The 286291-nt window shown below is 47.8% G+C and overlaps 5 protein-coding genes across 21 annotated transcripts; 3 read left to right on the top strand and 2 right to left on the bottom strand.

The window, feature by feature from the left end:
• Positions 1 to 73240: 73240 nt before the first annotated feature.
• On the top strand, positions 73241 to 191116 carry SLC8A1 (solute carrier family 8 member A1). Of its 14 annotated transcripts, XM_086630682.1 has the most exons (10): positions 73241 to 75039; positions 175423 to 175529; positions 178125 to 178145; positions 178963 to 178980; positions 179090 to 179104; positions 179837 to 179905; positions 180756 to 180886; positions 182035 to 182134; positions 187833 to 188108; positions 190740 to 191116. In XM_086630682.1, the coding sequence occupies exons 1-10, from the start codon at positions 73241 to 73243 to the stop codon at positions 191114 to 191116; spliced, it is 2913 nt and encodes a 970-aa protein (XP_086486808.1). The 14 variants fall into 14 exon arrangements, with proteins under 14 accessions (XP_086486808.1, XP_086486818.1, XP_086486812.1 ...); XM_086630692.1 differs by lacking the exons at positions 175423 to 175529; positions 179090 to 179104 and adding an exon at positions 175872 to 175975; XM_086630686.1 differs by lacking the exon at positions 179090 to 179104.
• Positions 191117 to 207030: 15914 nt separating this feature from the next.
• On the top strand, positions 207031 to 209910 carry GINS1 (GINS complex subunit 1). Its single transcript, XM_086630675.1, has 7 exons — positions 207031 to 207105; positions 207184 to 207248; positions 207356 to 207451; positions 207847 to 207937; positions 208448 to 208564; positions 209470 to 209544; positions 209821 to 209910. Exons 1-7 carry the CDS (start codon positions 207031 to 207033, stop codon positions 209887 to 209889), a joined length of 588 nt encoding a protein of 195 aa, XP_086486801.1. The 3' UTR covers positions 209890 to 209910.
• A 2389-nt stretch (positions 209911 to 212299) lies between these two features.
• On the bottom strand, positions 212300 to 227925 carry LOC147529314 (ninein-like protein). 4 transcript variants are annotated; one of them, XM_086630656.1, is made up of 15 exons: positions 227909 to 227925; positions 227481 to 227617; positions 227260 to 227397; positions 226840 to 226978; positions 226089 to 226199; positions 225357 to 225446; positions 223038 to 223134; positions 222417 to 222559; positions 221016 to 221341; positions 216828 to 216935; positions 216065 to 216134; positions 214845 to 215096; positions 213571 to 213783; positions 212616 to 212732; positions 212300 to 212522 (listed from the first exon to the last, which is right to left on the bottom strand). In XM_086630656.1, the coding sequence occupies exons 2-15, from the start codon at positions 227546 to 227548 to the stop codon at positions 212334 to 212336; spliced, it is 2061 nt and encodes a 686-aa protein (XP_086486782.1). In that variant the 5' UTR covers positions 227549 to 227617; positions 227909 to 227925; the 3' UTR covers positions 212300 to 212333. The 4 variants fall into 4 exon arrangements, with proteins under 4 accessions (XP_086486782.1, XP_086486775.1, XP_086486772.1 ...); XM_086630649.1 differs by lacking the exon at positions 227909 to 227925 and having other exon boundaries at positions 221205 to 221341; positions 227481 to 227591; XM_086630646.1 differs by lacking the exon at positions 227909 to 227925 and having other exon boundaries at positions 216065 to 216131; positions 222417 to 222529; positions 227481 to 227591.
• Positions 227926 to 232272: 4347 nt separating this feature from the next.
• EIF4A3 (eukaryotic translation initiation factor 4A3) lies at positions 232273 to 239932 on the top strand. Its single transcript, XM_086631843.1, has 12 exons — positions 232273 to 232478; positions 232665 to 232737; positions 233631 to 233697; positions 234650 to 234712; positions 235180 to 235312; positions 236425 to 236505; positions 236940 to 237081; positions 237926 to 238064; positions 238547 to 238662; positions 239212 to 239319; positions 239395 to 239522; positions 239738 to 239932. The coding sequence occupies exons 1-12, from the start codon at positions 232307 to 232309 to the stop codon at positions 239752 to 239754; spliced, it is 1239 nt and encodes a 412-aa protein (XP_086487969.1). The 5' UTR covers positions 232273 to 232306; the 3' UTR covers positions 239755 to 239932.
• Positions 239933 to 243933: 4001 nt separating this feature from the next.
• ATL2 (atlastin GTPase 2) lies at positions 243934 to 267597 on the bottom strand. Its single transcript, XM_086631842.1, is given in 14 exon segments — positions 243934 to 244032; positions 244034 to 244087; positions 246191 to 246231; positions 246234 to 246643; positions 249174 to 249250; positions 250450 to 250506; positions 254140 to 254267; positions 255115 to 255252; positions 255548 to 255644; positions 256717 to 256773; positions 259145 to 259195; positions 260322 to 260426; positions 261893 to 262027; positions 267506 to 267597. Coding segments are annotated over 14 exon segments (1440 nt in total). The 5' UTR covers positions 267530 to 267597; the 3' UTR covers positions 243934 to 243966.
• Positions 267598 to 286291: the final 18694 nt, after the last annotated feature.

Raw genomic sequence — 286291 nt, 5'->3', positions numbered from 1 at the left:
GAGATAGCAGGTATTTGTTTTCCAAAGCACTGTTTTTTCTTGGATGCATGAAGTATATCATGTAAATGATGACTGTACAGAGGTCAGATGTTTTTTGGTTGGATTTTTTCCTTAAGCGATATCTTAAGGGTGTGGCTTTTTAATAGCTTACTGCAGTAAGAGCCCTGATGACCAGACATTTGCATAGACAGAACTTTGATGCTCACCTGGAATGAAACAGATTGGAGGAGTCTCACAGAGCATATCTGCCCTTACAGGGCAGACGTTTCAACACTTCATTTGTACCCCCATAGTCTCGGTGGCAAAACTGAAAAATATACAATAAGTAATCAACCTGTAAACGAGCCAACCATGGGTCAAAATAGGGGATAGAGCAAATTCACAGGAGGGATTCAAGAACATGTGAAATAACTACCTGTGATACTGTTTTCTCCGTGCAAGCAGATAGCATATTTAAAAATATTTTTGACTTAGTGAAACGTTTGCCTTCTAACAAAGGCTTTGGTGTGAGTGGTCAGAAAACCTGCCTGTGTTTAGTTATGATCCACTCCACCATCAGAAGTCTTTTATGTACCTTATGTCCCTCTCTTTAAAGCATCTCCAATCAGAAATATCCTTTCTTGTGATCCCATGCTGTATCTCAAAAAAAGAAGGGACAAAGTTGCACCTCAGCTAGTGAATCTAATGTGCCTTGGCCCTGAAGCCAAATTGGATTAAATATCTGCATTCATACCTTGAAATACTGTCTTCCAAAACAGGCTCGCCGCATCCAAATTGACTTTTGGGGCATCAGGGAACTCTTCACCAGTACATGCCGCTGTATCATACCAGTGCAGCCAGGAGCACACAGTCTCTACAGGACAGCAACTCTTTTAGTGAAGATCTTTTTATAATGGTAAGTTCATGGAAACATCAGAGCAAACAAGCACCGCTCACATCACCAGCACTTACTCAGCTTACAGAGCAGCAAACAAATCGTCTGTCATTTGTTTGGATTTTCTCTAGAAAGTCTTCACATCTCACCTGTGGAGATCCAAAACATGCAGGTCCAGTGTGGGAGGGCTGCACACAGTATCGGTTTCTTTTCATAGATGGAGCAGAAGGTACTACAACTTAGGTAACTGAAAAAACCTACCTTGCTTCTTTTGCCTCTTTTTTTTTTTTTTTTGGCATGTGCCAGAACATTCATTTTGCACATGGTAAATTAGGAGGAAGGCATATCTACTGTCACCACAAAGAAGATTTTGACCTTTGCTTATGCAGGTCCCAGCAAGCAAACAATGGTTCAATTAATCCACAGTGACCCACAACCCTTGCTGAGGAACAAACGCTACCGTCCTAACAGCCAGGCAGGGCTGATGCCCAGAAACATTACAAGGTCAACTCAAAGGTCAACTCAAAAACTAGTCACAGATCATGGAATGGAGCTAAATTCCTGAGGGGCTGAGCAAAGGCTCCAGTTAGAGGCATTATCCCACACAATCTTGTCTGTGTGGCATGCGAAATACCAGGCACTTCTAGAAGCCAGAGCAGCCTCTGGCAGGGACACTAAAGAATGGATGCCCAAAGCTTAGTGGAAGTGGAAACAGCAATGCAACCAAGTAATCTAGCGACAACAGAGGCACCCAGCCATCTCACTAACCCTTCAGGAGCACAATTGCTTTGAACCTTTTAAACAGAAAAGCAAACGTCAACCATCTGTTAACAACTCCTTCAGTGATGCGGAGCAGGGGGGTTCATTACATCAGAAAGGGCTCAGAAAGATAAACCCACCAACAGACTAATACTGTACCAGATCAAAACCAGATAGTGATCTCAAAACACAGCCAAAGATTAACGAGTTGCCCACAAACTAGGGAGGGAGGCAAGGAACCAGAGAGGAGGCACGGGAGATAGATGGCAGTTAGATGCCAGAGCTACGTTTTGAGGTGTAGCTCTTGGTGGAGGGCAGATGACTCAGGAATGCACCCCAGTGACACAAATGAAAGATCTGAAAAGACCTATATGAATAAAATTTGCCAATGGAACAAAAGCGCAGACAAATTATTCTGGACCAAGACATGACCAACTGGGAGAGCCAGCAGGAGGAAGAGAGGAAGCTTTAAGAGGGAAAAAAGCTGTGCTTGAGCCACAATGGTGAAGCTCAGTTCTACCACATTCAAAGGTGCTGCATTCAAGTCTCCTCTCAGCTCTCGCAGGCTTTTATGATAAATGATTGAGTCCCAAACAGAACTCCAATTAAAGTTTACAATTTATTGGGTGAACAGAGGCAAGCAAACGGCGCTGGATGCACCGGGAGTCTCTGCTCCACCAAGATGCACACCGTACAGTTCCTGTTTCTGGTTTATATTCTTTTACTCATACATATTCTTAATTATTTCCGAAAAAAAAAGGCTGTCTATTACAATGAGTTCTGAGAAGTCATTTCCGTATTCTCCACCACCCCTCCCCCCCAGTTGCGCAGGTGCACTGTCTCCTGGTGGACGTGCGTAAGGGTCTCAGGGATGAAGGCTGTATGTCTTCCTCATGATGATTTTTCACCTCCCCGAAAACCAGTGAAGTCATCATGATTGTTCTCTGCCGAGTCATCAGGACCGTCCCTGTTCTTTATCTTGGCTCCTGCTTATCTTACACAAGGGTTGTCCAACTTACAGATATATGGCTTGAGCTGAGCTGACTTAAAAGTAGTTAAGCAAGATTAAGTGCGTACAGCTCCTCTTGTCTAACACTTTGCAATTAGCAACAAAAAAAAACGTTAGGCGGCTTTTGCAAGAAGCGAGAACTATATCCATACCATTCTGCTTCCTCTAGGGCTACAGTTATACAAGAACAAACAGAATGGTTAAAGGTTACATATCCAAAGAAGGTCATATTTCACTCTGCGGCCTTAACATTGTTTATATTGACACGAATCAGGTGAACACATATCACAATTTCCAAAGGTCAAAATCTACCTAATCAGGACAGAAAACAAATAAAGGGAGAAGGAAGCACAGTGTCTGCAAATCACACCTTGAAGAGGAAAGGGTAGGATATGATTGCCATAAGAACATAAGGCGATAGGAAAAATGCTTCAAATTTTATATTTAAGAAAACTTCTCTTTGCATTGAAGGGCAGGCTTTAAGCTGGCTTAGCAGGCAATGCTGCCCTAGCTCTGATTCACATCAGCTCTGGGTTTAGGCAGCCAACTCAGCTGGATCGTTGTTAGCACTTCAGTGATGGTTCAAATGAAGGTACCATATACAGAAAAGATGCACATGGCACCCAGCTCCTCAGACGAATCATTCAAACCCACAATTTAATTCCAAAAAGCCAAGACTGGGAGCATCCAGCACGACTGTTAGAGGGATATACTACCCTTTGCCCTCCGTTCTCAGCTGGGGAGTAGAGAAAGTGAAAAAAAGTTGTGAGACATTTCATTTCCTTTTTTTCCCATGTGCCTGCACCTAACACAATAAGACCCAAAAGCATGCTTAAGATCTCCTGGCACAACTGCAATGTAAATAATGAATTAGCATAACAATACCAATTACAGATAGTGCTTTAGGCTCTTGTCAGCTACTATGGCGAATGTGAATTTTTCATAAGATCATAATGATCCTACAGGTCTATAACATCCTTTTCTCATTTTTTTGCTGAAAAGGTATGAACATCTACAACTCATTTTCAATCACCATCACATTTTGAAGTTTTCATTACCTCCAGTCATGACTCATAAGAGTGGGAAACAACAGTTACTCCTGCTCCAAGTATAAATAGTAATGACTTAAAATGCCTTCAGTTTCTGTCTTCTGAACTGTCTGATTCTCAGTCAATTGGAGGATATCAGAACATATTTACTCTGAAGAATAACAGATGTTTTCATCTTAAGTTAAATTTAAACTCAGCATCAACCTCCCAGAGAGAAATGAGATAACACAGGATCTCTTTCAGTCTTTCAGATATGCCAAACTATCCCTGTATAAAACAGCTCAGAGCTGAGCCATGGCTATACCTTGCCAGTTTAACTAAATCCATTTCACTGTGGGACTAACAGCTGTGTGTGTTAGGAAAGCCCTGAAATATCCTTTTTTTCTCAATCAGATGTTCCCAGACAGATGTAGTGTCTCTCAATTCCGAGCATGAATGAATTAATACGCTTACGTGAAGCAACATTTGCTCACATAACATCCTTCCACTACCTTCCTCCCCCATGTTTCGTTGCTCATGTGCCCTGCACCATGTGGGTGCACACACAGAACTCTGCCATCCCAGGCTTTATCTGTCTCCTGCCGTAGGGACAGGAGAAATTCCTCCTAACATTGTGTACATCACATTAGAGCAGGTTCAGGGATTTGCCCTATATTTATTAAGGAAGGTGCTCCTGAGTCCAATTTCATATTCCTGAAGTACTGCAGTTGTGAATTTTGTAGCATAGGCTACAAAGACAAAACCATCTGAGCCCAGAAGCTGCCAAGAAAGCTTACCTTCTTGCTGCTAACCTAGCAGTTTTCTATTTCATAGTACTTTGCGAAAGCACCCTGTAGTATCCCTACTGCCAGGGCAATGGGGGCATGAGTTGCCAAAGACCACTTGGGCAAGACTTTCTCCTCCAGGATAAATTTTACATCGCTGGCACAGCACAAACAAAAGCAGTCACCACTGCTGGAGGAGGATGGAGGGTGGGGAAAGTGTGTGGAAGCACAGAGACAAGATCTGGGCACTGCATCACCTTAGCTGGCTGAGGAGGCAGCAAAACTTGGTGCGGAAAGTCAGACTTTGCAGATCTGTTTTTTTGGGCTTTGCTCTGCACTTGGGCCCTGGCAGTAACATTTATTCTTCGCTTTTCCTCCAGTTCACCTGTGTCCAGCCTGCAAACCCTTCAGGTCAGGGACAGTCTCTTCTGAAGGCCTCTACAAGCTAACCCAATGCTCTTCAAGGTGAGAAGAGCTGCTCCCCTCTCTGTGTACGTGGCCAAGCCTTGGTTCAGCAAGTGTTCTGACCAACCCAAGCATCTTTGTCTGAAATAACAGAATCAAGAAGGTGTGTTGGGACACTTCAGCCACATTGTTGTTGCTGAAACCTGACAAGTTTCACTGAGAGCTGTAGTTTTCACTGAAGTAGTTTTCACTGAAGTTTTGTGACTCTTCCAATCCAGTGCTGAGCTTAAGCCAGTGTTCAACAAAATTCTCTCCGAGGCAAGGCCTTTCCTGGGCTAAAGTTGGCAGCACACAGCTGATATCCCCAACCTTTTTCCTTCCTTGTGGGACTGGTAGGTCTCCCACAGCCTACTGCTTGGCTGTCTCTGCTCCCTGGGGTCCTTCATCACTATCACCTTCTTGAGATGGATGGCCAACAGTAGATTCGAAGCAGGCCTTCTGAGCACCAGGAGGTCTACCCAATGCAAGCAGCCAGACACAATGCAGAAAGCACAACAAAGACCCGGACACCAAGCTTTTACTTCTGGACCTACAGCAGCAGCAGTAGCAGCAACAGCATGGCAGCAAGCAGCAGCAGGACACATGAGGTGGTCAAGTAGAGGGTTGTCTGAATAGGACATGTTCCCTCTAAGATAGCATTACAGGATCAGTACACGGCCCTGGGTATGGTAGACGAAGTGCATAAAAAGATAGAGGAGAAACCTGTGCAAGCAGTCTTGCCAAGGTCAGAGAGACAAACTCCTCAAACAAAACCTGTGTTAAGGCTTGCGCCGAGAAGAAATGATGGTGAGTAATGGTCATTGGTGATTCCCTCCTGTGTAGAACAGAAGCACCCATTTGCCAAACAGACCCTCTTTTCAGGGAAGTTTGCTGCCTCCCTGGGGCCTGAGTTAGGGATGTCACCACAAGACTGAAGAGATTAGTACAACCTTCAGACTACTGTCTGTTCCTGCCCTTTCATGTGGGTGTTAACGATGTTGCAATAAAAAGACTGAGGTCGATCAAAAGAGATTTTAGAAAGTGAAAAAATTCGGGAGCACAGGCAGTGTTTTCCTCAATCCTCCCAGTAATGGGGAGAGACTTTGGAAAAACCAGGTGAGCCCAGGATATCAATACCTGGCTCCAGGACTGGCACCTGTGCCAAAACTTTGGGTTTTTAAACCACGGAAGAGCCTTCAAGATACAAGGTATGCTGGAGCCTGATGGGATCCACCTGTCCTGAATGGGAAGAGCGCATTTTTGGGTGTAAGCTGGCAGGACTGATTGAGAGAGCTTTAAACTAGAATTGATGGGGGAAGGGAATGCCAGTAGAATTGCATTAGGTAAGCCAAGGGTTGGCATGGCATTGCCTGTGAGTGGCAATGCTAGTGGGAACATTTGCACTGCTCCTGGGAGCACAGAGGGCTCAGGAGCTTATCTGAAATGTTCATATGCCAACACACACAGTATAAGAAGCAATCAGGATGAACTGAAAGCAGTAGTCAGTTCCCAGAGCTATGATATCATTGGTATTAGGGAGACTTCGTGGAATGAGTCCTGTGATTGGAGTGCTGGGATGGAGGGCTACAGGCTGTTCAAGAGGGATAGACAGGGCAGATGAGGTGGAGGTGTCGCTCTGAATGTGAGGGAGAGGTTTAATTGCACAGCCCTTACTGTTAGTGATAACATGGTTGAGAGCCGCTGGATGAGGATTAGGGGGTGGAAAACAAAGGAGATGTTGTAGTGTGTACTACTGATTGCCCAGCTAGGACATAAGCACAGCTGAGTTATTCTATAGGCAATTAGGAGAAATTTATGGATCAGTAGCCCTTGTCCTTATGGGAGATTTCAACTTCCCAGACAAGAACTGGGAATACCGTCCTGCTGTGATGAGCAAGTCTTAGAAATTCTTGAAGCCTGTAGCAGATGACTTCTTGTCACAAGTATTCAATGAGCCGACTAGGGAAGATGCCCTCGTAGACTTGCTATTTGTCAATACAGAAGGATTCATGGGAAATGTGACGATCATGAAATCACATCACAGTTGTCATGAAATAGTTGTGTTTAAAAGTTTCACTGTAATGAGAAAAAAAGGCCAGAAGTGTTGCTACCCTGGACTTCAGGAGAGCAAACTTTAAGCTATTCAGGGAGCTATTTAGCAGAGTACCATGGGAATCTGCTTTTGAGAGCTTAGGAGTCCATGAGTTCTAAAAGGTGGTTCTTAAAAACTGACCAGAGGCACAGAGGCACGCAATACCACTGTGTCATAAGGCAAGCAAGAGGGGCAGAAGACCAGCTTGGGTGAGAAGGGAACTCCTTGTTCAGCTGAAGTGGAAAAAGAAATTGTTATGATCTCTGGAAGCAAGGTCAGGCTGAACAGGAAGATTACAGAGCTGTGGTTTGTATACTCATGGAGAAGACATGAAAGGTCAAAGCTCAATTAAATTTGAAACTGGCCAGTTCCGTGTCAGGTAACAAGGGCTTTTTAAAGTATGTTAATAGCAGAGGAGGTCTAAAAATCATTAGACTGATATTTGATGAAGATGGTCATCTGATTAATGGGAATGAAGAAAAGAGGAGGCATTCAATGCTTTTTTGCTTCAGTCTTTAATAATATTGATAGACCTTGAGCTGCCTGGTCCCTTGATTTGGGAGACCATGAGTGTAGGAAAAATGACTTTCTATTTATGGACACCGAAATTGTAAGGGATTAGCTGTATAGGCTGGATGTTCACAAGTCCATGGGGCTGGATGGGATTCATCCCAGAGTACTGAAGGAGCTAGCGAATGTTATGGCAGGGACCCCTCTTGACCATCTACCAAAGATCTTGGGAGTCTGGTGAAGTCCCTGCTGACTGGAAGCTAGCCATGTTATTCCAGTTTACAAGAAGGGCATGAAGGAAGACCCAGGGAACTACAGACCTGTTAGTCTAACTTCAGTTCCTGGAAAAATTATGGAGAAGATCATACTGGGTGCTATTGAAAGGCATTTAAAGAACAACGCAATCATCAGGCACAGTCAACAGGGGTTCACAAAGGGAAAGTCCTGTCTGACTAATCTGATATCCTTCTATGATAGTCACCTGCCTAGGGGATGAAGGGAAGGCAGTGGATGTAGCTTTTCTGGATTTTAGTAAGGCTTTTGATATTATCCCTCACAGCATCCTTCTGGACCAGTTGTCCAACTATGAGATAAGGAGGCACATGGTGCACTGGGTGAAGAACTGACTGAAGGACATGGCTCAAAGGTTGTAGTGAATGAGGCTGCATCTGTCTGGTGACTGGTCACCAGCAGTGTTCATCAGGGTTCAATTCTAGGGCCAGTTCTGTTCAATATATTTATCAGTGGTCTGGATGCAGAAGTTGAATGCACCATTATCAAGTTTGCTGGTGATACTTAATTGGGAGGTGCTGTGGACTCTCTTGAGGGACAAAGATGCCTTGCAGAGGGATCTAGATAGATTGAAGCATTGGGAAATCATCATTGGCATGAGATTTAACAAGAACAAATCCTGGATTCTGCACATGGAACAGAGTAATACTGAACACAATTATAAATTGGGAAAGGAGTGGCTGGAGAGCAGCCCTGCAGAAAAGGATCTGGGGGTGCTGCTGACAGCAGGCTGTGTGAGTCAGCAAAGTGCCCTGGCAGCCAAGAAGGCAAACTGCATCCTGGGTGCATCAAGCACAGCACGACCAACCAGTCAAAAGAGGTGATTATCCTGCTGTATTTAGTGTTGGTGCTGCGTCACCTCAAGTACTGTGTACGGGCTCTAGGCCCCAAAATTTAAGGAGGATGTTGAGGTCCTTGAGCGCATTCAGAGGAGGGCAACAAAGCTGGTGAAAGGCTGAAAGGCATGTCCTAGGAGGAGCGGCTAAGGACTCTGGGTTTGTCTAGTCTGGAGAAGAGGAGGCTGAGGGGCAACCTCATGGCTCTCCACTGCTTCCTGAGAAGGGGACATGGGAGGGATGTGCTGAGCTCTTCTCCCTGGTATCCAGTGATAGGGCACGTGGGAACAGTTCAAAGCTGCATCAGAGGAGATTTAGACTGGACATTAGGAAGCGTTTCTTCACCAAGAGGATGGTCAAATACTGGAACAGGCTTCCTAGAGAGGTGGTTGATGTCCCAAGCCTGTCAGTGTTTAAGAGGCATTTGAACAATGCCCTTAATAACATGCTTTAACTTTTGGTCAGCCCTGAATTGGTCAGGCAGTTGGACTAGATGGTCATTGTAGGTCCCTTCCAACTGAAATATTCTGTTCTAGCGTACACTTTCTCTAAAAAACCCACAAAGACCGAGGATGTTAAACCGCTATGTCAGGCACAGTCTGGCTGTTACCTGCCTGTACCTCGTCCTGCATAAATTCTCCTCATCCTCCCAACGCAAGAAGGACATGGAGCTTCTGGAGCGGGTCCAGAGGAGGGCCACGAAGATGATCCGAGGGCTGGAGCACCTCTCCTATGAAGACTGGCTGAGAGAGTTGGGGTTGTTCAGCCTGGAGAAGAGGAGGTTCTGGGGTGATCTTATTGCAGCCTTCCAGTACCTAAAGGGGGCCTACAGGAAAGCTGGAGAGGGACTTTTTACAAGGGTGTGTAGTGATAGGACAAGGGGCAATGGCTTTAAACTGAAAGAGGGTAGATTCAGATTAGATCAAAGGAAGAAATTTTTTACAAGGAGGATGGTAAAACTCTGGAACAGGTTGCCCCCAGAAGTTGTGGATGCCTCATCCCTGGAGGTGTTCAAGGCCAGGCTAGATGAGGCTTTGAGCAACCTGTGTGTAGTGGAGGGTTTCCCTGCCCATGGCAGGGGGGTTGGAACTAGACGATCTTTGAGGTCCCTTCCAACCCTAACCGTTCTATGATTCTATGATTCTAAATGGTGAGCATTTCCCTCCGTGTTAGCCAGATGAAGGAAGTTTGGAGCCAATGGCTAGAAAACTGTTGCAAGGAATAAATTCCTGAAGCCACATCTTGAGTTTGCTCATGTTTCCTTTATTCATAATTTTGTGAGACAAGATCTTGTATCTTAAGAATGTAAAAAACAGAAGAACTGTAGGACTTGCTCCTGGATTACTTTCATGAATACATATTCCTGATCTGACATCACATGAGTCACAGCTTATCCTATGGATCATGATAAGTGTCCATGTATCTAGCAAGAGCTCATGACTTTTAATCATAGTTGTTTACCTGAGGCACACCTCAGCATTTATTCTCTTTGCTACCCTCCAGGCTGTCAGCAGGGATAATGTCACGCAGCTCAGGTAACCACCAGCCAGGATGCAAATGGCTGGCTGAACACTCACACTCACAAAACGATTTGTCCAAACCATTTAGCAAATAAATTCACTCAGCAAACAAACAAGGCAAGCTCACTCCTGCGGGAGGAACATATCAGCCCTGGAAGTGACTACATTTGCCAGTAACATCATTCCTGAAGCCCACACTCCATAGCCTACAGTCTACTAAATGTGCAAGATTGGCTGAACATTTGGTTCTTACTGTTGCCTCAACATCTCATGTGCTTTCAAAGTTTTGGATATACTTTGGGAAAAGCTGAAAGGTATGGCTGGGAACTGTTGTGTCTCAGTTTAGTTCATTTTTGCAAGTGTTTTCCATGCAAACACCATTAAGAGCAGGTACTGAGGCCACACAGAGATCCTACCTTAGCAGCTTTCATTTTAGAGCAGGAAACCTGGCTTTACACTAGTTGAGTGGCCCATACACGCTTTTTTCCTTGCAGGAAAAAAAACCCGCCACCACTCCAAAGCAAGCACATGGAGCATCAGGCAGCTGGCAACCTTGAATCACCAGGGCTTTCTTTGTTCACAGCAGGATTTGCAAACACTACATAAATTTTTATTTCAGAAATATTGTGAGCAAGAGGCCAACTTGCAACATATTCTTCCTTTCATTTCACAAACAATTCCAGCTACTATTTTGCATGGTAACTGCACAGCAATCTTGTCTTCCACTCTGAAATCCCTTGTAGCTTCTGCCTTCGGTTCCTGGTGCTCTGTAGCTAGCAGTGCTTTCACGTACACATGGTTTAGGCTAGGAATGGTCTCCATCACTAAAGCAAGTCTTCCTGTTTTCAGCATCTGCTTTTGACTAAAAATAGCTTTTATTATTAAATGAATGTCAAAATTTGGAGGCAAGACTTTCGAGCAAGGTGAGCGAGTTGCTTTGCTACTGTGACCTACTAGCTAGTTTGGCTGCATACTTCTACATTTCCAGTGGGCTTGGGAAGTAACTAGTTTTGCATTCAAGGAGGAGTGAATCAGAGGCGAGGAAGCACAGTTCCTGTTGCAATACGCTGACTGCAGTAGGGGATTTACTTTCATCAATGACAGCCTGGGTTTCTGTCACCACAGACTCCTCAAAACACTGGTGTGAAGAGGGATGGGAACATCTACGGGTCAGAGGGGAAAGACAGCAGGTGCATTTCTGAGGGAAAGGGCGCATATCTTTAGAGTCTTTGAAAATTTCTGTGGACCTAAACACAGTATGACGATTTGCAAGGAATTTGAGGAATGACGTGCTCCTGAAAATCTTGTCAGTTCCACTGAGGGATTGGTTACATAATTCAGATAAATGCCAAGCTCCCTTCTATGCATTTTCAGGATTAAATGTGTCTGTTCAGTCACAACAATTTTTCCTATTTTTTCCTGCAAGCTAATTGTTTCAAGTAAAGAAATCACTTTCTATCAAAGCAAAAAATCTCATTTTAGCGATGAAAGTATTATTTCAGTTTTCCGTTTGACAAATGTTTTCCTTTTTTATGGCCTTGGAATCTCACATGTTTGAAGAAAAAAATAAATATTCCCACAGCCCTGGAAGGAACAAGGGTGATTTCCTGACTGCACTTAACCATGCTAGGGTAAGAGGAAAACTTGCATCAACAAAAATTGCTCTTGTTGCAAGGTATGCTGGAAATACTCCGTTTTAGATTAAGTATCTGGGAAGAGAATAAATGGATAACTGGTACAGCTTCGTTGCAGTCACTGTACAGTTACAGAAAGTATTGCAGCTCCTTTTGCAAAAGCAGAGTGCGAAGATATCTGTGACTGCCATATTCTGGACTGTTTTCAGCATAAAAAACAATGTTTCTGGTTTGCAGACCCTTCGTGGAGTGCAACAGCGAGGGAAGGGCTTGTCCACAATGGCTTTCCCACGTGCCCCTCTCAATGTGTTCCCACCGCCCTTACAGGGGTGCACGTGTTGTGGTCCTGACTTGGAAATCCCTGCACATGGAGGAGCCAGCGATGCTCATCACAGCTAGCCCTGGTGGGCACAGCTTGTGCTGTGGTGCATGCCCAGGGTGGCCCCCAGGATGTGCCCTTGGCCACAGGACCACCTTTGCAAGGTTTGGTGGTGGTGGAGCTTGCTGACAGCTTCCACACGGTACCAGCAGCTACCCACCTGCGTGGCCTTGCCCTTACCTAAAAGTGCAGCATGGAGTTCTCATGGCAGCGTCCTTTCTGTTTGATGGTAGAAATGACACATGGGAGGTGTTTTCTTGTAAGAAAATCATATAACAGCTCAAATGACCAAACTAGGGGCACCTCTCCATGGGTGAGGTCTGCACGGCATGCTGTGCCCCCCTGAGACCCACTCAGTGCCGCACAGCTCGAGGTTCCCAGTATCTGAAGGGACACAGCACTGCCTCTGCTCTCCTCTCCTTCACAGTGTTAGCTCTAATAAACAGCTTTTAAACATACTTCACAGCATCTAAATGACTTTTTTACTGGGATCATAACGAAGCAGCACCTCCTGGTGCATAACAACGTGTCAGTCCACCCAGCTTCAGCACGTTCCTTATGGGCACACGAGGCTGCTGCAGTCCTGGCCAGCTGCAAACTCAGCTTTGTGGCCTCACTGACAAATCAACTGTCCTCTTAGAGAGATCATCTTCTACCTCCATGCCTTCCACGCTATGGTAAAGCAATCTCCAAATTAATAGATAAAAATAATATCTTAAAAAAAAAGTATGACTAATGTTTTCAGGGATTTAGAAAAAATATATCTTTGGAAACCATGCAAAAGTTGCCCTGGCAACGTTGTTTTCCATTCTTTTTTCTCACTGTCTTCTTGTGTGCCTATTTCTTCAGCTTGCGTTTCTCACGGTACACTGTACACACAACAAATGCAGCTCTTGAAAGGGAAGAAAATCGACATTCAGCCAATTAAAAGCCTTTCTTCCCTCTCGCACCTTCAGGATGGAATATTCCCATCTATGATTAATACCAGTGAATTACAAAAGCTAGTTTAGAAATTTTCAAGACTGAAAAAACTTACTATTCAAAAAATATGTTTTGAATGGCTTCTGTAGGACAAATGACCCAGATTACGTGGGAGGGGCTTAGCCTTTTTTCACTGAATATGAGCCCAAAAGGAACTATTACCTCCATGTAAATGCCAATTTTCATTAAGCACACAGAAAGTAACGTAGCAGCTAGGAGGTAACTGGGATATAATTTAAGTTGACAGCTTTGAGATCTCTTCCCTTTGGTCAGATCTCATTGAATTTGGCAAATGGATTCAAGAGCTGTGAGCTTGCAGGTAGATAGGTGAATAGGAAAAAATTACATTGTGTCCTCTTGCTCCCCCTCAGCAGAAACTATATGTAAAATGTAAAATAGTGTTTAAAAATGCCAACAATCCTTCCCCAGATTTCTTGAACTTTCTGCATGTGTCATGAAAAAGTATTGTATTTGTATTATCATATAAAAGGAAAAATGTATCTTAAATGTGACTTCTCAAATTAAAATCCAGTCTCTGCACAGCACTGTCTTCTTCATTACACCTCATGGAGTGCTCTGACTCCCATCTAATTAAAGATGAATATTTATGACCAGAGCACCATATCATTACATTTACACAGGTGCTTTTTTTTTTCACCCAGTTCCATTTTGTTTTCTTCTAAGAAACTCTCTCAACTGTACTTTTATAATCCATTTATCCTGCAAGGTGAGGTACAGAGCTGCTGCAAGAGGACAGATCTCAGCATCACAAATGCTGAGTTCCTTCCACAACTTTAGCCAAACCACCTGGGCTTCACCATATGGAGGCAAGCTATTTGCACAAAGCTTATAGCTTCTTGGAGGCACTGTGCTGATACGTGACCTGGCAGCTGAAGTGTCTCCCAGATTCATATCTTTCCAAGTCAGGAGATGAATTGCCTGTAACAACTTCATCGCTTTATCCTTCTCCCCTTGATGTAGCCCACATCTAGGAGTTCAAAAACATTTCTTGCTTTCTATAATTACCTACCAAGAGGAAACTGACAGTGTGTTGACATCATTTTGCCAGAATTAAATCCTTTAGATTTTCTGAGAAAGCATTTAAAACCTTAGTTATTGCTTAGAGATTAGCCAGACTGCCAAATATCCCAGGATTTCATATATAAACCTCTATTTTATACAAAGTTTAAGGTGTTGAGTTTCTTTGCCTTGAAATTTTCCAATACCTTCATGTGACCTTGCCTCAGGGAAATAAAAAGAAATAGAAAGTTAATTCAAAACAGTCTCAGCCAGCACAGATATATTCATTTCCCTGCTTCCTTTAGCATTGCCAGATCTGGCAAAGCTCTCCATAAGAGCAAATAGAGTCATCACAGGATCTCATTTGTAATGTATGGCTCTAAACTTACTGTAGCAGATCATCTGACTGTTTCTGTCCAAAATCAGAAAGCTTTTTTTTTTTTTCTTGTGATGGACTGGACTATTACAGCAGCAAGTCACAGCCATAAGGTGGGGATGGACTGCTGAAGGTCTCTAGCCCAGCTCCCACTTGATACTGGTCTCTAGCCCAGCTCCCTCTTGCATCACTTTGGTCCCATGGACTACTTAATGGGAAATTCTCCTTAGAGATAACACAGTCCATACTCTCAGGTGAAACTCTGACAACACTAAGGCAGACAGAAGAGCAATTTGCCTTCAAGAGAGGCAGGGTTTTGCATATCACATGGCATGTCTGTGACAGGTCAGGCTAATAAGACTGGCAGTACCTTGGTCAGGTCAATAAAAAGAAAGAGATGGAGGGGCAATGGTGAGAGGGATGCAGGTCTAGCTGGGCAAGAGCAGATCCAGAACATGATGAAAAAGAGGAAAAAAGTGTGAAATGTGATCTGCTGAGGAAAAACTGTGAAATGTGAGCTGGTAAGAAAAAAGTGATGCTGGACAGGAAAAACACAGAGCCTTATGCCTGGTTTCACATCAGTATTGCTGTGCCTCACCCTCTGATAACCCTTGAGGGACACTAGCTTTGACAGCCTCTAGCAGACGACTTGCAACAACAGCCCATCCCCATTTTACAGGCAACACAGATAATGATTGTCCTGGGAAATTACTGTTGACCATCCCAGAACTCATTTCTCCTACTGAGGTATGGATGTTCCTTTCCCAAGTGGCATTGGAGTTGCAAGAAGACTTGTGAACACACCTGAGTTCTCTACCTCACCATGCCTGCTGCTCAGATTAATTGGCACTTTTGGAGTTGTTTGCCATGAGAGTTTTGTTGTCCCTGCTTCACTGTTAGCGCTGCCTTCCTTACACCTTCAAATTACAACTCAAAAATCTTCCAGAATACATGATATAAATACATGTCTTGAGCGACAGTGGTGGTTTTGCTTTCAATTAACATTTCTCAGTACCCGAAAGTTGGCAGGAAGTTTACAGAGTGTCTTTGGTCTCCTTGGAGTGAGTCCATGTTTTATTTGCAAAATAGCTGTGGATACTTCTGGCTGGCTTTGCAAAGCTCAAGTAGATGTGAATGACTCAGAAGCTCTTCAGCCTGCTAAGAAACCCTGTGGGTCACAAATGAAACAGACATAGTGGGACATCAGAAGCTCCTAGCTGGGCACAGTCAAGTATTAAGTGATTCACACTGAAAGATCATGTTTTCGGTTCAATGTGTTTTGCAAAAAAGGTCTGGTTTTCAGCTAAATATATCAAGTCTTCTTCCAATGCCAAAGTCTAATATCTGAAAGGTAAATGGAGAGCCAAAAATTGGTAATAAAACATTGAGACTTGTCTTGAACAAGCTGTGCGTATTAAACCATGGTCTTCTGAACCACAAGAGAAAGCCAATTTGAATGTCTTATGCCACCCAGGGTATAAGAAATTGTGATGTTTTATACTCCTCAGCAGATTTTTCTGCTTGAGCAGGACAGCCAGTTCCAGTTGTATCCACTCAACAACCTTATGTGAGAAAGCAGTGTCCTATGTGGTGAGGCTTCAAAGGCATCCACATGATCTATGATGCACTTCTCTGAAGCGCATTTTTGATGTCTAAAGGTACAGACGTTTTTTCTGGTCCCATGCAATACAAATCATGGCATTGCAAGACTCATCTGTGATAGTTTGATGGGGGGCGGGGGAGGGGTGTTCTGGTGGCAGGGGAGGGGATTTACTCCCTGTGCCACCAGATCTGAGTCCCATCCCCCCGGGGGGTTGCGCCAAATCGGCGCCTCTGCGAATTGCCCTATTTAAGTTGGGACAAAGGGGCGGGAAAGGGCTTTTCGCGGTCTTTTGCCCAGGAGCAGAGAGAGAGGGGTGGAGGGCGCTGCCCTCGCTCCCGGCTCCCGGGCCGGCGCCACGTGCTCAAGATGGCGCCGGGGGAGCCGCATGGGGGGCTCGGGAAGCACCTCGGTCCCGGGGTGCCCGCCGGGCCGAGCTCCCCCAGAGAGGATTAAGATCTAAGAGAAAACAACCACAGCGACCAGGTCAGTTAAGGATGGAGCAGGAGGAGGTGTGCTGGAGCTGAGGTTTCCCTTGCAAATCGGTGTGAGATGGCAGGCGGCCCCCTGCAGCCAGGGTGTACTCGGCGGAGCAGCGACCCACTCGTGGCCCGTGGAGAAACCCACGTTGGGGAAGAGATGCCTGAGCCCAGGAGAGGTCGTGGAGCAGGGGATGCACGACGAGGTACTGTGAATAATGGGCATGGAATGCACGACGAGGCATCGTGGAGGCATCTGGAGTCCGTGGGACGACCCACGCCGACGCGAGTGGCAGCAGCTCCCTAAGAGGCCGAGACTGGTAAAGCCCGAACTGGTGCAATCCATGGGGAAGGATTGCAATCCTGCGGGCAGGACTTACGCTGGAAAAGTTTTGGGGACTTTTTTCCTCGTGAGTAGGGGATCCACCGAAGCAAGGGAAAAAATGGTGTAAAGGCTCCTCCTCCTTTAAGAAAGGAGCGGCAGTTAACAACATGGATGAACTGACCTGCACTCCCCATTCCCTGTTCCCCTGCGCCGCCGGGGGGGAGGTAGAGCCAGGAACGAAAGGAAATAGGGGTGGGGAGGTGTTGTTTTAAGATCTGGCCGTGTTTTTCTCTTTCTCCTCTCAAGTAACGGGTTTCATTCCCTTGTGTCTCTTGTTAAGTAACTGTTAATAAATTGTTTTTGTTTTAAGAAGAAAGCCTGAATCATGTTTTGCCGGGGACCATGGTTGGTGGGTGCTCCCTCTCGGTTCTTGTCTCGACCCTCAGTCCAAAAAAAACCACGACATCATCTTTTCCTCATCGGCAAATCAACTTTATCACCTGGGATATGTCCTGGGACATTCTTTCCATTATCACCTGGGATATGTCCTGGGACATTTCCCTTGCACTTTCACCTCAGGATGTTTGATGACTGCAGTGTCAACAGTCTCAGAGGAGTTTAGAAAGGTGCTGACTGACATCCAAGCATCTGCAGGACTACCAAACCTGTGTGACACAAGCAGAACCAGAGTCTGAGGAGAGCTGAGACAGAAACATCCACCACAGTCATGGATGTTTCCAGAATTAACAGAGGTGTTGGAGACTTTCCCATAGATGTTTCTGATCCTGTTCACTTTCAGTAGTCAATAATTCTACTCCTTTAGGAATGAAATTACAAAAGTGCCCAAAAGCACTAAAAAATCCGTGAGTATGAAGCACCCTTCTTCCATTTCTCCACTGTTCCCAGGAGCAAAATATTAAACAGAAGCTGTGGAAATGGGGTTGGGCTGCTCACTCAGGAACCAAAAGCCATAGTCATCTGAAGGCTGCACTTTACAAATTAGAAGTTGTCATTGTGTGTCTCAGTCAGCTCAGATCTGCTTTCCCTGAAATCTGAACACCCATTCTAATTAATTTCCCAGCTTGTGCAGCAGATGAAAACCCGAAATCAAGGCAATTGACACTTAGCTCTTTGTATTGGATGTCTTTGCAACTTGACAGACCATAGCAAGAACTGGAGTGACTGCAGAATATATATAGAACAAAAAATCAGAACTTATGTGACAGGATTTATTATTCAATTTAGGTTGAAGATTATTTATTAGTCATGCATTCGTTCAGTCACTTGCCCTCAGGAACCGGGTTAACTTAAAAGTCACGTTTACCTTTAGCTTAATTCCACATGCTCTAATATCAGTGTTGCTCACTCTGCTGTAAGACCACCTTTCATTGTCCTTAACGGACAAGTGCTGCTTCTCCTGCTAGGGGAGAGAGCAGTCCCAGTGTATGCAAGCAGCACGTTGACACAAGAGACCTAGTTACTGGCTCATCAAGCAGCTCGTTACTGTAAAGGAGAATGTGTTCCCTTATGTCCACTGCCTCTGCAACAGCATGGATTAGTCGCAGCCCCTACCACCCATTAGAACTGCAAAAAACCCTTGGACATTAAGGCAAAAGTTCCCATTGGATAGCACAACAGCTGCTGTAGATTGACCTCCAGGGCCACATTTTCAACCTTTCTAGCAAAGCAGTTCAGATTGTGTGCTTTTAAATACTCACAGCTCATTCTGTGAGAACAGGGCAAGAAGGGGGAAAAGGCCTGAATCAATCAAAATTTTATTTTACAATGTTTGAAACATATCCATCCAGCTTAAACAAAAATCCAGGATCAATCAGTAAGCTTTACGTGTGTTTTAAAGCAACATGAATGAAATCACTGACATTTTTCATTCATTGTCACAGAATTGACTTCAAATTTCACCAAGGAGCAACATCTAGTCTAGATCATTGGACCCTAAAACTGCATGTGCAGAGTATTTGGTTACGCAATTTGAGGCTTCAAGTTAAACTTTATTGTCAATTTTGGGGGCTGATTTTTACAAGTAGGAGTCTGAAATTCTGCAGTTGCAGAAAAAGAACAAAAATTTCTGGAGGAGGCAACTCACCACCCTATCCATAGTAGTGGCCAAGCAGCACATAGTTCTGAAAAGCATTGCGAGCTGTGCTTCAGCAGACAGTGAAGAGGCAGAGGAGACATCCAATAGCTACATGAAGAGCAGTTACAGCAACAATGAGCCACACTCTCGGAATATAATGCAACAGAGAGCAACAGGGTGGGCGTTCAGAGAAATGTCTTCCTCAGGACCTGGGTCACCAGAGAGGTTGGATGGGAAAAATCTCCACTACTGGAGGTTTTGTTACAGAGTTGTGACGAAGCTGCAGCCACTCTGATCTAGTGTTGGTGATAGAAGGTTAGATTACAGCACTCCCTCCAACACTGTCGGAAGTCTCTAAAGCATGGCAAAAATGCCTTTCTTAGCACCCCACAGACCTTCCAGCAAGCAGCAATTTCAGCACATCCTGAGTCACAAGATGTCTGGGTATATACTGCATCCTGAACAACATGGGGTGATCAGAGATGGCAAACTCAAGATAAACTGACTTATTCAAAATAACACTGTAGAGAAAAGCAGTTCAAAGAATGGAGAGGGTTGTTGGGAACTGGGAACAAGTTTCCAAAATTATCTTAAACAACGAGATTTTGTGCTTCTTAGTGGCTTTTCTAAAAGAAGTCAATCCTTTGTTTAATTGGAAATAGGAAACATACAAAGTTGACCCTTAAATATTTTTAAAAGCTTTGTAAATGGATTATCTGAGCACAGCAGGCATCATACTTTTGGTAAGTGCAGGATGATATAAGCCTCAGGGAACTTTTGAAGATAGTTCATTCAATAATTCATTCACTTCCCTCTAATATTGTGTCGAAGAAAAGTTAAACACTGGCTCTGCTTTAATAAGTGAATGAACACTCCAAATGGAGTTTCCTCATAGGATTAATTCAATTTGCTGTCTTCCTCAAAGTAACTCTTTACAAGGCAATATCAGGAAAAAGGCTCAGGAGCAAAGTACCACACATGCACCAAGAAATAACTTATCACCAAACTAGCGCTATTCCTTTCTGAAATACAGATACTGAGTGTGAAGTGCAGGTATTACAGGTGGTGACACATTTTCGTGTTTTGGCACAGCCTCTGAAGCTATATTCTACACCCAATAATTTGGGACAGGCAGCTTCTACATAGAAGCCAAGCCTTTCAAAAAACTTCAATCAAGATTTTATTTTGGAAACTGAGTGATTCTAGGCAAAATTCAAGAATTGTTTGAATTCGGCTGCAGTGACATAGGAATTTGAGGACAGGACACTCCATTGTGTTATGTTTGCAAGCCCCAGTAGAATCCCTTGAAGAAGACAATAATGGAAGGGCAGGCAGGAAAGCATCCCAGTTCTCTGCTCTGGGAAACGATGCAGTGCGCACATAAATCTGAGGAAGGATATGTGCAAATGACCTGCAAACTACCATAAAAATATAAGATTGGTACTTAGTAGACAAAGTGTTTCCAGAATAACTCCCAAGAAGAGTGCCAAGAAAAAAAATCCACTTTGAACCCTTTAAAATGGCAGGAGGAAATAAATAAACCAATCCAGATTATTCAATAATTTGAAAGTCCTTTTTCCTTTACGGGGCACAAGCTTCAATTTTCAAGCAGATTAGTGAAATGCTGATTTTTGCACAGCAGGACTTGGAATCTGAATTTATTTGGGATTAACTGTTTTGAGAAAGTTGTGCTTTTGGTCACTTAACGGCACTTCTTTTCAACTTCTGGTTGTTTAATGGCACTTCTCTTCAACGTCCTGAAGTGAGCAGGGTTAGGGTTAGGGTTAGGGTTAGGGTTAGATTGGAAATGCTGAGAATTAGAGAAGCAAAGGTACTTCAATGTGCTCGTGAACTCCTACACCTGTTAAGTCCATTAAAGCTCCTGAACACATTAACGTCGCCAAAAATCTAGAGTTTAGCTCCACGTTTCTTTCCTGTAGACAGTCTTCAAAACTATGGCAGATTTGAGAGGGTTTTGAAGGAAAAAGGCTGAAAGAATAGTAAAGCAGCACGTTGTGTGGCACACCTCTGAGATCTACTCTCAGGCGTTGTACAGCCCCCCTGTGTAACCTTCAACAGATATTGAGAACTATGGAGAAATATTTGTGAGATGTTTATGAAGAAAGACTTTTGATGTCCAAGTCAAACTTTCTGTAATTGAATGATTGTGGGTTCAGTTCTCCTTTTCTGTTGAAAAGCCCAGAATTAATTGTCTCTTGGGACCAATTTTGATTTAGCTTTGACAACTCCATTATCAGATGTAACTTTGCTGACATACAGCTGAATAACGTTTGCTGTTAAGGTTGGAATATTCTGTGCTTGCAAGATCTGCAGATCATTTGGAAGGAGGAGTGCTGCTTTTTTCACTCCAACCATGGATTCCGTGCAGTCCTTCGTGGCTAGAGGTTCATATTCCTTTTCACTGAAGAAGTGGGATTATGTGCATCATATAGAATCATAGAATCATAAAATGGTTTGGGTTGGAAGGGACCTTAAAGATCATCTAGTTTCAACCCCCCTGCCATGGGCAGGGAAACCCTCCACTACACCAGGTTGCCCAAAGCCTCATCCAACCTGGCCTTGAACACTTCCAGGGATGGGGCATCTACAGCTTCTCCGGGCAACCTGTTCCTCTTTCAGTTTGAATCCATTGCCCCTTGTCCTATCACTACACACCCTTGTAAAAAGTCCCTCTCCAGCTTTTCCGTAGGCCTCCTTTAGGTACTGGAAAGCTGTCCATGTCCCACTGTCCATGTCTCCAACAAAGATGTTAAATAGCACTGGTCCCAGTACTGACCCCTGAGGAACACCACTCGTCACAGGCCTCCATGTGGACATTGAACCATTGACCACAACTCTTTGAGAGTGACCATCCCCAGCCAATTCCTTATCCACCGAGTGGTCCATCCATCAAAACCACGTCTTTCCAGTTTAGAGATAAGGATGTCATGTGGGACAGTATCAAATGCTTTGGATAAGTCCAGGTAGACAATGTCAGTTGCTCTTCCCCTATCCATCAATGCCGTAACCTCATCATAGAGGCCACCAAATTAGTCAGGCAGGATTTGCCCTTAGTGAAGCCATGTTGGCTGTCACCAATCACCTCCTTGTTTTCTATGTGCCTTATCATAGTCACCAGGAGGATCTGCTCCATGATCTTGCCGGGCACAGAGGTGAGACTGACTGGCCTGTAGTTCCCTGGGTCTTCTTTTTTCCCCTTTTTAAAGATGGGGGCTATGTTTCCCCTTTTCCAGTCATTGGGAACTTCACCAGATTGCCATGACTTCTGAAATATGATGGATAGTGGCTTAGCAACTTCATCTGCCAGTTCCCTCAGGACCCACGGATGCACCTCGTCTGGTCCCATGGACTTGTCCACCTTCAGGTTCTTAAGATGGTCTCGGACCTGATCTTCTCCTACAGTGGGCGGTTCTTCATTCTCCCAGTCCCTGCCTTTGCCTTCTGTGACTTGGGCTGTGCCGCTGGAGCTCTTGCCAGTGAAGACTGAGGCAAAGAAGTCGTTGAGAACCTCATCCTTCTCCATATCCTGGGTGGCCAGGTCCCCCGTTTCCTTCCGGAGAGGGCCTACATTTTCCCTAGATCTCTTTTTATCACTGACATATCTATAGAAGCCTTTCTTGTTGCCCTTGATGTCCCTGGCCAGATTTAACTCTATCAGGGCTTTGGCTTTCCTAACCTGATCTCTGGTTGCTCGGACAATCACTCTGTATTCTTCCCAGGCTACCTGTCCTTGCTTCCACCCCCTATAGGCCTTTTTTGTTTCCGAGTTGGTCCAGGAGCTCCTTGTTCATCCATGCAGGCCTCCTGGTGTTCCTACCTGACTTTCTCTTTATGACTTCCCCAGCCTAGAACTGAGCTGAACCTGGCTACCTGAAACAGCTCCTAGGCTTCTGCTTCACCCCTTCCACTATCTAAGACGACCAGAGGCCATGAAAGTGTTTTTAGAAAAAGTCGACCCTCGCTCAAGAAGTTATTAAGGAAAATTTGCAGAATCATTGAGTAACTTGGCTTCAAGAGTCCCTAGTCCAACTCTCTGCTCAAAGCAGGGCAACTTCAAACCAGATGAGGTTGATCATGCCCTTGTCCAGTCAAGTTTTAAAAATATCCAGTGATTACTGTTTTCCTCTCGCTTTTCCCCCTTGCTTTGCGTGAATGCAGCAATTTCTCAGGCAGTTCCTTACTAGTACAGTACAAGTAAGCAGAACAGGCAGTTAGAGGGTTCTTGTAATTCACAGCCATCTTACTGACCCTGTAAAAAGTGCTGATTCATTTGTAGTCACACAATGTTCTCATTTCTCAAATTCTAAGACTGTTTAAGGTTATCAAAACGATTGCTGAGAGAAAAGTGTCCAATTCAGTTTTCAGTAAAGTAATGGCAATATTCCAATATAATTCGACATGTGTCAGGCCAGTTTCCAACACCAGAAAGCCAACATGGGTTAAATAAATTCCTTAATGCTATTTCAATGCCACAGAGTTTTTGCAGTGCACTAAGGAAAGCCCCAGAGAGTCTCAATGTCAGCTACGGTGCATCATTCTGCTTAAAAGACACCATTCTCCTATTTTAGAGTCTGTCCTTTCTAACACCTGGACTCAAACAGGTGATCCAAGGACAATAAATTCCAGCACAGATTGCTTTGTGGAGTTTCTTACCATTAATGAAAAACACCATCGTTAAAATAAATCAAATGGTTAGAACTGTACCAACAAAAGCAAGAAATCTGATCATTAAAGCCCCATTCTCCTGACTCAGTCTCCAGTGCCAAATCCCAAATACACTGTCCTACTGTGACTTTCCCTTTTTATTCCACAGGGAAGAAATACAGCTTTTTGGTCCTGAATCAAAGGAAGTGTAGCTTTAGCATGAGTGGATACAATTGTGCCTTCTCTCCTATAGCATTAGTCCCTGTGCAGAAATTTCAACCGTGCTCAGACATTTCAGTAATCTGCTGTAATCACAGAAAGGAAACTGTGAACACAGTGAATGATGAATCCGCAGTTGTGACAGGTGCTCCTAGAAACCTGGATGCATCATGATAGACGGCTTGCCTGAAGTAGTCCCCACCCTTGCTAGCTGGAGGTACCATCACCAGAAGACAGTGGGTGCTAATGTGCTCTTTCACCCCCCACCCCCCACGCAGTTATAGTGAGCCCAGTCAGAGCAACGGAAAATCTACAGTGCTTGGCACCTTCAAAACTACCTGGCATATCTTGCTGGTGTCAGACAGACCTATCATGAGCCCTTATCTGGTATTTTGGTGGCCCATGTTGAACCACTTTTCCTGATGTACTCGTGAGTTTCTTGAGAATTTAAAATAAAAGAAGTACTCCTACTTCCTGAGTATGCCTCTGTCTTCTCTATCATCAATTCATGCTACAACAAATACTGGAGCACTGCAGCTCCTAATATATCCAGAGGCATTGAGGAGATGGAAATCGTATGAAATCTTCTTTCCAATTATTTGGATAGAGGTGTAATATCATGTACTAGAAGGGAAAATCTAGTAAGGTTTCTAAAGGGCACAGAACTGGGAAATACAGCAGCTAGCTCACTGAAGATGTACACTTGTTGTTAAGAGACAACAGTATGACAAAGCATTAGGTTAAATATAGTATTGAGAGAGAAAAATCTTGCAGTGACAAGAGTAAGAAACCCATGCAGCAAAACACAGTCATTAAACCGTACACGTGCATTGCCAGGGACAGGACAAGGCATCTTCCACCCACTCGGAGCCTTTCACCAGTGGGTGGAAGAAAAACCTCCCTCGCTGAAGAAAGAGCATGTTCATGTCTTCCACCGACCCAAGGCACGTTCGCCCGCCGAGCACTAGGCTTGCCTCCAGCAGAGGGGGGTGCAGCCTGTGCAGCAGGAGCTGTTGGAAACTCCAGAAGGAAGAGCTTGACGTTTTCACCAAGCCTGTAACAAGGATTTCATCTTGCGCAAATATCAGTTAAAACCCACCCGTTCCTTTTCATGTCACTCAGCACGGGAGGAAGAGCAGTGTGAGGTTCGCAGACTTCCAGAGGTGGTGAAGTTTGGGAAAGAGCTGGTGCTAAACGAGAAATTGCTACGAATCAGTTCCCTGCTCACAAAGATTTACAAAGAACTGGTCACGTATTTCTCTTCTGCACTGATTGTTTACAGAGCCACGTGAATACTTGGAGAATACATTTGCAAACTCATTTGCTGGGTCCAGACCCACAGTTTAGTCCATTCTACCCGTTTCGCTTTTCTGTAAAGTATCTGCTCTCTACTCTTTCGCTCACTTAATTTTTAGTGAGAAGTTTTTATCTATGTCCCTGTTTATGGATTCACCTTTTTCCTCTCGATACTGCTAAGCATGTTCCAGGACATTTTCACTTCCTCTAGAAAGATACTCGACAGCAAAATATACTTTAACTTCCAGCCTTTTGGCAGGTAAGCCCAATTTACTTCCTTCTTTGGCAGGTAAGCAAATTTGTCACAGTACAGCCTTCTGAGAGAGTAATAATCCACGTCAGTGTGGTTGAGGTCACTGCTAAAAGTTTTGCAGAACAAAAAGCAGACAAAAGTGAGAGCACCAGGCACAAAGACGCATACTTGCATGATTTTTCTTGCAATTCTCCTTTGAAAAATTGGTTTTCAAATGCATTTGCTTCAGTATTGAGCTATATTGTCTCGTTATTGCTCCTTCAAGATCACATTTATCCATATCAATCACCATAATGCTGTACTCTAAAGAATTCTATTAAAATTATGTCTGCAAAGATTTCACGATTCAGTGCTAGAAAGATCCCAGACCATTAACAAAGTGTAGCAGTAGTCTAAAATCCAAATATGTCTGGGACTAATCGCCTTTGCCCTTGGGTACGTTTCATCCATTAACTCCAAGGGGAAACTGAGGAATCCCTTCTACCATGCCAGTGAGACTGGGCTCTCATTTAAAGTCTCTTTTCTACCTACCACACAGCATCGTGCTTTGGTCCTGCCTTGTCCATTCCTGACGGGGGTTCAGCTCTCTGCTTCACAAGGCTCTATAGACCGAGTAAATCAGGTTGTTCCCAAGGGAATGCAGTGTCAGCAGATTTGGACACCAGCTGTGGTAACTTTAGTTCATTTTGCTCTGGAGAACTGGCATCTGATCCAGCACATAGACATGTTTGCCAGACTTGTTCGCTGATGAGGGTAAGAGGAATTGACAGCTCTTATAAGAAATATATGTCAGAAAGCAAGGATGTTATTAATATGGAAAAGGTAGTAAAAGTAATAAGCCATATGGAACAGCTACCAGACAGAAATCAGAGTCCATCAACAGAAAAGTAGAAACAGCACAATTTGTTCCTCTGTCTCCAGGCGCAAGACTTGATAATAAATTGTACCATGAAGATAAGAGATATTTAGGTATTCTGAAAGTGTTTAACCTTTCTTATATCTAGAGCATGTTTTAAGTTAGATTTCTAACGCAGCTTATGAAAAGAGGTGCTATCACTCTTGGCATCTCTCCCAGTTCAAAGTACAGATAAAACAGTACCCAGAAATGAATCTGCAAGTCTGTCCATCACTAATTTGCCACCTCCTGTGTATATTAGATGGTTTAGGGTTTGGGGTTTTTTTAATAAAGCATTTCTTTTGTCCACAGGATTTTGGTCTTCAGACCAGATAGATGAAGGTTTCTTTTCTAGTTTAAAATCCAACATTCTGCATCATCCACAATTTTAGATGCTACTTATCACACAGCACAAAGCCTGCTTTGCAGGCAAATTTTCTCATTTTCCTCATCTCTAGAGCTTGTCATTACAGTCCTTCACTATACAAATGCACCTGTTTTCACCACACCACTACTAACCAAGGTGATATTATTCCCATTTTATCAAATGGAAGCTATAATAGGGATTCGGCTCCAGAGAATGAAACAGGTATTCCCTTTCAGGTTTATGGGAGAAGAAACATATCTGAAATGACACAGGCTCACCTACCATCACCTCCACATGACTCGTCTCCTCTTATTTGATCTCTACCACGACACTTTGATGCAGTCTCTTTTCTTGAGCTGTTCTAGCCTACTTCCCAACTAGCCTGAGTAACCAGTCTCTTCCTCTACCATACGCCCTTTCCCCAGCTCTCTCTCCTTGCCTTCCCCTCAAAGCCAGACCCTTCCTTTGCTTCCCACTCAAATCTTCTCCCCATCCTTTCCTAGTCTATCCCCCCCATCCCTCTCCCCACCTTGTGCAGTATATAGTCTCCCTTTCTCTGGGGGTCTGCCCAGACTTTGTTACCCCTGCCACCGGTGCCCAGGCTCATGTTCAGTAACAAGACGTGCTACCTGCCACCCTAATCAATCACAGCAGTATAGGTCTTAGTTATGGATTTGTTTCTCATAGTCAGTACACAGCATACAGGAGGAAAGGGGATGGTAAATAAAAACCCAGAGCACCAACTGGCTTACCTCTGGCAGTCCTGGTCTTCCTGTTTCTCATAGAACCAAGTTCACAATCTTCTACTCTCCCTGGGATTGTCTTGCACATCCTGGGTCCCAGGCTCATTGCCTTCCAGCAGCCCTGCCTATGGGAGCCAGGAATAGGGCAGACAATACAGACACGGGGCAGGTGAATATGGACGGTAGAGCAGATCCTAAACTGCCCTGCCTGCACTACAAAGCGCAGCTCATTGCCAGGCCAAGCTTGGAGAAACCACTACCACTGTCTGTCTGGTTTCAGAAACACAGCTGAACGCTTTCCTGACAGGGAATGCTGTGCCATACGGAGACAGGTGGATAGGATCACACATCCAGAAGATGACAGGTAGCCTGGCAAAACTGAGACCAAATTCCTTAAACCACAAGCAGTCAGGGACAGCCTTACAGTAGAAAGCACTAAGCAACCTGATTTCAACTGCTACCCATCCAAGGGATTAACAGGGCAATTGCTTCTGTCAGAGGTACACAAGTCCCCAACAAAAGCCCTCCCCCAAACTTGGCTTCTCCCAAACTAGAGAAGTTGTTGGAGTCCACAGCTGCAAACTTGACCTTCCTTTTGAAGCAGCTGGGGCTGGACACTGAATGGTACAGCAACTCCTACATTGTTCGTTTGTGAACTCACCAGCCAGCTCCATCCTTCCTTCTATTTCCTCTTTAAACAGTCAAATAACTCATTCAATCTCTGTACTCATTCACTCCTGGCCCATCTGCGACCCACCATGAAGACCAGGAACCGTCTGGGAGGCATTCTCAACATATTCACCTGATGCTGAGCCATGGGAGTTTAGCTGGTACTGAGAAATATCGACTTTTAAAACTTCTCAGGTTGAAGACTAGTAAATATACAAGAGGCAAAATTGTCCACGCCAGGCAAAGGGATAAACTAAAAAAGCTAAGTTTTTTCTCCTTTCCACCAAATTGGCAGACGGCAAATCCGCACCAGGTTTGCTTTGCAAGTGAAGCACTTCATAAAACAGATCAAAGCACTTCCTGCATCTCAGCAATAGTACAGATCCTTTCTGAGTAACACATTCCCATGGAGAGAGCTCTTTGCAGGGGCTGCATCAGCCAAAACAGGATTAGCAAGTGGCAGAAATAAAATAAATTTTCACACTTTCACTCTAGCAGTGATGCTTTCACTGCTAGAGTAACTCACAATGTGCAAAGTGCTTTCACTCTGGAAGATACCCAGGCTCAGGAAAAAATACGCACAATGGAATCCCATGCCTGCAAATGCCACCAGTTCTGAGGACAAGCACTGAAACTGTTAAATCACATTTCACATTCTTGTTCCAAGTCGTTCAGGGGCACATGGAAAACACTGACTGCAAGACACCTTGTACTTGGGCTCTTGAGATTATGTAGAAACAAAACCGATTTTCTTGTCTCGAATATACTGCAAATATCTGACTGTCACCTGTCCTTGTATGCTACATTGTCATTATGCTTTGGAGGAATTAAAATGGAGAGTCCAACCAAAACAGAGTTCCAACATGCTTATTTCCACAAATCATATAGTGACACAGCCTGTCTCGGACAGCCTGAGAACTCAATGGCTCAGGAAGAAAAAGACACAGGGAGAAAAGTTATACTTGCTGAAGGTAACCACACAAACACTCCTTCCTTGCCATATTTGCCCAGCATCTTAGCCCACAGTGTAGGCCATAACAACTATTATCATATTAAACAACCTTTGACAGATCAACTCTGGAAGAGTTTTCAAATTTCAGAGTTTTTTTTTAAGCTTTCTTTTCATTTGAATTTTTAGTCTGTTTAGCATCTTCTGGCAGGGAGCTCCACAGCTTTGTTAGCAATAAAGGATCCATGCAAAAGGATCTTTCCTTCAGTCTGTTTCAATATTGCTTTTTAAAAATCTTTAAACATTTTTTCAGTTACAAGAAGCAGCATCTACTGTTTCCCTGCTTTTGTTCTTATTCATGAACGTGGAGGACTTTATCACAGCCCTTTCAGCTGTTTTCCTTCCAGTCATTTTTAAACTCTTCTTAAAGAGCATTCACCCATACCGTGGTTCCCAGATCCCCTCTTCCTGTACCTTCATTGCTCCCATGATATTCTCGGAGACAGAGTGCACACAGCTTCACACCATGTGCAAGCCTGAGGCACAGGTGGGGTTTATACAGCAGGGTAACAATATTTGTTTTTCTCTGGATATCTTTCCTAATAATTACTCACGTCCCGTTGCCTTTTTGACCATGCTGAGCTGTGAATTGATGTTTTCAGAGCGCTATACACAACATCTCACAAATCCTCAGATCCTCTTTGTAAATGGTACGTGATAATTTAGAGACAAACAGCACATAAGCATATTGAAGGCTCCCTCCCATGCACAGACATAATTTTGCAGTTAAATAAAGTGTATTTTATTTGCAAGATCATTCTGCAGCTCCTCAATGAGTTTGAACCATCCAGAACAGGTCTGTATCAGCAGCAAGCTTGGCCACCTTCTCCTAGATCTCTTTCAAAGACATGCAGGAGATTCCACAGGCAAGCTCTCCCCATGGAAAAAAAATATGCATTTATTCCTCCTCTACCTTTTAAAACATTTATTAATATGCTTTCCTTCTAGCTTAATCACAACTCCGTTTCTTAATGCCATATCCCCACTAATTCTGTTCTTTATTATAATTTCTTACTAATGTGCCTGGTAGATCTAGTCCCTGGCAACACACAGCGCCACCACCAAGTTTTCAGAACATTTTCTGAACTAAACTGAGGATTCTGCAGTCTTTACAGATTTATTCATTGGCCTAATGTAACTCCATCTAATTTTCCTCCCTCTTTACCAGATAGCAGGGAGGCAAGTTTAGCAACTTGCCAATCATTAAGATCTTTCAGAACATTGCTCGAGTTACTGGTGTCTTTATTCCAATTTCGTTCTTAGGTAAGATATGAAAAATCTCATTAGTTTCATCAATGAAAGCTTCTGTCTCCTAGCATCTGCCCTTGCCCACCCCCACAAACACGGGAAAATTAAAAAACCTCTCAAAATGTCGAAATTCTTAATTAAGGGGGAAAAAAAAATCATACCATAGAAGTTAACATGGGAACAGCGAATGAAGTGCCTGCACTGGAGAACATATGTTCGTTCTGTAGAGACACCCCCAGCTGATGCCAACGGCACATTGGCTGCTCCCATGCTTGTCATAGCACCAGTTGACTCATTTCCAGGCAGATAGGAAGCTTTAGTAGGATCACACTGCAAAGCTGAAGCTTTGCAAAGGAGTTGAAATTATTAAGAATCTGTCACTGCTTCCAGATACACTGGAAGCACAGACATCAAATTGCTTCAATGTTTTTAAACCAGAATCCTTACACTTCTGGCAACCTTAAGAGCTTAGACCACTAAGAATATCTATATGGGTTTGAAAAGACAATTTAATCCAGAAGACCTCACTACACTTTAAGCTGAGGCTAGAGTTTAGCTAGAAGCACAATTCCCTTGCAAAAAGTGTAGGAGTTTATGCAGATTTTTTTATTGTCTTGCTAAATCCACGTCTGAAGATATCACATCTCCTCATCTGAACTGGCAAAACTAATGCTGTAGAAGAACGCATGCTACGTGGTCACTCAGGTTTCCAGCAGGACCAACCCATGGTCATAAACGTGCTGGGCACCACTGGAGGTTTTTCAGTACCTGCCCTCTAACCCAGCCTGCCTACATGGCACTGCATCAGGTCTCCCTAAGAGATGGCTGGTCGTCAGCTACGTGTTACAACAGGCTGTAACTGGATCTGCTGCAGTTCTTGCACTGCACAGGTAGCCATAAATGCTAGAAATGGATAGACTCAGGAATCACATGCACTTTGTGTATGTGGTCAAACTCCTCACTACAGCACCCCTTGGACTGGAGACATCACAGGTACCTTCCCACCAGCGTGTCCAGGAGTCCACCTGGACCAGCCACCTGATGCTATACAACAGAGCAGCCAACAGCCTCCACCAGATAGACCATCAAGAATTAAAACAGGCTACTGAACTCTGCAAAAAGGTGGCCTTAAAGCAACTGAAGTTATCTAAAAGCCAGCTGTTGCGGCTCTATACAGGCCTCAGTATGTCACTGTACTTAATAAAACCATAAAAACTAATTCTTTCCGTTTTCCTTTGGCACACATCCATGCATCCTCAGCTGCTTCTGCTATTTAATCTCCTCCAAGTCAGGAGATGACACCAAGGATGCTGTGGCACAGCAGCACTGTTAACCAGGGAGAATTGTGAACAGGCAGAGACAAGCATTGAGCTCAGCTGCTTTGCCAGCAGAGAGCAGGGCTATCACCAGAGATGCCACCTCTGCCAGGCAGGTTTTTCCAGGCTGAACCAGGCTTTTTCAGACCATAGCACAAAAACAAGGTTAGAAGCAAAAAAAAAAAAAAAAAAAAATCTAAGAGAGTTCTGAATAAACAAGTGCTCTCAGGAGATATGGTGGGCCATTTCCAAACCAAGAGCTAACTTTTACAAAGAGCTTTTTGTTAATTAGCATCACCTTCATTGGTGGAAACATGTCCAGTGGAAGGGAGTGCAGGACACTGGAGGAAGAGCTCATCTGGATAAAGCTCCAGGCTGCAGCCCTGATCTGTGTGCACAGGCAGACTTGCATACAGTGAGATATACGTCTGTTTCCTCCTTTTGCTTTACATCACCACCTACATTTGCAGCACAAGATCCCTGCCCCATACCCCCCACCTTCTCTTTGCCACACGGCAGACAAGCTACGTAGTGTGGCACCAAGCAAATATAGCTGTGGAAAGCACCATGTCTTTCCTTCACATCCCTGTCCCATCTATTGTAATATGAAGATGACCAGGCAAGAAGAGACAGGTCTGGTGACAATACTTCCTTCTTCCAGGAAACTTATTGTTCCAAAAGCCCCAGTTAAAAGGTTTTTCAAGTGCTGTGAACAGGGCACAAATACTCATGGCCTATAGTAAGACAGAAACAGAAAACCTATTAATATCAGGGAGGTCCAGGCATTTTTCTAAGACTCCTACGCTCTCTTGGAGATGTCCCAGCCCCCTGACCCAGCCTCATCCTGGGGATGATGCCTGTGGAGTGGAGCAAACCCACAAATGAGAATAGGCATTGCCTGTGCAAGGATGCAGCCTTGATCTGGGGTATATCACATCGCTTCCCATGCAAATCCTTCAAGTTCATCTTTATACAATATTTTTTGTGTGCTTGTAAGCCTGCCTCAGTCAGCTTCTTCCAGCTGCGGGTTGTATTCATCTCTTTGGAGAGAAGGAAGACTTGCATGTTACTTTGCAGATGTTATCCCACTGTCTTTGCCGTAGGAGAGAGGGGAAAATAATGCCTCTTACTGCCCTCTGCACTCTCCCTCCCAAAATACAGCCGTCAAAAGCCCTGCTCAGGCAAAAGACTCAGTATGGAAAATTTTAGCCCCAGAGGTGAATGTCTCAGAAAGTTATAGAGAAATGAAAACAAAAGGGATTGAATAGAAACTGGTTTGTCACCTCAGTGCCAGTGGTTGCTACTAGAGCCCAGAGCAGGGATTGCTTGTGACAGGGTGAAAGTAATCTTCCTTGCACCACTCACAAAGATTAATCAAAGACCTTGGAAATTTTGATTTATAGATCATATATTCCTAACAAGCATGTATTTATTCTATACATCAGAAAACATCCATACAGATGACACATTGCTAAACTAGAGCTGTCAAATATTTATTCTGCAGTCACTAGAAGTAGTGTTACTAAAGTATTCAAAGGCAGCCTTCAAAAGCAAGAAAAATAAATTCCAAATTAGTTTAAATGAATGAATTCATAATAATCACTACTAAAGCATCAAGTGATCAATCTCTGTCTCCGCTGCCTTCCACTCCTGAATATTAAACTAGCAGAAGGCAAAACACAGTGCAAAGATTAGGATGTCTGTCATGGGGATATATCTGGAGCCAGCCCACTCCCATGAAAGAAACACTGGTCTCTGTGCCTCTGCTCTGGGGCACTGATGGGTAAGTGGCAGTCATCAATTCCAGAAAACTTTCTCTGTCAAACCTCAGTATCTTGGAAATGCCGAGAATTACAGAATAATTGAGGTCAAGCTTGGATGAGGTTGCTTAGGGCCATGTCCAGCTGAGGTTTGAGTGGTTCCAAGCATGGAGATCCTACAGCCTCTCTGGGATTCCATGCCAGTGTTTGATTCACCCCCATGGGGAAAAAATATTTCCTAGCATATCTTCTTATTTTCCTCTGGCTGCTGACATCATCCCCTTTTCTATGGCCCAAGAAAAGAGTGAGAGAATTGGGGGCAGTGCTGATGATGGTGAAGGCCAGTGCTGTGCCTCACGTAGGGAGGGTCTTCTGGGTATCGTTAGTGATTGTACTGGGAAGCTGGGAAGAAGAGTTGTTCCTGATGCCTGAGAGGCTCCTGAAATGTCCTCTCCCGAGCAACACCTTCCCACTCACAAATGCATGGGTTATGGTGGCTGGGGGGAGCCACTTCTTCACCCCGGGCCTGGCAGATCTTTCACTTCTGAGGGTCCAGAGGCCACCATTTAATCAACTTGCAAAAAAAAAAGGAGTGGCTGGGGCATGTTTCTGCAGTACAAAAGGAAGCAGCAAGCAGAATCAGCTCTCTCCTTCCCCTTTCTGCCCTCCAACTGAGAGCAAAGCAAACATTTCGCCCAGATAGCCTTGAGGAAGGGAAAAAAATTAGGGAATGTAACCATTGATCAGACATGCTGTGTAGGACTGTTGCTCTGCCAGCCTGGGGCTTACTTTCAGACCCCTGAGAACATGCAGGAAATTATTAACGATTACCTAGTAATTATATTAATTGCATATTAAATCTGTCCTGCGTTGTACGAACTGCATTAACAATATTAAGTGGCAATGTATGAAGTATAAGCACTAATACCCAATGTTTAGAAAGCCTGCTCTCTCTTCTGCTTTCCAAGTCTTTCCAGAGGGGTGGCAAAGCAGGAAATCACTCTTGGAGGCTGAAGCAATTCATACTTCTCCTGAGCAGGAGTAGGAAAAAAGAGGTTGGGATGCCCAGAGCTTTAAGCTTTGCAGCTTTATGGCCCCAGAATTGGCAGTGTGAGCCGTTCATGCTTTTCAGTGGGAAGTGATACTTTTAGACTTGTACTTCAGTTTTATAGGCCACAAAATACTTCTGAAACACTTGTCTTGACAGGTGTATGGGCAAATAGCTACCTTCCTTTAATATTTTAATATTGTTCATGCACAAATTACCCAATTCTAGTCACACTGACACTGGCAGCACACCCTTGCATCACTCTCTGGATTTGAATATTTATCTACTCCAGTGCGTACTATTGCAACAGGGAGGTGCAAAGAACTGCCTCTTTCCAGCCCCCATAGCTGCAGCTGCTGCCTCCAGCATGGCTTACGCACATCCAGGAGAAATCAGAACCTGAAGCACAGAGGTGCCAGAGGGAGAACAGAGGCAACCCCTTCGGCTGGAAGACCTTTGCAGCCTCACAAAGGGAAGCATTAACAGGGGATTTCAGTTTTGCCCTTTGTCTTCAGACATGTGCATGGTCTCAATGCACTCAGTCACATGCTGCAAGTCACCAGCGTACTAAATTGGGACAAAGTAGATGAACAAAGCTGGGAGGGTGTCTGCCACCACCCATCCCTGAACGGAGTGGGGCAGGAGGTGGGTGGGATATGTGGTGAAGGGTCAGCAGAGCAGTGAGCAGAGAGGGGGTTCAAATGGATGAGGAGCAGGATGGTGTGGCATGCCGAGACACTCATGCCTACAAAGAGTTGAGAAACACTGGGCACCATGAACGGAGAGGGGCAGGCACTGTCTGAGAGCCTGTCCGAGGTGGAAGAAGGGCTCAGACTGCCTTAGGAAAGCCTTTCCTCCACTGAGGATTTAATAGCATGCATCTCTGGTGGTGGTAGAAGATCAGATAGCAAAGTCAACAGAGTACGTGCACATGGCATCTCTTGTCTCAAAGGTGTTCAGGTATCACCTCCAAACTTCTGTCCCTACTCTGCAGGTGGGACACTGTCACAGAGAGCCCTGGTATATCTATGGACCATACGAGGTTGACAACACCAGGGAGAAACCCCAAATCCCTTCAACAGGCAGCAGGATCTTGAAGGGGGCACTGCAGCAAGCAGTGGGCAGCTCCCAGTTCTCCCAGCACAAGCATGGTCAGGGTGTTCTGTTTCTGGACTGTCTTCCCTCTGGGAGCCAAAGCTGCTTGCTGCAAGTGTCTGGCCAGATGACAGCATAAGAGGGAGACCACCGACACACCAAGGGAAGTACCACTGGGAAATGTGAGGTGTGAGGAACACCTTTGCTGAGGCACAGAGGTGCCACTCCCTCCGACTGCGAGCATGCCTGGCTTTGTCACCCTAGCATGGAGCTAGTAGGTAATTGTGGCTATGGATCAATACACATTTTCCCAGTGAAAGCAATTTTGCTGAATTTAGACTCTTTAATTTTAGCAATACTCATCAGTGTCTCTTCATCCTGATTACAATGTTCATCTCCAAAAGCACTGTTTCCACAGAAGTGCTGATTAATGTTATCATACCAACAAGCTGATGAACAGAAACGAAAACACTCCGGAGAAAAGTTGTCGAAATCCCATCACCCCAACATGACTGCAGAAGCAAGGGAGTCCCTGAGCCACACTTCTCCCACAGGATGGAAAACTTCTTCCTAAGCCCAGAGGGCTAAAAATGACCTCTGGCATTCCAAGGACGATGGACACCTTCAGGCAAAACTCTGTGACCAATCTTCCTTCAGATTGCGTTTATCCTGGCGGCTCCACCTGCCTGGGTGGACCTGGCTATGGTTTCATGGCAGGGAAAGTAACCAAAGATGAGGTCTCCTGCCTATTCAGGACAAAGGAGTATCAGGCCATAAGCGAACTGTAGAGTAGGGAAATTTCTGAAATTTGCAGTATTCAGCCATTCAGGGCTCCAAAATCCTCTGTCTGCAGAATGTCTGGCAGGGCTGTGCTAGTAACATTTGGTCACAGCTGAAGAAAATCTGTGCTTGGGTGCCTGTTCTTAGGTGGTTTGTCATGACTGGAAGTGTGCAACTTCGTTCTTTCTGCCTCTCTCTTCCCTTCATCCAGCATAAGACTGTGACCATTTTGAAACCTTCAACTGTTGCGTTGCTACGCTTCGTCATGTTTGCTCGTGTTTTCTGGGACAGATGAATTTTTTGCCATAGCAGCTGTTGCATGTGCTACCTGCTTCTCTGGTGAAAAATAGAATTGCTTTTCCTAACTGCATTATGCCTGTACCTAGAAACCCAGCAGAATAAGACCTTTCTGTTCTGAGTCCTTCCATACCACCAGTAACAGGCAGAATTTGACCCCTAAATCCAAAGAGGCACAACAGCGGAAGCAAAGTCTTATCATTTCTGTTTTGCACAGGAATTAACCAGAACAGAGAAAGTCCAAATGAGATACCCAGCTTCTGCTTGAAAACCAAGCTTCCACTTGCTAATGCACCTGGCCCAGGTGGAGCCAGGTTTTCATAGGAAACAGTCAACACTGCCCCAGAGCAATCCTCTCCCTGCACGGCCCTTGTGTGCCAGCTGTATAAAGCAACTGGATTGCAGGATTGGCAAAGACCTGAGGCTGTGAGCAGGGCATGGTTGTAGACAGAGGCAGTGAGTTGGACTAAGCTAGCAATGCAGCCATGCAAAAGAGAACTTTCCATTTTTCACTTTTGCATCAAGTGCAGGTTAAGAATGATTTTTTTTTTTTTTTTTTTTTTTTTGATTACCCAGACTCATGCAACTTGAGAGAACAGGGTGGTATTTGGGCAGCAGACAGGACTGTCAGACAGGAAGGAGGTGAAGAAGTGGGTTAGACCCCAGTGGTGGTTAGGGCAGAAAAGAAAGTGTGGTGATTCTCTCTGGACCACCAAGGAGCAGCTGGAGAAAATTCCTATACACTGTAAAACCAGCACCTCCTGTTTTCCAGGATCCACTGCAGGTATGAATTTTTGCTCCCAGGCTCATCTTTTGATAGTGTATTTGGAGATCTCCCTTGATGATCAGGATGGGAAAATCAGAAACAAAGAGGATGTTTTATGCAGAATGTTCCCTCGCTGGTAACCAAGTGTGCTGTCCTTTACAGACTGTTTGTCTCTGTTTGTGCTATTGTACAGAGGTTTCTTGGCTTCCCTCGCATAGTTTCCGTGGTGTGTTGGGTGCATTGAAGCATATTGTCTTACATAAAGCAGCTCGTTTGAACGTTGCATGAATTGTGCCGTCGGCTCCCTGCCCTCTGCTTCAGGCACAGAGCAGCTATGTATGACAGATGTGACTGCTACGGTGAACTCTGTGCAGTCTCATGTGGCTTTTATCAAGCAAGTGATGGTGCTATCAGTTTGGGCCTGATCCTGATTGGGTGTAAGCTGCTGCAGCCACTCACACCAGGATGTTTCCAGGAAAACAAACAAATCAAGAAAAGAAGGCAGCAGGGTGTTTTCTTCTTTCTTGGCAACCAGCAGTTCATTTTTTTTCCAGCTGCGGTTTTCAAGTTTTTAGATGAAAACCCAAATATTTTCACTGAAAACAAACTTTCAGGGAAACTCTCTGCCTCTTCTACTTAACTTCCAAAGGCAAAACTTTCCTTCAACAAAATTGCAACCAGTGTTAAGACACCGCCTGGATTCTCTGCTTGCTTCTGCTGGCTGGGAATCTGGCCTGTTGAGACCTGAGGTTTCTAGCAGAGAATTTCAAAATTGTCGTCTCTGATGTTTTAAATAAATGTAGGCAGCTGTCTGAGCCATGCATCTACCCTAGCCAAAATATTGTTCATTCCAAGTGGATTTGCTCCGTTATAAATCGTCTACAAATAATTTAAAAAGCAACAGTGTTTCTTAAATTACCATATCAAGCTCTTTAAATATTGAAATGCATCAAATATTAATGCTTGGCAATTCAGGGTATCCTTAGTCCTGGTTACTGCAGTATTCTGATGAGCATTAGAGCCATGTTCTGCCAGCCTTAGGATCTAAAGAGGTGGTACAAACTAAGGGAAGGGTCATGTCCATGGCCCCCATGGGTGCTCGGCTCCAGGGATATTCTTTGTAGGAGGGAAATGTGGAAGTCCAAAGAGCTAGGATGGTTTCAGCAGGAGTGGAGCAAAGGTGTTAGCAGGCACGAGCAGAGCCAGGAGCAAGCATACAGTGATGCATGCACCATCTAAGCATGGTGCTGATGGCACGTGTGGTCTCCAAGTCCTGCAGTGCAGGTCCAGGGTGAGCTGGTATCAGCAGACTCCTCCGATCACTGCCATGGGAGCCCGGTGCTCCTGGGCTTTTCAGTTCCAGTTTGGCCACAGAGCCCTCAAGTGTCTCAAGCTACACGCAAATTGGAGCCCATGTGGCTGTTTCTGAATTTAGGAATATCACAGGGACCATGCTTCTGTGATCAGCCTTGAAGGCAGCTCTGTCAGAAGGCAGGAAAGTGTGAGATGAAAAAAAAGCACTCCATGCGGCTTTTACATGTCAGGGATGGAGAAGCTACACCTGTAGAAACATGAGTCTAAATTAACACAGCTAGTACCAGACCAGTTCCTCCATCTCTTCCAGCAGAAATCCCAGAACAAAATTCAAATCTTCTCTTTTGGAAGCCAAGAAGGTCCAATTTAGTTGACTCAAGTATGTCATTTGGAAATGTTGATATGCCATTTTGCATGCATGTTCCCAGGCTGGTGTCCAGCGAAGGGGAGGTGGGGAGATGAGGCAGGCTCTCTGTCTTCTGTATTTACCGCTCTCGTACAGCAACCAGGAATTTTCAGGACTTGTCCACCAGTATGATGTCTGCATGGCAGATTGCCCCAAACTCCAATCCCTAGTGTTGCCACGAGGCTTGCAGCCAGGCAGATGAATTGGCAGGGGATCAGCAAGAGGGCTTTGATGGATTACCTCTTTCCTTACTCCCACTCCACCCCACCTCAGCCCACCATGTGACATTGGAAATTCAGCAAAATTAACATGTTCTTCTGGAACATTTCAACTTTGACTAATCAGGAGAGTTCTGGCAGAGAAATGTTCCACTGGAAAATTTCTGACCAGCACTAATTAGCATTTTTTCTATTAGCTTTGTCCTGAAGGCACGGTAATTTATGCCTTGGTGAAATCAACAATCACTTAATGATCACTAAGAATTGGACACTCCCCAGGTTTGAGGCGTATTTGCTTACCTTAAGCAGAAAAGTCTCATTCACTTGCAGAGCATTACATGTTTAACACAAGGAAAGAACGGCTGCCTGACTTTCTTGTGCTTTACCTAGGCACAGGCCCAACTGCATTTTAATCACTTGGCTTTAAAAAAAGGGAGAAAGAGTGGATTTTCACTCACAGTGCAGTAAGATTCAAGCAACATTGGAGACAAGCCCCGTATGTGGAATGAGCTGGACCACGCTTAAAGAGTTTGTAAGATAGTCGTAAAAACAAAAGGAAGACAGAATATGACCCAGGTGCCCTGGGAGTTCAGATTTCCTTGCTATTCCTCTGCCATATAACTATGTCCTAAACAGAGTTTCTCACTGAATCACAGGATAATTTAGGCTGTGAGGGACCTCTGGAGGTCCAGCCTCTGCTCAAAGCTAAGCTGACTTCTACGTGAGATCAGGTTGCTCAGAGCTGCATGCCCAGCTTTCATAGCACGGGATGCTACATAAAAGCACCTGACCAGCACATCTGAACACATTGAAGATGCCAGCCGTGGTCTGTCCCTCCACCCTTTCTGCCCAGCAAGCCTTTATTTCAGAACCACATGCCAGCCAAATGCAGAATAACCCATCCCCGGCGGTCTTTGGGAAATGGCTGCAAATGGTGGGCATATGGCACAGCTTTTGCTGCAGTAAGAATACAGCTACAGGATCTCCCAGGAAGGTAGGCAGCTATATTTAAATCACTCTTGCGAAATTTGCATTGATATTCATAAAAGACACTTCAACACTTCTTTGGTGGCTTGAAACTGCAGCACACAGCATGGGAAAGAGCACGAGTGGCTCTGAAGACCGAGGCCCCATTTCATCTCAAGGCAACAGCATTGACCATGACAGGCAGAGGATGGACAGCACAGAAACGCACAACCACCTGGAACAAAATCCTGGACATTGCAGCACCTGGTTGCTGAGCAAAAAGCTGGGGACAGGAGGATTTTCCCCAGGAGGATACACAGCCCTGGGAGGGGACCAGGGTTTATGGGGGATCCCTGTAGGGTAACCAGGCTGCAGCAGATGAAGCCCGACTACCTTTGTCTGGCGCGGGCACCGGTCCTGGTGCCAGGCCTGCACTCACCGGCATGTCTGCAGACCTGCCTGCTGCCAAGCCAAGTAGAGCTGCTGATATCCTCTGTGTCACCAAAGGCAGACTTTCTCCCTCTGTCCTGCTTATTTTGGGGAGGAGGTGACGAGTCAGTGGACACGAAGGTCAATGGTGTTTTATGTCCATCTCCCTGTGGTCTGCTCGGTGCTTGGCAACACTGCTGCCTGTTTTTCCTTTTGCTCTAGGAAAATGTCTTTCACCTTATCACCCACATGCCCTGTTACAAACTTCACCTCTCCCAGCAGGCAGGAGTGGAAAAGCTCTTGATGGAAAATATGAGAAGCTCTTTGGGCACTCTGTGTAGGGAGCAGAGTTCAAAGAGGGTGATGTCACTCATCCAGTGGGTGACATGCAACGGCTGTGCGGAAGGGCAGATCAAAGCCAGAAAACTACCTGCCCCCTTGGCCTTATGGTTACCAAAACTCCAAGTGCAGCATTATCACGTTGTTCTCAAAACCACGTACGTTTTTCTTCACCTATGGTTTTCAACATTTCCTTCATGGAAAGGAGGACCTATGCAATAGATCGAAGCAAGAGTCTTGCTTTTCTTAGCCTATTTTGGTTAGCCCTAAGACTTCTTAGGAGCAATGCGTGGAAGTCAAGAGACCTGCGAAACACAAATATGCTCACATTAGTGCCAAAACTTGGTTGCTTTTTATGCTGCTTTGTGGCAGCTTCATGTCCATATTTGGACGACGTAGTAAAGCATAGAAATAAAATCACATGAATAATCCAGGGAAGTCAAAAGTATTATTCAATATTTAAAATTAAGCAGGAATTTAAATGCCTTGCTGAATCATGTTCTTATTTGTACTAGAACATAGACCTCCTGAATCACCAATGGCAGCACATATTCCCGTTCAAGCACCCTTCTAGGATGAGCTTGGCTCTGCTCTTGAAAGGCTGGAGAAACCCCAGAACAGATTTCCAGAAGGGATTTTTCCTCTCCCATTACTTCCTGCCACCCCAACGACAGGCACCGATCATTTGGCTGGCGTACTAGAAACCAGAGGATCCCCTTCATACATACTCATCTTTTGCAAGTGCTTCCCTTTGCTGCCTCTTTCATGCTTTCATGGGCCTTCTGCTTGCTCCGGGATGCAGGGTTGTGCTCCCAGGGCAGCTGTCTTTGTTCTGGATGCAGGCAGATGCTGGAGACCTCCCAGGATCCCCATCTATACACGTGCACATCCCTTCCAATTTCTGAGACACCAAACAGCAGGAGTCAAATATGCCATTTGAAGCGCCATCTCTAATTGGGCAATTTGTATCATAATAACGAAATAATGTAGTTCATCATTAATTGTAGAAATTGAACTGGTGAGCCCTTAAAACATCTTTTATTCTGCCAAATGTTCAACAGATGTTTAGGAAATATCTCAAACAGTCAAGGTCATTCATGTGTGGGAATATACAAAGAATTTCCTTCTCCTGCAATGAATCACAAGCACCAATTTTGAGGATGATGTTTCCGATGCAAGTGGCCTGAGTATGGACACCTACACTCAGCTTTAGATGCCTAAGTGCCTGAATACGTCTTTCACCAGTTTCCTCTCATCCAGGGAGCCCAATCTGAAGCAACCTGTTAGGCCCCTGATACATTCTTTACTCTCAATTGCCACCATAACATACAGTAGTAATGACATGTACTTAGTCTTGCCCTTTCACCGGAGCCCTTAACATTCCCGTTTGCACAGCAGAGATACCAAAGGGCAGAGTTAAGATTAATTATACAACTACTTTCCTGACCTGTGACACAGGACTCCTAGTGCACATTTTTGTCCTTTATCAGCCCTTCCTGAAACTAAAACCTAGGACATATGGAAAGTAGGAAGGAGAATGAGGAGTGATTTATTCATAAACACATCTGCAAGGAGCTTCCAAACTACAGCTTCCACTCTTCAGTGTTTCAGGCATGTCCCACGGTGGCTACTGTAATATCAGAGGAATGCTTACTCCTGCTACTGCTGCTAATCTGGGAGCAGTCACGTGGCTCTTCTATAATCTCTCTCTCCAAAAAATTTGACTCTTAACCTTCCCTTGCTACAGACATGATGTATATGGCCTTCACACGCTTTCAAGTAGCAAACACGCAAAACCCTGACCTATAAGCAAATCAAAGGGGAAGGGAAAAAAAAAAAACACAAAAGAAAGATATTTCTAAAAATAAAATTATGTCAGCCTGCAGAAGAGGGAGAAGAGAAATCCACCTTGGTCATTCCTCACCTAGGAATTACTTTGGAAAAAAACAGCAAAATGTTACTCTGGGAAGAAAGAAAAAAAAAAAGGTGTTCTGAGGTGCAAATAAAAAAAAAAGGAGCCAGCAAAAAGATCATTATTTATTTATTTTCACTCATTTATGTGTCAGATGAAATGGAAAACTGCCAGATAGCTTCTTTTCGACAGCTTGAAGTTACTGTTGGGAACAGATCCATGTATGGAAGCAAAAGCAGAAAAGTATAGATAAGCCGAGATCCAGCTATGCAAACCATCTTTAGAGACACTTAAAGGACAAGCACCCCAGCTTCTTTCTTTCTGGTAAATTTAGAGACACTATCATATGAGGGCTTTTTTCCGTTCTGCTTTACCCACAACTGCTGAGACTTGGCTGGGGTAAGTGAAAAGCAATTTAAGCATTTCTTGGGAGCACCTAGGTATTCGGTTAGTCTGACATCCTGAGAAAAGCCATAAATCTGGGGCTGTGGGATGACTCCTACAGCTGGATAGCAGTTAAGCTCTCTGAGTAAGGAACATGACATATAACAGCTTTGCCGCTGGAGGGACAGAAACTTTCGAAGTGTCTGAAAGAGACAAGAAAAAAATGTTGGGAAAAAAGTGTTTTATCACTCATGAACTGGATTTACAGGCTGACTGATGTTAGAGCTTCGGGGGACGGAGAGGCAGGAGGGGAACAGTGGTGGTTTCCAGTGTCTGGGTCCTTTTGTGTTTCTATTTAGAAAAATCCATAAAAATAGTCAAGGGTTTTTTTTTTCTGCTCTGGTCTGTCCTACTTTCATTTTAAGAAACACGTCTCATTTGGGTTGAGCTGAGTGGACATTAGGAAGAGCTTGTTGTAAACGACTGTTGTTTTTCTTGGCGCTTGAAGGCAGTTTCTCAATGTTTCTCTGTAGATTTGAGGTTAATTACATCCTGTGCAAGGATTTTTGGTACAGTTTTAACTGTCATTACAGGGTTGTGAAAGTCGACCCCAGTGAAACAGCTGTGCGCTATTGCAAATATTTCCAAAGCACTGAAGTAATAGCTCTCCTTCAAACTAGCACGGAAATGTGTTAGCTCTGTGAACAGGGCACTGTCAAAAAGCGGAGTATACCCTGGGCAGAAAGGCTTTCTCCATGGAAGTGTTCTGTTAAAAATCTTTCTGTACCCTTGGTTTAAAATCTTGTTGGTTTGCAGTGGTACAGTTAAACATGAGATTTTTCTTAAATGCTACAGAATGGCATTTGGGTAACAGTTCATGTGCTTCCAGGTGTTATAATATCATACTCCCACTGGAAAGTGCCAGATAAAGCTTTCTCATTCTTCAGATGGTTAATAGACTGGAAAAAAATATTAGAGCAGGTGAAGTGAAATTATACAGAAAAAGAACTGAAAATAACACCAGGAACATGACTGAAATTGTAGGAGATTTCCAGAGGTATGAAGGATAATTGTAAAGGGAAATTACTAGACCACAAATGTCATAAACATTTCCATTCATGAATGAAAATGCTTTCCCTTGTCATTACATAAGAAGAACATAATGGAAGTGTTTCCTTGTAACTCCGTAGTAGAGTCTGCAGTCGAGAGGGCCCCTGCATATGGCCCTTGTTTCCTCTTGTTTAGCTAGCATTTCTGTTGAGAATCCCACATTCCTCGTTTTTATAATCACTGAAATACAAATCTTCTCTTTGTCTGGTTTCCTCTCAAGTGCCGAAAAGAAAATACTCAAAATTAAGCTGCAGCAGAAATTTGTCTGTGCCAGGCAAACTTTGATTTTTTTTTGACAGGTATCTTTTAAATACATGTCACCTGTCTATAGAAATGCTAGCGCAGAAATTAATCTGGAAGTAATTGGGATCAATAGATAGCTTTTTAATTGCTATTGAGCAATTAACAAATAAACCTTTTTGCTGTTATCGCTCAGAAAGAACACTCCTGCATTTCACACTTGCTCAGATTGCTTCTGTTTTATAGGTTGCTGTGAGCCTGATGATAGATAAAAGCTTTTCCCCAGTTTTTCCTTTCTTCCCTGCCCTGCCCCGCCCCGCACCCCCCCCCCCCCCCCAGTCTCTTCGAGGCTATGCTCTTCCCTCTCCCCAGAGACAAAGACATCCAACAGTTGTTCTGAGCAAGTCAGGAAGAGGATGGCAGGATGGAACTGGAAAAGCTGGCACCTAGTAAATTTGATCTTGCTGTTCGGCCCAGTAGACAAAGCTCTGGTGGCAGGAGTTATCACTCTGTTCCCAGTCCCAGGGCAGATCTGCCCAGGGACCTTGCGAATGACCTGTCCTTTGTGCTCCTCTCCTTCCCTCCATTTACCAGAAGCATTTTCAGGCAGGCTGTGTTATCGCTACTGTTTATTATTAGTATGAGTGTGCTCACTATTATTAATATTTACTATTGATTAGCCACAGGTGTTGCTAGCCTTTGTTTGGTCCCTTGTGCAAAGATGATGGGATCTCATTCAGAGCCCGTAGATGTGAATATAAATAGTCATATAGAGCATTAGCGATAGTATCACTAACACGTCTTCTATAAGTGACTAGTCATTATGAGTGCTGCAGTCTCCGAGCGTCCGCCACGATGTCCTCCCACGCACCGTTCTTTGCCAGAGTGCAGGGAGGAGAGGGGGAAGGGGGAGCTCTGCTCTTTCTCACAATCAGACAGCGAGGCTGCCGAGATGAGTTGAGGCAGCACAAAACCCAGGAGCCGAGTAACGAGGGCAAAGCTGAGCTCAGTGCTTATTCTCGCTAGCCACGGGCAAGGCTAGAGCTGCCCTCACCTCAGTGGCACTTGAAGCAAGCAAGAATATGTAGAGTGTTTCATGCAAGGAGCCAAAGGCACACAGGACTTCTAGGCGCACTGGTAGTTCGCGTTCCTAAATCTTCATGGCTTTCAAAAAAAACCCCAACACACTTGGTTTTCAGATATCAGGTTGGAAGAAGTCTTTGCACCAGACATCCACAACTGGTCCCTGAATTCAGAATTTCTTGTGAGAAGGGAAAGCCATGTTTGTGGTTTATATTGCACCTAAGAAGACAGTACCCTCAAAATCAATCACGCAGAGGAGAGCTACACCGTGAAGTCACTCAGTGAGGACTTCGCAAACTGACTCTGGCTTGAAGTAGGCCCACTGTATAGTCTCCTTCAGACAACGTCTATATTTTTATGGTGATTCCAGAAGGATGGAGTTTGGACGCCATCTCTGTCTTTTCTCTAGTATGTCAGAAGATTGGAACAGATTCCGGGGGCACCTTGACAGACTGATCCACTTCTCTGGCCAGATATATTTTATTACCTGTGTTCTAGGGAAATGGGTTTTATGTGATGGCTCTGCCTGTTCCCAGTCTAGAAAACTGCTGACTCATTTGCCAATTCAAATCTGGGTTGCCCAAAGAATTGAGGCCTGAAGAATACAATATTTCCAAAGAAGTCTGAAAATGGGCAACTGTCTTCTTTGGTTTTCTTGCTCCCAAAATGTCATCTTCCTATTCTTGTCTTCCTTCCTTCAGGGTAAGGGACAATGATCTATCTGGAGAGGGTTTCACGAGAGGACTCACAAAGACAGGTAGTTCTCTAGAAGGAACGGCATTTTAGGAAAAGTTAGTGTTTAAAGACTGCAAGCACCACGTGTAAATACTGCAGCATGTGCCGTGACACTTGATGCTTGCCATCTCATGCATAGCAGCACAAATATGTCCAGTATCTTCTGTGCACACGTGACCATAATCCTTTTGAATAAGAGTAGAGCTTCAGATGGGAAGTGAAAATATCCTGTGTTTTAGAGAAACTGTGCTGCCATTTTTGTGTCACTGTGTTAAACTCTGGGCCATCCAGCCTCACAAACTTTTCCTTCTTTATAAAACTTGTGTGTTTTATAAGAACTGACTGCACAGCATGTATTGATGAGTAAATAACTCTCAATGGCCTCAGCTGGTCTAAATCCAGCTGTCATTTTTAGTCACTTGCAGCCATGAACTACTCCTAAATTTCCATCCCATGATACAAGTTGCCTTGAATGCCACAATGGAGTCTAGTTCTTACAAAATAGCTCTGGATGATTCTAGCTTTTCAGGTACTCAGCGTTTCACTAGCGTTTCAACTGAACCATGATATTGCCGAATTGTGCTCGCAGGGGAGGAATCCTGGTGCTGGGCTTAGCAGACAAGGCGTCCAGGAAATGGAGAAAGCCTCTTTACAAATGCAGGAAAAAATAATCTGAATTCAGAGTTGCATGTCCCTGAGCTAAAAAGCTCAGTGTTTGAGGTGCCTAGGATGTTTTCCCTAAGCAGTCAGCAAGATGTGCCAGCAGGCTGGCCGAGGACATGGCTGCAGAGATCTGCTGCTCCAGTGTGCTTGGGACAGACTCCAGCCACGAGCCCACTCTCTAGACCCACCGTTTCTAGATCAGCGACAAACCAAAGGTGGCTCAGTGCATCCCATGTCTCCCATGCCCACAGCCTCCAGGTGAGCACACAGGAGAATGTAACAGCCTTTAGCTATCTCTTTCCTACAATGCCTGTTCCCCAGGTTCACACGTACCTCTGGAGCACATGGGCCCACTTCTTGAACTGTATTCCTCCACATGTGTGGATGAGGGTTGCCTCCTGATAATACACAATGGCTTTTCTAAGTTGTGCCCAGTTACACAAAGAGGTTTCAGCTGAGGTAAAGGCACCTAAGGTCAGAGTGCAACTGTTTTGTCATCTAAGATGCAGAGATGTTTTTTTTCTAGAGATGGGGATTGAAAAGATCTCAATTACTCATGCTCAGAGGAAAAGGAAGGAAAAGCAGGAAGAAACCATGTCCAGAGACACGCCTGGAGGAAGGGGCTTGCCTGGAGGTGGCACAGGTCATGCATGCTGGGGAGGACCTTGACATTACCCCACATTTAATCCTGTGAACAGAATGAGGTTTCATTCTTGCCTCCTCTCATCCTCTCATCTTCCATGTGCTGCTATGGGAAGAGGCAACAACATGACAGCTTTAAGCAGTGGTGATGTTTTCTGCCAATTTACAGGTAAAGCAGGCAATTTATGAATTGACGTTCATTTTGGAGTTGATCCTTTAAGAAGCTCAGGATTATTCTGGCAACACATGGGGGAAAAAACAATACAGTAAATCTAGAGGTCTTCAAAACTCAGTTTATTCTTATCTAGGGCTCCAACTGTTGCTGTGATCTAATCATAAATGTATTCTTATTGCATGGTTTCACTGCAGGGCAAAGCCAAAGTTGTTTTGATTTCCATACTTCAGCATATTTGGATTTCTTTTATATTTAATGCTGAACTTCCTCCTGAGTTTGGGATGTTTGTTTTTAGGATATTTCCCAAATCCTTGGAATGCTGAACTCTGACGTTGCTAACATGAAATGCAGGTTTCAGTTGCTGAGCCTTTTGGAGAGGAGAGGCATACATTTTACTCTGGAAAACTCTGCATCAGTTTACTTATGCAGAAAGGTGGGTATAGATAGAAGGAAAATACTCACAAACTGAGATTCTGGAAAATGGCAGGTTTTGGGTAAAGATCCAGTGGGAAGTCGTATGCCCAGACTAGTTTGTTTCCACCCAGTTTAATGATGACTAATGGCTTGTCTGTAAATACCCAAAGAGATTCACTTGTTGGTAAATACCCAATGCTCAAGAACTTCTTCTGCCAAGGAGTGCTATTCAGGTATAGATTTTCCCCTACCAGGCTGGGAGATTCAGTGCTTGGGTTGTTTTACTCGATGTGGGAATACACTGTATTGAACAGTGTGTAAAGCCTTTCTCCTACCCTCAGTCTCTCAGTACTTTCAAGCCCCTCATCCTGTCTAGGATGAGTTTCACCAGAAGTCTTGTCGCTGGGATGTTTCCCAGGTTATTGCACAGACTGCAGCGTGCCCTGGAGGTTGCAGATTAATCCCACATGACACCATTACACGCCATTTTCTGCTCTTCCAGAGAGTTGTCATTCCTGTCATCAGAACATCCAATTGGCTTTTCTTTCCCTCTTATATAAGTGAAAGCAGGAAACAAGAGGAAAATGTGAAAACGGAAAAATAACAAAATATGGGAGGAACAGGAATGTGGCCTGCAAAACTATTGCTGCCTTTCTGTCCCCCGCCAATGTTTCCTTGAGTCCCTGTTAGAAACTTCTGCACATGAAATGTTCCCTTTTTGCTTTCTTCTCTACCTTGAGGTGTATCGGACACTGTTCTATTGCAACATAGCCAGAATGAGGTTTTGATCTCCTCTTTGTCAACTAAATGTGCCCTTCAGACTGCCTGGGCAACAAATAGCATGCTGCCATCCTGGGCTACCCGTACAGTCTCTAACCCACTGGGAGGTGGGCTGGGATTCTTTGATGCAATCTACCTGAAAATGCTTCTCCGGGCAGCTGGGTCTCCCAGGCTACGGAGGATCTCACCAAGATGCTGAGTTTTATCTGTAGTGTTCAGCAAGCACTAGGAAGCAAAGGACAGGGCGTGAGCTTAGCGGAAGTGATGGAGGGGCCTGGCCCACAGTGATCTGGGCAGGGCTTCACCATGTCAGGGCTCAGGCAGAAGCCTAAAGAGTCCTGAAGCAGCCAAGGGGATGTGCTTGTCCACCTGAGGCAGCTCTGACCACTCTCAAGCTTTCTGCAGGGACCTATGGCTTGATGGACCAGTCTTATCTCTCACCCTACAACCCCTTCATCCTTCCAAATCAGCTTGCTTTGATACCTGTTTCCAAAAGCAGCAGCCATGCATTGAGGCTTAGGCTTCAGTGTGGGAACAGAGAGCCCATCTCTTTGAAATAGCCCCCTCCCGTCCTGATTCCCAGCATCACCAATTACCATATCCACACACTGGAACAAGGAAGCAAAACCAAGGTGACATCTACTTTTCCATCATCTAATTCTCAGCTCCTTGCTTTTGCTGTAGTTTGGCAAGCATGATATTAGAAATACCCCATGTTATCTTTTTGGCTTAGAGAAAGGCTCCAAGCAGAGATCTTGTTCTTCCACCCTAGGTGTGGCGATAAACATTTGGATTTGCTGCTAGCATGCTGAGACTGCCAACATGTACACAGTAAAAGTAAACCCTTCCTGTGACCACAGACCACAGCATGCTAGTGATCCATGGTATTATCCTGTTATTTAGTGAGTCATTGTCACGGCTGAGAAATACACACAGTCGAATAAGTTGCTAACAATAACACTGGATGTGAGAGACAAGTGTTTGTTTTACTGTGGTGTAACTTATTCCATATGGTCCTTTAAAGCATGTTAAATGTTAAGTCACTTCGGGCTGCCAACTACTATTTCACGATGACCTCTCGGATTTAGCCTGCTTCTCAGAGCGTAGCTATTTGAAGCAAGGCTCTGAAAGTATCTCCCATCAAGGATAAATGCCCAGTTCAGGAGCAAGACAGATGTTCTGGATTGCCCTATCTTTAGCTGGATAAGTAGGTCTCCATTTTTATTGATTGTCCAGAATAGTGATGTTTACTGCTGCTCTGCTGCCTGCCGTGACACCTTTCAGATGTAAGACACATGTTATACCAATGCTCTCACACAGGGCAGAAGCCATATCCCGACCGAGGAGCTAATACAGGTTTAACTTCTAGAATTTACCTCCCATGTGTGTGTTGTGGTTTTAGGCTGATCCAGCAACTAAAACTCACACAGTCGCTCCTTCTCCAGTAAAGTGGAGAGGAGAAAAATATAATAAAGGGACTGAGGGTTGAGACAAGAACAGAGGGAGCACCCACCAACCATGGTCCTGGGCAAAACAGACTTGGCTTTCTTAAAGCAAAACAATTTATTAACGGTTACTTAAAAGGACAAAGGGAAACAAAACCAGTTACTTGAGAGGATAAAAAGAAACAAAGCCAGATCTTAAAACCAACACCTTCCTTCCCCCAGCGGTGCAGGGGGCAGGGACTGGGGGAGTGCAGGTCAGTTCGTTCCGTGCTGTTACTGCTGCTTCTTTCTTAAAGGAGGAGGAGTCCTTACACCCTTTTCCCCTGCTCCAGTGGATCCCCTACCCACGAGGAAAAATCCACAAACTTCTCCAGCATGAGTCCAGCCCACAGGATGCAATCTTTCCCCACGGATTGCCCCAGTGTGGGCTTTACCACAGTCTCGGATACTTAGGGAGTTGTAGCCACTCGCTCTGGCATGGGTCGTCACGCAGACTCCAGATGCCTCTCTGCCTTGTCGTGCGTCCCAACACGACCATCCTCAGGCTCAGGCATCTTCTCTCCACGGGCTGCGAGTGGGTCTCTACTCCACCGAGGCTGTTCTGGTTGCAGGGGGGTTGCCTGCTGTCTCACCACCAGCTGCAGGGGAAACTCAGCTCCGGCACACCTCCTCCCGCTCCATCCTCACTGACCTGGTGTTGATGCAGCTGTTTCTCTCAGATCTCAGTCCTCTCCGAGTGAACTCAGCCCAGTGGGCACCGCGGGAATGGGGTGCTCTCCGAGTTCCCCAGCCGGCTCCGCCGCCGCCATCCTCAGTGGGTGGCGCCAGCCTGACGCAGGCAGCCGCCCGGCCGGGAGCCAGGGAGCGGGGGCAGTGCCCTGCTGCCTTCTCTCCTCGCTCCTGGGCAAAGCACCTTTTCCGGTTCCTTTGTCCTGACTTAAACAGGGCAATTCGCAGAGGCGCTGATTGGCTCAACCCAGAGGGGGATGGCAGTCCGATCTGGTGGCCAGAACCAAGTCTAACCCGGTTCCAAAACCAGGGAGGTCACAGGGAGCAAAGCCCCTCCCCTGCCACCAGAACCCCCACCCCCACACACATCAAACCATGACAGTGTGTTTTTCCAAGTTGCTGATGCGCCACATCTTTGTGAGAACCTTCTAGTAGGTTCTCCACACATTCTTGGTAGTGTTAATTCATGGGCAAAATACTGCAAAAAATGAGATATGCAGCTGTGAAAGGTGTCCTCGTTGCACACTCCGGCTACGTTCCTCAAAGGTTTAACACAATGAGCACCACAGTGGACCCCTGTGTGATGTCCTGCACTCATGTGTCTTCCATGTTCTGTACTGGGCCTAGTCCACAGCACAGTTTGGAAAACAAATGCATTTAAAAGTTTATCTTGTTTTGAAATACTTTTTGCCACTGGCTGTGGAAAACAGATGCTCCAAGAAGCATCTTTCTCCATAAGTAAGAGATTTGCCTTTTGGCTTGAGTTGATTTGATCTGAAGTGAATTTCTGAGAACAGGAACCGATACTTCGAGCATTTTAGAGCCTTGCTGATAATCTTATCCTTCCTCTGAAGTGTGACATGTCTCCAACTTAACCTTGACAAAAGATTTGATCTTGAAGGTTCTCTGCTGTGACTGTGTGTGAGGATGGAGACTGTGATGTGGAGGAGAACAGTGTGTACAGAGCATGCATGTTTTCTTACAGGAGAAAACTTTTTTACTGCCTGCCAGTGAAAATCTGCTTAGCGGGCAAGGATCTGTTTGTTCAGCTACCAATCATTGGGTAAGACTCAGGACAAATCATGAGTATTTTAGAAAACTTAGTTGGTCCTTTTCTAGGCACTTGAGAATCTCCATTATAAATCACCAAAGACACACCTGAATATCCAGTCCTTGCATTTTTGGAGGCTGGGGGAAGCCTGTTGAGGTGTGCACCTTGCATCATATGTGCCTGGGAAGTGCCTTAATGTGTTAAAATGCTTGAAGATGTACCTCCATGATAATGCACTGGAAAACTTTTGGCCCTTGACCCTTAATTTCAATGTTCTTACCTTAAAAATAACCCGGCAAACTATTTTTAAGCATGCTTTGATGCACAGACCTAGAGGAATGCTACGAAGCAGAACAAGTTTGTAAGTATTACAAGCTGTGCCACTGCTCATGTTTTCTAGACATTTTCTGTCCCTGTTGATAAAAACATACCCGATTTTAACATTCTTCTCTTTGAAACAGACAGTCTGATTATCTTGAAACGTGCCTTGATGTAAGCAGCCTACAGAAAATTACAGAACAAGACAAGTTTGTTTGAACACTCTAACCTTAATAAAGCTGATGTTTTGCCAGCACAAATTCCCTGCCTTCATCCTGAGTTGTAACTTCATTTCTTGTCTTCGGAGTAGATTTTATTTGACACATGTCCCTTCTTTTGTGACTGTGACTTGGGCAGAAACTTCACTTTGGCTAGTTGTTTCCCCCCAAAACCGCCTGCAGAAGGCATGAGTCGAGCTCTTGGAAGACCTACAGGTGTGCTGAACATGGCAGATGCGCATGGCCTGATTGACTTCAGATATAGCCAAGCACATGTGTAGCTCATTTGTCTCATGGTTCTCTGCTATTGAACTCCTATGGTGCCAGTGTCTACACTTAAGATCCTCTGTAGTTGGTCAGGAGAAATGGGGACTTGAAAGACAGAGTCCAGCTGCTAAGGAAGGGAAGGGCAGTGTGGTTAGGTAGCAACCTTCAAGGGGACAGCTCGCAGTAGTCCCAAAGCACACCAAGTCCCACCTGACCATGAAGGCAAGCTGGACACAAGAAAGGTGGAAATGGTAGGTTTATTATCCTGCTTCAAACTGTCATGACTAAGCACAGGGCTGACCAACGGCCCTCAATTAGTCCTGAGTATGTCACTTGATTTACCCTGTATTCTGGTTTTGCCCATTTTATTCTTCCCAGGTTCTGCCTCTTTACTTAAAGTCTCTCTCCTCCAAGGCAAGCCATCCATCTGTAGCTACTTTTCCCTCGACTGGCCTCAAGTTTCCTGACTTTATACACTTATTTGGTACTCGTGATATGGTTGCCTTGGTAATTTCTACCTCAGTCAGCAATTAAGCTAGTATCCTGCTTTTGTTACATGCAATTTTCTCTTTTCTACCATTTTTCATGCTGCTGTCTAGTTAGTATAACTACTGGTCAGGAACAGTCAGCTGCATATACGTTACTCCTCTTCTTAGGATTTGCAGGTTCTGGTAGCTTCTCATACCCTTACTTCACGTTGTACCTTACATAGCTGTAAGTCAGGGTTAACCAAAGACGTTATTTTGTCTTTGCTATGGGGAGTGCCCGTGTGTGCCCTTGTGCTGTTGTCTCATTAGTGTTGCAGTTTGATTGAGGCAGGCCATTTGTCTGGTCTGCATACCTCGACTTGCAGTTCACAGTGGGACAGGATCCCAGCAGGGCAAGTGCAAGGGACCACCATGGCAGGATGAATGTTTCTAACACAAGCCTTCCTGTGCCGCCAGCTCCTGAGGGCATTTGGGTAAGTCTCAAGGTTCCTGCGGCTGAGCACGAAAAACCAATGGAGGAGGTTGCTAAGAAGTGAGTTGAATGGCTATGAGCCTGGAACAAACCTTGACAGGACAAAACCCAATTGGGCTATGTCATGGGCTTCAGAGCAGCAACAAGCTCTCTTCCTCAGTGTCCCTCTGGCTAAATGGCTCATCTGCCCAGGAAACTGCCCACTAGCCTGGAACCAAGGTCAATCTGCTCCCAGGCTGCATGAGCTTCGATAGCATTGTTGCCTAGATCTGCTCTCCCAGTGTGGCCTAATTTCCAGTGGTCTAACTGTTTTCCTGCACCAAATCTTTGTCTAAAGTCTAAGGGCAGGTTTTATTTTCTTTTATCCTAATAACTACAACAGTGGTTTTCTTTTTATGATATGCTGAGTGTTTCCTGATTGTTCATCTCTCAGATACATCTTCCTGATGAAATGGTGTTGAAAGCTAGGTCACCAACACCTGATCTGATTCTCAAGAGGTTTGCTCATCCTGATCTTAAAACCTTTCCATGACACAGACTTCTCCCTCTCTGCAGACAATCCAGCTGCCTACACCGTTACTCATAGCTATAGGAAGCTTTTCCTTGTGTCAAACTTCAGTTTCCCTACCTGTAGTTTAACCTCCTGACTTCTTATCTTAATGACAGTCAGAGTGGGAAACATCTAGTCTTTCAGATTTATGAGGATATATGTTTCCTCTTGACTTGATAGTCTGCATTCCTGCAGTGTTTCCTCCTGAATTTTGTCTTTTAGACCTCTCACTTCTCTTATTTCTTCCCATTGGTGGCTCTGCAGCTGTTGCCTGCCTTCCTGATGCCACTGGTCATGTAAATACAGCTGTTAACTCTGAAGTCTACCGATGGCAAATAAAATGCTAGATGCTGTTAACAGCTTTGGCACAAATACCAAATTACCACACTGGTGTCTTGAGGTGCAGGGACCAGAAACCTTCTTTGTGACTGAGGTGCACATGGAAGGGAGCTGAATGAAAGAGGAAAGACTGTATTCCCATCAGCCCTGCTAAGAACCTTGTCTACTTAACACACAGCTGCCTGCACACCAGTGGGCTGGTTCTACTGTCAGATCCCTGCTCTCTCACTGTATGGTCATGCCTTCCCATCCCTGCCGTTCCCTCCATACCTGCCACTGCACTGTCTGCACTGCTAGAGCAGGAGGCGCAGCAGCAGCCGGGGGATACTTGATTCCCCGAGTCCCTGCTCTCCTCTGTCTCCTTGATCTCCAGCCTACACACATACAAACACCACTGCAGGCTGTGTTCCTGGACTGACAGCTACACTCAGGAAATCGTCTCACATGATGGAGAGACGCAAGCACTCGCAGGAGAGCAGTTCATCAGAATAAGCACAAACGCAGAGGGAAGAAGTCGGAGTTTGCGCAATCTGCATTAGGAAACATCTGCACACGTGCACACACGCACACATCCATGTCCCTCCTGCACGTGCAAACACAGGGATACAGCCTCAGAACTTAAACAGTTTTGCCAGAAGCTGGGAACAGCTTCCCATAAGAGCAGAAGATTTTTGTAAGAGACTTGGGGATTTTTAACCACGAGGCAGGTGGCAAAGGAGTATCTTCAATCATTTTAAAGCCTCATCACAATCCGGAAAGCCATGAAAAAGCTCAGAGCAGCTTTTGAACAGGCTGTGTTTGAAATTCCAGGGAGGGAACAGACTGGCACGTGACAGCATGGGGAATTTGAAAGCAGAATCCAGTCTCACAAATGGTGCAGTTTCATTTCCCCAAAATCTCCAGCAAAAACCCAAACCCATAACCATTAAGTAATCTGGGAGTTAAATCTGTTTTTCTTATATTTCTCTCTTTTTTGGTTAAATTGTCTTTACACGCAGAGCTCCAATGACTATGTTTAGGACATGCAGCATTGGTCACTGCCTCACCGCTGCTTGAGTGCGCGGCACAGAATAGACAAGTGGTTTTGGTCTATACATCTTCAGAAGTGCAAATAGAGCAAACTGTGCCCAAACAGAAAGATCCATGTGTGCACCAGTGGGAGTCCCTGTCCATTGGACTTGCATCTAAGCTGTGGCGAGAGAAGGCAACTGGGATAATAACCGTGCTGCTGCCTCAGCTGTTCCAGGGACAGAGTTAGCCAGGAGCAAGGGCACGTGCCTTCTCCGAGGTACCTTGGGGAAGACTGAGGAGCACAGAAATTCCTGCTCTCTTGGGTCCTTGTGGCCTAAAATTGACTGCTGCATGCTGATAACAGCAGAGTGCATGTTTCTCGGCTCCGCTCTGTCCCTGGGACTCAGGGCTAATCTCCAGCAGAGGTGGCCAGTGCTGGAGGGACACCTAGCCAGGCAAGGCAGCTTGGAGGTGAAATGAGGCAGAGCTGAGGCAGAAGGCTGGTAAAATCAAAGGAACAAGGAGGCAAGGGGGATTTCTGATCACCTGCAAGGACAGCACAGATTAGAGCCCATTACAGTGAAGACAAGTTTCCCTTTAAGAGAAATCATTTCACATCCTCTTGCCTAATGGGCTTGGTTTTCTCAAGGTATTCCAGCAGCTTTCTTGACCTGGAATATATGAATAAAATATAAATAAGGTGCTTTATGCAGCTGAGGTCAGTCACTTCTCACTTTTAATAAAAAAGTCTGTTTTGCCTGGAATATCCAGCCTTGCTCAGGGCTGGCAAACAGATGGTAGAGAGGAGGCCAAATTACCTTCACAACCAGGGGCCACAGCCAGAGTCATGCACCACATCTGATTCACCTTGCGTCTCCCACTGGTAGCAATGGGAACCTTGCACACAGGTCAAATGAGGGATACGGCCTCACGTGACACCGGAGCTGCTGAGGAAGCATCACAGCCCTCAGTTTGCAGGACACAGCTCCCACATCTTGCCATGTTATCATGGTATTTGTACTTTTGTTTTTTTCTTAAAGTGCCAGGTACTGGAGTCATGTGATATACATATCACTATTTCACCTCTCTCGCTTTTTTAACTTATTTCTGGTTACCAAGTAAATTGGAAAACATGAAACCTCTAGGTTTCAAAAGCAGAAGGCAAATCCAGAGAACACGTTTGTTGCTTTTTAATTTTAGATTGGTGGGGGACTTTTTTTCCCAGCCCAAATTTTTCCAGGTCAGGGCAGCCTTTGGATGGTGGTGAAAAGAGCTGAAGCATCAAGTGGAGAGAGAGTGCCAGTGCCTGCTTGGTTGTAGTGTTGCTTAGGGGCTGGCACACTTCGGTTCCATGGCCCCTTGCAGGACACTCATCTTGAGGAAGCCAAGTCCCTGGACTATTGCATGCACTGGGAAATGCATTTCAGTTGACCTGGCATCTGCATTTTTAGTTCCTGTATTCTGCAGTTTTGTAACAGTAAAATAAAGGGAGTTTTTTGTTTGTTTGTTTGTTTGTTTGTTTTTTAAAAAAGATGCTAAGGGACAGGCAGTTCAGCAGGGGACATCTAGTCCTTCATTTTCCAGTGACTCAGGCTAGGAACTGGGTTTTGCCTCTGAAATGAGGATGGGAGTAAGATGCTACTATTAGCATGCACAGCTGTTGAAACAAATGACAGCTGTCAGAAGGCTTTTGAGTTTCTACTCCTTTGAGAAGGGTAAGGAGACAGTTTGCACCTTGTACTTCTCTTACATTAAGCTCAAGTGCTGAAGTCATTCTGAGCACATAATGAATTTTTTTCTGTGTATCCCTGATGACCAGAAAGTAGTTTTTCAAAAAAAGAAAAGTGAAATTCTGAAGTAGAATTTGAAGAGAATAGCGTGTGACTTGTTTTGTAGACTAGATGCTTGCAAAATGCATGCAGCTCTCTCCATTTCCAAGTTCCCTGTAACTAGTTCCACTTTCAACCCCCACGCAGCACGTGGTTTCCAGTGCAAATACTCTTTTGTGTCTGCCACACATAAGCAGTGCTCTGCAAAATTTGGCCAGTCAATAAGTCTTCCAGGAAAACTGTCTCCCAAGCTGTTAAATGCTCATCAATTAGTGCTCTGGTTTTGTTGTTTAAACCTGCACAAAACACAGGACAGAGCAAGTGTTTGGGAGAAAGCTCAAAGCAGCACAAGCATGGTTTCTCCAGTTACCTCTGCAGGCTCCCAAAGCATTGCAGTGAGAGCAAACCATAGGCAGCCAATTTTTCACAGGTGTGCCAAAACATCCCATTCAGCACCGCCTTCTCCCTGGGGTATAGTCTTTATTCTCAGTTTTCCAGGGGTAGAAGACACCTTCTGCATCCATGACCTCTGTGTGGTTGATGGACAAATGTCATGCACTCAGACCTCCCTTGGGTCATAAGGACTCAGACTGTACAAACTACTTGGAAACAGCTAAAGAGACACGGCCTGGAGAGCTCCAAAAGAAGTGCATAAGTGCATGATGTCTGGCCCACAGAATTGCCCTTCCTATTCACTGCTGTGTCCCACTCCATCCACCACATTTCTAAATGCCTGATTTATCCTCCTACCAGGAAAGGCAGGTTTGAAGGTGACAGTGAAAGTGAATGCTCAAATTGCTGGAAACTGTGTTCCTGAGCATCTTTTTCAGAAACACCACTTTCGGGGATCTCCAGGTCTCTGCCAAGAACATGCAGCGGAGACTTATGATGTCAAGCCAGAGGTGACATCCCATCTGCTCCTGCAGGATCTCTCTGGCATCTCCTGAGGTACTCAAAGAACACCACAACCAGAGATAACTAACCAATGAGGACTTGCTGGTTATCCTCCAGCATTATCTGAACCCACAAAAGCTGGAGCAGAGACCAAAGCATCCCACTGAGGAGATGTTCCAGACAGGGCCAAGAAAGAGTGGTAGGACAGCTGCTTGGAGGTGAGCATGCTGTGACTGAGCTGAAGACTGTCCTTGCCCTGACCACTTGTCTTTTTTACAGGGAATATGAGGCAGGAATTTTTCAAGCAGGATATACCTGATGGTTTGTGTCCCCTCCTCTAAAATGCACAGGAGCTCAGAGGTCTTTTTTCACAAGGCATTGAGCAGATAATTGGCCTGCATCATTCTGTCCTGTGCTCGAGATTCCATAGTCCACTAAGCCCATTCTTTGCAGGCAGGAATTGTCTTTCTGCTTTGCATATGTAGACAATACCCAGAAACCTCCTCCAAGAACTGCAGAGAGATGCGGGCCGCTGTCAGAGAGAGCTGTGGGAGTGCGTGAATGAATGAATGAATGAATGAGTGAATGAATGAATGAACCATTTGTTAGCATTGGCATGAGGACCTCCATGATTTTGAGACTACTAATTAGTGGTTGTAAGTGCGTTTGCAATGGTAAGTGTTCACTTGCATGACTGCAAAGACAGACAGTGAAGGAAAGGTAGCAGGAGCAAACCGCTACCTCTCCCAGCACAGCCCAGTCTGCAATCGTGATGAAGCACAGATGTGCCCGTGCCATGGCAAACTTGCTGTGTCAGGACACAGCAGTCCTGTTGCATTTTTGCCTGGAGCACCAGACAGAACACAGGAGCATTTGCTCAGCTTGTCCAGCAGATTTCACAGCCCATGCAGAGCTCTACACCGTTACAGCTACCACTTCAGCTAGCTTGGCTGCGAAAAAGCGCTGTAAACCAGAGCCATTGCAGTGTGGAGCAGTTCTATAGCACAGTATCTCCTCTCATCATTTGGGCCCATTGTCTCCCCTACTCCCCGACTTCCACTCTTTCTTTCACAGTCCAACTCCACCTTTCTGTTGGAGACTGTGAAAGACAAAGGTGTGTATGCGCCTGGAAAGGGGTGTGTGAGGGACTGGGGAATGGGGAACATCTTCTCCCGGCCTCCGAGCCTCATATCACTCCTAACCAGTCACTTTTCAAACAGGCAAAAGCAGCTCTCAGATGCGGGTGGGATAATGTTGCATGTCTTCAGCTTTTCCGTCCCAGTGCCATTAAAGCTGGATGATACAAAGGGTTCATTTGCATGGACTAATGAGCACCACCACAAACACTGACAAACTCTTGTTTCCTTCAGCCCCCCTCAAATGTCACCAAAACCCCTCAGCTGAGGGAACCTTTCTGAGGGTCTCAGGAGGAGGCACTGGGAGGCAGGAGCACGTGCTGCAGCTCAGAGAGAGGTGGGCTGGGAGGAACTGGGGACGTGCCTGGCTCTTCAGAGAGCGACTCTCCAGTGGATCACTGTTAGCAGAGTTAACGTCTTGGTGCTCCAGAGGAGTCGTGTACTGTATTCAGTGAAAGGGCTGAGAAGTAGGTCAGCAACATAACTAAGGGAAATGCGAAGCTTTAGGGAGAACTTCATGGCTGACAGCTAATTAAAATCTGAGTTCCACTGCTTACTGTTGCAATGATTAGACTTCAGTGTGCAGGGTGAAAAGCAACAGCAGGAACTGTGTTTGCTGCAACCATGCCAATTTTTTCTGCTCACACTATCCATTTGCCATGCCGGCTTTTGCAGTGCCTTGCATCCTGCGGCCACTGCCAAACCAAACGCCACGAGTGATACGTATCCACTGCTCTGCTCAGGTCCTGACCAGAGCACACCACTGTGCATGCTGTACACATTTAGCTGTGCTCATTTTAGATCAATGGCCCTGCTAGGAGAATTGAGTCCCATCAAAGTACCACACGTGGCCAGATGCAACCCTATCCCTTCTTGAAGAGTTTTAAACCAAAAGAGGTGAGACAATCAGAGTTACCTACTGGACACAAAACTCTTGTTTTTTCTAAACCAAATTCTTATTTGGAAATGCCTTTCATCCCATGTGTAGGCATTAAGCTTTTAAAGTGAGACCAAAACTAAATAGTATCAATAACAGCTGCAAGGCTAATAACAAGTAGCTGGTTTGTTGGTTGGTCAGTTCATCACAAAGTGCTTTACAAAGGAGTATTGTGATATTGTCCATGTCTTACACCTCACCTCGAACAGAGAATTTAGTTTTCCATCTCTGCTAAAGCACATGGTGATGCAAAAATCTTAAATAAATAAAATAAATAAAAAAAAAAGAAAGAAAGGAAAGAAAAGCACAAATGAAATCCAAAGGTAAAATTCGGGCTTGCTATCTTGCCAGTGGTGACAAAAATCACAGGCACAGTCGACGAGACAAGAGGGAGAAGGTTTAAGAGAGTACGAGAGCTAGAACAACAGCTCTGCTTCTCCGCAGTTCTTGTCGCACCTGAGGATCTGGGCGTAGAGGGCTACTCAAGGTCGCTGGGTACTTGCAACTACCAGTGTGTGAGTTATTAGCTTTGCTCCTAATTTAAGTGCCTAAGTCAAAGAGTTTTGCCTGGAGGGTGGGACAATGGGTTCATCTGCTCCTTGCTGAGGCCAGCAAAGGGTGGAGTTGTTCAGTCATGGTGAAAGGAGAATTGCCCACAGGAAGGACACTTGGGCCAGCCTGAGATGCAGCGAGTTCTTCTGTGCCAGGCTGCTGGCTTCCCGAAGGACCTCCCCAACCCCAATGACCCTCCCATGAGGACAGGAGGCTCTGCAAGGTTCAGGGGCTGACCCAGCCATAGCCAGATGCCAGACAATTCCCAGGAGGGCCCTAGATGACCAATATGCCCCTTGCCCGTCAACTCATGGCCCCCGCTGTCCTCTGCAAACACCACAAAATGTCGGTGATGTGAGAGGAGAGCAAACTTCGATCCAAGGCCCCTTGGGATGCTCCAGGCCTCCCGCCTCCCCACAGCAGCTACGGACAACGCTGGGGGCACGGTGACAGACACAGTAAGGCACTCCTTGCACACCCCCCTCTGCCACCCGTCTCGCCATCTCTCCCAGGGCTCGCTCCCTCCCGCAGAGGGCAAACGGGGTCGGGCTCGCTCCGGCAGGCTGCAGGGCGGCCGGCAGGATGCGGCGACCCACGGCGGGCAGGACCAGGAGCTGAGCGGGCAGCGCGAGCCAGGCTAGCGGCAGCTGAGCACGGACGGGGACTGTGGCGGGACGGCAGGACAGGGCTGGGGTCAGGCAGGGCAGGGCTGGGGCCTGCCCCAGGAAGGGCGGGCAGGGCTGCTGGGGGTGGGTCCGCAACCAGCCCTGCCTTTCAAAGTCCCTCGCTCCAAGGAGGAAATCGGGAAATAATTCCAGCAGGAGGAGGAGGGCTGAAGCTGCCACCGCGGAGGAGAGACGGCGGGTTTCTCCCTGCCCGCGCAGCGCCGCGGAGGGATGCGGAGAGAGGGAAGGCTGCCTGCGGGGCGGGCCGGCTGAGCGCATCCCCGGGGCGCTGTGTGTGTGTGTGTGTGTGTGTGTATGTATGCATGCGCGCGCGCTCCCTCCATCCATCCCTCCATCCCTCCCTTCCTTCCTCCCTCCCTCCCTTCTCCCTCTCGCCCGCCGCCGCGCCGCAGCCGCGCACCGGGGCTCCGCCAGCCGCCCCGCGCCCCGCCGCGATGCCCCGCCGCTGCTGAGCCAGCCCCGGCGGCGCCTGCTCCTGCCTCCCGCCAGGTAGGACCGCGACCGACCGACCGACCGGCCCCCGCCCCAGCCCCAGTCCTGCCCAACGCGGCGAGTCCTTCGCCGCCCCGCTGCTCGTTTCTACGCTGGGGTCCCCGGTGCCCGGGGAGCATGGGGGAGGCGGGATGGGGGGCCCGGAGCTGTGTGGGAGCCGATGAGGACGGGGTAGGATGCTTTCCCCCGGCCCCGGGAATGCTTCTTGCAACGCAGCCACGGCACCTTTAGGCAGGCGATGGGGCTTGCCTCCCTCCCCCGCCGGCCAATCGCGACATGTCGCGACGGGAGGCGCGGCTGCGGCGGGGGGTTGCCTCTCCCCTACCCCAAGGGCCGGGCATTGCGGGGCAGGCGGAGCCGGGGAGGGGGCTGGAGCAAACCGCCTCCCCCCGGGGGGCTTACGGGCATCTTCCCCCGTGCGCGGCGCGGGGGTGCGGTGCCTCCGCCCGGCGGGGGTGTTCGTGCCTCCAGGCAGGGCTGCTTTTCCTCCAGCCAGAAATCCAAGGATTTCTGCCTTGAAACGGTTTCCGAGGTGAGTGGTCTGAGGCACCTGCAGCCGCGATGAAATCCCCATTTTCGTCTCGGTCAGCGTGTGTTATTAAGGGCTGACATTAAGCAGGGCTCATCACGTAGGCTTTGTCTAGGTGGAAGCATGGCTGGGGCTCTTCCGTCATCTCGAGTTTAATTCTTTAATCGTAGCCTTGTTGCTTCCCTCCCCGCCGAGCCGTGCTAAGCAACCCCACACTCAGCTCTTGTCTCCAGGGTGAAAGCAAACTGCTGAAATGTTGTGGAAATGCAGCAAGCACTAGGGAGAACTGGAGTCTAAAAATGAAAGCTGTAGTAAAACCACAAGGTCACAAGTGTGTGGGTGCGAGTGCTTGATTTCAGGGCTCCTCTTTGCTTGTGCTTCGCGGGAAGCCGTTCCTCTAGTCCCAGATGTTGGAAATCTGTGAGTCTGGCCATGGAAACGGGGGCTGAGAGAGGCTGGGGTTCTCTGTGCACTCTCCCGACACCTGCCTAGGCATTCATGTGCTTTTTCTTACCGCCACAAAGAGAAGATGTGCACTTTAATTTAGAAAAGGGAAGCTGGGATGCTTGCACGTAGATGTGATGATGGTGGCTGGGGATAAAAGAGCTGTGCTGGATGGCTTTGGCTGGGGCAGTGGACATCACCAAAGAAAGGCATTTGTATTCCCTTGAGTGCATCTGATAAATGTTTCTTTCTCCCCTTTTCCTTTCGATCGGTTCTTCAATAGCAGCTTTACCCCTTTTCCAGCAGAGGCACTTAGCCCAAATAGGGAAATAATCTAGCATTTCTGGAGCCATAAACTACCAGCCATGCCACGAACCCCCACTACCGTCTCGCCAGGAAAGTCAATGCATTGCCTGACTCCTCTTACACCCCACCAGCTCTGGAGGCATACACAACTCCTAAGTGCTGAGGAGCTGTGTTGCTCAAAGCTTCCTCTGTACCAGGGTTTGTGCTCAAGATATTTGCGGGGATTGGATGTACTCTTTATGCTTAGCATCCCTGAATGCCAACACTGACTAGCACAGTTTTAAGCTGATAAAACTTTTGCCTGCTTCTCTCCCTCCCCACTTTCACTAAGCTTTTCGTGTTCTTTTGGCTGTGAATTTCTCCTGAGACTTAAATTTTATTCACTGTCCTGCAACTGCTCAGGCTGCACCTAGTTTGCTCTCCTGGCACTGCTGTACATGGCACGGCATGATCTTGGCTCATGTCTTTGCTCTTGGGGAGCCTCCACAGCGCCTTGCATGACGCCATATAGTCACAGCCATTTCTTTGCCTGTTTGGGCCTTCGGTAGCATCCTCATCTGCTCAGGGCTGTCAGGATTGCAATTTTCTGACATTGCGTCTAGGAGAGAATTTGGGTTTTTTCTGTTTTTTAGGGGGGGGGATACGATCCTGCTGGCTTACCAGGGAAAAAGCACTGCTTTCCAGCATCATATTAAAATTGGGATCCTATAATAAAGCCCAGTGTCCTCCAAGGCATGGGCATGATGGGACAACCAACTGGTCACAGACAACGTAAATGGCATGTGATGCTGGCTCTTCTTGTGACCGGTACAGTGCACAACCTGGAGCTCTGTTCCAGCTCAAGGTGCCATGATCTGCATGTGCTCCCAGCTCAGGGACGTTGGTGCCCGCAGCTGTGCAAATCCTGGCTGCACCGGGGTCTGCTGCAGGGTGCTGTGCTGTTGGTACTCTGGCATCCAATATGGGCTGAGCTCACTGACCGGCCTTTCCCTTGCCAAGGACGTGAGTGGTATCTCTCCAGCTATTTTCAGGAAGCTTGTAGGAACTTGGCTTTCTTCTCTGTCTCTGTCCCTCTGGTGATTTTAGCTGAAATTGGGAGAGGGGGAGGGATGTGAACAGACAGACATGGAAACTGTGATTTCATATGCCTGGCTTCCTGAGGAAATCTGGCCACAAATGGAAGTGAGATTTGCTGCTGCAAGATCTCCTGGGGAAACAGAGGAGGCAGGGGAGACTGATGGAGGAGGGAGGGGTGGTTAACCCCGCTTTTGAGGTCGGCAGCCAAGGCTGGCACACACCTGGGCTCAGCCTCCCTTTCCTGAGATCTGGTGGTCTAAAAACTGGTGTCTGCCTCGGCCACTGTGTTCAGCTCCCTCTAGAGTCGCAGTGCCAGAGCTATATCTCCAAATGGTGACTCTCCTGGGAGATGCTACCACCCTCCACCAGCAAGGGCTAGGCACCCAGCTGAGGATGGAGTGATCCAGGGCGGGCCTCCAGCCCAAACTGACCTGCCCAGCTCCTCTCTAGGGCCATGTCCAAATCGCCTGGGTCTTACAGCCTGCATTCGCCTCAGCCTTTCCCTACACACATTCCCAGGGACGTCTCCCACCTCTTCATCCCTGGATGGGCACAGGGAGCTGAGGACTGGGGATTGTTTTGTTTCTTCTCCCTTGAAGCTTCTGCTCCTTCCTTCTGCAGAGCCCAGGGGAGCATCTCGCTGCACAGAGGACCCACATGCAGCTACAACCCAGTGCAAAATGGGCCTGGAGGGAAAGAGCGGGCCCGGGGCAGACAGAGAGGAAAGCAACAGGCCTGCTAATTTCCTCTCTCCTGGCCCCTCTGTGGGGCATCTCTGGGCAGATGTTCTTACCAGGAGCCCAGGCTTATTAGCAGTGTTTTATTCTCCCAACACTCAAAGGAGGTGCTCTTCCTGTTTTACAGAGGGAGACGCAGAGCATAGGGAGGTGAAGGGCTGCCCTGAGATCGCAGAGGGCGCCTGTTGGCAAAGCAGCCTCAAAGCTGTCTCGTGGAGCCCCAGCGGATAGCACCATGCTTAAATCAGTGAGGGAGATCTGCAGGCAGAGCAGGCAGAAACAGCCCGGGAGGAATAATGGGGAAGATGCTGATGCTGCTTGATAAAGAAAAGACCAAAAGCAGGGTGGTAGGGATAGAGAAATGGTCTGGAGACAGCAGCAAGTAGGAGGGGAGATGTAAAAAAAAGAAAAATTACAACCCAAGAGAAATGTAGTCATTCTCCCTTGCTTCTCATTTCCTGACATTTTCCTTGCTGAGTTCTGAATCATGAGGGGAAAGGGAATACTTGCCACTTGGTCTCCATGCATTAAAAAGCCAAGGCTGGACATCTCCCGGAGAAACATCTGAGCTCAGTCTCTACAAGCTGCCCCCAAATTCATCCAATCTGGCTGAATTTTTATATCGGGGTTGTTTTATTTCGTCTCTTATCTGTTTATTTGGAAAGTTGCTGGGGAGATTGTGGAGGAGGTTGGATGCTTCATTGAGAGCTAGGATACTTGGAAAAATCAGTTGCAGACTGATAATTGTTCTAACTTTTTATGTCCTTTACAGAAAACAGGGTGGCCTGATGTGTATTTTACTTGATTGGCTTCATGGAGGGCTTGTGCCTCTGACTATATTTGGAAGGTTTTGATGGGGTTTTGTACTGATGCAGTCAGGATGGCTGATGGCTGGAAATCATATTCCTGATGTGGAGATCTGGAGGGTCATGGGCAGGGGATGCCAACAGGCTATGCCTGTTTTGGAGTGGCAGAGCTGGGTGGAAGGGAAAAGGAGCTGGGCAGAGCCAGAGCAGGGCTGTAAGCCAAGGGTTTTCCAAGCTGCGCTTAAAGCGCCGTCACGCTGTGCAGCCCTGAGTGGCGACACGGGATTTGGACGTAGCAGCTTTCCTCCACGGGTCTGAATGCACAGCCAGCGTGGCAGTAGGGTCCTTCTCCTGCTTTGATGGGTAAAAATCACAGCCAGCAGGAGATACTTTTCACAAAAGCTGCACCACAGGTCAGCATCAATATCTGAAGTGAAGCCAGCAGAGCCTAGAAAAATCTCTAAGCACCCTGGTACCTTGCAGGGCTGTTGGCATCCATTTTGTGTCCCTCAGCTGTAAGAAGCTGGACCTAGGCTCTTGGCTGATTTACTGATTGATGGTCAGAGACCAGACAGTTTGCTTGTGCTTTTTTTTTTCCCTACAGTCTTGTCTTTTCCCAGCACAGGCTTTGCTCGAGCTGCCCTGCTGTGAAGCAGATCACTGCTTTCCATGAGGCACAGGTGTACGGGCTTCAGCATGGCTAGGAAGGGTCAGCAGCAGAGGAGAGGTCTGCTGGCCCTCCGACCATGGGGGAGTGGGTACGAGTCTCAGCTGTGGAGGTGAGGTGTGCCGTGCTTTTCCCAGGGAAGACTGGTTATTCCTTGCAGTAGGCTCTGAAGTGCGGCTCTCCTGCAAGAGAAACTGGGAGAGGGGTGTCGTGACTCGGAGATTTCAGGTCTGACCTTGGGGTGGGAGTGTAGGGCATGTAATGTCACATAGCCATGTTTGCTGGGCTGGGGGACGCATTTGTTGGCTAGGAGAGCCTACTCTCTCACCTGGGGCCTTCGTGGAGGTGTGTCTTTTCGCCAGGGACACTGGCAGAGGTGTGAGGCTTTGTTTGAGGCTCTGTTTCTCTAGCTTGCAGGCTAGCCTTTCTTTGTCAAAGTTTTTGGCCCCTCTGGCTGAAAACAGACCATCATTCTCCTGCCCCGGACACCAACAAAGCGGGGTTTTGAGTTGCCTTCCCTGTCTCCCCGCAGCAGTTCACTCTCACCAGGAAAAGCTCCTCTCTGTCCAGCTCTGACTAAGGGATGGGGAAGGGCTGGCTGGGAGTCCCCGTGGTGTTGCAACATGTTCCTGGTTGTGTCCACACTGCATGTTGAAAAGCAGCTGCTCTCGTGTGAAGAACAACCTTCCTGCAGCCCACCAGCAAGCGACCAGTTACCCTGTGGGGAGACGGTGCTGCTCCCACCTCCTCTACACAGTGGCACAGCTCTGAGGGACACCCTCTCCTGTACTGACTGGCAGTAAATTCTCAGTAATGATGTTTATTATGAAGCTGATGTCGCAGTGGAGTAGGCACCGTCAGGTAGCGTCGGTGGTGGCTGTAACAGTGTGAACGTTGCTGTGTTACAGCTGCTCTGTACAGGTTTTCTGCCGAATGCTGGGAAAAAAATTCCCCATGGGAAGTCTTTCACTCTGTCTTGTGTGGCCACTCATTCCTCCTGAGCCCAAGGCCATTTCCTTCCTTGTCCATCTTTCTTCTGTAATGACATGCTGGCTAGCAGCGAGTTTTCAGTACTGAAAAATAATGGTGCTACCAGCTTGTTGCAGATGGTCATAAACCTGTGTGTGATACAAAGGTGTAGAAAAATAACAGAACGGGTCTTACAGTGGATATTTCAAGGGCAAAGTGCCCAAATGAGATGGGACTTTTGGGAGGCTGCTGCAAAGGAAAAGCTGTGCTTTGCTGAAGTGCAGAGCAGCTTTCAGGCTCACTTTGCATGCAGCAACTAGCCAGCCTGAAGAAGTGTTGCTGCCAGGGAAAGATCAGAGCAGAGTCTAAAAGGATATTTTCTCCCCATCTGGCAACTCCTGAACTGGGGGGCTGGAGCAGAAGCTGGCAGCAGGAGTGCTCTCCTATCAATTTTTAAAACTTAGGAGCTCCCATATCCAGCAGGGAGGCAAATATCACTCCAGTCTCCTAGCCCTTGCGTTGGGCAACTGCACCTCCTGGTGTTTCACAACACTGAGGGTTGAAATAAGGCTGGACCAACATCCTTTGTCCTGGATATAAACTGAGCTTGCCTCGAAAGTACATGCAGCCATCTTGCCGGCTTTCCTCCACGACAGTGCAAAACCAACTGCTAGCGCCCTGGGGAAGCTTGTCCGCAAAGGGAAGGGGCACATCTGAGACTTCAGGAGAGCCTGAGTTGGGATCTGGCTCTCCTGGTTAGCTCCAGCTCTACCTGAAAGCTCTCAGGCAGCCGGTTCCATGGAGCTCCAGGACAGCTCCGCTCCCTTGGTGGTAAAAAGGACTCTGAGTGCTGTGCCTGGGAATGGAGTAGTGGCTATGGGCAAGGTTGTGCTGGCCTGGGGTGGCGGTTTGTGGCTCTTCACCACACACATATGGCCAGCACCAAGCCTGAGAGCAGCATGTGCCCCTGCCCGACGCTGCTGTGATAAGTCTATCCCGAGAAGCACCAGGGAAGCAACACCGAGGCCACGAGCACCGCGACAGGCAAAGGTTTGCCAGGGCTGCTAACCTGGTGTGCTGCGAATCAGCTACTGCATTTGCTTTTATTGTTGATGGCTGGGATGGGAAATGCAATTGAGACGCCTTAATGAAAAGCTAACAAAGTTGGTTTTGGAGGGAGGGCTGGCGTTCTGGTAGCCTTACTTCTCATTAGAGAATAATATGAATGATTTGTCCAGAAATATTCCTACCGCTGCACCTGTAGCAGTGTGCTGACCGTGGGCCGAGACCCTATGCAAATGCAGAGTAAGAGGGTCTCTGGGGACCAAACTGTTTATTTTGGATTGTAGAAATAAGGAAATGCTGCTAATTTTATAGCAGTTGCTTCTCAGAGATATTTTGAGTGTCAGGCTCTGATTGTGTGTGTGTGTAACCAGCATGTTTTGGCTGAGCATTTTCTAGCCCTCCATAATTCCTGAATTTGGTGTTAATAATACTCATTGTGAATTGGTTCAAGTAGGAAAGCTGGTGAGGCTATGTGGATCTTACTTGATAAGCTCACCACAAAATGCTGGACAAAGTCCAACATAGAGTTGGGGTATGCTACTGTCGCCCAAAGAAAGGTCCTGGTATATTGCCAAAGCTGGTGGGTTTTTCTTCCAATGCTTCAGTCTTTCCCCACCCATCTGAACTCTCCAGAAAAGTTCCATGTTTTTTATCTCCTGCCATCTGAGGGAAAAATGTTGTTTGTACATGGAGAGCTGGATGGGAAAGCCGGAAAGATGGATTGCTCGGATACAAGCCTCTAGGCCTTTTTTACCTCCTGTTTAACGTAATATGGGACTTGATTTAAAACAAACAAACAAACAAAACAAACCAATGACAAGAAAACAATAAACCAAAACTAACTTATATTAGAACGTTTGAAAGGCAAGAACATGGCAAATGAAGTTCAAGCGACTTATTAATCTGATTTAGTGAGTGTCTTTTTTCTGGCTGAGACTTCCAGTGCTCAAATCCTTTTTAAGACTGTAGAGTTGGTCCAAAGTGTGATGGGACTCTCCTATTCTTTATGACCTAAATCAGTGACCCAAAGCATAATATTTTCTCTAGAACCATCTGTTTCCTCTTCTTGCCAAGGGGATTTCACAATGCCTGGTTGCTCCGAATAATCGTACATGTTCAAGAATATGACTTGCCACAGGGAAAAAATTAACTGACCAAGGACAGGTGGACGCTCTTGAGTTTTCTGTTGAAACTACTACCTTTTAAAAGAGAGGGTGAAGAACCATGCAGCTGAGTAATATTTTATGCCCACACTAAATTTTTTTAAAGCCTACATATTTTTAAAAAAACCCCAAACTACACTTAGGAGGTATCTGGAATAAACAGAGTAGATATCAAGTCAGCCTGTGTTTTGACAGCCCCTTTATCAAATGTCTCCGAGACTAGGTTTGGAGCAGTGTGAAACACAGGAGTACGGATGTTGGGTGACTAATTCAGGCTTCAGCTAAACTTCAGTGGCCATGAACGCACATCTGTTTCAACTTAGCTATCCGCCAAATGGCCTGCAACAAGGTACTCTTCTTTACAAACATCATGTTTTCAATTTTTTACTTCAGATTTGTGAGCGGTGGCTACAGCCTGCATTCTGGGAAGCAGAAGGTACCCAAGGACTGTGATCAGGGCAGCAATGTTCAGGGCTTCTGACTCCAGCAGTAAGAGCTTTTTGTGGTGTTAGCAGGATTTCCAAGATAAACTACTCCTTTCTTTTAAATCTATCTTTATACAGGAGACTTGTTTTTTCTTGTTCATCTTATCTGTTCTCATCACCCAGCTCTCTGACTTGCTCACTTCCTGCTGTGTGTCTTTTTCTTTTCTTAATTAGGAAATTGGGAGGAGGGAGAGGAGGCAGACCAACAGTTCCCGGTGAGGAAATACCATTTATGTAAAATTGTCTTCATAAATTCTCACTATTATTCTTCCAGCCCAAGAATCCTACTACAGCATCCTTTAAATAAAAGCGAATGGAGGAGAGGGCTTTGATCCATCATTACAATGCGTCTTTGCGGAGTAGACCCCATAACGTGGGTGCAGGATGGTACCCGTTGCTACCTCCAGCCAGTTCTTCACTTGCACACAGCCCTGTCCCTGCGTAATATGCCCCTGCCCTAATGAGGAGGGGTGATTTCTGCATCATGGGGGGTAAAGAGATGGGTGGTGGTGACCAGGTGCTTTTGTTCAAGGAGGCGTTGGTGTGTCCCTCGTTAGGAGGGTAAATGCTTCTCCCCAGGAGCACCTGCCTGGCTGTACTCTGCAGTCAGCCGTGCAACATGTGTAGCCTGCTGTGTGGTGGAGAGCCAGCCTCGTGCCCAGCTGGGCTGTGAGATAAGCCCTCCTTTAGGAGGAAGAGGGAAGGTGTGCTTAGCCATCCTCTTTGGGTCGCGCTTGCTATGAGGGGGCCCAGGTGACAGCTGGGATGCTGTCACTGGATACAGCCTTTAGCGTGGATGGGTTGGTCTGTGTCTGTCAGCACATGCAGCTGTCAGACCTGGTGGTGTGTTTGCTGGAGACCAGGCAGATGGCAAATGGTAGAGTGAGACCTGCCAGCTGTTGTGGAGGCTGGACTTCGGGAGGGTTGACTGGATCTCCTGCTTGTGTCCCATCTCTGATATGGGCCTGTGAATGCCATCCTTCTCTTAGAAGTTGAAACCTTCCATGGCTGGGCTCTTTTCTTTTTTCCTCTTTCTGGGATGTGTTTTTTTCACAAGCAAAACCAGTTCAGCCTTTTGTATTCTCCAGCAAAGTAAAGGTATTGACGTACTCATTTTCTGCTCTTCATAGAAATGTTTTTAAGTACTGTGTGATTAAAATAACTTGGAATGGAGAAGCGTATTATGGCAAAGGTTGTCCTTGAGGAGAAAATATAGCTTTAATAACTAGGAATCTGGCTTTTATTGGCTAGTAAAATTGAGAATCTAACACTGAGCATGCTCAGGTTTTTGCACTAAGCATCTCTATGTACTTAAAGGCATCTGTTCTGTCGGTTTATGCACTGTTAACTAACTGCAAACCTCTTTAACAGCTCCTCCACACTGCTGGAAAATCCTGAGGCAGGATGAGGGCAAGTACTGCTGTCATGCCTGATGACTGATGTTGTAAATGGAGTGAGAAAGGCCCTTGAAGGGGAAGCCGTCAAAGCTGACCTAGTGGGAAAAGAGCTCAGGGACAGGTTTCCTCTCGAAGCATGCCAAGAGAGCCAGGCTTGGATGCATATGGGGCTCTTTCCAGTTTTGGGAAGGTGCAAAGTGATGCGCTGTGGAAGGAATGGCTCCAAAATCATTAATTAAAGACTGCCCTTCTGGTGCACCTTATGACCAAGTTACTGTTAAGAATAAGGTTTTGCCAGGGCTTGAGCTCGCTTCGTGCAGATTTCTGGTGTGGAGTAGATGGTTGGGAGGACTGTGAGCAAGAAAAGGCTGTGAATACGTAGTTTACAGTGAATAAAAATGGCAAGTATCAAAATATTTTTTAAAAAGTATGGGAGAATAGTGGATTTCCCTGTCCTCTCCTGCTCTTACCCTGAACTCCAGTGAGTAAGCACACTGTAATTTTAAATGGGAAACACTTCTGCCAGCTGTGAAGCAGAATGATGGGCTTTGATTAAATGAGGAACAAGAAAATGCAATTGAACAAATAGTCTTTCAGTGAAGAGAAAGAAAGTGATATTAAACATCATAGTATCTAAAGGGGGTAGGTGCTAGCCCACTGGTAGCATCCTTGTTCAGATAGCTGAACGAGATGATTTGTACATGGAAAACTGCAGTAATCATAACACAAATGGCTCAATAGATGGGTCTTCTTGAGTAACAGGGTAACTTAATTACATGTTTGGGAAAGACGGGAAATAAACAGGATGGAGAGGAAAATCTGTTATCTCTGGTCAGCCTCACTTAATGCTTCTTTCCTTTTGTCTCTGCAGGTTGAGGACGTCTGGGACCTGTTTGGTGGAAGCAGCCATGTCGCGAGCAACTCACCCACCCACCTTCCCAGTGAGCTTCCAACTCCTAAGCGTTGTGCTGGTGTTGCTCTTCCATGCAGACAGCATACATGCAGAGAGCCCCAGTGAATTGCCTGTGAATGACACCGAGGAGTGCACTGGCTCATACATCTGCAAAAAGGGTGTGATTTTACCAATATGGGAACCCCAAGATCCCTCATTTGGTGACAAAATCGCTCGGGCAACAGTGTATTTTGTAGCAATGGTGTACATGTTCCTGGGAGTATCTATCATAGCTGACCGCTTCATGTCCTCCATCGAAGTCATTACATCCCAAGAGCGGGAAATAACCATCAAGAAGCCCAATGGCGAGACCAGCAAAACCACAGTGAGGATCTGGAACGAGACTGTTTCCAACCTCACACTGATGGCCTTGGGCTCATCTGCCCCTGAGATCCTTCTGTCTGTTATTGAAGTGTGTGGCCATGGCTTCACGGCAGGGGACTTGGGGCCAAGCACAATCGTGGGGAGTGCTGCATTTAATATGTTTGTCATCATTGCGATCTGTGTTTACGTTGTTCCAGATGGAGAGATACGGAAGATCAAGCACTTGAGAGTGTTTTTTGTTACAGCGGCCTGGAGCATCTTTGCCTACACTTGGCTTTATATTATTTTGTCCGTGTCTTCTCCTGGGATTGTGGAGGTTTGGGAAGGCTTGCTCACCTTCTTCTTCTTCCCCATCTGTGTTGTGTTTGCCTGGATAGCTGACAGGAGGCTTTTATTTTACAAGTACGTCTACAAGAAGTACCGAGCTGGCAAGCAGAGGGGCATGATCATTGAGCATGAGGGTGACCGGCCCTCATCCAAAGCTGATATCGAGATGGATGGAAAAGTTGCTAATTCTCACGTCGAGAACTTTTTGGATGGGACACTGGTGTTGGAGGTGGATGAGAAAGACCAGGATGATGAGGAAGCCAGGAGGGAAATGGCCCGGATCTTGAAGGAGCTTAAACAAAAGCACCCTGACAAGGAAATTGAACAGCTTATAGAGTTGGCCAACTACCAGGTCCTGAGCCAGCAGCAGAAGAGCAGGGCCTTTTACCGCATTCAGGCCACTCGGCTCATGACAGGAGCTGGCAATATCTTAAAGAGACATGCTGCAGACCAGGCCCGCAAAGCTGTCAGCATGCACGAGGTCAACAGTGAGGTGGCTGAGAATGATCCCATCAGCAAGCTCTACTTTGAGCAGGGTACCTACCAATGTCTGGAGAACTGTGGCACTGTTGCCTTGACCATCATTCGCCGGGGAGGCGACTTGACCAACACGGTGTACGTTGACTTCCGGACAGAGGATGGGACAGCCAATGCCGGCTCTGACTATGAGTTCACTGAAGGGACAGTGGTCTTCAAGCCTGGAGAGACCCAGAAGGAAATCCGTGTTGGCATAATCGACGATGACATATTTGAGGAGGATGAGAACTTCCTGGTTCATCTCAGCAACGTCCGCGTGAGCACTGAGGCCTCAGATGAGGGCATTCTTGACGCCAGTTGTGTCTCAACTCTTGCCTGCCTGGGATCACCATCTACTGCCACCGTCACCATCTTTGATGATGACCACGCTGGCATCTTCACCTTTGAGGAGCCAGTAACACATGTCAGTGAAAGTGTGGGGACCATGGAAGTGAAAGTGTTGCGAACCTCTGGTGCACGAGGAAATGTTATTGTGCCCTACAAAACCATTGAAGGCTCAGCAAAAGGTGGAGGAGAGGACTTTGAAGACACCTGTGGGGAGCTGGAGTTCCAGAACGATGAGATAGTGTAAGTGAAGGTTTTATTTGTTACTTACAGTCTCTGATTCTCCTGAAATTAAACGCACATGGCTCCCAGAGCTGCACTGGAGGGGTTTGGGTGGCAACATGTTGCAGTAAGCCATGAATGGCCTTATGTGCTTTGAGGAGCCTGAAGTGCTGTGTTCCTGCCTTGCTAACAGACCGGAGAGTGATGCCTGCTCAGGGGCACTCCACCCTCCCAGCAGCAGGGAGGTAGCACTGATTTGTGAGCCCAGCCTCCCACACTCTATCCATCCACTGAGCAGATTTTCATAACCTCGGCTCTACAGTGGAGCGGAGAACAAACCCAAGCTGGCTGTTACCCCTGGTCACAAGGACCTGTCTTGTGAAGGGCCTAAATTGAGCGTATGAATTTTGGTACCTACTTCCCCTTGCCTGTCGAGGGTCACATCATCTGGGACTGGGCCACAGCCTGTTCCACTGATGCCCTATTCAGGGCTTTGGTGAAGGTCACTTCACCTCCTCCTCTTCTAAAGGCTGCAGGCCTGGGTCTTTGTCCAATGCATGTCATGAAAAGGTATTGTCATGCAGAGAAGCCTCATGATTAGGATGCAACTGCAACTACATTTGGCTGCTTGCAAATAAAAAAGAGGGTGTAAGCTGTTGGAGGCTACTCCTGAGTGTTGCGAGGTAGATGGTGGAAAATATTTTAGTGCTGTAGTCCTTGTTTATTACATTATGTGGAAATATAAATTAGGCCAGTAAATCATGGTAGAAAACATCTATCCTTGGGTGTTTCATAAAGACTTTCGTTTGCCCAGTTGGGGCTCTGGGAGGAACAAGGGTTGGGAGTTGCGTTGTTCCAGCCTCAGGCTCTTCCCGCAGTCCACGTCTATGTCTGTAGATCAGTTCCTGCCAACAGTAGACTCTGTAGCACAAAAGCACTGTGTAGAACTTTGAGCAGTCACTGATAAAGGGCGCTGCTGTGTCAAGGGAGAGCTAAATGTTGGCTTGGGTGTTGCATGTCATACAACCAATCTCTTAGGAGCTGAGACAGATCCATGATGAGTGCCAAGGGTGGGCCTTGTGTTCTATTACTTGTATCTGCTCCGTGCGCGCAGGGAGAATGAAGCAAATGGGGGAACTGTAAAACTTCTTGGAGTAGGGGGAAAGAAAAGAGTGATTTGTTGTTCTTAGGCAGGGTATTAGACCAGTTGGGGTTTGGACTTCTCAGGAAAAACTGAGCAAGAACTTCACAGCTCCTGCAATCTGGAGGCCAGACCATGCATGTTGCTCATGCAAGGGTGGAGAGCACACGACATGCCATTGTTCCTGGCTCCTCAATGATAACTGTAGTAGAGAGGAATGCAATTATTTGATTTTTTTTTTTAGATTTTGGAAGAAGCAGGGAGTTGTCTGCAGAGATGCAATGAACTGGGCTATAAGGATATCCCCTGAAGGCTCTTTACTTTTTAACCGGGTCACTCAGCACTAGCAAAAACAGGCCACTGGTAGGAAGACATTGACGTTTGATCCCAGTTCCCCTGGGACGTGACATGTTTACATGGCAGGCCGAACACTGCGCTCACAGGGGCTTGGGCTTCCCCCTTGTCTTGGATCCATCACTCTGGCCAGGATCTCTGTGCTGTCCTTCATCAAAGACAGGTAGCGTCACCTGTGTCTGCGCTGCCTGTTGGTGCTCAGTCTGCGATGTGGGGTCTTGCGGAGGGACAGCAGTGCCTTCTCCTGAGCATTGCTGTGCCTGCTGCCCCTGCTCGTGGGCTTTCCTCCCCCGAGCTGTTCACTACTGACTTTTGCCAACAGCTCAGTAACTGAGGGGTGTGCTGGAAACGGGCTGACCCACATCCTGTCAGAGCTGCTGCCGGGGTGTGCTGATGTGCCCTCCCCACGGCTGCAAGCCTTCCCCTTCCCTTTCTTACTGGCTGTCAGCATGTGCACAGCAACCCAGAAATGGACAGAAAACAGCTTTCTTAGAAACCCAAGTGTGTTTTTTCTGTGCAGATGCCAGGGCATTGCCATCATATCTCTATTGCCTTTAAGCTCTCTCTCCTTGGAATCACAGGGAGGGACGGTACATGGGAAGCACCACTTTAGGAGGTTGCAGCCTGGTACAAGTGAGGGCTTGGGGAATGGAGTGGGAGGAGGTGGTGACTGCAGGGCCACGTGTTGGCCAAGGGGCTTGCTCCACTCAGGTGGGAGAGGACATGCACATACCTTATTTTTCTGGGAGAAGAATGAAACTGATTGTACAAATTGCAATCTGAAAGGCAGTAGGTATTCGTCTAAAACTTAGCTGCTACAGTCCATATTCAGGTGTTGGATGGTACAATCTGACTTGCAGAAGATATCTTGCAGGTCTGTGTTTGCCTGGGCACAAGTTTAAGACAGCCCTGCAGCACAAAGGCGGTGTGGTCCTGAAGCTGAGGTGCTGCTTACAGGCATCCTCCCTTGGCATAATTTCGCTCTAACGGGAATAAAGATGTGCTAGCACGATATGTGGATCATAGAGCTAAAGCCTATTTGCCATGTCATTGCTTGCTACTGCTGTGCTTCAGCTAAATCACAGCTATGTAAAACGGTGCATTTCCCCAGCACATTTGATTCAATAAAGTTCTAAAACTTCAGATTTTCCCATGCTCTGGTGGACGAGAGGCGGCTTTACTGCCCTTTCTAAATGTCTTTAGTGCCTCTTCAGCTCTGCCATTCTAGGCTGTATCAATCAGCTTGATGAAATCGAGTAAGATGTGTTTTTTCTGGGGCACTAACAACAAAGGTAAGGCAGTGCAGGAGAACACGAGGATGAAAGAAAACTGTGTACAAGCCTCTATTATTAGAGAGCTGGCTTGCTGGTAAGTCCTTGTAAAATTAGAAAGCACTGAGAGGGCCCTGATCTTCTGGAGACCTTCCTCGGGTTCCCAAAAGGCTCAGTTACGTAACATGTTGTTTGTTTGCAGCGCCCCGAGAGACTTTCCCGTTTTGCAATCTGTTGATGTCCCCTTTCCCAGAGCACATAAAATAGCTGTTAACTGTTGAAGCTGTGCCACTCCTGTGCATTTAAACAAAGATCTCATTCTGACGCTACCAAAAAAGGTGTATAATGGAGAAGATGTTGGTCCTCCTGTGGAACATTTTATCCCAGCCCTGCCTGGTAGCCTTCAGGAGTGATGCTTTTCTGCTCCTTGCTCCTGAAGCATAGCTTGTGTGTTCAATGGGTGCACATTAGCAAGTGAAAGAAAAAGCATTTAAATGTGTTTTTCAAGGGGGTAGCTGAGTTTGCACGGCAGATTGTTCCAAGCTGTGTGGGAAAGCTGAAGATATCTGAGTTGGGTCTCAGCAAGATCAGTCTCAGTGACGTTGCACGAGTACCTGGGGCTCTGAGGCATCGATGTAGGACAGGGTGCTATAATTTAAAGTGTAAGAGAGAGCCTTCCCTTTGGGGCCATCATCAAAAAGGTATCTCCAGCCTTGTCTTGCATCTCAATTAACGATGAAAGCTTTCTTTATGAGAACATGGAGAAGATGTGTAGTTGCAGGCTCTTCCTGCCCACTTGTCTACCACAGCTATTGTGATCACAGAAGAGTCACTGGTTCATCCAGCCAGTGTATTTTTATCTCCTGATCAAATGCCAAGTAGTTCAAAAGCAGTCCAGCTTCCTATCTTAGAGGAGGAAGCAGTCCTTCCCCTAGCTGATGGGATCTCTTCTCCTTGCTGTCTGGAAACATCAGGAGGGGCACTTCTTGTAGATGTAACTGCAAAGCAGTATGTAAACTGTATGTTCTTTCATGTTCAAAAGTAGTAGTTTTTCTAGAGATAATATTGCAACTAGAGATCTATTACAATCTGCATTCCAGATCTCTGCACTTATACCCCGCAAAAGAAAAGTTTTAACTGCATTAATAAGTCAGTGAGGAAGATGGTACACACAATTATATGGATAACTGATTAAACTGGTATTTCACCTATGCAGTTACACCTGTAAATGCATGGAGAATCTTATGTCAATAGATCTTGCTGTTCCTAGTGCATAGTTTAGCTGTTTTTATAAAAGGTGTCTGCTGCAGGTTTAGGAAGTGACACTCTTGACTCATTGCATTTGACTTGTCCAAGCCAGCTTTGGCATTTCTCTGGAAGCATAAATCTGGGAGTCAAATGCTAACAGTGACACAAACATCAGCTAAATCTTCTGATTTTTTTAGAGAAAGCGTCCCCAGAGAACACAGAACCTCCCTCCCAAGAGCCCTTTGAAGATGTCAATGTCAATAAATATAGATTGTGGCAGGGGGGGAACCAAGTGGTACTGCTTTTTTAAGTTCCCCTTTTATTTTCCAAAAGAAGCTGGGTGAGTTATTTCTAAAGAAACAGCAAAAATAAAATCCTGACTCAACTCTGGGACTTCTCTAGCTCATTTTTGCATCCGTGGCCTCCAGCTTCAGAGGAAAAAAAATGAAACCTCCAGTATTGCAGTAGGACACAGCCAAAGAGCAGAGAGCAGATGTGGCAGAGAGCAAGCTGTAAACCAGGCTAAAGGTGAAGAAAACAAACATTCTCCATTTCACTTTTCATTGTTGAACACGTTCTCTCTCTCTGTCTGTGTCCATCGGACTTTTTTTGCATGGATCAGTGTGCACCCCCTCCCTTGCAAGCCCTGGCTTGCACAGGGTTAATGTCTGGAGGCACAGCGTGAGATATCAAAACAGATCAAACAAAGATTAAACTCTTATTCGGCCTGCTTCCAGCACGCAGCTTGGGTTTTAGAGCATGTTTTCCCCTCGCCACTGGCAGTCTTGCCTGGCCCGGTGGGAATTGCAGGCAGTTCAGATATGGTCACCAGGATCTAGGTCTTGGGTCCTTGGCAGGAGCACCCAGTGCCCTGGGTCCACCTTATGGGAGGTGGCCAGCCCTGGCCATGGCCCACAGCAGGGAGCTGCGCATGTGTGTAGCATGCACGGCCTGGGCGCCTGTTTCCATTTCCAGGGGAGTTTTGGGGAGGAGAAGTTCCTTGGGGCTGAAATGTGTCATTGCTTTGGGTCCTGAAGGCCAAAAGCTAATTGTTCCCTCTTCAGGGGGGCAGATACAGCTGTAATAGGGTGGGCTGTCTTTTCTTTTTCTCTGCTTTCTTCACATAATGTTTAGTCTTTCCTAAACACCCCTAAAGTTTTAATCTGAATATCTCCCAGCCATGTGCATCTCTCTTAAACTGCAGTGCTCTTGTCTCAGTTGTGTGGACAACTCTTACGCTTCTGTTAGGAGACAGCAAGGAAGTGAGGCCACGTGGTGTTCACAGACCTCCTCCTTTCTCCTGCACCCAAGTGCCCGCAAGCGCTTGCTGTTGTCCTGTGCACACAGACTGGGCACCGAGTGACACAGATGTGGTGCGTACCGAAAAAATCATTCCCAAGTGCCACGTCAGGTCTCAAGCCTGCAAAGCACATGCTCACAACTGTGTCTCTAAGTGTCATATGGCCTGATTTCATCCTTTCCTCCATGGAGTAAGGCCAGCGGGTGTGCTCCTGTGGCATGTCATCCTGGTGTTGTGGGACAAGTCCTGCCCGTAGCTTGCTTGGGGAGGGTGAGGATGGGACACAGTCTGCGCCATTTGCCCAAATAAGTCATGAAATCTAGGAACTTGATTTGATGATATCCCCTGTGGAGGAGATTAGACAGCGAGGTTGTGTTACTGGATGAAGCAAGTTGTGCCAGCACATCACTGAGGGGAATGGGGGGAGAAGGGTGAGGACAAGAGTGGTTAGCTCTTGCTGAAGAGCTGACATGGTTTTTGTCCTTGAAAAACTAATGTTTCCTTATTTGTAATGAGCTGTTGTTGGCAATTTACTGCTGCCAGCTGCATCTCTGTGGTTGATTAAGGGAGCTTGGATCTTAAATATGTAATAACTCTGTGAAAGCCATTGAGAGGCAGTTATTAGCTTCATCAGAGCCTGTGTACACATCTGCTGTGCTCCTTTATGAAAAGGATACCTATTAAATACATTGTAGTAATTTATGAAACACAGGGTCTAGGCTTGTTTTAAGAAATTAAAGCAGCAACCCTAGCGAAGCTTGTTGACATGGAAAAGAGTTATCTTGGAGTGAAGCACTGCTCTGCAGCTTCTTGCTGGGTAGACGAGAGTGGAGGACAGGAGAAGCCCCGTTCACCTTTGTAGACTCTCTTCTTTCCCTGGAGTGGTGCTTGCAGCAGCATTAGCACCAGCTGTGATATGCGGGTCTTGTCAACAGGGCAGGGATCCATCCCTCTCCCTCCTGTGCGCATGAGGTCCTTTACTGTGGCAAAATCCTCGAGCACGAAGAGGCAAATGGTTGATATACAGGACCCCGATGCAAATGCTGAGTTCAAGTTGTGCATCTGCCTTGGGAATAGGCTTCTTTCCTCTGATGCTTTGCCCCAGGTTTGACCTCGGTGGATGGCACTCGGCAGTTTTTCTTTGAGCAGCAGGGCTGCATCTGCGGGCTTAGAACGAGAGCGACAGAACAAAAAAGCAGACAGCTGACCGCAGCCGGCATCTGTGCAGATGGGCAGAGAAACATCTGCTGTCATCCAAAGCCAAACAGAGAGGAGAAGCTGGACCTGGCAGACAACTGGCTGAGTCAGAAACAGACCCTCCCTGGGGGAGAGGCTGAGCCCAGAGGCATCACCTCACATGCTGCGGGCGGATGGAGCTCTCTGCCGGTGAGGGGATGCGACGTCACTCTCCCCTCGGCAGGCAGGCCTACCAGGGGTGATGCACAGTCGTCCATGTCTGGGTCTGCCTTATATCATAGAATCATAGAATCATAGAATGGCATAGGCTGGAAGGGACCTTAGAGATCATCTAATCCAACCTCCCTGTCATGGGCAGGGATGCCTCTCAACTAGACCAGGCTACTCAAGGCTCCATCCAACCTGGCCTTGAACATCTCCAGAGAGGGGGCATCCACAGCTTCTCCAGGCAATTCATTCCAAAGTCTTACCACCCTCGTACTAAAGAATTTCTTCCTAAGATCTAATCTAAATCTGTTCTCCTTCAACTTAAACCCATTTCCCCTTGTCCTATCAGTGGACACTCTTGTAAAAAGTCCCTCCCCAGCCCTCCTGTAGGTTCCCTTCAGGTATTGGAAGGCAGCTATTAGGTCCCCCCAAAGTCTTCTCTTTTCAAGGCTGAACAATCCCTGCTCCCGCAACCTGTCCTCATAGCAGAGGTGCTTCAGCCCTTGGATCATCTTTGTGGCCCTCCTCTGAACACGCTCCAACAAATCTATGTCTCTCTTATGGTGAGGACACCAGAACTGGATGCAGTATTCGAGGTGGGATCTCACAAGAGCAGAGTAGAGGGGGAGAATCACCTCTCTTGACCTGCTGACCACACTTCTCTTGATACATCCCAGGATGCCGTTGGCCTTCTGGGCCGCATGAGCGCACTGCTGGCTCATGTTGAGCTTCTCATCTATAAACACCCCCAAATCCTTCTCTTCAGGGCTACTCTCAACCCACTCTGTGCCCAGTTTGTATTTGTGCCTAGGATTGGCCCGACCCAGGTGAAGGACCTTGCATTTTGACTTGTTGAAGCTCACCCAGTTAGCACTGGCCCATTTCTCAAGCCTATCAAGCTCCCTCTGGATGGCATCTCTTCCCTCAAGTGAATCCACGGCACCACACAACTTGGTGTCATCAGCAAACTTACTGAGGGTGCACTCAATGCCATCATCCATGTCGCTGACAAGGATGTTGAACAGCACTGGACCCAGAACAGACCCCTGAGGAACACCACTTGACACTGGTCTCCATGTAGGCATCGCACCATTGACCACAACTCTTTGAGTGCAACCATCCAGCCAGTTCTTTATCCACTGAGTGGTCCATCTGTCAAATCTGTGTCTCTCCATTTTAGAGACAAGGATGTCATGTGGGACAGTGTCAAACGCCTTGCACAAGTCCAGGAAAATTACATCTGTTGCTTTACCCACGTCATCCAGCACTGTAGCTTTGTCGTAGAAGGCCACTAAATTAGTCAGGCACGACTTGCCCCTAGTGAAGCCATGTTGGCTGTCACCAACCACTTGGTTATTTTTTATGTGCCTTAGTACAGCTACCAGGAGAATCTGTTCCATGATTTTACCTGGCACAGAGGTAAGGCTGACTGGTCTGTAGTTTCCCAGGTTGTCCTTGGTCCCTTTTTTAAAGACAGGGGTTATGTTTGCCCTTTTCCAATCTGTAGGAACCTCACCAGACTGCCAGGACCTCTCAAATATGATGGCTAGTGGCCTAGCAACTTCAGCTGCCAGTTCCTTCAGGACCCGTGGATGTATCTCATCAGGTCCCATGGACTTGTGCAACTTCAGGTTCTCTAGGACCTGATCTACTCCTACCCTGGGTGGTTCTTCACTCTCCCAGACCCAGCCAACATCATCTGTGATTTGGGTGGTGTGGTTCGAGTGGTTGCCAGTGAAGACTGAGGCAAAAAAGTTGTTGAATGTTTCAGCCTTCTCCATGTCCTCAGTAACCAGGTCACCCATATCCTTCCGGAGAGGCCCCACATTCTCTCTCGTTTTCCTTTTTTCTCTCACATACCTATAAAATCCTTTTCTGTTATTTCTAATATCGTTGGCCAGATTTGACTCTGTCAGGGCCTTAGCTTTTCTAACCTGGTCTCTGAGTACACGAGCAACTTCCTTGTAATCATCCCAGATTACCAGTCCCTGTTTCCATGCTTTGTGTATTCCCCTTCTGTATTTGATTTTAGCCAGGAGTTCTTTGTTTATCCATATAGGTCTCCTGGTGTTTTTGCCTGATTTCTTCTTTTTAGGGATGCAGTGCCTTTGAACTTGGAGGAGATGATCCTTGAAAGTCAACCAGCAATCTTGGGCTCCCAGTCCCTCCAGGGCTTTATCCCATGGCACACAACCAAGGAGGTTCCTGAAGCGGCAAAAGTCAGCTTTTCTGAAATCGAGGGTTTCAAGCTTGCTGAGCTTCCCCCTCTTAGCTGCCCTTAGGATCTCAAACTCCACTATCTCATGGTCACTGCAGCCAAGGCTGCCCACAAGTTCAACATTACCTACCAGCCCTTCCCTATTGACAAAAACGAGGTCTAACATGGCACCTCTCCTCGTTGGTTCCTCTATCACTTGGATAAGGAAGTTATCGTTAATGCATTCCAGGAATCCCCTGGATTGCTTGTTCCCCACCGTGTTGTTTTTCCAACTGATATCAAGGTGGTTAAAATCCCCCATGAGGACCAGGGCTTGTGAACAAGCAGCAACTCCTATCTGTCTATGTAGGGCCTCATCCACTTGGTCCTCCTGATTGGGTAGTCTGTAGCACACTCCCACTGTAAAGCCTCCTACCCTTCCTTTCACCCTGGCCCACAGGCACTCGGTTCTATTGTCATCACTTGCCAGGTGGAGCTCCATGCATTCTAGCCGTTATATGTGTCTCTACTGGCTTTGCTCACACCAGGGACAAAATTGCATCTTTAGTAACAAGGACATGCACATTGCTGCTGAGCAAGGGGAGAGACACATATGCTACCTCTTGTCTCTGCTCCTTCCTCTGTTCTCCAGCACCGCAGGATAACTATGATAGCTTAACCTTCACAGTCTGGCCTTGCTGAACCACCTCTATTTCTACAGTACTCTCAGATTAAGATCTTTGATTAAAATTTAGTCTTTCACAGCCACAGTGTTTGTGATGGCCGGGTGTATGGCCTCGCTGCACTGGTACTAGTGCGTATTTTCTCTGCTTTTCAGTCTCGGGCATGGTTGGAGTTAAGGTCAGCCCTCTCCAAGTCATAAATGCTATTCAGCTTGAGGACATCTTGGGAGATATCAAAAACTCAACTAATGATGTTTCTGACACTGACATTGGAGGCATTGCACTGGTTTCCAAGAATGGCAATGCTGGATTCTGGGTGACAACAAATAATAATGACATTCTCTGTTTTAAAAATATCTTAGCGTAAGAGAGAAAATATTCCCACTGCTGTGCAAGTAAGAGGGTGACCAGCATGTGCCTCCTCCGTCCAGTCCCTATATGGTTTCATTTCCATAGTGTCTGGACTCCTTCCTACACAATCAAAGTAACAATAAAATGTGTCTGGCAGCGAGAAACAAAGTAATAACGAAGAACGGGGCGCAGACTGGATCCCCGTGAACTGGCTGCTAGAAGGAGAGAGAGAGAGAGAGCTGATGGCACCACGCCTGCCCCATCAGAGCAAAGTCCTTTCCAGGGGAAAGTTCTCTGAGTGGGGATGCTCCCAGATGGCTGAGGACAGGGATGGGATGGGCTGAGTGGAGTCCAGTGCAGAAATACCACCTTTCATTTTTTTCTCGAGGTGGTTTAAATTTTATGTCTTTGTTGTCAGGAAGCTTCTTTGCTCTTTGGAGTACTTGAGTGATTCCTCTGGCTGTTTGCTGCTGTTACAACGTGGTGTGCAGTAATCACACACTACGCTATTTTGAGGTCATGCAATGCGGCTCTAAGTCAACCACAGGCCCAGTACACCCCGAGGAGAGCCTTGTCCCATGGGCCAGATGCACCATCACCAGGTGACAAAGCTGTTGTCTTGCTGCCTGGGACGTAGGAAGGACACAAAGTTTCTTGCTGGGCCAGAACAAAACAAAAAAAAATGGATTGATTTGCTTCTAGTTGTTTTCCAAACTCTCTTGCTTGCTTCCAGGATAAGAAAATAGAATCATAGAATGTTTTGAGTGGAAGCGACCTTAAAGATTGTGTAGTTCCACCCCCCCGCCACAGGTAGGAACACCTTCCACTACACCAGGTTGCTCAAAGCCTCATCTAGCCTGGCCTTGAACACCTCCAGGGATGAGGCATCCACAACTTCTGGGGGCAACCTGTTCCAGAGTTTTACCATCCTCCTTGTAAAAAATTTCTTCCTTAGATCTAATCTGAATCTACCCTCTTTCAGTTTAAAGCCATTGCCCCTTGTCCTATTGCTACACGCCCTTGGAAAAAAAAACCCTCTCCAGCTTTCTTGTAGGCCCCCTTTTAAGTACTGGAAGGCTGCTATAAGATCACCCCGGAGCCTTCTCTTCTCCAGGCTGAACAGCCCCAACTCTCTCAGCCTGTCTGCATAGGAGAGGTGCTCCAGCCCTCGGATCATCTTTGTGGCCCTTCTCTGGAGGGAGCAGGAGGACAGCTCCATGTCCTTTTTATGTTGAGGGACCCCAGAGCTGAACGCAGTACTCCCGGTGGGGTCTCACGAGAGCAGAGGAGAGGGGCAGAATCAAATACCTGTATGTTGGGCCTTTGCAAACAATTTGAAGTAGAAATTTATAGATCTGCTAAAGCGCTCCTCAGCCCCTCAGACTGCCCAGGCAGCCTCTCAGCTTTGCAATGCTAATGGCTCAGCTCCTGAGCCTGTGCAGGCGAAAGTTTCCCCTACCTGCCCCATCTCCCCAGCACTTGCCCTCGTGTCTCTGCGCCACTCACGTGGCCTTGGCTCTGCCGCCCTCTGACCCAAGACCTTACCCGTGCAGCCTGAGCGCTCCTCTGGCTGCCGTTCCCACAGACGACTTATCCCGGCATGCCTTTAGATACAGGCAAGAACATACCTGGCTGGAGACTGTGGACGTTGTGCTCCCAGGAGCTGTGCGTCCGTGGCCGTAGCCCTCCTTTCCCTCTCAGCAATGCCGTTCTGCATCCCAGGCTCCGCTGTCCTAACACTGCACAGCTCTTGCATGGATACTCAGCCCTGTTGCAGCATGTGAGGGCGTCTGGAATAAATAGCGCTGTGATGAGCAGGGCAGAGAGACGCTCTGGTTTCATTGAGAACAAGAGGCTGGATCTGAGATGAAACCTGTTGGTTTGGCTCGGGCCAGTGGGGAGCAGGTTTTCCCTGGCACCACAGTCTTCACAGGGCTTTGTATTTGCTTAGCTCAGTAGATTTGCTTTCCCACTTCCTGTTTGGTTATTGAAATTCATGTTCCTCCTTAGTGACTGGATATGTGATGGGGCCTAGGGGGGATAAGATATCACTTCTACATAGGGAAAAAATAATATAAATGAAGTCAGTATTAATGCACAAATGATCCTATCACAGGGGAAGGAGAGGGAAGTGTGACAGGAGATTTACCTGACTCATGAGCTAGTGACCCAGAACTCAGACAGAACCATAGAAAAACCTGAAAATGGGTCAGTTTAGTAGGGAGGGTTGTGACAGAGCAGTGTGGGAGTGTTGGGTCAGAGTCAGGCTGAGCATGAAGTGGATGAGAATTAGAGGGGAAGGAGATGTCCTGTCCATGCCGTAGCAGTGCAGAGGGAGAAGGGGAAGGGAACTGAACAACAGATTGCACCAAGAAGCAGGTCCCTCTATGGAAGTCTGTGTTCATGAGGCCTGCAGGTGTAGGACAGAGACAATGTAACCTATCTTATCCTCAGACCCCATTAGCATACTGAAATCTAGCCTCATGTTGTTAGGGCAACGCCTGAGGGGCTCTTAGAGCTGCTGGCAGTCCCACTGGAAGGTTTCCTGGGCAATAGGTGAGATCTGCAGGCAAGCCCAGCAGCTGCCTTCAAAAGCAGCTCAGCCAGATTAGGTCTGCTTCTGTACCTGAAAGAGCCTAGAATAAATCAACACGTTATTTGTAAGTACCTCAGAGATAACAAGGAGATGAATAACAGCCAGCATATATTTGTCAAGAACAAATCTTATCAAGCCAACCTCATTTCCTTTTATGCCAGCCTTTTGGGTAAGGGAGAAGCAGTGGTGGTTGTATCACTCAGCTTGAGAAAGGCTTTTAATGTTTCCTTGTTCAGTACCATTGTAAGGAAACACTGGCTAAATGGGGCACTGGGGTGATGGGGTCAAACCTGTCTTCAAAGAGAAACTGGGACTGGGTGGAGGTGAAAAGGTGTTCGGCAGGTCGTTTTCCTGAGTTGGAGCTTGTTGGGTGTGAAAAAGAGAAGTTTGGTGTTTAAACTTGCAGATAGAAAGAGTGGAGAGGCTGGAAGCATTATCAAAGGTAGGATGGGGATTTACAGAGATGGGCTGAGAGATAGCCTGAGCAGAAGCAAGACACTGCAAAGTGCTTGTGCAAGAATAGTAATAAGCACAGATTCACGTGGGAGAGGAACAAGTCAGGGAGTGCTGTTGTGACCCGGCAGACGAATCTGAGCTCGTGATGTCATGCTCTTGCAATGAATGAGGCAAACGTCATCCTGAAGATAATCACAAGGAGTGCAGCCATCCTTATGCTCTCTCTGCCCAGCTGCGTCAGACTCCGAGCACTCGACTTCAGATGAGGTTGGGAAGAGTCCAGCGGAAAGCACAGAAAATGAGTGTTGGTCTGAGAAATGTGACCCAAGGTGAGACACTGTGAGAGCTGGGGCTGTTTAATTTATAAAGACACAGGCATAGATAAGGTCTAAGCATTGAGCTATGTAAAGGGCAATAAGTCTCTGTGTCTGCAGGTTCTTGAGGAAGCAACAGAGGCAATTCAGATTAGACAGGAGGGAAAACTTCCCCCTAGTGATGGGTCCACATAGGAGTAGCTCGGGGGAATGGGTGACCTCTGTCAACAGCAGAGGACAGCTTAGAGACACTGTTCAAAAATTTACTGAAGATATCAGGTATATTGTTTCTTTTAGGACAGGGTTGGGTCAGATGAGGTTTTGGGAACTCTTCCTCTCCCGTTGTTATGTGTTAGCCAGGCAAAAGCATTCATCATGTGAGTTGCGCTTCAGTCAGGTGGCCTCTGTCCTGCATGGTCTTGCCACAAACGTGTGATGGGGTAACATGCAAAGCAACCTACAGATGGAGCAGAAAGACCAAATGCGTGCACACACATGCAACCTTCAGAGCTTCCCTGTGGCCATCCAATCTGGGCGTTTTGCTCACAACGGATATCTGGGACAGGGCCAATGCTTGCCTGCCGTCTGTCTCCTTTGCTAATAATTAGATGCAATCCAAGCTTCCCTGCAGGAGAGCCCTGTCCCCATGGGGGAAGAAGCAAGGCTGCACAGATTAAGGAAGCTAATTAGAGGGGAAGAGAGCATTGGTACTGAAGCCCCAACAGTAAACTTTGAAATCTAGATAAGGGAGCAGTTTTTAATTATATACAATTAAAACACCGCATCTCAGCCCCCTGAGAACAGGCAGTCTTGGAAAGCCCTCGGAAAGGTTCTAATGAACAGATCTGAAGGCAGCGGTGGGCTAGGGGCTGTGCTTGTTAAACTTCACCTGGGAAACACGTGTGAAAAGAAGAGCTAGAAATATTCCCTTGGACCACCGGCTCCTTATTTCTGTGTGGTGTCCTTCCTCTCCCAGAGCAGGTAATGGGAACCCAGAGCTCTGACACTGAAAGGGAGATTGCTCTGCTCTTCCATGCAGCTGGGCACAGACCATTGCAGACACCTACACAAGGAGAGAGTATCCTGAAAACGTAGGGGAAATTGGAGAGGGTTGTAAGTACCTGACCTGAGGAAGAGGAACAGTCTTTGTGCTCTTCTGTCCCAGTGCACAAGACAAAGCTCCTGCCCCTGTGCTTGCCAGCCAGAGGCCTCCTGGTATCTCTGGGGAGCACCATGCTGATGTTCCACTTTGCTCCACAACCCTGCAAAGTTATCTTAGATTGTTTTCCCACAAGCTTGCTCTAGCCACTAAAACAGCTAGTTCCCCTCCCTGCTCCTTTGCCACATCCATAGCCCCTGTCTTCTGATCCTTTCCCCTGCCCTCTCCAAGCCAGGCGGGCAGTTTGATTTCCCTGTAAAGTGCCTGCCTTGCATTCAGACATTTCGCTGTTGCATTCTGTGCCAGCTGAGCCAGCAAGCTTTGTGGACTGCAGCAGCAGCTTTTATCCCATAGCTGCTTCTGGGTATTAATGTAGTAAAGCCATGATGAGGGAAAGCTTGGATGGATTCATATCTGGCAGAGTAGAACTGCAGAACCAGCCTGAAGTTTTCCAAAATTCCTCTTCCTCAGCAACTTCAAACCCTTAAGGAAGGCTTTAGTTCAGCCTTGGGTGCCAAAGGAGGTGGTGCCTGTTGTAATTTGTAAATGTAAAGTGCCAGAGGGCTTCTACGTCCTGAAGGCAGCAACTTTGAAAAGTGCAAGCAAAAGGCTAGAGCTCCTTTTCCTGCATCCTTGTCTCCTGGTATGCCTCTTTTGCCTGACAATTGCTCCCACTTTCTTCTAGGTCTATGCGCAGAACCCATGAGTCGCATCTGCGATGTTGTCACGAACAGCTTCCCCAGTGGTTCGGCTGCTTAAAATGTTACAAGATCTGAAAGTGGTGCCGATGCCAATGCCATTGAGGTTCATTTTATTTGCCTGAGCCTTTCTAGTGATGTTTTCCTCTGCTGTGCCAAGAGCTAAAGCCTCAGGGGGTTCTTCACGCATTGGGTTTTAGGTGAAAAATTTCTTGTTGAATCCCAGAGCTCCAAGGTTTGGGGTTTTAAGAAAAATGTTGACTAGCATCTAGAGTACCCTGTCTGACCCTTGGTGTGCCAGGGGAGAATTTGCTGTGCTTTGGGGTCAGAATGGCTCTCTACTGTCAATCCTGCAGAGCTGGAAGGGAAGATGGGAGGCTTAAATCCAGGTCTTCCCAGACCTAGTATGAATGAGCATGTTGGTCTCTTGCAAATATACAAACAGATTTCTACAAAGCACTTGCTAATGAACCAAAACAGCAGTTTGTCCTTTCAGTGATTTGTGGGGAGTCAGTAAAAGACTCAACCTGGAGAGCTAACTACGCCGCTAAAGTAGTGCGTTTTTAGTGGAGGTGCTGGGAAGCTGTTAGCTGCTGGCTGTGACACAGGGCGAGAGGCTTGGCAGCGCTGGAAGGAAACCTGAGAGAAAAGATATCTATCGCCTCCGTGGGCGTGAGCACGGGGCTGGCTCGCAATGGGCAGCCAAGCAGTGCAGGTGGGGCACGAGAGGCCCTGATTTCCACCCCCAATCACTGTGATCTCACGGCCAGGCTATAGGCACAGTGATATCTTGTTGGGGTCTCAGGTGTGAAGTGGAGAAGAGGAGAGCAGAGCACAGCCCAGTGAGAAGGGAGAGCCACAGCAGCCTACTTGGACATTTAGCCACGCACATGGTATAAACCAGAGACCTTCGGGAAAACACAGTCAGACTCTCAGGGCTTAAAAACCAGGCACTTGATCCTATACATCAAAGGGAGTGTGGCACTGCTCAGCCACTGCTCTGCTTCACCGACACAGCACTTCTGCCGCCTTCAGCTGTTGCACAGCTCAGCTACAAAGCTGATTCGCACCACTGCCCTTTCCTCTTGGTGTGAGTAGATGGACTTACTCACGGAGCAGCTGTAGCCATCTCTAAAAGGGATACATATACCTCAAGGTGCCCTTATATCTAAGGGTTACATGTACCTATGCCTCAGCAATCAAAGTAGGTGAAAAACGGATCAGGGAAGTGGGTATATGGGAATGTGATGGGATAAGGTAAAAGATAGGTGAATGCATGATGAAAATTGGAAAAGGAGGGGTGGAAGGAAAAATGAACAAAGGGCCAAAATCACAATGATTTATATGAATGTTTCTTCTCAGTTGCTGGTGAGCATTTCCAGAGCTGCGACCTGCTCAGGGTCACGTTCAGCGGCCCCGAGTTCCATCAAAGCTTAGAGCAAGGTTGGGCTGCTCTAGTTTGCAACAGCTAGTTGGAAAAAAGCTGTTTGACCCTTGCTACAGAATGAGTTTGACAACCATGTCTTCAAATGCATTGAGCTGATTGCCCAAGTTTCAGCTTCCGCGTGCTTGCAGGGAGAGCCCTGGCTTGGCACCAGGCAGCAAAGGTAAAAGAAATGAGGAAAAGAGAATTCTTCTGGCCTTGCCAAGAAAAATCATTGTGGATGGGAAAGGGACAACTAAATTGATCTGAATTTTCCTGCTATTGGTCAGCATTTTGATGCCAAGGTAGTCACACTCTGGGTGGATGGGCACATGCATGTGAGCTGGGGAAAGAAAAAAAGGTAACATGAAGACTCATATTTAGTACTGTGTTAGTCCCTTCCCTCCCAGCTACAGCAGAGGTTTAAAATTCCTTTGCTGGACATGAGGGGAAATGTACTGATCTGTGTGAATATTATTTAATTAGGGAAGAAAGCTTTACCTTTCAGGAGAGTCGCAACTGAATAAATTAGTTTGGAAGTCTGAAGACATTAATTGAAGTTTGGGGTTGTGTGGGGGTTTTTTTGTTTATTGCTTCACAGAAAATTCAAGTTTCATTTTGAACCAAACTTTCCTTCATTAGCTGTGGAAGCTTAGGCAGGGGATGGATTTCAGGCCAAGTGTATTGAAAATCCCTGCTAACAGCAACTGTGGCAGAAGGTGAAGCAACAACACTTCAGCATCTCAATTTCTCTGTGAAAGCTGGTATGTTGAAAAAGTATGTATCAAGTCAGGCAACTTCTACAACAGCTCTTTGCAAGTAGGGATTTGCTTCTAGCACCCCAGTTATGCGATGGAAAATCCTGCAAAGAAGCAGGTGGGAGTTGCAAAGCCACGTGCCAGCTTTGGACCCAGAGCTCAGTGTCATGCTGATCTCCACCAGCAACCATGGGGAGCGGGGCATAGTGCCTGCCCTCCAGTCCTTGCTGGGGTACAGCACTCTTTGATTCGTGGCATGAGTTTTATTCATTTATTTCTTTTTGAGCTTAGTCACATGTACTAATTAGAGAACTGGTGAGCCCTGCTAAGGCATCTGAACACGGGTAGCTTAAGGCTTGCATTTGGGTCATTTAACATGAAGTAAAACCGTGTTCTCTTTGCACCAGTTATTGTGAGCAGAGGCCTTGATTTGGCAGCAGTTATCTCTCTGACACCACTGCACTAATGACTTCTAATGCAGAAAGAATAGTGTGTCATTAACGCAATAGGGTGGTGTGAAGCCACTATGTGAAAAAGAGAGGCTGAGATAGACTGGTACAACGAGCTTGTAATAAACCTGGGACTATCTGGCTGAGTTTAAACCCTTGGAGGCTAGAAGCCAGAACATTAGCAGACCCGTGAGGGGCAGCTCTTCCTGCACGGACATCCTCCCGAGGATGCTGCAGGGTGAGCAAAGTGGGTCTGGAGACATGCCGGCACAAGCATTGCTCTCTCTTGCTTCTCCCTTGGTCTCTCCATCAGTCCCATTACAAAACAGGATCACTGTGCTGGGTTTATGTGAAAGGGTTTTGGTAGCAGGAGAGGGGATTCACCCCCTGTAACTTCCCGGGCTCCCAAAGTGGTCGGACCGGTCTCTGGCCAGGTGGGACCCCGATCCCCTCAGGCCCGGGCCGAGCCATCAGCGCCTCTGCCAACGCCCTAGTTAAGACGGGGACAAAGAGGCTTAAACATGAAACATGGTCCGGCCCTGCAGGGAAGAGAAGGGGCAGGTGGGGGCTGCCCACCGCCCCAGGGGGGCTGCCCGTGCCAGGCCGGCGCCACTGGCTGGAGATGGCCGCGAGGGCACCACTGGGAGAGCGCGGGAGCACCCCGTGCCGGGGTGCGCTGGGCCGAGTGATCCGGAGAGGGCTGAGATCCGAGAGAAGCGGCCACACGGACAGCGGGTCGGGGCGGGAGGAGGTGCCGGAGTGGGGATCATCCTCAGCCCGCGGTGAGGGACCCCGGCCCCCGCAGCCGTGGCAGAGTCGGTGGGGCACAGACCCACCACAGCCCGGGGAGAAGCCCACCCTGGAGCGGAGATGCCTGAGCCTGAGGGGGGTTGTAGGGAATGAGACTCACAGTGAAGGAGAGACGCATCTGAACTCCATGGAAAGACCCACGCTGGAGTGAGTGGCAGCTCCCTAAGAACCTGTGACTCTGTGGGAAAATCCCGCACCGGAGCAATCTGATGGGTCAGGATTGCATCCTGCGGGAAGGACTCACGTTGGAGAAGTCCGTGGACTGTCCTGTGAGGAGGGGATGCATTGGAGCAGGGAAAAGAGTGTAAGGAGTCCTCCTGCTTTGAGAAGGGAGCATCAGAAACAGCGTGTGATGAACTGACCTGCATCCCCCCATTCCCTGTTTCCCTGTGCTGCTGGGGGAAGAGGAAGACCTGGGAAGAAAGGAAGAAATGGGGCGGAGGTGTTGTTTTTAAGATCTGGCTTTGTTTCTTATTATCCTCTCAAGTAGCTCTTAATAAATTAAATTGATTTGTCCTCAAGCCGAGTCTGTTTTGCCCAGGGCCATAGTCGGTGGGTGATCCCTCCCTGTTCACATTTCACCCTCTGACCTTTTGTTGCATTTTTCTCCTCTCCACTGCACTGAGGGGAGGATGAGCCCGCGGCCCCATGGCTTAGCAGCCGCTGGGCTGAACCGCAACAGTCGTGCAGCTCCACTGCTTACAAGTGAGGGGGAACCAACGTAAAGGTTTCTCTCCAGGTTTTGGCAGAAGAGGCAAAACTCAGGAGGATAAAACATCCCAGGAAAACCCACTTCATGTTTCCTGAGGATCTTCTCTGTCTACTGGTGCGTCCATACCTTGACATTCGAGCAAGGGTTTCTTCATTGCTCTGTGGGATCTCTCTTCTGGCTGCAGGCAGAATTTGGCCAAGATGGAGGCCATCGATTTTTAAATATACATGATAGGCTATAAAGACAGGCTTCGTCTCACAGCTGGTCTAAACTACAAATACCATATAGCTGCATATGTCAAAGCTGCTAGAGGTAGCCTGTAAAGGTCATTTGGCTTACCTCCCTGTGTAACAGAGGTTGTACAGGCTTGTTGCTTGTCATTCCTACAACTGCTGGAAATGGGGAAATGTTTGATTGAGGGTTTTTCTCCAGGAGTACCTCACAGCATTTTCCCCTCTCAGTGCAAACGAGGAAAATTGGAAACTTCACAGAAGCATACCTGTTCTTCATCGAAAAAGCTGGAGGGGGAGAAACTATATAGATTTAGAGGAGAGAGAAGACACCTGGGACAAAATAAAATGTCACCCATGCCTACTTCAGACCTCGATGACAGAAATGCAGATCGCACCACTAACACGGAGTGACCTGCAGAGATTTACTGTGCTGGGAAGGACCTGGGCCAAGATCCTGCTGTAGGGGTGCAGTCACAGAGGCTGAGGTTCAGTTGTGAGGGAGGTGGAGCGTTCCTTGCCTACTGTGACAGTGGAAACAGCTCACATCTCTTGAGCTGCAGAACAAAATTACCTTCAATTTCTTCTTCTGTTGCTGTGTGCCCTGTAGCAGTGCTCTCCAAAGGTGGTCGAAACACAAGCATAAATAAAATTCATCACACAGTCAGCCAACACATACCTGGAGCCATATTGCAAACCTTAATGAGTTAAATCAGAGCTTTTATTATCTAATTTCTCATTGTCAACCAGTTTCTCGCATCTCTGTAGATGATTGATGTGGTGGAGAATAGTTCTTGCCTTCTGGAAGCTGGCTGCCTTTTGAAGTGCTCCCACCAGAGATGTGTTTCAGACTGGTACTTCTTCCTTCTTGTTATCTTGTCAATGGGAGCTTTCTTTACACTGACTGCACTGAGTGGAGGAAGGAGAATGTATTGGCAGGGAACGTGAGGCCGTTTTGTCTTTGTTCTGTGGACATGGGCACTGAGGCCTCGGGAGCAGCTCCTGTTGAGTGACGGGAGAATAATTCCCCTTTCTGCCTGCAAGGGTGGCTGCAGCCTGGGAGAGGGAAGCCAGCTCAGCCACGGCTGTGGCTGAAAATGCCTTGAAGCAGGAGGATTAATCATCTGGCCACTGCTCCTGTTGGTAGGCTCCACAGCTGCTCTTTCAGCAAAGGAGCTCTTTTCAAATCTCAAAGCTATCAGCTGCAGACAAAGGCAGTGCATTTTCACAGTCTAGAGGAGTACAAAAGACTGCAGATAAACCTGAAGAGTTTTGCCTAGTAGCTAAACCCCTGGGTTATATCTCTTGAAATTGTTGAGAGAAGATCCAACAAACATTTGCAACACTCAGATTTCTACCGAGGATGCTGCATAATCACCTGAAAGAGTAAAAATGGCTCTCGCCTGTCAGCTAAGGAGTGTAATCGGCAGGGTTGCAACTGCATGAGTCTGCATGCAAATATCACTGCTCTGTTTTGGGGTTCGGACCTTTTCCTTTCCAGCCTTGTGGCTGGGTACATCTGGCAGATGCGCCTTCCTTTTCAGATCTGTCCTTCCACATTTCCTATCCGGTGTTTGCGAGCACCGTGTGTTCCATTATGGCATGCAGGCAGGGAGCAACGCGGCCTGGTGGTCAGAGGTGAACAGGCTTCTGAGGCATGCAGAATGAAGATTGACAGCAAAGTGGCTCTGGAGCATATGAAGAAGCTGGGAAGAGTTAGCAGGCATCAAAGTCTCTCACCACACCTAGTCCTCCTCCAGGGTTGGAAAACCCCTTCTTCTAGCAGATACCTCTTGTCTTTCCTCGTATTGTCCCTGTTTCCACCCCAACCTCCCCTCTGTCTCCAGTTTCCTCCGCTCATCTTCTGTCACGGGCTCACGAGAAGAAGGATTGTACCCTGCCTTAAACCTGGGTCATCCTACCCTGAAATGTGCTGTGGGTACTTACACAGGCACAATGCTGCTCCCGGTTTGTCCTCGCATGCTCCTTGCAGAGAGAACTGTTGTCTGGTGGGCTTAGTCCTCAGGTGTCAAAAATTAATAAATGAGCTGTGTTTTGCTGGGATCTAAATCAGGATGCCGCGTGCCCTGGGCTGCACTGGGATGTGCGGTGGTGCATGTGCATGCAGCCTGGTGCTGCCTGCAGGACGAGCTCCTGCTGCGAATGCGCTGGCACTGGTTAGATAAGCCAAATATGCCCTGTGATACAGCCCCCATAATAACTACCAGCAAAAGCTACTGGAGTTTTTATTTCAAACTGCAGTTCTCAAGCCTGCATCGTCTTACTTGCCATCACTGCAAAGAGGTTTTTTGTGTCTGATGATTGTTTCCACCCTGTGAACTCACCATTTGCTGTAGTATAGCTAGCTGTCGTTGCTGCTGTTTTGGCACTGCCTTGAGACCAAAATTTGGTCAGTTGGTGGTTTTGTGATCATGCCCTGCTGAGATACAGCATGAGTTACAGAAAGAGAAACAAAAGAGCGTTTGTATTTAAATAGAAATGGTTCTCGTGGTTTTGTCACCACATATGGCAGGGACATATGCAGAAATGAATTTGCTGCTGTTTGCCTAGTAACAATAAGCAGGTTGAGGCAATATGTTAGATCTCACAGAAGGAAATATGACTTCTCTTTTATAATCTCTGGGTTTTTTTATTCAGATGTTCACCGCTGTCTTCTTGAAACTGAGTTGCAAGTAATGAATTGGGGGTGGGCAATAAGGCATTCAACTGCAATAAAAAAAGAAACAGGCTACCCCAGAGGCACATGGGTTCATCTGCCTGTCAGACTGCTTTATGAGATGTCCTATGGAGAGGCTGATCTCTTGATGAGGACTAAGAATTGTGAGCTCCGGCTCAAGGCTTCTGCGTGTTGGCGAGCTCACTTGACTGGTTTGCGATTATTGTTACGGGTGAGCTGTTAAAAGCCTGCATGCAGCAGACTGAGAGCAGGAATGCCAGCTCTTTGCTTTTGAGCATGACACCATCTCCACGGTGGAGTGCATGTGCACAGCAGTGTCTTGGAGAGAGAAAGCACTTAATATCACAGGGCCAAAGCTGTTGATTCTTCAGGGGCTATGAACCCGTTCTTCCCTCCTGGAAGGAAAATCTGCAATGCTGGTTTTCAAGCCTGTATGTCTGTGAGCATACATCCCTACTTTGTGTCTCGCCTGAGAGGCAACGTCCCTGCCCTCCCAACCACACGGCATAGCTGTAAAAAGTGACTCTTCCAGCATTACAGTAAACCTGAAAGCTGAGACGTAGGCAACAGTTTGCAAGCCGAAGGGGAAGGGAGGACAGAGTTGACATCTGTGGTGTCAGGTTAGCAAACACTCAGCTATAAGCAGAGGAGGGCGACAAGAAAACACTGCTGTCCCAGCCAGGCTCCAGGTTCTTAATCCCCAGGTAGTGAAGAAGGACCTTGAGCCCAGACCTGTGCCTCGCGCTGCGGACACGGGCACCCTTGTGCTGTTGCTCCTGGCCAGGGGTGTCAGGCAGCGGTGGGAATTCATGTAACACATGAAGCACCTCTGTGAATAAGGCTCTGCAGCTCATTTCCTGCTGCTGTGGAAGAACACGTGAGGGATTTTTAAAAAAAATTTTGGAATTTTAGTGGAAAATCTGGACTTTTGCTATCAAAAGAACCGTTTCACAAAAGGTAAATCATAGTCACTACTAGTGTCTGAAGCAAAGCGTTTCACTGCCTTGTGATTTTCTAGGTCCATTTTCATGCAGGAGTTAGTTTTGCTCTCAGTTTTGTGAGTCCAAACGGTGAAAGCACCATTCTGAGGTTTGCCAGTGAGCGACTTGTGAAATGCTCTGCCTCTGCTTGGCAGGGCTTTACTTGCAGAGTAGAGTGAGTCACCCGATGACTTTGCAATAGTTAATAGCGCTTTTTAATTCTGAACTGCTGTCGCAGGCACGTGAGGCCAGGGGAAGTCTCTGTGGGCTTCCAGCGTGTTGCGCACTGCCATACACGTGGCTGTGAGTGTGGCATGCTGAGACATCCCTGGGAGAGCAGAGCTCTTAATGCAACAGTGTGGCAATTAGACTTCAAAGCTGATTGATGATACGAGCTTGTTAATTTTGCAGAGGTTAATGGATCTCATTGGTGCTGCATGTGGGAGGATTGCTAGGGACTTAGCATCTTTTTCTCCCCCATGTAGTTCTTTGACCATATATAGCCAAGGTATCAACTTACAGCCCTGGGGATTTCAGCTTTCTGTTTAGATTTTAGATGAAAGGCTGCAGTTGGAAGTGATTGTTATAAATATTTCCTGCTATCTGGTAGCAGGCTGACTTCAGTCCCTTCTAAGGAATTCACCGTGATTATCCTTTATAGCAGCTGCAATGAAAACTCTGCTCCTGGCAAAGGCGGGTGAGTGGAGCGTGCCCTCAGGCTGCCCCGATGGGATGGGGCTGCTCCAGTGTTGGAGGGCTCACTCGAGATGGGGAGGGAAGAGGTGCTCAACTCTGTTGCTTTGCTGTGGGACGGCTGCTAGGGCAACGCAAACGTATGATGTCACACGCTCCGGCAACGTTTACAAGCCAAAGAAAGCATGTGCGAAGACCGCCGGTGAGGTTCTTAGACTCCGCAAGCACAAAAAGAGGGGAAGCTGCTGTTTCCTTTGCAGGCTCGAACCTGCCTGGCTGCTCTGCTCATCTCTTCCTGGCAGGGTGCTGCTGGCCAGAGCCTGGCCAAGGGGCTGGTGGAGTGGCTGGGGCTGGAACAGTTTGCAGGAGTTGGGGTTTGAACTGCAGATGAATCTCCTTTGCCTTGTCCTAAGGCTTGCAAAGGAGGTGGAAGTGTTTGATGAAAAGGGCGTCCTGCGGTTTCTCCTGCTGTGGCCACGCAGGTGGGGCTAGGGGCTCTCCACCTTGAGGGCATCAGGGGATTCACCCAGGCTCTGCTCTCTGCTGGCCACCAGCAAAGGGCTCCCTGTGTCTGGGGAGGGGGGAGACGTGAGCACCATCCAGCACACCGCCCCGCTGTCCTTGTTCAATGGGGTGACGTCTCCCCGTGAGTGCAGCCAGTGGAGGGCACGGGCTGGACATTCCTGGAGGAAACTTTCTGCGGTTTCCATTTTTAGGGAAAATTAATGAATGCGGTGAGCACTGGGGGCTGTTGTTGCTCACCTGGAGAAGCCCCAGGACTGGAGTCTGGGCAGCTGCTTTCAGTCTCATAGTTGACTGACCAAGTTTTTCCTCCAAACGCTCAAAGTAACCGGGAGGATACTCTGCCCAGGACGCTTCCTTTCTCATTTTCCCCTTTCTTTCTCTCTGTTCTATCTTTTAAAATCTCTTCACGTATCAAAAACCCAACATCAGTTCAGCCAGAGCTGCCGTTCCATGCAGAAGGGCTGAAAAAAAAAATGCAGCAAGATCAGTTAGAAATCCTGACTCCCAGGGCCTCTGGAAATTTGTGCCACAGAAATGCTGCACTGTTGTGCAATTTAGTGCCTCTGAAGAAGAATAAATCTGCTTTAAAAAAAATCCATCTGCATATTGCATATATTTATAGTTAGCTGCAAGCCTTTCCAGTGAGAACTTTTAGAATTTATTTTAAATTAAAGTGACTAGCATGACATACCAGTACTTAGCCTTTTAACAAAAACATTTTAGTCGTATAAATACAGTTACTATTATTAAACTCCAGGGAAAGCCAGCAAGCTGCTCCAAATAACATCCCTCTGGTTTGCCTGTCTGAACTCTTCTGTTGATACCCAGAACCGAGGCATTTGAACACCTTGTTGGAGGCCAGGGGTTCATTTTATTTTCTGCTTCCCCGATGGCTGTTGAAGCTTGCTTTAAACTTTATTTTCACTTTCTCTTCTTTTTACCCTCCTCCTTTCCGTTATGTTATTCCTTACTCCTTTTTTCCTTTCCTTTAAGCCTTTTTAATTCTTTTCCTCCCTCTCTTATCACCCAGGGAAGCCCATTCCCTCGTGATACTTTCTGGCCTTCTCTCTGAAGGCAGTCAGAACCCTGTCTGATAAATCTGTTGCTGGGACTGACTTTAAGGATGGCACAAGTTGCCCTCTGGGTTAGCAGAGAGTAGGGGTATTTCTGTGCATGGAAAAATGCCTGTAGATGAGATTTTAGTAAATCTCCGTCCATTTGTCCTGTCTATATTTACACCTTTCAGAAATGCCAAGTGGGAGCGAATTTTGGTAAATAACACCGAACACAGTGCTAGCAGAGCTGGGGGCAGGTTTTGACCTGGGATTGATCTCCTTTTTGAGGACCTCCCTTCCAAAGAGCTGTCTAGAGCTTGAAAGACAGGCGGCCGATGGCTGGGGTCAATCCCATCTCCTCCATGTTGGTCTTCACCCAGCTGATTTCCAAACGAGCTGAGCCGCTCTTCCTTGTGCAGCCTTTGAGCCTGTACGGCTGCTAAGAGAGGGAGGAGGCAATAAATCACTTCAGCTGAAGGCATGGGCCCATCCAGTCCCTTAATTAATGAGGGGCTTTCTCCTTGTTTGTAACCTCCTTTCAAAGCAGATGAGTATGACTGGTAATGAAAGGAAACATATGCAATAGTTTAAAAATAGATGTCTCAGGGCAGTGAGGAAAATCTTAGCCCTGCTGTGTGTGGCTGGAGCTGGCATCCAGCATCTCCTGTTTGCCGGAGACTCTGTCAGTGGGAATGCGCTTGTGTGGGGACTGCTGCCCTAAAAGTGTCCCTCTCCGCTCCTGTCCTCTGGCACAGACGTCGTGCAGGGAAAACCAGCCTGCTCCTGCTTGTGTTCCCATGCTAGTCCAGCAGCGGTCCTTTGGGATTTTTTTAGCCCAACCCGGCTCTTCTTGCCACATAATCATCCTGCCCGTGCTGGGAACCCGCCTGCTTCCCAGTCCTCGTGGTGCGTGCAGGATCCTTTGTTTGCAGCATGTTAGCGGCTGCTCTTGGGCAGTTTAACCACAGTGTGGGTTCCTGAGAGCACCCAGGTCAGATGGGTTACGCCCACGTTGTCTCTGCTGTCTTTCACCTCTTCTGCTGTGCCTCTGCTCGTCACTACACGGGCCACATGCTTTTGTCTCCCCTCCCAGACCTTTGCGGCATTCTCCCCGCTGTACACCACCTCTCCGCTCACTCTCTCCGAGCACCCACAGCAGCTTATTGCTTCACTTGACGAGCAGTATTTCCACATCCAGGGACCAAAAGCAGGGCCCTGCTATGCCAGCACCTGATAACACCACATACCACCCAAAGGACTTTGCAGACTTTGTATAAGCCTAAAAACCCCATAAATCTTACCCTTGCAGGTGGTAAATGGAGGCATTGGGGTCTGGGGCCAGCCTGCAGGAACCTCCTGGCGTGCATGGTTGCTCCAGCTCCCCTGCCAGCTGATGTGCTTTGGGGAGAGCTTTTGGCAGTTCAGCAACTCACAGGTGGGACTGGAAGGAGAAAAACAGCAGCCATGTCCTGCCCACAGCCTCCTCCTGCCCTCCACAGCCTCCTCCTGCCAGCTTCAATCACTGAGCATTTCTTGAGGGAAACCCAACAGACCTTCATAGGTTTTCTAATATGCTTTAGCTATTAGGGGTAGATTAGATTAGCTATTAGAGGGTAGATTTAGTTTGGATATAAGGAAGAAATTTTTCACTCTGAGGATGGTGAGGCACTGGAACAGGTTGCCCAGAGAAGCTGTAGATGCCCCATCCCTGGAAGTGTTCAAGGCCAGGCTGGATGAGGCTTTGGGCAACCTGGTGTAGTGTGGAGGGTTTCCCTGCCCATGGCAGGGGGCTTGGAACTAGATGATCTTTGAGGTCCCTTCCAACTCAAACTATTCTATGATTCTATGATTGATTCTATGATTCTACGATTGCTGGACTGAAAGGCTGGATTTGACTCTCCACGCCACACTTCAAAACTGAAGGAGAAGCTTGTGGATTTTTGGGCATGGTTTGTTTGAAATAATTCATTGAGATTTTTTCATCTTGCTTGTCACCTGTTTCCTAGTCAATCTGTGCCTCTTAATGTGCATTATAAGGACAAAACCAGGGCAGCTGCTCATGGCTTGGAGGTCCTGAGCCATGTACCCCAGAGACATGGGGCTTTCCGAAAACCTATGAGCATTGGTTTACTGATCCACACAAGGGAACATCTCTATCAGGCAGGACAGGCAGGATACTGGACCGCAGAAATGCAGGGCAAAACAGTGTGGGTCCCTGGTGTCCTCTTGCAAAGCCAGGATTTTCTGTCTATGGCATATGCTGGAAGTAGGAAAGTTTAAGATTTTAGCATTTATCTTTCTCTTCAGCATGGGACATTGAGAAGTATCAGGAGGCTTCTAGGAACATAATTTCTGTTTGCCTTGTCCTTATTCCAGGTTTTCTTTTATTTTTTTTCCTCCTCTCTTAATTCAGACGATTTAAAGGACTGTTAAGTATTATGCTTCAGAATTCAAAGCAGACAAACTTACTCGGTCATGCTCTGAAAATAGCTCTGAAAATTTGCAATTATGGGGCAGCAATTCCCTCTGTCCCTGTGTGAGCTGGTCACTTCAAGACCTCTCATCCATTCTGCCCTGACCTGCTGCTTTCCACCAGCTCCCGCAGGGAGAATCTTCTTCCAGGCTTTTGCTCACCTGTTTCTCTTCTAACCATAAGAAATGGAGCCTGGCAATGCTACTGCCAGTATCATTAGGGCAGTTCTGCATGTAAAGCAGAAAAAAAGCAAACTCTCAAGCGAGTATGGGGGGAAAAAAAACATTTAATCCCTGTGACAATCACTTTATTGTTGGTTTTTTTTTTTTAGCCCTGGAGGTTTTCTGATGGTTCAAGAGATAAAAAAAGTCTTTCGGCTGTATCTGTAGATTTTAGTAATCACCCAAGTAATTGCATTGGTTGTAAACGGTGTGGTAATAAGCATGTGTACAGCTGTGATGCAAATCGCGGAGCTAATCTGGCTGAAGGTGCCAAGCAATATGCAGTGCAGAAGTAATGATTATTAATAGTATGTGTTGACTTAGGCTGATAATGCCCCAGAGCTTTCGTTCTCCATATCTCACCAGCGGTAAATAGACACTTGGTGTGGAAGACAAATACCTTGTAACTAGGAAACTGCCTGCCCCTAAACATCCTGGAGGTAGCGTGTCCTTAGAGACAGTGGTTTACCAGGATGGAGGCTGTGGGGTGTATCTCTAGCAGAGGGAAACCAAAACACCAGGGCAGGGAATGGTGCCCTGTGTCTTACAATTTTCTTTGCACAAAGAATTATGGAACTGTGTTTGGATGCGATAAATCTAGACACAAGGTGTTGTGTGGGCTGGAGTGATGCAGGTTGCATATGGGGAGGGCTCTTGTCTGAGTTAATTATTTCCAGAACCAGAAATAATTAGTGCTGAGCCCTATTTTTGGAAGCAGATGCAAGATGAGCTGGAGAAATATTAAATAGGAAAAATTATTACATAGTCTGAGGGTTAGAGTTTGTTGAAGAGGGGAAAAAGAAATTTAACTGAAAAAATACAAACCCTCACAGTGCTGAAATCAGAAAATGCTAGATTAATCCAGGAAAAATCCCTAAACCAACCGAAAACCTAGAATCTTCACCTTTTTCGCTTTCTGACTCTTATTCCATCTTTCCAAACAGGAAAGTCACAGTGGGGGTTGGGGAATAAATTCTTTACTTTCTTTTCTTAAACTTCTCTCTTTTTCTACTCTCCATCTTCTCTCTTTTTCTACTCTCCATTGCCTGACCAACTTGGTGGCCTTTTACGATGGGGTGACAGCATCGGTGGACAAGGGTCGACCAATGGATGTCATCTACCTGGACTTGTGCAAAGCTTTTGACACTGTCCCGCACGACATTCTTCTCTCTAAATTAGAGAGTCATGGGTTTGATGGATGGACCACTCGGTGGATAAGGAATTGGCTCAATGGCCGCACTCAGAGAGTAGTGGTCAACGGCTCAATGTCCAAGTGGAGACCGGTCACGAGTGGCGTCCCTCAGGGGTCCGTGTTGGGCCCGGCCCTCTTCAACATCTTTGTCGGTGACGTGGACAGTGGCATGGAGTGCACCCTCAGCAAGTTCGCCGATGACACCAAGCTGTGTGGTGCCGTTGACACACTGGAAGGGAGGGATGCCATCCAGAGGGACCTTGACAGGCTGGAGAGGTGGGCCCGTACCAACCTCATGAAGTTTAACCAGGCCAAATGCAAGGTCCTACATCTGGGTCGTGGCAATCCCAGGCATAAATACAGACTGGGTGGTGATTGGATCGAGAGCAGCCCTGAGGAGAAGGACTTGGGAGTACTGGTGGACGAGAAGCTCAATATGAGCCGGCAATGTGCTCTTGCGGCCCAGAAGGCCAACCGCGTCCTGGGCTGCATCAAGAGGAGTGTGGCCAGCAGGTCGAGGGAGGTGATTCTCCCCCTCTACTCTGTCCTTGTGAGACCTCACTTGGAGTACTGCGTCCAGTTCTGGAGCCCCCAACATAAGAAGGACATGGACCAGTTGGAGAGGGTCCAGAGGAGGGCCACGAAGATGATAAGAGGGCTGGAGCACCTTTCCTATGAGGACAGGCTGAAAGAGTTGGGGCTGTTCAGCCTGGAGAAGAGGAGGCTCCGGGGTGACCTTATAGCGGTCTTCCAGTACCTCAAGGGGGCCTACAGGAAAGATGGGGAGAGGCTGTTCAGGAGGGCCAGTTATGATAGGACAAGGGGTAATGGTTTTAAAATAGAGGGAGGTAGGTTCAGGTTAGATATTAGGAAAAAATTTTTTACTATGAGAGTGGTAGAACACTGGAACAGGTTGCCCAGAGAGGTGGTGGATGCTCCATCCCTGGAGACGTTCAAGGCCAGGTTGGACAAGGCCCTGAGCAACCTGATCTAGTTGGAGATATCCCTGTTCCTTGCAGGGGGGTTGGACTAGATGACCTTCGAAGGTCCCTTCCAGCCCTAACCATTCTATGATTCTATGATTCTATCTTTTCCAGAATTCCTTGAGTTTGTGGGAAGAAATCTCTGATACGGCAAATGAAAAGTAAAACTATGGCTGTGGTGACTTTGTAGCATTTCAGAATTTCATCAGCTTTAGAAAGTCTATTCAGCAAAAAGAAGTTAGAGAGGAGTTTTTCCTTTTTTCCCCTCCATTTTTTTCATAGAATTTCATAGAATTTCTAGGTTGGAAAAGATAATCTTAGAGATCATCCAGTCCAACCATCCCTAATCCCCCATTAAACCATATCCCTAAGCAGTTCATCCACCCTTTTCTTAAACACATCCAGGGATGGGGACTCAACCACCTCCCTGGGCAGCCTATTCCAGTGGCTGACAACCCTTTCAGAGAAGAAATTCTTTCTAACATCCAACCTGAATCTCGCCTGACTAAACTTATACCCATTTCCTCTTGTCCTATCACACATCACTAATGTAAAGAGCCCTTCCCCCACCTCCTCACCATCCCTTCTCAAGTATTTGTAGGCTGTAATCAGGTCTCCCCTCAGCCTCCTCTTCTCCAGGCTAAACAGCCCTAACTCCCTCAGCCGCTCCTCATAAGTAAGTTTTATTTTCCAGCCCCTTGACCAGTTTAGTCGCCCTTCTCTGGACCTGCTCCAGGAGCTCAATATCTCTCTTAAAGCGAGCGGCCCAAAACTGGACACAATATTCCAGGTGCGGCCTCGCCAGTGCCGAGTACAGGGGCAGGATCACCTCCCTATTCCTGCTGGTTACACTATTCTTGATACACGTCAGTGTATCAAGTTAGGGCATGTAGGGAGATAATCAGGGGGACAAAAGCCCAACTGGAACTTAGACTATCCTGCTCCGTAAAGGACAACAAAAAGTCCTTCTACAAATACATTAATAACAAAAGGAGGGCTAAAGATTACCTCCAGCCCCTACTGGACACAGAGGGTACGTTAGTGACTAGGGATGAGGACAAAGCTGAGGTCCTTAATGCCTTCTTTGCCTCAGTCTTTAATAATAAGGTTAGTAGTTCCCAGGTGAGCTGGCCTTCGGTGTCTTCGCTCCTCTTAGCTTATGAGGAGCGGCTGAGGGAGTTGGGGCTGTTTAGCCTGGAGAAGAGGAGGCTGAGGGGAGACCTGATTACAGCCTACAAATACTTGAGAAGGGATGGTGGGGAGGTGGGGGAAGGGCTCTTTACATTAGTGTTGGGTGATAGAACGAGAGGAAATGGGTATAAGCTTAGTCAGGGGAGATTCAGGTTGGATGTTAGGAAGCATTTCTTCTCTGAAAGGGTTGTCAGCCACTGGAATAGGCTGCCCAGGGAGGTGGTTGAGTCCCCATCCCTGGATGTGTTTAAGAATAGGGTGGATGATCTACTTAGCGATATACTTTAATGGGGATTAGGGACGGTTGGACTCGATGATCTCTAAGGTCTTTTCCAACCTAGAAATCTATGAATCTATGAATCTATGAACTTCCTCCCTGTAATCCTCCCTGGACACCTGCCCATTCTTCCAAAACTTATAGACATCCCTCTTTCTTTTGAGGTATTCCCAAATCTCCTTGGTCATCCAAGCCGGTTTTCTACCCCGGCGACTCGATTTCCGGCACACAGGGACAGCTCGCTCCTGTGCCTCCAGAATTTCCTTTTAGAGGAGTAACCAGCCCTCCTGCACTCCTTTACCCTTGAGAGCTGTCTCCCACTGTACTCTATCAACCAGACTTCTAAACAGTCCAAAGTCTGCTCTCCCAAAGTCCAGCTTGGTCGTTTTAGTGCTCCCCCTCCTAACTTCCCCTAGAATTGAAAATTCTATTATCTCATGGTCACTATGCCCCAGGCGTCCTCCAACCGTCACATCTCCCACGAGACCTTCTCTGTTCACAAACAGCCGGTCTAGGGGAGCACCTTCTCTAGTCAGTTCACTGACCAGTTACGATAGGAAGTTGTCCTCACACACTCCAGGAATTGCCTAGACTGTTTTCTAACTGCCGTGTTATACTTCCAGCAGACATCCCGTAGGTTAAAGTCACCCACAAGGACAAGGGCTAGTGAGCGCGAGACTTCCCCCAGTTGTTTAAAAAATTATTCGTCAGCCTTACCCTCCTGATAGGGTGGCCTGCAGCAGATTCCCACTACAATATCCGCCTTCATAGACTCCCCTTTGATTTTTACCCACAGACACTCCACGAGGTCATCCCCAACATTTAACTTGAAGCATTCTAGACCTTCCCTTACATAACGGGCAACCCCGCCACCTCTCCTACCTCTCCTATCCCTCCTGAAGAGCTTGTAGCCATCCATGGTAGCGCTCCAATCATACGAGTCATCCCACCATGTTTCTGTGATGGCAACTATGTCATAGCTTCCCCGGTTAACAAGGGCTTCCAGTTCCTCTTGTTTATTGCCCATACTGCGTGCATTCGTATAGAAGCACTTAAGTTGGGCTCTCGACCCCATCGCACCCCTAGAGGGGGTAGCTTTAATTCCTAAGCCGTTATCTATGGGATTTTATTTTACCTCAAGGCAACTTGTGTGTTCTCCCGTACTACACATACCACCCCCTACTATCACTGAGGCGGCAGGCCGAAGGTACCTGCCTATATTCCTCTCATCAGACACTGGAGGGCCGTCCTCGGCTGTTAATCCTCCAAGTCTGACAATGCCCCCCACCCCCTTCACATCTAGTTTAAAGCCCTATTGACGATCCCAGCTAGGTCTGCAGCAAGTAGCCTTTTCCCCCATGGAGACAAATCTGCCCCATCCCTGGATAGAAGGCCTGGCCTTGAGAAGGTCAGCCTGTGATTAAAGAACCCTAGGTTTTGTTCCTCACACCACTTTTGTAGCTTATTAGTTAAATCCTCGCTCTTCATTTTCCCTCTTGTGTCATGTCCCGAAGTCGGTATGATAGAGGGGAATATCACTTGGGCCCCCGATCCCTTCACCATTCTTCCCAAAACCCTGAGGTCCCTCTTAATTGCCTGAATGTTTCTTTTCCTAGAGTCATCATTTCCAACTTGGAAAATAAGAAGGGGATAGTAATCCATTGGCCTGCAAAATTCATGAAATGCTGGAGGGAAAGTCAAAGAAGTGGGTAGGGAACAGCACCAGTGAGGACTTAAAGAAATGTCAGGGAAGTAAGTATTTCCTGTTACATAATAAGAAGAAGATTAGTAATAAAAGAAATACAATAATTCTTAAAAGAATATTATAGAAAATAGGCACAGAAAATGTGATATTCAAACATTTACTTTGGAGGATAGAGAGGTCTTGAAATTTTCAGCAAAGAATTGCAAGATAAGTTTTGTGGGGGAAAAAAAATCATTTAATTGGACATTTTTTGATGGCTCTGGTAGTAAATATTATTCCTCTCAAGAGAACTGTGGACATTTAGAGGAAATAAAGAAATTTTCCTTAAGCCAGAGCATCAAGTGGCTTCTACTCAAATGCAGTGATTTACTCTGCTTTGTTTAAGGATCTGAGATCCCTTATATTCAAAAGGAAAACTAGGAAAAACTCCCACCATGAAGGCAATTAGTACTTCAGAGACAAAATTTAAAGCCAAAACTGTCACAAGCAAAGGTATTCCTGATTGTAGGAATCCTGTGAGCTGGTATTTCTCGTGCTATTGTGCTTGCCATCTTGACTCCCATGACAAGCACTATAGCTACTCAGACTACAACGGTATCAGTTGCCCCCGTAAGGAAAAGAAAATGTATAGAAAAAGTTAGAAGATGAAGAAGAGCAATCAGGGCCATCACAACAAGCAAATGAAGAAGAGCAATCAGGGTCATCGGAACAACCAGACAAAGAAGAGCAACCAGGGCCATCACAACGATTGGAGGAAGAGCAACCAAGGAAATGTGTGTGAAAGTCAGAACGCAGAGGAGAGGATGATGATGATGAAGAGCAACCAGGGCCATCACGAGAAATGAAGTGGGAGCGTTCGGTTTCACCCCAGAGAAAATCTCAATGGAGGAGAAGTGACATCATAGATGAGACGATAACCACCAGATCTCTAAAAATGAGCGAGCTGCGAGATATTAGAAAAGATTATGGCCGTCTTAGAGGTGAGCCCATTGTCTCTTGGTTGCTCAGATGCTGGGACATGGCGGCCAATAGTCTGGAGTTAGATGGTAACGAAGCCAGGCAGCTGGGAGCCCTTGCTATGGATGGAGGCATTGATAAAGCGATTGGAAGACAGACACAAGTTTGCAGCCTCTGGAGACGGCTCCTGGCAGCTATAAAGGCAAGGTATCCCTACAAGGACGAGGTGCCATGTAATGTAAGCAAGTGGACCAACATAGAAAAAGCTATTCAGTATCTGAGAGAACTGGCTGTGCGAGAGTTGATTTATCTTGACTCGAGAAGCGGACCAAGATTCGAAGATCCAGATGACGTCCAGTGCACATGACCAATGTGGCAAAAAATTCTACGGAGTGCGCCATTAGCATATTCCACCTCATTGGCAATAATGGACTTCGGAGATGATGATACACCACTATCCGTAGGTAATCTGGTCACCTATCTCCGACGATATGATGATAATACTTCTATACGAACCTGTGTTGCGGCTGTGGAAAAGCTGTCTGAGGAGGTCCGAGAATTAAGAGAAAAAGTAGATTTCCCACCACCTGAACATTCTAGAATTTCAGCTGTTAGAACCAGGCGTTACCCTCCTCGAGAGAGACAAGAGAGACAAGAGAGACGGTACAGATCACGGGATGAGCTGTGGTTCTACCTCCGTGATCATGGAGAAGACATGAGAAGGTGGGATGGAAAACCCACCTCCGCTTTAGAGGCAAGGGTACGCCAGCTGGGAGGAAGAACCAACAGAAATAGAATTTTCTCCAATTCCTCCAGGACATCCTGTGAGCTGGTATTACAGTAGATAAAACAAGCAGTTAAAATGTGATCTATGGTATTTAGAAAACTGGTCCTAATGCACAAAGTGATGATTTTAAGGGGTTATACCAAACACTAGGATGTGACTTAACATCATAAGAGCTCAGGAAATACCAGCTGCAACTCAGAGGTGTTGGAAACTTATTTAGTGAAGGCTTTCATAAGGATTTCTCCAGCGATCCACCTCAGCCTGGCTAAGGCCTCTGAGAGGCACATTTTTCTACAGCAGAGAACTGTTTCTCATGAGCTTTCCCCTCTTCTCCGAGAGTGGGGAAAGCTGCAAAAACATGTTGATATGAGTCAAAATGTCAACAAAGAGCTTGCCCCAGATGAAACGGGAAACAGGGGGTCTCCACACCACCATGGGCGACTCCAGCCCTGTCTGCCTCTTTCCAGGTTCCTACTTCTCTGCAGCTGTAGGGTTGTCCCTCTTCGCCCACCAAGTATTTATCTTGATCTAGGTTAGATTGCTTAGCAGAGTTGCATCTCCTTTGACCTTGATATTAGGTTGTTATCAACTGCAATGTCCCACCTTTTCTTGGGATTGGAGCTTGTTCCTTGTATTGTAAGGTGGACCTCCTCATCGTCATAACCTGGTTAGGGTTGGGATGAAGCGTTTACAAGAAGCTTTTCCCTCCATCTAGGGGAATCTAGCTGTAACATAGTGCTTGTATTCTGTTCTGCACGTTGCCATGGTAGGGACTGATCTGAACACCTTGTACTCTTTCACCCAGAGAAGAACATTTTAGGATACTTCTGTAAGTGCCCCAGGCTAGACTGTCTTTTCCCTCTCAACTTGCTCGGTTGGACCAATTGTGTCCGTGGCACGGCAGCAAGTTGTGTAGGTGGCCCTCTGGCTCATGCTGGCCTAGCTCCAGACCATGGCAATGCCTGCAGAGACACTGGTTATGCTGGAGAGAGCAGCCTTGCCTTCCTCACTTGGACTTGAGAGAAGAGAAATGTCCTTGGTGAGGTGTTTGTGGATGGGAAACCACCAGGGAATCGCATTTGCACTCTCCATTCAGAGCTCAGAGCACATGGATGTGATGACACAGAGCGATACGCAAGTGATAAATGTGACCCTTACCTTCCTCCTCACTCGTTCAGGGTATCTGTATGCGTCTCCCACTAGAGGAACTTTTTTCATTACAAGACTGGGAGGAGCTGGGACCTTGGCAGCTGGGATCTCCCAAGTTTTGTCTGTATGAGATGGAGAACACAACTGCAGACCCAGCACAAACACCCAGGGGCCTCTCCCCTTTTGGATTTTTAACAAGAACTGACTAAAAACCTGTGCTTGGGAGTTCAGCATTAAATAGCTGGAACTGCAGTTGTAATGATGAGAGGGAGCGATTTTTTCGTTACTTAGACTCGTGAACAAGCTTCTTGGATCACAACACGTATGCCCATGGACAATGGAAATGAAAGATCATTCGGGGAGCTAGTGAACAAGTGCATTCTTTTGAGAAGCTTTCACATTGGAGGGTAGGTGATTGGTCAACCATCCGTGGACTTCTGTCATGAGAGCCCTTAGGAAAAGGTATCATTGGTTTTCTCAAGTTGAAAACAACCAAAATAACTTTTGTTGCAGAGTAAGTGGTTTGGATCTCATTTTCCCACTGCATATTGTACTTTGCAGACTAAAAAAGACATGAGAAATAGAAGTGACTGATTTTTCCATTCCTTAAGCTGCCTTCACGTGGGTTGATTGCTCAGGGGATTTCAAGGCAGACTGAAACACAGACAAATGCTGGCTTCATGTACGCTCTTAAATATTGCTGTGTTTTGAATTTTATTAGAAACTTGGCAGACTTTTGCTTGAGCTCTGACTTCCTTTTCTGCCTTCAGTTTATCAGCTGCCATAATTTTAGATCCACAATCGCAGTGTACAACCCTATAGCCCAGTGCGCGTGAGCAAGGGGAGCACTCTAAGAACATGTCTGCTTAAAGTACTTGTCATATTAGCAGCTGGCAGCCAGGGCAAATTAGACCTAAATTGGTACATTGCACAAGTGAGGAAACCCATCTTCCAGCATGCCTTGTGCTATCAATCCTGCTGTGCATGGACAGGAAGCTTAACTGCCTGGGAAAAGACCAGGATCTTCTCTCGATCGTATTCTTGAAGTTCTGCCCAAAGACGCAGTGGGTGTATATATACTCAAGGGCATACATATTCAAGGGAAAGGATACAATAAACCTATACATCTGTCAGAAAGTAAATACAGCCTCGTGATCTTCCTGAGCTGACTGCAGCTCTAAATCTTGCCGATGAGGCAGCCATAATTCCTTGCGCAAGGCACTGAAGACAGATGTGCAAATCCCAGTTTAGCGTGGGAAGCAGGTGTTCTTCCATTGCTCCAAAGGCGCCTTTGACTTGTGAAATCAGTGCCCCTTGTTTTGTTTTGCTGCAGCATGTCCTGTTCAGGGTCCAAGATGCAGGATGGCAGATGCTGCTGAATCTGGCCATGGACACCTCTGAATTGACTGATTAGATCTTGCAGACCCTTGGGGATGTGGAAGACATGAGCAAGTTGAGAAGAAGAGCTGGGTGCAAAACTGTTGTGGAAGGAAATCAATCCCTTTGGAGCATCACCAGCCCTCAATGCTCTGGTGACCTAAAGGCAGGAGACAAAAAAAGCTGATTGGTAACTGATGAAGGTATTAATGTAACAGGATGGTTTCTTGAGCATGGTCCAGACCACAGTATGTTTGGGAGTCATTGGCAGCTTGCCACTTGCAAGGGAGATATTCGTGGTCTCCATCAGCACAAGAGGGAGAAACTCCCTGTTTGCTTTTCGCTTCCCACACAAACAGATCCCATGCCGGCTGGTGTGCAGACTCTCTGCTGGTGAGTGATTGAAATGCACCTCTCTGAAACAGCTTGATTTTCTGGGAAAATATCTTTGCAGCACCAGAAGTTACGGTGGTCAAAAATATCCCAAAGTGTCTTTGCCTTGAATTTCTCCCAGCACACAGCAAGCCCTGGTGCCTGACAAGTATGACTCAAGGAAATGCTTGACCAAGACCAGGATATGACTGTGACTGGTAGGAGATACTGTACTGGGCATCCCACATCCTACTCCGAAGAGGTCCTGCAAGCTAGAAGGAGTGCCAGTTATGGACTGTAGCAAAAGCTCATCTGTTCTGCAGTACTGAAATGGGGTTCTTAAGCGGAGCAAAAATCTGTGCTACATCAACACTCAGCTCACATGGGGGCTGTAATGTCTCGAGCAATCTGCCTGGAGTAACCGCCTTGGAACATGTTTGGGTCCATGAGAAGAGGCAATCCTGCTGACCTCAGGTCCGCGCCAGCACCAGCCTCTTGGTCAGGGCAAAGCCTTACAGGAGGACAGTGTGGGTTTGCTCCCAGTCTGGCAGTCTCTGTGTTGAGCAGAGGTCTCTCCTGGAGCCTGGTTTCTCCATGGGCCCGGCAGTCCCCTGTGCCATACCTGAAGCAGCAAGTCAGAGGGGCCCCCGTGTCCTCCTGTCCTCTGATCCTGATGGCAGAACATCTGGAGAGAGGAGAAATGTGTTTGCCTGGTGTTTTCTTGGCCCGTGCATGCCAGTGCAAACAGAGATCGCCTCTAGGGTGGGGACACAGTTGTGCTTCAGGGCCCCGCAGCACGGACCTGTCTTGGGGAAAGCAAGGGCTTTGCCATGGCTCTCTGGAGCGGTGGTTTCAGCACACCGCAGAGGAAGCACCAGGGAAATTAGCCAGGCCTCCAGTTAGTCTTCCAAAACGCCCATGTCGCCCAGTCTCAAGGCAGGTGGAGCAATAACGATGACAAAGTGGGGAAAGTAGCTGTACCCAGAGCGGTTTTACTAAGTGAAACTGAAAATAAATCACCGCGGACGTGGTGGCTCACGCCAGCTCTCATTCATGCTTGTTCCCTCGCTCTGCTTTCCTTTCCCCTGCTAATTACTCTGCTGTAACATGTTATTATCCTGGTTTATTACCCAACTGGTGGAAGCCAGGGTAGACTCCGAACCTGCCTTGGAGAGGAGTTACACTGGAACGAACCAGCTGGTGTCTTTGCCTGGGAGAATAAATTAGGAAGCAAAAAGAACTGAAGGGCCTGACATGTTTGATGTTTGGTGGTGCAGGATTAGGCGTACCTAACCAAGCAAACGGCAGAGCCCATGGCGATCTGGCACACTCGCGTGCCTCTGCCTCCCTGTGCCCGCCTCGGAGCTGAGAGCCCACTGTTGCAGTGCCAAAAGGCAGCCCACCAGAAAGGGGGTCTCTGTGGCCCGCCCCTCCCCTCCCTTCATTCCAGAGAAATTGAAGCAAGTTCTGGGAAAGCGGCCGGGCGCTGGAGACCTTGGGAGATGTGGCTCAGAATAGAAACGCTCTCCCTCGCCACAGCTCTCTTGGAAGCCGTCTTTCAGCCAGAAAGGGTTTGTTCTCCTGGCCTTACTGACAAGCCACCATCTGTAGAGCAGGAAAAAGTGGGGTTTGCACACTTCCCTGGACAGTTGAGGGATTCTCAGGTGAAGAGGAACTGTTTGAGCCTTGTTCTTCGCCATCAGAAATGTGGGTGTTTGTTTTGAAGCAGATGGACAAAGGCAGCAAAGCACAGATGTCTCGTGGTCGTGAGCCTGGAGGGAAGACTGGCCTGTGCTGTTATTTTGCCATGCTTCAGGAAGCCAGACTGCTCCCTCGGTACGGCTCGACACGCTCCCGGTCTCACGCCCGGCCAGCCTTGCTGGTGCAACCGTGCTTGGAAACGGCGGCTACGGCACAAGCTCTGCCCAGCCCTCTCCCACACCCCACGCTCCAGCAGGACCAGACAGACAGCTGCTGCCAGGGCTCCTACCTGCAACCAGCCAGGAGCAATAGCAGCCCAGGGCTTAAAAAAAAAGCATTAACTATTTGATTGCTGTGGGGGTTTTTAAAGTTATTTTTTTACCAGAAGCTCACAGGCACTTTTGTCCTTCATAACAAACCCTTCTCCCCTGGCAGCTAGATGATTCCCAGGATGTAGTTATATGGTTCTTTGTGGCATGGTGAAAACCAACCCTTTAAGGCTTAAAATCAGCTCTGGGTGATGCTCTAGAGTAAAAGATGCTTGAACAGCAGGGTGGCCTTGAAATGTCATTGTATGGAGACCTCTATGGGGCTGCTGGTGAAATCTGGAGCTGAAAGCCTGTCTGCTGGTGCTGAGCATAAGCCAAGCAAGCTTGTGGGGGCCAAAGGATGTTGTCTATGCTACGTTGAGCAGCAGAGTGCTATGTGAGAGACAGATGAATTTCGGGGAACGGCTCTCCTTTGGGTGAGCCGGGACCCACTGTCACCATGCCTGAGGCATATCACAGATGCCAAAGCCCAGCTGGAGGCTTTCTCAGGTGGTGGCCGTGGTCTCACGGCACACAGGGATGCAGAGCGGAGAGTGGCTGGATGACTCTCCCTTGGTGCAGTGGACTGAAATGTAAGGCAGTGATCCAAAGCATTTTGAAGACGTTATCTCCTGATGTCTTTCCATTTGACGTGAACCCGTCTCGCCTGGCAAAAGCCCAGAAGTGCGTTGTCGCTTGATCACTAGCAGGACTCGCCTCGCAGGGAGTGCAGGGATGAGCCGGCTCGTGCTTGGCTGCACCCCGGCCCCAGGCTCCTCCTTCCGGCAGCTGGGCTCGCTGGCAGAGCCCACACCTGAGGATGGGTGCTGTTCACCCACCCGTCATGCAAGGGGGAAAGGAAGGGTGTCCGTGGGCCCTGGTGCAGCATAGCATGGGCTTCCCTAGAGAGTGAGCCACACGTGCATCCCGAACTCAACACCCTCTAGGAATGCCTCAGCTCTCCTCGCAAGATCGACACACCCGTACATCTTGCTGCAAATGCAATTAATTAATTAAGATTGCTTTGATGAGCAACGTTTGGGGGTGGTTATGCTCCGAATGCTTTGGTCTCTCTGCGTGATTCTGAAACCGCAGATGCCGTTTCCAGTGGGGTTTCATCTCCCCCCTCAGTTGTCTCATAGCCAGGCACTAGGCTCAGGCTGCAGGAACCTGCGTCTCCCAGACAGGACCTTCACAGTACGCCATCTCTGTGCCAGCGGAGGAATAGAGCTATTGGGGCTGAAGTCCCAGAGGCCCGTCAGTCCTGGGTGAATGCACACAGACCATGATCAGTCTGCTGTACGAGTGCTCTACAAGGAGCCAAGTGCCTTTTGACCACGTCATCCTGGCTGTCCATTTGCAGATGAATCTGCAAGGAAGCACGTGCCTGAGATGTAATGTGTCCTGGACATGGATGCTGCCTGTGCAGCAGAAGTTTTCTTGTTGCAAGTAGAGGAAACATATCAAAGATGCTGACCCAAATCCCTCAGGAAAATAAGGCAAGTTCTTTGTTGACTTGTCCATATCTCTGCATGATTCACGTGATTCAAAGTACAGACTAGGTTACTCGGGGAGTCTTCATGAGAAGCCAGAATGGAGATAGCCTGAGGGAAAGTCCTGGGAGATTAGGGAGGCTGAAGCAGTAGGATGCCCCTGAGCAGACAGCCAGGGAAGCTCTGTCAAGGAAGCGGGACTGACCATTGGAGGTGGTGGCTGGATGGAATCAGAGAAGTGGGTGCTTGTAGCTTCTGCACCTGACAGCGTGCAGGTTCACCACGGGTCCCCCTTGCAGATATTTTGTTCTCTGAATTTCGACAGTATTGCACAAGACAGCAATCAGTGCAGCTTTATAAGGCATAAGTCGGTGTGTCTGGCCAAATCTGTTTTTGAATCTGGGAACAGCTATCAGCCAGCACAGCCCGCTTCTTGAACTTTTCACAGTTTTGTGTCCATTTAGGGCTTTGCACATCTGTGCACGTCAAGTACTCCCCAATTATAGAGATCAGGCATGGAGAATCACTCGTTTCTTTCAGGAGTAAGCAAAAACTTTGCCTTGTGTTGCCTGGTTTTAGCAGCTATTCTCACCCTTTCATCTGAAGCCCCTGAGATGTGAGGAGCAGGGATGGTTCCTTGCACACTGCAGATGAGCTGCTGCATAAGGACAGAAATGAAACAATTCTTCTTGTGTGTAATCTGGAGGCTCAGCTGAGTTACTCATCGAGCCTTTTATGAATCACTTTGTAGACTGCTGCTGCTGCTTATTACTTACGATATCTTACATTATCTGATGAGTTACAGTGTTTTGCCTGCTGCTTCTTCCATCACTTTGCACTCTGGCTGCTTTAGTTTATTAGGCAGCTTCTGCTGGCCCAGTGCAACACAGCCCTGCTGACGAGGAGTGAGCAGTTCTGAGATGTATTGTGCAAACCACTGGCTATCTGGAAGGTAAAGGGTGTGAGCTTCCATCATATGTATGGCAAAATCTTCAGCACGGTGGGATTTGGATGAGGAATTTTCCCCAGCTGTCTGTGTTTTGAGGCTAAGCACACACAGGTTGGTCACAAGAAGGCATGGTCTCTGTCCTACCTGCAGGGTTTTTGGGTGCAATAGGATTTTACATGTATTTTTCTGGAGCTGCGATTTCCATTTTCTCATCAACAAATACAAGTCTGTGCAGGAATGAAAAGCACTGAAGTGCTGGAGAAGAGTCTGATGGAAGCTACATGGGAGAAGCGTTGATATGAAAGCCTCAAACTTTGGCTCATCACGGTGTGGTGAGGATAAGGGTATCGCCTGAAAGTCTCTTACACTGTGTGCCAGCTCTTGCCGGTCATTTTTTCTCTTTAGAAGTTGCCAGAAACTGCTCTCTGCAAGGGGGAAATATCGCAGCTGCTTTCTTTATAAAAAGTCATGCCTCCTGAACAGCTCCTGTGTCTGGGAGGCAGGTGGTGAGGTCCTCTGCACGCATCAGCACGAAACCCCCTCGAAGCCTTCGCCATCATTTATGTCACAGTCGTCTCAGTGGCATGCCAGGAGACAGGCCTTGCTGCTGGCGTAATCCAGGAGCCCACTCTTTGCTTCGGAAGATGACTCCTGCTATCAATATCTCCAAAATAAAGCACTCGGGATTTTCAAGGGTATGGGGGGAAGGACAGCCTGCCTGCCTGGCCCTGAACCACAGTGTGGTTTTGGACGTGGTGGGGCTGGGATTGGGGCAACCAGGCACAGCTGGCACCCCCAGGAGAAAGCTGCCCCAGGAGGATGGGGCCATCCTGTGCTCCCAGCAGCGGCACGAGGATGGCAGGCGGAGAGCAATGTTAGCTGGCCCTCGGATTTACTGTAGGCTGCTACAAATTTAACCAGAGTCTGAACCGTTAACCAGTTACGAGAAATATGCTTTTATCTTTCAAAGCAGCATTGCCTGGGGTTTGGTCTAAGGCTGGCGCAGGTACCTGTAGCTTTAACGTCTCTTGTATTTAATTGGCAACCCGACACTATTGCGTAACCACTTGAAATGAGGGATTTTCAAAGAGATCTGGAGCTTTTCCCACCCTCACTGTCAAGAATTCCTCCCTGCAGCTTTGCAGTCCCGTCCCCCTGGGCTGGATGTCCCGATCCCCAGAGAAACTCTCCCTGTGCTCCTCCCCAGGATTGCTGAGCTCCTGGTCCAGCCCTGCTCTTCCCTTTCCTTTGCCGATGAACAGCATTGTCCTGTTTCAGAATGGTTTCTTTTCCCCCTTGCTGCCTCCACCTCAGCAGAAATCAGAAAATACCAGGGGCAGGATGAACTCCCCTGTGGCATAGCTCAGGAGGGAAGGCGTGGAGGGAAATCACGCTGTGAACAGACCCAGTTTGCAGGAACGGGTTGGGGGAAGCAGCCCAGCCACAGCGCTGTCCCAAGGCGGCATGTCCCGGCCTGGCCATGGCCCCGGACTGCGCTGCCGTGACCTACATACACCCATGCTGCCGGTGGATGTATTCCCAGACTTTTAAAGAGTTTGTTCCTCTTGGCCTTGTTGGGAGGAGCGAGGCAGGTTTTTTGGGGCCAGACTCTGCGCGTCTGCCTTGGAAGAGCTCTTTAGCATGTAGTTTTTGCTGTGTAAATAATAAATAGTACATTTAATATTAAACAGCCTGTGCACTTACCAGACCTTATTGTGCATGTGAAACCTGGCAAATGAAGTGCACAAAGGCAGTTTGTCTTAAAAGTCATGCAGGATTTCTGATGTGCTGCCTTCCTTTTCTGGGGGGAGCAAGGTTTGCTCCCTTGCTCTTCCCTCTGCTCCTCCAGCTGCACCTCGGTGCATCCTCTTCTGTGCTGAGCATGCTCCTAAATCCATCCTGGAGTTCCTCTGCCTTGACCATCCTGCTCCTTGCACCATGACCACCTGCATCGCCTCATCCCTCTGCAGTGAAACCTCAGCAGCCTACATGGACACGGCTCAGTGCTCAGCCCCAGGAGGACCACGGACACAGGGGTGGAGAGAGCCTAAGGGATTCACTTGTAGTGAAACAGCAGAAACATGTGCACAGAGCTCGGTAGAGCTGGGACAAGATTGCTTTCTGGCAGGGAACTCAGCAGGATGCATAGCAAGGATGATGGAGCAAGTGAAAATTAGTCATTTGGGGAGGAAGGGCTGTCAGTGCAGTGGGCGATGTCTGCCTGGTCAGCTCACAGACTCCTAGGGAGATGCTGGAAACCCCATAACTGGAGTAATTTTAAACCCAACTGTACTCAGCTCTAGGGAGTGATCCTGCATCAGCAGCAGGGAGCTTGTGTGTACATGCATAGATGCATACATAGGTGAGGTGGTGGACAGCACTATGATGCAGTTGGTTTTTCCGTCTCTGATTTCTATGACTCAATGACCATCGATCATTTTGGAGAGCTAATCACATTACTCCACAGTTTCAGGTGGACAAGGAGCAGGCATGATCTCTGGGGATCTGACACACCGCAAAACAGGCATCCGTCTGTGAGAGCCTTATTGCGTTAGCTGAGCATTCCTGTTTGTTTTGATACATGCTCTGCTCTTGCATCACTGCTGACAAGCAAAGGCTGCGTGAAGTAACATGCAGCGGCGACGAGGCGAGGTTGGGCAGCCTGATTAGATTGAGCTGTTTGTTTGTATGAGATTCATGGGAGGCAGAGGGAGGGGAAAAATTGAGATGAAGATGAAAAACAATGCTGCAGATGAAGGCTAGCAGTGAATATACAGAGCTGGCCTTTAAATCAGTCTTCATAGTCTGAAAGCAACACACGCACTCACACATGCAATATCCAGGCTGCACATAATGGATTTTGAGAAAATGAGCCCTCAGCTCCCTCCTCCCAGCTTTGCTTTTTAAAGAATGCCTTTCCTTCCTTTTGGAAATGATTGCATTATCTCGAACTGCTTGTAAATCTTGTTAGCCAAGTAATATAGTTTGGACTAAATGTCTGTTCCTACATGGGCCTCAGGGGAATATAGAAAATAACCAACGCAGCCCGGTTGCGAACTCCCACCAGCTCTGCGAAGGAGACTGCTTTTTTCTGATTAGCCTCAGTTCCTTTCTTTGGTGAGGCAGAGGGAGAAGTGGCACAATTAATGAAAATTAGGTCTATTAAAGCCAGTGTTTCTTCCAGTTGTGTGTACAGCCTTGCCACAAACTGAACTCATCACCAAATGCAGAATTAATCAAACCGGAGCGCAGGCATTTAGCTTGTCCGTGTGCATGTGAGTGTGCGTGCGTGCGTGTGCGTGCGTGTGTATACACTAAGGTGCCTGCACCAGATGCATTTGCAATTGAAAGGAGCAGAGAAACAGAGACAAGATGTTAATTTTCCTATTTATTATTTATGTAGTTGAGAGTTTGCACCCAGCAAAGCTCATGGAGCTGTGACAGATGAGTTAATTGGACACTACACTGGCATCTCTGGAAGAAGCTGTGGAAAGTCAGGGACAGAAATAGTAGCTGGGGCTGTAGGAGAACATGTCCAATGCCTGTTGATGTGCTTGGGGATGCAAAGCCATAACTCCTGCTCCTGCTCCAAAGGGAAGGGACTTGTGGTTGTTGGTTTTATTTCCCAAAGGATTCCAGTGTAGAGCTTGTATAGGTATCAAGATACCTTATATTTAAATCTGCTCGATCTCTAGTTTGGGGGGAGTTGCTGGGGATGTGCAAGAGACAGGGCCAGCTGCACTTCTGTACATCCGAGATGAGTGTTTTGGACACAGCTCCAGCATCTTCTTCCTATCAGGTGCTGCACCTCCCTTTCCCTGCTTTTCTGGCAGGGTTTTATGGGATGGGGAGGACCCTGCAGCCACTGGTGGCAATGATTTCTCTGCCCATTCTTAGATTTGTGACTGTCTGGCTCGCCTCCTCTCACATGTGTCTGTGTACCTCCTCTCTGTCCGTGTAAAACCCTGAGCCCTCTTTTCTTTCTCAATGGTGTTCCAGCTCTGAGTGTCCCTTTACCGTGAACTATGCCCAGTCTCTCTCTTTGGATCCTCTAGGGACCCAGGGGCCTCCCCAGGCCCTATTAACTTACCTGGGGACATGCTGCAGCCATTCTCCCTGCCTGGTGCAGTGATGGAACCAGGTCTTGGCCAGGCATGATCCCCCTCACACGGCCGACGGTGAAACTGCTCCCGTACCAGGGTGGGGGGGCCACTGTTTGTCTTGAAGGGGCAATGCAAGGTGAGTGAAGAGGCTTGGAGGCTTTCCCACTGCCCTTTGGTGAAATGGTCCTGATGGGAGGGCAAGGAAGGAAACCCCTCAGCCCCTCTGTAGTGGTGTTTGGCAGCTGCTTTGGGGCTGAAGACCTCTAAACATTTTCCATGAGACACCTTTGGAAAAAACCCACAAATTGTCTGAAAGCCGGTTTAAGTCTGTTGATGGAAAACGGGATGAGGACAACCCAACGGGAAGAAATCGAGGGTGTACAAATTCCTCCTTCCCTCCAGACATTGCCCACCTGTGTTGGGAGGCCTGAGCTTTGGCTTGGTAGGACTGGGGGCTGCTCCCTTTCCCCTTCAGCTCTGGCTTGCACAAGTATTTTGCTTTCAGCAATGCTGAGAAGCCCTTTCCCAGGGTACATGGCTGTGAGCAGCACCGGGCTGTCCGTCAGGTGCAGCCCACACACTGTCCCATCTGGCTGCCCCACGATGGCGAGGACAGGCAGAAGGAACCATGTGCACTGGGGCTTTCAGGCTCAGACACGGTTAGCAAAGCTGTTTGTAAAGGTGAGCAGTGTCAGGCATGTGGTACCACCTGCACCGAGGCAGGAAGGCCCCAGGTGCTCATTCCATCACCTTTCATGGGTCCTCTGCAAGATGGTCCCTAAACCAGTTGCAGGCCACAGGGTGATGGTGTAGATGTGACAGGTGACTGTGCTGGTTCTCCTACAAACAAATCACCTTACAGAGAGCCAGGGCAAGTGCAGATCTCCTCCATCTGGTGAACCATGCTGCCTTCGAAAACAAAGCAGCAGCTGAAAACTGCATAGATCTTATCACTCCATTCTTTGAGTATAAAGAGGCCAAAGGGAGATCTGCAGTGGAGATTTCCTGACAGCATGCATGCTCAGCAGTCCCAGGAGAAGGCTGGCTTTTACGTGTCACCATCTTTTTGTGTCACCCCATAGCGAACAGGAGAGGACCGCAGATGGTGGCCCACCATGGTTACCAAGGGCAGGGCAGGGGCTAGGAATAGCATTAGGGTCTTTTTCCCCTTGGTGGCACCCTTGAAAGGGAGCTAGTAACCAACTCTAGTGACCAGCAGGCCTCTGTGCACCCCTTCTTCTGCTGCAGGCATCGCCTTGCCCAGGTCCTGGCTGCACTTGTTCAGTACCAGGCAAAATTGAATTTTGTTTCTGTGGCTGGGAAGTCCTGAGCCAGCTGCAGTCACTCTTGTTCTTGCTGGAGAGGACATCTGGGACTTTGCAGCAAGGAGGTAGCGTGGCCTGGTGAGCAGAGTCCACTGAGCACCAGCAGACTCAGTCCTGTGCCCAGCCCAGGTGCCAAGATACAGCAGGACCTTGGCAGAGTCACGTTGTTTCTGCGATCCTGCTCCATAGGAAGGCTGTCGCTCTTCTGTGGCACAAGAGGAAAGTATTAATGTATCCAAGGGCACGTGAAGCTAAGAAATTAAGCTATTTTGCTCTGCAGACATCCCCGCACCATGGTGTGTGGTTTGCTTGGGCTTCTGCCTCACAACAGCCAGGAACTGGAGTTTCTTTCCCACCACAAACCTGAGCCCACCATGGAGTGATCTCATCCATTTCTGTATCCCCACCACTGACATGGAGCAGCCACTTTCCCCCTGTTTCCCCAGAGAGAGTCACTTTCTGACTTGGACCAACACCATCAGAGTCCCAGCAAGGAGAGAGGAAAAAGCCTTTTGCTCCCTGCAGCAGAGTGGTAAACCACTCCAGGGTAACCCGCCTGGAGAAGGGCATCACAGGCATGTAACTGGATGGTTGGCCTCGGGCTCTGAACCTGTTGGAGAAGGGTGTGAGCAGGTTTAGAGAGCACTTTCCCATAGGAAAGGCCAGGAGGACGTGACCTTTGGAAGCACACGCTGGTCTGCCTGCTTGCCCTGTGCATCTTGCAGTAATTTCATTTCCAAACCCATCTCCTCTGACCAAAGCGCACAGACATGAAGCACAAGGTCAAGAGGAGTCAAGCTAGGAAGGGAGGACGGGAAAATAAGGCTGCCATGGGATAAAAACAGCTGACGGATGAAATCCTATCCACTGAGAGCCTGGGGAAACCCTTCTCAGGGGATTATGCTGAGTCTTACACGGTCCAGAGAAAAGGGAGTTAAATTACTCCCCTTCTGCAGTAAATTCAATCCTTTTTTCTGTCTGCAGACATAGCAATTCTTTTTGTTCATCTTACTTGCATGCATTTACACATGTTTCAGTAACCATCTGGATTCCTCAGGCTCCTCTTAGTGCAAAGTACATTGTTGGCTGTTCAGGTTAGATCAGTCTCTCCCAAATAAGCGGAAGGGTGCCTCCCTGTTCCGGATCCACTCTGCCAGGTGAGCTTTCAACCGATCTTCAGCTTTTATCAGGCCCCCCAACAACCATACTGAAAGGTGGGCATGGGAGCTGGAAGATATTGCAGTAATGGTCTCATTGGTGCTGGGCTGTCGTGTCCCATACTCCCTGCCATAAGTTGGCATATCCCTTTCTACACGCCTGGCTCTGGACACACAGCATCGTGCTGGGAGAGCTGCACCATTGCCAGGGTCACTGCTTTGGGGCTACAAACCCTCCTCCAGCACCTTTGGACCAATTCTTTGTTCCTGGTTGTTTGACCTGGACTGAATGAGAGAGCATATTGTTGATAAAAACACAAGGGCTTTCATGCTTTTTTTCTAAACTTTCATTTAAAGTAACTGTATTTGCCACCTAAACATCTGATTCTGTCTTTACTCATACTATTCTCCTGACCTGAAAAATACTTTGTCAGTTAGTGCCACAATTTGGTGTGCTTTATATGAGAGTATAAAAATCCTTTTGTTTCTTTTAAATCCGTTGCTTTTTAATTTCACCAGGAGATCGCTTGTTCGTCTGTCAAGGAAGGATAAATGAGAAATGCCAGGCAGACTTTTTATATATTGCTTTATCTTTAAGCTAAACAAATCCACTGTGTGCAGCCTGGCTTACTATGGAAATCTCTGCGCCTCTTTATCAGTTGTCACCCTGTTACTTGATGTTCTCCTTTTCTGAAGTGGAATGACAGAAACCACATATGTGCCCTCACTGCAGATTTACTGAATGTCATCCTGCTGATTTGATACTATTTTTTTCTACCTGCTGTTTGCACGTCCAAGGATTTCTTTTGTTTTCTTGATGTCAGAGCGGAGCTCTTCAAGAGGCTGACTGCTGCGAAGTCCTTTCACGAGCAGCTACAGCTGATTTACGATGTAAGGCATGTAGGAGTAGTTTGGGTTTTTTCCCATCGATGTGTGCGTTGCTTTGCATTAATTTCTTCAGACTAGATCTTCCCACTCCCTCACCCTTCTTGGATACCTTTGAAGAATCCCACAGTTCTCTCTGAGCTTGAGTCAAATATGCATATACATGTATATATGCATATTTTTATGTGTATACATATGTATACATATATGAAGGGATGTGTGTGTGTATGGGCTTTTTTCTCAGACTCTTGAAGAATTTACAAAGCCCTATATATCCTCCCATGCAACTGTATGGCACCCTGCTGGTGAGTTCGTTCTCTTGAAAATTGACTATTTATTCTTCCTCCTTGTTTTCCACTTCTGAGCCATTTTCGAAGCTGCGACCTCACCCAGATCTTTTAACTTTCCAGATCACTAGCTTCCCTTGCCATCCTTTTGTGAGGCCTGGACCAGGTTGAAGCCATCTAAACTACTCATGAGATGGTGCTGCTTAGAGTGCTTTTAGATGCTTATCCTCACATTTCCTGCTCTGACACCAGACGCCTCGGTTTGACGGCTCACTCTCTCTCCAGATTTAATCTGATTACCGCACAAAGCCACTTTGTACACTGAAAAAAAAGTTGGAAATTTTTGTGCTACATGTGAGCTGGAGGCAGGAGAGGAAGCCCAAATGTGGAAGGCCCATTACTGCTCTGCCAGCAAACTAATGAGCTTGAGCAGATCCAGGGCTCAGAGCCGCACCACCCTGCGCAGCTATCGGCCACTCATCCCACTGAGCAGCTGCCCTGCTGGACGCACCGAACCCCAAATAAACAAGCATGCAGTCAGATCTAATTCCCCTTCAGCAATCCACCCAGGAGGAGCAGCCAGCTCCCCGCGGGGTGTAAATCACCACTGCCTGCTGACACCAATGAAGCTCTCCATGGAGGGTCTGGGCCAGGCTCTCTGTTTTCCAGGTGAGCCATGAAGTGATACCACTACTGCCGATCCAGACAGCCTCTGTTGGCAGAGGAGGGCGGACAGCATCTTTGGGAATTCTTAAGGAGGCCAGGAATAACACAAGCAAGTTTTACGTGAAGCAGTGGGGATGTCTGGCCGCTCTATGTCCTGAAATAAGACATAGAGCATTCAACCTTTGATGGGCACCTTGAGGGCTGCTGCATTGTTTGCCTGATGTTGTAGCCTTTCAACTTTAGACCCACTCTGAGAGGAGCCAAATCCCTTCATTTTACAAAGTTTTCGAAAAAAGTTCAAGCTAACTTCACGTTCAGTGAGTCCCTTTGTGACAAATTACCCGCTGACAAGCCAAGGGGGGAGTGTTTTGCTCTAGTGAGGTCTGGTGTCTCATTCAGCACAAGGAGCTGCTCTCTTAATAGTTTTATACATAAAATTCTGGTTCACCATGCTGGGAGAAATTGAGTGTATCATGCATGCTGTTACTGAACCATTGTGAAACAACAGTAAATAGTATAGAGGGGAAAGAGAACATAAAAACAGACTATGAGGGGATTTTATCCCAGAGCAGCCTTGCTCACTCTGCAAGCAGAAATGCCAACAGCAACCTAAAGTGAGCAGTCCTCGTAAAGCTGCGTATTGAAATAATACTGGAGAGGGATGGGGCAGGCTGTGGAGAAATGAAGTCTGAGGACAGCTCTATGTGTAATGTGGTCCTTCTCCAAGCACCCTCCAGCCCTGCCCACCGGAGCTGTATTTGCTTTCTCTGTCTGGTACAGACAGCTTTCCATTTCTCCCACAGGTCCCAGTCTCAGCCAGTCTAAAAAGAAAGCAAAAACCCTCCAGTGGCTCCCATTCTGCATTTCTCTCATGGGTACTAATGCCGTGCTGCTTTGTAGGACCATGGGGATTTTGCCTTTCAGAGGTGACTAAGAATGCTTGGATTAGATCCAAAGTGTGTATAAACCACCTCTATCAGGGAAAAACCCTAAGGCTGTGTTTTTTCACAGGATAGTGGAGGCAGTGCTGGTTTATGCTAGCATGTGGTTTGGATCTTTGTGTTTCTCTTGCTGATTTGGGAGCTGAACCAATTCAAGAGTTTAAATGGCTTTGAATCCCAGCTTCTCATGACTTGGCATAAAAATATAGATACATGTGTGGATATACATTGTTCTAATGGCTGTGTTGAGTGTTTATGGTTGTGTTAGTGGCCTGAACAGGGAGACTCAATCTTGGCCAACATCACTGGGTGAATTTTCCAAGGTCCATTCATTTTTTTCGTCATCTAGGAAAGTGATGAAAGGCCATGTCTGCTCCCATAAGACCAGGAGAAAAAGAAGAAATATGGTTGTTCCTGGAGGGATGTCTCACCAGGCTGCTGCTCCGATGAGGTTTAGGCAAAAGTGTGTCTTGGCAGAGGATATGAGAGCCCTGACCTATTGTGTGAAAATGAGGGAGCAAAATCCAGCTCATGGTGAAGGGTCCTTCTCCTGCATGATGCTATGCCTCCTGCATGTCTGCACCTCCATGGAGGAGTTAATGCTCCCAACTCTTTGCCCAAGCACTGCAAACAGCTGTACAAAACTGCAGGAACCCTTCAGCTGTCCTTGGGAATCCTGGCCTGACCATGTCAGGGAGCAAGACCATGTCCCTGACCCATACTTGACTTCTCTTTTACTGTCAGTAAGGCAGTGGGGTTGCTAATACCAATGTTAACACTTGGAAGTCTCCCGTGGTTTAAGATCTAACACCTGTAGTCTGAATTGCACTGAAATGAAGGGCAGATTGAAGGGGAGAACTTGGCCAAGATCCTGATGTGCCTCTGTGTTTATATGTCTGCACATGGAAAAAACAAATAAAAAAACTCCACTTGGGTATGATTCACCCAAATATTATGTGGGGGAATAATTTTCTACCAGGGAGATAATTGCTAATTACGTGAGTGTGAAGCAATTTGATTTGCAAAGTTTTGTCCTTTGCAGACTGAGAAACCTGATTTTGCAGGAGCTGAGGTTATGGGTATTTAGGCAATGAAGGTATTGTTATTTCTGTGAGAGCCCTGAGTTTAAGTTTTCAGGAAAGCTGCTGCCCTTTAAAAGAACTTCGCTTTATTTATTAGCTCAAAACTTTCCCAGAGCGAATGACAAATAAAGCCTGTGGTATTTTTCCAGGGCTTATTTTGAGATAAAAGCTATCTGGTATAAAGGGTTCCTCTGGCAGCTGGACAAGAAGACCATAAATCAGCGTCAAGGAGCAGGAAGAGCTTCCTGACAGATGCGGGATGCGCTAGAGGCTTTCGCCGCTCTGGATGAACCGGGGTCAGAGCTGCTCGTGCCAACATGGCACAGAGGTGAAGATAGCTCCCTCCCACCTTTGCTGTAGGGGGGAGCAGAGTGGTTTGGGGTTCACCCTGGCTCCCGTCCCCCAGCCACAAGGACTTTCTTCCCGCTGCACCAGCAGGCCTTGGTGGAGAAAAGAAAATGGAGGGGGCGGCATGGGAAAAAACCTCCCTCCTGTGCTGCTCCATCCCCTCCGTGGTGGCTACCACATCAGCAGAGTGCCAGCTTGGCCATTGGGCCACAGCGCAGTGGCATGTCCTCGTTCCGTGGTGGTGGTGAGACGGGGCTGGGGGCTGGCAAGGGCGACACCGGCACGCCATCACAGAACGCAGCGTGGCTGAATGTGGTGGCAGCAGGAGTATCTTAGTTACTCCTAGTCTGTGGAGTTGCTAATTAATATCAATGAGCTCAAGCAAACATGGCATTTTTTTGTGTGCCTCCATAGAGGAACCATCCTCCCCTTCTGACTGCTTTAGCCCTTGCAGCCAGTACATAGCCCAAGCCCCTTTAATTTCTCCAGGCAGTGCAAAGAGGTCCTGAGGTGGCTCCCAGCGGGTTTCATTCAGGAAAGAAGAGATGGAGAGGGCTTGGGTTGCAACAGCTGAGCGAAGCTGAATGAATCATTAAAAGCAAGATAAGAACCTAAAAGCTTCCACCAAATGCCCTTATTAATGTTGATTTGACTGTTTATGCCACTTGACAGGGATGAGACCAGAGGCAGATGCAACAACTAAATACGTGGTCACTGCAGCACCCTGCCCGCGGTGCCTGGCCTTTGCTGGAGACCTCCCTTGCGCATCCAGACACGAGGTTATGTGTTGAGGAGAGCAATTCAGCTTTTCCTGGGGTGCTGGCTGCTGGAGGCCAGGCAGGGTGAGTGACCACCCAAACATCTGCAGCCAGACACCAGGCGCGGGTTCTCGCAGGAAAGGAGAGCTGCGTGAGCTCAGGGGCAGCGACAGCCAGCAGCAGAGGTGGCAAGCTCTGCCACTGCCGGTGTCCGCTGGGCTGGGGACCTCCTGCCGACAGCCAGCAGCTTGGGGAAACCGCAGGTGCCCCTGAAGGCTCCAAGCAAGCGCCTGGGGGCACCTGTCTGCTGCCCCTTCTGTGCCCTACAGGCTTTGTGCTGGCAGCTGAGGAGAGGAGAGGGAAGCAGGAGATTTTAAAACACTAGGGAGAACATTAGGAGAAAGAGGAGTGGAAACCAAGCTCCTCATCCTTGCTGCTTAGCCTAGGGTGGAGACGGTCATGCTCTGGAGCCAGACATTGGTGAAGGGGTGTCGCGGTTCAGCCCAGCCAGCAGCTCAGCCACTCCAAGGTCACACACTCACCCCTCTCCCTCAGTGCAGTGGAGAGGAGAAAAATGGAACAAAAGAACTGAGGGTGAAATAGGAGCAGGGAGGGATCACCCACTGACCATGGCCCTGGGCAAAACAGACTCGGATTGGGGACAAATCAATTTAATTTATTAACAGTTACTTGAGAGGATAACAAAAAACAAAACCAAATCTCAAAAACATCTTCCCCCCACCCCTCCCTTCTTTCCAGCTTTACCTCCTCCCCCAATGGCACAGGGGAACAGGGAATGAGGGAATGCAGGTCAGTTCATCACACGCTGTTTCTGATGCTCCTTTCTTAAAGGAGAGGGACTCCTTACACTCTTCACCTGCCCAGTGGATCCCCTCCTCATGGGACAGTCCACAGACTTCTCCAACATGAGTCCTTTCTGTGGGATGCAATCCTTACCCATCAGATTGCTCCGGCGCAGGCTTCTTCCCCACAGAGTCATGGATTCTTAGGGAGCTGCCACCCACTCTGACATGGGGTTCTCCACAGGCTTCAGATGCCTCTCTGCCTCGTCATCAGTCTCCAGCAGCTCACGGAGTCCATTCTCTACGACCTCCTTCAGGCACAGGCATCTCTGCTCCATTGTGAGGTTCTCCACAGGCTGCGGGTGGGTCTCTGCTCCACCATTAATCTCCACGGGCTGCAGGGGGGCCACCTGCTGTCTCACCATGGGCTGCAGGGGAATCTCAGCTCCGGCACCTCCTCCTGTTCTGTTGCGGACTACTGATGCCTCAATCTTCGGGGATCAAAACCCAGAAGGTCGTTGTGATCTTCCTCGTATATCAGAAGGCTCTAACACCCTCCAAAGGTCCTTGTCACAACCAAAGGTTTCTAACAGAGAGCTTCAAGACGCTGCTCTCCAGGGGCTCCTATCACTCCAGTCTCCAGGAGGGAACTGCCCCACTCCCTCCTAGGAGTGCCCCACCTTTAAACCTCCATGAGTCACGTGGTTTCCGGTTGACCAACGTGACTCACAGCACCTGTCCTAACAAGGCACAGGTGCTTTCTATTGTAGTAGCCAGGAACTCCCCCGACACTGTTCCATCTTCACTGCCCTTGGTGTCTGCATGGCCGTTTCTCTCAGGTCTCAAACCTGACAAACCTCAGCAGTTCTGGCAAGAACGACTCCTCCCAGCAGGTGTCCTGGGGGCAGGGTGCTTCGGAGCTCTCCAAGCCATGCTGCCGCAGCCATCTCCATTTGAGTAGCGGTGGCCCAGTGTGGGCAGTCACCTGGCCGGGAGGGCAGGGGTCCAGCCCCCCTCCTCCCCTCTCTCTTCACTGTAGGTCCAGCCTCTGTTCGGGCTCCCTTGTCCCCATCTTAAGTAGAGCATTCTCAGGCACTGACTGGCTCAGCCTTGGTCTAAGGGCATGGGGAGGGTCTGACCTGGCCAGATCAGTTTGATCAGTTTTGGAGCTGGGGAAGCTTTTCACAGCTACTTACAGGGGCCATTTCTGCAGCCCCTCCCGTAAACCCAGCACAGGGGGATAGGGAAGTTTGGGCAGCCTGGCGGGGAGGGGCTGAGGGCCACCCCAAGAACTCATGCACGCTGTCCCCATCGGTTCCCTACCAGCTCCCAGCAGGTAGCAGCAGCTCCCTGTATCGCAGAGAGCTGGCAAAGATTGCGAGGCACTCCAATACCACGGCAAAAGTGATGAATGTGGACAAGTTCAGGCAGATTATGTGCACTAGATAACCTGTTGGTACCTGGAAGACACAGTGCAGGAGCAGAAGACCTTTCCTTCTCTCGCTGTTCCCAAGGAGGTGGCTGTGGGTCTTCTGGCCCTGCTTAATTCAAACAGTTGATTTTAGGTAGTTGAGCATCCTTCGATCTGGTTTACCACAAAGACCCTGCAGCACAGTCACCACCTTGGCCAAGCAACCACCATGACACGTGGCAGACATCCTCTCCGAAAAGGGCTTGCAAGCGTCTACGCAGCCTGCACAGGTATCACTGGTGAGGCCAGAGGGGATCAGGTGCTGGAAGCTGGACAGGTCTCAGAGTAAAGAGGCCCTTTTTTTGGCATAGGTCTTCAGCATGTCCTACATCTTGCTGTTAGTGGCACATTGAACGTTGACAAACCGTATCACCATCCAAGCCGAATCCATCTCTGGTGGCATTGTGAGTGAGTTACAGTATAATTTCCATTAGGTCTTTCCAGTTCTTAGCTGTCTTGGATGGATGAGCTGGGCTGGCTGCTGAATTAGCCATTTGCTTGCAGAGTCTCAGGATAACTGCCGTTAGCTGCATGTGGATTTTACTCCCTGCAAGCACATGTCTGTTTCTTTGGCTTCAAGGACTGAACTCCTGGCATTTTTCATAGCATTGTTCTTTTCTATGCGCTTCCTCCCATCTTTAGAGAGAGCTGTGTTTCCCAAGGATAAAAGGCAAGAGCTAACCAGGGTGAACTCAGAACTGCCACATTTGTGAAGTGCAGCCGATCTGGATTTAGATCAGCAGAGCACAAAAATAGACAAAATTCTTCAAGGCATCCTTTAAATGTTAACAACTCTTTAAAGGTAGCTCTTTCAGTCTGTCTTCTTAACTTTCTCCCCAAAACACTGCTTGTTGCACAGAACGGGTCCCGTTTTCTTCCAGTCCTGCAGCTGAGGTCTGCAGCCTTGCTGGTATTTGGAGTTGTTGCTGTGGTAGGGTCTCATGGGGTTTTGTCACCCTCCAGCACGAGTGTGATGGTCTCACTGGGAGTGTGAGGCTCTGGGACATTTCTGCTGTCTGCTTAAGAAGACGAGCCCTCTGTTCAAGTAGGTCTTTGGCTCCAGCAAGGCAGGGGGTTCACTTTCCAGTCTTCAGATGCATCAGAGTCCAGTCTCATCACTTCCCCCAGCAAGTATCTTGCTGGGAGCTGGCTGTGCACACTGCTGAGCATGTGTCCCTACAGCCCGCCACGGCAAGGAACTGCAGGAGGCAGAAACTGTCCAGGGGAGCCAGTTTTCACAGCGCGGTGCAGAGTACGAACTCAGGCAGCCCTGGTGCTACAAAAAACTTCCCAGGTTGGAGTAACCCTGAATGAGACTTCTGGTTTAGTGACGATGGAGGGCTCTTGTATTGGCCGTGAGAGCTGCTAGGTTGTACCCAGTTCACGCTTTGCGTTTTTCCTCTGGAAGCATGTAGGGTGAAACTTGGTTATGTCTGAAGAAAAATGTAACTTTTCCCACAGCCCCCAGGCTCGAGGAGACCAGATCTTTGGGAGAGCATCAGCCGGCAGAGAACAGAGCCCTGCAAACAAACGCTCGCTGCAGCACTGCACATTAGAAACGGGCCCATGCACATCCTGGGCAACATCCTGCACGGAGCACCATTGCTTTTGACTTGTGAGGGACCATGGGTGACCTCTAAGGGGTCTGTGAAGATCACTCCACAAGGTCAGGGAGCTGTAATCTGTTACCCTCATGGTCAAAAAGTTGTTTGAAGGCTTCTGTCTTGTTAAGGCTTCTGCCTTAGAGGAAAAGAGCAAACGTGATATCAGCTGCTAATGTTGCACAAGAGGCCATCAGCAGGTCCAAGTGCCTTAAAGCTTTGTCATCCTGCATTGGAGGGTTCAACGTATTTTGTTGACTGTCCCTTGATGCAAATACAGATACAAGATCCCTTAATGTTAATGCCATGCCAGCCCTGATCACGAAATGCTGAGAGCGAGAGTTGGTCGCCTTGAATAAGAGCAGACGCCGTTTTAAAGGTCCTTCTCTGCCCGGACTCGACTGGCCCCTGGTGCACTTGCCGTTGGGGTGATGAGAGGCTCAAGGCTTGAGCCTTGTTACCCTCATCGCTGAGACATTGCCTGCTCCGTTTCTCTTGCTCTCCTCTTTTCTTTTTATTTTCACTCCTGCCCTGTGCATTTTAATCACATCTCAGGGCAGCTGCAGCGTCCTGGCTTATTGCAGTCGCATGTCTGCGTATCACCCGCGCTTACTCTCCTCACAGCTGAAGATTTTCAAAATAAAAAATCCCTCCCTCACAAGCACCACACAGATGAAATATGCATTCCTTGGTGAAATATTAAAACAAATCTCTTCCACACAGGCACAGCCCGCAAAGATGTCTTTAAAACACACAGGAAGGCACGGATGCAATATTTACAAATCCTGAGCAAGGCGATTTATAATCTGCCATGAGCTCCCTGATGCTATTTGAGCAGTTTTTCTGGAGTGTATCAGAACAAATTAATCAACATTTTCCTTCCTAACTATGTGCAATGGACTTCTAAAATTTCTGACTGTAGATTGTAGCACTAATTGCTCACCGGGCTAATCCAAACGGCTTGGATTTGATAAGCAGGAGAAAGCACCCAGACACTTCAATGAATTTCTAACGCAAACTGACCAGCCCATTTCCCCTTCTGCAATGTTAAGGTCCAGCACAAAACGAACCAAGGAGACAGAGGGATCTGGTCGCCTTTTGCTTTGATGCCAAGCTCTTGTTTTTCTTTCTTGGATTGTGGTGGAGTGAAGGAATAGGAGTGGACTGCCCCATCTCTGCTTGGACCCCGCGTGTCTGCCCTGGGCATGGTGCTGGCCAGAGACCTGGGCCCGACTGTCACTGCTGGAAGCCCTGTCCACGGGAGCTGGCGAGGGCTCTCTTACACCACTGCCTTCTGCTCTCTGCTCATTTGCACCTCCACAAATTTTCACATTAAAAGAGGTATCCATGCAGTGTATTAAAGACACTACTCCCCTTGCTCATGAACTCAGCTACCACGTGCTGAACTGCCCTAATGGCAAAACACAGCTCCATGCGCCTGCCAAAAGAATGACATTTTTATTGTTGTTTATTAAAAAAAAAAACAACAGCACAAAAAAACAGGATCATAAAAACTGTCCAAAAAAAATTTAAATTTTACTGCCAGGCTGTAGGAGAACTTGAGAGATCCTCTCTTGTCACGGTGCTAGCTTGCTGCTTGCCTTAACACCAACCCCTTGGGTATTTCACCTCTGCATCCCCTGTGTAAGTGCTGAACTGGTCGTGGCTTTTCCTGGTGGGGTCAATTTGGAAAGGCTTTCTCCGAGCCCCTGCCACCACTTGGGCGTGCATGGCTTCCCGAGGATTTCCTGCGCATGTTTCCTGCTGAAGCTGAGCAACATTTTTGTTGCCACAATGAGTTTCCATGTGTGTCTGTGTGACAGCTACAATTGGGAGAAAACAGGAGAAGAGAGGGAGGACCAGAAAGCTCCCTGGGGAAGCCAGAGCATTTCTGTGCATCCCTAGTGCTGCCTCATAGAATCACAGAGTCATAGAATGGTTTGGGTTGGAAGGGACCTTCAAGATCATCCAGTTCCAACCACTGGGTTGGGCAGGGACACCTTCCCCTAGTCAGGTTACTCAAAGCCTCATCCAACCTAGCCTTGAACAGCTCCAGGATTGGAACATCCACAACTTCTCTGGGCAACCAGTTCCAGTGCCTCACCTCCCTCAGAATGAAAAATTTTTCCTTAGATCTAATCCAAATCTCCCCTCTTTCAGTTTAAGCCATTGTCCCTTGTCCTATCACCATATGCCCTTGTAAAAGTCCCTCTCCAGCTTTCCTGTAGGGCCCCTTTAAGTACTGGAAGGCTGCAATAAGATCACCCTGGAGCCTTCTCTTCTCCAGACTGAACAGCCCCAACTTTCTCACCCTGTCTGCGTAGGAGAGGTGCTCCAGCCCTCGGATCATCTTCACGGCCCTCCTGTGGACCCACTCCAACAGCTCCATGTCCTTACAATACTGGGGGCTCCAGAGCTGAACGGAGTACTCCAGGTGGAGACATCTTACAGTGTACTTGTGACCCACTCTTGTGCATGGGTTTTGTGTGTCGGTGGCCTGCAGAGTGAAAATAACCTTTGGCCAACATGAGCTAAGCAATACTGTGGGTGTGCTGAAGTGGTTTAGCATTGAGAAATGACTGGTTTACTGCAACCATATTGGAGGAAAACCAAAACTGTTTTCCATGTTTCAGGACTCATGTTTTAGGAATCTGGTTGCTAAACTTTAACACATGCTGGTTAGGTCCTACTGGCTTGCTCTGACCAGGTGCAGCTGGTGAGCTCCTACATCTCAGCTGGTGACCCAGAAATGCTAAAAGCTGTAAGGAGGCAACTCTCTCACAAACCAGGTCTGAAGCCAAGGCAACCGGGATTGTGACTGTCACATCAGATCAGCACTTCTGCAGGCAGAGAGGGGCTGAGATTGCTTGGAGCAGGTGACACCACCTGCAACACCCCCCGGGACCAGAGGTTGCAGAAGTCCTGGTGTGCTGTAAATCTTCCGGCACAAAGCAAGCTGCTTTAGAGAGGTTCAGAGTTTTCTGATCGCTGCTGGAGAAAATCAGCTCCCACACATACAACATCCCAGCAGGAACTGCTGAGCCTTTGCACAAAGCACGTGGAGTTGATTTTCTATTTGCTACAATAAATTAAGACAGGTCCCAGTGTGGGGCTGGGGACCAGTGTTGTCCAAGCAGCTCAGTTGTGTGTCTGATGTGCCAGGTGGAGAAGCTGGACCAGGGAAGCTTTGCAGCACTGTGGCAGGTTTGCTCTTCCCCAGTGTCCCGATGGCACTCTCCCAACAAACTGAGTTTCTCTAGCAGCACATTGGGAAATTGACCAAGGCTAAGGCTAAGATCTCAAAACATAGGTAGGGCTGTGCTGACGGTGAGAGGCAGAGCTGGGCAGCTGCACTAGCCATGCCAGCACTGCAAGGGGCAGTGATGTGGCAGCAATCCCTGCCTGCAGGAGCAGCAGCACCCAGTGAACATGGCAGGTGGAGCCTTTCCAGCCCATGGTATAGGGACTCCTGGTTTTTGGACTCTGCTTTTGGCTTGTTTTGAGTGGCCCAGGTTAGGCTGTGACCGTTCATCACCGGAGCTCAAGGTGCCCCAGTCCAATGGCCGGACACTTGTGCACAGCTGAGCACCAGGAGAGGTTACTGCTGTTTGGGTGAGACAAGGTAGAAGCAGAGGAAGGTCTCTCAAATGGTGCCAGTGTGACTGGAGGGGTGACTGGTGAGGATGAATGTCTGGTCCCTGGAGAAGCTTGACAGAAAAGTTGAACGTGGTAAATCCCTGCTCTGCACTTCTCCCATGCCTATCACACTCTTGCCATCCAGTTTACACTTTCGTTAGCATTTCTTGCAGATAAGGGTTCTGTGTGCTTCAACAAATGATCCTGCAGCGCTTGAACATGGCATGCATGGCCTGCAGATCTCAAGGTTGTTTATGGAAAGCGAAAGGTTGAGCGGAGAGCTGTGTTTAGAGCAGAAGAGACCTGCCAAACCTTGGGCAGCAGCCCAGTACACAGGAGGCATGGGAAATAAACCTGTTATGGCTGTGGAGTGGGGTGCAGCTGGCTTGTAGCCTTACAAGAGGGTGTGGGGAGGGCTTCCTGACGTCACTGCCTCATTGGTTTCATTATCTTTCTGGAAGCACTCTCCCTTTTACCCTCGGCTCAGGATGTGCCACTTAGAAGGTGCTGAAGAGGCCAGTGAAGTGCAGTGTCCAAGGCCCTCGTGCCAGACAACCCAGGGGGGTAAAAAAGCCCCTCCTCCCCATTCAGCAGTGTCAGCAGAGGCTGACGTTTCTGCTTGCCTGGCTAGCAGAGTTTTGCCACAGGCTTCAGGAGGACCAGGATTTCTCTGGCTGCCCTTGGAGTATGAAGGTGGTGCAGCAAAAAGTCCTGGGCACTTGCCCATGGTGCTGCTGGCATCCCTGCAGCACTCTGGGAATGGCAAGTGTGGGGAGTCCAGTGCTCACTGCACAGGCAGAGCGAGCAGAGACGTGGTTCAGGGACTGCTGAGACTCCTGAGAGCTCCTGAGCAGTGTTGGGAGGACATCCGGCGTTGATGTGCCTCTGTAGAGCCAGCTGGGCAGCTGGTGTTACAGCTGTTAGCAGAGGGATTTCAGAAGTGTTGAGTAATGCATCGATGTGGTACCACTCCCGAAACCCATCTCCCTGCACTTGGTACTTTCAGGTTCGCTGTGCCAGGTGCCCCAGCTTCATGATGATTGGGAGAACCAAGAGGTTGAGCAATTGGTGAATTATTTATCTGTTATTCATTTACCCGATGTGCATATAATGTTGTGCAGCAAGTGAGCAAGTGCAAAATTAAAAAACCAAAATGATGGATGCTGCTTTGTGAAGGGCTCTTCATCCCACTCTTGAGACTCATTCAGCTTTAAATATTGATGGCGGATCGCCTGTTGCAAACAAATATTGTGTAGATCTATCCGTCTCAGCTCACTGCCACAGTTTAGGAGGCAGAGGGCTTGTGCAGTTGCCGCCACATGGGCTGAGACGCGTGGTCTGTGCTGCGTGGGGTGGAACGGAACGGGGGCTCAGAGTCCCTTTAATACCTCCTGAAGCGAGCAATTAATCTGTGCTTGAGTACTTACCTGCCTGGCAATACAGCATCAGCTAGCTGCAGTCTTTAATACGCTGATCCTTCCAACATCCCTAAGAAGCCTGGGCAATCTCAGTGGGGACTGCAGCAGGTCTGTAATTGCAGGGCTGTTACATCTGTGTTACTGCCTGGACAACCAATGGCTCTGGTTGCTGTTATTTTACTTCAAAAACCTGCCAGACACATACTAGTATGGAGGATTAGTTAAAAAAAAAAAAATCTAGATCAACAGATCCCTGCTGAGAAAGATGGTGTGATGCCAAAGGAGCCTGGGGAGTCTCTAGGTTGGAGGACTAGCGCAGTGGGAAGCAGCTTCTCAAGTCCAGGCTGGGCTGCATGCAGCCAGCACAGCCTCTCCCCTACTGCCTAGGCCAGCCCCACTCCATCTTTCCAAAACACATGGACCCGTAGGACCCTGAATTTCCGAGGCAGATCCCACCCCCTGGCCCTCCCAGGCCATCTCACCTCTGCAACAGGAGCTGAATCCCCAAAACCAGCTGCAAGCCCAGCAGACCAAGAGGGGCTGCCTGCACAAGGATAAACTTGGGGTTGTCCCAGCTGAACCCCAAAGCTGTGGATCTGCTTGCTTTTTCTCCCCTAGCTCCCTCCAGACCTCTTGCTGGGCCCATCTGTGCAGCTTGAGCAACTCATAGGAGTCATTCCTGAAATGAAATGGGTGGGTGCTCAGCTCAGCAGGCAGCAGGGTGCGTTGTATGTGCCATCCCGAAAGTTTAATCCACAGCATGGATTCAAGAAGCAGAGGTATTTACAAGCTAGCTTCTCCCCGTGCGGAGCCGGCAGTGTGTAGCTGGCTTGCTGTCCTCCAGCTCCTTTAGATCAACTGTGGTCTCCTTATCTCCTGATGCACGGGTGATAGCTCCCACCACAGTCTAAATCTAACCTTGTCAATGTTCAAACCATGTTTCATACCATCTTTCTCCTCCCTTTCCCAGCCATCAGGGGTTGGGGAGGGACGGGAGGTTTTCCACAAAGGGCTGGGGTTTGTCTGCTCCTCGGCAGTCTGGAGGCACCCTCGGGACCAATGGTGGCAGATGGACAGGCTGGGGGAACTGCCAGCAAAAGGCTGAAAACACTCCTGTTGCTCTCCTGAGCTCTCCTGAGCCATAGGCATGTGGCGAGGTGCCTCTCTGGAGGACACTGTCCTTGCGCGTACTCCAGGGCCAACTTCACACCGTGGTCTGCAGTGTGACTCCCATGTGGTGTGTTGCCACATGGACATGCTCCTGCCCACTCCTGCCTGCTCCTGCCCGCTCCTGCCTGCCTCCGACAACACGGTGCAGGCGACTCGGTGCGTTGCAGGACTTTCAGGACAGCAGCAAACAGCAGGTTTTCATGCTTGCAGGATTTTGAGAGACAAGCAGCATGGCTTTGGGGTAAAGGCCTAAGGGATATGTGAGCCTGAGAACACATGCCATCAACCCCTCTCTTCCTTGCTCTCTAGAAGAAAGACCTGATATTCTTTTCACGTTGAAAAGCCCAAGACAAGTACCTTAACCAGGGAGCGTAGCCAGTCCAATTACTTCTCTTGGTCCCATGCCCAGGTTTTATTCCGTGAAACATCTCAGTGACAAATGTTCTCACTGCGAGAACTTCTAGTACACTTTTTTTCCCATTTTTGATGCTGTATAAACTTTTACTAGATGCTGCCCAGAACCAAGGTGTAATTCTGATCCATCTAGACCTCTGCAAAGTGCAGCTGGAAAGTATCTCAGCGAGGTGATAATCACTACAGCCTTGAGAAACAGCTTTATATAGATGAACTCAGCATTTGTGAGAATAAACTTCCCTGGAGATATTATGTCCTTTACCTCCTTTAATCTTTCCCTGGGATTCCATATCAGCACCCTAAGATCCAAGCAGACAGTATTGCTCATTTTCAATCTGTTTCAGGCACAGATTGATTGCAGATACCAGCTGTCTTGCTCTAACTAGCCATATCATACCGTTGAGCTAAACAACTGCCAACCTGAGAACATGAAAGCATGGCTGGTAATGTTTCTACCAAAAAGAAAAAGTCCTGGTGGCAATTCAGGTCTAGACCTTTACCTTGCAGAAATCAGTGCCTCTGAGGCCATTTTATGCCAGCAGAGAACTTCTGTGTATGTTACTGCTTTGTTTACATCAATCATAGAATCATAGAATGGTTTGGATTGGAAGGAACCTTAAAGATCATCTAGTTCCAACCCCTCTGCCATGGGCAGGGACACCTTCCACGAGATCAGGATCCTTAAAGCCTCATCCAACCTGGCCTTGAACACTTTCAGGGATGGGGCGCCACAGCTTCTCTGGCAACCTGTGTCCAGTGCCTCACCACCCTCAGAGTGAAGAATTTCTTCCTTTAATCTAAATCTCCCCTCTTTCTAAATTGAAAGATAGGACAAGCCATTGTCCCTTGCCCTATCACTACAAACCCTTGTAAAAAGTCCCTCTCCAGCTTTCTTGTAGGGCCTCTGTAGATACTGGAAGGCTGCTGGAAGGTCTCCCCAGAGCCTTCTCTTCTCCAGGCTGAACAGCCCCAACTCTCTCAGCCTGTCTTCGTAAAGCAAGAGGATCAGAGCAAGATGTGAGCTGCATGTCAGGAGGTTAAACTCTGGTTTGTATTGTGCTTCTAGGCTGAGAGCAGGCATATGGGCGTCCGGATCACAGCTCATAAACTGGGAGACAGCAATGCATTTTGGAGGGGGATGAAGCATTGTAGTGCCAGATCCCCAGGTATGGTGGGCAGTGCCAGACTGAGAGCAGCAGCTCACGGAGCTTGCCGGCTGCTCCGTCCTGGCCCTACCTTGTGTCTCGACATCACAGCTTATTATTCAGTGCAGGACTCTGTGCAGGTGAGTTGCCAGCTCTGACGCTTAGCCAAATTTATAGTGCCAAGCGGGAACAAGGCGTACTGGAGCACTTCCCTGGACCAGGCAGGTCATGGCTGCCCCCCCCCATGGGAGCCAGTGAAGGGGAAGGCTCCCCTCTCCCAGGCAGAAACTCGGCCCCAAGGGCTTGCTCTCTCAATCCCAAGCATTGGGGATCCTTGCTCTGGGATCCCCAGCATCCCTTAAGCTCCACTTGAGGGTCTTTACTATTGGGAGGAACTGGGGAGAGGCAGGCTGCACAGATGTGCACCTCCTCCATTCCTCTGCAGCCTGAGCCCCCCTGACCACGGCTGTCCCCTGTGTGTGGCTTGGGGCTCGCTCATCCCCATCAGTGCCCTCCAGATATTTTCAAGCACTGGTGGCACAGCAAGCAGCAAAGTGCCCTTTTTCTGTTATTCCTGCAGCAGTTGCTCACTGTGCCTAGTCCAATGCAAACTTCGAGTCTGCAGCCGATGGCTCGACCACGTATGCTTCCTTTGGAAAGCACGGGGCTGAATGGTCACTGGGGCCTGGGGAGCACGCAGCAAAGAAATGACACTGCACGCAGGAAATCAGCAATATCTGTGACAAAGCTTGAAGACCGGCTGCTGTGTAACAATGTTACATACCAGCAGGCCATTTGTCACTGCTTTCTGTTTTATTTCCTCAGTGAAACCCCATGTGTTGCTTGCACAGTTTTTCCTGCTGTAGTTGCTGGATCTTCACAAATCCATCCCCTCGCCATGCCCTTCTTGAGAACTCACTAGAAAGCCTGTTCCCTGGCCATACAAAGGTGCAGACAAAATGGGAATTACCACCTTGAAGCACCCTGAAAGCCGTAGGGGTTTGCGTATAGACAAGGGTTTGCCAGCTGTGCCTGCCATACAAGGGAGTGAGCTCTGCTCATATAATCATAGAATCATAGAATGATTAGGGTTGGAAGGGACCTCAAAGATCATCTAGTTCCAAGCCCCCTGCCATGGGCAGGGAAACCCTCCACTACACCAGGTTGCCAAAGCCCCATCCAACTTGGCCTTAAACACTTCCAGGGATGGGGCATCTACAACTTCTCTGGGCAACCTGTTCCACTGCCTCACCACCCTCAGAATGAAAAATTTCTTCCTTATATCTGATCTAAATCTGCCCTCTTCAGTTTAAAGCCATTGCCCCTTGTCCTATCACTACATACCCTTGTAAAAGTCCCTCTCCCAGCTTTCCTGTAGGCCCCCTTTAAGTACTGGAAGGCTGCAATAAGATCACCCTGGAGCCTTCTCTTCTCCAGGCTGAACAGCCCTAACTCTCTCAGCCTGTCTGCATAGGAGAGGTGCTCCAGCCCTCGTGGCCCTCCTCTGGAACCACTCCAGCAGCTCCATGTCCTTCTTGTATTGGGGACCCCCAGAGCTGAACGCAATATTCTAGGTGGGGTCTCACGAGAGCAGAGTAGAGGGGCAGCAGCCTGGCTGCCCGCTCCTGCACCTTTCCCCATGTGCAGCTGAGGGCTGGCTGGTCTGTGGGTACCTCTCTGACATCATGCTTTGGCATGCTTGGTCTTTTTTTTTTCTTAAGTCACGCACTGCAGCTACTTCTTTGCTTGCTGGAGAGGGAAGGCAGCCTATGGCTCTGGTCTCCAGCGTTTCACAAAGACTTGATTCACAGAGAGTTCATTCTGAGATCCCACAAACTTCAGACTTGTGGGAGACTGCTGGGAGCTCTGTTTGGTCATTAAAATATTCATGGTATCACCACAGTTTCCACTACCACCGCCCTAGCAAAAGAGGTGTCAGAGAAGGTGACCAGTATCCTCTGCAGCTGGACCCACCAGAGGAATGGAAATCTCCTCAAACCAAGCACAGTAACTGAATTCAAAGCATGATGTTGAATTTTTTTAACAAAACACTGTCATTATCCTAATATAAAAATGTTTTATTCCAAACCATTTTTCATAGTAATATGTAGACAAAAGCAGCTTGTTCTAAACATGTCACTTTCGACCAAAACCAGCATCTTTATGGCTGAAAAGAAATAGTTTGAGAATAAATCTCTATGCCAGTACTAGTGATAGGTCTTTCCTTTCATGCTCTAATTGAACATTGGCTTTACAACTTAAAGCAATCATCCTAAATTGCCTTCTGCTATGTTAATGCTTCAGACAAGGGTAACAGCCAGATTAGAGGTTCCTATATTATTCAAGCAAATCTAGGTTCTTCATACATCACTTTTTAAAAAGAAAACTAATTTTTCCATGTGTCAGGAATGAAAATAGTAATAATGGATGATACACTTACATCAGCCTGTATTGCTGAGATTGGCAAGAACATCACCTCTGAACAAAGTGAGTCGTAGCCAGCATGCACACCCTCGTGCCAACCCACGTGGGTAGATGGGCAACCTCAAATGTGCCGCTGCCCATGACTCAAACCTCGTGCTTCTTCTGGTGAAGACACTAGATCTCACCTCCTGCACTGAAAACCAACATCCCCTTCACCTGTTTAGATGTCATCTACTTAAATTCCTCGCTTGGTAGGTGGCTTTGTTGATTGGCAATGATTCACCCCCCCAAACTGAGCTGAGAGCGGAGCTACCAGTTCCGTTGGGTGCTCTTGCCTGGGAGCAGTGGGCTGAACCGCACCCGAGGCTCCCCTCTCCCCCGTCCACCCCCATCTCATGCACACTGCATCTCCCAGGCCCTATAGAAAACACACTACCTTCCTACGGGCAGCAACAGCGGTGGGCAGCAGAGCTGGGTGGGAAGGCTGCGAGGGGCTGCTCTGTCGTGCCAGCAGTGCAGTGCCATATGTCTGTGAACAGGGAGGGCTGGTGCATTGCCCAAGCCAAGTGACTCAGCAGGGTCCATGCGGGGCTGATGCTGAGCCTGGACAGATGTCAGCCACGGTAGTAAAAGTTTGGCAATGGCGGCAAGGTATTCCAATGGGGAATAAACAAAAGCTCGAACCATAAGGCATCAACTGAAGCTGCGGTGTCAGGGCTGGACCTGCCTTTGCTGCATCTGGGTTGTCCTCTGGATGGGAGTGACTGACAGCTCGCACATTTTCCTCCTGCTTCCTCCCAGAGCCTCTCATTTCATAGCCCAGCTTCCTCCCAGGGATGATGGTGGGTTTGCACGGCAGCCCTGGTGCCCCTGCACCCCCCCCCCCGCCCCATGCCAGCATGCTCCCTGCTTTTTTGGCTGTGCCATGGGAATCCCGCCCTTTCCCAGTCATCACCCTGGGAGAGGTGTATTTTTAGCTCTCAGTGCCGGGGCCGGGTGTCTGCGTGGTGATGGAGCCCGCGGCTCCCTGGGCACTGCCTGTTCCCACCACATCTGCTGCTCTCCGTTTGCAAGCTGCCTCTGCCATGCCTGGCATGAATGGTGCCGTTGTCTCCTCGCTCAGCAGCTTCGTTAATCTGCACCTTGTGGGATCACGCCTGGATCCAGCCATCACGTCAGCAGTGCCGAATTGCCCCTTTGCTTTCCTCCTGCCTTGGAGGGGCTCCCACGCGTTCCTCGGGTGCCTCTGCACCCTGCTCTGCACCTCATGCAGGAGATTTGTGGCCCTGGTAATGCTGGTGAGAAGTAAAGGTCCCCCTGAGCTGCTGGGGGAGTGGATGTTGAAAGCAACGGAGGGGCACCGCATTCCAACTGTGCTGTCCCAGCGCTGCTTCAGCCCAAGGGCTCCTTTCCTTCCCAGATGTGGAAACAGCTGCCCAGCAAATTGATGGCTCCTTGGGCAGAGGCAGAGTGGAAGGTCCTGTGAGCTGCAGAAGTGTTACCAAGTAAAAATAGCAACCCGGTAAAAAATAGCTGGAGCTGGGAGCTGTGCCTGGCACCGGGGAGCACAGTCCCATCAGGGAAGCATCCCTCTGGGCAGAGGCCTTGATGCCACAAGCAGGAGCTTGCAGGGTGGAGTGGTCCTTGCCCTTGGTGGGAGCAAAGGGCACATGCGGCTCTCCCGTCCTTTCCCTGCAGGAGCTGAGGCTCCGAAGAGAGCTGAGAGGGAACGCAGCACAGCTCAGGGCTTTCTTCTTGAGATCAAGATGGTTGGACAAGCAGAGAGCGAAGAGCAGCTGCAGCTCCGGGGAGCGTGCTGTGCACAAGGATGAGCCTGGCAAAGGATTTCTCCTGGCTTACAGAGGGGCAGCCGACACTGACAGCGCTGAAGTGGTCATGCAAGAAATCCAGAGCATGTTTGGGCTCCAAAGGCCAAATCCCAACTGGTCACGCTGCTGTCCACATCCCATACTTAACCCAAGGAAGCCATCAGCGTGAATCTGCAGTAGCTCAGCGATTTACAGCAACTTCTGGACTCTTACTCAGTACTTCTAGCTCAGATGTGTCCAGATGCTTCACAAAGCCCAACTAGTATCATTTCATTGTAGAGGTTGGGGAAACTGAGGCACAGAAAGATCAAGACAGAGGCGATGTGTCCTGGATCTGAGCACATGGCTGAGTTTTCCAGCGTGCAGCTCACAGTCTGAGCAGTGGCTGTGAGCAGCACTTCGTACAGACAGAGGAACACTTGGATTTTATCTGCTTTATGTTATTTACTCCACAGTTGTCAGCCTCCTGTTAAAAGTGGTACAGTCCAAAAACGCCTCTTGTTAATAGCTTGTTATCAGGGCTGGTGTTGCTATGTACAAGCGTTATCTCCTTGATCCCATCTGTCTCAGGAAATGTGGTTGGGAGGAGAGCGAGGATGGAACTCAGTGGCTGCGGGAGCCCAGGAGAGAGACCTGGGCACCCCACAGTTACACCGCGACTGTCTCTAATTCATCTCCGCTCAGTGGAGCACTTAGAAATGTCACAGGGGAGCTGCAGTGGCTGTGATTGATCACGTCTCTGCTGCACGCTGACGGAGCAGAGCAACTTCAGCAAGAGGAGACCTTGGCTCCTGAGCCTACCCTTGAAGTGCGGGAATGAATTATGCAAACTAATCCATTCTTTGGCTCCTCCAACAGCTGCTGCCTTCCTGACACCTCCTGCCTTTACTTCTCTATCTCCAAGCGGTTTTAGAGCCATTGAGGCAACATGTCCTTTTGTCTGGTGTCCACGCATGTCCCAGGATGCCAGTGGAGGTCAGGGAACTCATCACCTCTTATAGGATGTCCCAGATCACAAAGATAAATTGCTAATCTAGCTTTGGCCAGAGCCTGGTGGACTGCTGGGCTGCCCCTGGGATCTTAAAAGAGAGGAGGGAATCACAACCCGTGTTAAAATATAATCGATTTCTTCTGGCAGCTGGCAGAGTTTCAAATGCTGCTGCGCACCGATGGCACAGCCGGCCTTGCTGTGCTTCTCCCTGCCGCAGACGTGGGGCTGCGCTGGGGCCAGGGTTAGTGGTGCCAGCCCAGCCCAGTGCTGCCCATGCCATGGGGAGCTCCCATCCAGGGCAGCAGCTCGTTGCTCCCCAGTACAACCCCCACTCTTGCTGCCTGGGAGGCTGGAGGGAATCGGCTGTGCTGTGCCTCTCGCCCCAACGTGATACGGCGCAAGGGGCAGGGGAGTCTGCCGCTTCCCCAGCCATCCTCCTGCCATGCTGAAAGCCATGTTGGATTTAAAAGTGAATTGGCAGATAGCCTGACTTACTTTGATTCAAAAAGCTCCCAGGCCGGAGGAGCTGCCATGAGGGTGGCTGGTTTAATCTGTCACTTGGTGGCAGGTGGGGAATGTGCTGACCTCGAAACAGGGAGGATGACATCAGCTTTTGGGGGATTAAAATAGGAAACCTTTTATTGTTCTGGGTGTTGTGGGAAACAAAACCAAACCAAAACCCAGCCTTCTAAAATCTCAGAGAAACAGCTCCTTTTGCTGCCTTTAAGACAGAAAGAGCATCTATCTCCTTTCTCCTGCTCTTTGTTTGCCTTGGAGTGCAGAGCAGGGGTGGGCAGGGCCTGGCTTTTATGTCAAGATTGTCTGTGGGCCAGGAAATGGGTTTTAGTTGTGGCTGAGTCTTGAAAATGCTGCTGAGCTCAGAACACTGCCAGCAATGGCAGCTCGGCGTGGAAATGGTTTAAAATGAATGTTTCACATGCTGGCTCTCAGGAGCACTCAGGTGTGTGTGTCAGCCCTCCTCCTGGGTGGTCGGAACAATTTATGCAAGCGGTACCGGTACCTTTGGCTGTCGGAGATGTACGTGAACACTGACCTGCAGATGTGCAGTCATGTGCGTTTGCGCAGAGTTAAGGTTATATGGACAATCTCTGCTTCCCTGCCCATAGGCATTTCTGCACGCATGTAGCTCTCTATACACACGTCTTCTCAGTGCAATATACCTACTGCCAAGCCACAGAGAATATGGTGTGAAATTATAAAGGTGCTTGCTTGAGGCAAGATGGCACTTGAGGAGGCCATGGAATCAGGGATGATGTCATGTCTTCGTATGGTCACATCACGCTGCTGCTGGGCACCTCTTTTGCAATCAAAGCATGAAATACCCACAAACCGCTCACGCTGGGAATCTGCCAGCACGTCGATGCTAACAAGTTGACTCTGTGGAAGAGCTGCTGAGATGGGTTTGGGTCATCATTCTTCAGAGCAGTTCATTTAGGACTTGCTTTGAGATGGAGAGTTTTAATTTCTTCCTGCACATCAGCTATCTGGAGTGCTAAGTCTTCAGCACGTGAGGTAATGAAATCCCAGATGATTGGCATTTGTGGTTTGCCACTGTTTGCAGAAGAAACTAATAGCTGGCTTAAATAGCTATTAGTCACCAATAGCTCTGCATGGCTGCACTGTACATTTCAAAAACAGATGCAATTTAGCAGGCATGGGGATTTTTTGAAAGAATCTTTTAAAAGTACACTTGTGAAAAATCAGCTTTTAAGTATGGGAAATTTGATATGGCTCGGCAGTTCTCACCGATGAAAATGCCAGTGTCCAAACCCATTTCTAAAGTGCTAGTAGGAAGCAGAAATATTTCCTGCTGGATATTAGAGCCCAGCTGAACACAGGCTTCAGGAAACAGATGCAAAATACTGTGTGTGGGTTTGTAGTATGTTTTTTTCTAAGGCTAGTTTTGTGTCACTGGCCTGAGCAAGTTAGTTAAAAATTCACCTTGTTTACATAGATCTCTTACCTTCTCAGCATTGTTTCATACACCTTTACAGATGAAGGCATCTCCGTCCAAGCTAGAGAGTCCCAGAGCTGTTCCCTGTGCCCTTGGGATTTCTGGCAGTGGCTTTTCAAAGGCTTTGGGGAGGAGGCATGCGATAACCACAGGAAGCTAGAAAGCCTCCTCCACAGCTTTGCCTAGGACAAAATCCCAGCAAGGTGGGCCAGATGCCAATACTGTGTCCATCAGAGTGGCCCTGTCCCACAGCCTGCCTAGCCCAGGAGCCCAAACCACCTGGCCAGGTGTAAGGGGAAGTAGGTTGGTGAGACAGGTGAATCCAGAGAAGAGGGAAGAACATGTTTATTTGGCATCATCTCGCTTCACATAGTTAAGCTGCTTCCTCCACCATTTCACTGTCTGCAAGGACCTCCCAGAGATTTCTGGGTGCTGGTCCCAAACCCTTGCAGAGGCAAGGCTGGGGAGATGCAGATGACAGACCCTGGTCCCTAAGCCCTTTCTTGTGGGAAGAGATACTGAAGGTCACTTCGCTACCGATCAAATTCCACCCTAAGAGGCAGATGGGAGCTGAGCAGATATTCCCACTGCAGGAGTTGAAAGCCCCTCGCAGCCTTTCCCACTGCTGGGAGAGTGTGACAGAGATGGACAAATACCTCCTTGGCTCCTTAAGAACCAGTGCCGCATGCAAGGCTCTGGTGCTGGGCTGGATTGAAAACTGGGATGAATCTGATTTCAGATTGCTGATCCCACCCAGCACTGGTCTGGAGAGGAATGGATGCCCTTGCTTCTTAGATCTAGGAAAAGCTGCAACTAATGGGTATTGATCAGAGGAGAAAGCAGATCTGTGGGCACAAATTTATGTGTGAGCTTGAAAGAAGTAAAAGGGGAACAGTGTGAATAATCAGGCTTTGAGACAAATGCTAATCAGCATTACATTTTGCCTCTGAGTCTCCAGACAAAGTGTTTAATCTCTGGAAAGAAATATTTCCCTGGTGAGAAGTTAGAAAACTTCAAGAGACTCCTATTTGAAAAGTTAAGCTTGGTGTACGTTAGTGTTAGATCTCTCTGATTGTGTGGAGTTCAGTCTGTCCAGAAGCTGGTCAGCCTCCAGACCTTTGAGCAAAACATAAAAACATTAATTTCTTCCCTCCTTTACTAAGAAACCAACAGAGAAACATGGATTAATCAAAGGCTACCAAGGACAACTTCCAATCAGATATTAAGGCACTGAGTTTTCCATATGAGAGCCACAACACAAACATTTTCTCACTGTGAAATATTTTATCAAAATTAAAGCTCAGATGTTCATTATCTGGAAAAGTATCTCCTACAAGTTGCATCTTCTTTTTGGTAGTCTCTGAGGCTACATAGCATTGAATACAGGAGCTCAGTCATAGGAGAAGAATGGATTTATGGAGATGTGAGTTGGACGTTTGACAACTGTAGGTTCAGGCAGTTGATTAATCAATAACTGGTATGCATCCCAGTTTTTCGTTGCGCTAGTGATATCTAGTTTAAAGAAGTCTTAGATGAATTAACCTTTTATTATGTGCTCTGGGCTTGCTTCTGAGTCTGGAAAGTATCCCAGATGATGTGTGTGCATATGCACACATCTATACGGAGTCATATATGAGCACCTTGCCTTAGCTTTGGGGTTGGCCTTGCTTTGCCCAAAGACCTCCGAGGGTCCCTGCCCACCTTCTACAACTGTGTACTTCTGACCAGGCTTCAGGAGAAGGTACATGTGTTCTCCCAAATGCTGTGTGCCCACATTTGCGTAGAAATGTATGGGATACTCACTGCAGTAAAATAAGCTGAATCAAGTCACAAAGAAGCTTCACAAAAAAGCAAGAAGAAAAACTGTACCTTGCTAATAAAAAATAAATTCTTTTTTTTAAAAAAAGTATATAAGGAAGCAAGAGATTTATTTGTTCCTCTTAGGAGTAAGAGTTCTGGTGTAACAGTACTTATTTTGGAAATTTCATGACAGTGATTTCATCCTTTGTAGCCACTTATGGCTCAGTACATTTTTACCATGGTTGCCAAGTAACAATCACTAAGCATTTGTGTCTAGATCAGTAAAGGGGAGTGGAGGGAATGGATAAAATCTATTTTCAGAGGCATGATCGTCGGTGGGTCTCTGTAGGTTAACAGTGAAGTTCACTCAGCAGTGACAGTGTTTTGTTGAAGGCCTTGGGATTTATAAAGAGGAAAATAGAAAGCGAAGAGACTGAAGAGGGTTTTTTTATCATTATTATTACTCTTTCAGAGCAGAGTGGCTTACGAGTGATTAGGGAGGCATTAACTATGTCATACATCAAGAACCACGCACAACAGGCTCATTGTAATCCCCTCCTCAGCACCAGGCTGCCACATGCGTGGTTCCCCCAGGTTCCACTGTGCCAGAACCTCCCGGCACCGCAGACCCCGCTCTGGCCTTGTTTCGCTCGCGGGGGCAGCTGACCTCTGACGCAAGCGGAGAAGAGCTTTCCCTTGCTGCAAAAAAGGACAGAGCAATGGGGGGGAAATAGGGAGGAAAACTGGGAGATATGGTGAAGGTCACTCCAGGTGTTCCCTCGGCACGGCAGAGGCTGTGGCATGGTCCCCGTTCCGTGCCAGCCTGACCTGCCACTGTGCCACCAGTGCCACCACGTCCCTTGCCCAACAGATAGCGTGTTTTCACCCTGGTACCCTGGGTTTTTCTCAGGAAAACTTTCCTCTTCCACGACTAGCCTCTCCCGAGCTTTTTAAACAACCTCCAACACATGCCAAGGTCATCTTCATCTTTCCAAAGACATCATGCAACATTCAGGGCAGGCTTGAAGAAAAACGGTGGCATGCCCTGTCGTCTTCCATATGGCAGTCTTCTACATATCCCCATGCTCTGTCCACCTTCCTTATTACTGCAGAAGCAACTCCCACGGATTCTCAATAACTCCTTTACCTTTGGTATCCTTGCCCAAAGAGCTGCTGCCAGTCAGGTGTTTCTGCTGCCCCGGTGACGTCGCACATTCCCCAAAACCAAGGCCATGCCTTGGGGAAGGACTGGGGCAGAGGGTGGGTGCAACTGTATCTCCCAGCACATGTTTCAGGGTGCCCCCTGATATTGCAACCTAGCAGGACATGGAGGTTGGGGATGAACACTGCTCTCTGCTCCACCAGCCTGGGCTGGAGTGTGCCTCTGCCTGATGCTGCACTCCAGGACTGTCCTCAGGCTCAGCTGCATGACAGCGCTTACATTGCACTAGCGGGGCTGGGGTGACCACACAATTCCCTTTCCCATTCCTTCCAAGAAGGAAAAGATGACCCTGGGAAACCAGGCAGGCAATAATTACAGCTCATAATCCATTTTGTCACAGGCCAGCACGTGGGAAGAGCCTAGCTCCTTGAAAGAGGGAAGGGACAGCAATAGTTTCCCTTAATTCAGTTTCCACCAGGTATGCACTCAGAGGAAGCGCACTTGAGCGAGAGGAGCACATGGCGTGCTGCCAGGAGCCCACTGTGACTGGCCTGGGTTTGTCCTGGCGGATCAAGACTCAAGGATGACCCAAGGAGGCCGCTGTTGCTGCTGTCTCCAGCATAATTCAGCATCCCTCTGGGGAGGGGTGTCAGGGAACTTCCTATGGAATGGTACCTTGCAAGTGGCACTGCTCCCTGTGTGGATTGGGGGCTTCAGAAAGGGATAATAAACAGATGTTTTAATCAAGGGGATGGGTATTCTGTAAGATGACATGATCGGGGGGAAAAAATGCCCAGGTCTGCTGAGGTCTGAGACACCCACGAGTGCTGCATGCTGCCCACAGCCCTGGCTAGAGAGAGGGTGTGCCCCTGAGATACGAGCACGATGCAAAGACAGGGACAGCAGCCTCAGTTCGGTTGCTTTTGATATTAAACAAAGAGTCAAATGGCAGTGGTGTTTGATGGGGAGAGGGTGCAAGGACAGACTTGGGAGCAACGGGCAAAGGAGGACACACACTGTGGCACCTGGCACCCGCAGCATGTTGCCCGTGGGTTTCACAGGGGCACAGAGATTTCTGCTTGGTGTCCCCAAACCTCCTGCGTACAATTCTCTGTCCTCCTACATAAAAGCCAAGTTGTTAGCAGAAAGCAGGAATGGCTACCCAGGGAAGAAAAAGGGATTTGCAAAGTCTTTTTGCAAGTTCCTTGGAGATGGTGAGTGTGGAGTGATCCATCTCACACACATTCTCCCCACAACGGATGACCCCTTGCAGGAAGGAGAGATTTATATTTCATTGTGTGATGTGATATTGCTGTTTCATAATGCTGAACAGGCTGGAAGCCGAGCAGGGCCAGACTAAAATGTGCCAGAGCAGAAATGCTGACACTTCCCCACCCAAGCCCTCCTCCTTGTAAAGCAGCTATATTTTTAGAGGATTGGTCGTATCGTGGAGTTCATGTCATGACGTCTGTCGGATAGGATTGCTGGGGCCAGCTGCAGTTAGCTCTAGTGATGTAAGTGGGATGGAGCTGGGCCCCATCTGCTTGGAAACCATGATGAGTGGTGCAACACAAATGGGAGTCCCATAGGTGGCCTTTGAGGTGGGGTAAGGCATTTGAGTTTTGTTTTTTGGGCCAGAAGGCCAAATAGCTTTTGTGATCTGCTCGTCTGTTGGACTGGTGTGTGTTTAAATGGGGAGGTAAGAATATCTTGACTTAGGACAGTGAGGTTTCTTTCGTACAAGTGAGATCTTCAACTGTTTCAGCAAGGATCTGATGAGGTTGTTTGTAGGGGCATCGTGACCCTTCTGTTATGAATGTGGAAAGTAAGATTGTAATTGAATTGACATTTAACCAATAGCATAAGGTATGCTAAATGGATCCTAGGACATAGAGCAACATGTCATTTTTAATAAAAATGGAAAGTATACATTTGGGGTCATAAAGAGCATATTGGGAAATGGGTCTGTGATGATCTCCCCTCCTTCAGCATCTTATTGCTTCAGGACAAGGAGGTTTTGAGGATGGGAGAGGTAACAGACCCAGTCCAGCCTGGAGCGTCAGTGGGGGCATTCTCCCTTGTGCTACCAAACTCTCCCAGAGCTGGCGGCAGGTGATGCCACCACTGCCAGGCTGAGCCAGAGCTGGAGCTGAGCTTCTCTGCATGCAGCCGTTCTCCCCGACGTTGCCTGCGAATGGCCTCCTGGTGACCACAGTCCTCAGCAAGGTGAGACCAGATGTGTCCCCAAGTGAGGTGTGGGCTGTGTGTTACTGCTGATCGGGGAGTTAAAGTGAGCAGCTTCCTGGAAACTGTGATGCTGATAAGGCTTAATGCTCACATCTGCTCAATGGGGCCTCATCTGTGTTCCCGGAAATATTTATCTTTAATAAATTTTCATCTTATACCTTCTGACAAAAAAAAAAAAAAAAGGAAAAAAGAAATCCCCACTGAATTACAGTGGAAAAACTTTCTCCTTCCATTTAGATAATCCGGTAGTTAGAAAGGAGCAGCTCCCTAGTTAGAAAGGAGCAGCTCCCAGTCCAGCAGGATTTGTAGCTCACATTGAAGGGGTTTGGGGTGGGGCTGAGTGTGTTTTTCAAGTAGATTTTGACTTCCAGATCCAAACTTAATTATCCTCTTCTGGTGGTCTGAGATTTGGAAAACAATAGAGCCAGACCACTAATAATTGCCTACAGTTTTAAAGACCCCATCTTCCTCTGAGAATCACAAGTGGAGGGAATAAAACATGGCTTGTTTTTCAGAGCTTCGTCTGGCTGCATTTCATGGAGCAGGAGAGATAAGGAGTCCTGCAGAACCTCTGTTTTTAGACATGAGGCCAGTGCTAGGTTTCACACTTCCATATCAGTGAGTTTCTGCCTGTGCAGTGCCTTACCTATCTGGGAAGAGGCACATGACATTTCTGCCTGGAGTGCTGGCACTCAACCCTAGAGGTGTTGAGAGAAAGGCAGCTGGGGCCGTATCTGTTTGGCTTCAACCCAGCAGGACATCGCTTTTCCAGCATGTTCCAAGCAGATCTGGACACCCTGATGCACAAGTAGCCCTCCCCGTGCCACTGGCTGGCTGGGACATTTCAGGTGGCACCTACTGAGGCTGCTCGATCAAATCCAAGGTGGCTAAACCATTTCTGCTTCCTGGCCAGTTTGGCCCCATCGGGTCTCCCTTGCCTAAAGGTGCTGAGTGATTTTGGTGCATGAGCTCAAACAGCTGCTGGTTCCAGAGATGTGTTTTGTCAGTGGTAAACGAACCTGAGAGGCAGTGCATGTGTGAGTTTGTTAGATTAGCAAAGCACCTGAGGCTCAGAAGAGACACCCTGTGCATGTTCAGGTGGTTTTGTTTTTGCTGGGAAGCATCTCACTGAAGCTGGCAGCCCAGTTGCTCCAAGGCAGCTCCTGGGGAACCAGTCCACCAACGCTTGGAGACACTCGCTCGTTTGCGTGGATCGAAATACAGCCAGAAGTGGGCATGATGTGGGAAGAGGTGGAAGATCAGCACCACAGGGACATTGGACATGAGTAACGAATACAGGGATGCTTGTGTCAAATCTGTTTCTGAGTCGAACCAAGCTGAAAGGGTTCACAGGCAGAGGGTGTAGGGCAGTGCATGGTCAGACTGTTTTTGGAAGCTAAAAATAGCACCAGCGTGGAGCCAGTCCTCGGTTAATCTGGGTTTGCGAAGGCCAGACATTCAGATCCAGCTCAGTACTTTCATTAAAAACGCTGTATTTACAGAGCTGCTGAACTGGCCCATTGCCCACTGGGGTGACACTGGCCACTGGGCACAGGGCCAGTTTGACTGGGTGACTTCAGTATCCTCCTCCAAAGGCTGCGCTGAAATTTTGGCCTGGCTCGTTCTCCTGAGACCTCATACAGTGGGTCACGAGCAGAGCTGGGATTTCTCTGCTGAATATCTCAGCCCTAGGCTCACAAACGCCCACTTCTGTCCTCAGGAAACCCAGTCACACTGGACTTGCCCATAAATTTCCTCTTTTGGTCAGAACTTCCTATGTTCTATCTTGACCCATCAGCAAACCTTTAAAGGGTGTATTTTGCCTGGTTTTGAGAGATTTGAGAAGGAAAACCAGCTGTTTTGCACGTGCTAGCATGAATGAGGCTTGGTTTGTGATTTGGCCGATTGATGAGGCTTGGTTTGCCCATGGCTGACTGATGTTTCAAGTGAATTAACGTGGAGGCTGGAAGAGCTCAAGCCTGTAACTCATACAGGAGCGAGACATCAGGCATGACCCTGCTGCAGAAAAAGCTGCATGTGGAGTTCGCCCATAGTTAGCAGCAGAAAGCCTGCTGGCAGTCCGTAACTTTCGAATGTCTAATAAGCGCACTATGCCAAAATGCATTTTTGAATGTAGCTAAAAACGTCCAAGCAGTCATGGACTTCCTAAGGAGAGGGAGGGGAGGGAGGCAGGGCAGGGAAGCAAGTGTGCATTGGTGATCTCATAAGCCTCATCCACCCAGCAAGCAGATTATGATCTCCCCTGGGACACCCCACAGTCCCCTGGTCAGTGATGCATGTCCTGAAGCATCGTCTGGTCCGAAGGTGGAGAGGTAGAGCCGTGCTGGTAAGAGGGGCTGCAGCAGGTGCTGGCTGTGTGTCTGAGATCACCCAGCATCCGCAAAAGCAATCTTTCCTGACTTTTCCCCACCTCCTGCTGCTGCAGCAGGAAGGAAATTCTTCTCACAGTGCCAAGCAACAGGAAGAGAGGTGTAAATCACTGCTAGATTATTTCTTTCTGGTAAGAAAACTTCTATAATCCCTATTCTAAAAGTAGGTGGCTTTGTAAGGGGCATGTGCATCACTGAGAGCCTCTGCAGTTCAACACGCAGGCCCAGTTATCCCCCTGAAATCACTGCAATTCACTGCCCCTTTCGTGATGGACACCTGCCTTTATCATCCTCGAGTAGCTCTCTGTGGCCATGGTTCCCTTGTCCATGCCTGTCCAAGGCACAGCACTTTGTGAGCTGCCCAGGTTTTCATATGGTATCTTTTGAAAGCCACATGCGCATTTTAGAAATAGCTGAAGTGCAAAACAAAGACAAGAAAGAAGACGGAGAAGCTACTGGTGCTCCCGCAGACCCCACTGCTGCTGAGCTGCCCATCCCCAGCTGTGAAAACAGGTTTCTCCACAATGTTTGGCTTCCCAATAGCCTGAATGGTGTCCCCTGGAGATGTCTGTCTGTCCGGTGATGGAGGAGGTGGCTGAGATCAAGTCCATCGGTTTTAGCAGGTCTGGGATGAGTCCTGTGCCTCGGTGTCTCCAGCCTCTGCTTGCAGGTGTGAGCTTTGGGATGCTGATGTATACTTGACAGTAACAACTGCATGGGTAGCACAGACTATCACATTGCTTTCCTAGAAAAAATTATTGCTGCCGAGGAGAGGGAACCAGAGGACAGTGGATGGGCAGGGCAGGGTATCCTGATGGCCGTGGGCTGACAGCTTGGCTTGGCAGGAAAAGCCCAGGCCATCTGAGTGACGATTTCCATCACTTCTGATGCTGTGACAGGAGATCGCCGGCTCCAAACTGTGAGAGAGATTACTTTGTTTGCCCACAGTCAGCTGATTAAAAGGGTATTTTCTGCACATTTGTGCAGTGATTAGTGATGAAATGCAAATCGTATGCAAATTGGTGCAAATGGCTGGTGTGCACAGCCAGCTCCAAAGTCAGGCACTTTCATTTCCTCTGAGGCATTTGAGCTCTTTTAGTATCCACATGGAGGAACAGGACGAACCCACTTGAGATCTGAGCACATAGCTGAAGCAAACAGCGCGGAGAGTGGGAAAAATCCACCACCGCCTGCATGCGCGTACTAAGCGGCATCTGTTTGGGTTGCATCCATGCATGGAATCTAGCTTATGCAGAGATCTTTATTAAATGAACAGCTCCAAACCACTCAAACAAGACTTCCACATACCTCACTTCACAGCCTTGTTTCTCTTGTTTACCAGGGCCTGGCTGGAGTCCTGTTTGTGCAATAGCCTGTCACACTGCAAATCAAAATGCCATAATGGTTGCTGGATATAGTAACAAAAGATGTTTCTGTAAGTATCAGATTTGGAAAGAAGGTCTATAAACACAATGAAAGCAACAAAACAAATTCCCAAACCCTTGCCGCAAAGAATAATTGCAAATATATATATACATATATATATATGCATGCATATTTTTAACTTGGCTTCTGTTCTTCTTTGGCTTGCAGACCCAGAGCATTGCTTCAGTCTGAAATTCAGTGAGGCCATGTTTCCTCACTTCCAGGCAGCTTTGTGGGAATGGCAGGGCCAAGATAAATAAATAAATAAGGGCTCACAGAGTGAAATATTATATTTAATAAGGCTGACAAGTCCTCCTGAAACCCAGTTGTGAAAACTTTAAAAAGTGTCTGTTTCCTGTAGTTATCAACATGCTAGAAAAAGGGAAGCCCTCCGGGCTGGTCAAATTTTTCCCAATGGCTGCAGTGACTTTCGCAGCTGGTCTTGATTTGCCTGGGTATCGCGCATTTTCCTAGTGCTCGTAACAGCCTTGGAATGGAAATCCTGGCTCCAGCCCGTGTGGTGCTGGCAGGTGGAGGGTGCCAGCCCAAAAATTATTCATCCCAATTAGCTCTTGGCTTCCCCTGCAGTTTGAGGAAATGAGGCTGGATCCATGAATAATAGAGTGAATACAGGAGGCCTAATGAAGGACAAAATTCGTGGTGAATATAACTCCGGTCACGTCAGCAAACAGGTTTGTGCTGCTTGCGGCATTGCTCTCCCTTCTCGACACCCTATGTTTGCAGGGTTTGTGCATGCCCATCAGCTGGAAAACAAACCCTTACCTGTGACTGGCTGATGGTTGCAAACAGGAGTAGCAGGAGGGAAACAGGGCTGCTCTGGACTTTAAAAGGCAAAAATGACACGAGCCAGCGTCCAGGCTGCAAGTGTGTGAGGCCGCTGCAGCTCGGTCGGCATGCCTCTAGGCTGTGCATGTGCGTGTGTGCCAGTGCCTATTAAATATACATGGCCCTGCTATTTGTGGGACACCATATGTGTACCAAGGAGGTAACCAGGCTGACATGTGACTTGTTCTGCCTCTTAGGAAATGCAGAGGAATCGGTGCCTATACCTCGATCTTGTGTGAATTGTGCATAAATCTGTATTATCTTCAGCTTTCAAACCAGCCTCCCTCTGATATTTTTTAGAGCACAGCCATCTCAGTTGAGAAACAACGGCACTTTCTGGCCCCGGGAAAAACTGTGGTCTTCCCTCAGACCTGAGCATGCTGCCTAGCCCAAGAACATGGTGCAGGGTCCTCTTTGCTCTTCAGCTGGAGATTATTTCTGTTCGCTGCTTTTCTGGCAGAGCCCCTTGCACGTAAATTGTCATCCACTTGGAGTACACCTTAGGCATTTTTATCTGGGTTTCTGAGAGCTTGGACACACACTTTTCTGCCTGTCTGCTAGGATTTTGACATGAAACTGTTTATTTGAGGTGTGGAAATGGAAATCTCATATTCACAAGTCACCCTGGAGTTTTCCTCTGAAGATCGGTGGAAGCAATCATTAATATGGGGCATCATTTATAGCTCTGTACGGAATAATCCTCCAGGCTCTCTGGCAGCTATGAATTGGAAAACAATAAAGACCATTACTAGAGGGAGTTGTGTTTTAAAAAAAATGCATGTTCTTTGATACATTGTGTAGCTCTCAGAAAAGAAGGCAGCAAATTAAAAATATCTCTCAGCAAATGCATACAGCACCATTCCAAATTCTTAAGCTTTTTTTTTTTTTTCCCTTTTTTCCATGCCCTGACGTCTTCCCCAAGTAGTGCCAATAAAATTAGAGACTTTTGCTAATGTGCTCTGCAAAGGTTCCTCTGGGGAAATGGCAACCGTAACCAAATGTTCACCTCCCTAGACAGCTCCTGAGTTCAAGGCTGCAGCAGCTGCAGCCAGGCACCTTGGCTCAGCCAAACATCTGAGCCCCATGCCCATCGAGTTGGGACTCATCCTGGCTCTCCCAGTGCTGCCCTCCCCTCTGAGCACCTCTGGAGGCTCGTTCACCACTTGCTACCTAGACTTTCCTGATTCATTTTGAATGCAGTCAAAACATGCTGAAAACTGCAGGGGGGCAAATGTGACTTGAATGTACAGCCTCACAGCCCGTCTGTCCAGGTTTGGCCCAGTGTTCTTCTTGCAGCTTCTGGCCAGTTAGGTGCATGGCCTGAAACCCTGACCATGCTTGAGCCCTGCTACAGCTATTGTGGTTATGGTTTAAATTAACCTTAAACACCTAAAGAGCTTGAAAACTGTGAGCTCTGGTGAAAAAAAGAACAGGACTGTGTGTGGCTACTAGAGGATCCTTGCCCACTGCAATAAATAAACATGCCCGCGGTCGGTTTGGCATCCTGATATTCAGTCCAAAAACAGATGTCGTGATGAGATGGTATTATGAATTGGTGTGATGCATGGCAGCAGTGAGGGCTGCATCACGGAACATTTGGAAGGCTACCTCAGCCTGTTTGAAACAGGCTTTTTGAATGGAGTCTCCTGCTGAGATTCATTCTCTTCGTTGAAAGCATTGATATCTCCACAACAGCACCTGTCCATGCTTGAAGGAAAAGCTAAGAGTTTCAGAGAGGAAAAGGGGCAGAACACAAAAGGCAGCCTTTATTTCCTGGCTGGCTGTTTGGTCAGTTTGTTTTCCTCTTACTACACTTTGCTACAGTTCATTGAATCCTGACAGAGTGTCTTTGAAACACTTCTTAAAAGCACCGGGTTTTTTTCTTAACACTGTAATTACCGTCACCAGCATGGCTTTCTGGAGCCAAAGGCGATTAGTGCTGGCTTTGTTCTTCTCTCTCTCTTTCTTCCCCTCCCAGGCTTTGCACTGGGAGGCTCTCTGGGCAGCCCTTGTTCCCTTGGGCCTCTCTCCCTGCCCTCCTTCCACCCAACAACTCCTAAACCATTCCTATGGTCCCCACCAGGCCCAGGCTAGGGAGAAACTCCCAAGCACAATACTGAGGTGTGTTGCTACCTCTTTATACTTTAAGTGCTTCTAAGTCTTCTGGGTTTAAATTGCCCTTCCCAGGAGTAGCAGTTTTTTTTCTGTAGCATCACTCCCTTCGCATCCAGCCAACACGATGAGCGGGTTGGCACATGATCCTACCAAGCCAAGCGCTTTGGCCCAGAGTTAAACTCCAGCCATGTGCCTCCGGCTTTCCTCAGCAGCCCTGGTTCACTGAGTCAAGCTCAGGATCAGGACAGTCGATAAAGCAGATTCATCCCCAACAGATCCCAGGCTGAGCACAAAGGTGTAGATGTAGATGCCCCAGGAAGCATCGCTGCTTACCAAGCACAAGTTGATGAAGAGGGCTACCAAAATTACTGCAGAGAGCCTGTCATTCTCGCAGCAAGTGGGAGTCCATGTGCTTGGAGATATTCATAGCCCAGAGGCCAACAGTAAGGAGGAGAGGGGGCATGGACATGGGATTCCCCAGGCCCTGCAGCTCCCCCTGCTGCAGGCACCTGGGCCAGCCAGGTCCCCTGTTATGGCCAGAGCTCCCAGCTCCCCAGCAGCTCCCAGGCACAGGGAAGGCTCTGCTGGGCACAGCCTGTGCAAGGGCAGGTTGGCACTGGGAGAGGATGGAGTGTTTCCAGAGCAGATGACATCTTCCAAGACCTTGAGCTGCCAGTTCGAAGAAGCCCACACATTTTGCAAGTTTTTGGAGTCTTAGAACTCGGTCTAATTTAAGAAAACTTTTATGGGATTGGCACATCCTGAGCACTGGAGAGGTTCTTCTGCTAAGTTTCAGCCTCTGCAGCAAAGCATAAGGAAGAGAAAATTACTCAGTATGGTGTTTGGGAAAAAAAAAATGTTTGCATGGGAAAAGCAGCGTATTTTTTTTTCCCAAAGCTGAGTCTTCAGTGGCAAAGACAGTGGGGCTTTTCGTAACTCTCTCAGCAGTGGGCACTCCACATGGAAAGTTTCAGTCTGAATGGCTGAATTCTAGCAAAGTATCAAGCAACTGAAACAGACTCTAAAACAGTGGAAAGTCATGGGCAAGTTTAACGGCAGGCACTTTGACATGCTCTGCCTTTAACTCAAAGCCCTGAGGGCATCAGGAATCTGGATGAGCATGTGTAAGATGTGAGGATCAGCTGGAGAAACAGTGTCTGGGAACTTTTCCTTCTCGTTGTCTAAACTAAGGATTGCAGAGGGATGGAAACCAACTCCCAGGCTCTGGACTTTGTGTGAGAATCGCCGCTTCCACATAACATCAACAGTTTCCAGCGTGACAGCAACACGCAGCTGGACCTGGGACAGCCCCTGTGCAGCCACTGACATGGGGCGTGCAACCTGTGGGCTCGAGAGAGCCCTGTCTTTGCAAACAACCTGGTGGGCTTTGGCTTCTCACCTTTGTCACAGAAGAAAATCCAGCGGGTGTGTCCGTGTCCATAGGGCTCTGCAGTAGGGTTTTCCATCTGGCATTCATATAGAAGGAATCTACCAGTCCTCTGAGCCTATAGATGGGGATTGGAACTGCTGAGCTGGCCACAAAGGGCAGCCGTATTCAGCCCACATGTAGCTGGGTTTAGTTTCCTCCCACGAGGAGGTCTCCTCTGATGGCCTGAACACACAAGACAGGTCTGGCTGAGGCACCAAATGCTGTGTCCTGCTGCCACTACTGCCATAGGTGGGGCAGACAGACGGCTAAGACCTCTGTGGGCAGCGACTCTTCTGTATTGCCATTTTCCAATGCTCCTTGCCATTTACACCCAGGTGTATGTAAACTGAAACGTGGACTTTTTCCTCTAGGAAGAGGGAAGAGCTGATGGCCAAGCTGGAGCCCATGGCAGGGATCCTGCCCAGCTTGTAAGGCAGCAAGCTGTCACAAAACACTCCAGTGCTCTTCCACGCTCATCGTTTCTCTTGGCCACTCAATTCCTCTTATTTTAGCTTTGTTTAAACAATCTCCTTGGTAACTGGAGACAAGCAGAATTTTTTCATCTGCCTTGTAGGGGTTAGTTTCCTGCCTATCTCAGCACTGGGAGGGATCCTTAGCAAATATGCATTTGCTTTTGTGCTCCCACCACAGACTTTAACCCCGTGTATCACTGGGAGACCTGGTGTCTTTTTCGAAGGGTTTTTGTACACTGGTCTTCTTGTGGCAGTATCAGAAAGGTCTCTGCGAGGGGATGGGCATTAATCGCTAGCAGCTCCTAAAGGTGTTTGAGGTGTTTGAAAACGTAGGGAAGAAATCCCATCTCAGCTCTCAGCTGGCACACTCTTTTCCTCTGCCCTCTAGAGAGGCAACTTGATGGAAAGGAAGGGGGAAAGAAAAAAGTGAAGTTAAAATAGCTCTCAAACTGTCTGAAGGCTTGGCTGTGTTTCCAGCCAGGGGAGGTAAAATCAGCTACTGTGCTTACTCCCACTTTCTGAAAACAAGTGGTGTCCAGAGACATACATTTCAGAGGCAAACTATCTTTCCCCATTGCTCTGTGGTGTTCAGAGCCAAGTCCTGGGGTCAAATTTCTCCCTTCCCTATAACGTCTTGCTGGGCTCGGGGCAGAGAGGAACCCTACTCTTGGCACTTGACCTCAGCATCTCTCTTTCTTGGCCAGAGCCATCCCTGAAGGATGGAAACAGCAGTGTGAAAACACCAAGCAGCACCTTTAGTGCAGAACTTAGAGTGAGATTTCCCACTCCAAACATTGTCACTGTTTAAGGTAGCATTGCTGGAGAGTACTTTCCATGTCTTGTTCTGAGCTTGCTGGCCTTATCCCCGGGTAGCTCTGCATCGCCTCCCTCACAGGGCTTGGCTTACGGTCTTCAGAAATGAGCATCCCTGACTCCTGTAAAAGGAGAGCATTTCATATGCTGGTACCCAGAGGCTTCATGTCTTTTATACAGTCAGGTAACCCCTGATACTAGTCTAGCACGAATGACTTGGCCACAAGGAGTCTGGACCAGGAGTGAACTCTGCAGCCAGTCATTTAAATTGTTAAAATGTGAGCGTTGCACTTGAACCTCCCTTGACAGGAAGTTACTTACTACTTCACGGGCCACGAAGATGATCCAAGGGCTGGAGCACCTCTCCTCTGCAAACAGGCTGAGAGAGTTGGGGTTGTTCAGCCTGGAGAAGAGAAGGCTCTGAGGAGACCTTCCAGCAGCCTTCCGGTATCTAAAGGGGCCCTACAAGAAAGCTGGAGAGGGACTTTTTGCAAGGGCATGTAATGATAGGACAAGAGGCAATGGCTTTAAACTGAAAGAGGGGAGATTTAGATTAGATATAAGGAAGAAATTTTTTACAGTGAGGGTGGTGAAACACTGGAACAGGTTGCCCAGAGAAGCTGTGGATGCCCCTGGAAATGTTCAAGGCCAGGTTGGATGGGGCTTTGAGCAACCTGATCTAGGGGAAGGTGCCCCTGCCCATGGCAGGGGATTGGAACTAGATGATCTTTAAGGTCCCTTCCAACCCAAACCATTCTATGATTCTATGGTTACCATCAGCAGGGCCCCAGCAGGGAGAGCAGATAGGACATTTGCTGTGTGCTGCGCTTGCAATACAGACCGCATCTGCACACATGCACGCGCTGCATATTCAGGCAGATGTCATTTTGCTCAGCAGTTTGACTGCAACTTGTGTGCATGTGTGTGTGCGTGCACACGTGTTTTGCTAAGTTGGTGCAGAAGCTGGTGAGAGCAGCAGGGCATGCCAGTATAAGCAGCACAGCGCAAAACGGTTCAGTCACAGGTACTTTCCAAGTTTCAAAGTCAGTCACTTGCATCATTAGGCAGAGGATGATAAACGTAGTGATGGTGGAGTGCTTATTTCTGCAACGCCATCAGGAGGCCTTGATCCTGCATTCAGGTCACCACTCCAAGAGTTTAGGGAGAGCGTCTTAAAAAGAGGAGGTTGATCTTTAGGGCCAGCCAGCAAAGAACAGGAGTCTGGCGCATCCCTGACTGACCATCGAGTTAAAATGAAGCTGGATATTGCTCCTGAAAAGGAGCCTGCACATTCGATACTGATGTTGGCCCTTTGAATTTCTGCGACATGCCCTCTGCTGTCACTGAGCATCCCCTCGTCCTCTCCTTCTTTTCCCATCCACGGCTGCTCTTCCAGCAGCAGGGCTACCGGTCAGCAGCCCTGGCAGAGTGGCAGGGCACAATCGAGACCCCTTGTCCAGTGTCTTCCCAAACAGCAAAGGAAATTCTGCCTCGCCCTGAAACCCAGGCAAGTGGGATTTGAAATGTGCCTCCCCTGGGAGGGAAGCGCTGCTATGGATGATACAAAATCTTGCTGCAGTGGTGGCGGTGGAGCAACTGATGCACAGCAGATGTATTTTGTGCTTCCTTGAATCCTGATTCCTGATACTGAAGCCATGCTATTAGACATGGACCTGTTATTTCACATGGTCCCTACTGTTTTGTTTGGTCAGCTTTAACTCAGCAAAGTTTGCTAAATGATTTACAGGGCTGCAGAAATGTCCTCTCTGCTGGCAGTTTCTTGTTGAAATTCATTCTGGGGAGTGCCAAGGCCATTTCAATAAGAGTGATGTCTCCTGTTTGAGGAGCATTGTCATGGCAACTGTGCCAGGTGCGCATAGGGAAGAGCAATTTGTATTTATTTGAAAGGTTAGAGCAATTATTGTCGTGAGGGGGAACATGACTTAAAGAAAAGCTACATGTGTGCTTGGGTGTGTAGAAAAGCAAGAAGCACTTGTATGAGCTACCAGTTGCTTTCCTTGGGGAAAACATGTATGAGGACAATCGGGAAGAGGGATGGGGGTTTGACCCAGAGGTCCTCTACCACCCAAAACCCTACACGATTTTATTTCTCACCATGCTTGTTTTCCACTCCAAGTTTTCCAGTGGGGATTTCAAATCCAGCCTTGATTCCTTCTCAGCTCACCACATGTCTCTTCCCTGCAACATGCCACCCCATCATCCAGCTCCCTGTGAACTAGGGCAAATCTTGCCGATGGTGCATGATGAAACATTGGAGCCGAGTTTCTGTTCCCTTTGTTACCTGCCTGCACTACCCACATACCTGACTGACCCGCCAGGCATGAGGAGAAAATCCCAGAAAGGCAGAATGGGGGAAAATATCAGATTTTTGACTTTCCACCCTGCAGCCTTAGAAATGGGATTTGCAGGGTTTTATACTGAGTGAGGATGTCGGGCTGGGCTGAGCCCTGGACGGTCAATCTTTTGCTCGCAGCAAGGGCTGAATTTTTGAGGACTAATGGCAGTTTTTAGCTGGCGTGGGCAGGGTTGTGCAAAGCCAGAGGAGAAGTTATTTCTGCTCTGTCAGCGTTCCCAGGTGCTTTAAGCAATTGCTGCAGGGGGTGTTTTTTGATCAATTCTGAATTAAATGTGATTTCCCTCCTGGTCATTGTCACTTGTATTGCACTGTTTGTGCATGCTGTGCTTGGAGATCCAGATATTGATCTAGACGGAGTCTCTCCTGTTGGATCCCCTAGTGATCATGCCTCCAGCAGGCACTCTGAGACCTTTAAGGACTGTGGATCACCTTCATTAGACATGCATGGCAATGGGATGGGGAAAGAACAGCAAAGCACTGTTTTGTCCTGGTGTTATCACATCCAAAGCCACGGGGAAGGGGAAGGCCATACCTTCAGCTGTCATGGGACAGCGAAACATTTAAGCATGACCAAGGGCTCAGGCCGTGTTTTGAGGCAGATTGAGAGAGTGCCATGCATGTTTGCCTAGCTGGCCTCTTGCAAAATGTGACATTGGCAGACAAATAAAGAAGTGCATTAGCCAGAGTGCAAATTGACCATCAGATCAGAGCAAACATTGAGGATTCTCCAGAAAAGCATTTCTGGTCTGTCGAATCCTGTCCAATATGGTCTTCTTAAGAAAAGGATGAAGCAGTATTCTGTCTAGCATGTGAAATCATCTTACCTGGCAATCATCGCTCCTGAGAAGTGTTTTTCTGAGGCACTGAGCATCAGCTGTGCCTGTCATCTCCCAGCTATTGGAGCAGCAACATCTCTCAGTCCTCCTGTCTTTGCAAAGCACCTCCCATGTCTTGTATCTCTGCAAGGCCGAGGAAGAGCAGGCTGGACCCTTTTCCTGGATTTTCCTGGTAGTGGTGCTCTGGAGGAGGCCAGCGTTACGTATTTGAGCGGTATGTTGTCGTGTAAACTCAATGCATCCTGAGACTGGGGGAGCAGTTCTATGGAATCAGAATTGTTTAGGTTGGAAGGGACCTTTAAGCTTATCAAGTCCAACCATTAACCTAGCACTGCCAAGTCCACCACAAAGCCATGTCCCTAAGCACTACATCTACATGTCTTTTAAATACCTCCAGGCATTTAAAAGGCTCCAGGCTCAACCACGTCCCTGGGCAGCCTGTTCCAATGTTTGACCAACCTTTTCGTGAAGAAATTTTTCCTAATATCCAATCTAAACCTCCCTTGGGGCAACTTGAGGCTGTTTACTCTCATCCTGTAGCTTGTTACTTGGGAGAAGAGACCGACCACCACCTCACTATAACCTCCTTTCAGGTAGTTGTAGCGAGTGATAAGGTCTCCCCTGAGCCTCCTTTTCCAGGCTGAACCACCCCACTTCTCTCAGCCGCTCCTCGTAAGACTTGTGCCCCAGACCCTTCACCAGCTTTATTACTCTTGTTTGGACATGCTCCAGCACCTCAATGTCTTTCTTGTAGTGAGGGGCCCAAAACTGAACACAGTATTTGAGGGGGACGATCGCTTCCCTAGTCCTGCTGGCCACACTATTTCTGATACAAGCCAGGATGCTGTTGGCCTTCTTGGCCACCTGGGCACACTGCTGGCTCATATTCAGCCACCTGGGCACACTGCTGGCTCATATTCAGCCAACTGTAGAACAATACCCCCAGATCCTTTTCTATCAGTCAGCTTTCCAGCCACTCTTCCCCAGGCCTGTAGTGTTGCATGGGGTTGTTGTGATTCAAGAGCAGGACCTGGCACTTAGCCTTATTGAACCTCAGCCCATTGATCCAGCCTGTCCAGATCCCTCTGTAGAGCCTTCCTTCCCTCAAGAACATCAACACTGCCGCCCAACTTGGTGCAATCTGCAAAATTACTGAAGGTGCACTCAATCCCCTCATCCAGATCATTGATAAAGACATTAAACAGAACTGGCCCCAATACAGAGCCCTGGGGAGCACCACTTGTGACTGGCCACCAGCTGGATTTAACTCCATTCACCACAAGTCTTTGGGTCCGCCATCCAGCCAGTTTTTACCCAGCGAAGAGTACACCCATCCAAGCCATGGAAATGACAACGCAGCCTTGTAGTCTTACAAAGATTGATTTAGCAAGCCTTGGAGAAAGAGGTGGAGGGAGGGCAACCAAGAAAATAAGAGCAGACAGGTGAATTTTGACTCCAGAGGTGGGGAGAGGATAGACAGACCAGTGCCCTTTGTTTGCAGTGCCCAGGCTAGTGTGCTCGATCACAGTTTTGGTAGGCATCGAACTGTGCAGCCCATGCACATCTGGGCTGCTGGACCAGCAAACCAAGCTGCCACATCAGATCAGCTCATGTACACACTTCTCAAAGCATGCGTCAGTCTTAGCTTCAGGCAGGTTTTCATTTGCCCTCCATATCGTGTTTGCAACATGCTTCAGGTAAAATTTTCTTTAAGTACAGACATTCCATGTCAGCAAGGCTTGGTTCTGCAAAGGACCCTGCATGGGTGACTCGTGGGACATCTTACAAAGATGGGATCCCATCAGCAGGGACAGAAACCCTAATGAACCCTCTCGTCTGTTAGAGACCACTGGGTAACAGCTAAAATCATGTGTGACACAAGGTCATTCACATAATCTGGCCCATTTCTGAACATCTTCTGTCCCTCAGAAAGGTGTGTCCCTGCACCAGCCGAGCAGGCGTCGCGTTGCCCTCTCATGTGTCCCCCAGCAGGCACACATGAGCACATACCCTGCTGCTGGGATGAACGCCTCCACCACAGACCTGGGTATCTCTCTGCATGTGAGGCTGTCACCTCCTCGACATCAGGTGCAATTTTATTGTCAACTGGTGGAAGAAAAGCCTGATCTTCTCCTTTTCCTTCCCAGCAACAAAACAACTTCCCTCCTCGAGTAGCTGTCAGAAGTTTGAGCAATGAAGCTGCTAAGTACAGAAAAGCACTCCCTGACGCCCTGGTCAGAAGAGTTGTGTGCTGCAGAAACAGACATAGTAGCAGATAGGTCTCTTTGCATCTCTAACAGCATGGACAGTGCCTCGAGACCCTGCAGCCTCCAAGGAGGCTCTATCCAGCAGATAAGGACAGCCAGGGAGATGGAGAGCAAAGAGTAGGGAAGGAGTGGGGAGAGAAAGAGCCGCCTCACTCTTGGTGGTTGGCTCCAGCTGTTCCCTGGGGTCTGGTCCAGGCTTCTTCGCTGTGGCCACAGCAATTTGCATAGCCCTGGCCACTGGCTCTGGTGTGGTGCCCAGCCCTGGTAATGATTTGGGAGCTTTCTCCCCGGCGGCACCTGGTCCGCTCCAGCAGCCCAGTTGCCTCTCTGCACGGGCACTGCCCCGTGCCCAGCATTCACATGAGCTGCACGAGGCAGGGAGTCTCCCAAGCCACGTGCCATCTCTCATGGCAAGCTTTAACTACAGCTGACAAGCAGGTGTATGAGAAATCAATGTGGCAGCTTTCTGCAGGAGTATGATAACGCGTGCTGGATCAGGCAGCATCAATGGATGTGGCTTTGAAATGTCCCCTTCAGAGCGTGCATCCCTCATGACTAGTCTCTCACTGCGATCACTGGCTCTCCGGGTGGGAAGTGCTTGGTTGTTGGCGGGTCGGGGCTGGCAGCATCGGGCTTAGGCAACAGGACTCCACTCCCCACTCCCTACCCTGGATGTTGTAACTGTGAATCTGCAGCTGGAAGTCCCCCAAGATATCAATGTCGTTCTCCTAGGTGACCAGTGGAAGCAGGACTGGTGACAAGCTGTGTAAGCACATTGTTCCCTTTATTGATTCAGGAATAAGGGTCTGTCTGTCCAGGCAGTGACAGCATGCTGTGTTCTCATGGTACTGCTATAGCAGTTGGTTGGTTGTGTGTTTAGAGATGATCATTTTCCTACTTCTCTCCTCGAGTAGCTGTCACAAGTTTGAGCAATGAAGCTGGCCTACTGGAGACACCATTACTGGCTCTTCCAGCTCATCATTGATCTGGGCACAGTGATGCTTTCTTAGCTGCAAGATCTTCGATCTAGGTGCACAGCAGGGTTGAGGTGGGCAAGGTTTCTGGATTAGAAGGTCTCTGGATTAGAAGGTCTCTGGTTCAACCTCTTCTCGGAGGTCCAACATCAAAGCTAAAGCAAGTTGCTCAGGCGAGCTTTGAACATCACCAAGGATGGAGGTAGCTGGCCTCATTCTCTCACTTGAAAAAAAAAAGGAAATAAAGCAGTGTTAAAAAGGCATGAGTACAGTTCTGAAAGAGAGCTAAGAGATGCATTGTGCAACAATGAAAACCACCAGTTGAATGTGCTGAACTTGAGCAGCAGTAGGAAGTGTACTAGACTTGACACATCTCTGCTCCTGGAGATCTGGCCTGTCAAGGAGAAGTGCCTGAGGGGATGTCCTATGTCCCCCAGCATGTCCTGCCTGGATTTCTCTGGAGCTGATTGCTGATGCCCCGGAAATAGAAAGCTCTCTGTGTCCTTGCAGTGCTGGTCACTTGTCCGAGTCATGAGAGAAGTTTCTGCCATTTCACATAACTAAGCAGTATAGCATAGATTGGAAACAGCACGATTTTGGTGAGTATTTGGGGGATTTACACTGGTGCAGTTGTTCAGGTTTGAAATGAATGCAAACATCAATGTAGGTCGTCACCAGCCATTCCTCATGCCATCTGATCCCACAAAAGAGAAAAGGCTGATGGAGATAGGAGAGCTGGGAGTCACAGCTCCTTACGCCTCTGCGCAGTGCAGTCCCCATCTTCTCATGTGGCCTTGGTCAAAAAAATACTTGTAGAGAAATACTCCCCCGTTGGTCTCTGTTCTGCTCCCATCACCCTGTTCTAGACTTTGCTAGCTTGTTACATATGTACCTGTCCTTGCACATGCATGAGGCTGCTCACAGGCTGCCTTCCCCAGCTGGCATTCTTCTCCAAGCGTTAGCTCTCCTCTCGTCCTGCCTTTGCCATTGTACAAGGCCAGTTTGCTTGCCCACTGACAGGGGACATTTAGCCCTGTCCTGCTGGTGCTGTGTCCCTGCTGGGGTCACCTGCAGGCAGGCATCTGCGTGATCTCTCCTGCCCTTTCCAGAGATGTACTCAGAGAACACAGGTGGACTGGCATGCTTTTGCCAAGTACACATCGCCTCCTAAGAGGCTATTTGCTGTCTGTGACACTGAACTGGCATTAGCAATCACATCGCTCTCCCTGGCACGTGGGATATGCCAATGCCAGAAGCTTACCCAGGCTGAAAGGGAAATGGGAGTAATCTGCAGTGCATAGCTAAATACATAGAAAGTTGGTCCAGCTAGAAAACCCCTGGGACACAAATATCTGGGAGCTGGGAGAGCGTCAGCTGGAAATACTGTCTATATGCCCATCCTGCTCTTATCTTCTCCTACTCCAAGGTGCTCTTGGCAGTTGACAGAAGAAGAGGCTGTGCTGGATGTCCATCAGGTCCAATCAGATATAGCAGTTCTTCCTTTAGTGCGCCATCCTTAGAGCATCACTGGCCAAGAGGTTTTTTCCACGGGCTATTGTAACTAAGGGTTATGTGGGAATGGTCTGTTATAAGACCTTTACAGTTTGACTGAAATGGCATGGTTTGAAACGAAAACTAAATCATGATGGAGAGCATTGCGCTTGGAATGAGGGCAAACATTTGTATGTTGTGTTCACAGAGATACCATCCCTCTCTTTTTGCTGCTGAGTGTCAGCAAGAGGAGGAGAGCTGGAACTGCAGTTCTACAAGATTTGTTTTATTCTTTGATTTCCTGTACATGGAAATGAGATGAAACTCATTATCTCTGCAATTGCTTTGGCTACAGACTCAGGGAAGAGCAATTTCTGGTGCAGAAATGCAGTCAATTGGATGTGCCATGGATGCCCTTAGCCTTCATGCCAGAGCAGGGCTCTTTAACTCAGGCAAATGGACCCAACACCAAGGGAAGGAAAACCCCAGCAGCGGTGGTTTGCTGCAAACTCACCCCATGGTGTCTGTGGGACTCCCTGGGTGGGCAGGGAAGAAGGCAGGAGGTGTGCCAAGCCTGGTGGTTTAGGCCAACACATAGCCTGGCTTGGCAGCGGGACCTTTAGCCCCATGCACCCAAATCTGTTGGAGAAATGCTTCAGAAATTGCTCTTTCCCACCTGCAGTGTGACCGAGGGACAAGGCAGGAAAAAAATATTCCAGCTTCTTCAAGGGCTGTGGTGTTGCACACTTATGGGATCTTGAGTGTTTGGCTTAAATACTCAGCTCCTAAAGATGTTAGATTATGGCAGAAACACCTCTTTCATCCCCAAATCAAAACACATTCTAGACTTCTGTGAGGATTTGAGAGGCAGCTCGGAAGTACCATCTAGATTGACCCCAAAATCGCACGAGGTGAAGAAACTATGTAATTTTTTAGGCGCTGCTTTTATCTTCTGTTTTAATCTTCTGTTTTTTCCCTCTGTCTTGTGGATTTGAGATTCCTGATTTCTGGCACTGTAATCACTCAGCAGTGAGGGTTTCAGGATGCTATACAGTGTCCACTTTGTTTTCTGGTTACACAAGCACTTGTGCTGAGGGAGCCCCTTAGCAACAGGAAAGTGAAATTTTAAATGCAAATTTCAGCACGTGCTTGCACTGTCGGGACTTTGGGTTTCAGCATACTTCATCCCACTGTGTCCAGCTAGGGAAACGAAGGGGTAGATGTCTCACTGCGCTCAGTACTGCAGCCCACATCGCTCCGTGAGCCTTAGCAAGCTGTCCTGGCTCTGCCCAGTGCTCCTGCTCTGCCTGAGTTGCACCGTGTATTTTAATGGAAGAAAATTAACCTCGCATAGCAACATGTAAAAAGAGGGCTGCAGGCAACAGGCTTGCAAAGCTTGCTGAACTGGACACTGAGCGCAGCAGGAGCATAGGACTAGTTGAGGCCATTCAGAACATGGGCTGCAATCCACAGCCTGCACGGGCAGCCTCATGCTAGCTCAATGCTGCCCACGTCATCACAGCCCATGCTATCCAGCAAATCTCTGCCCTGGGAGAGGAGAGAGAAGCAGAGGCCATGGCAGAGGATCCAGCGAGAGCAAGGTGTCATCAGTGCACATCCCAGATTACTGCAGAAAGCAGCCTTTACTCCAACACAGGATAGATTGTGCAGTTGCCTGATCATCCTCCTTCTCCACTGGTCAAAGCCTGCCCAGATGTGATCTCAGACACCATTAGGAGGAAGTCCTTCTCTCCAGGATTGCAGCCTCGTCCCAGGAACAAATTTACCTCGGCAATTCTCTCTGATTGGAGATGATTCATCCAGAGAGTGGTCTTGCTGTTTGTTCCTCCCACCCTTTTTCCCCAACAGCCTTGTACAGCAGAAACAGCAGCAGTGCACATGTCTACCCAACACAGAACACTTGCTCGCACCCTAGAATGATCCCCTGGAAAAGTGCATAATAGCAGCTCCTGCTGGAAGTGGCACTTGAAGCCCTGAGGCCGCATTATTCAAGGAAGTCCTGTTGGTCTTGGGTCTAAGCATCAGGAACAGCTTTTTTAATTGGCACCCAGGTTTTTGTGAGAGAGAATTATTTTGTGGGGCTTTGAGGAATGCCACACACAGCAAGCCAGAGCACACCTGTAGGAAGTTTGTGTCTTGATACCTCTGCTGCCCTCAGAATTGATGAAGGCAGCTTTTTTAATTAACTGTTCTGAGAAAACCTTTTTTTTCACACATGGAGGGAAGGTATAGTGTACATTTTAATGGCAGTTGTCAGGAAAATTATTGATTTTGTTAGTAATGTTTTTGAAATTGTGCCAGTCTGTTAATTCTGTCAGGTTCTCTTTGATAGCTTGGCTGAGAACATTTTTGCATCCTTCATTAGTTTTTTAATACATGATAATTTCCCCTAACTCATCAATGCAAAGCAAGATCAGCTGCACACTTGGTAACCATTTTTCCTATGCACAAATCTATTGCAGCAATAATTATCAACAGAACAAATTATTACAGATATTCATTATAAAATACAATTACCCTGAGCCATGCTGCATTGTTACACTTTTCGCAGCCGTCACTTGCTCTTGAGTAAATGGTTTCATTATAGGTATGAAGGGCAAACTTAATACACTTCTGACTCATAGCAAACAGCACAAGAAATCACCCTGGCCGTTCCTGAGTGCTTGGCGGTGTTTGCTCTGAATAAGAATAAAATGTCGACCCTGCTGCCAAATACTTGTCAGCTTAACAGAGGGGCTCTGGGTGGCAGTACAGATGTGCAAGGAGGGGAGAAAGCCAGAAATTACAGCAGTGTGGCCTGAATTTCACTCCCCTAGAGCGTGGCTTTCTTCCATGTTTATGGGTTTTCAGTGCTGGGACCTGCCAGGAACAGCAGATCCTCCTTGATCATATATTAAAGCAGCCTCAAGGCTGCTCCGACTTGTGCTGGCTGCCCATAGAGGAGCTGGGGATGGGACAAGAGGAATTTCTTCGAAGGACAGGATGGGAGAATGGTGACTGGGAAGCTTGTTTAAGCAAGAGCATTCACAGGAGGACAGTGCTGACAATCGTGGGGAAAAAACACACCCAGCCAGGAGGTGGGCAGTAAGCATAAGGCTGCAGACAGGCATTGCATTGCCTTTTTGTTTCATGGTATTGTTGTCTTCTTATTTCTTGTCTGGGACAAGGTCAGAGCCAGGAGGAGGTCCCATCCCGGCAGCAATGCTGTGCAAGCATGACAGTGAGCAGGGCGCTCCGGGCAGGAGCAGGGGCTGCTAGATTTCTGCCACACTGTCTTGTCTTTGCAAGGGCTTTGTGCTGTAGGAGAGACCACAGTGGTCCCCCCCACATACACTAGCCTCTTGTACCCTAGGGGTCTGGCCACCTTCTGGCTAGCAGCTTTCGGCTGGGTGTTTACCCTGAAAGACAGTAGATTTAGATTAGATATAAGGAAGAAATTCTTCACTCTGAGGGTAGTGAGGCACTGGAACAGGTTGCCCAGAGAAGTTGTGGATGCCCCATCCCTGGAAGTGTTCCAGGCCAGGTTGGATGAGGCTTTGAGCAACCTGGTGTAGTGGAGGGTGTCCCTGCTCATGGCAGGGGGTTTGGAACTAGATGATCTTTAAGGTTCCTTCCAACCCTAACCATTCTATGATTCTATGATTCTGGGCTACTTATCTGAATCCCTGAAAAGAGCTGGAAAATTTCCTCTGGGCTAATTCTTTCTCCTGGTAAAGCAATTAGTTCACTCAATTTTTTACTCTATTGGGTGCCCCAAGGAGAAAATCTCTCTGCTGGTGGCCACAGCCTCCTGTGAGGCTTTCGCCCTTTGCGGTGCATGCTTTGTGGCTGTGCTTTGAGCAGAGGCTCTGCCTTCGGACCTGCCCTGCTGGTGCCACAGGGGCAAATCCAGCAGCCCTGGGCCATGCGAGAAGAGAGACTTGCCGCATGACTCCCAAACAGGAGAGAAGCAAACCTTCAGGGCTCGGGGAAGGATGTGCTGTTTGCAAAGAAAAATTAAAAAGTCAAATCTCACCATCAGTGAAGCTTTCCTTCGCCCTGTCCTAATCAGAAAGACCATCTCTCCCTCATGCTTCCCCTCCATAGAAGAAGTCCTACCTCCAGCTTCTCTTTTGAACTTGTGAATTGGAGCCTCCAAAGCCTGAACTGAGCAGCTGGTTGTGATGTTGTGCATGGCAAGACAGAGCCTTTTTCATGCACAGGGGCTGGTGTTAGCAGCGCATCGTGCTTTCAGGGGCTCTGTCTGTGCTGTTTCCCAGCACCTACGCCCCTGGGAGCCCTCGCGGTGTGTGCAAGCTGTCAAGGGGCTGTTCTGCACCCTGGGTTCTTTGGAAAGGGATATGTCTTGCTACCCCTGGGCCAAGGCATCCCTGGGGAAGGCTGGTCCAGGCTGTGTCATGTCTAGCGACGTGCCGGGGAGGATGACACCCTGCAAGCTGCTGGTGCTCTGAGCCTGTGGTCTGTGCTCATCCCAAGGCGAGCTCGGCCCATCAGCTCCTGCCCTTTGCTTTCAGCTGTGCTGCCCCTCCAGCCTGTGCTACCAAACCCACTGTTTTCTGTCTGCAGCCCCCTTCTCCTGCCATTTTCACCCTCCTTCTCCTCTCCCTGTCTCCTCTCCTTCCTTTTCCTCCCTTACTCTTCAATCTGTATTTCTTCTTCTCTGTTCCAGCAAAACGATATCAATCAAGGTCATAGATGATGAGGAGTATGAGAAAAACAAGACCTTCTACCTAGAGATCGGGGAGCCCCGGCTGGTGGAGATGAGTGAGAAGAAAGGTGGGGGACGTGCTCCGGGGCTGAGCCCAGCCTGTGTGTCCCTGTCTGGCTCACTCATGCCTGGCACCTGCAACACTGAGCTCACATCCCCAAAGCCTATGGAAAAGGGCAGGAGTGAGGACACTTCCTATCCCTCCTGAACTCAGCCGTTCCCCAGCCCATCAAGGTCCCACCCCAGCTGGGCGATGGGGATGCTTCTGCCCTTCCCCATACGCCCCGGGAGGGATGTGCAGCCGCTTCCCCCCACCCAACCATCTCCGGCACCACGGCACCCAGGCAGACGTGAACTGCATGCATGTGTGATGCCAATCATGTGTTTGCCTTTGTCTTGTGTTCCCACAGGAAATTCATTACCCTTAGAGTACTTGACCGTGAGGAGTATGAGAAAGAGTGCAGTTTCTTCCTTGTGCTTGGGGACCCGGTTTGGCTACGACGAGGAGTGAAAGGTGTGAGAGTAAAACCAGACCAGCTCTCGAGACGCTGCCGTCCGCTTTCTCTGTGTCTCCCTACTCTCACACTCCTTTCTCCTCGCACTTTGGCTCCCAGCCGTTTTGCCCTCCCTCCTTCGAAGCTTGGCCACTGTGCCTTTTTGCTCTGTTTTCTTTCCTCTTTCATTTCTGGGAGAGCCCCGGAGCACCCAGGCAGGGGACGATGAGCATCGCCAGCCCCCAGAGGCATTTTGAGAGTGCTGCCCTGCCGTGTCGCAGCTACACCTTCCTTTAATCGAGCAGAAAATTCAGTCTTGAGAAGTAAAAAGGTGATGCTGCATCATTTTTATCAAAAGATAAAATAGCCTTCACTTGAAATAAAATGCATGGCCAGAGCAGTAATTTTAGCCTTTTTATAGTGGCACTAGGATCTGAAAATAGCTGAGAATCATGGCACAAGCAGGTAATACCATAAGATGCATTCAGTCTGGGAGAAATCAGGTTATACTCAAATAAAGTTTCATGACTCTGCACTGGATAATAGCTTCTCATAGGAATAATAAAAACAATTTCCTTTTTCATCACATTTCTAAACCAACTGCAAACCTTCCCAAAAACACAGAGTTCACTTATTTTTCTGTACATTTTTTTCTGCTTGGAAATTAAGCGAAAATTAATGGCAACAGCAAATTCTGCACACTGTAAATGGCTGAGCAAGAAGCACTTTTAGAGACTTAAGATAATTAGTTGCCCTTATTAAAGCCTTTGTAAAAAATTGGCAGCAGCATTTGGTCTCTCTGCCTTGGAGCTGCCTTCTGATTTCTGGGACACGAGCTCTCCCTTCAGCAGGCATGAGGTTGTAATATATTATTTGTTCAGGACAGAGAGGGCCCCCAGCGGTCCCCATGCTGAGTGGGGACATGCTGCTGTATTTTAGGCTAAAAACACATCCGGCAGCAATGCCACATTCCCATTCAGCGCAGGTGCCCTCTACGTCAGCTGCATCATTCCCCCCATCAGATTTCCTGCAGATTTATGTGACTAGCTACCAGAAGCAGGGCATGGCCCAGGCTCTGCAGGTGGGATTTGTTAAATTAAATTTAACATTAAACAGTGCCAGTGGCATATATGGAGCATAGCCAGTGTTGCCAGGATAAAGTGACACATGGACAACTCAACTTGGCGGCTTCAGCGTCACTCTGCTTCAGAGAGATCAGCGTGGGCTCAGCCTTGTGAGTCTGGCAAGAGCAAACACACTTTCCAGCCTCTAGGTTTGGGAATGGTGCTACCAATTCACAAGATCCCACCTGAAATTTTGAATTAAAAATAAAAGGAAAAGGAAAGAAATTTCCTCATCTTCCTGGTCATAAAGATAATTGAGGAAACCTGAGGGAAGCTCAGCTTTGCAAACTCACTAGCTGGAAGAAAAGTCAAGATTTTAAAGGATACTATTTGCTGCTTTGGCCATGCAATGATTTTTTTTTTTTAGCTCCGTTTTTGTGCTTGATTTTGTACAAGAGGCAGCAAGGCAGGGCGAGCTGTGTGCTGAGCGAGCTGTGTGCTGAGCGCCCTGGAGATGAGAGCATCTCTGAAATGTCACCCTAGAGCCATGTGGCCTTGGTGGGTTCCACGCCTCGGGCAAAAGAACCCCCGAGGCTTTTTCTTTTGTTTTGGAGATCTACAATGTTGAGCAACAAGATTCTTGAGCCAAACCTCACCACAGACTTTTCTTCTCTGGTTGTATATGCCAGAAGCACAGCTGCCTGCTGGAGCTGTTGCTCCCCATTAGGCAGCTGTAGGAGGTCAAAGCCAGTAGCTACTGCACATGGGACATCTTGTGTCCTCCCCCTGGGCAGAACTGCCTCTGAGACCAATGGAAGATCTTGCACATACAATTCAAAGGGGAAAAATGAATTTTTGGAGTGTGCCTTTTAATCCCATACCACCCCATGTTTGCAATAGTTTTTGTTTTAAATCCACAATCCCATGAAATGTTTCTGTTCCTTTATTTTTAGTGCCTTTCTCTCAACACTAATGGTATCCTGCAGCTTTACAGATCTGAAATCTCTGCCCTGGGATCTGGAGTCTTTCTGTGGATATCCCTTTTGATTTTGTTATTCATTTACTTTTCTTCTTCTCTGTTTGTCTCTGTCTGTCTCCTTCACAGCCCTGTTGTTGAATGAGCTTGGTAAGCACGCATTTGTTTTTCTTTTCCATTTTTCCAGTTTGTCTGCATATTTTCAGAAGACAATTGATTTTGTTTGACATTTTTCTTTGCTCATAACATTCTCTTTTAGGGTGGTCAACACTAGTTAAGTAAGCTCAGGTATCTAATATCACATTTTTCCTTGGAGTAGAGCCCCAAAGTCACTAACATTAACGAGCGGTAACCCACTGTGGTGAGCAGCGTTTTTTGGGAGTGGTGTTGTTACAGCCATAGTAAACCTGCCGACATCACAAGTTACAAACCTGTGCTGTGTAAATTAACCCATTGCCTCTTACACTGGCATGGCAGAAACAGGATTGCCTGGTGACTTAGGGATGCTTGTGGCTGGGCAGGAAAGTTGGCCAATCCTTTTTCAAGAGACAGTGCAAACTTTGCCTCCAGTCTTGGGGACATTTAGAGCCCACCCAACCTCTGAATTTCCTTGCTGGCCAACTCCAGGATAGGGAAACTGGGGAGGGAAGCAAAGCCACCCTCGTTCCCCAAAGCACCCCCAACCCCAGGGCAGGCTCACATTGGTTTTACCTACTCTGCAGCATATATTAGATACTGGGAGTGGCAGCTTGCAGATGTGGGTTGAGATGCCTGCGTTCAGGTCTCCCCACACTGTCCCTGGGGTGCGTGTTGGGGAGCAGCCCCCCATGTCCACAGTCCCTGGCCGTGGGGCAGAGAAGGACCACCCAGTCCCTGCGGGCTGCAGGGTGTCCATGTTGCTGTGCCAATGCTAACCCTCTTTCTCTCTTTCTCTCTCTCTCTCTCTCTCATTTTTGGTTTCATCTAGGTGGCTTCACCATCACAGGTATGGATTTCTGCTCTCCCCCCACCCCTCCCTTCCCTCCTCTTAATGGCCACATGCTCACCCCGCTCTTTCTTCTTGGTTTCCTCTTTGCTTTTGTTCTGTCCTGGAGGGAAACTCTGGAAGGGTAAGAAGGCACCGTGCCGCTGCCCCGGCCGGTCATGCTAACACCGTGTCCTCTCACAGAGTGCTCTGCCTGCCATGCACGCCTAACCCCCACCCCAGGGAGGGTGACCATCGCCCCTGAAGTGACAGGCAGCCCCCCTCCATCTTTTAAAGCAAGGAGGGCTTCTCCACTTGATCTAGCCTTCCCTTCCCTGCTGCCCACACAGGAGGTGTGTGCGTGGCACGGGGAGCCTGTCCTCACTCTCCAGGCAGCAGCCAGGGTGCCTGAGCACTGCGGGAAGTGCGGGGCTCCATGGCTGCTTCATGTACGCAGCCCCTGCCCTTCCAGCCAGCGAGACCCAGCAGCAGGGTTTGCTCTTCTGTCACTAGCCAGCCGAGCATCCGCCACTAGCCAGCCAAGCATCTGTCACTAGCCAGCCGAACATCTGTCACTAGCCAGTCGAACACTGCAGGGGCAGAAGGTCCCGGCTCCTGCACGTTGCAGAGCGGCCCCTCAGGAGCCCTAGAAACAATAATTCAGGCTAACGAGGCTCTGGCCACAAGGTCAGTCTCTTTGACCGGTGGGAGCAGGGCTTTCCCGCAGCGTGGTGCCACTCATGCAGACAAGGAGCAGCTGGCAAGGGAGCGACACTAACCCCGTGTGAAGTAGGAGTAGAGTTTACTAATGGCATGGCAGCAGTTTGCACAGGGTGTATGGTCCCTTCTGTTGATCTCCTGCTAATCGCTTTGATAGGCAAACCTGTCTTCAGGAAGGTCCAGGCTAGAGATCATCCTCTTCCTTGCACCGTGGTCTCCATCCAAGGTATCTGCAGCGTGACACCAAAGGGCTGCGGCAGTCTAACATGGACTGACCAAAGTGTTTGCCTGCTGACAGTTTAACTCCTGTCTCCAGTGATTCCAGCCCTTTTTAGCCCTGATGTCCTTCTCCTCATCCCTGCAACGGACTGGCAGGGAGCTCAGCGGAGGTCTGTGCAGGGGCAGTGACAAAAGTCATGCTGCCTGGGGTCTTCGTGCCCCAAAGGTTGCATGGATGCCATTGGAGGTGCAGACCTGCTCCATTGCTCTTGTAGGCCCTCCACTGCCTCCTCGCTCAGGATTTGGGGTCTGGCCATGCCTTGTTGATGACTCCTGGCACCTGTATGGCCCAGTGCTATTTCCTCCTGCCCCACCGTCGCAGCAGGAGTTTCATGCTTTCTGGTTGACAGCCCCCTGCCCAAGGTAAAGCCCTGCTCAGAAGGAGGCAGAGCCAAGTTTTCAGACCCAGCTCAGCTCTGGGGCTGCTGGCAGCTCTCCCTGGTTGTAACAGGCTGATGGAAATGTCTTGACCATGACCTGGTGCAGACCTGGAGAGCTGGGAAATGAGCCTTAGTGATGATCTGTCTCCCTGTGGGAGAGGCAGGAGGTACCAAGCAGTAAGCTATTCCCCAGCCCTGAGAGTGAACTGGGCTCCTTTTGAACTTGGACGAGTTGCAGACCTCTTGCTAGCATTTCCCAGCAAAACTACTCTGCCTATTGCTCCATGACCTCCTTCTCAGCTGCTCTGTCACTCATGCTCCCACCTGGAGGTTTCCTGACCTCCCTCTCTGATGGAAAGCCAGCTCCAGAGAGTGACCAGCCGAGCCTGGCTCACCGATGGGCTCTTTGCTTTGCAGAGGAGAATGAAGAAAAGCAGCCACTGACCAGCAAGGAGGAGGAAGAGCGTCGAATCGCGGAGATGGGGCGCCCAGTCCTGGGGGAGCACACCAAGCTCGAAATTATCATTGAGGAATCCTATGAGTTCAAGGTACTGCCCACGTCCCCTGCCCCTGTTCTTCTTCCACTCCAGCTGGGGACTCTCCTGTTGGGTTTTCACAGCATTGGCAAGCACATGCTAATGGGATCACAGCAAAGCAAGGCAGCTCCTGCCATCACAAGCTCTCAGAGCAGGACGAAGGGAAGGTGGCTAAGCGAAGGCATGATGAAAGAGCAAGGGTCACTCCAGTGAGAGGCGGTGGATTAAAATACACTCTGCATCTTCACTCTGTCTATTAGCCCACAGCCATGGTCCTTGGGACATGATCCCAGACTTTCTGTCCCACTCACAGACTGACTGTGGTTATTATTACACAAACACATCAATATGGCAAGCCTAAGAGCTGACTGGGCTCCAGAATGCTGCAGGTTGCTTTAAAATATAACCTCGTTCTCACAGTGATGTGCTACATCCAGGTCCTACTTACTGGCGGTGTCGAGTGAGCCCCACGCCTGAGACCCTCAGCATAAAGGGCTGATACCCTAAATGCAAGTAATGGCTGCAAAGCTAAGCTGCTGTGAATGCATGCACCAGACCAAGAGCTGAAAACTGGCAATTTCATTATCTTCTCCATTTTTGTGTAGTGTAAAAAAATAGCAGACCGCCCTGACTATGTCGCAGCCGTGGCTCCCTCCCTCCCTGCTGTGGTTTCACTGTCACTGTGCATCTGAGACATCACAGTGTGCGGGCAGCTCTCAGGCTCCCTGCCCAGGGCCATCTCCTACCTTCCTTACCAGCGTTGAGCTCCAGCTCCTGAGCAGCACAGAGGCAGAGCCCATCTCCACAAATGGGCCTTGATCAAGTCCCAGTTAGTGCTTTGAAGCAGCCCAGTAAAAACTCTTCCCAAGATGTTGGGGACAGCAGGAGCTGTGGCACCTCAGCACTATTTGCTGTTAAACCTCCACTGAGATGGTTCCAACTCCCATCATGAGCAGATTTCATAAGGTCTTTTCGAGCGACAGCGAGAGGAATTGCAAGTACTTACATTTGCTTTCACTGCTGGGGCTCTTGACCTGAGCTTAAAATCTACTAAGCTTTTTCCATAAGTGCATGGCTGTAAGCACTAGTGCCGGTGGGTTTTAGCCCAGCCTCTCCAGCCCGATAACTCCTAATTCTCTCCTCTGCATCTCCATCCGCAGAATACAGTGGACAAGCTCATTAAGAAGACGAACCTGGCCCTGGTGGTTGGCACAAACAGCTGGAGGGAGCAGTTTATTGAGGCTATTACTGTCAGCGCGGGTGAGTTTGGACCACAGCTCCAGGTGAATTACAGTCAATCTCACTCGTGTCTCGGCTTGGCTGTATCAGTAATGGAGACGGTGGTGGAGCAGCAGAAGGTAAAACAGGTGTCGGGGTTATTTACAGCATCTGCATAAATAAGACAGCTGATTAAACCCTTTCGTGAGATCACCTTGTCTGATGTGTAGGAAACCTCCTGCATTAAGTGTGTCTGTAGCACCCAGCAGAGAAACACCCTGACTGTTACCAGCTGTCAGAGGGGAAAAGTCATTTCAGTGAGATCTGGGAGGCGAACGCAGTGTTTAAATTCAGAGCAGCGTAAATGATGTCAGTGGGAAGCAGCAGTGCTCCCCATCCCTAGTGCTCCCCATACTCCTGTGGTGAGGACAACGCAGTAGCAAAGGTGCCAAGCCCAGAAGGCAGCAACTGAGTTCCCCTCTCTGTGGGCCAAAATTTGCCCTTGACACCCTGCTTTCAGGAACTCCTGCTGCTCCAGCCAGCTGTGGCTGCAGGTTATGGCTCAGCAGCCCAAGTGCTGCAGCAGCACATGATATCTGTGGTCATAGCAGATCATATCTGACCATATCTTCCCTCTCTCAGAGAATTGCCTTTCCCTCAGAAATGCACTGTTGTTCTGTTCTCACAGGCACCAGTGCCATGTTTACCAGTATGCCCAGTATAGGATATATTAGCATTCCTACATCTGTGGAAGATGAAAGAAAGGTGGTCTCCTCCAGTTGTGGTTTTAACAGCTGGAGGAGACACTGTAACTTACTGGCTGGATGTTACAACCTTACAGCATTGGTTGTGGATGCATTAGGGCAAAGTCAACCAGCTTAAAGTAAATCACTGGGGAAGGCAGTTTCAGCTCATCTGGCTAATTGTGCGTTGAAATGCATGGGGGAGCACTCACACTTCCTACCTCGAGCTCTGCTGTACAGGATAACCTCTGCCCAGCACAAAGTAATTAAAAGCGATGGCCGTACCATTTACCATCCACCTTTGAAAATGAAGACAAGACATTGCGCAGCAGCTATCTCCTCAAATTGTGATCCCTCCTCTTGTAGCATGGTTATTCTTGGAGCCTCCAGCCAAGAGCCTCCCATTATTTCAGATGCATCATGAACATATCATGCAAGACAATCCTTGCTGCAGGCTTTGTGGCTAATACGGCTAAACTAATTATGCCAGAATCAATTATTTAACTACATCCTGTATTAAAGCAAAGATAATCACTGGTAGTTGCGTCTCATCTCTGTGCCACATGTGAAGACTGCAGCTATGTGAAAACCCTGTTACCACCATGTCTTGAATCAACAGCCATCGTCAGTGCTAACAGGATGATTAGCAAACATTTTATTAAATGTGGCATATTTCGGTGGACATGAGCTGTCCCTTGCAGTTGAGGAACAGTAGTTGGTCTCTGAGCTCTGGATCTGCTTTTTTTGCCAGGATTTAGCTCCTCAAGCTTTGTGCCCAGCAAGTTAAAATGCCTCAAACATTAGAGTCTGGGTTTGGGTTTTTCCCTGCAGCCCTCCCTTGAGAAGAGGTGAAAGTCACACATTCCCGCTTCAAAATGTAATGTCCCAGCTGGGAAAAGAAGCATTAAAACTCCATTTCCCACCCAGTGAGCAATGGTGGCAATGTTGACAGGGCAGCTGAGCAATGGAGCAGCAGGAGGTCAGGTCTGTGGAAGGACAGTGCAGGTGCAGGTGAGACTGTGCCACACCATGCCATGCCATCCCGTGCTGTGCCATCCTGTGCTGTCCAGGTGGCTGAGCTGGAGCCTCTTACCCATAGCTGCCTTCAGACTGCACCCAACAGCCCATAAAGTTTCTTCCACAGCAAAAACATCCCAGAGTTTGTGAGCCCGTTCCTGAATGCACCCTTGGGTCACCATCCGACCTCACTCTGCATTTCAAGTCACCTTCACAGGATCTGGCCAGCTCTTCGAAAGAGAAACGTTATTGCTCTTTAACAAAATGATAGACAGATTTGGATGAATGTTATGACAGTGGCACTCGTTCATTTTTCAGTCCGTTTTATCATCTCCATAAAGATTTAGATCCACGACAGTCCTGCTGCCATGCATCTTGGGAGAGAATTAAAATACCTGCTGCAAAATTACAGTGTGAGCACAGCACAGTGTATCCTGCCAGTACCAGTCTTTGTGCAGCGAGCAAAAAGAACAGGCCAGCATAGGCTTCCCAGGCTGAAAAACTGTTCCTTATCTCCAAGACAATGCACAGGAATAGAGTATTTATATCTGCCAAAATAATAACACCGTGCCACTGATTAGCTACTGTTTCTGTTGTAGTGAGTTTGAAGCTTTAAAGCCAAGCAAAACATAATTTTCCATCAAGTTATTGTAGAGACATCAAGTCTCCCACTGCCTCTATCTTGTGTTGGTCTTGAGCTGCAAAGGTGCTTTGAAGGCAAACAATGTGTGCAAAGTTGCACCCCGACAAGGTGCTGAATAGGGCTTTTCCCTGGTTGGTCATGGCTTTATTTAGCCAAATATTGAAAATCTTGAAAGATTATGTCCATCATCCAGGGTATGTGTCCCAGGGCTGCACCACCACCCTGGAGGAAATGTTTCTCCTGATATTACCATCCAAGCTGCAGTTCGTGGCCATTGCCCCTTATTGTATCCCTTGTCAGTACAGAGGGAAGTTTCGCTCCATCCTTTCTGTACATGCCCTCCAAGTCACTATAGGCTGTTGCTTGGTCCCCTCCAACCTCCTCTCCTCCTGATTCACCAAGCCAGCTCCTTCCACCTCTTCCCACAGGCAGCATCCTCCAGGCTCCAATCATCTTGGTGGCCCCACTGAATCTCCTCAAGCTTTACCCCAGCCATCACGTGGGATTCGTGTCCCCTCCTGCCTTGCTCTCACAGACTCCATCACTATCCTCTCCCCTGCAGCTGCATCTCTCCTGAGAGCCCCAGGGATGCCAGCAGAGTGCAAGGTTTACATGTACTGGAGCTGAGTCAAACCAAGAGCAGGTTGACTACTCTTACAGGTTACCACCTCTTGAGAGTGGTCACAATGTGAGTGATCCCTGGGCCTTTTCCTTTTCTTGCTCCCGTGTGCTGTGTGCAATTTCTGCAGGACCACAAAGGGAAATAACCAAGAGGTGAAACTTCAGTGCACAGGGTTTGGCCTCCACTTTCCCAGGAAGGATGCCTTGTCTTGATCCCCCAGTTGACTTTTCATCGCCACCTTTGCCAGGAGGCAGAAAGCAATTATCGCTATGAGCAGAGACAGAGCAAGCAGCTCACCAGCAGCTTCCTCCAGTAACTCTGTTGTCATGGCACAGAGCCACTGTTTGAACATGGGGTTAATTCATACCCACGGATTGGTACACAGCGTACAGCAAGACCATGTTATTCTCCCTGCGGGAGGCTTTATAAATTTTGTTATTCAGTCAAACATTTGCATTGTGGAGGAAGATATGGAAGGAGGAATATTCACACTGGCCAGCAGTGGGGCAGATAAAACCAGCACAACCTCATCCAAAAGCTTATGCCAGCCCGACCAGTGCTGCAGCCGCCAGGAGAGGCAGCTTTTCCCAGGCATAGAGCCATCATCTCCTTGAACCCAGTGGCTGGCAAGGAGAGACCTTGTCCCCTCACCCACTGTGGTGGAGCAGAGCAGAAGCTCAGGTTTCACTGGGTGATTTTGGCTGCTCTGGGACTTGGTCCCTTTTTTCCACCATCCTGAAGCGTCCTCCCAGGAAGGCAAGCCAGGCTCACTCATGCCATCTGACAGGGATGGGCTGCACATTGCATCCTCCCCTTGGTAAGGAGCTTCTGCCAACAGCCGTGCAGGGAGATCTGATGATCCACATCCTTGGGGGGAAAAAAAATGCATCAAAGACAATGACATATCACCAACTCGAGTGCACAGGATGTCTTTAACACACTCGCAATGGCCTTGGAATCCCCAATGTCCGTAACTTAGAAACCCATCCTTGTTCCTTGGTGGTGCAAGAAAGACTCCCACTGATTTAATTGGGAAAGCGTCACCTCCCCTTCATGCCCAGGGATGGTTCGAGCACACACTGGAGGAGTTTTTGACTGTGCCACAACTCTGATGTTGTGCACTGTGCCAGGCTGGGGGAGCTCCACATTTGCCACGCAGCCCACCCAGAGGACAGGCTGGCCGGTGGGCTTGTGAGGCACCTGATCAGAGCTGCTGGAGTCAGGCAGGAAGTCACCATCCCTGAGGGGCTCACTGGTGGGATCAGCCCCACACGATGGGGGCTCTCTGGAGGCTGGATGCCAAGTGGCTTTGGAAAGACAGGTGAGGTTCCAATGCCTGCAGCAGGAAAGGTAGAAACAGAGACAGCTGCCAGGATCCCCATGGCCCTACCAGGACCTAGAAGATGAAGATGTGCTGAGGCAGTGCTGGGGGAAGGGGCTGAGGAGCGAGAGGAGGGGGCCAGGACAGTTTGACATCTGCTGAGCTCTTTCCCAGTGACCCACAGGATTGCTGCTGGGCACAAGTGAGCCTGCATGTCCAGGGGTCATGGCTGTGGATGCATAACTCCCCAAGAGCCTTTGGGGCCATGCAGCATCTGGCAGTCAGGGTCTGAGAGCCCCTGGGACATCAGGCAGGATGGGCACAAGGACTCCCATCCCATCTGTGCTGAAGACCCAGGTCTTGCAGGTGCTACAGGGGCCACAGCCATGAGCAGCAGTGCACTGTGCAGGGCTGAGCACTCAGCACAGCACCAGGATAGCCAGGGTCTGACCCACACAATGTGCCTGGTGAGCAGAGATAGGGCCAGGGCTGCTGGCAGGGTTCGCGCTGGGTAAATGACCCCTGCAAGGCATTAACAACAGATTGGTGAGAAGTGAAGCACTGACCTGGATCAGGGACAGAAAATAAAAAGAAGAAAAGTGCTTTTTTTCTGTGACAAATGATGCTCCATAGCGGGCTCATAGCCTGGGGTGCTTGCCAGCTACCTGGAAGGGGTGTAAATGGGAAAGCATTTTCATGTGCAGGACATGCCCACTGACCTTGGTGAGACCAGACCGAAAAGAATGGGCAGCCAGAGCTCGTAGGAAGGCACGTGAAAAAGCAGGGAAATGCAACAAGGAAGGACAGTCAGCAGTGATGGACCAGGGAGGTTTTAGGGCAGGTATTCTTCATGGCTGGATCCCGGTTTGCAGAAAAGGCGAAGCTCCAGAGCCAGCAGCTCAGCAGTCACCAAAACCAAATGTCTTTCCAGAGAGCTAGAAACAATCACAGGTACTTGTGAAAAGCGTCTCAAAAAGAGATTCCTTAGGAGAGTCTCTGTGAGGCAAGTGTTGCTCTTGGTGGACTCACCTGCCCCAATCAGCTCCAGCCAGCATGAGGCCAGTTGTTTCCCATGTCTTCCAGGGGCTGAGTCCCGAAAACCATCTGATGGTTAAACCCAAGCATAGCTGCTGGCATGAGGCTCTGCGTTTTCTGAAGTGCAGGTTGATTTTCAAGACCGATACCTTTGGAGAGTCTCTCTGTGTCATGGGAAGGGGTCAGGAAAGGCCATTGAACCCCTCTGATGATTGCCCAGAAAATATATTTGGAAGTTAAGGCCTTCTAGGGCCCAAATCATGAGAGATGGCATTTGGGGGGCTGCAGTATGCACAGGAGCTTTTCCCACTCTCCACCAGGATAGGCGAGTCTAATCAGGCACTGGTGGTTTTCTTCAGGGGAAGACGACGATGACGATGAATGTGGGGAGGAGAAACTGCCCTCCTGCTTTGACTACGTGATGCACTTTCTGACCGTCTTCTGGAAGGTCCTTTTTGCTTTTGTGCCACCGACAGACTACTGGAATGGCTGGGCTTGCTTTGTTGTCTCTATCCTCATGATAGGCCTCCTGACAGCTTTCATTGGCGACCTGGCGTCCCACTTTGGCTGCACCATTGGCTTGAAGGACTCAGTCACCGCGGTCGTGTTTGTTGCACTGGGGACATCGGTGCCAGGTAAGGACAACAGCAGGGCTCGTTGTGAAGGTCCATCTCTGCCTGGTCTGAGTTTGAGTTTGGGCTGGGAAAGTTGGGCACAGTGAGGTCCTTGGCTGTGCTCCATGGGACTCCCAAGAACAGTTTCAAGGTGTATGTGGTGGAATTTGTTTTCCAGTCTTGGTTCAGGCAGGAGGATGAAACCAGGATGTGGATTCAGTCCCCTGGAAATTATTTCAAGGACATTCCCCTTGCAAAGACTGTGAAGTATCTATTTCTGTGGACAGCCTCCATGGCATCCACTCTCAGAGCAGGAAATTGGTCTTTGATTAAAATTCTGCTTGTGTTGGCAGTCCTGCATCTTCCTTCTGAGCATCTGCTCCTTTAACCTTGCCTCCCAGGTGAGCTGGGTGCTAGTTCATACTCAGGGTGCTCTGCCCAGCATGGGCACCTTTGTGTGAGACCAGATTCAGCTTCAGTTCAGATGGATCAAGGTGAGGTTTCTGAGCTGGAGTAGCTGCTCGAAATGTGACTTGTGAAGCCCCTAGAAGGCCCTGGCCCCACAAATGTTTGGAGATGTGTCTCTAATCAAGTGGTCACCCAGCCTGAGAAGACAGCAGAGACTGAGGACTGACCAGGGAGATAAAAAACCCACAAGTAACCATACCTACACACCACTTTGTCCTCCCACCACACATTGGCTTGCTGCAACCCAGTCTCCCTTTCTGCTGACTCAGCAAAGGGCCCCTTTTAGGGATGAATGGGTGCACTGGATGGTCCCAGTGACACTGTTGCTCTGAGAAATCCCATGTCAGCTTGTGTGAGAAGGTCTGTGCATTTCACTCACCTTCTTCCATGGGCTGTGCTGGTGAGACACAGCCTGGTTCCAGGACATGGTGCTCTAACCCAACCCGACCACCGCCCGTGTCAGTCACACCTTCCCTTGCCACCCCCAGACTTCCAGTGATCAGCGCTCAGGTGCTCAAAGATCTTGAAATTGTCCTAATGCTATCAGAGCCCAAAAAAGAAGCAGCAAAACCAAAAGGAAAAACAGATTTGTGCAAGGAACAGAAAAAGGAGCATTGTTTAGACTTCTGGCACTTTTAGGCGTGAGGTTTGTAGGGCTGTCTCACAGCCTTGACAGCAAAAATCTTCCCTCCTGCTTTTGTTGACAAAAGGTGGCATTTAAGTTCCTTTTAGGAAACGCTTGGCTACTCTTTTGAACTAGCAGGTGCTCCCAGACTGTGTCATGTCAGCTGGGTGCTAGTGGTGCTCCTGCACACCGGGGAGGTGCAGGGTGCTTTCCAGGAGGCAGACAGGCATCAGAGGAATGTGCAGTGAAGTCAAGACTGACGGGGACCTTCCCTGCATTAGAAGCACCGCTCAAGCTTGCAGCAGTGCATGTTGTTGTTTCCACACTCTGGCTGGGGCTGGCAGCGTGCCCCAGATGTGCCCCATCTCTCCTTCCGCAGCTGCAGCAGAGGCATCAGCACTGTCCCACAACCCCGTTACTGCTCCATGACCAAGGCTGAGAACAAGGGAAAATGCCTTTTCCTTCCCTCAGCAGTCAGATGCATTTCCATGGGAGCTTTTTTTAAAAAAATAAGGCAGTCCTTTGATTTCTTTGCTGCAAACAGCCCCTCTCACTGTGCTTATAGGTGCCCAGCCCCTCCTGTTACATGAAACAGGGTCTTCATGCCAGGCTGCACTTTGCCATCTCACCTTGCAGACCCACTGGGAAGGAGCGTAAAGGAAACTCTGTAGAATTAAAACACATGAAATCTAACCTCACCATTTTCTTTTTTTGAGCCACACTCTGCTGCCTGTACCCAAGGTGGCCCGGGAGTGCAGATGTGCTAAGGACTCATCTTCTCATCATTAGCTGAGAGTGGGACAAAACCCAGATGCTAATCCTCTCTCCTGCTCACCCTGCAGATCCAGAGCGGGTTTGGATGTAAAATGAGCACTTCCCTATGGTGCGGAGACACAAGATCTGTCATGTAAAAGGCCAACTGAGTTTTATCACAGCTCTTTTGCCACCGGTATTAAAGCTGGTGAAGCACCTGGGCAAGTGTACACCCACCTGCATGGTTTTTCTCCCTAAGGGGTGAAAGGTGACTGCTTGTTTACCAAAGTGTCAGGGTCTGCAGAAGACACTGGACTTCAGTGAGGTGAAAGGTTTTGGAGAGACATAATTAAAGCGAACACAGAAACACAAATACAAAACATCAGGGAACCGGAAGGATAGATACAAACTATTGTGGCTCCCACAAAGCTTTTCCAATCTTTTAAATTCTTTTGCAAGCCAACAAGTCAGTGGATGTGTGAGAAGGGGCCAACACAGTGTAGTACAGGGAAGCGTTGTCTCTTGCTTGAAGCACTGTGGGGCTTCTGGGGCCATACTGGAGGAAGCCCTATATTGCTGGACATTGAGATTTCCCTCCTGGGCATTTCTGGACCTTGATTGTCACTCTGGCTCTGGCCAGAAGTGCTCTTCCTTGGTAGTGCCCGTAGACACAGCTGTACCCTGTCCCCTTACCCACTATCCTCATTCCCCGAGTGATGCCGTTGACATTTGTCCCCAAGCTGCCTGCTGCTGTACCTTCTTACCTGGCAGTTTCCTGAGGATTTCCTTCCTCCTTCCCTTTGCAGACACATTTGCCAGCAAAGTAGCAGCAACACAGGACCAGTATGCGGATGCCTCCATCGGGAACGTCACCGGGAGCAATGCCGTGAACGTTTTCCTGGGCATCGGGGTGGCCTGGTCCATCGCAGCCATCTACCACGCGGCGCACGGACAAGCCTTCCAAGTCTCTCCCGGCACCCTGGCCTTCTCCGTCACCCTCTTCACCATTTTTGCTTTTATCAGTGTGGGTGTGCTGCTCTACCGGCGGAGACCCGAGATTGGAGGTGAGCTGGGCGGGCCGCGGACTTCCAAGCTGCTCACATCCTCACTCTTTATCCTCCTCTGGCTCTTGTACATATTCTTCTCATCTCTGGAAGCCTACTGCCACATAAAGGGCTTCTAAAGGGACAATCAGAGATAGTAAATATATATATATCTATATGTATCTATATAGAGTGATATATAGGTATAGATATAGATATAATGCTGTGTATAATGAACAGAGAAAGAATAAAAGAGATTTGCCATGTTCACGCACCTGCTGACGAAAAGCGGCTTTGGAGCATCCTTTGAACTAGGCAGGACCCCAAAGCCAGCAGGACCCCTCCCCGGGCAGTGGCCCTGGCCAGGAGCCCGGCAGCAGAGCCCTCTCTGCAACTCTACCAAGAGCGGCCGATAGCCACCGAGCCCTTTCCCATCGCTCTCCACCGCCCACTGGCCCCCCGGGAGGATGGACACGAAGGCGACTGGGGCGCGTCAGTATGGGGACGGCCAGAGTAGCTGGTGAAACAGAGCAGTGAGCGAGAAAAGGAGAGGAAGGTGAGGGTCCTGATCTCCGATTACCATCCACCCACCTGCCTTCGCCACTCGGGAACATCCCCTCTGGCCCTGTTGGAGAGAAGCAAGAGATCGGACTGAAGACAAGGGGAAATCAGGAGCTTTCTAAGGATAGAACACAAACCGTTTTCGTCATTGATTTGGGGTTGGTTTGGGTTTTTTTTTGTTTTGGTGTGTGTACAACTAGCATTTTCCCCCTCCCCACGCCCCTCGCCTTTCCACCCCTCCGTGCTTCGGGGATGCACAGCCGCAACCTCGTGTCCGGTGTCCTAAGCCGAGGCTGCGTGGAGCGGCGGGGGCTTTCCTCCTGCCTCGTCCGCCCCCTCAGGCATGCTGTCGTGGTACTCGTAACATTTGCATGAATGAAGTGAACCCTACCTGTATATAGCATCCTATAGCGATAGTCCTTCCAGCCATGTGGGTTGAGCATTGCAGGTACAAGTGTTTTTCTTTTCACTGGGTTTTATTTATTTCAGTTAGTTTAGTTTCACCAGAGGTTTTTGGTCATTCCTTCGTTTCCTCTTAATGGGGGTAAAAGGAGGGAAAGCTGTCCCCGTTTATTGCTCCCCACGCGTGGGTCCACGAGAAGCAATAACAGCCACACGGATGCAGGTTTTCAGGTGAGGAAAACCCGCATCCTAGCGACTGCAGGCTGCGTTCCTGGTGTGGCTGGGGCTTCCCCCCCAGCAGCCAGTCCAGGACATGCAGAAGCTGGTGTGAAGGACTCCACTGGCCGCAGAAGGTTTTACAGAAGGTCCCAGGGAGCCCGAGTGGGATGAGTGGTGTCCGAGCCCAAGGTGGGTGAGCATGGCTAGCTCCCAGCACCTTGCTTGCCTCTGCCTTTATAGCCAGTGGCTGCCTCTAAACTCCCTGCTATTCCCTGTGTCCCTGAAGGTCTAGGGGCAGCCCCCATTTCCGAGCGTTAAGCCATCAGGATCAGTCCCCAAAGCTGGTCCTTTCCCACAGCCATTTGAGGGCAGAATAATTCAGCGTAAGGGCGAAGGGCCGTAATGAGACCTCCCATGCCAGCAAGCATAACCGGGAAGCGTCCCCAAGGAAAAAGGCCACATTTTGCACTGTCCGAATCGGAAATCAATGGGAAAGATGAGACAGGGAGGTGTAATTCAGCATTACCCACGACTCCGGCAGCGCAGGCTGGGGTAGCGGGCCTGAGCAGGTGTGGATGTAGAGCTGCCCTGGGCGCCCAGGGGTGACATTGTGCACTGGTGTTGAGAGATGTCTCCTGACCCTATGCCCTTCGCTGGGCTTTCTGGCATCCCAGCCAGGCGAATGCTCAGCCTGCATGTCCACTGGGGAGCTCTTCCCACCCAGCTGAAAACCACGTCTGACGCTTGCACCATAACCAATTGGCTGCGGGTATTTGTACTCATTTTGAACAATCTGTGGAAATTTTAATTAACCTGTTGTAAGATTTTTCTCTAGGAATATCAAGGTGTGGGGTTTTTTTTTTCTTCTCAAGCCTTTTTTTCACTTTTGATGGGTTCTGTGGATTTTCTTTTTATTTCTCATTGTTTCGGGGGAAGAATCAAACACAGGTGCAGGTTGTTCAGATTTATGATTGCCTTTATGTACGATTATTTCATTTTCATCTGTTTGGCTTCATTGATTTTTCTTTGTGTGTTTTGCCCACCACTATAGGCAGTGAGTCCACTAATTGTGATGATCCTTATCAATGCACAGACAAATAAAGTTTGTAATGATTCCTGATGGATCCAGTAGTGCTCCTGCATATTCTCTATGGAAAATCCATCCCTCCCCTCCCATTGTCTCCCCTTACATTGTACCCATCTCTTCTTTACTCATTAGTTTGCCTTCATTGTGTTTCTGCTGCTGGTGAGGGGCAACAGTGCCTCCACACACTCGCTCTTGCCCCATCTCACGGCTTTCCTCCCGCTCCATCTCCATTGTGCCTCAGGCTGGGTGTGCTGCCGTACAGCCGGGACTCACAGCTCACCGAGCTCTCAGGGGGATGCAGGAAACGACCCAGGGATGAAACTGCAGTGCAACCCTTCTGAGGCCAGGAGTTGCTCCTGTGCTGGGTCTTGCCTGAGACTCAGGGAGAGCCGTGCATGTGCCCCCAAGGTACTTAGCAGCTCTTTCTGCTTGTGCCCTCTAGTTCTATAGAACTGCCCTTGCTCTTGTTCCAGCCTCACGGTGACTTGTGCCAGGCAAAACCACTAGCTAATGATAATGCAAGAGATGCATTATCATGGCAGGGTCCATGGGTGCAAAAGCAAATCTGAGACATCTCACGAGGTCACCAAGCATACTGGGAGCTTGGGCTGCTCTGGGCAGCTGCCTGCTCATGCCCCAGTCCAGGTGCGGTGGGCTGTGTCTGACTCACATGGCTTGACAGAGCTCAGCCAGCACTGAGGAGGAGAAAAGTCTCTAAATTCCCAGGGTTGTGGCTCTGCCCTGTGCTTCATCCAGGATCTGTTGAGCTGTCCCCACATAAACCTTCCCTGCGATGTTTCCAAGCTCCCACTCTTGACAGCTGACCTCAAACACCAGCTTCGGAGACGGGTCCCAGGCAAGTGCTGCCTTCATCTGGCAGAGATCTCCTTGCTCCTCCTCCCGATGAGGCACACGTGCCTGGGGTGCACGCTCTGGGGGTCCTGCCCACACTCCTGCTTATGCTCCGGCCCATGGTCCTGCCCGTCTGCTGCTCGGGGTTGTGATGGGGCTGCACAGCTGGTCAGGTTGGCACCAACAGCAGCGTCTGGCTTTCATGCTCCAGGCTAGAGACATGCCACCAAACAAAAAGAGAGAGGGTAAGAGGTGGTTGGTTCTGCTGCAGCATGACCATGTCTGCAGAGGTCCCAAGGAAGTAAAATTCCTATCTGCCAATGCAAGGGGATGTGTGGCAGAGCCGGTAACTAATGCACTCAGGCAGCCAGAGGGTTTAACGTGATCTCTGGGCCACTCTCGTGAAAACCTGGCCCTTCCCCACACCCTGTGCTGCTTTTTGCCAACTGTGTGGCCAGCCTCACTCTCCCTACAGGTGCTCAGCACCCTCCAGGATGAGCATGGGTCAAGCTTCAATGTTTGCCAAGCCCCGGGCGAACATGGCTGGTCAGGTTTGTGTGCTTTTCCCAGGCAGTGAATTATGAAAGCAAAGCAGCTCTCCTGACTCAGTAATTACATCTACCGAAAGGTGATGTTGGTGTTTTACTCTCATCGTTTGCTTCTTTGGAATGAATTGCAGTCACTGAAGTCATTAACAAGTCAAATGGGACTTGTGGAGCAGCTCAGTTGAACAGGCAGTAAATGACTTCTGCTCACAGAGCTTTCCAAAGGGAATGATGGAGCATTGCTTGCTTAGGACAAGGCCTAAATCACACAGTAAACACCAGCCTTGTTTATGCAATTTTTCTCTGCCAGCCTCATGCTTTTTGGCATCTTTAACGAGCTTATGCAGAGCGTGATGTGTAATTTGCCCACTTGCTTGTGGAGGAGCCACGGGTGAGCAGTGAGCCTTTCAGCCACCTCACCGTGCCAAGGAGGCGAAGGACTGCTCCACCGAGCCCCAGCCACCCGCCTGCATTCGGGAGAGTGTAATGCCTGCTCTTCTGCACCAGCCTCGTCCTCAAACCAGACCCTGCAAGGGCAAAAGCAAACTGCCCTCCTCTGCGAGACACCCACGCCCGGCGGCACACTGCCAGGAGGCAGCAGGAGAGAGCGCAGCCCCCAGCAGGGCACATCTTGCCCCGACGTTCGCCCGCCCCATGGGGCACAAGCCAGGTCCCCGGCCTGGTGCCAGTGCTCTCCCATCTCCTCTTTGTCCCTGCCAACCTCTCCAGCCTCCCTCACAAGGGAAGGGCATCAAGCACCTCCAGTAAAGCCCTAGGCTCTGGGAGGTTGCCAGAAATAGCGCTTCAAACGCTCGGCCTCCATCCATCCTGTGCCCCAGCTGCTCTCACCCCCTCTTATCACTGCACTAGCTGAAGACAAAACTTGCCATGGAAAAGGATGCAGCGCAGTGCAAAGGACATTCAGAGGTGGACATCCAAATAGCTCAACAGGCCACTGCAACACACATGGGGACAAAGGGAAGGAGCACACGGAGCAGTGACAGCCCCAAGCATCTCAGCAAAACCGTACCCCCAGCTCTTCAGGGGCCGACAGGAGAGGAGGCAAATCCCAGCCACAACCTGAACACACAGAAAAGGTGCAAAAGGGCCAGGGACTCTGCAGGTCCCTGGTGCTAGCGGGAGCCACACGCCTGCAGCCCACACAGCCTACCCAAACTGACTGCACCCGTGTCAGGGCAGCACGGGAGCTGCTCACTCCAGAGATGCAAATTCCTCATCTCCAAACAATGCGCCCACCCATGCATCACCCATTCCCAGGTGGCCTGCAGTGGCTCTGGGATGAGGGGAGATTGCAAGGCTCATTTGTGCATCTTTCTCCCCGCTTTCATTGCTTCCTTAAAGGACAAAAGGGAAAAGGGAGGCTTTGAGCCCTTTCTGGTCACGAGCCTGGATGCAGACTATAAACTCACGGTGCTATTTCTGCTGCGGGCAGGGAGGGGAGAACCAGAGCCTGTGTGTTATTGTTACAGCTATTTTTAAATGCTTGGGTAAGAATCAAGTGCAAGAGTATTGGGGGCCATATACATAACTAAGGAGGAGGCTCAGCTGCATTCCAGGAGGGGCAGAGCTAAGCATAGCCAGAAAGTGATGGAGAAACACAAAAGATGGAAAGCTTAATGCCAGAGGGTGTCTCTGCATTATTTTTCTGTAGGCTTTGGCACCCGGGCCCATCTGGGGAAACATGTTTGCAGAGCACCGAGAACCTCTCTGGCCTCTCTGAGCACACAATGACCAACCACACACATCCATACACATGCACAGCCGCAGAAAAGCCTGTTTATCTTGTAAAAAATTGACTCGCGCAGGAAAGCATCCAGAGGCATCTGTATTCTTGCAAAAAGCACCAGGGGACAATAAATACAGTGAGATTCCTCACCTTTTAAGGACTCGAGCCTTCCTCCTTTTGGAACTGGAGGTACCAAGAGCCTTTCGCCAGCCAGCAACACCCCTCACACAGACGGGAAGGGACGTTGCAATGGAAAGGGACCCATCTGGCCAAGCAGGAGCTGTTATCCGCAAAGATAGCCAGAAGATTGCAGTTGCTAGCGGGATTCGCTGTCTACAGCACATCCCTGAGAGCATCCAAGGGGTCTCCGCACCGTCTTGCCTTTTGTCTGGAGCATCCTGAGAATGGCCAGCCCTGCCCTTGAGCACCCAGTGCCCCCAGGGTGGCTCATCGCTCTCTCCTGCAGGACCTGCACCCTCCCTTGGCTCCTTCCCACCCTCCCAAGGTGAACATCAGCTTTGGACTCCTCTCCCTGGAAGTGTGAAAGAGGGCACTGAGGTGCATGCTGTTCCCAAAGCAGGTGCTGGGGAGCACTGCTGGGCAGTGGAGCTGGGTGCTGCCGGTGGGATGTCCAGCATCAGAGGGCACGGGGAAGGTAGAATTGTCATGGGGTCCCACCCAGACCTGGAAACCCCCTTTTAGGCACTGCCACAGTATATCCCCTTGCCCCAGCTGCCGTGGCTACAGACATGCATCTTGATTTCTGCACAGCTATAGCACAGCCTCCAGCTTTTTTGGCTGTCTGTGGGCACCAACCCCAGGCAGTATTTTTATCTATTTGATTCAAAACAGCACTTGATCTGTTGTATTGCACTGCAACAGCTCTCTGCCCTTCTCAGTACGCACACCCCACCCCAACAGCGAGCATTTCTAGGTAGTGATGGGAAGGAGTATTAGCAATGCACCAGGAGCATATGCTACCCAGCGTTGAGGTACTCCAGCATCCTCCTGAGCCATCTCGATGCCCCAGAATGGCCATCTGCGCACAGGGATAATCCAGCTTGGGGCTTGCTCTGTGCTGGTGCCCCCGTGGAGCCTCTTCGCATGCCCTCCTCCTTCAGGGACCCTGCAGCCAGGCCTTTTCTGTCCCTCCTGCCCCACAACTGGGGGCTTCCCATGTGGCATGAGTCTCCTCTCTCACTGGACCAAACAGCAATGCTTGTTAGCTCAGGCTTGCTGTCTGTATCTCAGAGAAAAGATTAACTGCTCCAAAAGACATCTTGGACTTGAGCTCCTGCAAGCAGAGGATCGTGCAAGTCTTCATGCAGAAGATGCAAACATCAGCATGCTGAGCCCTTCCTGTTCATCACCCAGGCACCATTACGGCCACCCTCCGCAGGCACTGGTTTTATTGTGCTGCTGTCCTTCACTCATGAGCTTTTGGAAGATTAAACATTTCTGCTGAATTTCCACTGTTATCAAGTCCCACAGATGGTCCAAATACATCCCCACCCCAACCCTGCTTCTATGCTTCCAGAGAAAACTAATTGCTTTAATAGGAGGTTCAAGGTCCACCCAAACTCCTTTCTTTCAAAATGGAGCCTATTCTTGGTGCTCTAAATATTCTAAAACTTACCTACCTGCCTACAAAACTTTCCTGCTGCCGCCTAAAACAGGTAGAGTTTAAAAGTCAAGCAAGTTGCAATGGCTCGGGATGCTTATCCACACTCAGATCTCCTAAACCCTTGCAGGACATGAGAGACTGTCATAAGGCTCACTCTCTGCAGCTCCTGACCTCTCTGTTGAGGTTGGATTTATTTCTTCTCCTTTATTTCTAACTCAGACGAGTCCCTTACGGATGACGGCAGGGTTAGACCTGCGTGGAGTACAGCCTTGCTCTGTTTTCTTGACAAACATTGCGGTGGCAGTCCATGGCACTGTCATCCCCAGGAACGTGTGCCCCTCTGCCCCAGCCCACAGCCCCTGGCAGGCTCCTCGCCTACAGAAACGTGAGTTTCCTTGCAGAGATACTTAGAAACGTGGAGAGTTACTGAGTGACCATAAAATTCCTGCACCAGCACAGGATAGATTGGATCCTGGTGGTGCGAATGTGCCCAAGGTTGCTATCAGGTTTATTTGGGAATATTAATGAAATCTTTTGCAAACTAGTGGCTCCTAGGGAGGTGCACAGCCAGTTTTCTCCTTGCTCGCTGTAATGCTGGGATGGCTCCCTTGCTTTCAGCTACAGCCCTGTGCACTGCCCTTGCAGTAAGAGCTGTGATTAGACGCCCTTTGGCTGAGCTCCCCCTGTTCGGATGAAAACGAACCAATGCCTGTTGTGTCTTCATTTGTTTGCCCCATGTTGCCTCCTTCGTCTTACGAGCTCTTGAGAAAATGTCCTCACACAGCGAGCTATGCAGGAAACCTGCTTGTCTTGCTCTTGATCAGGAAACAGGCACTATTTCTGGCAGCTCCAGAGAGCAAAAGATTGCAATAATACCTTTTACGTTATAGTTACTATGTTAGTAGGAAAGAAAATGTTTATTTTTTCCTTGATGACAACTCAACATCTGGCAACACTTGTCCAGGTTCTTTTTTTCTGTAACGCATTAAGCATTAGGAGGCACAGCTCTGCAAATAACCCAGCTTTCAAGACTACCTGTTGAGGATATTGTTCAGCAATCCAGCAAAGTGGTTTTATTTGTGGATGGAGGGGAGAAATTGGTGAATTCTCCTGAGCTTCCTAGCTCCTGCTGGAAGAAATACATACATGCTGGTAAAAGCCACAAAATGTCAAGTTTGGTACAACACAGCCCTCTGTATTCCAGGTCTCGGTGCCAAAGAGACGTGGCATGAGGTTGTAAAATCAAAACCATGACTCCTGAAGACCGCTCAGCAGTGATGGGCATCTTTATACCTGCCACAGTCCTAGGAGATCCTGAAAGGTCTCAGGTACACCTGGTGTTCACCAGGTGTGAACGTCACTGTTAATCAAGCAAGAAGAGGACACGGACAACACCATGTGCTACCTCCTCCACCCTCATCAAACAAGTCCAGGGGATATTCCCAGCAAGAAGCAGTCAGACTGCCAGGGAGCAAAGCAGTCGCTAGGAAGGCTCACACATCCCAAAGGCAGCAGGTTCCCATGGGACTCTCTCCATGCTGCTCTCCGCATCACTGCCACAGCGGGCAGAGCCACTCGCAGCTCAGCATCCTTTGAGCAGAGCCAAAGGAGAGGCCTGTGCTGCCCATCCTTGTTCATGTGAGCATCAGCCTTGATTTCAGCCAGAGGTGCCTGCAGGGAGTGGCCATAACATTCTGAAGAAGAGGGAAATGACATGGGAATTAGTCAAAAAACAACGGTAGCAGTAATTTAGAACTGTTACTAATTTTCTGCTGTAATGAAGTGGTCCGATTATCTCAATGCTTGTGTGACCACTCCAGTTCTCAAAAGCCATTTCTGTACACTTGAAATGTGGGGAAAGCAACTGCTCCTCATTCTAGAGTAGAAAACAGGCTGTTGCTATGATCTTGGAGAGGACATAAACACATCTATCTTGGCAGAGATGTAATTCAAATCAGTAGCTTCTTCCACTGTCCCACTCAGGAGTGGAGGGACGCTCGAGCAGGGAGCCGGCAGCTGCCTGCGCAGTCTGTCCTGGGGACGCTGGATGCTCCCCATGGATGAGACAGCCCTGTAATGGCAGGACACAAGGGAGAAAGAGCTCAAAATGGCTCTCTGGTCCTAAAAAGTGAGAGGAACAGTGGCTAGATGCATCCCATGCGACACAGCAGGCAGCAGGCGTGGGGTGCTGGGGCACAGGTAACCCACCTCACGGGCACCCCATGTCAGGGTGGTGGCTGGGGACGGCACTGCCTAGGCAAGGTTGTCCTCTGGTATTTTTGATGTGCTCCAAAAACGACGGCTCACGCTTTCCTGCTCTCCTCTGACAGCAGCCACTGTTCCCCTGCTCTGCAGCCCAACAGGAGCTCCCCATCACCCCGGGAGCAGCACAGGGGAGGCAGGCAGGAAGGAGGCTGCCACCACCCTTCCTGACGCACCTGAAGCACCCCTGAGCCCAGCAACCCACCACAGTCACCCCTCACGTCCTGTGTCACCCATCATCCCGTGCGTCTGCCTCCTCCACAGCCGCAGGGCGCTCTAGGGCAGACACATCTTGTGCAAATCCCAATCGAGAGAGAGCGAGAGACCCCTGGAAGCCAGGGCACCACCTGGTCCCCCCGTGCTGGGGATGGGACAGGCAGAGCCAAATTTTTCCCAAGTGGGGCTGAAAGGAGAGTTTGAAGAACAACTGGCTTAGCTGGATACCAACACCAGAGTATGGGTGATAAATCCAACCCCACCTTCCCTTTGCCGCCTGCCCCGCACCGGGTGCCGTCAGCCAGCGCTGCCCTCGCACTGCGAAGCCTCTGCGCCAGTGGGTCAAAGTTGAGGGTCGCCCCTGGGCTCAGCAGCTGAAGACTCCTGATCTCTCTGTCTCTCTCGTGGTTCCTCATAAGTTCAATGGCACAATGCAGCTACAGTATTTGAAAAGCCATAATATTTGTTGGTACGACTCTTTTATTACCTTCGATTTATATATATTTGTTGATAAAAGAAGTCATCTTGGGAGACGCTTGTAGTCTACTGGGAAATAATTATCTGATGCTGTATATTCTGTACATGTTGTATAAACAAAGCTAAATATTTGAATCAAAATGTTTGGTGGACTTGGTAGCGCATGCTGGCAGGGGAAGCTGGGACTGGGCGAGCCCCCTCCTGGGGCCACCAGAGCTCAGGCTCAGGGTCCACCAGCGGTGTCACCATCCCGCTGGGGTCCTGGCCAAAGCCCGGGGCAGGATCAGGCCACAGCATGAGGGCGAAGCTTGTGGCTCCCTGGGTGCTTTTTCACACGCAAGGGTGAAAGGAGATGACTTTGCAGGCAAAAGCGGACATGCTTGAGCTCCCTCCTGGGGATAAAGCACAGGACTGGGTACGGCTTTGCTTGTCAGAAACTCTCAGCACACCAAGCCCGGCGTTGCCCACCCGATTCTCTCCTGCCCAGGGTGGAAACCCTTCGGCTGACGTCTAGCGCCACATCTCTAAGCCTTATGGTCAGAGGGAGACGATTCTCTGCCGGGGGGGTGTCTGGCGGCAGCAGAGACTGGCTCTGAGCATCCGGCTCCTCCGACTCGTTTCCGTACTAATCCCGTGCATTGGCACCAGCTGCCCTCCCCGGCACGTTTTACAACAGCAACGAGCTGTGATCTTCTAACCTGACACATGCTGTTAGAAAACCTGTTTCATATTTTCTGTGATATCAATCTACAACTTTTGAAATCATTGGAGACAGTTGTGGTAGCCTAAAAATTGTGCTGAGCTCATATATTTTTATATTTGTGGTGTTTTCCTATTAATACAGAGTAGTGAACCAGTAACCCTATAGCTTAAAGTGAACTATTCAAAATAAATATACGACTGCATAAAATATTTGTAAAAATAATTTATTTGAAATATTCTGCCAAAGATAGCTCTCTAATGCTCTGTAAAATGTCATTTCTCTCTTTTTGCTCTGAATGTCATTGTGAAAGCACCTTTCTCCCCACTATCTTTTGAAGATTTGCTTTTTTGTATCTTTAAGGGCAAAGAAATATGACAATGATTTTTTTACTGGAGCAGTAAATAGAGTAGTAGGGAGGCACGAGACAACTTTGCAACAGTGATAAACGGGATCCAGTAACAATCGCTCTGACAGTCGGGTTTCTCCTGTAGTTCCTCTCGCAGACAGATGGGTTTCGAAGCCCAGGACAGTTCTGTAGTAGGAAGGTCTCAACTGTGGCTGCTGCTGCTTGCTGCTGCGTAGCCCACCTGGAGGAGAGAAATGTCTCGACCACCCATTTGCAGGCTGGGGGCATTTGGACCCCCTCCACAGGTAACTGCTGCTTTTTCATTATTTATACGCACCACACCTTTATTAGCCCTTCATAGACCCTGTGGCATGTGGGTCACTCTCACTCAGGGCTTTGCGGGGCTTCAGCCCAACAAGGTCTGGCCCCCTCCAAAGCCATTCCCACAGTGCAGCTGGCACCAGCAGCAGCCTCAACCCCGTGGCAGGAGTAATCCTGCTGATGCCCAGATCTGTCCTCTTCCCAACGTGGACACACAGGCAGCGGAGACCCAGGCACCGCAGGACATGATACCTTAGCAAGAGGATCAGTCCCTGCAGGTACACAGTTGAACAGGGGGATGTACGGCCCTTTATCAGGGAGAACCTGCCCAGATTAGTCTGTTCAGAAATTACAAATCTTTTTTATAGGGAAAAATCTTATTTCCTTTCTTCATTTCTTCTACATGAAGCATTTTCAATGCTAGGAAAAGCCTTCATTACCTTCTGTGATCTCCAAGTCTCTTGCAGCGGAAATACATCCTCAGCCACATCTGTTAGGCTCCACCATATCAGAGAGATTGTTGGCTCAGGTTTGGGTTTTTTTTTTTTTGCTTCTGAGCAGATTTGCAGCTTCTTAAATTTCTTAGTTGTAAAGATTTGGAGGAATTAGTTGGTAATACAGAAATGAAGGCCTCGTTCCAGCAAATGGGCTTCTGTGGGTAATTCAACTGTTGACTCCCCAAAGGTCAGGCACGTGTTTAAGTAAATGCTTTATCAGACAGGTGCCCAGAAATGGAGAAGTGAAATGCACTTTCCAAGCCATGAGGTGTGTATGGTGTGACAGAAGCACCGCCGTCCATCAGGTGTGGGTGTCACGCGACGGCACGGTAAAGCACGCAGCACGGCGTGCAGCTGTGGGAACCGTGTGCCAGTGGATTCTTGTTCCTCTGTGCAAGGAGCTCTCTGAATCCGGGGTTACGTAGTTGCTGTAGCACAGGGAAATGCGAGTGAGCTGGGGAAGACAATTGTGAGAAGAATTGGATTTCTGATCACTGTGCATTTTGTTAATTAGTGACTTCAAATAGTTTTATTTTTACCTAAAACAGATAATCTTTATTCCAGTAAAGACAACTGTTGACTTGAGATATATATATATGTATTATTTGAATGGTTTATATCCTGTTCCTCTAACTACATAAAATGGAAACATGTTGCAAGTTGTGTCATTCCAATGTACAAAATAAATGACTTTTCCCTGCATGCTGCCTGGGTATGTTGTGATTTGAATTAAGAGTTATATTTGAATTGCCTTATTCAAGAGGTTGTATGTTACCTAACTGGGGAATGACCTGACACTGTTCATCACATTACATGTGCACTTGATGCTGTGTTATGTCAAATTCAGATGAGATGTCTGTCATCTGTGTATTTTGTGGGAGACCTTTTATCTTGTTAAACTGTGATATGTAAACCTCTCATTGCCTGAAATAGTCAGAGTTGTATAAATCAGTGTCTTCAGCTGTTTTCATAATTTTATCACATTTCCTAACACAAAATATAGATGTTTGTAAATTCTTCATTCATTTTGTCTATTTTTATGTATGAGGCTTTTTTAATCTGGCAAAGGGGTAAGATAATGCAGCTTCCCTTGAATTTTTCAGTCAAGGCTCAGTTACATTTCTGTCCCTCGGCGAGGTGCAACAACCAGTTTTTGGTAGCTGCAATCGGAATTAGGGACATATGTTTATTGCTCTTACCTTTTCTGGCTGAGATGGGCCATTATCACTGCAGAACACAATGATTAATGCAAACCAAGCATGATGCTTCTGTAGTGACAGCCCTCTGGGAACCAGGTGCTTTACAGCTTCTTCAGGCCCCACACCTCCGCTGTGTCGCAGGCTGAGTGGTAAGGGAGAGGGTAGATGTCCCTGCCACAGCCAGACAGTCAGGAGAAGAGAGGGGAGAGATGCTGCTTCCTAATCCTGGCTCCAAGGTGCTTTTTCTCCTTACACAAGACACCTCAAAACCGTGCCCTCCTGCATGACGCCCCAGCCATAAAACTGCACCTCGTCCATCCAGTAACCCGACAGCTGCAGCACGTCTCTGAAGACAAACGTCCCGTTGTGACACTGCATTGTACAAAATCCCCCACGACAGCTGCTCCTACAGTGTCTACTGAATCATAGAATAGAATCATAGAATCATAAAATGGTTTGGGTTGGAAGGGACCTCAAAGATCATCTAGTTCCAACCTCCCTGCCATGGGCAGGGAAACCCTCCACTACACCAGGTTGCCCAAAGCCTCATCCAACCTGACCGTGAACACTTCCAGGGATGGGGCATCTACAACTTCTCTGGGCAACCAGTTCCAGTGCCTCACCACCCTCTGAGTGAAGAATTTCTTCCTTATATCTGATCGAAATCTCCCCTCTTTCAGTTTAAATCCATTGCCCCTTGTCCTATCACTACACACCCTTGTAAAAAGTCCCTCTTCAGCTTTCCTATAGGCTCCCTTTAAGTACTGGAAGGCTACAATAAGATCACTCTGGAGCCTTCTCTTCTCCAGGCTGAACAGTCCCAACTCTCTCAGCCTGTCTTCGTAGCAGAGGTGCTCCAGCCCTCGGATCATCTTCGTGGCACTCCTCTGGACCCGCTCCAGCAGCTCCATGTCCTTCTTGTGCTGGGGACTCCAGAGCTGAACACAGTATTCCAGGTGGGGTCTCACGAGAGCAGAGTAGAGGGGCAGAATCACCTCCCTCAACCTGCTGGCCACGCTGCTTTGGATGCAGCCCAGGATGCAGTTGGCTTTCTGGGCTGCCAGTGCACATTGCCGGCACCTGTTCAGCTTCTCATCCACCAGCACTCCCAAACCCTTTTCCTCAGGGCTGCTCTCAAGCCATTCTCCGCCCAGCCTGTACTTGTGCTTGGGATAGCTCAACATGAGCCAGCAGTGCGCTCATGCGGCCCAGAAAGCCAACCACATCCTGGGATGTATCAAGAGAAGCGTGGTCAGCAGGTCAAGAGAGGTGATTCTCTTTCTCTACTCTGCTCTTGTGAGACCCCACCTCAAATACTGCGTCCAGTTCTGGTGTCCCCACCATAAGAGAGACATAGATCTGTTGGAGCCAAGAAACAGGTCTCTTTGGGGAACAGAACTCCAGAAGCCCATCTCCAGCTCTCAGCTGACTGCAGTATTTCTGGGCATTTTCCCTCCATGCCTAAAATGCCAAATAAAACAGTTGTTGAGAGCATTAAAATACTCTTTCCAGAGCCAGCCACAGTCCCTGCTCAGTTGTACAGGTGCCACATTGGCCTAAACACAAGCAGCACAAACGTTTCAGGCATACAAAACCGTACTGAGGTTTATCAATCGTGGTGTAAAAGTCCACTCCTCCAGGTTTTGACTATCGCTGCATAACCACGCTGTATGAAACGCTGGGCATTTTTTAGCTCTAGTAACCATAGAAACACGTGGTCAGGGAAGTAAATTCCTGGAGCAGGACAAGCTGTGGCCCTGGCTTATTGATTCCCTTTCCAAGGCTTTGAGTGCTAAAAAATTTCCTGTCTCATCCAGAAACACACCTCACATTCTTTTGGTTTTCCTCCCTTTAGTTTTGGCAAGCTTCAGGTTTGAAGGATGCTGCTGGTGAAGGGGAGATGGATCGGGAAGGAGTAGGGAGTACAGAAAGGACGTTGTCAGAGGGACAGTTCTGTGCAGCGCCCCAGAGAAGACCAGAAAGAGGAATGGTGAAGCCAATTTTGCTACAGGCGCTCCCCCCCCCTTTTTTTTTTTTTTTAAAGAGGGGAGTAAAAATGCTAATTTTTGCCTTATCCACTCGGGGGCTCTCAGTGTGACCCCAAAAGTGTTGTGGTAATGCCTCTCATTCCCTACTCTCATCGCTGCTGCTGGAAGGCACCACCTGGAAGTCACAGGCTCAGCACCAACCAGCAGGAGAGGCAGAGACCCCACAGCTCTCGGTGGGCTCCTCACCGCGTCCCAGCGCTGGAACCCCTCACCCCGGCTCCCATCATTTTAACCTGCTGTGTCCTTGGCCCTGCTGGCCCCGAGGTGCCCCTGCAGGGCCTTGTATGGCCCCGGGTGTGCAGGACATCCCCAGGGACAGGGATGGGGATGAGGCTCACCACAGCACACCTGACCGAGCACGGGGGTAGCCCTGCTCCAAGATAAAGCCCAGCTGGGCCCCTCCAGTTGCTGCTCCGGTCGCTCTCGGCCTGGAGAGGTTACCCTGGGGTGGGAGGCCAAAAAAGTCAGCAAGGGGAAAAGCGATGTTTCAAAGTAAGCCTCAAGACAGGGGTGTATGAGGAGAGGGGATGAGCGGGGCTCGTCCTGCCCCAGCGTGGGGTTGGCGCTTCCCTCCGCCCAGCTCCGTGGGGGGGGTCTCCAGGCAGGGACGCAGGCGCTGGCGCTCGGCCGGTGCTGGGGCGGTGGCGGAGCTGCCTGCCCTGCCCGGTACGGGCTGCTAAAGAGGTGCCCAGGGCCGCAGGGCAAGGTGCTGGGCCGGGCAGGGGTGAGCCCTTCCGCAGCCTTTCCCGGCCGGGGGCGCGGGGGCTGCTCTGGCTCTGGCGCCCGGGTTCGCAGCCCTCAGCTGCGGGAGACCCGCCGCAGCGGCGGCAGCGGCCGAGACCGGGCCCAACTCGCTGCACGTAGCGCCGGCGCGTGAGGCCCGCGGGAGGCCCCGCCCCCGGCCGGCACTGGCGGAGGAGCGGGCGGGTTTCCCGCGCGCGCGGCGGCATGGCGGGGGAGCGGGCGATGGGGCTGGTGCGGGAGCTGCACCGCGCCGCGGGCGGGTACCTGCCGCCCTTCCGTGTGAGCGGGGCCGGGCCGGGGGCGGTGGGACGGGCCCCGGTGGTGGCGCGCTCTCACCGACCGCGTCCGGTGTTGCAGGCCGAGGGGCTGCGGCAGGCGCTGGAGGAGATGCGGGCGCTGTACGAGCGGAACCAGGCGGACGTGTGAGTGTCGCGCCCCATCCCGGGACGGCGCTGTCCCGGCCATGCCCCCCCGGCCGGCCCGCACCTCTGTATCGTGGGTCATCCTTCTCGTTTTTCCTCTCCTCCAGGTCCGAAGCGAAGTCGGGACGGACGGACCTGATTTTCCTCATCCGGTTTCGGCACTGCTGCCTGCTCCGAAACCAGCGCTGCGTCCTGGCCTACCTGTGAGTGCAGCGGGGGGAGGCGAGGGGGCTGCCGCCGCCCGCCGGGGGCACGGAGCGCCGGTTCATCCCCGCCGGCACAGGGTGCAGCCCCGGAAAGAGTCCCCGAGTGCTGGGCACCTCGGCCCAGGCGAGCGGCTCCTCCGCGAGGTGCGGCGCGTCCCTCTTGTGTCTTCGTTTCTGGTACCACCAAGCGCCAGCACAAAGAGAAGGCCATGTTTCCTCCTGCTCTTTAAAAGTTTTAATTCCTGGATGTGCCAAAAAATCACCTCCTTTGAAGGAAGACGAGTGGAACGACCCAAGTTTTTCCTCTCTGCTTTTAGGAGTCTTGCTGGGGGATATCCCCAGCACTCACCTCAGCAGAGGCGCTGGTTTTGTCTCCTTGTTTCCTCCCCCAGGTACGACCGGTTGCTGCGGATCCGAGCGCTAAGGTGGGAGTACGGCAGCGTCCTGCCAAACACCATCCAGTTTCACATGTCAGCTGAGGAAGTGAGTCAGCCTTGTCTTAAACTCTCTCTTTCCCCCTATTCCTCCTGAGGGATTATCTAGTAGAGTCAAAATAGAGTAGAATTCTCCTTCTTCACTATAAACATGACACTGAAATGTGCCTTTCTGTAAATACTGATTTGTTTATTCACTGTGTATGGATACAGTCCCATATGGATAACGAGTGCAGGTGATGCTTGGTGTTTTTAAGGATCAAGTGGTCACTAGATCAGACTTAGAGCCAGCAGAACTAGGTCTTCACATGCTGCTCTCAAATGCCATCTCTAGATGTACAGAGCTGCTAACATTAGCAGCAAGTGTCCTGAATCCAGATTGCTCTGCCTCTGGGGTAGTTTCTCCCTTTGGAAGAGCTTGCGTTCACCTTGGCTGGCATAAACATGCTTGGGAGCAGTGGTCTGAAAGCACAAATAAACTAGATCTCACTCGTCAGAGACCTGTCTTTCAGCATTAGCTGCTCAGCTTTTCCTGAGGGATCGCTGTTCATGTCTGCAGGTGGAGTGGTTCAATCGGTACAAAAAGTCTCTGGCGACGTACATGAGGTCAGTAGGAGGAGAGGAGGGGCTGGACCTTACACAGGACATAAAACCTCCTAAAAGCCTGTACATTGAGGTAAGTGCAAGATTAGTGGTTTCTGTCTGTGAAAAAACATTTTGCCCAACAATCTTTTTTTTTTCAGAGAATTTCACCCTCGTCCCAAGTCAGAAGGTCATCAAGCAAAGCTTTCCAGAGCACCAAAGCTTCCACCAGCTTCTGCGTTTTACTCTTTACACTCTGCCAGCAGTTTACTCCCTCTTCTACTGAGGGCTCAAAGTATATTGAAAGATGGCATTTCTAGTCCGCGGGGAACTGGTGTGGTGGGGTGAGCAGTCTGAATTCCAGTGAGAAGTTTATGTAGCATTTTGCAGAAACTTAATCAGCTCTCAGATCAACTAGAAACCTTGTTCCCCTGTTAAGGATTGTTAACTGGTTTTCTTTGTTGTGATTTTAAATGGACCCTGATGGATGAGACTATAAATAGTTTTACTCAATTGATACAACAAAGCAAGAGCATGTGAGAAATCGGAGTCAAGTAGCTCAAGTGCTCTGTTCTGATGTTCTCTTCAAAAGAACATGTAGTGACAATCAACCTGCTCCTTAATACAATTTCGCTGTTAACAGACTGGCATTTTCTGGTATGTGTGTGGGGAGGTTCTCCTGGAAATGCTGCTGCTGCTGTTGCCCAGCAGCTGTTCTTGTGCTGCTCCTCCTCTAGTCTCTGTGGAGGGCTGGGCTGATCTGCTTGTTGGTGCTTCTTGCTCAAGGCAGAGGCAGGAAGAGAATGTCAGGTAGAGTCCACAGACCATGGGATCAGTCCAGTTCTGCGGTTCCAGGTCTGCTCTGTATTGAGGCTCAAGCAGGCGGGTAGGAAAGTGCGCATGCTTACAGTTCTGGGGCATGTGTTGTAAGTCAGCAGTGATGTCTAGTGTTTCCTATGGGAGATGTGATCATCTGAGAGCTGCGTTTCCGCTTTGCAGGTGCGGTGTTTAAGAGACTATGGGGAATTTGAAATCGATGATGGTACCACTGTCCTGTTGAAGAAGAATAGCCAGGTACAAGAGAGTGTGATCTGTTGTTCTCTTCCTTCCCTTTCACTCCCACGACATCCCCCTTCTTATCCCACGTTCGCAGCATGTCACAGTTCCTGCACACACGGCTCCTTGCACGTGCTGCAAGCTGTCTGCGTGGCCCAGGACTGTAGCTCAGCTCTGCCTGATCTGGTAACGTGATGCAGGGGGCATACAGCGCAACAAATAGAGCTCGCTCTGCGCAGCAACAAATCCAGTCTGCCTAGGTTTCAAGGAAGGTTTGTCTGTGTTTCTGTGCAGCACTTTCTACCCCGCTGGAAATGCGAGCAGTTAATCAGACAAGGAGTCCTGGAGCACATTATGTTATAAGCACGCAGGACAGAAGGGACACCTTTGCTTGGCGGCCTGCCCACAACAGAGACTGAACTCTGGTGTGTGCAAGACTTCAGACACCTCAGAATTTCTGCAGTGGGCATCCTGCCACTCCTTTTAACGGCATTTGATACCTGACACGAAGACCAGCCCTGCGTTTAGAAAGTATGCAAACCACATTGGCCAGCTCTTCCAAGACCAAAGGGTTGCATACTGGAAATGTAATGATCCAGGGAATCCAGCACAGTGGGGGGTGGCACTGGAGGTGCAGGGGTGGGGAGGGGGTATTATCCAAGCCCCACAGCTACAAGAAGGTTTTGTGAATGCGTTTTTGTTTGGAGCAGTTAGTTGTTCACACTGCGCATGTGGGAGTAGGAAACAAATTGGCTGGGCTCTGGAAGCCAGGAGAGCGCCATGGTCGCTAAATAAAGAACTGCTACAGTCTTCAATTTAGTGTTTTTGTTCATTGAACACTCTGACCTGGCTCTCTGGCCCAACCCATCTTGAGGGCTGGGTGATCTGCAGGGTGATGCTCAACTGGTTATTCAGGTGTCTCAGTGCAGCTGCTCCTTGGATTTGACATGAAGCCTTGTCTCCCATGAGAGGCCTATAAATACTGTTTCTTAAGGTGCTGAGTGGATGAGCAGTGCAGTCTGGGTCATGGGCCTGACCAAGGCTTCTCCCAGCACAATTGAGCTGTGCCTCTGTCCCTCTATGAAGAGTCTCCTTCCCCAGAGCACTAGTCTGGCAGGGCCTAGGGACTATTTAGAGTAGGGGTGGGGAAGCGAGCAGAGGATTTTAAGGATTCCAGTTAGGACAGAACAGCTCAAGAGTTGCTCTCCCTGTCTGATTTTCCTAATGGAGCTGCTCACTCTTGAGTAGTGGCCGAGAGATAACACTTCCAAAAACAAGCCCTAGGTAACACTAGAGGTTTGCCTAGCCCCATCTCTGACAGAAGCCAGAAAGCAAATACTTAGGGAAGAATACAGGAACAGGATAAATGCCCAGAGCATTGCTGTATTGCTCTCTCAGCCAAAGCCAAGGAACCTCCCTGAGCTTGCCCACACCCTCTGTGGAGCATCCCTCCTTGTGACAGCCCAGCTTCCCTCATGGCCCTTGTACTCAGGGCTGCCTCCAAGGCAAAGAAAGAGACTCAGCTGTCATCTGCCAAGGCAGAAAAAGCATGCCTAGATCAGTCACAGCCTCCAGCTATCTCCTGGCACTGTCCCAGGGCTGAGGAACCCCTCTGCCCTGGCAGGCTGGGACTTAAAGGCAGTGGCTGAGTTTTAGCTCACAGTCAATAGATCCACTTTTGTTCTTGAACCAACAACAGCCTGAGCTATTTTTAAGCCCTCTTCTTTGTATTGACTTTGTCTGGCCTCTGCTTTGCTACCCTGACCCACTCAGGCTTGTCTAGTCTCTTGTACAGTACTCTCCATAGCCCTCAAAATTCTATGAGTCCTTTCACAGCTAGTGGCAACCAGAGTCCCCACACAAATACCCTCTGCTCTGCACAGAGCAAGGCACGAGCACCATGACAATGATGCATCCTCCATGCAGAGGGTAACGCCCTGGGCAGGTCAATAAATTTAGTGTTTGCTATGTGAATGCTTAGCTTTGTGGCCTTTTGTACAACTTACTTTGGCAAGAGCAGTACTCATTGCCAGTGTGTGAAGGCCAACAAGGAAGGCAAGATGATGCAGTTCACTTACCATGTCTTCTGGTCTCCTCTGAAGAAGTGCAGTGCTGAGTAGGGGTCACCAACCCTGCCCCAAGCCTTGGAGGCTCGAATTGGAAGAAGGCTCTTCCCTCAGCCCCTCTGTCGGGCTCACTGAAGAGGCAATAATCTGGCAACAGGTTTGTTTGGATCCTAGGCTCAGGCTTTAGGAGGGCCAGAGCCTCCTAGAGCCCAAGAGGAGCTGTAGGGAATAAAAGTTCAGCAACAGTTGGGGGAGGCTACTGAAATACAAAGCAGACTGGAGATGGCAGGAGGTGCTGTAATACTGCAAACATTTTAATGCCACAACACAGCTTTCCTGCTCAGGTGAGCCAGATGCAGGAACCTGCAAGCCCTCCTGCCCTGGCTTTCCAGTCATAATAGTACAGCCCAAACAGCAACCCTCTGCAGAGAGGGAGCATCCACACCACCACCAAACATGTTGCCAGAGTGCAGGCAGCTCCAGTGGGATGGCTGCCCTGGGACAGACCTGACTTACAACAGCACGCTGCCACTGAGAAAGGCACCAAAGCTGGTGCTTTCAGTAGGAAAATTCAGCTGTCCACAGGACCAACTCGTTTCTCTGTTTTCCACTTTCTACCCAGGAAAATCCTGGCAAGACAGGGATGACAAGGCTGATTTCCCAACCCAGCCATACCTCCCCTTCTGCACCTGACAAACCCCAGCCAGGACCAGAGGCAGGGCTGCCACAGCAGGCACCCCATCACCCATTCAGAGACACCGGTGTGATTTTTCCGATGAGCTGCTTCAGAGCTGAGGCTTGCACCTCCAACAGCTGGTTCTTCTCCTCAGTGCTTTTCTGCTTCAGCTCAGCTGCCTGCAGGGCCATTGCAAAGCCTCTGTTCTCCTCATGGAGTTCTTCGATCCACAGTTCGTTCCTGGAGAGTTGGGCCTGCAGCAGGGACAGGAGGCTTAGGGTTCATCATCCCCATGCAGGAGTCCCAGCCAGGCAGCGACACGCAGCACTAACCCCTCTTGCACTCGCTTGGGTGTCTTTAAGGTGAGCTGCCTTTTCTGCCAGCACAGCTTTGGCACTCCTCAGGCTGTGCTCCAGCCCCTCTGCCTGCTCCACAGCTGCCTGCAGCAGATGCTCGTGTTCCTCCTGCAGTGGACAACTAAGTCTGATGTTGGGTTGTCCCAGCACTCGCCTGATCCCTGGCAATCCTGGACCATGCACTTCCCCAGGGTCCTGCTCACAGACCTTCACACTCCCTGAAGGAGCCGGGGGAGCATGGGGGGATTGGTGGAGACAGTCCAGCATACAAAGAGCAGTGGGACAAGTGTCTGGAGCAGTACAACCTTCCCTAGATCAGCACCAACCAGCGTTAAGACAAGGCACAGCTTTCCCAGCAATGTTTTCTCTAAAAACAAGCTAATGGCCTCCCCTCTTTCAGCTATGTCCAGAAAAGCCCAAGGAGAGACATAGTTTCCTTGGATGCAGTTGTTGGGTCTGCTCATTTTAATTCCTTAGGTTATAATTTGCTGCATCTTTGCCCAGGTTAGTTTAATTGAATCAGTGTCCTGAAACAAAAGACAAACTCACCAAAACCCAACACCTTGTTACTCAGTGCCCTAGAAATAAAATCACCCTAGAAATAAAACCACCCTGCTCTGTGCAGCCTACATCTCCACATAGAGGGCTCAAACTTTCTTTCCCCAGCCTGAGCCAACACAGAGTATCTCCCTCTAGGTATGAGGTATTTGGTCTGGGGTAGGTGGATTAGAGCAGGGAGGGGTCCTGTTTGAGTGCAGGGCAGCGACTGGGATCATGAGGAATGAAAATTGCAGCTGAATTTGAAGTTCAAGTGCATTTTCCATGTGGGCTCAATATATAGCATCTTCCACTCAAACGCCTGGTGCCTTCCACCACAGCTGTCTTCCAGGCTGGCAGTCCTCTCTCCCCAGTACCCTTGACTGAGCTCCTGCAATCCCCTGCTTACCTGGGTCCTGATCAGCTGCCTGCAGGTCTGCTCAGCCTGCCGGTGAAAGTTTTCCTGGAGCTGCTGAACCTTGCACTGTTCCTCTCTCAAGCTGGTTTGCAGCTGCTCAAACTGTTCCTTTGGCACCATGTTCTTCATCTGAGCCTTGGCCTGCTGCAACTCCAGAGCGTGCCTAGTCTGGGCCAGCCTCAGGCTTGCTTTGGCTTCTAAGAGCTGTAACACAGAAAGGCCGATAGCTGGTTACAGCTTTGTGCTAGCAATGGGACAGGCCCAGGGTGTGCTGCAGGTGAGGAGAGAGGTTAGGAAGCATGCTCAGCCCCCGCCTCGGCTCTCATGCCAGCATGGCCACAGCAGAGCAGCAGGACTATGGAAGTGGTGCTTGCTGGGCAGCCTACAAAGCCGGGGATGGAGATCACTGAGAGCTCCAGGAGAAACAGGGACCTATTGCAGAGAGATGCTCCCCTTGCTGAGCAGCTAGGAGCAGGAGTTGCTGCAGGGATCCTCTAGCAGGAAGTCCTAGCACCAAGGGCCCCAATGGCAGGAGGCAGAGGGGGCTGCTCACCTGCATTTGTTCTTAGATACATCCCAAGCAAGCTGGGCTTCAATCTCTGCCTGTACTACATGTCCCCTGCTTCCTGCTACCAGCAAAGGGCCAACCTGGTACTGGGAAACAGGTCTGCTTTGCCCTAGGGCTACCTAGGTGTGGCTGGCATGAGCAAGCTGTACTCTGGAAAGCCAGTCCTCGAGCCTGTCCCCAAGGCAGAAGGCAGGAGAGGGATATTAACACATTTGGCAGTTTCTCACATTGGCTTTCCTCTACCCTAGTGGTCCTTGTTCCTCAGCTCTGAGCACTTCATTTCCCTCCCCTCAGACATGGCCTGCCTAGCCCCTGTTATCCCTGCCCAGCCCCTACCTGATCCTGCCACTCCTCTAGCTCCTCTGTCAGCTGAGCCATGGCGAACCACAGCTCCAGGCACTCCTGTGTGAGTAACTCCACTCGGCCTCCACCTCCTCTGCCCAGCCAGTCTGCACAGGACAAGGACAGAGGGGATACCACAGGGGCAGCTGTAAGCAAGGACCTGTCCCAAACTGCACCTGAACTGGCTTCAGACATATCTGAGTGGCAGGGTGAGTCCTCTGTCCTCCACAAAGAGGACGAGGACGGTCTTTTCTGCCTGGGCAGGGTGTCCAATACAGCCTCAAGCAGGACAGTACCAACATCACAGGGACTACTCAGCAGCCTGCCACCCTACCACCAACCGAATGACACCTACCTTCTCCTGGGAGGCCCTGAGCTGCTGCCGGAGCAGCTCCATCTCCATCCAACATGCTGCATGCTGCTGGTGGTGCTCCAGCCTCGTGGCCACCTCTGCTCCCTGTAGCCACCCAGTCTCCACAAGCCTCTGGCTCCACAGGTGGACAGTGCTAGGGCCAGCGCTGTGGCCAGCCTTGTGCTCAGTGAGTTCATGGCCCAGCTGACCCTTCTTGACATTTGGGTGGGAGACCTCGCCCTTGCTCTTCTCACTCTGGAAAAGGTTGGAAATAAAAACACAACTCATGCACAGGGGCTTGGGTCAGGAAGAGAGACAACAGAGACTTAACCCATCCCACATTCTCCCCGCTGGGTTTCCACTCAGGAACACCACTGTCACTCCTGGGCCTTGCAGGCATTCAGGACAAGTGCTCTCGTTTCCCAGACTGACCAAAGTCCAGCAGCCGACTTCAAGCACAGCATTCCCACCTAAGAAAACCTGCACAGGTGATAGCCCTGGAAGAGGTCACATGGGAAAGTGGAGCAGGAGGTGACTGGGGTCTGGCTGTACAGATGTGTAACAGAAATATTAAGATTGGTAAGAATACAGTACAAATGGAAACGTGTCTGTGTGCACGTGTGAAAGCACTAGACAAAAGAGCAGAGTAAGGCCTGTATTGACACTGAAGGGTACAATCTCCCAGACATTGCTCCTCCTGTGTGTTCTCACCAGCCCCAGCAGTAATGCTGAGCAAGGTGAAGGTTCTGGCCTGTGCTCTGACCAAACCACAGCACAGACAACATGTCAGCAGAAAGCCTGCACCTAACAGCAAGGCAGCATCACAGCCATTGCCTCATTCCTCTGCTAGCTTTCCAGGAAAACAGGCAACCAATACAGCTTTCCTCCAAAGGAGGAAAAGCAGACAGTGGCCAGCAGGTTTGTGGGTGGAGGTTAAAGGAAGCTGAAGTCAGCAAAATCGCTGGGAGAAAGTGCAAGCAGGTAAAGTCAACCTCATCAGAGATTTTGTAGTAACACCTTCCCTTCTGTAAGACCTTCACTGGCTTTTGTCCCGCAAGTTTTCCCTACTTGACAAGCTACAAAATGAAGCTGGTTCCTCAAAGCGAGACTGGGTTTGAATGTTTGAAACAAACATTCCCATTCTCCTCCATAAGCACATGCAGTTTTTGTCCTCCAAAATCCTTCAGCCAAGAGCCTGTCAGTTAGTGTTAACGACTTCTTACCGATGCTGTTAACTCCGCCATTTCAGCCAGCTCCTCCACCTTCTCTCTGCCCAACTCACTCATGTGTCTTCTGTTGGGAAGAGGGATACAATCAGCTTCAGGCCAGAGAGCAGCAAACCACGACCCCTAGAGAAGGGCCTCATTTCAGAGAGCCACGCATCTGATTCCGGCCTGCAACAGGAAGCAAAGCCAGGCCAAAACGATACGGTCCTGAGTTGATTGAGGAGTGAGTCAGGTGTCTCTGCCCAGCCCAGGGCAGACAGCTGGGGACATCCAAAGTCCTGCAACATTGTCAGAGGCCTAAAAATCAGGGGACGGAGAACAGTGCGAGAGCCAGCTTAGCAGACTCTTGGGACGACCACACCAGAAACCTGGCTCTCCTTGGATTTATGGCTCGGTGGGTGACCCCACTACCTATCCCAAGCTTCCTAAGGCAGCAGCAGGCCATTGGCCAAAAGGTTTGCATAGCAAAGAAGCCCATCCTTTCCTCCCTGAGCACACCCATTCCTGTAGTCTTCCCCAAACCTGGCTCTGGATCCTGCGCTCTGGCCTGCCCAAGCCTTTGGCTGGCCAAGCCTGTCCCAGCGCTGGCTGCTTTTGCGTGGAGCAAAGGGTGTGAGAGTGTTGGCTTGCTCAGAAACAAGAAAACAAAAGGCAGGTTGAGCCAGCTGAAATCTGGTCGATGTATTGGAGTGGCTGTTCCTTTCACAAGCATTAGCTATCCACCCATTTGCCAGCCTCCCACAGCTGGCTCCTGTCTTACCCATCGTTTTTGCTGACGTTCTCCTTTCCTAGCCCCAGATCTTGCTGGAGTCTCCCAAGTTGACTTTTCAGTAAGCTGTTCTCCTCCAGCAGCCAGCACAGCTCTCTCCTGCAGGGAGAGACAGCAGAGTAAAAAAAACCATGCAAAAGCCCAGTTTGCACTTGGCATCCTACACTGGCTCTCTGCTCTATTCTCATTTGGTTTGAAAGGACAGCAAGAACTAAAGAAATCTGAGAAACAACCATGCAATAACTCACACAAGACATGCAGGGACAATCAACAGACATTGGTGGAGAAGGAGCAGGTCTACAAGGGAATGGAAATAAAGGGGAATAAGGACAAATAGCCTCAGACTCTGAATTTGTGTGCCTTCCAGCTGGCTGAAAGTATTCTGCAGGCCTGCCAAGGAGTGGAGACAAAGTGATTTGGCTTATCAAGACACACCAAGACTTCATTACAGGATAACCAGGTGGTAAGCCCAATCCCTCAACTGCAATAGAGCCACATCTGGAGAAGTCAGTGTAATTTAACATCTTTGTCGGCAACATGGACAGTGGGATCAAGTGCACCCTCAGCAAATTTGCAGACGACACCAAGTTGTGTGGTGTTGTGGACACGCTGGAGAGAAGGGATGCCATCCAGAGGGACCTGGACAGGCTGGAGAGGTGGGCCTGTGAGAACCTCATGAAGTTTAACAAGGCCAAGTGCAAGGTCCTGCCTGTGGGTCGGGGCAATGCCAAGCACAAACACCGGCTGGGCGGAGAATGGATTGAGAGCAGCATGAAGGAGAAGGACTTGGGGGTGTTGGTTGGTGAGAAGCTCAACATGAGCCGGCACTGTGCACTGGCAGCCCAGAAAGCCAACCATGTTCTGTGTTGCATCAAAAGAAGTGTGGCCAGCAGGTCAAGGGAGGTGATTCTGCCCCTCTACTCTGCTCTCGTGAGACCCCACCTGGAATACTGTGTTCAGCTCTGGAGTCCCCAGCACAAGAAGGACATGGAGCTGCTGGAGCGGGTCCAGAGGAGTGCCACGAAGATGATCCGAGGGCTGGAGCACCTCTGCTACGAAGACAGGCTGAGAGAGTTGGGGCTGTTCAGCCTGGAGAAGAGAAGGCTCCGGGGTGATCTTATAGCAGTCTTCCAGTACCTAAAGGGGGCCTATAGGAAAGCTGAAGAGGGACTTTTTACAAGGGTGTGTAGTGATAAGACAAGGGGCAATGGCTTTAAACTGAAAGAGGGGAGATTTAGATCAGATATAAGGAAGAAATTCTTCACTCTGAGGGTAGTGAAACACTGGAACAGGTTGCCCAGAGAAGTTGTAGATGCCCCATCCCTGGAAGTGTTCAAGGCCAGGATGGATGAGGATTTGGGCAACCTGGTGTAGTGGAGGGTTTCCCTGCCCATGGCAGGGGGGTTGGAACTAGATGATCCTTGAGGTCCCTTCCAACCCAAACCATTCTATGATTCTATGATAAGTCAACTTGTTTGTGAGGCCTCCGTGATTGTACAGTACTGGACACAACAGCTACGACCCCAAATCCAAGGTAGACTCTGTGTCTCATTATCCTTCCACTCCTACTGGTACTCCCAGTCTCCCATGAGGCCATGAATACTGGCACTTGCAGAAAGGAACCTCAGTCCTGTGTTAAACAGAGAGTCCTATCCAATAGCTACTGCTAAACGCCAGGTCCACGCAGGGCCCGGATTCCTCAGGGGAAAGCGCAGGAGAACAGACTGTCCATCCTGGCAGGGAGGACAGCATGGCAGTTTGTGACACTGCATGTGGGAGGCAGAGGAGCTGAGTGGGGATGTTCTTCCTCTCTTCTCCAAGCAAGCCGGATGACTAGAGCATGGGCTGTGTGGCGTTTGCTCCCCTGCTTGGCAGGACACTCCTCACAGCAGCTGCTTTCTGAGTCAGTTTTACATCAGGATTCCCATGCCGCCCTTCCTGTGGCATCTCCAACACTCACGTACAAGGCAGAAGAGACGAATGCGTAGTCAGCCGCAGCCACGTGAGCACATCCCAGCTTTCTGATCTCACTCTCACATTTAATGAAAGACAGGCAGGGGACAGCAAGACAGAACACAGCTGCTGTTACAGTGTCTTGGACCACCACATTGTTAAGCAGCCTTGTGTTCCACAAGGCATCTGTTTTTTTTGCAGGAGCAGCACTGTGTTAGTTCCGCAAACTGCCTTTGCCCTCAAACCTGCCACTCTTGAGCTCTGGATTCGTTTTCCAGCCAGCGCACAATGTTTTTGAGCCGCATCAGCTCCAGTTTCACCCTGTTCCTTTCCCTCTCCAGTTCCATTTTGACAGCCTGAATGTCATGTTTCCTCCTATGCTGCTGTGCCACTGTCTCCCAGGGCTTTTTTTTCCTCTTCTCGCTCTCCAGATCAAGTCTGTATGTCCTGACATGCTGCTGTGTCTGCTGTGTGAAGGCAAACCATTTAACTTAGCTCTCTCTGCCTTCTTCCCAAGCACATCTCCTTGTCTATCAAGATTTCATTTCTTCTTGACAAATGCTTTCAGCTTTGGCTCCAGCTTCTAGATTGAGCAGGCCATTTACTGCAACAGATGTTTGCACTGTCTGCATTGGTCCATCCATCACACAATTTTTCATTTCTTCGGTGCTGAGGTTGGAACAGGAGATTGCAGCAGGTCCACCTGCTCATCTAAGTCTTGGGGACCTGCTCCTCTCCCCACAGAGGGCAGCTCTCCAGACACCTTGTCCCTTCCAACACCAGACCCCTCAGCCCCATGATCTCTGCACTATTCCCATTTCATCCTGGTGCTTTTTTTCTTTTTCTTCTCAACAGTCAGCATCTCACACATCTTGACTTGCTCCTCATTAACCTTCTCTTCCGACTTTAGCTGCCTCTTCTTCCATAGAGACACCATGTCCTCTTCCTTCCACTTCTACTGCTGCCTCTCCTGGGCATGCTGCTCTTGAAGGTCTCCCCTCCGAGCCTTTATCATTGGGAAATCACCTCCTCTCACACCAACGTTGCTGCAACAAAGCCTTACAGCTGTCCTGACACTAGCATTCACTCTGTGACAGCTCTTGATTATGCTCAAACTCTGCATCTTTCCTAAAGATAAAAACCATTTCGCTGACCTGGATTCGATAACACAGCTTGAAAAGCTCAGCCAGCCTCAGAACATAGTTTTGCTGGAGAGGCAATGCAAAGTTTTCCTTAGGTGGCAAAGTCAAGGCAATTAGTTAAACATTCCAGAAAGTTCCCACACCATCTTGCATTTCTCAGACTCATCCATTAGATGTTTTCCAACAGCTCTGAAAGTCCCCCACTACAGCCAGTCCTTCTACCATTCACCAGAGATGGTGGTAACACAGCTCAAATGCCTTGTATTCCTGTTTGTTCCCCTGGTCTGCCACAGACTTCAGCCAAGTCACCTCCTTTCTCCCACACCTATCCCATATCTCAGCTCCTCAGCCCTAAAACAGGGATAATCACCTAGCAAAATCCTACACTTGCACATTGCTGAAGGGGACTCTGCTCGGTACAAGCGGCAGTGAAGGAAGGCACAGCAGGGAAGAGGCAGGAGGAAAACCTGGGGGCAGTGGCAGTGTGTGCTGGGAAGCAGGAACAGGGGAAGGCATGGACAGGCAAAGGTTTCCTGTCCAATTCCTCTCCAGTCTCCTCTGCAAGGCCATTCTGGTCCCTGGGGATGCTGCAGAACTGGCACCACAAGCACGGGAAGGGAAGATAAACAGCCACTTAGTTACGACCTTACTTTCCCACAAGACAGTCTGTTTTGGCTATATAGAGAAATTTAAGCCCTTTTTTTGCTGCTTTTAAGACAGCAGATTATGATGATCTAGCAAGCAGAGGCAGGTTTGCTGAAGGACCAAGAAGGAGAGATAATAACAAAACACTGACGAAAGCTCTCTCTCACCATCCTGAGATACAATCTCTGCTGGGCACTGCTTCTGACATAAGCTTGTGGAACATGCAGGGAAACTTAGTGTCTTGAAATAAAAGCATTCATGTAAAGGGAGTTCAGATGTTTCACTTGGAAAAGCTGCAGCCCTGCAATACTGCCCTGATTGTCTTCCACATTAAAGCAGCTCTCCAGTCCCGTTAGAAATCATCCCAGCCTACCCTGGTATGAGCAGGGGATGCACACCTAGTCTCCCACTTAGCCCCAGAAAAAGAATGGTGCAAGACCTCAAGCTTTCTCTGTCCCTGCGCTGTGTCCTCGGCTCTTCTCCCTCCTGGTCCAGCTGCTGCTCTGGATGGCAAATGTCTCCGCTGTGCCGTTGTCGCACCCTGGCCCGCACCATCTCAAACCTCTCCTCCTGCTCCAGGTTCCACACACATTTTTGCTCTTTCAGGCTATCAATTACAGCCTGGTACTTTGCAACTGTTTCTTCCAGGTCTCTTTTCTGGTTTTCCATCTTGTGCATCTCAGCCCTGAAGCTTTCCTTACTGTCCTTCCTCTCTCTCTCCAAGTTTTTCCTCATTAACTCGATTTCCTCCTCATAATAGTTTATCTGTTGGGATAAGACAGGATTTGGATATTAGCATCATGCTCCTGAGAGCTCCCCACTCCTCTCATTGCTCTGACACAGATTGGTCTACTGGTCCCTTTCAACGAGGGACACTCTTCAGGCAGTTCTGGTTGCTGCTGAACTTAGGGCAATAATCAGTCTCACGCAGCAGCCTCTAACAAGCAGATATCGGTGGGTCCCAGCTCTTCCCAGCGCGCAGCGCGGCTCTCACCTTTCTCTTTATTTGCAAGGGACCGCAGAGAGGAGCAGGGAGAGGCCAGGGCATCATCCGCCACTGCTCCTCATATCCTTCCCCCACCCCGCAGAGTGGTCCCTTTTCCAAGACGTGGTGGTGAGTAGCTACTGCTCCCTGTGGCTCTCCCTGTGAACGCTAGAAACTCCAGGATTTGATGAGCACAAAGGCAGAACTTGATGAAGCAGGCAGAAGATCTGCAAGCAGCTTTGTGCTGCTTGAGCTGTTTGTCACTTGTGTGGCAGTTTAGGATTTACTCTTGTGCTGCAATGGAAACCCAGCAAGCATCCCCGACCTCTCAGCTCTGCAGCAAAAGGAGGAGTGAAGGTGGAAAATGAGGCCTCTCATATGAACACTCACTGCTGTCTAAAGGGAGGGCTGGGCTCACACTGTCACCTTAGGGCAAGTAGGTTAAAGGTGTGCTGCAAGCCCAGGGAGACAGGGCTCTGATAACCCCCCCATGCCTTCAGGAGACACCTGGCTGCTTCTCCTCTTGGTCTTGTTGCTGGTTTTACTGTGACAGCAATACTGAGTAGGGTCAATCTCTGCTTCCCCATAAGGAGCAAGACCCACACAAACATTTTGCAAGGTGACACGAGATTTCCACAAAGCCTTTGCCAGCCAGTGAGGGCTCCAAACCCTCCTGCCAGCTAAGATGGGCTGGGGAAGCACATGCAATAATGCCAGCAGATAGACAAGGAACCACCCTGCTCCCCAGCCTGAACTCTCCAGCAACTCTCCTGGAGCAGATGCCCCATCAGCCATAAGCAGGGTGCTTACCAAGCAGTTGTGCCAAGATGTCAGGACTTCTCCCACCCCTCTCACCTTGGTTTCCAGCTGCACCTTCAGGTCCCACAGCTGCTCTTGGAGCTGCTCCATTGAGAGTGATGTCTCTGTGTACACAGAAGTGGGAACCAGAGGGCTGGGAGAGTGGCACACTGGCAGAGAAGAGCCCTGTGAGGACAGGCCTACAAGACAGGACAGGCCTGGCCGTCCTGATCAGGATGGCTGCAGTTTCATTGACTCAAGTCTATACAACCCCAAAAGATGGAGATCCCTCATCTGTCTGGAAACCAGTCCCAGGGCTGCATCACTCTTGTGGGCCAGAAGCTTTTTCCCTAATGCTCAACCTGAATCTTCCAACCCACAGTTTGGGGCTGGTTCCTTTTTATTATATTGTTTCCTCAAGAGTGAAAATCTGTCTTCACTCCCAGCTGCCTAGTCCACAGGTCACCATCTCCAGCTCTTGAGTTGGAAGAGCCTCCTTCCCTCCATCTCCCTCCTCCTCACCACCCATCAGCCCCTTCTTTCCTACCACGTCTGCCCAGTGCCAGAACCAGCAGCAGCAGCTCAGGCACAACAAGCCACCCCACTGATCCAGAGAGAATCTTGTTCTTGCTGAAAAGATGGAGAGGCACCAACCTCTCCTGCATTTTAGCATTTCACCTCCTGCTGCCAGCCCTCTCTCAGCCTTGCTGTCCTGCAGCTGGAGACGCAGTCTTTCCAGCTCCCTCCGCAGCACTCCATTCTGGTCCCACAGCACCTGAAGCAGAGACTGGTGACAATGTGGCTACAAAGCTCCCCAGGGCTGCAGAGAACCGAGTGCTCAAAGCTTCCGGCAGCCATGTGCACTCAGCGTCTCTTGCAGCATGAAGAGCAGAGCCCTCTCACCAGCACGGTCAGAGAATAAGTCAGGGGGATTTTCCTCCATCCCAAACAAGCAGAGATGAGAGATTTTGGAAGAGCCAGGGAAGAAATACAAGCCCAGATTACTGCGACCACTATTAAAAAAACCATCATTAGACACTATAAAGCACAAAGAGCCACAAGCAACTGCCCCTGCATGCAAAAGCACACAACACCAGGCACTTCTGCAGACACCTTGAAGGGCCGGACCTCCCAAGACCCCTCCTGACCTAAACAAAACCATTGCTAGCAACCAACACACAAGAAACACCATGATCTCAGCACGATCCCTCGCACAGCCCAGAGGTTTGTGTCTACATCCTCGAGACACTTCTGTGGGCATCTGGGTTAGCCGACAAGCACTACTGCACACAGACAAAGCAGCAGCAGGATTTACTGTGAAGCAAGTCCCATAAGCAATGTTGCCACAAGGGAACATTTCTAGGTTGCAGAAGGAATAAAGTGAGGCGAGGAGGTGCTGATCCCATGGGAAGCAGAGCACGAGGCAGGTCTTGCTGTCTGCTTAGCACGGAGACACCCTCAGAGGCCAGCACAGGAGTTTATCCCATCTCAGTGCCAACATTAACCCGCAGCAAGGGGTCCCACAGCTGAACATCACACTATGAGCCACCACACCAGTGCAATGAGCCACTTCCATGAGGGTGCTTGGAGCTGGGCAACTGCTTGTTTCACATTACACTCTCCATCCCATACCGGAAGCAACAGCGTACAAGGCATCCTGCCTCCCTCTGGACTGTCCACTTTGAGAAGACATCAAATTATATCCCACATGCTGCCACCCAGGAAACTGATGGGCTGCAAGAAACTATGAACTAGGCTACTCCCAAAGTTCCAAATTAATAAATATTATTGAGCGGATGTAGACAAATGCAAACCCAGTTTGTTTAATATCCACTCTAAACAGGACAGCAGAGGAGGAGGGGGCCTGACAGCGTTCACCAAGGGTAAAGGACAAACCCCAGCAGGTGCTTTCACAGGGGCAGATGAAGCCTGAGGGCTGAACCTCCCTATCCATCAGCATTCTCACGGACAACTCTGAGGCTGCTCAATGGGAGGAAAAATTGCAGCGTTGAGCATCTTCAACCCTCTGGTGCCACCTGGAGCAATGCTGCACTGGATAGTGCTCCAGCACGTTTGCCTTTAATTACAGCTTCAAGGGGGCCTGTCTGCTGCATCTGTGAAACAACTTTGCTGAAAATGCAGATTTCGGACCCTGCTGGGAGGATTTGGTAAGTCACCATCTCTACTCAGTAGTGTTCCCCAGTCACATACAGCACTTGGAAACAAACAAGCAATGCAATAAGGACAGGACTCAGGAGCCAAGGCACAGAGCACCAAGCAACTGATGACATGCAAGAGATACAAATCACTTAAAAACAAGAGAAGGGAAACAGAGGCTGCGCTCACGTCACAGAGAGCCCAAAGCTCTGGGTAAGAGCACAGCACTCTCCAGGAGGTACACCACCAATGCCTGGACGACACACACACCAGGTACCTGGACGACACACACACCAGGTACCTGGACAAGCTCACCTTGACTCTCTAGCAGAGTCCAGCAGCAACAAGTTTTGAAGAGGTTGTTAAAGTGGGGCAAGAAGAAGGAAGAGAAAAACAAAAAGATAGGAGAATTTAGCTGATAACAAGGAAGAACTTTCCTTGGAAGATGCTTTCCAAGGAAGAACAGCTTTCTCCTTGCGTTCAAGAAATGCCACAGAACCCAGTGTGGTCTGTCCTTACACACAGAGCTACATGGTTCCCCAACAAAATGCCCCATGGCTACAGGGTGGCAGGAAGTGAGGAATTTACAACCCACCCCTACTCCACCCTGCCAGTATCCCAGCAAGGGAACCAACTCATGGAAGGCTGCAGGAGCAAGGAGAAAGGCTGCTTTACTGGGGGCACAGCTGCCTCCTGCCAAAGGACTCTGAGCAGGGCAAGAGGGATCCCCCCTCTGCACTCTGATTAGGGCTGCCTCCTTCCTCTCCCCCAAGCCAAAGTGCTCAACAGATGTGCCAAGGAGAGCTGTATTTTCACGACAGCATTGCTGCCCACCCATACCTGGCACTGCTGCTCGTACTCCAGGACAATCTCTGCAAAGCGCTCGCTCTGGTTCAGGAGCTCTGGGCTGTTTGGCTCCACCTGGCCCAGCTGCACAAGCACAGGGAAACACTTCTCATTAAAGAAATTACCACCTCTCCAAACGAAGAGAGAAAAGCTCTACTAAACCACCAGAGTCATGGTGCTACACTCATAGATTCAATGGAAAGGTTCCTATGGACGCCTGTGAGACGGGTCAGGTGCAGAAAGAGGAGGAAAACATTTTTCTTCATGTGTGAAAGACACCAAACTACAGGCAGGCTAGCTTTCTCAAACGGGTCTAACAAGATCCCAGACTCATTTCTTTCCCCAGATCCATTTTACCAGGTGCCTCACTGGAATGGAATACACTAAAACTAACCCTTTACTTTAATACTTGGGAAAAAAAAAAAAAAAAAAAGCTTTTCTTTTCTGGAAACCAAACTCCAAAGTTCTCACTTGAAGACTGCAGATTTGTAGAATTCTCTAAAACTGCAAACTTTCCTCCTCTTTTTTTTTTTTCAGACTTCGGAAGGCCTAAATTAAAAGCCAGTATTTTTTCTTTCCAGGCTATCATTGATGTGCAAGATAGTTGAAAGAGGGGGAGACCATAACAACTGACCCCAAACATGCAAGACTTCGTAGAAAAGGGTCAATCTTTTGATGAGTTCCTGAAAAATTCCTATTTAACCACAACAGAGAAAGAAAGGTTACCTTGTCCTTCACAACATGCTTGAGTTCTTTCTGCAGCTCCAACACCAGCTTCTGAGAGGCCACCAGTTTCTCAGCCATCTTTGTGACCTTGTTTTGCAGCTGTGTCTTCTCCTGCAGACAAAAGGGAGAAGATTCTCTTGATGTCCTCACATCACAGCATGGGTTCAGCAGCTGTGGGCCTCCAGCAGGAAGGTGTAAAACAACTGGCACAACTCAACACAGCTCGCAGGAGACCCTGCTTTGAACAGCGCACTGCTGATACACACCACACGGTCTGGGGTTTGGTTTGCCTCTCCGAAGGACAGATGTAGGAGTGGGTTTTGCAGAGTAAGAGCCAGGCAGCCCCACAGGCTCATCCCTACCTCTTCTTCACAAAACTATGGTTTCCCTCACAGTCAACAAAGGCAGCAAGTCCTGAGCTATCTCCATCTGCATGGAAAATCCCAGGCAGGCAGACACCATCGTTTCTGCTTTTGGCTTGGTCTGTGGCACAATTTTAGCCTCAGCCACCAGGTGTTCTGGTGTTACCAAGGGCCAAAGCATTCCCAACAGACAACATGGGGATTTGACAATGTCATGGCAAGGGAACAAGCTCTGTATTTAATTCAATAGTGTGGATGTGGCTGATGATTCTTCTGCATAGGACTCCTGTCCTTTCCAGCAAGAGCAACACAAACCATCCATCTTTGTCACCACCTCTGCTTTGCCTTCTCTGAAGTGAAGACGTTGCACCCAGGGCAGTTTTACTTACCTTCATTGCATGGTTCAGTCTCCCTTGGAGGCTGGCCTCTTTGCCCTGGAGGAACTGTGTATCAGCCTCCAGCTTCACTTCATGACTGACTGCTCGCTGCAAAAGCATTTCTTTTGCCTCTGTTTCTGCCTGAACATCCCTGGGGAAAAAAAGCAACATGATTGGGGCAGCCAGGGCATGTCCTCAGATGGCCACAAGGTCCAAACGCCCTCTCTCATCATGCAAAAAGCAGGAGACAACAGCTTGGTTGGAGGGTTGCTGGGACTGTAGCATGAGGGGGATTTCCAGGGACTTCACTGCCACTGACACAATGGCAAAAGAAGTGGGAGATTCATAAAGGGAGACTGGGATGGGAGGGAGAGGCTTTGGGTACCCACAGGAAAACCATTTTCCCTACCCCACCAAAAGGACCTCTCCTACTTGAGCTTGCTCTGGGTGTGCTTGAGAGCGACGTACTGCTCGTCCAACTCCCTGCCAAGCTGCAGGCAGCGTCCCTCCACTTTCTCCAAGTCCAGCCTTGCCTTGTCCCTCTCCCTGGCAATCTGCCTTACCCGGATCCTGCAGGCACGGCAAGCAATGCATTAAGAGACATGTCACACACCCCACAGAAGGGCCCTCCTCACAGGGAGCAGCACCCTTACCTGAGGCACTGCAGTTTGTATCCATAGGAGGTGATGGCTGCATGCTGAAGCCCATTCCTGGGGACCATGAATGTGTTGTCCAAAGCTGCAGGCAGCTCTGACAGGCTCACCGGGTCGTCCGTGCTGCTACTCAGCCTCTGCAAAGACAATACAGACTGAAATCGCTTTCTCCCTCTTCTAACAGTGCCAACAGGACTTCTGTTGTTACACCACCTGACCACTTTCTAGTCTTTTGGAGATCCCCACCCACGTCACAGATAGGCTTAGATCACATCCACCTCAGATCTTCCTCAGCCCTGGGGTGGCCAAATCCTACTACCCCATCATGAATCTGATTGCAAGTGCTTCTTCCACCGTGAAAGGCGGCTTGCTGAAGGGCCTTGCTGCTCACTTCAGCCACCGCAACCAGACAAGGCAGCACGAGAGACCTTGAGGATCTCCTTTAAGTTCTTCCGGCGCTCAGATGGCAATAACAAGTTCAGGCTTGGCAAATCTAGTGCCGTTGCCAACGCTGGAGAAGAGATGTGAGCCCACGCAGCTTGGCCAGAAGGACAGACTGCTCTTCTGCACACTTTCCTCTGACGCTGAGGAAAAAAGCAGCAGAGGTAAGTCAGTGGGGCAAAATTGGCAGAAAAAAAAAGACAGCTTTCAATACTGAAAGGAAACTCCAGGGACCCCATCAACACTGGAGAATGTTCTAAAAACAACCCCAAGCTGCTAGGAGGTAGATGTCCTGAGCTGCTCTTAAGGCAGCTACAAGGAGCAGAGGATGACAGGCACAGGCCATGCACTTTGGTCTCCCTACGAACCAAAGAAAATTCAGTATCCACAGAAAGACCAACGTGGAAAGTTACATAGCATCAGAGGGTCTTATGAAAACTGTCAGACGGGGACTGCCAGCTAACATTTTGTTAGATCTAGAAGCTAAAGTCAGGCTGAGGTCAGCTTCAAAGGTAAACGAGATTCAGCCAAGCTGAAGCAAAAAGCAGAGCCCACAAAGTTGACACAGACTGGTAACATTTCCAAGAGCACCAATCTCATACCAGGTTTTGAGGAAGCCTATCCTCAGAGAACTGTTACCTCAAAGTCTTAAGCCAAAAGAACCTAAAAAAATTCTTTTTTTTTTTTCCTTTTATTTTTTTTTTTGGAGCTGTTTTGCACAGGATCCTGGATGGAGCTGTCCTGGTTGTCAGAGTAATCAGCTACTCACTTCTACCTTTGTGCATTCAAGCACAGTTACTTCAAAACCATTTGCAAATGCCCTGCCAGTCCTTGGAATTCAAAGCAGTAAGGAGAAAGAAGTATATTACATCAAACGAAGAAAATGTGAATGAAGCCTGCTCTATGCACTAAAAAGGGGACAACTCGAGTCACAAGAGGTGCACAGATATCAGCACTTCTGAACCCCTCTGCTAGGATATGCATCCCTCTCCCTCCCATAAAAACAGGGAGACAGCCCTCTGTTGTTCTGTATTACCATCCCACTCCACCTGTACAGAGCTTGCTCCGACTCCGGCAGCTGCCAAGGGAGTCTTTCGGTCACCATGCAGGGGGTGAAGTCCAGACCATACCCACAAAATGACTGACAGGTGGAAAACTCTCCCCAGGTCACCACTCTCTGATGTCTATTAAACCACCCCTTTGTGAAAGAAAACATCTTAGCCTGAGCTGTTCTCAGCAGAACCCAGCCTTTAGCCTCCTTTTTTGTGGGGAAACAGATGGAGAAACCTTTCTAAGTGGCTGGATTTGTGTCTGGATTCCCTGCAGGACGTTGTAGAAATATTAAACACAAATTAATTTTCCTGTGTAGGGAACTGGCAATGACTTATGATTCCTTATCCAAAGTTAATGGAAATCACCTCCAAGGAGCTGCAGATCAAGGCCATCAATCAGAATCCTTTTTACAAAGAAATCTTTCTGCCTTTCAGCTCACCCCAAGCAGTCCTGGCTGCCTGAGAGCTGTTAACATACCTTGGAAAAAGGTGTTCATGTCGCTGAACAAACCAAACTGCAGCGCCTCAAAGCTCACCCTTCCATCTCCATCCTTCTCCAGTTTAGTGAATAAATCTTTGAGCTCCTAAAAAATGAGTAAAAGAGGAGAGAAAACTCATCAGCTGCAAGAACACAGCTCGAAGCATCCAGACAGCTTCTTAAAATAAATCCCATCTTTTTTACAGTGCAAATGAAACACAATTGAAAAACTCTTTTTGAAAATTAGCACTGCTCTATTTCCATGCACCCACAAAGAAACAAACTCCTCTCTGCAGAGTCTGAAATGTGAGCCGCAGTAGTGGATGCAGACAGGTATAAAAACCACTTGAATCCTGCTTCAGTTTTGGGAGAGAAGAGGATTAAGGTCCCATGCCTACTCTGGGACCCTGCAGAGACAGTCGCCCTGTAATTTCATTTTGGAAATGGCAAGCTATTCACAGAGACACACAGCAAAAGGACAAAATACAAGGAGAACAAGCTGCAACAAGGGAAACCTTGACTGCCACAAGGAAAAAATTCTTCCTCTTGAATGCACTGCAGCCCTGGGACTGGCTCAGAGAAGCTGTGGGGTTTCCCCCGGGAGACACTCAAACCTAGGCTGGACAAGCCCTGAGCAACTTGGTCTAGCTTGAAAGTCAGCCCTGCTTCGAGAAGGACTAGCCCAGCTGCCTCCAGAGTTCCCTTCCCGCCTAACCCTGCCTCAGTCAGACACTACGGACCTGCTCCTCTCCAAGGGAAGCCATCTGTGTCCCTAAGCAAATGCAGCCATGCTGGGGTACAGCAGCTGAGGACCAGTGCCTGCGGTCTAGGGGAGGCAAAGCTTCCCCTGACTCTACAGATTCACTGCCCAGAACTCACTGCCCGGCCCTCTCTCAACAAGCCAGCTCCCAGCCTTTCCCTGCTCACCTCCTTCCTCAGCCACTTCAGCCAAACGCCGACTAAAGAAAGCCTTGCCTCCTGCGCCTGCCTCCCGTGGGAGGGCCCAGACTTGAGCCTCAGCCATGTCCAAGGAAGGGCTGGGCACAGGTCAGGAGATGCAGGCGAGGCTGGTTTTCCAGATGAAAACACAGCATGCATCAGCCGTCTTAAAAACAGCCTCCCCACAACTAGTTGTGAAATGATACTACGAGGACCAAGCCCCTGTGTCTGTATTTATCCCCATAAGGACAATGGAAGAGCACAGCCAATGTCACTGACACAAGGATGATGAGGACCAAGCAGCATGAGCCCCCTGTCACAAACTCAACATTTTAGCACCATGCCACCCTCCTACCTTCCCCCACACATCCCAGAGGATCTGTACCATGTCCTCTCCTGAAGGCTTGCCAATACATTACATAGAGCGAGAAGGAAGGTCACCATACCTTGTGCCTCCAGTGTCATGTTCAAAAGAACTTTATCACTTTCAGCCTCTCTGTTTGCCTTCTGGCTCTGTAATAAGAAAAATGAGGAAAAAGCATCGGTCATGGTCTGCCCCAGGGCAGGGGACACCCCAAACCTGCCAGCTCCACTCAAACATGCAGCTCCTGACACATCTGCTCACAACCAGAACGAGAATAACCATGTGAAGCACTCAGCCTGACTCACGCGGGCACCCTCAGACTCGCTGTGACTGGAAATGTCTGGTTTTGTAACAACTTCATTTTACCACGTAAAACATTTTTGCTCAGGACTCAGAAGAGTGTCCCGCCAAACAGGACAGAGTCTTTTCCCACAAAAGTGTAAGGGTTTGTTCTGAGATCAGTCAAGTAGCCAGGGTACTCATGGCAGGAAGACAAATGTGACCTCTGTTCAAGGATATAAAAAACATTGCAGAACAAAAAGCAGAAAAGATCAAAGATGCAAAACTTACTAAAATTCCAGAAGAGAACAGAGGATAATGGGCTGCTGGACGCCCATCCGAACTCTCTGCCTCAAAAGCAAATCCAGAGATCCAGTTCTGTGCAAACTGGATCCCAGCTGTTTGCATGACATGAACAGAGAAACAGAGACGGCACTGCCTGATGAAAGGCAGAGCAAAGCATGGGTCCCTATCCTGTGGTCTCTGCTGAGCACCTCTGATCTCGTTCAGCTGCCGGGTCTGAGCTCAGCTTTGCAAATCAACCCTCGTTTGACACCCCTGGGCTCGCAGAGGAGGTGATACAGCCGGACAGCAGCCAATCCTCTCTCTGCAAACTGCCAGGGGTGTTCTTGGGTCCAACACTGGGCTTTCACATGGACACGAAAGCTGCACACACTGACACGAGAACTTATGGTTTTCCAGGAGGGACACATCACCGTGCAACCAGAGATCAGGGCCCACCCACTCCATCTTCAAGCAGCACGTTAAGCAGGGCTCTGAGCCTGCGTTTCCGGAGCGCAACCTCCAGCTCCCTTGCCAGGGTGTTTTAAGGAGGGCATACAGCCTCACGCGAGGGGAACAGGCCGCAGTGACAGCAGCTGCAGACACGCAGCTACCTGCGGGCCGCACCTCGGCTGCAGGGGTGGCACGACGCTCTCTCCACACCTGCGCAGGCCCTTGGGCGCCGGAGGCCCCGAAGGCCTACGGTGACCACAGCCCCGGCCGCACCGGTCGCGCCGCCATCAGCCCTCCATCACCGCGCCAGTGCGCATGCGCACACCCCGCCCTCCCGCTCATGCGCACACCCCGGCAGCGCACGCGTCCGCACTCCTGCGCATACGCGCACCCCGCCCTCTCTCCCGTCCGCGCATGCGCACACCCCGCCCGCGCATGCGCACACCCCGCCCGCGCATGCGCAGCGGGGCCATCCGCGGAGCGCGGCGGCGGCGGTACGGTCGCCCGGGCGTGAGGCGGGAGAGAGAAGGGATCGGCCATGTCGGGGTCGGCGGGATCCGGCGGGACGGGCGGCTCGGCGCGTAAGCGGCTGATGAAGGAGGAGGACATGACGAAGGTGGAGTTCGAGACGAGCGAGGAGGTGGACGTGACGCCCACCTTCGACACCATGGGGCTGCGGGAGGACCTGCTGCGCGGCATCTACGCCTACGGTGCGCGGCGGGGCGCTGGCAGGGGGCGAGGGGAGGGAGAACAAGGAGGAGGAGGGGGAGGGGGCGAGGGCGAGGTGGTCGGTGGTGGCGCCCGGATGCGAGGCCGTGCGCCTGCGCAGCGAACGTTCCGCTCGCTCGGCGCCGGGGCCGCCCCGCCGCCCGCTGACGGTCCCGGTCGCCCCGCAGGTTTTGAGAAGCCCTCGGCCATCCAGCAGAGAGCCATCAAGCAGATCATCAAGGGCAGAGACGTGATCGCGCAGTAAGTGGGGCCGCCGGCGGGGGGTGTCCGGCATACGCGGTCCCTGGAGCTGGGACCGAGATCTGCCACCCGCTGGCCTCGGGTGCTGCTTGGTGGGATAAGGGATGCGGGGTGAAACTGGCGAGTTCGCACATAACTGTGGTCCTAACGGTCGTTAATGTCAGAGGTTTTGGGTTTAGGTGTGTCGCTGTAACAAAGATTCATCCTGGATATTGTGTGTTCCCAGTGAATTGGACTCTCAGACTCTTGGGAATGTTTTACAGCAAAGCCAGAGAAGTATAGAGACAACTGCAGTCTCAATCAAGGGGAAAAGTAAGCAGAAGAAAATCTGTTACGTCTCTAGAGATAAAGAAAAATATGCATCCCACTGAAAAAGAATCCTTTCTGGGCCACTAGTAGGAATTAGGAAAGAAGGGGAAAAAGTAGGAAAGTAAGTAAGTGATAAGTAAAAAAGAAAGGGAAAAAGTAAGCGGAAGAAAATCTGTTATGTCTCTAAAGAAAGTATGCATCCCACTGAAAAAAATCCGTTCTGGGCCACTAGTAGGAATTGCCAGCCTTCCAAATTGTGTTGGCTTATCTACCATTCACTTTAAAAGAAAAGAAATAACGTACAACAGATTGCAGGATGTTAAAATGGTGGTCTGGTAAGGAGCAAAGGTGCCAGAGCTGGGGACCCTGCAACAGAGCGCTCCGTCAGTGCTACTGCAGTTCTCCAAGCTGCTTGTACACAGATCACGCTGTGATCTTACCAAAACTCTGTGAGATACACTGTTGGCAATACTGACTTCTTTGCAGTGCAGGAGTGGCAAAGCAGAGTCTTGGAATATTTTGAAATTATTGCCCTTATGGTTTGTCTAGGCATCCAGAGTATTCACCAAACATCTGTTTTTCAGGTCACAGTCAGGAACGGGGAAGACAGCAACGTTTTCAATCTCTGTTCTGCAGTGCCTGGATATACAGGTAATTTCATAGCACGTGCCAAAAATGTTTTTTAACTTTGTTGTGAACTTCAGACAAACATCTGACTGAAAATTTCACCAGACTCTACTCTATAAGAATTTAACTGTTAAACCCATCTTGGCAAAATAAGTCCAGATAGTATCTTATAATTATAACGTCAGTTTTAACAGCTAATCTCTTTCACATACTTATTAGAGGGCTAAATTCATCTCTCAGCAGGCACAATTGTCCTCAAACAGTCCTAACAGCATCAGCAGCTTGTCTGAACAGTTGGTGCACACTGCACAGGATCAAACCGAGATTTTTGACTGGCAAATGTTTGCTTTTGTTCTAGTCAAGGGTATCATGTCTGTTCAGTTGGTTTTTAAATATAGCTTGAACGTGTAATAAAGTGGTAATTTTCTGTGGGCCAGTAGCCTCTTAAATAAAGCTTGGATTGTTACTCACCTGTCACTGCCTGAGAATATAAAAATAAATGTTCCATATTCTAAATGAAAAGGTCAGCTTTATGCTTCATTTCTGTAAAGTGCTCTTAATATTTTTTCAAACATGATACTTTAAAATATTATCTTGGAATCCTTGTGCAATGCAAGTTTTTTTATCTGATCTGAACATACAAAATTGAAGTGACCTAAATTTGTTTCAGTTCTTTTTCAAGGAAAGTGCACACTTATAATTGTTTTCAGAAATTAGGTTGGAATGAAAAATGAGCTATCAAAGAACTGCCTCAGTGCTGTCTTGTCAAACTTGAGGCTTTCACTGTGCAAATATTCTGTGTGAGAGCAGCTTTCTAGGTGTCCTGACCCTTGCAAGCACTGGGTTTTAGCACAGAAGTCTGTGATTAATCCTTCAGATGTTTCATTTCAGAGTACTGTGAGCTCTGTAATTTCTGTTATGCTTGGGTGATACCTACTCTGTGATTAACTGCCATGTGGTCACCTGTTTTGAACAGGTTCGTGAGACCCAGGCTTTGATCTTGGCACCAACTCGGGAGCTGGCTGTGCAGATTCAGAAGGTAGGAGCATTTCAGTCACCATCTGTAAAGCACTTGCAAGGCCTGGGGCTGATTCTCAGGTGTTCCCCAGCAGAGCTCAAAGCACAACTTCTGCTTTTTCCTGCTCTTCTGAAAGGAATAAGAATTCTATAAAAGGCTGTTTTGCTGATCTGCATTATATCTGTTCTTGCTTACATGACCATGTTTGGCCTGCGATCTAAGGTTTTACATATTCCTAACTGAGTTTTTAAGGATAGCACTTTTAAAGCAGTTGTGATCCCTAGGGAACGGAGTTCCTAGTATTTGAAAGCCTGCTGTTGAGGAGGTTTGGGTAACAGACATTAAAAAAAAAAAATCCCTCTAACTGCTTGTCCTTGCATCTCTTTAAAAAAAAAAAATGCTGTATGGCTGTGCAGACCTGCATCTCATCACAAATACCAACTTCATGAGAGCCCAGTTAATGAAGCCATTTCTTTGTATCAACGCAGGGTCTTCTTGCTCTGGGAGACTACATGAATGTCCAGTGCCATGCCTGCATTGGAGGGACCAACGTGGGAGAAGATATCCGAAAACTGGATTACGGGCAGCACGTTGTTGCTGGCACCCCAGGCCGTGTGTTCGGTAAGGAGGTGCAGGAGGCCACATCACCTCCAGGTTCAGACCCGAGCTGAGCCATGGGAACCTCCTGCAACTTTTGTGTGCTTAGATGTGGAATAGCATGAAAATTGCGTTTATCATTAAACCATGAATGTAACATTAATGTGAAGTATAACAGGGTCACAACTTGCTATAGGAGTAGCTGGAAGAGACTAGAGAGAAATCAACAGGGATAGTATTTGGATTTTCTCTATTCATATTTTGCTTTTTGTTGTTGAAGTGTTTCTCTATATGGAGACATTGGAAAGAAGAGTATTTTTTAAGCAGAAAGTATTAGAATCCTGGAAAATGCTTCAGAATCTCGGAGGAGATGGATGCTGGGGCCTATCTGAATGTCAAAGTTAGCTCCACGTTTTCTGTGTACTGGCCATCACTCTCTCTTTGTTAAATCAGGTGTACTTGCAGCCGCTGCTTTCTGGTTTCATTGCATGAAGATTTTTATATTTACGGTTCATGGCAGCTACCACAATGATAGTGTTAGCCTTCACGCTCACATCTTCAGCATCTCTGAGAAACAGGCAGCGCTTTCTTACACAAGTACCTGTCATTGGGAGAACATAGAGCTCCACAAGCGGGGGGAAAAAAAAAAAAAAAATTAGCAGCTGCCAAACTGGGCTGGCTTTGAACAGCACGCTAATAGTATATACTTCTCTATCACATTATTAAGGGATTGCACAAAGCTCTGTGCTCTTTCAAACAGGATGTGGATTTGCCCAGTCTGTTGACAAAAAGCTCATGTAGCATTTTGCATTTCTCGCATCCAGCTGCAGGTGCTGTGGAAGACTGGGTCACCTGTCCTGTGCAGTTAGCAAATAGCATCCCACGGCTTGCATTGTCAGAGTTTCCCTGCAGTCAGTGCTTCCTTAGCCAGGCTGCAGAGACGTCCCTCTAGGTTGCAGGGTGCAGTGGGAACGCTATGGCCCTTGGATGTGCTTTCCATTAGCAAACACCAGTCTCTGTTGGCAACAGGGGAAGTGCCTGTCTCTCCTCCAGTGAATTGCCCTGGCAGTGGCTGGGAACAGTGTAGGCTTGCTTGCTTTCAGAGCCTTTTCATCTTACAAAGTGAAATCTTACAGATATGATTCGTCGTCGAAGTTTAAGGACTCGTGCCATCAAAATGCTGGTTTTGGATGAAGCAGATGAAATGCTCAATAAAGGTAAAGTATTTGTCTCCCTTTTCCTTCCTTTCTTCTTACCTCTTTGAGATTCCAGGGTGTCCCAGCTGGCAGTCCCGCTTCTAAAAACAATTGGTTTTGTCAAAGTTAGATGATTATAGTTAATTATAGGCTGCAACATGTTAAACTACTGAATATGTCTTGTCTGATTTAGTTGTAGTGTCTTTTTCAATAGTTCCAAATTCTTGAGCACTGCCTTTCATACTTCACTGTGTACCACGGCCACATTGTCGTGGGTTTGGGAAAATTAGGAAGAGATGAGCAATATGTGATGCTCACTTTGAGTTACTGATTCATCATCAATGTTCGTCTCGTACCATAGGCCCAATACTGAATTCCAGATCAAACTGTGAAAGAGCAGGATATTTGGGAGAAAGATGTGATGACTGTTCTGTGCTCCTTGATTTGCTTTTCAGGTTTTAAGGAACAGATCTATGATGTGTACAGATACTTGCCTCCAGCTACACAGGTGGTTCTGATCAGTGCCACTTTGCCTCATGAGATTCTGGAGATGACCAACAAATTCATGACAGACCCCATTCGCATATTGGTGAAACGGTGAGTGAGTTTCCTTGAAAAGAACAGGAGCTCTTTGAGTTGGTCCAACCTTGGGTGGTTCACAGTATTGATTTAAATGGGCAGAGTCTCCCTCACATTCTTTCTCACCATTGCAGTTTGTCTGGGTGTTGTGGACATCCTCATGTCCTGTTTTCCAGCAAAGGCTGACTTGTCTCTCTGACTTTATCCTTGTCCAGTTCTGTGTGCTGCTGCTCAGCTTGGCTGCCCCCTGCCCCCACATCCTCCCCACAGTATAGCAGTCTTTTCTCCTGGAAATCCATCTTTCACACCTACCTAGTTCCTGCAGGGCTCTTACAGGGGATTTTTGTGGCCTCCGCCATTAATTTGCTGTTACATAGCAAGCCAAAAAAGCCTTTAGGTGACCGACGCTGAATGCTTTTGGAAGAGTAGCTTATGCCTGGTGGGGTCACAGGTCCTCATGCACTGGAACTCAGGCAGGAGTCAGGAGGAGTAGGCAGCTTGGCAGGAGAAGCCTCTCTCTTGTCTGATTCCTTACACTGCCCCATCTACCTTTCTCTTAGTCTCTCTTGTCAAGAAGCTTGAACGTGAAAACGATGAGAACAGAAATGGTTCCCTTTGAAGCTGTCTGTCTAGAGCAGAGAGGGTGCCCCAGGAGTTCTAGTCTGTCTTGCATGGGTTGCATTGGAGGCCCTTCTTAGAGCAGACTTCTCCAGGGACTTTCTAGAACAACTTGGACTTGCGTATAGACCCAGCAAACCACAGGGCAGAGGCATGGTCTCCGCTGAAACACACCAGCCCTTCTACCTGCGTTGTGTGCATTCACTTACTTGTAGTGTGGTATAGCTGTTCTTCTTCCCTGCAGTGATGAGTTGACCCTTGAAGGCATCAAGCAGTTTTTCGTGGCTGTGGAGAGGGAAGAATGGAAGTTTGACACCTTGTGCGATCTCTACGACACGCTCACAATCACCCAGGCTGTCATCTTCTGTAACACCAAGAGAAAGGTACAACAGCCACCGGACGGGTGTGTTACTTTCAGAGGAGACTGGCAGGAGAAACCCAATTAAGAGGTCTGGTTGTTTTCCTGTTTGGGAATAATTAATTCAGAAGAGAGGTTAAACATTTGTCTTGGGGAAGTGCCTAGCTTAAACAACTTGCTTGAAGGCAGACTTGATACAGTTGTGTTTTTAAAGAACTGATGAGGTAAGAACATGCTTACTCTTCTAATTGTTTTAATCCCTGAAACAAAACCACACTTCCTGAATAAATGCCCCAAGTTCCTTTCCTTTCAGGGCTTGTGGAGCACTGTTATCACATAGCCAGTGCTTTGTAAGGATTATTTTACTTCCTTTAGCTCCAGAATGCCTGTTATAGTGTCTCCCAGTCCTTACCAGCATGTGTCTCTGAAAACATTCTCCAAGCACAACTAGCACACTGGGCTACCGTGAGCAAAGAGCTAACCCAGGCTGCTTGGCTGTATGCACAGGTAGACTGGCTCACAGAGAAGATGAGAGAAGCCAACTTCACAGTTTCATCCATGCACGGGGACATGCCACAGAAGGAGAGAGAGTCCATTATGAAAGAGTTCCGATCTGGCGCAAGGTAAATGCCCGAAACAGTGTTGCTTGCAGCATTGCTGCCTTGGGGCAGGATTTCTTCTGGTGTCTGATGGAAACAGGCCTCAGAAACCCATAAAACCTATCCTCTCCAAAGGCCTTGTTCAGCTCAAATTAGGAAGGGCTCTGATTCCCATCTGGTGGTGTCACAGGGTTGGGAGATTGCCACTTTCCAAGGAGGGGGATGCTCATAGGCATAGCGTTAGCCTGTTTTATTTTGCTGAAGAGACTGGGAGTTGCTGCATTTAAAATAAGTCAAGGAATAGAAGTATTTGGACTCTGTCCTCTGTTTTTTTAAATTCTTAGGAGCTTCATATTCTTTCTGAAAGACTAAAGGTACTGTCTGTCTTCCCTGAAGTCTGGTGATGCTGCATGGGACGGCTTTCCATGCAGCAAAAATGTGGATGCTGCTGGTGTGCTGCAGGCAGGAAGGAGTGCAAATAGCAGGGGCCACCCTGTGCTGCAGACTAGGACTTAGCTCTCACACCCACTTCAATGGGATGGAACAGCTCTAACTGTCCCTGTCTCTTTGCAGCCGAGTCCTTATTTCAACAGATGTTTGGGCTAGAGGCCTGGATGTGCCTCAGGTGTCCCTGATCATCAACTACGACTTACCCAACAACAGAGAACTCTACATACACAGGTGAGCTTGGCCTTCACGTAGGGGAGTGTGGCTGGACTCCTCTTCCCCATTCCTTCTTTCTTTCTGCCTCTGCAGGATTGGCCGGTCAGGCAGATACGGCCGAAAAGGCGTAGCCATCAACTTTGTGAAGAACGACGACATCCGCATCCTGCGAGACATCGAGCAGTACTACTCCACCCAGATAGATGAGATGCCCATGAACGGTGAGTGCGAGCGAGGCTGCTGCCCTCCTGTAGCTGAGAACTGGTGTGTTGCATCCGGAAGAGAAACGCCAGATACTGTGTTTTGCCACGTGCCTGTTCCCAAGCCCAACCCATCTTTGCTTCCCCTGGGAACAGCAGCAGGTGTGGTCTGCTGCTGGGCTGCGGCTCTCTATGTGCTCGGTGCGTACTGACATTCTCTTTTTCTCTCATTTCAGTTGCTGATCTTATCTGAAGGTCTGCGTTTACTGAGGAGTTGTACTTCTGCTATTTGGTAGCCTCTATAATCCTGTTTTGGACCCACATCCTTTTATCATGTTGCTGGTCGTATGTTCTTGAGTTGATCTGCACTTGGGAACTTGTGTAAATAACGTCTTTACTCCCGCCCATGTTTTTCAATAAAAAAAAAAGAAGTTTTACCATAACCTGTGCTTAACTAGAGTCATAGACTCATAGAACGGTTTGGGTTGGAAGGGACTTCAAAGATGATGTAGTTCCAACCCCCCTGCCATGAGCAGGGACACCCTCCACTACACCAGGTTGCCCAAAGCCTCAACTACTTTAACCCAAGGTAGTAACAGGCAGGGAGTTTTGAGATACTGTTGTACTTAGCTAGCGCAATCAAAAAAACCTGACACTCAGCATATCTGGGTTCATAAAACACAGGGCTTTCTGTTCTCTACCCTTTTCGTTATTGCTGTGTCATGCTACCTGATGTACTTTTTTGTTTCCTTAACTTGACTCTAAGGATCAGCCATGTACCAGAAAAAACTGTGGCTTGGCCCTAGCCTGCTCTGAGAAAATTAAGTTACAAGATAGCCAGAAAAGAAATTCCCCGTTGTTCATGCCTTTCTGGAGCCCAAAATGATCATTTATTGCTCTGGATGAGTGTCTCCCCTCCCAAGGAACCCAGGGACTTGAGCAGGTGCTTTGTGAGGGTAAGTGCCTCTTAAACGTGATGCCAGCTGGAGAAACACATTCTGATCAGCATTTCCTGACGTAAAAGAAAGAGCAAGTATGTTTTACCTTGTCACCTTCTCCACCCCTTTCTGATGCTGTAGCTTGTTACATCTTCACAGTCATCTCTCCGTATCCGTCTCCTACAAAGTTATGATGTGTTTTGCCAGCCATGGTATCTTGCCATACTTACCAGTATGGTGGCTTCCATACACAGCTCTGCTGTATCCCTTTGGGGCATGAGCTGGCCAGACTTAACTGCTGGTGTGGGCTAAGTTACCATCTTTTACTCTGTGTTTTCTGTTTAAATTGGGTTTTTGCTTGTTTAGCATGGACAAGGGAAGCAAGGCCTTAGTGCACCAGTTTGCACAAAACTGGAACAGCTCCCAGCTCCTTTCCTGAGGCAGTAGCAGAGTATCCCTGGGTAGAGGAAGTGAGTGTCTGTATCTCCTTTATGACCTGTGTATTCCACTAGTGAAGTTCCTCTGTTCCTCTACAAGGCTACCTGCTGTGTGCATGATCCTGATGTTCATAACAGTACAGAGGCAAAAGTTGAGAAATAGTAACCTTATTTCACTAAGAATACTAATTGTAAGGAGTTGCCTAATAAATGTGAGGCTACTACAGCTTCATGCTCACACCGCCCATACAGATCAACATTCAGCACTGGCATCAAACAGTACCAGTACCCTCATCCCATCCCTCTCCGGCTGCTCAGGATGAAGGTCTCTTAGTGGGAAATAAACATGCACACACAAGCTTGGATTCCTCCAGTAACTGGGCAGGGAAGTACTGGTTCAACCAATAGCTGGCCTCTGGATCACCCATCTGCTCCAGTGGCTGGCACATGGATATGGCCTACAGCCTGACTCTAGCTGCTGGTTCAGCCCACCTGTTGTAGATGCCCTCACTAACTGGCCTTCAGACAGTCTATCCTAGCACTTGAGCCTCTTGTTTCTAGTTGTCTCCTCTAGAGGGTGGCAGACACATATAAATAGGTTCTAGTTGCCTCGTGTAGCAATAGATGTGCCTACAGCCCAGCCTTAGGGCTGCTTCAGCATCTCACCCCCTGGCCCCTCAGCCTGCTTGCTTGATGCTCGTACACTGACACACCACCTCACTCTGCAGTTGCTGGCACTTCCTTTCCACATGCACCAGTCTCCAGGTTACTGGCACTTAGATCGTCCATGTACACATGCAAACGGAACAGAGTATCCTCTCCCCGAAGAGCGTGAGAAATGGAGTCAACAGAGAAAACAGGACAGACATGGCCAGACAAGAACACTCACCAGCAACTAGTTGCTGCATGACCAGCCCCTTTATCATCTATTTCCCAAACATGCTCCTCCCCAAAATCACCGTGGTCCCTACCTTTAATCCCTCCCACAAAGTTGGGAGGTTTTTTGCATTAATTCTGCAACTTCTTGGCACACCATTTCAGTTCTCTACTAGAAGAGTAGAGCCTTCCGGCTTCACTGTCCACATCCTGGGACAGAGTTCTGTGCTCACCATCGCTGCAGGGCTCAGCACAGCCTCAAATCTGTCTCCTGCCTTCTCAGAGAATGCAAGAAGCACAGGCAGAGCCCTCCAAGCCCCCTACGTGACTCTAGTCGTTAATAAAGAAAAGAGATTAATCACCAAAGCATTAGATTGTTTTAAATAACAGTATTTAATCTGTAATATCATAAATGCAACATTCCTACCTCATCTTCAGCATCATTCACCTGGAGCTGAGCCCTCACCTCCAGAGGGCAGGTAACCACCACTCCCCAGCTGTTCTTTATGGTACAAAAGTCACAGTGCAATTGCTTTAGTCCTAGACAGATGATTTTCCCTCACTTGAGAGAGGAGACTGATGAAGCTCAAATGTCGATGGAAATTCTTACCATTTAGGAATGCAAAAAAAAAAAAAAAAAAGCAGCTATTGCACAGAGTAATTTCCAGCTGAAACTACAGCAGTTAAGTATTCAGCTGGCTTTACACCCCATACATCTGAAAATTACTTAATTGATGCTGATTTAGTCAAGAGTGAAAACAGAGCTGGTAACAAGATTTCAGAATGACACAGTTGTTGGAGGACAGAAGCTGACAACTCCACAAGTCGAGAAGCATGCTTAGAATACCAAAAAGTTTTCCTACACAGGGAGGGGACGGGAGCTAGACAGATGTCATCCTTCAGAGACAAGCATGAGAGGAACATCAGCTTCAACAGAAACTTATGAAATGCAATAGACAATCTGTTCATATAATTGTCAGGATAAGTATTTGACATAGTTTATGTGGTAGAATACACTCAAACATCTTTTAAAAATAACCACGAATTTCATTTCATATATACACAACTGATTTTAATCATGTACTGAAAATAATTACAAGAATAACTTTAAAATGCAACAGAAGACGAATTTCACAACAAACATTCCCATTGATTTTCCCAGGGGGTGAGAGATTGCAGTGCTCAAGGCAGGTAAATATCACAAATATATCAAAAACTTCAAATTGTTGATGCATTCACACATTTACATGAGCCACAAACATTCCTTTACAGGGACTGCACTTAGCTACCACAGAACCAGGTTTTGCCATAACTACAAAACTTTGATACAAATTGTATTATATATTTATATTTCATATACATGCCCTATCTGTGATTTCTTAAAAAATAAAAACTAAACACACTGTACAGACAATCCTAACTCATTGCTTGGTAGCTGTAGGCAACATTTTTGGATGGAATTTTCCCCCAGTAGAATTAATGGCAATATTATATACATGAAGGCTAAACTGCAGAAAAAAGACAGCTCGGTTCTGATATGCACCTCCCTTGGGACCAGGTCTGCGAGTTCAAGGCAAGACACCACGTGCTCTGACCCACTGCCTCCCTCAAAAAGTCTGTTCTGCCGTCGGCTGCATGAGGAACCAACACTGCAGTTGTGTAACACTGGTAGGAAAGGCAATAAAGCAAGATACATATCGTAATGTAGTGGCTCTAATGGCTTCACCGACTTGATACACTCAGGACACAGAAACACCCCTGAGGTGGTGAGGGGATGCTGTAGAGCTGGGTACATTTGGTGGGAGCACACCTTAATGCGGGTCTGATCATTGCACTTCCCTGAAATTACCTCCTGCAGAGGACAGATTCCCATTGTAAGCCAGAGACTGCGTCAACTCAAACACTAGGGGAGGGACCCCTCCCCCCCACACACACCCTCCCCGGCACACACAGGCATGGTTCACCACCAGGACTACACGTGAAACAGATGCCTTCCCCTCCACCCCAGCAGTCTCCATGGCACCAGTTTGTCTTAGAGCACTGACAACACTCTTCCCAGGTGATGGCAGCAGTCTGTGAAGCCAATCACACTAAACTACTTCTACAGTTGATTGTAAACTTTGGTTTATTTTTATTCTTTTTTTATTATTGAGTTCTCATGGTACAGCAAGCATGTCTAGGATGAGAGGGCAGAGTTGAAGAGGAGATGAGCTGTCAGTCTGTCTTTAGTCTGGCATGGTGAGACACCTGCTCGGTCAGGCCTGCTTTGATGGAGTTTTTTTACAGACTGCCTCATATGATCCTCCATCAAATTATCACTCATGGGCTTCAACACCTGTGGAATGAGAAACGTGCAAAAGAAAAAAAAAATGAGGTAACCAAGGAAAACAAAATACAAAAACATACAAAGAGATGAGACTTGAAACAATGAAAAGAACTGAAGAATGCTGGTCTGACACAAACTGGCATGAACTGAAAGAGGAATGAGTTTTGCTGCTAGAGTAATGAGGTTAAATCAGTCACATGCTATGAACACAAGTGATATCCCTCCTATACAGCAGTATTTCACTGAATTCCAACCACTTTACAGTTCCTAGAAGATGGAGTGCAATTCCATACCCTCTATGCAGCATCAGTCTGGTATGGTTACAGCATTTATGCAGACCGGCCCAGACGGTTCAGCTTATTGTCCTATATGTGTAAGTGTGAACACTTCAGATACAGAAAGAAAGTTAAAAATACTGGCTAGTTTTTCTTCTTGTTATTGTTGGATGAGAGTCGCTGTCGCGGCACTGATGTAAGAGCACGGCGAATCGTTCGGCGTCTAAGGACTTCAAAGAGTTTGGAAACACCTAAAACACGAATTCAGCTGTTAGGCAAAGTGGCTCTTAGAAGGTAGCAGAAAAATCAAGTTCAGAAAAAGAAACTGACCGCCAGTAACTTCTCACCTTCCTGGGATTCCTCTGAAGCAAGGAGGGAAAAGAAATGAAGAGATTCAGAAAAATCAATAGCAAAAATATGGTGTATATCATCAGAGTGACTCAGACACGACCTGTAGGTGCTTTGTGTGTTATTGGTGACGTGCACCCATAGCAACACCACCAGCAGGCTCTTCTGGAGACCACCTTTCTCTAGCCCACAGAAGGCAAGCTCCTGCCAGCATAAGCCAAGTTCTCCCCCTTCCAGGGAAGATGGGAAGTCACATCAAGCCTTGGGTGCTCCAGGTATTCTACCGCAGCACTCAGCAAGTACTGCACATGGAACTGCCACCTCTCACTTTTCTCTTCCGTCCCCAGCTCCAAAGCAACAAGCCACAGTGGTACAGGAGAGCCTCAATTGTAATCACTAGTTAGAGAAGTGTATCTCCACATTTAGTACCCTGATGCTCATTTCCCTCCTATTATTAGAGATCCATTTTTTCTGCTCCAGTAAAACTCATAACCTTACCTGGTGGCTCAGACAGGTCTAGTGTGCCACTGCCTACAGCGAGCCTTGAACAGAATCATTTTTCAGATGTTCAAGAGAGCCTCTGTATGGAAGGCTTTGTTAGTTACCTGCCTGTGCCTTGTAGGACCCGTTTTAATGTCATTCCAGGTAAGCCAGTGAGCCCTTTATTTCCAGTAACAGCAGCGACAAAGTGTTTCCCTTCTGCTGGCACGGGACATAGCCGCTCGGAATGCTCCAAACACTACTTCTAAGAGTTGGTCAGGAATTTTCTACGTTGGCTTTACTGACACAGCTGTGTCAACTGGATTCAGGCAGCAAAAGCTCTGTACAGAATGCTTTCTCCTCCAGCTTTGCTACTCTTACACTCGTGTCATCTTTTCTTTCAGAAATTAAGTCTGTCTGGCAAGTACTTCATGCAACAGCAGTTGCACCAACTGAAGTTGTCACAGACAGCACAAGTCTTCCCGAAGGAAGAAACCACCTCTTGTAGCAGTTGCTACAAGTCGGGCCCTGGCTGCTGCAAGTCATCAGCCAGTTCTCTGAGGTCTGATTAGCCCTCCAGTGTCCACATTATCAGGCAAAGTGGGGGAGAGCAGCAGTGTTTCACCTTCCCCATTTCTTGCACCACCTGAGATATTTTATCCATCACATCCAAAGGACAAGTTTATCACTTTAAACATACCTTTAAAAGCAGAATTCCTTGCTCTGAAAAAGCAACAAGATTTTAAAGAGTCCCTCCACTCTTTACTGTCCAAGCACCTGGTAAGGTCTTAACACTTTTTGGTAATATCCTAAGCTTGCTTAACATTCTTTGTGTGCGGCATCTCTTACTGAAGAAAGCAGTCACACTTCCGAGCTGATTTTCCCTTTGGCAGCACCAGCATGCTCCATTAGGTTTTTAGAGCAGCTTTTCACCTCACAGCACTGAACAGAAGCTGCTTGATATGTCTGCTCAAGAAAGGAAGATTTTGCATTAAAAATTGATACCAACCTGTTCCCATATAGCTTCAGCAATCTGATCAATGGCTGTTCAACTTCTCTGAATTCCCCAGAGTACTTAACATATGCCCAAGTACAAAACGATATAAGAGCCATCCCCAGCACGAGATTACACAGGGTAGCTATGGAGTTCATACCAAGGAACCCAGTCAGTCCTGAGGTTATGTACATGGCAAACATGACTGCGAATAGAGTGGCAGGGGTACGAGCAGCATAAAAGATGTTTTTGCCATCGTTGTGCTTCACAAAGTTTGCATAGATCTCGTCGATTTCCACTTCAAGCTGTTCCTGGTAGCGCCGGCAGAACTCCTCCCCTCCCATCTTCTTCACCGAGCGGAACTGCCTGACAGCTGACTCTCTGAAATCCTGGTGCTTCCGCTCAAGGTCCGATGGGGCAATGTAAGGCTTATCTCCCCACAAACCTGTCAGAGCAATCAGAGATGAGGTCATCACATTCTGAGTATCTTCTGCTGCACAGAAAGCAAACCTGCTTCTCAGTGCTGCCGCACATCTCCCCCCCCACCCCGCCCCTCAAGCCAGCATCAGACTGCCTCCTGCAGCTTTCTTGGCTTTGTATGACTGAACTCATACTTTCACCTGTCCCTTTGGGCAAGCCCAGAAGGACAGGACATCAGCCATCTGTACATTCCTGTCATGAAAAGGTGAAACAAAGGAACACCAGGATGCAGAGAAAGCTTGGCTTGAAGAAGGTTAAGTAGAATTCTGAAGGCCACAAGCCCTCCCCTCAGCTGTTCACATCCTCGTCATCTATCTCAGTGAAAGGGTCAACGCAGAACTGGACAAACAAGATAGATTTTACCCATTCAACAAGTTTATTCCTGTTTATTGCTGCGACTAGCAGGCTCCATGGAACTCACCAGGTGGTATGAATTACGAAGAACTAGCTGCTGACATCTTCAGCCTGTTCTACCCTAGTCTGTCCTCTAGGATTGATTCAGATCAACTTGTGACAGTATGTTTCTGCTGAAGGGATGAGACCATGGGGTCCAACAGATACCTGTGACACAGACACCCACCATCTTCTGCTCCCCGAATCAGCACGGGTATGAAAATGGCAAGACTACAAGGACTTTTACTCTGTAAGACTGATTTCTGACCTCTTGAGGACTACGATTAGAGATTACCTAGGCCAGAGACATACATACGGCAGATCAGCTCCAACTCCTCCAGTCTCACAGTTAGACTATGTCTAGAAACTGAAGACTCTTTCCATGTCATGTCAAACAACAGCCTTCCCTCTCCTGCCTCAAGGTAGTCTTATCACAGTGCTTGTCATCTCAATGTCTCGAGTGCAGCAACAACTTTCTTCTGCTGCTATCCCTTCAGCAGGACATCACTTTTCTCAGAGTACAGCATCCCCTTTCTGCCTCACAAGATGCATGGCTTCATGGCTAGCTTCTTCAAGCCAACTTCACTGTCAAGATCCTGACACCCCACTCCACCCTTGGTCAGTTTAACAAGCACCTTTCTGCATTTCCATATTGAAGTCCTCCACATCTCGCAAAACTCCCTGGAGAATGGCTACTAGTCTCATCCTCCAAAACGGTCATTTCACATTGCCCAGACAGCTTCAACACTAGAAACTGCTGATGCATCGAGACCACCACACAAATAACTGCCACTGTTTTCTCATACTCTGTGTGACTGCACTTGTTGTTCCTTACATTTAAGGTCATTAGAGGGACAGTATTTGGCTACGCATACTCATTAAAGGAGGGCTTTGTTTCATGAAGAGAACTCAGAAACTACAGTAAGAACTATCTTTACATAATCCAGTCTTAAATCCAAAGAGTTCCCACTTCTGTTCCTAAAAATAGAAATTTCAGAGCTGTGTCACATTAAAAACATCATCTGAGACATCTGGATAAGGAACGACTCAAGACATTGGTGTGTATCTCTACAGTGATATAAAAATATACAGTGCTGGGGAACATTACTATGGAAACAAAGTCTGCTTAAGAGAACATCTGTTCCAGTTTATTCCCTTCCCCCAAGTAAGAAACCTACAACTACAGTACCTCAACAGCCATTGAAGATTCAAGGGAGGAAGGCAGACTTGGCATTTATTATAACAACCCATTTACTATTTCAAGAGATTTTCCAAAATGGAAACAAATGAAGGAGTCCCTCTACACCAGCAGAGCATTCTAAAAACAGCCTGGAACTGGCTAGTCTGCCACTAGCATTAGGTCTTACTCTAATTTCAAAATAGAAAGCTACTTCAGTGATTAGACCAGAATTAGCCTAGTTAACGGGGAGCTATGTTTGTAGCATGTTATCACACCTACCGGTCTTTTCTGGTTGGAGAGATTCACAATAAACACCGTCCTGTAACCTTTATGAGACATGTAATTGTTTTCAGAATTTCCTATGATAAAACCTTGCATAACACTATGTTGAGGTATGAAGTCCTTCCAGACATTCAGCTTGGAGTGGTGTAAGTTGCTATCTTCAAGAGAAGCAGCAAGTAGTAAATTACATATACAGCCTTTTCAGAGAAGTTAATTCTTTATTTCAAGGGGTTTTTAAAACTGCTTTTTTAAAACTAGAATAGTTTTAATCTTTGCATTTTATAGGTAATGAACAACCACTATTCAGAAGCATGAGACCATAATACTAGAACTCTACCCTTGCGTGACCTGGCCCACCAAATATCTCCTCACCTGTTTGCCCATTTCATGTCACAGGATTTTAAGATGTCTGTCAAGAGCAACAGGTGGAACTAACAGGGGTATCTTACAAACATGCCCATTCCCATGCCTCCCCAGCAATTTCTGTCTCAAAGAAGCCTGGTTTGCTGCACAAGACATCTAACCACAGAGCAGAGTGCAGAAAACAGGAATACTGGCCCTAAGCTATTTTTCTCCATCAACATTCTCACAACCAACACCAAGTACAACATTAAAACTGAAGGCCTGTATTTGCACGTAGGCAGTTAGAAAAAGTTTTGTCATCATACCTGCTCCATGCCTTTACTGTACAAGTCTTTTGCTCCTGCCACAGCAGCAAGATTGTTCGCCTCGGCTGTTGCCTGGAAACATTGAGGGGCATGCACCATCAAAGCATTACCAGCTAGTTACATACATGTGGTTACACAGCCTAACGGTATCCCCCACCACCTCCAAAGCTTCAGATTGCCAGGAAAACATCTCACCATTAAAACAGATTACTGACTAGGAGAAACACCCTCTTCAGCTTTCTAGTACAGCTACGGACAAAACTCTCATGTGCTTGTACAGGCTTGTCATCATGAGCAATCTCTTCTGAATGCTCTTATTGTTAATAAGCAAATAAGAACCACTAAAATATTAGATGTTAATCCCAATACATCACTACCTGTGAGAAAATAAGCAAGCTGGTATTACAGTTTTGGTGTCAGAATGTGTAAGAATTTAAGACTGTTTTCAACCTGTGTCATGTCAGAGACAGTTTTCTAGGTAATGCTGCAAGATGTCATCGTCTGTGTCTCCCAGCCACATTACAGCATGCTAAGTAGAGGAAACGTAGCAGCTGTTGATTCATTGTGATGAGTTTCCTGAACTCCCCCCAAAAGTCTAAAGATTTGGTTCCTTGATGGAATGAGAAAACACCCAGAACAGTCATTTCTTTACGAAGTGACACAGGAAGCTTAAAACCCAAGTCTTACGAACACAAAATGCTTAAAACTGACCCAAAGCCCACACTTGGTGAAAGCTCTTCATCCCAAACAATTCAAAGGTTCAACGCACAGCTTTATACAATCAGTTTGTGTTCAGATCAGTTCAAAGCTGATTACACCCTCTTTGGATCAACCCAGAAAAGAAACCTCAACGCAGTTATGCAATCTAACAAACCCACCCCGTAGCCCAGCACTGCAAGACAGTGGCGATAGCCACTGCATTACTATAAGCCTTCTCCATTTCATCTGATGCTAAAAGCCCGCTGAATACAGTCTGAAAGCTACTGACAAAATAGCAAGTTACAGGAAACACATGCTTAGAAATTGAAGCAGGTAAAAAAACCCCAACCACTCAGATATACTCCTGCTCCGTTTGGTAGATGGAGCTGAGGGAAGACACAAGTGTGTACACAGGCCACACAGTTCAGTTGGCTTTCAAAGCACACAGGTCCTTCAAGAACTACAGCTCTGTGTGTAGGAGCTTCAGACTTGCAGCAGTCATGATCTTTAATTGCTAAGAATTTACAAAGTACACATCATCTAGCAGATTACTTGAAAATAAAACTAAATACCTGCAGCATAGATTTCGGATGAGGTAGCTCCTCTCCTTGATAGATTTTAATGTAAGCCTAAATGGGAGAAAAATAAAAAAAGTCTTTTTCCTAAATGTTTATGATTGAGGAAGAGAAAAGAGGGATGATAGAGTTCATTATTCTTTGTAATAATGCTAAATATTCAATTAAGTAAATTTCTTCATACAGGTCTGGTATTTTCACAGTTATCCCTAGTGCTTTAATGCCTTTACTTCCCTGTGCATTTGAGGCTAGGGCCTAGCAGGGTAGCAGAGCACCTTGAGGAGACACGGCCACTATCTCAAGAAGTGACAGGCTTGACGGCAGGTTTCTGCTCCCTCCAATACCTAAGAAGGTCTTTGCTAGGCAGGGAATCTTCACCCAGAACAAAAGAGTGAAGATGACTATCCCACACAGCCTTTCTGACAAGAGGTCTGTCTAAGCATACCCCAGTGCCAAGAGAACCAGTACTTACATTTCCCCATACGCCTCGCTCCCTTGAAGTAGAGGAGGAAAAAAACCAGATCAAAGCACTAATGCAGATAGAGTTGAGCTGCCAAAATACTTCTGGAAGCCAAGGCAGCAGCCTATCCCTCTGTGCCCCACCCCACCAGTCCTCAGATGTCCTTTCTTTCACCAGGGTTTCAGAAGGCTAGAAGAGAACATGTCCCTCCTGTCTTCTTCTCCAGCCTCAAGATGGCCCGCAGCACAGCTCTTTGGGACAGATTAGCAGAGGAGGCATAGCAAGCAGCAGCAGTAGCCATTCCAGCACTTTGGACAAGCTGTACAAATTGGACCAACAAGGCCACTCTCAGCCCCTCAGAGGCTGGGCAGTTCTTCATGCTACTACTGCACTCCCCCCTCATCTTGTCTACAAGCCTCTGCCCTGAGGATTCTTCTCTGCAGAGGAGAGAACAAGGTTATCAGAGTCCCTATATACCCAATGCTCTAGGTTGTACGACAACCTACAAAACGTATAGAATTATACAGGACTCTGTTCCCTTGACACTCTCCTTGCTTCTGTAGCTATTTCCACCAGTAAAAGCCTTCCAAGTTTCCAATTCAGGCTTCACGATCTCAGCTTTAGATGCATAGTGCCAAGGGAGCAGTCCTCTTTAGTTACATAACCACAGCCTTTCTGCATGTGGTTTAGCCCAGTCGGCAATGAAGCACCACACAGCTGCTTGTCCACTCCTCCCTCACAGCTGGATGGAGAGGAGAAAATATAACAAAAGGCTCGAGGGTTGAGACAAGGACAGGGAAAGTTCTCACTCTATTACGGTGACGGACAAAATAGACTGAACTTGAGGGAAGGGAGGAAGGGGAATCAATTTAATTTGTTAAAGATCAAATCAGAGAAACAAAGCCAGATCTTAAAAACATCTTTCCCCACTCCCTCCCTTCTTCCTGGGCTCAGCTTTGCTCTGAATTTTCTCTACCTCCTCCCCACAGCAGTGCAGAGGGACAGGGAATGAGGGTTGTGGTCAGTCCATCACACCACTGTTTCTTCCGCTCCTTCTTCTTCACACTCTTTCCCTGCTCCATCATGGGCTCCCATCCCATAGGAGATGGTTCTCCACTAACTTCTCCAATGTCACTCCTTCCCACATGCTCCAGCTTCTTCATGAACTGGCTCCAGCGTGGGTCCCTCCCACAGGGCGCAGTCCTTTATCAACAGACTGCTCCAGCATGGGCTTCCCACAGAGTCACAGCCTCCTTCAGGCACAGCCACTTGCGCCTGCATGGGGTCCTCCACGTGCTGCAGGTGGATCTCTGCTCCACCATTAATCTCCAGCAGCATGGGGTCCCTTCCTATGGTAGACAGCTCTCCACAAACTTCTCTGAGTCTTTCCCACAGGCTGCAGTTCTTCATGAACTCCTCCAGAGTGGGTCTCTCCCACGGGGTGAAGTCCTTCAGGAAAAGACTGCTCTAGCATGGGCTTCCCATGGAGTCATGGCTTTCTTCAGGTGCAACCACCTGCTCCAGCATGAGATCCTCCATGGGCTGTGGCAGGATCTCCACTCCACCATTAATCTCCACGGGCTGCAGGGGCACAGCCTGCTGTCTCACCACAGGCTGCAGGGGAACCTCCTCCCCCTTCTTCACTGACCTTGGCGTCTGCAGAGCTGCTTCTCACATCTCACTCCTCTCTCTGCTGCAGCCGCGCAGGGCCTGATCAGCCCAACGAGCTCTGGCAACCCCAGCAGCACAAGTTCCAACCAGCAGGTGCCCCAGGAGCACAGACCTTCAGAGCACTCCAAGCCATGGCCAGCGGCCCTCCCCGCCAGGCGAGAGGCAGCGGCCCAGCACAGACAGCCACCCACACCCTCCCCCTCTCTCTGCTGCAGGTCCCACATGGCACAGGGGTTTTTCCCCTTCTTAAGTGTCATTCACAGAGGCACCCGATCGGCTCGGCCTTGGCTAGAGGCAGGTCTGACTCAGAGCTGGGGAAGCTTGTAGCATCTTCTCAGAGGGGCCATCCCTTTAGCCCCTCTCCCACTAGAAAAGCCCCACCACACAAACCCAGCACACCACAGCACTCCGCATGACTGCTCCCAGACTGGATATGGGATGCAAATCAGTCAGCTTTTCAATAGAAGAGGTTTCATACTCAGTTTTTAGGATGCAGTCCTTTCCTAAACTGTTGTTGAACAAGCACTCCCTACGCTGTATAGATCAGGTCTCACCAGAGAAGAAAGTGGAACAAAAAGCAGCATGCAACCATGTATATACAGAGACTGAACATAAGAGCTCCAGAGTGTTGGTTTTATGCTTCTCAGAACAGCCATGACTTCTGCATCCCATATCATGTCTTTCCTTATAAAGTTACTTCATTTCACAAGTGTTAGAGAGTTCTGGTCTTAGATTCCTCCCTTGCATAGGTTCTTTCTAAACATCAGCCCAACTCCGTTCTACTTTTAATATGCACGCTCAAAAGCAGTAACACAGAATTAATGTCTTTAGGAATGAGTGGCACTTTCCTACCAAGCCAACTGCTAAGTCATTCCAATTCAAAAAAAGGTTACACACAGCAGACCAGTTCCTGGTGATATAGGGATTATGTTATCGCATTTTCTGCTGGTGTCACTCTGATACCAAAACAGCTCAAGATTCTAACAGCTGCAAGTATCATACACAAATATTTCTGAGCATACAGTGGTGCTGCACATAGAAGTGTTTAGAAAGCATCTTCCTTGCATGTTAAAAATCCAGAGGGAAGTATCTGAAATTTTCACTGCATACCTAGCAGTTTAAGAGCTTGTTTTCTATCTATACAATCTACATGAGGCCCAGGTTTGGTTGTTTTGTTTTTGTTTTGTTTTGTTTTTAAAAAAGGCACCATATCCAGACAAACTAGGATTTCAAAGTAGGAAAAAAAATCTCTAATATAGCTTGAAGTATTTTTCACCTTATTTACAAAGAAGAAAAACAAACAAACAAAAAAAAAACCCAAAACACCAACCCACAACACAATTTTGCCCATAGCAGCTTGCAAAGAGCTGTACTGTTACAAAGTTGTGTGCCAGTTCTGGAAAGTCAGAGTAACAAAATGAAAATAAAAGTGAGCTGATCAGCTGATCAGTGAGTGTCAGCCTAGATATCTTATCTTCTCTGGGAACAACATACCCTAAAATTAGAATACTTTCTTTTAGGCCATTAATAGAAATAATTAGTACAAGTTTGCTTACCTTGAAGTATTCTACAAGATCTCTACAGGTCACCTTGGATCCACTAATCTCTTTTTCTACCAAGTTTTCAGGGGCAAGCAGTAACGGTACCAAATTCTGCAGTTCTTTCTTAAAATCCTCATCTATATCTAGTAAAATTCAATCAATTTCAGGAAAAAAAAAAAAGGGTTAGTTTTCAATCTTACATTTCCTAAAGGAACACTGATAACCCATGACCCTTCAAAATCCACAGTGTCAACTCTTGACTGTATTTTTAAGAGGCTTAAATACATAGTACTGCTTCAGTAAGTTCTACCTACTCTTTAATCTTAACTTCAGACTGAAAGAACAAGGTTCCATAGTCCTTGTAATATTTAAAGAGCATTTCCCCAATTACACCAACCTCTTACACAACAGTCCCACAGGTCTGTGACTTCAACACAGAGGTGGTTGGCATCCCAGCATCACGAACCCGCTTGCTCCTTTAGCCTATGCCATTCTGATACATTCCCTCTGCCGGGGGACAAGCTGCAACTGGAGGAATCCTGACTGTCTCTCATTCCAGTAGCAGAAGCCTACAGCTTTTTTTTTTAAAAGTCATTCTAGATATGACTTTTGGTTTAGCAAGTTCTTAGAGAAAACCCTTCCAATTTTAAGAAAGTAAAGTCTTTAATTTTGTGAATTCTCCCTTTTGGAATCCTTATTTAGCTCTAAAATCCTTATTTAATGACCTTTAAGTATGTCTCAAGTTATCAGATTACAATCAACAGCTACACAGAAAGATATCCATTCCCTCTGCCTGCTTAACTCCTCTGCCTTTAAACCACTGAAAAGAACACACAATGTACGTTTCTAGATTCCATAGTTTCACCTTCTAGCCCTACATTTTCCAATCAAGCATTTCAATAGCCAACTGGTTCAGTGTTTAACTTCCATTATAAAAGAAAATAAACTCAGTGATCTGAATCAAGAAACACACAATGGAAAGCTTCCTACCATTCAACCTTCCATCAAAATTTGGATTTGTTGCAACTTTAAGACCAGGGTGTGGCAACAGGAAACAGCCAAGATTACTGAAACAGGAATGAATATGCTTCCTTACATTCTGTAGCTCTTCATGTTGGTTTGCTTTACCTGAAGAAATTTAAAAAAAAAAAAAAAAAGAGAGTAAGAACTGATAATCTTAATTGCAGTACTGCAAAGCTACTAAGTATCAGCTTAAAAGCAGTAAAAGCACAAAAGCGTATTATTAAGCTTTTATTCCTGAACCTAAAAAACATCAAGTTTTAAATCCCAGAAACTCTGCACATGAGTGTGAACATCACAGATGTATTTTATTAGCACAAAGAGTTAGCTCATTGTGAATGATTATCTTGACAGTATGTTGTCACTTCAGTTAGAAGATAGCACTAGGACTACTGGAGATAACGTACCTGCAATCTTTTCTCTAGGAACTTTTTCCCTCCTTCCAAGCCATATGCATGTTCATAAGGATAGCTCCAATCTCTAATTAAGAACATTAGTGTCTGTAACAGGAAGAACAGCAGTGAATGGCTTGCATCATTCCTAAGGTCAGAAACTATCACACGTGATTATTTTAAGTAAAAAATGTCTAAGCGTGGCTACTCTAAATGAAGTAGACTTGTAGTTTTGTGGTGCAAGTGTTTTCTTGTTTAAGGAAAAAAAAGAAACCAACAAGCAAACAAAAAAACAAACACCAAAACCAACCACAACCAAACCCACACACCAAACCCACAAATTAACTCACTCCTTATCTGAAAGGAAATACCTAAGTGTCTCAAAAAGACAGCTTCCCTGTTCCATGGGTTTGCCTTGCGCTATCCCACAGGGATTACACTGTCCTGTCTCCTACCAGCTGAAGACAGAAAACAAACCTTGACATTACCCTTACATCAGACAAGGTGCTTTACGAAGAACGCATCTTGCCTGGGCCACTCACAAGAACATCAGGGACTCACGCTTGCAGGCTGAATATTCTAGAGACAGAAGAGTCTTGAAACTCACCACTAACAGCAGCCAGCTAGTAAGGACCCTTATAGGTTAAGGAGGATTCTTTGGGATGGGAGAGATACCAGTCTGTGTCCCTACTAAGAAGAAGCAGCCTCAAACCCTTCTCTGGCCTAACGGTCAGGAGATGCTAGCAGTTTTGAGACTAACGCTGAAGCCAGTAACAGTCTGGGTAAACGAAACGCAACATGGCCCTCCTCAGTGCTGTTTCTTAGAGGCCCTGCAACCTTCACTCAGAATCATGTGCCACCGGCAAAGACCAACCATATCTCCAAAGAGCAACGAGAAAGAAGGCAGTGTGAAACTTTTCTCCTTAACATCTGCACATCACTTGGCACTTTCATTCCTTTTGTGCCTTATAACTCAGGCATAAAGCTGTATTTGACCAAATGTGACCCTCTTCAGAATTTTTCCATTGCGTTTTTGTCAAGAAATGTGGTGACAGGGAAGGAAAATCAGTCTTGTAAGGAACAGGCTAGCTTCAGCCCAACTAATTTCTCTTCATAGATTATCCTGAACTCATTTTCAACACATTCAGTTACTTAAGATCCATTTAACATATGTAGTTACCTGAAACGGCTTTTGGTAAATTTCTTCCATAGCAAGTCTTCCATATTCTGTAAACAACTGATAGAAAGAAGAGTGTAAGGGTGCCGCATGTAAAATACATTTTTCTACTGTAAAATATTCTATTCTGTCACTAGGAAATAAAGCACTCAATCTTAAATCCTATTACAGGTTGAGAATGGCCAATACACCTCAAGAATTGGATTCTCAGTAAAATTTGGGAAGGAAACATGATTTCCGCTGGTTTCACAGTGCCATTCCACAACTGTCAATGGACCACAGTGCTAAGTGGATGGCCTGCGGGCTATTCTCAGAGGAAAGCTGATGGCATCTCTCAGCAAGCCCATTTCCAATGCTTGTTTCCTAGGTTTAAGGAAGTAAGCCCCTTACTTCCTACAAAAAATTTATTCCTGGAAATCTCAAGGAATTTGGCTAGAGCCAATGCATCAGACATTTAAATACAAGCCAAGTTCAGAAGTGTCCCAGATCTCCACTTCAGCCTGTGACCTTCGCTGATAATTGTTCTTTGCTTCCAGTATAAAGGCAAGTGTCACCTAGAATCCTAGAATGGTTTGGATTGGAAGGGACCTTCAAGATTATCTAGTTCCAACCCCCGTGCCATGGGCAGGGACACCCTCCACTACACCAGGTTGCCCAAAGCCTCATCCAACCTGGCCTTGAACACTTCCAGGGATGGGGCATCCACAACTTCTCTAGGCAACATGTTCCACTGCCTCACCACCCTCCGAGTGAAAAATTTCTTCCTTAGATCTAATCTAAATCCCCCCTGTTTCAGTTTAAAGCCATTGCCCCTTGTCCTATCACTATATACCCTTGTAAAAGTCCCTCTCCAGCTTTCCTGTAGGAACCTGTCTACCTCTTGTTGCTTTCACCATCTTCACTACCAGCAGCAGCATTCTTCACTGGACTGAGCAGACCAGACAACCCATGAGAACACAAAGTATGGACTGTGCTGGCTGTTTCAGCAGAAGTCAGTACTATCAGGTGCAATCCATGCTAGCCTCCTTACAGATCTTGGAGGTTGAGATGAAGGAAGCACACCAGTATACTCTAGTATCAGGCAACTGTTGTTCTGCATTAAAACTAACTCCTGGAACATATGATATAAATTTCATGGCTCAAAAGGACAGTTCCACTTGTGTTGATCAAAAGAACATCCACATGAGACTGGCTCCTTTGATCCTAACTCCCTTCCCCATTCACCTCCCCACTACATGGAAAAGGCAGCCAGAGACTAACAGTATTTCAGAGTAACAGAAACTCTTGTTGTAACAGAAATTCAGAACTTCCTTCCTCAGCCCACAATTCCTTGCCCACTTTACATGCATGTGTGTGCCCTGCCTACTGCTTGTATTTATCACCTTCTCTCTTCTACTTCTTCCCTCAAATCTTACCCTCCAGAAAGGCATCACTCTATTCAGATTGCACTGAGGCGTCAAAGGACCAAAGTCATGAGGAAAGCCTGGCTTTCAAATAATTAGCTAAGGCTTTTTTGTTTGCAGTGCTTGGTTGTTTTTCGGTTTCTTGGTTTGTTTTGGGGGTGGGGTGCACTGGCCAAGTGATACAACTCTGTTAACTGAGAACAGCATCACAAGACTATGTTTAGTTACTGCTTTCCTACTTCCAGTGTTGGCAGCCAGTCTTTTGCAGCACTAACCAAGACACAAGTCCTTTCAATCAGAAGACACGTAAAACAGTTTTAAGCTGTGCCAAGGTCACGGCCTGAGCACAGGCAGGCATTTGTTAATTACACAAGCCAGCCTTTAAAGCTACAGGTTTTAAGTTAAGGAGATAAGGATCTTGCACCATTCACATGAAGCAGAATTCAGTGGCCTTTGACCACAAAGTTCCATTAGAGGATGAAAACTCACAGTAAAGAGGACACAACGCTTTCCTGCTTTTGTTTCTAAGCGGAAATAAACCTCTGCAGAAATTTCTCAGTTGAAAAACTAGAGAAAGCTTCTGGATAGAAGATAACTCTTTCTGCTCTGGCCCAACCTCCCACATTTCTTTAGAAACTGGTTATGAAATACCGTCCATTTTCCTAAAAAGAAGAAAACATCGGAATTTTCTCACTAAGTACTTCCATAAATCATTTTCCTTTCTCACCCTTTTAGGAATTTCAGAACTTACTATATAGAGAACAGACTTTAGAAAGCCAAGATTTAGCCAGATTAGAAGCCTGTACTATTTGCCTCTGCATTGGCACAGCAGAAGCATGACAGCATCATGGAGTTAATGCAAATAATGTTGTTATAAGGAGTACTAGTTTTAGCATCAAGTCAACTTCAGTGTTTTACATGAAGTAGGAGGCAGCTCCCAAATCACCATTACATTAGTAGTAACTTCAAGAACAATGTCAAGACTATCAGCTCAGAGGCAGCTTAACATAAATTCAGCATATTCTTACCTGCAAATGTTGAAGGTCATCTTCCTGAATATTCTGGGACAAGTTGTATACCTGCAAGAGACAGCAAAAGAATTACAGTGTAACATGAAAGTGTTATCTTACATTCACGCAGTCTCTTTCAGGTATCTTATTTTACCCCCTTCAGAAAAATCTAACTATCTGAAAGTCAGCAACTAGAAAGGTGTCATAGAATGCATCTCAAACAAAACTCACTTCCTTATACAAAGTGCTAGGTACAAAACCACTGCTGACTACCCAAAATCCTTCTTAGAATAGCTTCTTTCCAAGGAAGCAAGCCCTAAAGGAATCAGAGAAGACTGATGAATGCTTCAAATCACCACAAAAGTGTTAGACAGGAGGACTGAGAAGGGCACATCTGTTTACTATCAAGTCCAAGCGCTCTAGGATTCAGCGATCCAGTAGCTGCATCTCTGACAGAAACGACTAGGTAGTTAGTTCACCAGGGGTTTTTTTTGCTTTCAAATTTTCCCAGAGAAATCTGATTTTATCCAGGGAGCTCATGCCTATTTCACTAACACAAATACTGAACAGCAGTAAACTCAAAGATGCATCAATAACCAACAATTTATCCTAACCACAGGAACAAAACAAGCAAACAAAGAAGCCAAACAAACAAAAAAACCGTCCAAAAACAACCTTACAGGGCAGAAGTAGTATTCTACATACTCCTGTTACTTTCAAGCTGTAGCATGTCTGAAGAAGGTCACTTGTCATCCCTCAAAAACATGCTCACTTTTGGCACATTTAAGGCACAAGCATAAAAGTAGTTTTGAGCACAGCACAAGAGAATTGCCAGAAGTTTAACAGCTTTAGCAATTGTAAGTTTAGCTGATCACAGTGTAAGATTACCCCAACTGTATCACCCTAATCTGTAACACATCTGTACAGAAGCAGTTGCTACTTTGACATTTTTGGGATCCCCCAGTTTGGTCAGCAATTTAACTCAGCTAGGCCTTGGATAACCTTGATTGCACAAAGTTATGAAGTTATGTAGTATACTACACTGAAAACAAGACATTAAGTACGAAAGCTTAAACGATAGCTGGAGGAAGATATGCAGGTGAACTTCTGAAGCGTCGCTGGACAGATATTCTTTGCATGTTCAGGATAGAGGATTCCTATAGCTGCCATTATTTGCCAGCACAGGTATTCTCACCTGGACAGAACTTGTCATGGTGCTCAGAGCAAAAACCGTTGCACAGTCTTTGATAGTGGATTGGCTATCAAAGGCACCTTGGGTATCCATGAGTAGTACAGCAACCTAGAGAGTTTTAAAGAGCAGCAATAGTTAACCAAATTGTTAGCGCTTTCCAACTCCAGGCCATTGGGATAAATCCTATTTCAAGTAGAGCAAGTCTCTGCCCCTATACCTACTTATGAAACCCCAGTCAGCTCCCTGCACGCATGCATATACACACCTACACCTGAGTAAGCAACAGCTAGAGGGCTACGTCATCAGCACTAAGTCCTTGGACTTGCTACATTAGTTACCCTCTCCCACGAAAATAGCCTCCCTCAGCCCAGTGGGAGTAAAGTGCGGAGTAACAGACAGCTCTTATTCACTGGAAGAACTTCACTCTCAGCTGACAATGTAGCAATAATTCATTAGAGCTAAGAGTGAGACAGTGACTTTTAAAAATGTATCTATCTTAATCATTTTCAGAAGAAAACAAGATAATTGATACTGGACTGTCTGCTGGAATGAGAAGGAATGAAGTGATTTTCACACTAAAAGTTAATCTGTCCAATTCTCATCTTTGGAATCTACTACAGTTCCTTTCTCTTTCAGTTACCAATGACTGATAAGCAAGAACAAGTGAGTGATTTGTCCCCAGAGCACAAACAGATCCTCACAACTTAACTGTTTTTTAGCCAGAGAACTGTTTGGTTAGCTATGAAATTTGATAAAACTTCCTGTACATCCCTAAGCCACTACCCACTTAAGAGCAGTGTCCCATATTAATTGGCAATCAGATGTTTCCTTTGCAAATGCCAAGAGTATAAAAGTTAAATAACCAAGAGCTTATGGTTCAGGAGAACATGAGTAGCTCAAGACACACCACCAGTACTGTGGAGTAAATATTTATTAACAATATTAACACTTTGTTTCAGCATGAAGATAAACATCTATGAAAATCTATGATGAAACTTTGTAGTTAAACTGACTTAGAGTTAAAAAGATGCACCAGCTTTGATTAGAATAGTTTGTGCCTTTTAACCCCCTATAAGACTTAGTCCTTTTTTACAGACTACCTGTTAAACTACACGGAAGGACCAGCTTCCAGACACTGAAGCTGTTTCCAGTACTTACAGCCATGCATTACATCTCACTAGAACACAACTAACAAGCCAGAACACGTTCTCATCTCTGAAAAAAACAGTGTTTGTTACAGAACTGTTCTTATCACAGTATTTGTCTACACATGGTATTCATAGCCATTACAGTTTTACCACATCCACAGGATATCCCACCCATCAGCCTAGACAGAGCAGACTTTGCAAAAACAAATTACTCTCAGAATAGGACTATTGTCGGAGATTGAATCTTACAACCCAGCAGGAAAATTCATGTTTGTACTGATAGAAGGTTTCCAAATATGTTATGCAGCTACTGAATGCAAAGGAAAGCAACTGATGTTTGAACTGCCTCCATGAAACCCATGGCGTTAAAGGTATATACACAGAGGCAGAAATCCTTAAAAACACCTATTTAAGCTGAACACTTACCTTCGTTCCATTGGGTTTATCAATTACAAACACTTCACTCCAAATCTGAATGCCAGTGGTTTCCCGTTCACATCCACCTCTCCATGTAAACCCAGTCAATGGCTCAGTGTTTCCACCTATCCAACAAGGAGAAGCCTACAAAACAAGAGGAGAAACTTATTTAAAACCAAAGAGACTTTTTTTTTTTAAAACATGCTATATATTAGCAGACTTCCACATTGTTCTCTTATTTTCTTCAGAGCCGATTGACAACACTACACAAAATATCAAAACACAATGCTCGTCTGCTGTGTTTCAAGGATCATCCACAGAGAAACACTGTTCAAGTCTACTGTATTTCAGCAGTTGCACAACTCTTCAGCCACTGAAGAGTACTGTGTACAGCTTTCAAGTCTCCAGCACTCAGAGCTAATTGAGAACAGCTCAGTTTTGTCCATTGATTCTACTCCACACTTATGCTCATCTCTCACAGTTGTTAGAACTCAGCTCAAACACAGTTGCAAATAGCATGTATTTTAACAACAGGAACAGCTAAACCTCTGTGAGGAACAAAATACCTGATCTTCACAAACAGGTCAACTGCTGAAACTAGCCAAGCATATAACCCTCTGCACTAACTCCCAACACCAGACTGCAGAAGTCAAAGAGAACAGGCAAGGACCAGATGGTCTACAAGCAATACTTGTCACAGGTACAAAGCACTTTGTCCTAAGGGATTAGGATCCAAGAGAAAAGGTCACATTGAGAGTTTGACACATAACAATCAGCCCATCCATATGGATGGGATGGACCATCCAAATTTATTGGCACGTTGCCCACTTTGGGAAACACTATCAGAGAGTCAAGAACAGTTTACAGCTAACATTTCTGACTGATGGTACTGTAACGAGGTCTTCCGTCCTCAAAGACCAGGCAACACACAGAGCAATGGCTCACGCAGAAGAATCCAGCCATTATATGAGCACATTTAACCCAGAAACGTAGTTTATGTACTAGGCAAGTAAGGAGCATGAACGGGCACCTTGAGGAAGTGTCACTGCAATAGGTTTATATACATTGAAACCCTAAAAGAGAGAAGTGGTAGGCAGACAATAGTTTAACTGACGAGGGGGCTTAGAGAAAAGCCTTTATTTCACAGGCTAGAACGCAGCATGCTGGCAGAACAGAAAGACACATTTAACAAATATGCCTCTGACTGCCCAGAGCAGATTAGCAGCCAGGAAAGCGTGCTCTTTGAGAAGGTCAAAGGGGAGACTTCTCAATTCACCAGGTTATGGTCTCTACCTTGCTGACTCTGCACTAGCAATTTTCAGAAAAAAAGCTCAAGACACATCTCTTCACATCTCGGAGAAGAGCATTAGCACCCAGGGCCTGTACAGAATAGAAATACTTACTACAAATAAGTGAAACTGTTTATCTCTAAAAGGGGATAGGAAAAAACTGCATAGGTTCCTTACCCCTAGCAGCATGCAGAGCAAACCATACTAAGAGGGAAAGGCAATCAAGCACTTCCGCACCATCATTCTCCCCAAATGCTAAGTGCACACATTTCAGCTCTGCTATTTGGATCAGACATGCCAAAAGTAAACGAGATCAGCAGATAAAAATTCAGAAAATAAAAACAGGTATCTAAGTAAAGAGAATCACAGCTCTTCACCGGTACGTTGTTTGGCTTTTTTTTTTTTTTTCTTTGTTTGTCATGTCATGCATATACACCACTACCAGAAAGACTAAGCAAAACCCAAACAGCTTTTCCCTGGAGTTTTTTTATCCCAGAAGATGCTTATGCATCCACTGGCCACTCTAGAAATCAAAGCTCCAGGCTTGTTTTTGACTTCAGTACACTCCAGGATACAGTTTTGCAATACTGAACCATATTTCACAGGCATATGTCAATGGACTGCAGCTTTTCACTCTTTCAAAAGAATCTGTTACGTTATTCAACAATATATTCCATTCGTCATTTATACAAGAATGCTTTTGCCCAGTTTGGTCCAGAAACTGTCCTTATTCATAGCAATTCAGACCAAAACTACACAAATCTTTTGACAAGTCCCTCAATGAGCACCAGATAACGACCACATTTGATTTCATGTGATTCACATCACAGGAGACTTCAGTGTCTGAACAGGCACAACTTCAGCTGAAGTTGCTTCATTTTGTGGGTAATGCACTCGAGCCTGCCTCTGACTGACCTCTGAAGCACTCCTAGTTTGTTACCTCCATCTTTCCTTAGTTAAAACTAAGTATTAAACTCTTCATCCATCACGTTGGCTTGAAAGATATTCAAGAGATAGGAGAAAAAAAAGACAGACTTTGTTCCTACATGAAATTAAGCTAGAAGTTGCACTAAAATTTTGTATCGGTCACCTAAAAAAAAAAAGTCTCTCTCTAAATATATTCCAAAGTAAGGAAATGCAGCTTTATTTGCATAGTGCCATTAGTACACAGTGGACTTACTGCACCCAACTCTTAATTAGGCTTAAACTGCAACAAAGATCACAGGATCCTTGCAGCAGCTTCCTGAGTACACAACTGCTGCTGTTAGCAAGAGTTCTGAGGAGAAGGACTTCGGGTGTTGACTGATGAGAAGCTCACACGAGCCAGCATGTGCACTGGCAGCCCAGAAAGCCAACTGTATCCCGGGCTGCATCAAAAGAAACATGGCCAGCAGGCCAAGGGAGGCGATCCTGCCTCTCTACTCTGTCTTGTGAGACCTCACCTGGAATACTGCATTCAGCTCTAGGGACCCCAACCTAAGAGGGACAGGGACTTGTTGAAGAGAGTCCAGAGGAGGGTCACAAAAATGATCCAAGGGCTGGAGCACCTCTCCTATAAAGACAGGCTAGAGAGTTGGGACTGTTCAGTCTGGAGAAGAGAAGGCTCCAGGGAGATCTTCTAGCAGCCTTCCAGTACCTAAAAGAGCCTCACAAGAAAGCTGGAGAGGGGACTTTTTACAAGGGCATGTAATGATAGGACAAGGGGTAAGGCTTTAAACTGAGAGTTTTAGATTAGATCTAAGGAAGAAATTCTTCACTATGAGAGAGGTGAGGCACTGGAACAGATTGCCTAGAGAAGCTATGGATGTGTTTTCCCTGGAAGTGTTCAAGGCCAGGTTGATGAGGCTTTGAGCAACCTCGTCTAGTGGAAGGTGTCCCTGCCCATGGCAGGGGGGGTTGGAACTAGATAATCTTTAAGGTCCCTTCCAACCCAAACCATTCTAGGATTATTTTGTTCCATTCCAAATGAGCAATCATAATACTAAGTATCAGAACTTGAAACGTGATGCCCACCTCCCTAAGTTAGTGACCAATCTCAGCCACGCCAAATCCTACCCGTGACATCAACTGGCACAAGAGAGATTTTTACAGCAACTTTTCACATAATCTCTAGCTCTTGGTTTAAGACAAGAAAATGGGCTTCTGAAGGTACCTTGGCAAGTTTTCATCATGTACATTTGTATCCACAGAGAATATCCTAAAATTATTGATCAGTGTACAAACTAAATGCAGATGCTTTATTATTTGGTGCAGGATCCAATATTTAGTTCACAGAATACACAGACTTGTGTAAGTAGCCTGACTGAAGATGAAGCAATCATCTTTAAGATCATCAATCAATTTAAGAGTTTTAAACTCTTTAAAGAGTTTTTTTTAGTACTTTATAGGGTATACTATAAAGCTAACCAAGGTCTTCCCCCTCTACTGGAATTTGCGAAAGCATAGAGGATACCATTCGACTTGATACAATTCAGCAGTGCTCAAAGAGGAGGTATTGCACTTCTCTCATCTCCAACTCCCATCAGTCATTTGCAGCAGCTCTGATGCTTGTCAAACTTTTTCCCTAAGCCAGTTTATGTCACTGAGCTGGCAGGAAAACATTTGGCAAAGTGCAGAGTATTCCGATGCCTCATTGAGTGGATCAGCTCAGCTAAGGGTCTGCAAGCATTACAGCTTCAGAATACAAATGCCCGGTGAGAAGGAGCACATAGAAAGCAAAACCTCCTGCTTTGGTAAGAGATAGTTGTTTCAATAGATGGCCAAGTCTGCCTTCATCTTCAGCTCAAGTGAAACAGGTATTTAAAGGACACCTATAGAAAACTGAAAAAAGTGATTGCACAACAACGGAATAAGACACATGATATTACACAAGGCTGAAACAGTGTTTCAAACCATTTGCTTTATGAACTTTTATTTCCCAATCAGGAAAGTTAGAGTACTTGCTTAAAGCCCACCCCTTCTGTTTTTGGAAGGAAGTAGCACTACCTCTACCCATCCACCATCTAGCTTAGACTGTTACACTTCTTGGGAGTTTGGGTTTTTTGTTTGTTTGTAGTTTGTTTGGGGGTTTATTTGGGTTTTGTTTTGTTTGTAATATAAACAGGGACTCTAGCGAGGCTTTATACACTCACAAAAGGCCACCCACTGAACAGCTATATCAAGGAAACATTTATTCCTTCCTAGGTTACAAGAGTCTTAAGAAGTTGGGAGCACCAGCTTGCTACTCTGTATTCCTCCTACCATATCCTCAGTGTCTTTTTTACAGAGCTCTTGGCAAATCAGTGAGAGGAATTCAGTATCAAGCACTACTGGGAATGAGGGAAAGGAAGTCCTCGTCTCTGCCAAATATCAGCAGCTTCTTTGCAATATTCCTGTATTTCCTGTAAATGCAGGGTTCATCCTGATTTCTCCTCAAGCCAGCTAGCACAAAGGTAAAATAGATGCAGTCATGGTTAGTTTTCTCCTGCCATGAATTCCAACTCTGAGGAACAGTGACCAAAAAAGGAATCAGTTCTGTTTGGTTTTTGTTGGTTTTGTTTTGTTTGTGGGTTTTTTTGTTTGTTTGGATTTTGTTTTGGTTTTCAGGGGTTTGGGGGTTTTTGTTTGTTTTTTTAGAGCTTCAAAAAGCTACAAACCAGTTATTGTCAACATTCACTATGCAGATTAAAAGAAACACAACACAACCTATGACAGGCAGATGTTATGTTCACAGGAGGCCCTAACCCACCTTCTCCATTCCAGCCAAGAGTTCACAGTATAGACAACAGCAGCCAAAAGTTACAAACGAGGACCAGAAATTAAATTTGGATCAGTCATTCATTAACCAATGACTTAAAAGGATTTTAAAATCTCCTGGATTATATTCAGAGACACATTCCAAGCAGCAAGCAGGAGATTCTCTCCCTTTTGCCATACCTCAGATTTAGTCCTCCAAGAGCTGCCTGATAAAATTCTTCTTTTTGCAAGAATGGGTAAGCTAGTGCTACAACATGATTTCAGGAGAATCAAAACAAGATTGCTCCAAGCTACTCCTTGGATAAGCCTTTCCCTGAATCTCAACTAGAAGGCCACTGTGCTCCCTCATTCAAGTTGTTCTCATGCCCACTTGCATGGGGGCACCAATAAGCTCCCTTGATAACTGCAGGAAAATGTATATTGAAAAACCGTCACTTAAATACTCTTCTTCAGAGTAGAACAGAGCTGGCTTCCTCACCCCCCAATAAGTAAAGAAAAATATTCCTGCTATATTTGTGCTGAAGTCAATAAATACAAAGGCAAAAAACTAAAATATCAAACTACTTTTCTCCTGTAGGGAAAAATCCAAACTACTCACCCTGTTATACATATATCTAAGCATGAAGTCCAGCAGAAAAGATTTTCCTTTGCGGGAAAGCTCCTGCTACAGACACAACTACTATGTTAAGATATTTGATGTGCTCCTGAAGCAAGATTTTTTCCAATGCTTCTTCATCTAATTCGAAGTTATGGTCATCTTCATGAGCAAGAACAATCTGTATGGGGCATGGCTTATCCAAATCCACCTCATCATCCGAGTCTGGCAGGGCATCTGAGTCAGGTAGGGCAATCCTCCTCCTCTTCTTTCCTCATAATGCTTACCTGCAAATTGACAGGTTACAATGCGTTAGTAAGTCAGAGCTTACAGCACTAAACATTATTTCAAGTGAAGCCTTGAGCTGGACTTTGACTTCCAGTAGCAAAAGTGATGTTCTTGGGAATGCACACGTGCAGACATGAGATCAATAGCATTCCCTGTCCATTTTCATTAGCTCTGCATATAGTCTACACTTCTGATCTTCAGCATTCTCTATGTTAAGAAATCACAAAAGAAAACTGGCTTTCAGCACCAAAATCCCTTTTAAAGGCTTAAGTGTAACTTCCATTAAAAAAAAAAAATCAAGGGTCTTTTCTCTAACTGGAAAAAATTAATTAGTTTAAAATAAGTTCCAAAGAGGACCAAAAAAGTCCATTTTTAGATCACTTTCTTACACTACTATAAGGAAAAAAAAAAAAGGAAAGTCAACTTTTCTGTCAGTTTTGCTTGTCAACATGTACAAGCAAGATCACTGATCTAGTAGTAACCCTAGGATTACACACATCAGCAGACGACTAAGTTCCTCTCCATTTCAACACATTACACCTGTTTCAATTCTCAATACAGTACACACTTCAGAGTGCCTATTCACTGCCTGCAAGAGCACAAACTCCTGAGCACTGTGCAAGATCTAACACTTCTGGGATAAGACAAGCAAAAAAAACATTGAAGTAGTTTCTGGCTTCATACTCCTCCTACGACACATTATTAAGCAAGATTTAATAACAGTAAGCATCAACTCTTTCAAAAAGAGTTAAGAGAATATGTTATACACAATTTAAGAATCAATACCCTTTCAGGGTCAACCAGTAGCTGAAGAACTGTAACTCAGATGAGATTTAAGTTACTAACGAATGACAAATTAAGGCAAACATGGCCCTTCAGGCATATAGCACAACAGCACCAATATTCTATTTCCATGACTTCCGGAATGCAGAATTAACTGGGCTAGAGGCCTAAAAGAAAACCCATACAAACTGATCTGTCCAGATGAAGTCTTCTCTCTTGTTCAAGTACCATAACACTGAAGTTTGTTCCACAGCATAAAAACTCTACCCACTGCCTGATTCCACTTTTCCTATCCAAGCAGCTTTGTGCTTACAGAATTGCCTCCAAACTCCACATTTACATTTTGGCCATATTTGTCAGAATCCCGTGTGCACAACCTTAGTGAGGCACCTTCCCAGCAGTTACTTATCTGGGAACATCACTGTGTGAAGTTAAGTACACTGGACTGCTAGGCACACTTGCATTTCCAAGCATTGCTTTAACAAAGACAAGGCAGCAGCCACCTAAAGTACTCGATGCACTGCTGCAGGTATGTTCCATAGCCCCCGTGCTTCCCGTGGCAGCAGTGCTCCTCTTGCAGGATGTGTCATGAGGCAACACGATTTAATTCACTTGTGGCAGAGACCCTGCCAACACCCACAGGACCTACAAGTCATTCCTGTCAAACCTGGCATCCTAGATACAATTCTCAGCAAAGGACTCATGAACAGCTTGAAAGCACTCTGTTTGTGATGTAATGAGACAGTTAAGTTATTACCATGAACTTGAACTCGTAACATGGTGACCCTGGAGTTTTTCCAATGACTGTCTCTTTAGCCGGTTCTGACAACACTTCACTTCATTGCAAATCAGAGATGAGGTTTTCATTTCCAAGCATCAAATCTGTGCTGCCTCAAAGGCCAGAGGCACTAAATCTCAAAAAATGATTTGAATATATCAAGCTAGTGTAGTACTTGGTTTTGAACAGGAAGTAAACTTGAATGCTTAAATCCTAAGCGGCTAGAACTAAACTCCGTTGTCCAAGTGGGTGTGCAGAACAGCCCCTAGCATCACCCTACTCAAAATGGTTGAAAAAGCAGGCCAAAATAACTCAACTGCATCAGCAGGTCTGACAACTGGAAGAAGTAACTTCAAAAGAAAAGCTGTCAACAGGACACCAAACTCTACAAACCACATTGACACAATATTGGTCACCACTTTGGAAGAAAAACTCTCACCTTTGGCCTAAAGCTTTTGCATTCCCAGAAATTAACAAGCCCTCTTTTTTGAAAGAGTTTACAAAACAGGTTTTGCCCCATATAGGTAGCGTCCTTTGTGGGTCAGAAAACTTGGGAGGATAACCCAGGTGAGATACGAAGACTCCGACAGAAAGAAAGCATCACAGCCTAGAAACATAAAGGGATAATTCTATTGATAAAAGCATTAAGACTAGATTGCCCCAAGAAGAGACCTCTGTGTTTTAGCAAACAGATATTTATACAGTGTGTCGAAGTCTCTGCTTATATGTATTCCCCAGGCAACCAGTTTAACTTGATTACTTAAAACAGCCTCACATTTTTTTATTTAAAGGCAGACTTCACTTCAGCTGCAGTAAGATATCAGTTTTGTAGACTAAGGTAGACTGCAAAATAGCCTGAAGAAAAATCTGCAGCTTCTCTTCATTCACTTGATCCTGACATTAATCATCTTTTCCTACCTGGAAGTCATCAGAACCTTGGCAGACCTCAAAAGGTGAGCTGTAGCAGCATCCTTCCACCAATACAGAGCACAGCCACCCAAAGCCTCTAAGCCAAGAAACTTTCCGAATAAACGAGTGGTCTTTTATCATTAGTTATTTCTAAACAAGCAGATTCTTCCTATCACAAGCAGACAGTACTATCAAGAGCTTACCCACAATATGCCTGTTAAAAGCTCACATCATCTTGTTAATAGTATTCTGCACACCTGGAGCTCACTTAGCTCAGAGGGGACATGAGACGAGATTCATCTTAGGCCCTATTCAATTCCTACTAGATTTCACTTACCAGTGGAAATTGGAAAGTCAAGTCCAGAGCATCAAGTTGCATTTTTGTTTGTTTTGGATCGGATTGGTTTGTTGGGGTGGTGTCGTGGGTTAGGTTGAAAACTTCCCCCACACACACAGCCAGTCACTCCCCCTCCCCCACCCCCAGGAATGAGGAGAGAATTCAAGGATAAACGGGAAACCCGTGGGTTGAGATAAGAATGATTAATACAGTGTAGGTGCTCACCACCCCCTCGTATGCAAAGCCCGTCTCGTCCCGAAGCTGCAATCCTGGACGAACGCGAGGCCCCAAAATAGAGAGGGGCAGAGAGAGAGAGAGGAAAGAAAAACAGCAGAGCAACAGCGCAGCAAGCGCAAAAGAGCAAAAGTGCCAAAGCGCAAAAGCCCTTCTTCCCAGCTGACCCTCACTTTTATACTGGCATGACGCTGCATGATATGGAATACTAATTGGCCAGTTTGGCCCTCCATCTTAAGTTCCACCACAAATCACAAGGGGAATCGTGTACCCCTTGTCCCACCATGTTCCTGCACTCCGGCACACTGAAAAGTCCTTGGAGTTTCACTTCCAACCACAAACATCAGCTTGCTATCAACATTCTTCTCAGAGTGAGCCTCTGAGTAAAACCAAACACAGAGCTCTTCTGGCTGTTAAAAACTCTGTCCCAGCTAAAACTAGGACAGGTGGGGTTTTTTTTGACTAACCAGCCTAATATATCTGAAAGCTCCCAACCTACCTACAGAAAAGACCAGCATTGCCATGAATCAAGCACATTAGAGGGTGGGAGGACTACAGTGTTGACAGCTGTGAAAGAAACTTGATCCATCCAGAAGAGCTGGTTTGATAACTTCATGCTCAAGTTGCAGAGAACACCCTTCCCTTCAAGAGATTTGAACTAGTTAGCAATTACCAGGATAGACATTGCACAAGTTAAGCATGTTAACTGTAGAGCAAGTGCTAATGCTTGTCCCAGCAGCATCATCAGCATACGCTAGCCTGTCACATGCTCCTAGGCAGATGTCACAACCTTTTTGGTCCTTTACACAACCTTCTGATGCTTACCCTGTTATTCTGGCTAGTCACTGTCTCAGGCAGCACTGGAATATTTTGGAAGCCTTTCTAGATGGCTTCAGCCTCCTGGGCAGAAGGATCACATTCCACTTTCAAGAACTACTTTCAGGGCAGCCTCTCAAAACAATGATCAGGACAATAAGTTCCCCTTCACAGTCCAGTTTCCTGCAAAAGCTGCAGAAGCATTGTAGTAAGTTCTGTAAGTAGTTCATTAAACAAGTGTGCCAATAGCACTGTCAAGTCAAGTCAGGTCAGGAGTTAACAAAATTCAGAACATGAAGCCCTACTCCTTACTTCCCCCTTTCCTCACTTGCCCCAGCATGGTCACAGCGTACTATTTGAAACTCAGAATTTAAGTGGATTTGTCCTAAAGCCCAGTCAAGGACCACGAACTGCTCTAGGTTTTTGCAGTAGTCTAGTGCCAGCACATCAAGCATAAGAGCAGTTGAGGACTAACTTCAGAAAAGGTGGAGTTCACAGAATGACCATCTCTACACTGAAGTGTTTCTAGCCAACTGGACAGTAACTTGGACTTGCAAAGCTCATGGCTGCCTCCCTATATAGGTCTCCATGACAACACATTCAGTACTGCTATAAAGGCAACAGAAGCAATAGGCTTCTGTTGGTTTGGGGGTTTTTGTTGTTGTTTATTGGTTTTTTTTGCAGTGTCTCAACACTTCGAGAAGCTCAGTTCCATCCCAGTAAAGGGGTTACAGACCCAGCACATCCACCTCACATTCACTCAGAGAGCAATTGTTTCAGAGGCATGGCTGATGGCTCCTTGCACTGCAGGCAGAACAGTCAGGCAACACTGCCTCCTGCCAGAGTACTAAGGACAGACTATCCATTACATAGTCTATTACTATAACTGTTCACTAATCACTCCCTGCTCCCTCTTGGCTTTTTCTAACCTGAATCATTCCATCAGAGCACGTGAGCTAATGCACAGCTCTGACTGTACATAATCACTTCCTAACCCAGGTCAAACAGGCTAGAAGATACAAGAGAAGCAATACTGTACAGCAAGACACAGAAACAGACAGACTTGAATGGAAGCAAACATAGCCAAGAGAAGATACTACCACCCAGTTTCTCTACAAGCTCTTCACTCCACTCAGCAACAACTACAGCAGGACAGCATTGACACTCATCAGCTAAGTATCCAGAACAAGCACCATTTGTTGAAGTGCTAAGCCAGATTTTGAGAACAGTAGTTTTTGTGCATGTCCAGACAACATTTCAACTGAACTCAACTAAATAACCCCTTTTCTTGAAGTATGAGGTAAAATCAAAACCTAATTCCTGCTTGCCCTAAGTACACAGCTAGCAGCTGATGACCTATTTGTCTTGCAGTGTTTCTTACATGGAATTGAGAACAGTCAGCTCGACCTTCGTGCTACAAAAATAAGAGGCAGCCTGCTTTAAATGCAAGTTCCTCTATTCCAGCATGTTAATTGAAATAAAAGTACCAACAAGTTTCAAGCCAAATACAGCTTGAACTCGTTAAACACATCATTCACATTCTTTCATGGCAAAAAAAGCACGCACTAATTGCTAAACTCAGTTGGTTTTAGATACAGTATAGGCTTTTGATCAATAAACACTGAATGACAACTAGTACTTGCTTCTCTGGGCAGCGGGTTGGACGCAGACAACTATACACAGATGTAGCACGACATTAAAATAAATTTAAACCCCATTTTCTTTTCAGTGGATAAAACCTGGATTATAAACAAAATCTGAAGAAGTCACTTTCATTAGTGTAAATGGTTCTCAACGGTATTTCTTCCATTTGCTCTATCACAAGGCATTATAAAGAGTCCACTCCGTACATCTTTGAGCTGATAGTCTTAATATCTCGCTTGTACAGAAACCTGCACTTTGCTAGAAGTCCAACTTTAAATCAAAACTTCCAGTACCCCTAGACACTTCAGCTCTCAGCATCTTCCTGGTGCTCTGCAGACACCACACATTTGTGTCCGTGCAAAAGCAATCTACATCTCCTCCTCATAGCTCAACACAGATGCATGATAGGTTCCCCACACACCTGAATGGTAAAGCACGCTGAAGTGGGCTACACCAACATCAAACCATCTGGCTTGAAATCTTGTTCTACCTCCACAGGTTGAGGGAGTTCACAGCTTGAATCAAAAGCTTAAAATAAGTTATCATGAGGAAATTACTGCACCACATTTAAATGTAATGCATTCTCTCAAAGCTTCACCTAGAAAATTTTCCTTAGGGAAAAAGGAGACAAACTCTCTAAGTGTTTCTTGTTTTGGTGTAGTGAAGTGAGGAGAGTGTAGGCATGTGTGAACTGAGTTCCAGAGCTTAGAGAAAAAAAAAACAGGTTAACTTTCAAACCTTATTTGGACAAGGTAAAAAATCTGGCACATCTACTGGGGAAAAAAAAAAACACTAGATTTAAGTCACAAAATTGCCCTCCCCTTTCTCCAGCAGTCCTACTCCATGCAATAAACTCACAGCAAGACCCATATGAAACCTATGGGCTGCCACAGACCTTAATGCATCACTGCTTTTCCTATTGCTGACTAGCAAATACTGCTAAGTAGCCCATTTTAAGGTCAGAAATAATTAAATGTTTGGAATATTTCAGCTATAAATAGGACTGATGAGCTAAGTTCCAAAGACTTGTCTGGATATCCAATAAGACTGATAGAAGAGTAGAGAAGGGGGGAAGACACATTTAACTCTCTCTGTTCCTTCAGGGCAATGGGATGTTAAGGGACAGATCTAGAACTGTTACATAAACTGTGAACAGAAGTGAGCAGTACCGGAAGCTACAATTCTACCAGAGAAGGGGAAAAGGATATTCTGATGACCTAAATACCTATGAAGTGTCATAACTAATCAAACAATAGACCTGTCTACTCTTAAGTGCTTTAAAATGCTTCTCTGTTGAAAGGTGTGCATGCAGGGGCAGACAGCTCTCCCACAGCCATGCAAAGGATTGATAAACTGGAATTTTGCATTCTCCATTTAAGGTGACAGAAAAGCTAGAGGGAGACTTCATTATAATGAAGAGGCGCAGCAAATAAGTCAACCCTCAAATTCAGCTACTTTCAGCAAATGCATACAAGAATACCAACAAGCAAACACTAAGACAGAAGCAGCACAAACCCTGACGCAACCTAGTAAGTAGCAAAAAAAAAAAAAGGTATTTATATATATATAAATAAATATATATATATATTTATATAAATATATAAAAATATATATTTATATAAATAAAAAATATATAAAAAGGTATTTATATATAAATATATATAAATATATTTTTATATATATAAATAAAAATAATATATATTTATATATATATAAATATATATATAAATAATACACTTCATCTACCTGGACTTGTGCAAAGCTTTTGACACTGTCCCGCACGACATTCTTCTCTCTAAATTAGAGAGTCATGGGTTTGATGGATGGACCACTCGGTGGATAAGGAATTGGCTCAATGGCCGCACTCAGAGAGTAGTGGTCAACGGCTCAATGTCCAAGTGGAGACCGGTCACGAGTGGCGTCCCTCAGGGGTCCGTGTTGGGCCCGGCCCTCTTCAACATCTTTGTCGGTGACGTGGACAGTGGCATGGAGTGCACCCTCAGCAAGTTCGCCGATGACACCAAGCTGTGTGGTGCCGTCGACACGCTGGAAGGGAGGGATGTCATCCAGAGGGACCTTGACAGGCTGGAGAGGTGGGCCCGTACCAACCTCATGAAGTTTAACCAGGCCAAATGCAAGGTCCTACATCTGGGTCGTGGCAATCCCAGGCATAAATACAGACTGGGTGGTGATTGGATCGAGAGCAGCCCTGAGGAGAAGGACTTGGGAGTACTGGTGGACGAGAAGCTCAATATGAGCCGGCAATGTGCTCTTGCGGCCCAGAAGGCCAACCGCGTCCTGGGCTGCATCAAGAGGAGTGTGGCCAGCAGGTCGAGGGAGGTGATTCTCCCCCTCTACTCTGCCCTTGTGAGACCTCACTTGGAGTACTGCGTCCAGTTCTGGAGCCCCCAACATAAGAAGGACATGGACCAGTTGGAGAGGGTCCAGAGGAGGGCCACGAAGATGATAAGAGGACTGGAGCACCTTTCCTATGAGGACAGGCTGAAAGAGTTGGGGCTGTTCAGCCTGGAGAAGAGGAGGCTCCGGGGTGACCTTATAGCGGTCTTCCAGTACCTCAAGGGGGCCTACAGGAAAGATGGGGAGAGGCTGTTCAGGAGGGCCAGTTATGATAGGACAAGGGGTAATGGTTTTAAAATAGAGGGAGGTAGGTTCAGGTTGGATATTAGGAAAAAATTTTTTACTATGAGAGTGGTAGAACACTGGAACAGGTTGCCCAGAGAGGTGGTGGATGCTCCATCCCTGGAGACGTTCAAGGCCAGGTTGGACAAGGCCCTGAGCAACCTGATCTAGTTGGAGATATCCCTGTTCCTTGCAGGGGGGTTGGACTAGATGACCTTTGAAGGTCCCTTCCAGTCCTAACCATTCTATGATTCTATGATTCTATGAAAAGGATTGCTTTTCTGAAAGCGTATCATGAACTTAGCACGAAAGATGTTTCTCCACAGCTACAAGGAAAAACTTGGAGGGTAAGGATAGCGACAAAGCATGCTTCTCATCCTTCTTCCACTCTGCCTGAACGCCACAGCTATTACTAGCACCCTCGGTGAAGGAACTAACAGGATCTCTACCCACAGTAAGGTTTACCAGTACTTTTCCAGCCCCCTCAAAGAATGCTACTTTAGAATACTAAGGCAGATGAAAGCACTAAAAGGCCTCTTCCTCACCTTTTCTCCCCTTTCTTACCCATCCCCCACATTCCTGAGGATGTGAATGAGAATATACTGGATCTGACAATGCCCTAGTTCACCATGGACTCTGGAAATAGCAAGTGAAACCTCCTTGTGAACACTGCAGGCTAACTGGATCCTTGCAGGCCACACAGATTTAAACTAGGCAGACTTCTGCTTGTATTTTGGAGAGATTTTATTTCACGTTCTTGCTCACCCAAGAAAATTCAGTCAGTATTTTCTAATTGGTTTAGGCCATAACTACATTTTATGTACCTTGTATGTATTCCTCATGTCAGCAGCTGATAATTTAAAAAACGATCAGCTAACCCAAACCAAGATTTTGAGTGAGAAGGAGAAAAAATAAGTCAAGAGATGCTAACTGCAATCACCCCACATTTGATCTTTAGATAAGCAGCCAGAACGGGTTTACTCACCCAGCTGCAACTGTAGCATGGCCACAGAGGAGCTCGGCAGCAAGCAAAGCAAGTGCTCGCTTTTGCTGAATAGGAAGGTATGCCAAAGGGCAAGTTTTCAAACTCATTTCCAGGATAAACAAGCTGTCAGTCAGGAACACCAACAGGTTTAAGGAAACAGCAAGCCAAAGAGCCAAATTTTTCCTTTTTGATCAAACCACGCTTCTAACAATTTGAAGCTTCTAAGCAGAAGTGATCTTTTAGCCCAACATCCAGTTTACACTCTACCTCCCACCTTCAAGTTCCTGCAGCTAAAAGAGCCTCCCATCCAGTTTTTCCAGCACTGAACTACGTTAATTCTGTTTTAATAAAAAGGTCTACATTTCATTTCAAAAAATAACGTGTAGTACAGGGAGAGACTGGGTTTACCTTAAGAAACCATTTTCTCTAGATCACATAGCTAGCAAAACTGATACAGCAACTGCCTTCAGACACCTTCATGTAGTATTTCCATTCCTCCTCACTCACCTGTTCACCTGGTAGCATCACTAACATAACCACCAGATGAAAGGGAAGCGTGATCGGGGAAACACATGTGCCACACAATTAACGCCTAGATTGACAACGTGAATCAAACCAGGAAAAAAGCCCCACACAAGACACATTTAGGGAGAATTGAAACCAAGAAAACAAATCACATTTTGCACGTGTTCACTTTCTCTCCACTAGAGGAAGAGATTTTTCTCACACAGCTATGACAAAACAAATTTTCATCACAGCCCCTGCTGCTAAGCACATCGAGAAAGAGGCCTGGGCTGCCATAGCACTTTCCAGCAATCAACCCATAATAATTGATACAGCACCTAACCATGTCCGTATACTTCAGAGCCCGGCACCTACTCTCCACAACCGCTGGGTCTCCGCCAGGCATCATCGCTGCTGCACAAAAGTCCCTTGCTAAGGCAACAGCTCCAAGTACATTTGTTCTGCCAATAACTGCTTCCTTCTCTCTCCCCCATCGTCTCTTCAAGCCTGGCTCAGCAGCACAGCTGAGTCTTAACTGCCCACTCACACAAGGGCTCTCCCACTCTTCCCCATTTCCAGCACCATGCAGTACCACGCTGCTTTTCCTGCTAATTTTGCCACATATCCAACAGTGCTGAGAGTCAAGTCAGCTGAACAAACCAAACCAGCAGAAAAAGCAATCCAGTAAGATCGATTTTCTACAAACTATCACCCCAATCGGAGTCCAACGAGCGCTACAGCTGATTGCTAACAAGAAACAGAGCTGCACAACTTCACCTGCAGGGCACAGAGTTGGTTCAGCTGTACTGCTGAACAGCACAGGACTGCTGCCCTCTGTGTTGGCACCACTGTCCTAGGTCCAGGACCAACCCAAGGTGATGTGCTGTGCACTCTATGGCCTCTGAAACAGCTGCACCAGCACAACTGAGGGGAGGTGCGAGCTGCTTGACTGGGCACTGGTGCCAAAAGAAAATTTCAGCTTTGTGACTGCAACCTGGATAAGCTGGAAAACTTCTCCAGACTCTAAGAACTCACAAGTACAGTTAAGAAGAGTGTTCATGTGGAGACTGACTTAGCGATATGTGATAACACTGCAAAGATGGGCAGACAACTGGGCTGTAACTGAATCGGACTGTGTGTTGCCAAGGACTTGTCTAGATCCAAAGAGAGTTCAGATTTAGGCTGGGCTATCCAACACATTCGTTAACCTTCACTTAACAAAGGTTGCTTCCTTTGCAAATAGAGGTTAGCACTAATTTCAGTTTTGTCAGTAACATAGGCTAGGATGTGTAACTGGTGGGAAGACATTGAACTTGGCACAGTCCTTCCAGCACTACTGGAATGTTCCTACTGAATATACCATACCTGCTAGGAGCTGTCTCTACTAAAGAGTTGATTAGAAGAATTTTTATTTCAAAGCACCAATTAAGTTGTCACAAAGACGCTGTAAAATACTCTAGTAACTCAGTTCCACACAATAAGCACCTTCATGTCAGCCCAAAGGGCTCAAGACTCAGCTACTTACCTAAGCTTCTTTCACATCATTCACAACACTTGTTACCACAGAAACCACAGCCACTGCTAGCAAAACAAAAGTCTTAACAACAGGAGTATTTTTGGGTTTTAAACAGCGTTTTCCTGGGACAGTAAATGCTGCTGTTATATGAACACTAATGGCTGCTGAGCAGTCAGGCCTAGTGGTGAGTACAGCATTGAGGGGGAAAAGAGGAGAGTAATCCCAGAGGTAAGGCAAGTCACACTATTCTCCTGAAAGGAACAAATACAGAAGGCGAGCTGGTTACTACTTCTCTTTACATCATGTTCTCAGACCAGCCTGAATACATCTAGCCAATCTACCTGCTTTTCTACAGGACAGCACACCATACCATATGTTGAGACTACAAATGGTTTAATATTCATCTTTCATTCAGGTGGAGAAGGAAGAGGGAAATAAAGCTGTCTGAAGACTGTATGTTTAGCACCCCCTCCAACCCACAGTTTAGTCTTTGTAGGTCATATTTATTGCCCTCGTTCTGTGGATCCATGAAATCTTTCCTTACAGTGTATAGAGGACAAACACTGAGAAGTCTAGGTTTAGAAGATGAACGCAAACAGAGATAAAGCCATGTGCTGCTCTTTAAAGCTCAAGGAAGTTTAATCTAGTCAGTTCTAATGCACTACAGACACAAGAAGTCAACAACAGTTTAGACTACAGAACAGTTCAGTTCGATGTTTGATTATCGAAACAGTGATAGGTCTGCAACTCAAAGTACTTAGACTGAGTCTCTAAGAATAACATTCAGTCTATGACAAGGCAACTTTCAACCTCTTTAAAAGCACCTGATTGCATTAAGGGTCTTCTCCAACAAGCAGGATTCCCAGTAGCACCTAAAGGTTCCACAAGTACTCAATCACATCTGCTACCTGAATGTTCATAGTGGATAGCATGTTCGTTTTTCCACGGAAAAACCTAAGCTTAATAGCAGAAGTCACGTTTCTTAATGCTCCTACCACTACTATTTATTTTGAAAGATTTTTTTTTTCCTTTTAAATCCCAGAGCATAACATGTGCTAAGTTTTCAGTAGTTACTTATTTCTACACTACTATTAGCTCTAAAAATACCTCTGCTGTGTGCCCTAACCCTCAAAAGCATTACTTAATGCACTTTTCCAAACGAGTTCTGTACAAAGAAGTCTGACGTACTAGCAGTTAGAAAGATTTCCTTTTAAGTATTTTGTACTGCATCCCTTCTCTTATCCTCATTACAAGCATAAGATTTCATTGCTTGGAAGATAAGTGATAACTGCCTTCAGGGCAGCTTTAAGGACATGTTTGGAATCACACTGCTGTCATTAACAGGAACAATTCCTTAGTATTAGTTCAGAATTACAAAGTATTTAAGAAATTATTTCTCTTAAAAGTAAGATGACTTCTTGTTTTAATAAAGTGATTTGGTTATATCAAGAGCCTTAACCTAATTTTCTACAGCAATCGTTTTCACTGCTATTCTATGGCTAAGCAACACATTAAAGGAAGCCAAGTTTCTGCTTCCATGCTTAGAAGTTCATGTACTTCGAGTTACTGTTTCCCCCTGAAACTAGTACTGTGATGATTTCCATATTAGGCAGAGGACTGACAGATGGTACCTTTCATTTCCCAATTGTTTAAGGTTCCCCGAGTAAATCACACTACACAGACGAAGATAAATCAACAGCCACAAGTCAAATCCAGAAGACCCTTTCTTACATTTACTTGAGGAGCTGAAAAGGTAGAAGGGGTTAAGGAGAGGAGGAGAATAAGACACAGCATCCAAGTTTGCTGGTAGTAATGTAATAGGATTGGGCTTACAGAGACAGTTAAAGTTACTGCACTTACTGCTCCACTCAGCAGTACCACTCTGTTTGAGGAGATAAGAGGTGAGAACAACTTTTCCAAGTATGCACAACATACAAGTAGTCCTAACATGTCAGTACAAGCAGTTGACACAGGCTCTCCAACAGGCTTCTATAATTTTCAATCCAAGAAAAAAAGAAAAAAGTGCCTTGCTGTCCTGGAATCATTATATAACACATCGCTCAAAAGACACTTCCAAGAACTTGTAAATACAACATGACTATCTCTAAGGTGATGGTGAAAAACAAAAGTACTATCACTAACTACAGACTGGAACCCGATTCTGATCTCACTTGAGCAACGGCATAAAAGCAAATTGAGTTCAACTCTCAAACACCAATTTACTATAAATTACATTCTATACTCCGTGTCTGTAATCTGTACAACATTTTATTAGTTCAAGTCTTCAACTCTGCTACCTTGCAGGTTTTGCCTTCTACTCCAGTTTAAGAGAAACCTGCCAAGACTTGCAGTAGCACACAAACCCTACTTTGCCATGCAGAAATCACTGGTACGTAGGGCTGAAAATGCAATCAGTCATTTGCTCATTGTCTGCACTGAAAGTAAAGCTGGAAATACATTCTAGAACAAGAAAAAAATTTTAGATGAGACATCTCCCCTCCTAGCAAAAGTACATCAGAATATCCCTCGTACCGTACACAAGCCATAAGTAGAGTCCCAGTAAGGGAGCTGAGCCCTTTCCCCAAAGGCACTTCAGGCACTCTTACAGCTTTGACAGTTCTCTTATCTGTTTGTACACGACACAAAAGAGCAGGGTGATTCTTTTAAAGAAGCTGGTCTTTCATAAATCATTTCTGGAGAGGCCCAAATGGACTTCTCTTTCACATTACATTTGATTTCCAATCAGCCCTCCTCATGAGTTCATCAAGCTTGCATCAAACAGGAATTCCAATACGCAGTGTACCTGCGTTCACTCAGGGAACCTTTGTCAGACTGCCCTGGACACTATATGGCTCAGGAATGCCATCTTTGGTGTTAAACCTTAAAGAGAAGCCAGCTACTAATCATTATAAAATCAGCATAGCTGTTCTTTCTGTTTAGTTAATGGGAAAGGGAGAAGATATTTGCAGGTCATACTGGGCACAAAGATCTACTATTCTCACGCTAGAATGAGATACAAACTAGTCTTGTTACCTCAAGGAGTAATGTCCCCTTGGAGCAGGTGGAATTCTCGTGACAGAATCCAGGAAAACTAACTAGATACCTTCAGGCTATGTAAATGCATGAACAACCTGCTATGGAGGTAATTCGTTAAGTGAATTTACCAGCTATAGCACTATAATGGTGTATGCATGCTTCCTCCCAAACGCAAAGAGGGAGCATAAGCGCCTTGCTTCATTGCAGAGTGAGAACTCCAGTCAAACACCAACAGGTAGTTACTTGCCCAGTATTAATTTATACCTTAGATCACCTCCCAGTAACTCTTTTGTACAGCTACAGAATACAACGGGTGTTACCTTCAAGTCTTAGCAGATAAATCTTATTTGACCAAATCTAACAGTGGGAGAGGAAACACAGATCTTCAAATTCCTCAGATTCCATTCCAGGTTTCTTAAGTGGGCAGAGAATCAACTTCCAACTTTAAATGCTTTCTGAGTTCCTCGGACTTCTGTATTTAATCCGTTTCAAAAAGAATGCTTAGCATTTATGACATAAACATAAAATATGACATAAACGTAAAATCTTGCTTTCCTGGAAATGAACACTACACAAAATATATTAATTTACTTCAGAAATAAATAGAAGTTAAAGGTCAGACAAGTTAGCTACCTATGCTCTCAGAACATCAGACCCTATTACATATCAATTTGCTGTTAGAAATTACTTGATTATAATCCTGTCCTAATGAGACATCACTCATTTCATATCAGTCATTTCTTTGCAGCTAATTGAAACAGCAGCATCGATCTGAGCGATTTTTTCCCACACGTTTCAAACTTGCTCATCTGTTTGTTCCAGTGTTTCGGATACAAATCCCAATCCCACAATGTATTCATGTAATCAACTCCCTACACAGCGCTATGATCTCAAAATCAGCTATAAGATGATGTAATATTTTTCATGTCAAGAACAACCTTCCAAAATCAAGGAAAGCTACTTCCATTTTTCCTCCAGGACATCTCAAGAAGTTCAGGGTGCTGAAGATGTTTTGAGAAAGAGACCCAGTCATTCTCCAGTAAGAGCAGTCTTAAGAACCAATGTATATAAGCACTTCTGAAAACTGCCAGTTATTTACACATGACAAATACTGCAGGCCTGTCTATGTAGAAGCTCAGAAAATATATTTGTGCTTTGTTCACCTTAGATAGTTGAGATTAGTATTTTAAGGTTTTGTCTTTAATGATTGGTATAATAAGTTTGAGAAGTTAATGCAGAATTTAGTAAAAAATTGGAAAACTGCACTCAAACTCGCAGCTTGCAGATCACATTGCTGGCACAGCATGCAGCAACAGTAAAAACAAGGAAACAATTCAGCCTGATTTTAAAGTTTAAAACTTCCTATTCAAAGACTGCCATGCCAGGATATCAAAAATCATCCCCAGGATGGGGCCTGTTCACGACTGCAGTGCAGTAACAAAAGCAACTTCAAACTTCACCTTACATAGAAAGGTTAGATTTAAGTGAAGCTTGGCAGTGTTCCTTATGAATGCCCTTGGAACAGTCAGAAGCTTTTACAGACTGTGCTAAGGTGTACAACAGCCTACTAACAACGGGCACGAAGTTAAAACTCATTTTATCACAGTGAAGTGAAACCTCCAACCCAGCTTGCGCTGGAGACTAACGATGCCGCGGGTCGCTACTAAAACAAGAAGAACATGGAATCTAATTTGCCAACATTTCCATCTGCTTTTGCAGTTGGGCAGAACTCAAAGTCAGAAAGGATGTGATACTGCCACCAGAAGATAAGTGCTCGTCTATCACACTAGAGGAAAATCCCCAGCCCTCCGCCCCTCCAACAGACCCACTCTTATCCAGCCTAGCTGGCTTAAGGTAGTGTCCCTATTCTTATCAGGGCAAGAAGACAAAACAGCCCCTCATCTGTCACAGTATCTTGCTCCAGTCACTGGTACTTCATTAGCATAGTCAGTAGGCAAACATTAATCACCAATATTTAACCAAAACATAGGGACTGCAGTTGGCACAACTGAGAAATATCAGCACTCCTGCAAGACGTGGCTCAAGCACTCCTGTCCATCCAACACAAAAAAAGAGCTGCTTGGCCTCCTAAACTAGGAGAGACTGTCATATTTAAAGGAATGCTTTTATGACACATCCAAGTAAAACTGTTCTGTGCTAGAATTATTTCAGGAATATCTTTTAAGTTGTAGGCAAGTGAATATGTAAAAGAAAGAGCACAGCCTTCCTCAACCCTGCTCCTTGCTTTCAAAAGAATTCTAGTTGAAACACCACAGAGCTATTGTTATTATTTGAGGAGGAACTGTAACACCATTAGCGACTTTAGGGTAAGCTAGACCGTAACAGCTGTTAAGTAACACTTAGTAATGGTACAAGAAGAGTTACAGGCCTCTCCTGTTACATTTCTCTTCTTGTAACTATTCCCATCTATGACTCTACTTTATTTCATTGTACAGAAAGCTATTCTGCAGACTAGCACAGATCATCCCTAGCTGTGCATGCAGACCCTAGCAATTAAGTTGCTCCATGTCTAAAGTACACAAGCAACTTCAGAGTGACATGCACATGCTTCCACCACTAATGATGACACAGCTACCTTAAAGGCCGTTTATTATGGGTGTGCTGGTGCTTTTATGGCCCTGACAAAGTTATGCAATAATCTAATGCTTTACGATTATTAAACTACATAGTGGTGAAAACACAGAGAACCATCAAGGAATATTCAGCAGTGCTGAGGGGGATGGAGAGGCGAGGCCAGAGAAACTAGTACCCAAGCAACAAAGCAGTATCATATTCTCAATTTCAATCACTGGACTCTTAAATCATTAAAATCGTAATGCTGCCAAACATAAACAAGTAATTCTACATGCCTCTTCCTCCCTACAAAAACAGTCAGCAGAGCAGCCACTCCACACCCACCGGTTTACAGTGCAGTTTGATTTCCCAGTCTCTAGTTGGCTTGCAAACGAAGCAACTGAAACCAATGGCGGCACATGGCATCTGCTAGATTTTGTTCGCTGTGCCCAGTCCAGCCATTCTGCTTCCAAATTAAGTGAGAGTTACACAACAAGGACGTTAAGACAGTTGGGTGTTTTCACACACTGCTGAAAACCTCACGATTCCATTTAGAGCTGAAGCCAGCACAGCCCTCGCAAACCCCCGGTCCCCCTCACGCAGAGCACGGCGGAGATGGTTACAAGTTCTCGGGTTTTAAGCTATTCTGGAGAACGACCGTGTTAAGGAAGCCGTACTGCGCAGACGCCAGCACAGCCGAGGCTAAACACCAGCCAGAGCCATGTCCTGTCACCACCAGAGCATACATTACAGGCGAGAACAGCACGGACGGCGGAGCGCATCGGGCCCGTACGGGATCAGCCACCTCTGTCCCGGAGCTGCTCCCTTCTCCGGCGGACGCGGCCCCGAGGGAGTCGGCGCCCCTGGGCTGCCCCGCTCCGGCCCCGGGAGCGCCAGGCCAGCGGCACTGGCCGCGTTGCAGCACGCACGCCCGGCTCCTCGCACGATGCACGCACGGGCGGCCGACGCGGCGGCCCAGCCCCGCCGCGGCGGGGAATAAGGACACCGACCACCGGTCCCCGGGCCGCACTCATGGCTGCCCCCGCTCCGGTACAGGCCGCCGTCTGCACGGCGGGAGGCCCTGGCCGCGCAGGGAGAGGCGGGGTGACCCCGCCGGGAAGCGAACGGCGGGCCGAGCGGAGGGCTCGCTGCGCCGGCTCCCCCGCCGTCCCCCGAGAGCAGGCGTCGGGGCTGGCGGCCGCCCCCGCCATTTTGAGGAGGGGGGAGACACCGGGGCCTCCCCCGGCGCCGCCCGCCGGCAGGTCCCGCCGTGCAGCCCGACGCTTCCCGCGGGGTCCGGCGGGCAGCCCCGCCGCCCGCCCACAGCCACCGCCGCCCGTCCGGAGGGGCGTGTTACCTGCTGGGTCGGGCCGTTGGCGGGCCGGACCCGCGCGCCGCGCCGCGACCCTTTCCGCCATCTTGTCCGGGTTTAAAATTAACTCGCCGTGACGTCACAGCTCCGCCGCCAGACCGTTCTCGCCCGCCGGCGGCGGCGCGCAGGGCGGGTCCTAGTGCCCTCCGGCTGCCCGCCCGGCAGGGGCGGTGCGATACATGCGCGGTTGCTCTCCGCCGGCGGTCGGCTCCTCCCTCACCGGGGTGGCGGGGAAGGGTATGGCGGCCGCGTTCTCTGCGCTTCTGGACGTAACGCCAGCGCCTCACTCCTCAGCTCTTGCGTGCCGTGGCGCTGGTGCTGCGTTTGGGCTCAAAAGAAAAGGACAGCTCAATCAGAACGAGCCCCACAAATT

This window comes from Tauraco erythrolophus, chromosome 2 (genome assembly GCF_009769465.1).
Source record: "Tauraco erythrolophus isolate bTauEry1 chromosome 2, bTauEry1.pri, whole genome shotgun sequence".
Classification (NCBI taxonomy): Eukaryota; Metazoa; Chordata; class Aves; order Musophagiformes; family Musophagidae; genus Tauraco; species Tauraco erythrolophus.
This window is presented reverse-complemented; position numbering and strand designations above follow the sequence as displayed.

Bases quoted from the DNA above. Each gene is read 5' to 3' on its own strand.
- EIF4A3 (XM_086631843.1), top strand. From the start codon at position 232,307: ATGTCGGGGTCGGCGGGATCCGGCGGGACGGGCGGCTCGGCGCGTAAG. The intron at 233,698-234,649 runs GTAATTTCATAG...TGTTTTGAACAG, and splicing joins TGCAGTGCCTGGATATACAG to GTTCGTGAGACCCAGGCTTT. The intron at 235,313-236,424 runs GTAAGGAGGTGC...GAAATCTTACAG, and splicing joins CACCCCAGGCCGTGTGTTCG to ATATGATTCGTCGTCGAAGT.
- GINS1 (XM_086630675.1), top strand. From the start codon at position 207,031: ATGGCGGGGGAGCGGGCGATGGGGCTGGTGCGGGAGCTGCACCGCGCC. The intron at 207,452-207,846 runs GTGAGTGCAGCG...TTCCTCCCCCAG, and splicing joins CGCTGCGTCCTGGCCTACCT to GTACGACCGGTTGCTGCGGA. The intron at 208,565-209,469 runs GTAAGTGCAAGA...TCCGCTTTGCAG, and splicing joins CTAAAAGCCTGTACATTGAG to GTGCGGTGTTTAAGAGACTA.
- SLC8A1 (XM_086630682.1), top strand. From the start codon at position 73,241: ATGTCGCGAGCAACTCACCCACCCACCTTCCCAGTGAGCTTCCAACTC. The intron at 179,906-180,755 runs GTATCTGCAGCG...TTTGCTTTGCAG, and splicing joins CACCGTGGTCTCCATCCAAG to AGGAGAATGAAGAAAAGCAG. The intron at 180,887-182,034 runs GTACTGCCCACG...CTCCATCCGCAG, and splicing joins AGGAATCCTATGAGTTCAAG to AATACAGTGGACAAGCTCAT.
- LOC147529314 (XM_086630656.1), bottom strand. From the start codon at position 227,548: ATGGTCCCCAGGAATGGGCTTCAGCATGCAGCCATCACCTCCTATGGA. The intron at 227,398-227,480 runs GTAAGGGTGCTG...CCGTGCCTGCAG, and splicing joins TACAAACTGCAGTGCCTCAG to GATCCGGGTAAGGCAGATTG. The intron at 215,097-216,064 runs GTAAGAAGTCGT...AACCTTTTCCAG, and splicing joins TGGCGGAGTTAACAGCATCG to AGTGAGAAGAGCAAGGGCGA.